This window comes from Gymnogyps californianus, chromosome 15 (assembly GCF_018139145.2).
Source record: "Gymnogyps californianus isolate 813 chromosome 15, ASM1813914v2, whole genome shotgun sequence".
Classification (NCBI taxonomy): domain Eukaryota; kingdom Metazoa; phylum Chordata; class Aves; order Accipitriformes; family Cathartidae; genus Gymnogyps; species Gymnogyps californianus.
In genome coordinates this window covers 3,122,777-3,361,197 of record NC_059485.1, presented here as the reverse complement: position 1 = coordinate 3,361,197, position 238,421 = coordinate 3,122,777, and the positions used below count along the sequence as shown (strand labels likewise).

At 52.9% G+C, this 238,421-nt stretch overlaps 15 protein-coding genes across 26 annotated transcripts in view; 9 read left to right on the top strand and 6 right to left on the bottom strand.

The window, feature by feature from the left end:
- The window catches only part of MYO15A (myosin XVA), a 14,898-nt gene extending 11,948 nt beyond the window's left edge, over positions 1 to 2,950 (top strand). Inside the window, 8 exon segments of the mRNA XM_050906173.1 lie at positions 339 to 416; positions 650 to 746; positions 832 to 992; positions 1,094 to 1,227; positions 1,324 to 1,457; positions 2,131 to 2,264; positions 2,612 to 2,752; positions 2,849 to 2,950. Coding sequence (XP_050762130.1) covers positions 339 to 416; positions 650 to 746; positions 832 to 992; positions 1,094 to 1,227; positions 1,324 to 1,457; positions 2,131 to 2,264; positions 2,612 to 2,752; positions 2,849 to 2,950 — 981 coding nt within the window.
- A 1,407-nt stretch (positions 2,951 to 4,357) lies between these two features.
- Positions 4,358 to 22,860, top strand: ALKBH5 (alkB homolog 5, RNA demethylase). The gene is made up of 4 exons (XM_050905916.1): positions 4,358 to 5,154; positions 11,764 to 11,844; positions 16,207 to 16,362; positions 18,084 to 22,860. Exons 1-4 carry the CDS (start codon positions 4,427 to 4,429, stop codon positions 18,265 to 18,267), a joined length of 1,149 nt encoding a protein of 382 aa, XP_050761873.1. The 5' UTR covers positions 4,358 to 4,426; the 3' UTR covers positions 18,268 to 22,860.
- A 1,521-nt stretch (positions 22,861 to 24,381) lies between these two features.
- LLGL1 (LLGL scribble cell polarity complex component 1) lies at positions 24,382 to 36,899 on the top strand. Its single transcript, XM_050905914.1, has 23 exons — positions 24,382 to 24,565; positions 27,446 to 27,543; positions 29,815 to 29,896; positions 29,975 to 30,090; positions 30,528 to 30,686; positions 30,769 to 30,931; positions 31,026 to 31,161; positions 31,260 to 31,314; positions 31,475 to 31,604; positions 31,699 to 31,941; positions 32,073 to 32,140; positions 32,505 to 32,658; positions 33,069 to 33,173; positions 33,392 to 33,684; positions 33,779 to 33,932; positions 34,017 to 34,164; positions 34,259 to 34,542; positions 34,834 to 35,098; positions 35,210 to 35,325; positions 35,433 to 35,526; positions 35,639 to 35,762; positions 35,874 to 35,953; positions 36,206 to 36,899. The coding sequence occupies exons 1-22, from the start codon at positions 24,485 to 24,487 to the stop codon at positions 35,950 to 35,952; spliced, it is 3,147 nt and encodes a 1,048-aa protein (XP_050761871.1). The 5' UTR covers positions 24,382 to 24,484; the 3' UTR covers position 35,953; positions 36,206 to 36,899.
- Positions 36,900 to 37,574: 675 nt separating this feature from the next.
- On the bottom strand, positions 37,575 to 48,047 carry FLII (FLII actin remodeling protein). The gene is given in 31 exon segments (XM_050905837.1): positions 37,575 to 38,211; positions 38,389 to 38,454; positions 38,560 to 38,665; positions 38,939 to 39,045; positions 39,150 to 39,278; positions 39,368 to 39,428; positions 39,545 to 39,699; positions 39,877 to 40,102; positions 40,218 to 40,357; positions 40,459 to 40,647; positions 40,798 to 40,989; positions 41,208 to 41,312; positions 41,397 to 41,568; positions 41,636 to 41,719; positions 41,967 to 42,041; positions 42,121 to 42,203; positions 42,276 to 42,455; positions 42,538 to 42,750; positions 42,867 to 43,000; positions 43,144 to 43,272; positions 43,275 to 43,290; positions 43,593 to 43,677; positions 43,816 to 43,973; positions 44,060 to 44,235; positions 44,334 to 44,437; positions 44,543 to 44,704; positions 44,847 to 44,932; positions 45,431 to 45,511; positions 45,685 to 45,756; positions 46,938 to 47,048; positions 47,985 to 48,047. Coding segments are annotated over 31 exon segments (3,795 nt in total). The 3' UTR covers positions 37,575 to 38,076.
- A 745-nt stretch (positions 48,048 to 48,792) lies between these two features.
- MIEF2 (mitochondrial elongation factor 2) lies at positions 48,793 to 52,994 on the top strand. Its single transcript, XM_050905969.1, is given in 4 exon segments — positions 48,793 to 48,939; positions 49,464 to 49,490; positions 49,492 to 49,642; positions 50,492 to 52,994. Coding segments are annotated over 4 exon segments (1,380 nt in total). The 3' UTR covers positions 51,547 to 52,994.
- Positions 52,995 to 54,208: 1,214 nt separating this feature from the next.
- Positions 54,209 to 65,404, bottom strand: TOP3A (DNA topoisomerase III alpha). Of its 2 annotated transcripts, none has more exons than XM_050906291.1 (19): positions 65,195 to 65,404; positions 63,960 to 64,019; positions 63,464 to 63,537; positions 62,756 to 62,831; positions 62,107 to 62,215; positions 61,665 to 61,808; positions 60,944 to 61,114; positions 60,616 to 60,716; positions 60,405 to 60,479; positions 60,208 to 60,290; positions 59,881 to 60,088; positions 59,523 to 59,708; positions 58,955 to 59,084; positions 58,434 to 58,547; positions 58,188 to 58,353; positions 57,610 to 57,753; positions 57,197 to 57,319; positions 56,141 to 56,908; positions 54,209 to 55,091 (listed from the first exon to the last, which is right to left on the bottom strand). In XM_050906291.1, exons 1-19 carry the CDS (start codon positions 65,378 to 65,380, stop codon positions 54,950 to 54,952), a joined length of 3,060 nt encoding a protein of 1,019 aa, XP_050762248.1. In that variant the 5' UTR covers positions 65,381 to 65,404; the 3' UTR covers positions 54,209 to 54,949. The 2 variants fall into 2 exon arrangements, with proteins under 2 accessions (XP_050762248.1, XP_050762247.1); XM_050906290.1 differs by having other exon boundaries at positions 54,209 to 55,128; positions 56,178 to 56,908.
- Positions 65,405 to 66,430: 1,026 nt separating this feature from the next.
- On the top strand, positions 66,431 to 72,650 carry SMCR8 (SMCR8-C9orf72 complex subunit). The gene is made up of 2 exons (XM_050906347.1): positions 66,431 to 68,784; positions 71,036 to 72,650. The coding sequence occupies exons 1-2, from the start codon at positions 66,431 to 66,433 to the stop codon at positions 71,487 to 71,489; spliced, it is 2,808 nt and encodes a 935-aa protein (XP_050762304.1). The 3' UTR covers positions 71,490 to 72,650.
- A 3,355-nt stretch (positions 72,651 to 76,005) lies between these two features.
- SHMT1 (serine hydroxymethyltransferase 1) lies at positions 76,006 to 82,812 on the bottom strand. Its single transcript, XM_050906353.1, has 12 exons — positions 82,795 to 82,812; positions 81,147 to 81,271; positions 80,440 to 80,585; positions 80,001 to 80,116; positions 79,751 to 79,911; positions 79,516 to 79,597; positions 79,059 to 79,271; positions 78,666 to 78,782; positions 78,179 to 78,301; positions 77,784 to 77,900; positions 77,489 to 77,599; positions 76,006 to 76,980 (listed from the first exon to the last, which is right to left on the bottom strand). The coding sequence occupies exons 2-12, from the start codon at positions 81,246 to 81,248 to the stop codon at positions 76,811 to 76,813; spliced, it is 1,458 nt and encodes a 485-aa protein (XP_050762310.1). The 5' UTR covers positions 81,249 to 81,271; positions 82,795 to 82,812; the 3' UTR covers positions 76,006 to 76,810.
- A 1,665-nt stretch (positions 82,813 to 84,477) lies between these two features.
- On the top strand, positions 84,478 to 85,592 carry LOC127022674 (chemerin-like receptor 1). Its single transcript, XM_050906366.1, has one exon. The coding sequence runs from the start codon at positions 84,490 to 84,492 to the stop codon at positions 85,573 to 85,575; it is 1,086 nt and encodes a 361-aa protein (XP_050762323.1). The 5' UTR covers positions 84,478 to 84,489; the 3' UTR covers positions 85,576 to 85,592.
- Positions 85,593 to 94,553: 8,961 nt separating this feature from the next.
- On the top strand, positions 94,554 to 110,340 carry PRPSAP2 (phosphoribosyl pyrophosphate synthetase associated protein 2). The gene is given in 14 exon segments (XM_050906358.1): positions 94,554 to 94,612; positions 97,077 to 97,196; positions 97,808 to 97,958; positions 99,143 to 99,195; positions 99,320 to 99,386; positions 100,399 to 100,571; positions 101,511 to 101,626; positions 105,181 to 105,236; positions 107,637 to 107,785; positions 108,549 to 108,572; positions 108,575 to 108,618; positions 109,338 to 109,390; positions 109,392 to 109,482; positions 110,006 to 110,340. Coding segments are annotated over 12 exon segments (1,104 nt in total). The 5' UTR covers positions 94,554 to 94,612; positions 97,077 to 97,196; positions 97,808 to 97,839; the 3' UTR covers positions 110,165 to 110,340.
- A 3,796-nt stretch (positions 110,341 to 114,136) lies between these two features.
- On the top strand, positions 114,137 to 154,739 carry SLC5A10 (solute carrier family 5 member 10). Of its 4 annotated transcripts, XM_050906354.1 has the most exons (16): positions 114,137 to 114,166; positions 115,045 to 115,149; positions 115,785 to 115,844; positions 116,043 to 116,147; positions 122,460 to 122,565; positions 124,214 to 124,294; positions 128,001 to 128,206; positions 130,573 to 130,708; positions 130,944 to 130,959; positions 137,045 to 137,076; positions 150,280 to 150,387; positions 150,782 to 150,932; positions 153,276 to 153,444; positions 153,909 to 154,124; positions 154,305 to 154,394; positions 154,656 to 154,739. In XM_050906354.1, exons 1-16 carry the CDS (start codon positions 114,152 to 114,154, stop codon positions 154,737 to 154,739), a joined length of 1,680 nt encoding a protein of 559 aa, XP_050762311.1. In that variant the 5' UTR covers positions 114,137 to 114,151. The 4 variants fall into 4 exon arrangements, with proteins under 4 accessions (XP_050762311.1, XP_050762312.1, XP_050762314.1 ...); XM_050906355.1 differs by lacking the exons at positions 130,944 to 130,959; positions 137,045 to 137,076; XM_050906357.1 differs by lacking the exons at positions 124,214 to 124,294; positions 130,944 to 130,959; positions 137,045 to 137,076.
- FAM83G (family with sequence similarity 83 member G) lies at positions 128,311 to 145,769 on the bottom strand. The gene is made up of 5 exons (XM_050906348.1): positions 145,275 to 145,769; positions 138,347 to 138,514; positions 134,695 to 134,819; positions 132,432 to 133,875; positions 128,311 to 128,730 (listed from the first exon to the last, which is right to left on the bottom strand). The coding sequence occupies exons 1-5, from the start codon at positions 145,767 to 145,769 to the stop codon at positions 128,311 to 128,313; spliced, it is 2,652 nt and encodes an 883-aa protein (XP_050762305.1).
- Positions 154,740 to 155,580: 841 nt separating the features above from the next.
- On the bottom strand, positions 155,581 to 161,500 carry GRAP (GRB2 related adaptor protein). Of its 6 annotated transcripts, none has more exons than XM_050906362.1 (6): positions 161,423 to 161,500; positions 160,105 to 160,202; positions 158,705 to 158,827; positions 157,149 to 157,322; positions 156,557 to 156,559; positions 155,581 to 155,758 (listed from the first exon to the last, which is right to left on the bottom strand). In XM_050906362.1, exons 1-6 carry the CDS (start codon positions 161,498 to 161,500, stop codon positions 155,581 to 155,583), a joined length of 654 nt encoding a protein of 217 aa, XP_050762319.1. The 6 variants fall into 6 exon arrangements, with proteins under 6 accessions (XP_050762319.1, XP_050762321.1, XP_050762317.1 ...); XM_050906364.1 differs by lacking the exon at positions 156,557 to 156,559 and adding an exon at positions 156,329 to 156,330 and having other exon boundaries at positions 157,154 to 157,322; XM_050906360.1 differs by lacking the exon at positions 156,557 to 156,559 and having other exon boundaries at positions 157,110 to 157,322.
- Positions 161,501 to 178,580: 17,080 nt separating this feature from the next.
- On the top strand, positions 178,581 to 223,247 carry EPN2 (epsin 2). 3 transcript variants are annotated; one of them, XM_050906350.1, is made up of 9 exons: positions 178,581 to 178,637; positions 200,298 to 201,071; positions 211,166 to 211,278; positions 212,791 to 212,883; positions 213,151 to 213,307; positions 216,461 to 216,634; positions 218,252 to 218,344; positions 219,282 to 219,497; positions 221,111 to 223,247. In XM_050906350.1, the coding sequence occupies exons 2-9, from the start codon at positions 200,477 to 200,479 to the stop codon at positions 221,446 to 221,448; spliced, it is 1,779 nt and encodes a 592-aa protein (XP_050762307.1). In that variant the 5' UTR covers positions 178,581 to 178,637; positions 200,298 to 200,476; the 3' UTR covers positions 221,449 to 223,247. The 3 variants fall into 3 exon arrangements, with proteins under 3 accessions (XP_050762307.1, XP_050762309.1, XP_050762308.1); XM_050906352.1 differs by lacking the exon at positions 212,791 to 212,883; XM_050906351.1 differs by lacking the exon at positions 218,252 to 218,344.
- A 10,241-nt stretch (positions 223,248 to 233,488) lies between these two features.
- On the bottom strand, positions 233,489 to 237,472 carry B9D1 (B9 domain containing 1). Its single transcript, XM_050906172.1, has 9 exons — positions 237,440 to 237,472; positions 237,229 to 237,321; positions 237,117 to 237,197; positions 236,746 to 236,814; positions 236,522 to 236,633; positions 236,356 to 236,452; positions 235,828 to 235,890; positions 234,528 to 234,595; positions 233,489 to 234,338 (listed from the first exon to the last, which is right to left on the bottom strand). The coding sequence occupies exons 1-9, from the start codon at positions 237,470 to 237,472 to the stop codon at positions 234,193 to 234,195; spliced, it is 762 nt and encodes a 253-aa protein (XP_050762129.1). The 3' UTR covers positions 233,489 to 234,192.
- Between the last annotated feature and the right edge of the window lie 949 nt (positions 237,473 to 238,421).

The following is a 238,421-nucleotide window of genomic DNA, read 5'->3' as shown; positions in this document are numbered from 1 at the left end:
TTTCCGGATCCCCTCATGGGCTCGGGATGCCCCCCGGACACTGCCCTGGAGCTGAGCTGATGGCCCCTTGCTGGTGCGAGGAGCACGGTCCTTTTTGGGGTCTGCTCTCCAGGGGCACCGCTTTGGGGGTACCCTGAGCTTTCAGGGGTCTCCAGTGGGGACGCAGCTCTGTGCACGTGGGGCGGGGGGGCATGATGGCTCACCCTGGCAGGACGGGCAAGATACAGGATGATCCCCATGGGATGGTCCCCATGGGTTAGCTTAGGGGATTCGGGGTGTCCTTTGGGGTCTTGCTGTGAAAAGGGCCCCCTGCACCCCAACGTGTCCTCCCCATGCAGGCCGGACGCAGCGCCAAGCGCCAGCTCTTCCTCCTGCCCGGCGGCATCGAGAGGCACCTCAAGATCAAGACGTGCTCGGTGAGGGAGCAAGAGGCTTGGTGCACCCCGGGCTCGCGGTGACCCCCGGTTGTGGGCACCCTGAAGGTGCAGATGTCCCTGGCTGTCCCTGAGCTGGGGGACTTTGTTCTCTGGGAAAGGGAGATCCCTTCCCTGGGAGCCGCATGGGATGAGCCCCAATGCAGGACCCATTGGCGGCCCCGAGCGCGGCAGGGGGATGTGGCAGCGTCCCAGCCGCCTGTCCCCGTGCCCAGGTGGCTCTGGACGTGATCGAGGAGCTGTGCTGCGAGATGGGGCTGCAGCACCCAGAGGCTTTTGATGAGTACATCCTCTTCGTGGTGACCGACAGAGGTGAGGGGCTGGCGGGGATGGGACGGCCATGCCGCCAGTGGGTGCCGTGCATGGTGGCCGCGCTCAGGCTCCCGGGGCGGCACAGGGCAGAGCGTGCGGCCACTGACCCGCCGGGAGTACGTCCTGGACGTGGCCACCGAGACGGAGCACCGGGACGCCAGCTACACCTTCTGGTGCCGCCGCGTGGTCTGGAGCCAGCCCCTCAAATTTGACAACGAGCTCTACGTCACCGTCCACTACAACCAGGTCGGGCCACCGCGCCAGACTCCCCCAGGACCAACTCCCTGTCCCCCCCTCCCGGAGCGTGCCCCATCCCCAAGCCGTGTCCCTGCGCTCTGTCCCCCCAGGTTCTCCCCGACTACCTCAAGGGGCTGTTCACCGTCCTGCCGCCCGCGAGGCCGGGAGAGCAGCACTTCCCGCACGTGGCCAAGCTGGCCGCCCTCCAGCACCGAGCCAAGGACCGCCACCACCTCCCCACCGCGTACGGCCGGGAGCGGGGGGAACCGGTTGGGGACACGTTCCCACGGGGTGCGGGACCCGCTGGCCAGCACTGGTGCTGACCTCTGGCTCCCCGCAGGCGGGAGGTGCAGGACTACGTCCCCCCGCAGCTCTTCCGCCTGCTGAAGGCCCAATCCTGGCTCCACATGGTGACCCAGCACATGCAGCAAGCCCAGGCGCTCAGCGCCCACCAGGCCAGGGCACAGTTCCTGGGTGAGCAGGCACAGGACGGGGATGGGGAGGTGATGTTAACAGGGAGGTGATGCTGCCGGGGACGCAACGCTAACGAGGACACAATGCTAATGAGGATGCAATGGCGCTGGAGATGCAACGCTGCTGGGGATGCAAGGCTGATTGTGTCCTCCTAATGAGGATGCGATGCTGCTGGGGATGTGGTGCTGCTGGGGATGCGATGCTGCTGGGGATGCGATGCTGCTGGGGATGCGATGCTAACGAAGATGAGATGCTGCCTGGGATGTGATACTGCTGGGTGGCTCCTCCGTGGGGAGTCTGGGACAGGCAGACCTTGGCCCTGCGTGGAGCCTCGGGCAGCGGGATGCTGCGCATGGAGGGCAGGACCGCAGGGGCGGGGCAGGGCGGGGCAGGGCGGGGCAGGGCAGGGCAGGCTGCACTGCTCCCAGGCCCCACGCTCGGCCACCCACTTTCCCAGCAGGCTGCAATGGGGCCCCTTGGCTCCTCCTGGGTCCAATCCTGTTCCTGGTCCAGAGCCTGTAAGCGGCACAAGGCTCTGGGAACCGACCCAGCTCCTGCCAGGCATGGCGCTGACTGGGACCCTCGGCAGAGCCCCTGTGGGTGGGAGCCACCCCGGAGCCCGGGCAGGAGGGGGTTGCAGCGGGCGCTGAGACCCCCGTCCTCCGCCCCGCAGGGCTGCTGAGCGCCTACCCCATGTTTGGCTCGTCCTTCTTCTACATCCAGAGCTGCAGCAACAACGCCATCGTCTCGCCCTGCATCCTGGCCGTCAACCAGAACGGCCTCAACTTCCTCAGCAAGGAGACCCACGTAGGTGGGGGGCTCTGCGGGGGGCACGGGGTCCCATGGGCACCACTCAGCTGGGGGACCCCATGCTCCTGCGCCTCCCCCCCCCCAGCTCCTGCTGCAGGGACAGAGCCAGGCAGCACCGTGAGATGTGACAGCAGGAGGGGGGTGACGTCCCTCTCCGAAGCGGGCAGGGTCCCCGGGTTTGGCCCAAGCAGGCCAGGTCTGCCTGCCCGTACCCACCCTGTGCACGGGGAGGGGGCTGCATCGCTGGCACCCTCCATCCTGCCCCCATCCGCACCCGCTCCGGTCCTCGGTCCCCTTGGTGGGGTCCCCGGGGCACGTGGGCCACCCCCCCTGTCTCCCCGCAGGAGCCCGTCGCCAAGTTCTCCTTGAAGGAGATCCAGTCGACGCGGACGCAGCGGCCGACGGCCGGATCCAGTTATCCCTACGTGGAGATCACGCTGGGAGATCTCCTGGCCCAGGGCATCACCCAGCTGCAGCTGGAGCAGGTGGGGGGCACTCGGGGAGGGGGGGGGGGGGTCCGGGCCTTGCTGGGGGTTCCCGCGGCGGTGACACGGCCACCCACGGCACGTCCCCCTCGGCAGGGCCTGGAGCTGTGCCGCGTGGTGGCCGCGCACATGGAGAGGCTGCTGGGTGCCCGGGAGAAGAGGCTGACGCTGCCGCCCAGCGAGATCACCCTGCTCTGAGCCCGCTGCGGACCCCCGCCACCCCCACCGGGAGGGGGGACAGAGGACGACATATCAATCCCGGGGCATCCCGGGCCTGGCCGGTGGCTGCCATCCCCCCCCGTCCCCTCCGTGCTGCTCGCACCCCGCTGTTGCTCCCGGGGTTTTATACACGCCCAACGAGCCCGGCCCGACTCGGCGTCGATGGTTTTGTGCTGCGCTTGCTGCTGCTGCGGGGGGGTGTGGTGTTGCTGCCCCCCGTGCCTCAGTTTCCCCCATCCCCGTGCCTCGGTTTCCCCCTGTCCCCATGCATCAGCTTCCCCTGACCCCCTCTGCCTCGGTTTCCCCGTGTCCCCGTCTCCCCGCCGGTAGCCCGGGGGGGGGGGATGCCCGCTGCCGGTGTGCGGGAGCCTCCGCCGGGAGAGCGGCGCCCCCGGGTGACCCCCGGCCGGCTGTCCCGCTCCCCCCGCCCGCTAGGGGCGGTCGCGCCCCGCCGCCGCGCGCCCGCAGGCACTTGGGCGGCCACCCCAACCCCTCGCCCCTTCCCCCTCCCACCCGCCGCCGCGCCCGCGAGGCCCCCGTGCCGCCCGCCAGCCGCCCCAATCAGCCGCCGGCTCGGGCGCTCGCGCCCGCCCCCCGGCCAATCAGCGCCGAGCCGGGAGGCGGGGCGGGGCGTCGCGGCGTTGCCGGTACCCGTTACGGCGCGAGGCGAAGGCGGAGGTGGCGGCGGCGGCCGGGCGGGGCGGGGCCGCCGCGTCGCCGTACGTGTGTGCGAGGGGCGGGACCGGGGGGGGGGCGGTGGCGGCGGGGCGCGTGCGCGGCGGGGCGGGGCGGGCGCGGTGGGCGGCCCCGCGGCGATCCGGGATGTCGGGCTGGCTCCTGGTGACGTAGCGCGCCGCTCGCGCCGCGGGAAGGGCCGCGCGAGACCCCCGGCCGCCGCCGCCGCCCCCCCGGCCAGGCCCGGCCCGGCCTCCCCCTCCGCGTCCCCCCCCCCCTTCTCCCCCCCCCCCCCGCCATGGGCAGCGCCGCGGCGGCGGGAGCGGGCAGGGCGCCGAGCCGCGCCGGGGCCGCCGCTGGGCATGTGCCAGGCCCGGCCGCCGCGTGAGCGCCGCCGCCGGCACCGGCAGCATTGTCCGCGCCCGCCCCGGGCGAAGCCGTGAGTGTGGTGTCCGCCGGGCCGCCCCCTTCCCCCGGGAGGGGCGTCGCGGCGGGAGGGGGGGGGGGGGGGGCGGGAACCGTGCTTGCCCGCCGGGAGGGGGGTCCCATCTCCCCGGGCGGGGGTTGGGGGGGGGGAGCGGGGGGGCAAACCGGGCTCCCGCGGGCACGGCCCGGCCGGTGGCGGTGCCGGGGTGGGGGGTCCCGTCCTCACCTCCCCGTTCCTCCGGGGCTCTTCCAGCAGGGCGGCGGGTGCCATGAATAGCAGCTGCGCGTCCCCCGCCGCCGCCCGCCGCCGCCTGCAGCGCCGGGATCGATAGAGGCGGGGGCTGCGGACGCACTATGGCCGGCAGCGGCTACACGGACCTGCGGGAGAAGCTCAAGTCCATGATGCCCTACCGGGACGGCCACAAAGGCGGCGGCGGTGGTGGCGGCAGCCTCCCGCGGGAGCCCCCCGAACCCCCCTACGATCGCAAGCGCCGGCACCAGGAGGACTCCGGTTCCGAGCCCAGCGACTACGAGGAGCAGAAGGAGGAGGAAGAAGCTCGGAAAGTCAAAAGCGGCATCCGCCAGCTTCGCCTCTTCAGCGCCGAGGAGTGCGCCAAGATCGAAGCTCGGATCGAGGACGTGGTGTCCCGGGCGGAGAAGGGGCTCTACAAGGAGCACACGGTGGATCGGGCGCCGCTGCGGAACAAGTATTTTTTCGGGGAGGGCTATACCTACGGGTCTCAGCTGCAGAGACGAGGCCCCGGCCAGGAGCGCCTGTACCCACGGGGAGAGGTGGACGCCATCCCCGAGTGGGTGCACGACTTGGTGATCAGGAAGCTGGTGGAGCACCGGGTGATTCCCGAGGGCTTTGTGAACAGTGCCGTCATCAACGACTACCAGCCGGGGGGCTGCATTGTCTCCCACGTGGACCCCATCCATATCTTTGAGAGGCCCATCGTCTCCGTCTCCTTCTTCAGCGACTCGGCGCTCTGCTTCGGGTGTAAATTCCAGTTCAAACCCATCAGGGTCTCGGAGCCCGTTCTCTTCCTGCCTGTGAAGAGAGGAAGCGTCACGGTGCTCAGGTAAATCGCCCGCATTGCCGAGGCCTCCGCTAACGTGCCGAGGCTCGGTTGTGTAACGTTAATCACGAGGCACGCGGATGCACACCCCGACGGCGGCTGGGGCTTGATCTCGCTCGCCTGCAGGCGTGCAGGGTCTCGCTGTGGCGGAAGGGGTGAAGGAAGGATCTGGGGGGGGTCCTGCCACCGTGGTGGATGGGGATTTGGGTGGGTGATTGATTTTGGGGGGGGGGGGTGCTGTCTCTGCAGGGCTCGAGGCGAGTCCTGGCGGGAGCGCGGCCACTTGCGGAGCCGAGCTTTGCCGTAGTTCCCGTAAACGGTTAAAATAACACATCAAGACACAAAATGGATCCTCTGCCCAAGAGCGGTCAGAGCAGAGCAGCTGGTTGGGACAGGGCTCCTGGGTCTATTCTTAGCTCAGCCGGTGCCTTCCTGACCTGACCTTAAGCGTGGAGAGGAGGTGTGAATGGCCTCGTCTTCCCAGTCTGTACACTGGGAATGCTAAACCCTCCCCTACCCGACGCCGATGGGGAGACCGGAGTGCAGAGCCCCGTGGGACCGTCACTTGGAAGTGTGGCGGGTCACAGGCACAAGAAGGGACATCACGCGCGTTCTTGCAAGGGGGGGAAGAGCTGTGGAGGTGAAATGACCTGCCCAAGGTCACGCAGCCGGTCAGTAGTAAAGCTGGGATTGGCACTGGGAAATGCCTGCTTCCTAATCCCCGCTGCCTCCCGGTACGCGCTGGGTGGGCAGCGCAGGCAGGTGAGGGGACAGGCAGGGTGCACGGAGGCTGGTGCATAGGGACCCGCCGGCATCCACATCTCGGGGAGGGCGGCTCGAAGCCCAGCACCGGGGCTGCCTGACGCGGTGAGCACCGGTCCCTCGTGTCCCTAAAGGTCAGAGTGCTCTCTGCCAGGAGCAGGGATCGCCCGGACTCTGCCAGCAGCGCTCTGAGCTACCAACTGTATCCTCATTTGGGGTTTTATTTTTTTGGACTGGTGAAGGTCCAGGCTGGTTTTCAGGGCTCCTAGGCCGTAACACAATCCCCTGCTTTGGCTTGTAAAGTGATCGCCGCAGGGTTCGGAAAGGAATTTTGCCCCCCCCCATACACATAGCCTCGCACCGTTGACTAGTGCATCAATAATAAATGCTGAGATCTCGCGTAGCTTTTATCTCGGAAAAGCTGCACAAACGTTAACTAATCCTCACCGTACCCCTGGCGTTAGGTAACTTCTGTGGATTAGCGAGGGATGAGGGAGGCTGCGGAGGGAAGCAGGAACGGCACTGAGGACATTTTCTTGGTCTCTGGTGGATTGGCTGCGGCAGGGAGGGTGCAGGGGGGAGCAGAGGTCAGGGTGATTTTGTGAAATGAGACCCGGGGGGGACCCGTCCTGCCGCCTGTCCTTTTACCGCAGAGCAAGCTCTGTCCCCAGGGATGGAGACTGCCGGGTGTGAGGCAGCCGCTCCGCTTCCTGACTCCTCTTAGACACCAGGAGGGAAACTTTCTACCCTAATTTTCCTGCTGGTGATGTGAACCCCTGTGCTGCCTTTCCCCAGCGAGCCTAGAGTAAATAATTGTCCTTCCTTTCACAGCCAGAGGCCTTTTTTTTTTTTTTTTTTTTTTTTTTTTTTTAAGGACAGTGAGAGTTTTTTCTTGCTTTAGAAGCATGCTGGCAGAGCCATGAATGCAGGGTCACTGTGAAGTCTTGTAGTCAAAGCCACTAGGAAAACTCTCGTGGCCTTGCGTCTGAAGGAGGATCAGGACTTTGCAGTGGAGGATGCGGGGAGGAGGGAGAGGTGCTTTTCTCTGCTCCAGGACCAGAGAATGATGTTCTCTTGTCCCAGACCCTCGCTCTTCCCCCAAAACTGCTGGGAAGAGGAAGCTGGCTTAGGGCTTCCGGAATTGGAGCAGGCTGTCTCCCAGGCCTGTGCGTTTGGGTTGGTGGCCAGCGTCGCCTGGGTGCCGTAATCAGTTTATTAATGTGGCTGAAGCAATCAAAGATACAGATCAAACGAAGGTATCTTTTAACTCTGACTAGAAGGGTTGGTTTCTGACTGACCCACCGCTGCCGTTAGATGTTCTACTTTCCAGCAAATAATAGACTTTAAAAAAAGGGGGATTATTTCAATTTCGGTACAGCAGTTAACAGATACTTAGCACTCACTTAAGAGAGATTCTGCCAAAGTGATTGTTCTGTGATGATATGATCCTGGCTGGATGCAAGTTCCTCGACTCCGGCAGATCTCCTTGTCTCTGCTCTAACCCCAACAATTTGGGAGGAGCGGGGAGAGGTGCAGGCTGTCGGTAGGCTCTCAGGGGTGTATCTCTGAAATCCAGCCCTTGGTCATGTTTAAGTCAACTCCCCAAACTTGGCTTTTTCTCCTCTCAGTAAACAGTTGCTGAAGGCAGTTGCCCTGGAGATAGGGAAACGGCGCAGATAGAAATGGCATGCTTGTAATGTCTGTGATTCAAATATTGCTGGGTCAGTGGCTGCTGCTGGCATGCCGCCTTTCTGGGGAAGTCAGGGTAGCCGCATGCGTGTGGTTACCGCGTGGAAATCGTGAGGATCTAAAGAAAGCTGTTGGATCTCTCTCTTTGCCCCCACGTGGTTCTCAGGCTCTCCCCAGGTCACGCTTCTCCTGTTCCTGCTCTCAGCAGCCTATTCCAAATTGTCCTCCCGATTTTGTAGCCACCGGCAGGGAGTTTGCAGAGGGACTTTCCCCATATCCCTCCCTTGACTTTATTTGCCTACTGTGAAGCAGGCGGTGGTGTTTGCAAACACCAAACCTGCCTCAAACTTGCTGGAAAGTATTCAGACCTCAAAGGACAGGTTAGCGTTTAAAAGGTGGAACGGGGATTCTCCTGGCTGGGCTGTGCACCTCTGCCAGCAGGACAAAGGCTAAGCCACCCCGCGACCCGCTGACGAGCCCTTTGCTCTTCCAGCGAGGTACTTTTTCCTCTCCTTTCGCATCTGCGGTGAAGATTTGCCCTTGTAGGTTTTGACATCTAGAAGAAGGCCTCCTCCAGTCCCCTCTTCTCCCGCAGCCCCAGGAAGCGGGTGCTCCTGCAGGTTTGTCCTGCTGCCAGCCAGGCCAAGAGAAAGCGGCAGCAGCGCCTTGGTCTGTGCTGCTCTTCTTGGGCGGTCGGAGTTAAGTTGGATGTCAGTCCTGTTGGGTGCTGCTGACTGGACTGTGTTTGTGGGGTTTTTTTTTTTTTTTTAGCAATAATTTGATAAGCATCAGTCAATAGAAGCAGTGGGGAGGAGATGGGGGAATTTGCCCATTCATCTGGGGAACGCGTGCTTTGACAAATGCTTAGGCTGGGAAAAAAAGAGAGGGAGCTGGGGGACGTGCAGAGCCAGCTGGGGCGGGTGGTTCCAGCCAGACCCCTGCACCGCACCGTGCCCCGCGGCCACTGTCGTAGGTAGCAAATCTCGGCACCAAGCCAGCTTTTGTTTAACTGACGGGCGTTGCATCTCAGCACTGTGGTTGGAAGTAGTGCAGGTGCATTTAGCCAAAGGAACAAATGACCAAAGGTAGTATTTCCCAAGTTCTGAGAGCTTGTATGCCATATGGGCTTCCCTTCTGCAGCTGGTGAGTGCTCCAGGTCGTCTCCCCGCTGTTTGTAATAGCAGTGGAAACGTCGTGATGTTTGTCTCTCCTGTTGTCTCGAGGCACCCCTGATGGTAGCATAATCGGAGCTGGTTGGAGTCTCTGGAGGACGAACCTGCTTTCTTCCCAGCTGGAGGAATCTCTCCGTAACTGCCTGGATTAGATGCTTTTCCAGAAAAGTCTGATCCCTCAGAGCAGGCCGTTGGTGCAGAGGAAGTTCTGCGTGTGCCAGTGGTGATGAGGCAAATAGATTTGTTCTAGCTCTGCTTGAACTGGTCGGTGTCACATTCGTGGTTTGTGGCAGCAGCTTTCCTGAACCACAAGTAAAGCCTCGAGCTGCTCAAACCCTGCCATGGGCTGGTGTGTGAGGTCCCTCTGCCTCTGAGCTGGCCTGGCTGTCGTCAACCCCTAGAAATATTTCTCGTTAGAGACTCTGCAGAACTCCAGGGCCTCCTTTCTGGTGATGTTTGTACAAAAAAATCTGCTTTCGTCTCCATGTGAATCAGTTATGTTGTGGCTCGGCAGCGGCTCTTCTGGACTGAAAAAGAGACTCGGGGAGGAGTTGGGGGTGTAAGATCTGACAGGTTAGTTAGGACTTGGGGTGTTAGTTGGGGGAGCGTGTGGGTAGCATCTGCACCTCCCTGTGTTCTTCTGGAAAATGCTTTAGGCTGGAGACATCATGCTCGGGTGTTCTCATGGGCAGCAATTTAGGGTTTTCCTTACCAAGTTATCTCTTACCTCGTGCTTTGGGTTTGTTCTCTGGGCAAGAAGTCTCTGGGTAGCCCCTCAATATCATTACGGGTGTTTTGTTCCAGTGTCTGCCCCTTCACCCATCATCAGGATGCAGCCAGGCTGGGCAGAGGGTGAGAAGTTCATGCTGGCACGAAGCAGAACAAGTGTGACACAATCAAATAATCTTTTTCTTCCATTTCTCTGCCTGGTGCCTGTGCAAACCCCTTTGCTGGAGGGCCATGCAGAGAGACGCCATCACTACATCTGATATGGTGCAAGCCGAGTTTTCCCCACACCAGCATGGCACTGGGGCAGACTGGTGGGTCCCTGTTAGGGCCTCAGACTGGAGTACTGGGGCTGTTGCTTTGGTGCTGCCCACGTGCATCTGGGACCACGAGCTCTGCCTGGCACCACGCTGAAAGTGAGCTGGAAAGCGGGTTCCTGCCTGGGGAGTGAGAACGAGTGGTCAGGCTGACCATCTCATGATGGAGAGCGCGGGCCTGGAAGCAGACCTTTTCCTGATGTTCAGGGTGTCGCTGAGGATGTGCTGAGTTGAATGTTAACATGGGTGATATTAATGAATGCGCTGGAGCTTGATGCAGAGATTCTTGGAACATAACAGAGCATCATTATAAGCCCCTTCGCATAACACTGTCTTGTTCTGCAATGCCCTGGAGGACAGGGGGGATGGACATCAACCCTCGTTTTAACTGGTCAGGTTTTACACTCTTAACTCTCTTCTCAAAGCCGTAAATCCATCTTTGAGAGGTGTGCGTTTCTTGGTGAGTGGGTGGGTTATCTAACCAGATAAAGGAAACCCGCTCCTGTCCCCAGAGAAGACCTGCGTGTGCATGATCTGTTCTCTGCTCTGAGCGTCCTGAATAACCTGCAAGCTGATGACCCAGGCCCTGCTCCTGGCTGGCTCGCTGACAGCCGGCATGGCAGCAGCTTCACGGTACAGCCTCATGGGGAGAGTGGGCTCGATGATTTCTGCTTCAGATTAAACTAGCGTAGCGGTGTGCTAGCTTTGTGTGGCTTGAGCAGCCTTTGCCCAAGTCCCTTCAAAGGTCTTCCTGTCCTTGCCGGCAGTTTCAGGAGGCTCTGAAGGTGTTTACCTTCTCTTTTCCCTGTATTGAACTCTAGAAGGCTCTTTTGTGAACAGACACTCTCTGAACAGCAGGTAGAGGGCAGGCCCGCCTCTCGGACCTGCTCGTTAGCACCCATGCGAGTGTCGAGATGTTCTCCTGGCAGGGTGGTTTGTGTGTCCGAGCAGGTCTGATGGCCGCTCTCCGCAGACCCGCTGCGATCTCACGTGCTGTGCTGGACCCCGGGAGTTGTGCTGGGCAACAGAAGCAGCCACAAGAAAAATGCTCCTGTGTGTTGTGGGTAGCTGGGGCCCTCGTTGGTCATGGCTTTCCTCCTCCCTGCTAGAAACGTGGAGTAGGTGAAGTCCTCTCTTACAGCGAAACACTCTCCTGCCGAGAACGGGTACTGTGCGGCCATGTAGCTCCTTGAGCCTGGTGTAATTTTCCTCGGCCCAGGTCTTGCCTTGTTGTGAGCCCTGTGGAAGGGAGGCTTTAGGAATGCAGCTTGGTTTGCAGCTCTGAATTTGAAGGTTACCCCATGTGCGTTGTGTTGGGGTTGGGCTGTGCTGGGGGGTGACGTTTGTACCGTGGCTGAGGATGTGCCATGGGGAGGGTGAGGGTGCCGAGATGGCAGCGTCTGTGCCCAGGTGAGGGGGGTGAGACACTTGACTCTTACCACCGCTGCATCCCCTCCTCAGCTAATGAATCTTCTCATCGACTCTGGTACACATACGTGTCTGGGTATGCTGCGCATCTCAGCCATGAGAGATGTTTTTTTTCCTGGGGACATGTGTCAGAAGATGCTTTGGAGCAATGTGCTGATTTTTTTCCCCCTGTTGCTCTCTAATTTCTTGATAAATGAATTGGCTGAATTTACATTCCATAAACACATTTTCTACATGTCTTATTTCACAATGTTGTGGCAGGTGGCAGTTTGCTCTGGTGAATGCTAAAAAATTGAGTCAAAAAAAAAAAAAACCAAAACCCTGACTGTCCTCATTCTTTCCTGAAGTTTCTTCCTTCCTGTAAGTCTAGCTCCCATGTGCCTGGGAATGGTGTTTGGAGGAGGAATTCCTGGTGGAAGTTAGGAAATGACTGGCCAAACTGAGTTGTTGAGGCTGGCAACCACTTTCTGCTTCTGCCTGTCATCTTTCTCACAGTGGCTTTTTGTTTTTGTTGTCAGTGGGTATGCAGCCGATGAAATTACACACTGTATTCGACCACAGGACATCAAGGAGAGAAGAGCTGTCATCATCCTTCGAAAGTAAGTGTTGAAGTCCTCCGGACAGTAAGATAAACTCAGATGTGGTGTTGTGATGTTTCCTAAGGTGCTTTTAAAGAAACACTTTAAAACTGCCTTGCTTGTTAATTTACTGGCTTGATCTTACACCTTGATTAGATGTCACTCTGATGCTCACTTGTGTCTTGCCGTACCCATCACTTAGCCAATGGAAGTAGATGGAACTTGTTACTGCAGAGTTAGTCACTTCTTGGCTCAGTGCAGCAGTTCTTCATTGTAATGTCTGGGTTTGCAAGCCCTGTTCATGTCCAGACACCTGGCTTTCATCGGCTGCCTAACTCCAAACAGCTAGGATTTCCAACTCTCTTGTTTTGGGCTGTGTATTCAGGTGTCTGATCATATGATACCCACATGCGTGAGTTACCTGGATGGTCCTTTGAAGCTGATGCTTATGATGAAGACTCTCTTATAAAGCAGATAAAGTTTTCTTGGTAGCATGGCTTTCATTTCCTGGGGAGGGAGAGGAAGACGCTGGCTTCGAAGGGAAACGGATGCAGTGAATTTAGTGATCACTTTACAGAGCTTGTCCTTCGAGCCGGTGTTGGGAAGCCAAGCTCTGTAAGCTGTTTTAGAAGCACGCTTCCTGTTTTAGAAGATACGCTGTCTTGATGGCATTTCATCGACCAGTGCTTGTTCCTAAAGGTCTTAAGAAAATGGAGAAAAATTAAACCAACCCCACCCCAAACTCCCTCAGTATAACCTTTTTTTGTGCCCAGAAATGTCCTCTCTCTAGTAGCTCCTTCTACTAGGAGACCAAAAAATGTGACTGCCACACGTTGACCCGTGTTGATTGTGCCTTAGAAGATGTTAGCAGTAATTCCGCTGTCAAGAAATCTTTTTGCAAGTGAAAACGCACGACTTGAGTCCTGTAAACCGGCCAAAAGCGTGGGCATTGGTGGCAAGGCTGCAGTTGTGGCCCAGGCTGGCATAAGGCTAGCAGGCAAGCGGTCTAGATTCAGACTTGCTGAGCTTTCGGACCGTTCAGTTGGTTTCAAAACAAGTCTGGCAACGTTGTGAAGATACGGCACAAAGCCAGTGGAGTGGAGTTGGACATCTGGTTAGAGACACCCATGAAATGAAGGCAGGTAAAACAGCAGCCCTGAGGCGTTAGCCAGGCAAAATCAGCACAGAGCCAGGGAGGCGGGATGAGATGTGGCAGATGATAGAGTGGGATGAAACACAGATTAGAACCAAACCACCCAATAGCTGGTTATTGCCACGTGAGGTTTAAGGCGAGAGGGTTGTGATACGAACTAAAAGGCTGTTATGTTCACATTGTTGGTTACTGCAGCCAACGAAAAGCAGTGTGAGTGCTGACGAGCACCAGCGGAAGGCATCTCCAAATCCTGTAGCTGCTTTAGTTGGGCTTTGGGATAGAGAAGCTGCCTGTCCTAGGCTGTGGAGCAGTTCCCTAGAACAGACAGACTCCGCTAAATAAGCTAAAGCTGCCCAAACTGGTGCAGATATCCAAAATGCTTGTTTAAACTGGCTCTACCTCTTGCTTTCGCCAGCCTCTGTAAGCTAAGGGTGTTGAGTTATTTCAGTCTAGCCTGACTGTCCTCAGAGTGCCGCTGGGCAAGCACCTAGCTGGCTGAGACGTACCCGGCTGACCTGGAGCATCACTGCTGAGCGGACAAGGCCCGTTAGCTCCTCGCAGAGCTGTATTGGGTATGTTTGCTTAGCTGTCCTTCTGTAGCAGTGTGTCCTTCTGTCTTCCCCTGATTTTATGGGCCTGATTTGCTTAGCGTTAGAGCAGAAGTGTCTCTGCCCAGTCATACACAGACAGCAATGGGCTGACTTGACTGGCAGGCTGAATGAAACCACAACAGGATTTTTCCTCTTGCGCAAAGTGGAAACCCCCTGGTAATTATTTTTGTGTAATCTCCATAGAGCTTAGCAGCCCTGGTGAATACATGGCAATTGCCCGTTTGCCAAAGGGTGCACTCTGCTGCCAAATAGAGCTTATTAATTGCTGTTTATCCCTTGTGACGGCGGCCGTCTCCTCGCCGAGTCCCGTGTGCATGCATGCATGCACAGCAGAGTTGCGGTGACCTTTGTCTGCGCTCGTGTCCCCGCGGCATGTATTGCTGCAGCGAATGCCATTCCCTGGTCCCAGATCATGCGACTCTGTGCAGTCTGAAATAGCGTGTTATGCAACCAGGAAAACAGCTACTTCCGCTGGTAGCCTGCTAGCACGAGAGGCTAGGGAGCAGCCAGCAGCCTCGTAAAACTCCTCTTCCTCATCTTCGTGGTAAGGATCAGCCCTGAGCTTTCCAGCGGGATCAGGTCAGTTCGGTTGTAGAGCGGCATAAACTTGGCTGCAGCTTGGAGCTGAGATATTCGGCTCTGAATAAGCTGCCAGAACCTGCTGGGCCCCAGACGTTTGGGTCTGGATCTGCTCTTGCCTCTACTCCGAGCGTGTCGTTCTAGAGACGGTTTTTGCTGGCAGCGGCAGGAGAGCAAAGCTGCGCGAGCTGGAGAAGTGGCTGGGTTTTGCAGGATGCTTGAGAACGGCGTGGTTACCAAGTAGGTCATAAACACTTCGGTGCTGTAGTGTGATGATATTTACAGTGTTTCCTGCGTATCGGAGTGCAGGACTGTGGGGAGCCAGCAAGGTTTGCAAGTGCTTTGAGCAAGAGGCTGGAGGGGAGGAACGATGCTCTCAATTTCATGAGATGCTGAAAGAGGTAGGGGATAGAAATGAGACCTATTGAAGTAGGTCTTGAAAGTCATTTTAGAGGGCTTATGCTGCCATTTGTAAGCGGTTACATTGGGGAGTTACTCTGTTCAGCTTGAGCTTTGATAGGTAATTTGCTCTCCATTTTAGTATAGCCTCTCCTCGTACCTGCTCCTGCAGCTCGTACTTGCTCCTGCAGCTCATACCTGCATTGCTCTGTGGACAGAGAGAGCGTGGCTGGTGTTCCCTTGCCCTTGCAGTATATTTGGTGGTTTGTTTGTTTTAATTGCAGGCCTGTAGTTGCTGTTGTATTTGAGAGGTATTTAAACCACCTAACTTGTCCAGGGCAGGATCTGCAATGCCTTTGGTGTTCAAGCTGGACTGAGTCCAGTCCTGGAGCTGAGAACAGCTCAGGACGACGGCGTTGCGGACTAGCTGCCTGCGGAAGCGTTCCTTGTTTCTGGCATGCTGGGCAGACTTGAGCTGCCATGCCCAGCTTCGCGTGTGCCAGCCTGGCATTGCCCTGGTTAACTGAAGAGGCTCTCCCCGATGGCGGAGAGGAAGCTTGGCAACTGGCTGTGCTTCCTAACAGGAGTTTAGGTTGGGATTCTCCTGTGGAAACCTCCCTCAGGAGCTGAAGTTCAGCACTAGAGAGCACGTAGTGATTTTCCCCTTTCTTTCACCCAGACCCCTTCCGTATTCACCCCTAATCCCAAGGAGGGAGGCAGCCTGCAGCAACAATATCAGAGTGCCTTTCCTTCTGGAAAGCGGCTTGGATCCTCCTGAAATTGGCAGCTCTGGAGCACCGGCACCAGCTTTTAGTGTGTTTTGCCCATTCTTAGGCTTCAGTCTGAGGTTTGAAATAGACTTTAGCAGAGCTTGTAAGTTGAGACTGGTAACTGTGCTGTGCTTGGAGATGGTGATAGCGCCGTGATAAGGTGCTGCGCCATCGAGTTTTCATTCCTGCTGCTCAGCCTGCTGCCTCCCTCCACGTGTGCGTGGCTACAGTTGTGCCTGGGCCAGTGACAGTTCTGCTCTGAGATGAGCTGTGCTTGCTCTCCGGTGTAGCTTGAGCGTGTGCTGCGCTGCTGGAAGGGATGTGGTGCAGCTTCTGTTTGCTAAACCTTCTCCTGACTCGTACTTCAACTCTTTAAACCTCTTAGTCAAGCTGAGAAATGCCTGACCCCATGAGATCTCTAGGCAGTAGGGAGTTTCCAGATAGAAGCAGTTATTACTGTTATAGGTGATGATGAATTTTGCAGGGCATCTCCCACGTGGCTTAACTGGAGCTGCGAGTTACTGACGAGTCACTGTGATTTCATAGGATTTCACAGGTGCTCCGACGCCTCTACTGTGTATCCCATAACTGGGATTGCAGTGAGCCCAGCACCATTTGCATTCACCTCATGCCTACGTGTGTCCCTAAGCCTTCCTCTAACCAAGGCAGCAAAGGTTAAAGCTGAAGCTGCAAGTACCAGAAAGCTGCAGCTCATTCTGCTGTTGAGCGTAATAGTCCTGACCCTCTTCCTGAGCTGCGTGGCTGGGATTGAGGGTTCTGCTTCGGCACATCTAGGACAGACGTCTGGTGCAGCACGCTAGCGGTTCTGTAGAAACACCTTGCAAATTCTCTTCTCTTTAAATATTTGCAGAACAAGAATAGATGCACCTCGATTGGAAACAAAATCCCTGAGTAGCTCTGTGTTGCCACCAGGTTATAACTCTGACCGTCTATCGGGAAGCAACCGGGACCAGATCCTGAAACCAAAGCGGTCCCATCGCAAAGCAGATCCTGATGCTGCTCACAGGTAGGATGATCTCTCCTAAGAGCAATGTTTTGGATGGTATCTCTAGGTCAGTGCGTGTCTGAGGTTCCTGGCCTCTGACAAGAGAGGCTGCACAGCACACTTAAAAACATCCTAGTTTGCACCTCCCAGGTGCTTTCTGTGGTGTACAGATCTGTTTTATCAGAATGAGGTTCTTTATACGTTCCTCCTAGGCTTGCGGACGCTAAGCTCTGGCTGTAAGCAGCTTACATTGTTTATCCTGTGAGTGGCATAATGAAGAAGCAATAGATGTGGCTGGCTTTTGATAACGCAGTCATTCAGAACAACAGTTTCCCTGCAGCTAATTATTTTTACCTCTATTGCCAAGCAACCTGTGCAGCTGCGTTAAACTATATTATGAAAGCAGTCTTGGGAGAGAACGTGAGGTTTTGCTATCTGGGAAAGGTGAAGGCCTTCTTGGGAAGCTTCTCAGACCTGTTTTGGTTCCAGAGCTGCATGTGTATATTTTTGTGCGTGTAACCAGATTGTGTGAATGTGTAAGCCTGACCTTCAGGGGAGCTCCTTGCTGAGGTTTCAGACAGCTTGAGCTCTGCAGCAAGGCTTCCCTTAAACGCCACCTTGCTCCGTGTGAGCGTACTGATAGCCGTGAGTGATAGCCAGTCTGCCGGCTGTCATGCAATATTTCTGGTATTCTCCAATTCCAAAGCTTCCCGAGGATCGAGATGGCATTCTCTGCACATCACGTAAAAACCAAAAGTTGGCTTGGTCCCGGGGCTTGGCTGCTGTGCGGTCCCAGCCCGTGTTTCAACCTGTCCTGGAGGGAGGAGGGTGGGGATGGCTTGCTTAGGAGCGGTGTTCATTCACCTGGACTCAGACTGGCTGGGAAGATAGCTCAGGGAGAGAAGCTAGCCTGCAAATTAAGACTTACCTCTGAGCACGCAGTGGGCCACTGTATGATTAGAGAAGCGATCGTGCAGGACAAATTTGCAGATCTGAGAGAGCTGGTTTTTAGCCTGATGTGACCTTATCGGATGGGGGGGCTTGCATAGGCTCCTGCAGCAGATGGGTATGAAAAACATGTTTTTCTCTTCCTTTGGCCTCAAAGACTCCAGTATAACGTAGGTAAATAGCATGGATATCAGGTAGTAGTGCCTCTTGAGGTACTTGGCAGTTGCCATGTAGGATAAATAAGTGCTCTGTGCAGCCCACCAGCCCAGTCCTACTATGAAGTGATCGCAGGCGAGAGCAGAGGCAGCTTTGCAGAAATAACGATTGCACTGTGCTAATGCTTGAGAGAACTAGTGAGAGGACAAAGGAGTGCGGAGCTGTGGTTTAGTCCTGCGCCACAAACACCCAAGCAGCTTAAAAAGGAGCTCAGCTCTGTGCTGTGAGTTCTGCTGTAGGAGAGACAGACCCATCTGCCCAAGGGATGTTTCTTGGGGCCGCAAGTTGCACTTAAAAAGAGGCGACTGGGCTGTTGGAAGTGTTTGTGGTGGAGGTAAAGACCAAAACTTGCCCTGGGAAGGGGAAGCACCATCGAAAGCAAAGTTCTCAGCCTCCTCATGGGAGGTGCAACTTGGTGATCTGTTCCTGCTCTGCTGAGTGCCCAGTACAGGGAAAGCAATGTGGAAACAGTCAGTCATATCGCTCAAAGTATGCAAAACTGCAGATAGTGTCCGTGCAAGGAATGCCTAAATCCTGTTGTGGATGCGCTCTCACTCCCTCTTTCTCTCTCTCCATAGGCCACGGATTCTCGAAATGGATAAAGAGGAAAACAGGCGCTCAGTCCTCTTACCAAAACATAGGAGACGGAGCAACTTCAGCTCCGAGAACTATTGGCGAAGGTCTTACGAGTACACGGAGGACTGTGACGAGGAAGAGGAGGACGGCAGCCCAGCCAGGAAAGTTAAAATGAGGCGACACTGAGGATTGCACTTTCCAGGCTCGTGGAGCTGATGAGATTGGCCTCCAGTCTGTGAAAACTTTCTCCTCCCTCTGGCTATCTTCCATCTAGCTTCAGTTTTGGTTTTTCCTTTCAAGCTGAAGAGTAAACAGGAAGGATCTAGCAATTTTTTTTTTTTTTATGAATGGAGGAATGCTGAGACATACGTAAGGATGGAACATGTCCAGTGCACATGGTGTCCTGAGTCATGGGTCAAACAGGCATCTCTCCCTTAGGAAGCAGATAAAGTTATGCCAGGCTGTCTGTTGGGATTTCTTTTGAAAACACCAAAAAGTTTAACTGTTTCATTGCGCAAGATTCAAGAATTGTATTTCTGTTTTTTTGCTTTAACTTTCTTCCTTTCCAAATGTTCTAAATATGATGTTTGACCCCAGGAGCTGAAACTCTCTGCGGTGGCCTCGTATTCCTTGCTTCACCAAAGGGCTCCTTGGTCTGCTCTTACCTAGTTGTTGTTGGGTTTGTTTTAAGGGTGCCCTGCAGTAACTGGAAGTTTGAAGCTTTGCAGACCCCTCTTACTGCGATTGATTTCAAAGGGTTTAGGACGTTTTTGTTGCACTTTAGTACCAGTTTTAAATGCCGTAGGTTTCATTTCCAGTCCCTTTTCCCAAGCCGGCGTGGGCTCGCAGCCTTGTGTCCCTGCGCTGCCCTCTCCGAGAAGAATGTACTTGAGCTCTGGTTTCTCAGTGCTGGTCTGACCAGGGGTATATTTTGGTTGAGGAGGAAGGAAATGTGGCTGGCTTCACTGGGGCTGGCCCAGCATTGACCCGAGGTCTGTATTGGAGCCCCGGGGCTGCTGAGTGAGGGATTGCATTGAGTGCATGCTGCTTCCCAGAGCTGGAGATAGCAAAGAGGAGTAGGAGAGATGCTGTGCTTGTGAGGACGCTTGCCTTGGGACCCCCTGAGAAGACCTGTTCTCCACTGCCTGGGGGACTGGCTTTTGGCCCCCTGCCTCTTTTGAGTGGAGAGAGTTGAGACAGCGCAGCATCCCGGCACAGCATCCCATCCCGAGGGACTGGCTGCGCTCTGTCAGAGCAGGAACAGGCGCTGCCACGGCCTCGGGGGAGCTGGGCAGCTCGGCTGTGGTCTGTCCCCTCCGAGGCTGGCTCTGGGAGCGAGGACGCTGCAAGGGTCTAGTTTGGCCCCAGTTCAGTGCTGCAGCAGTTGCCCGCCTCCTCCTGGCTTATTCCTGTCTGTATTCCTGGGGTAGGGAGTTTTCTGGTTGCTACGGAAAACACCGAGAAGAATCGGGCATTCAGCCCCGCGGAGTTAGCGTTAGAAAGTCTGCCACCTTCCTCCTCTTCTCCCACTCGGTTTGCGTTAGCCCAGACCAAAGCCTCGGTGTTTTCAAAGTTTGGGGCCCAACACCATATTTAGAACCGTACTTTTAAGAAACTTCCTCCAGTTGATTCTTTGAACCCAAGTGTTGGCAGTTGTAAGGAGTAGTCTTATTTTTAAATTTTTACTGCTTTGCCCTCCCTCAAATTGTAGTTTTTCTTAGTGTCGTGTCCCCCACACACTTCATGGTCTGCACGCTTGGCAATAAAAAGATGTAATATATTTTGAAACCCGTTTGCTGCTGTCTTGAGGGGCTCCCAGTCAAAAACAAAAAAACCAACAAAAACCAACAACCAAAACCCAGGCGTTGTTCCCCGGAGCGCCGTTCCTTGGCAATCGAGCACGTTTGCTGACATCTGGGTCTCGGTGTCCTTCTCCTTCCCCGCTGACTTCTGCAGCTCCTGCCACGCGCCCGTTGTTGGGGTTACTGCTCGGCTGGATCTAGCGGTCACATTAGTGCAAAGGAAATTACCATCACCTTCAGCACCGCTGATCTGTGAGTGTCTCATAGGTGAAGGTCCTCACTGCCTGTCTCTGATTCTCTTTATCTGATTGCTTTCCTGGTGAGAGCCCCCGTCGGCTCGGTGCGGAGGTACGGGCACAGCCTCGTGGCCAGCCATCAAAAGAACCTGTCTTGTCTGCCCGGAGATCGAAAGTTCATGCTTCTGCTGCTTCTGAAACCTTTAAAAAGCCATTTTCAGACCACGCTTAGCATTTGAAGCGGTGTTCCTCACCCTCCCAGCTTTCTGCAGAGAATCCGGGCTAGCTCTTGGCTACAAACCCCCTGTTTTGGAAAGCTTGGCATTCCCCTGATAGCAAAACCGCATGCAGGGAGCGGTGATCCCTTCTCCTCCTTATGGCTGGTACAAACGTCTCCGGCGAGCTCGAGACCTGCTAGCAGGATGCCTAGCAATGGCTGTTTCTAAGTGTCTTTTTGGATTCCTCCTGGATGCGCCGTGTGCCCTCCTTGGTGTCAGGCTCTGCTGCGGATGCTGCTGACGGTGGCAGTGGTTGCTGCCAGAGGTCTCGGCTCTGCGCACCCTGCTCTCCCCCTCTCCCTGCCACCAGCTCCTACCTCTGCAACATGGATACTGTACTCTGGTGTCTCAACTCAAAATGAAGCTGGAGGCAACTTACCTTTCCAGGGCCGCTTCCCAGAGCAGGGCTCCTGTGGGACAAGGTGTTGGCTCTATCTCTGCTGAAGGCTGAACAAGGCATCCTGAGGTCTTACCTCTAGCCCGGTACCAACCATCGCCTCATCCCGGTCCTTGTACAGTCTGTACGTGCGCAGGTATCCTTCCTCTCCTGGTTTGTTTTGGTATTGCCGCATGCTGTGGTCGGGAGCTCTCCCCTCCTTCCTTCCCCCCCTGCCCCACATCTGTGCGGTGGGTCTGAGCTGGCAGCGGTGGCTGGAGGGACAGGAGGAGCTCCTCGCTGGAGCTGCTCTCCAGCCACCGTCTGTTCTTGTGTGCACTTGGTTTTCAACCTGACTGGTTGGGGCTTGACACCTTGGAGAGAGAAAGAGAGTGGGATGCGACCAATCTGACCCGTAGCATCTCTTGGGTGAGGAGTCCCCAGCGTGTAGGCAGGCCATCTTCCCCACTTGTACAGACATTTTCTATACACACGGATGTATATGTGTAGATAACATGGTTTTTTAACTCTTTTGCACTGAACAACATCGGAGTGAAACCTTGATTCGAAACCAGAAGACACATTTTTCACGTGGATCCAGATGTCTAGATCCCTTACTGTAACCTGTCTGGTAAAACTGTGGCTCAAAAATACTGGTGATGCCCGTACCTGTTCTGTCGCCGGCTGTGTCGGGCTGCTTGCAGGCTTCAGGTCAGGCTGGTGGCATGGGTCTGGTGCAGAGGATGGAGGGTGGTGAGCTCCAATTCGGAGGCAAAACTTCTCCCCATCCGCTCCGTGGGATGGGCTCATGCACAGGCCTGACCCCGTCGGCTTTGTCGTGTCTGTCTGGTCCGGTTGTGTGGTCCGACCTCCTCTCCATCCACCCACAGCGTGTCGTTCGTGTAACCTGCTCAGCCCGAAACTGGGAATAAAACTATGTCCAATGTGACGATCCCATGCACCCAGACCCACAGCCCAGACCATGAGACCTGTCTTTCCTAAGGAAGGGGGAGCAAGGTGGGGTTCATTCCTGCTTCGGTGGGGTTCGTCCCTGCTTTTCTGCAAAGACCAGGAGGAATTGGGGTTTGTTACTGTTACCCGTATCTCGAGAAGACTCGGTGATTGAACTAAAGCTCTTGCATCAGTCGCGTGGGCTCGATATGTCCGTAGGAAGAGAAGGAAAGGCTGTTTGCCAGCGGTAAGAGGTGAGCTGGCCTAGGGAGGGGCTGTCGGTCTGCCGGCAGGTCCCTGCCCGGCTGGGCTTGCAGCAGGGGAGCCCAGGTTGCCACATCTGGCTCCACACCTGCTGAACTCTCATCCAGCTGTTAATCAGGCGAGAGCTGCCCGGGAGCTGCGATCCCAATACCAGGCTTGGCTCATCCCGGGGGTCGCTGGGGCGCGGGGCTGCCATTCCGCTCTCCGGGGTCAGCCGGCACCGGCACGAGCCGACTTCTGCCGGGGTGAGAGCTCGGGCCCTTGGCTTTCGGTGCTGTTAGTACCTAGCGCTCGCTGCTATGAGGTCCGAGCCCCATGGGTCGAAACGGCTGCCATGCTTTGAGGAGGGCTCGGGGGGGGCCGGGGTCTGGACCCCCGCCAGCGGCAAATAGTCTTTTATCTGCCAAAAGCGTTCCCTTTCCCGGTCGGGAGGAGAAATGTTTGGCCGAGAAGCGTGTCTCTGCTCCTTCCCGCGCCCCTGCCCACACTTACAAGTTCTGGCTGACTTTAATTTTCTTTTTTAAAGATTCTAATTTTTTTTTTTTGTTACGAATAAAAATAAAAAAAAAAATAAAAAAGAAAGTGGCAATATTTTTTTCCGTAAGCTTTTCCTAGGAAAAAGCGTGGTTTGTAACAAAGTTGTACAGTTCTGAAGTTTGAGATACAAGAAGTACTGTGTGAAACGCTGTAAATGGGGCAGAGATTATTTTATGTACAGTCTGATGCGGGGGGAATCTTTTAATTCTGGTTGATTCTTAGGAAGAATTTGGTTCTTCACTGTCAGGGTTTGGAATTTCACGGTTTCATTATTATTATTTTTTTTTTTTCTTGTATAGATTGCTGCATTAATTGAATAAAAGCAGAAAGCATCACTCTGCCTGCCTCTGTGGTGGTGCCGGCGGCTGGGATGTGTGCCTCGCTTCCCCGCCAGCAGAAACGAGGTTGCGGGGAGCGGGGAACCGCTTCTAAATAAAGGGAGTCTCCGGCTCCCCGGGGACGGGGCGGCCAAACGCAGCGTCTGTCCCTCCTGCGCTGCCCTAGAAAGCGGGGACAGGGCTCACTGCCCTCCTCCTCCTCCTCCCGCTCTCCCTCCCCGTGGGTTGGGGAGCAAATGTGGATGCTGTGCCCCTGCAGCTCCCACCCGCCCCACTGCCCAGGCTTGCCGCAGCTGGTACCGGGTCCCCAAATGGCCTCAGCACCCTGGGGGGGGGGGGGGGGGCTGCACCCTGTGCTTCGGCCTCGCATGGAGCCCCTCGCCCTCCCTGCCCTGTGCCTTCCTCCTGCAAGAGGGAGATGGCGGTGGATGGGTGTGCAGTGCCAGAGAGGGGATGGCATAGCTGGGTGGGGTCTGCTGGCCTTGCATGGTGGCCTTCCTCTTCCTCTTTCTCCTCCTCAGCAGCGATGAGCTGCTGCCCGATCTGGTGATGTCCTCTCCCACCGCCCGCCCTCGAGCCCTGGGCTTGCACATGGGGTCGGAGCCCTTCCTTCCATCCACCTGTCCATCTGAGAGCCCATCGCTGGGGCATCAGGGTGATGGCCACCGCTCACCCCCGGGGTGTTTTCCACCCCGAAGGCTGCGTCACCGCACAATGTGGCATCTCCCCGGGGCTGGGCTTAGTCAGCAGGGAGGGGAAGCCCTGCCCTGCCTGGGGTGACTCACCCCAAACTCGGGTGCAGGGCAGGGTGACACCCCAACACCCCCCCTTCACCCTCGGCTGATGCCGTGGGGAAGCGGGGACACGACTATGCCCGGCGCCATGGTGGGAACAATCGGTTGCCAGCCGGGGACAGGGCCCGAATACTAATGGCGGGAGCCGGCAGGGCGCTGAGCACGGCCCCGCTCGGCGCAGCCGCGCCGAGCGGGGCCGTGCTCAGCGCCCTGCCGCCACAGGGCCTAGAAGCCAGGGTGCCGCCATGTCGTTGAGGCACCCCATAGCTGTGGGGCCCATGGGCCAGGATGAGGCCCCCTGAATGCAGGACACCCCATGGTTGGGTAGGAGGGGGGGCCCTGTGACGAGGATGAGCGGCCTGGGGGTGCCCTCGCTGTCCTTCCCCCCCCACCACCACCCCGGAGAGAAAAAAGAAAGAAAAAGGTAAAAAAGAATATAAATAAATAAAGCGCCCACAGAACTGAGGAACTACAAGTCCCGTCGCCCCCCGCGGCCGCGCATGCGCAGCGTGGGTGGGAGGGGCTGCGCCGCGCCGTGCGAGCGATCGCGCGGTGATTGGCGGTGAGGGCTGTCCGTCAGGGCCGTGCTCCGCCCCGCCGCGGCGGTGCCTGCCCGGGCTCGGCGCGCGGCGCTCGGTGCTCGGCGCGCGCACCGGGACCCGTACCGGGACCGGGACCCGCACCGGGACCCGACACCGGCACCGTCCCCCGCCGGGACCGGCACCACCCGCCCCGGGAGCGGCACCGGGACCGTCCGCCCCGGTACCGGCCCCGGGATCGCCGCCCCCGCCCGCCCCGCCCGGTACCGCGCCGCCACCGGCCCCACCATGATGAAGTTTCGGTTCCGGCGGCAGGGTGCCGACCCGCACCGCGACCGCCTCCGGCACGACCTCTTCGCCTTCAGCAAGGTGCGTCCGGGGCGGGAGGCGCGGCGGCGGACCCCGGGGGGTGGGGACCACCGGGAGCCACCGGGGGTGTCGGGCAGGGCCCCGGGAGCGGGGTGCGGGTAGCCCCCCGGTGGCGCAGGCTCCGGCACACCCTGGGCGGGATGCCGCCCCCCGGGAGGGGAGCAGCGCAAGGGGTGCCGCCCCCTCGGGGACCGGGGTGCACGCCCGGGGGGTAGGGGGGGGCGGCCGCGGTGGGGACCCACGCACCGGGACCCTACTGCTCCCTAGGGAGCAGGTCTGGGGCCAGAGAGGGGGCACCCCCGGGGGGGCAGGACCCCCGGGTGCGGGAGACCCCCGGGTGCAGGCTGTGGGGGCACCCCGGGGTGGATGCACCCCCCGGGCGTGGGTACTGGGACCCCCAGGTGCAGGATGCGCCCCGGGGGGGCAGGCTGGGGGGCTGCCCTCCTCCCCTGGGGTGCAGCAGACACCCCTGCCTCAGGGTGCACCCCCTCCCGCACCCGGGGGGCACCTTGGGGCAGGATGCGACCCCCTCACCGGCACGACATCCCCCTTCCCCAGCCCCACCGGGGCGGGGGCTCCCCCGAGCGCCCCGGTTCCCGCGCTGCCCCTGCCCCGTGGCTTCCCCCAGGCCTTGCTTGCTGGCAACGGTGTTTTGGGGTGCCCCGTGGCCCCCTGCCCTGTCCGGCCCCGGAGCATCCCTGGCTGCGACCCCCATGTCCCATGGGGAGGCTCAGCCCCTCACCCCAACCCCCCCTGGGCTGGGATATGGGGGGGCTGGACCCCCTATGTCAGCAGGAAGGGCTGTGGTGATGACCCCTGGGGGCTTGGGGTCCCCTTGCACCCCAAAGATGTGTCTCTGTGGGCCCGGCGGCATCGGAGACCCAGAGCTTGGGCCCCCCCCCCGGCCGGCACCAGGGAGGTTTCCCGCTCGGCCCCCCCACACGGGGTGGGGAGCCCCCCGGGCTTGTCAAACGACCGGGGAGGGACCCTGCGAGCCCTTGGGTGCCGAACCCTTCCCTCGGCGCATTGGCAGGATGGGCTGTGCCGGTGGGTGCTCGCCTGGGGCTCGGTGCGCCCCATCCCGGGAGCCCCGTGGTGTTGGGACCATCTTCCTGCCCTGGCCCCGGGGTGCAGGAGAACACCGGCAGCGGCCCCTGGCTGAGCCCAGACCGTGTCTGCCTGTCCATCCATCCTTCGGCAGCATCCTGGCACTGGCGTCGGGTGCTTGCCCAAACTTACGGTGGGGACTCTGGTGTGCACCGGAGGGACCCTGGATCGCCCCACAGAGGGGCCGGGCTGGGAGGTGTTGGGGTGTGCTGGGGGGGGGGGTGTCAGAGCCAGCACCCACCCCAGCACAGCCCTGTCCCCCCAGACTCACCGCTGTGGATGAGGGGCTGGCCGGGGCGTGAGGCTCAGCCCAGCTGGAGCCCCCCAGTTTTGGGGAGGATGGTCCCACGGCCGGATCCTACCTGAGCAGGCACCCTGGGGGGTCTGCACCCGGCGGGGTGTCCCGGGGGGGGCTGGGGAGCAGTCCCGCTCCGGCCGGCCCGGCGCTGAGACCGCTGGCTGCCCACCTGCCTCCCATTAACGGTTGTTTTTCCTCCCGAGCTCCAGATCTGCCTGGGATTTGCTGTAATTTGGCCGGGAGCGCGCCTTGGCCGGGCCGGCACAGCCTGCCGGATGCGGCCTCGCTGCCGGGTGGGAGGAAAGGCTGCGTGTGGGGGGCTGCCAGCCAGGTCCCCCCTCCGGGGGGCTGGGGGAGCTGGGAGGGTGCTTTTGGGGGAGCGCTGAGGGGTCTTTGCCGGCATCGTCGTATTGGTCCCCCGCCTAAAACATCACCAGGGCGTCCCCGCGCTGCTGCCGTCCCGGCTCCTGCCGCCATCCTCCAGTGTAGTGTGCATCCCCGGAGGGATTCGGGGTGAACCCTGCGTGGGGCTGCCACAGGGACCAGGACCCACAAGCATCCACTAACTCGCCCCCCACCAGGTCTGGGACCCCCCTGGATGGGCTGGGGACATCGGCACGCTCCTGAAGGTGGCCCTTTGGAGGGGAGCGGGAGCCAGGGGGTGACGGTGGCTGCGCCGGCGGGTGTGAAAAGCCACCCTGCTGCGCCTCTCGGCCGCCCCAGACAAAGGGAGCAGGTCAGGATCCGGCCAGTCTGGCTCCGGCGGCCTCCGTATCGTCTGATCACGCTGTCGCTGCTCAGCCGAGCTGCCCCCGGGGCCGCTCCCCCCGAGAGCCCTGTGGTCCCCTTTGCCGCGGGCCGGGGCGGTGGGTGTCCCCCGCGTCCCCCCGCTGCCAGGCGGGCAGCCCCTCCCCAGCCGGCGAGCCCAGGCACGCCATCGCCGGCCGGGACTTCCTTGGGAAGGTGCCCGCGGGCGGCACATGGCTCCGGCAGGGGACGTCCCTGGCGCTGGCGGGTCCCGCTCGCCTGGTTCTGCCACCCGGCACCGCGGGGACGTCGTGATGGGGGTCCCAGCTGCCTGTGGGGGTGAGCTGGACCCCGCTCACCCCTCCTGGGGCATCCGCACCTCGGGCAGGGGGTTTAGAGTCGGGGGTCCCTTCCCCAAAGTGCCGGTGGGTGGTGGGGCGCCTTGTGCGAGCTCAGATCTACCCTGGCCTTTGGTGTGGCTGTTGGGTTTGGTCTGTTTTGGGGTGTCAGGTGGAAATTGGGTGAGGAGTGATGTCCCCCCTCCCCAAGGACCACCTTGGTGGCAGTGGGGGACAAGGCAGCATCCTCACGGTCCTCCATCATAGGGGTGAAGCTCAGGCTGGTGCGGGATCGGAGTCGTGGGGGCGAGAGGGGGCTGTGGGGGGTTTGGGAGGGGTCGGGGGTGTGTGTGGGGGGTCCCGGCTCTGACCTGCCTGTCCCCACGGCAGACGGTGGAGCACGGCTTCCCCAGCCAGCCCAGCGCCCTGGCCTACGACCCTGCCCTGCGCGTGATGGCCATCGGCACCAAGGCGGGAGCTGTGAAGCTGTATCCTTTTCCCCCCCCGAGGGCAGGAGGTAAGGACCCCCCCCACCACATGCCCCCCCCCCCGCCCCCCGGCTGCCCCCATCCCAGGGGATGCCATGAGACGTGGCCATGCCGTTGCTGGCCCATCCGGCAGCGCCCCGTCCCCCCGCTCTGCCGGCGTCTGTCCGTCTGTCCCTCCGTCCAGCTGGGCTGCAGCTGGGGAGGGAGTGACCGGAGGAAACCCCCGCCTTGCCCGAAACGCCGGGGGAGCAAAGGGGCTCGGCCATCCCGGGTGGCATCCCAGGCGGAGGGTGCTTCCCGGTGTCACCCCCTCTTATCCCAGGGGGCTTCTGTCCATCCTGGCCTCATCCGTGCAGCCTTCGGAGTTGTGGGGGGGGCAGCGGGGCCTCCGGCCAGCCCGGCGCCAGGGTGGGGGGGGCTGTGGTGGGCGCTGAGCCCGGTCCTGGGTGGGTGGGGGGGGGGGGGCCAGGGGTGGGGGGGGTTGGGTGGGAAGGACACGACGACGCGGGGGCCCGGCCGGGCTTTGTTGCCGGCGGCGTGCAGGGAGACTTCAGAGGGCTGCTGGCGGGCGGCCAGGGCTGGATGCGGCCCGCGCTCGGGGGGCCCCGCACCGCAGGAATGCGGGGTGGGCGTGCGGGGAGGGGGGGGGGGGGGGCGTGGGGGCGGCTGCGCCCGGGTCGGGATGAGGAGGGGGGCCCACCGTGCTCCCCCTCCCCCAGGCCGGTGGCTCGCTGCCTCCCGAGCACAAAGATGGCGTGTTTTTTTGTTGGTTTTTTTTTTTTTTTTTTTTTTTCCCTGCCGGGGCTGCCTCGGTGCCAGCCCGACCGCGACGTCGCCGGCCGCTCCGCTCGGCCGCCTCACCACGGGGCGCTGGCTCCAGCCACCCCCGCGTGAAACCCCATCCCGAGGGGCCACAGAGCCGCCGTTGCGGGGGGCTGCGGTGCTCTGCGCATCCTCTGCGAGGATGTTTTTGGGGTGGTACCCGGCTCGGGGCTGGCAGTGGGGCGGCACGGTCCTGCCCACGGCATTGCAGCCGGCGCCCGCCTGGCCCCACTCTGGCTGCCACCGAGAAGATGCTTCTGGAGGTTCATGGTGCCGGGAAAGCTGGGGCCGGGTGAGGCAGCAGCCGGAGCTGGCCTGACTGGCACTACTGGTTAGTGGGGGCACCCATGGGTGCTCCCCGGCTGGGCTGGGTGGATCCAGCTGCAGACAGCCCGGCATCGAGGGGCTGCCACTGCCCAGGGGATCTCCTGGGGCAGTTGGGGGACCCTGGACTTGGACCCCCATTGCGGTGAGCCGGTGCCATCAGTGTTCCCTGGCCACTTGCCCCGAGGGCTTGCCTGCCTTTTGGCCTGTGGCACCATTTTGGGTGGGAAAAGACCCCAAGATGAGTGAGGATGGGTGGCATCCCCCATCCCCGTAGCACCCAGAGCCCCCTGCGTGCTCACCCTGCTCCCCCTCGCACGCCCTGTTGTCTGGCCTCCCCAAAGCCTCGGCAGCTCTGTCCTGGCTCTGTCGGCTCGGCTGTGCCCGGCGCTGCCAGACAGCTCCTGCCTGTCAGTCCAGGCAGAGCCGCTGGGCTGGTTCCCTGCACCGAGAGCACCGGAGGGGTGGCCGGGGGCGAGGACCACAGGGGCTGGCTGGCAGAAACCCCTGGCACATGGCGTGCCGAGATGTAGCTGTGCAATACACCGGTGACACCGGGCTGGGGGAAGCAGCTCGCTGGGTCCGGGGATGTCGGGGAGGCGGCAGGTCGGGGTGTGCTGTACGGTGCTGGAGCTGCCGTGCGGGTCCTGCCCTGGTTCCTGCTGAGCGGCATTGCCGGCGGAGGAACTGGGACCAGTCGGGTGAGTGAGGCTGTGCCGGCGCATGCCGAACCCCACCCTGCTGCCGGTGCGTGCCGGCCTGGCCGGGGCTGCCGGCGCCTCTGCACGGCCATGGCCCCGCGGCTGAGGAAGAAGGGGGTGGCAGAGGGCAGGAGCCAGCCTGGCCCTTGCACACCCACCCTGGCCACGTGTCGGCCGCATCCTGACCCGAGGCATCCCGCTTGGAGGTGCTTGGTGGATCCAAGCCAGGGACGGTGGTACGGAGGCTGGCTCCGGCATGGGGTGCTGCCAGGGATGCTCTGCCCTGGCTTTCCCTAGGGGGCACGGGGCTAAACTGGTGCCTGCTGGCAGAACTGTGACCTGGGGGTGGAATTTGGGAGGGTCTGGGGGTTTGCCAGGGGTGGGGGGGCTCTACCCTCGTTGTTTCTTTGACGGCCCCCCCCAGATACGGCGCACCGGGTGTGGAGCTGACGGGCTTGCACAAAGAGACAGCCACCGTCACCCAGCTGCACTTCCTCCCTGGCCAGGTAGGTGGGTGTCCCCGGGGGGGCCTGGTGGCAGTCTCCCGGCCCCCCACCCACCCCACTGTCATCCCCCACCCCCAGGGCTTGCTCCTCTCCTTGCTGGACGACAACACGCTGCACCTCTGGGAGATCTGCCAGAAGGAGGGCTGCTCCCACCTGGAAGAGACCCGCAGCTTCGGCCTCCCGGGACGCCCAGGGTCCGACAGCGCTAAGTACTTGCCTGGGGGGGGGTTCCCAGCCACCCCCCCCCTGCCACGGGGCTGCGGCCGGGAGCGATACCGCTGACCGGCTGGGAACAACGCGTGGGAGCAGCCATCCCCACTCGGGGCGGGATGGCAGCCAAGGTCCCCTCGGTGGCGGTGGTTTCCCCGCCGGGATGCTCCTCCGATCCCAGCTGGGATGCTGCGGCGGGGAGGGGGGGGAAACGCAGCCCTGGGCTTTTTATAGGTGCTGGCAGGGCCCGGGGGTGATTAGTGGCTCTAATTGCTGTTAGCGCTGAGGCTGTCCCTGTCCCCGTCCTCCTGGGCCAACGGGGATGGGGATGCAGTGTCGGGGCAGGGGAGGTTTGGGGGTCTCTCTGCCGCTCCCCCACACCCAGCACGGGGCTGACGCAGCCCCCCGCTCCCCCTTCCAGCTGCTCCCCCGGCATCACGCGGGTGACGGTGGTCCTGCCGACGTCCGCCTGCACGGTGGCCTGCCTGGGCACCGAGGGCGGCGCGGTGTACTTCCTCGCCCTGCCCGCCCTGGCGCTGCTGGAGGACAAAACCCTCTTCCCGGATGAGATCCTGCAGAGGTGAGCCCTGCAGGCCCTGTGCCCCCTCCCCACCACCCCCAGTCCCCCCCCGAACCCCCTGTGTGTGTCCCCCCCCATGCAGCGTCCCCGATGACTACCGCTGCGGGAAGGCACTGGGGCCGGTGGAGTCCATCCAGGAGCACCCGCGTGACAGCAGCCGGCTCCTCATCGGGTACAGCCGGGGGCTGGTGGTCCTCTGGGAACAGACCACACGCACCGTCCAGCACCTCTTCTTGGGGAACCAGGTACTGGGGCTGGCGGGGGGCTGGCGGGGCCGTGGCCTCGTGTGTGTGTCCCCCCCCCATCCCGGGTGTCAAGCCCACCCGTGTGCCCCTGCAGCAGCTGGAGAGCCTGGCCTGGGAGCAGAGCGGGAAGAGCATCGTCAGCTCCCACAGCGACGGTGGGTACATGGTGTGGGCGGTGAGCGGTGCCGGCCAGAGGACCCAGCAGCCCGTCATGTCCACCATCCCCTACGGTATGGTATGGGGAGGGGGGGGGTGTCACAGGGTTGGGGGCTGATCGCCCCATCCCGGTGCTGGTGCTGCAACCGCAGGGTTGATATTTTCATTTCAGGTCCGTTCCCTTGCAAAGCCATCAGCAAAATTCTCTGGCGGACCTGCGAGTCAGGGTACGTCCCCATGGCATGGGGGGGGGGCTGCTCCGGCGTGCACCCCCCCAGCAGCCAGGCTGGGCTGGTGATGGACACGGGGGGGGGGGGGGCACCGAGGCTGTGGGGAAGATGCTCTGTGGGGTCCGGGCTCTGATGGAGGCTGCTTCATCCCACCCAGGAATCCCTTCATCATCTTCAGCGGGGGGATGCCGCGGGCCAGTTACGGTGACCGGCACTGTGTCAGCGTGCTGCAGGGCCAGACCCTGGCCACGCTTGACTTCACCTCCCGCGTCATCGACTTCTTCACCGTGCAGAACGCCGAGGCGGCTGAGGGAGGTACGTCCCACCGGGGTGGCCCCAGGCAGCCGGTGGCGGCGGGGAGGCGGGGGGGGTCTCTGCTAGCAGCAGCTATCTCCCCCCTCCCCAGGCTTTGAGAACCCCCGTGCCCTCGTGGTGCTGGTGGAGGAAGAGCTGGTGGCCATCGACCTCCAGACGCCGGGCTGGCCCACCATCCCTGCCCCGTACCTGGCGCCGCTCCACTCCTCCGCCATCACCTGCTCTTGCCACGTCTCCAACGTGCCCCTCAAGCTCTGGGAGAGGATCATCAGCGCCGGCGAGCAGCAGAGCCCCCGGCTCTCCTCCGCGGTGAGTGATGGTGATGATGGGGTGGGGGGTCCCCAAGCCCCCCAGGACGGGCTGGCAGAGGGGTGACGCTTGCTCCCGCTCCCTATGGGTGGGCTCCCTTCCTCCCTCCATCTCTCCCTCCCTCCCTGCAGGCTTGGCCCATCGATGGGGGAAAGAACCTGGCCCAGGAGCCCACGCAGAGGGGGCTTCTCCTCACCGGGTGAGTGGTCTGGTAGCGGGGACGGGGTCCTGGGAAACCCAAAACGTGCCGAGACACGTGCACGTGGGTGCGCACACCCACCCACCCCCACCGCCCCCTCCAGCCCCTTCTTGCGGTGGGGGAGCGGGATGGGGTGGTGGTGGGGGTCCAGCCACTCTTGTTGGGTGGGCTGCGCCCCTCTTGTTCAGCTTGTTGGCTGGGCAGGAGTGTGTCACCCGCTGTGTTGTCCCTGCCTTGTCCCCCCCTTGTCCCCCTGCTTCTGGCACAGTGGCTGCCAGCACACAGGCGGCTCTTGTTAGCCGGGCAGATGTCAGGGCCCCACGCTAACAGGGCCTCCCCGTCCCGTCCCCGTCCCCCGCCCCAGGCATGAGGACGGCACGGTGAGGTTCTGGGACGCCTCGGGGGTCTCCCTGAAGCCCCTCTACAAGCTGGGCACCGCCAGCATCTTCCAGACAGACTGCGAGCACAACGACAGCCTCAACCAAGCGGGTGAGGAGGAGTGGCCGCCTTTCCGCAAGGTGAGGTCCCCAGGGTGGGGGGGACACTGCTGCGGACCCCAGCACCCCCCCTGCCTCCACCGGCATCGGGAAGGAGGGAGGGGCGGGGGGCAGGCACGGAGGATGCACCCGCCGGAGCCGTCCCGGCTGCACCCCGGGGACGTGTCCCCCGGCTCAGGGCACAGCTGCCGTGTGACGCCCCATGGGGACACAAGGGACGCTTGTTCCGCGTGCCCCGTCTTGCGGGTCTACCCCAGCGCTGGGGGGGAGAGCCAGGGGACGCGTGGGGACAGACCTTTCTCGGGTGTGATGCCCAGAGTGGCCCGTGCGCCGCAGCCGGTACCTGCCAGCTGGTGGGGGGACGTGGGGGTGCGCCGGGGGGCTCCCCCACAGCTGTATGAAGGCACCCGGCCCCCCCCTCCCTCCCGCAGGTGGGCTGCTTTGATCCCTACAGCGACGACCCGCGCCTGGGCGTGCAGAAGATCGCTCTCTGCAAGTACACGGCCAAGATGGTGGTGGCCGGCACGGCGGGGCAGGTAGGGCGATGGGGGGCAGAGTGGGGGCTGCCAGGCACCTCTCGGCTCCCCCCTTGGGGAGCCACGGCACGGGGGGGGGGGCTACAGACCCTACAGACCTCCATGCCTGTCTGTGAAGGGCTCCTACCCATGGGGTTTAGCCCCCAGCTTGCAGCAGGGTGGCTGTCCTGGGCTGAGGCTGGCACATGTCCCCCACCGTCCGTGCTTGTCCCCTGCAGGTGCTGGTGATGGAGCTGAGCGACGAGAAGTCGGAGCACGCGGTCAGCGTGGCCACAGTGGACCTGCTGCAGGACCGCGAGGGCTTCACCTGGAAGGGCCACGACCGGCTGGCCCCCAGGAACGGGCCCCTGCCCTTCGCCCCCGGCTTCCAGCCCACCGTGCTGGTGCAGTGCGTACCCCCCGCCGCCGTCACTGCCGTCACCCTCCACTCCGAGTGGAACCTCGTGGCCTTCGGCACCAGCCACGGCTTCGGACTCTTTGACTATTACCGGCGCAACCCCGTGCTGGCCAGGTATGGCGGGGGCGGGGGGGGATCTTGGTGCCGGGGACCCTCCCGGAGCGACGTGGCGGGGGGTCTGGGCGTTGAACGGCATCGATGCCTGCAGGTGTACGCTGCACCCCAACGACTCGCTGGCCATGGAGGGGCCCCTGTCCCGCGTGAAGTCCCTCAAGAAGTCCCTGCGGCAGTCCTTCCGCCGCATCCGCAAGAGCCGGGTGTCGGGCAAGAAGAGGCTCAACGCCAGCAGCCCTTCTAGCAAGGTGGGCAGGGAGCGGGGCTGCCACGGCTGCTCCTCGTCCCCACCGGGCAGGGACTGATCCCCGTGTCCCCGTCCCAAGGTGCAGGAGGCAAACGCGCAGCTGGCCGAGCAGGCGGGACCCCCCGAGGTGGAGATGACGCCCGTGCAGCGGCGGATCGAGCCTCGCTCGGCTGACGACTCGCTCTCGGGGGTGGTGCGGTGCCTCTACTTCGCCGACACCTTCCTCCGAGACGGTGAGACCCTTCTCCCCAGGAAAAGCCCCCGAGCTGGGTCTGACTGGTGCCACGCTGTGGGGAGGGGGCTCTGACGCTGCTCCCATCCCCGCAGCCGCCCACCACGGCCCCACGATGTGGGCAGGGACCAACTCTGGCTCGGTGTTCGCCTACGCCCTGGAGGTGCCGTCGCAGGAGAAGTTTTCGGAGCGGGCGGTGGAGGCGGTGCTGGGGAAGGAGATCCAGCTGATGCACCGGGCGCCGGTGGTGGCCATCGCAGTGCTGGACGGGCGAGGGAACCCCCTTCCCGAGCCCTACGAGGTCTCACGGGACCTGGCCAAGGCCCCCGACATGCAGGGCAGTCACTCCATGCTCATCTCCTCCGAGGAGCAGTTCAAGGTGAGTGTGGGCTCGGTGTCCCGCTGCAGTGGGGATGGGACCCACCACCCACAACATGTCCCGTGTCTTCTCTGGGTGTCCCCATCACCCTGGGCGCAGGGACTGGGGCTGGAGGTGACCGGCCAGGTCCTGGGGGACTCCTGTGCCTGTCCCCGGGGTGGTGGCTCCGAGGGGAAGGTGCTGCCCTTTGCCAAGGGTTTCCATGGTGGGAGGCTGCTTGGGTGCCCCCCGAAACCCCGCAGGTTCCTGTTTCCCCCCCGGCACCTGGCTCCTCTCGTGTCCCCCCCCCAGGTCTTCACGCTGCCCAAAGTGAGTGCCAAGACCAAGTTCAAGCTGACGGCGCACGAGGGCTGCCGGGTGCGGAAGGTGGCCCTGGTGAGCCTGGCCAGCGCCGGCTCTGAGGAGCGGCTGGAGAACTGCCTGGCCTGTCTCACCAACCTGGGTGACATCCACATCTTCACCGTGCCCGGCCTGCGGCCCCAGGTCCACTACGGCTGCATCCGTAAGGAGGACATCAGCGGCATCGCCTCCTGCGTCTTCACCAAGCATGGCCAGGGTGAGGGCACCAGACCTGGGCTGGGGGTGATGTCCCTTGTAGATGGGACATCGTCTCTGGCTGCAGCCCCGCGGGGGGTCCCTGAGGCTCTCTGCTGTTCCCTTCCTCTAGGTTTCTACCTAATTTCGCCGTCCGAGTTCGAGCGCTTCTCGCTGAGCTGCCAGGAACGTGACGGAGCCGCTGTGCCGGCTGGAGGTCACCCGGCTCCAGGACACCTCCTGCCTCAGGTGGGACGTGCCCTGGGGGGCACGGGGGCTTTGCTATGGCAGCACCCCTGTACACCCACCCCGTGGCACCGGCTCCGGCAGTAACTTCTCCCTGTGTTTCCTTCCAGCAACAGCTCGACGGCGACGCCGAAGCTGCCACAGGCGAACGGCACCCACGTCCGTGCAGCCCCGAGGGCCGACGCTCCCCCACCGACAGCGACCGTGAGTGATCACCCTGTCCCCGCCATGTGCACCGCATCCCCATGGGCCCTGCTCCGGGGCCGGCCCCGTGTCGTGGTTACCCCCCAGCCCTCCCGTCCCTGTGGCTCCCCAGGGTCCCCCGAGGAGCACCCGGCTGCCTTCTCGCCTGGCCCCATCGACTCCCCCAACAGCAGCATGGAGAACCCGCTGGATACCACCGGGGACATCACCGTGGAGGAAGTGAAGGATTTCCTGGCGTGAGTGGCGGTGGGGGGGGGGAATGGTGTAACCAGTGCCCACAGTCGCTGCCACCAGTGCTGAGGGGCGCGGTGGTGCCTCTGGCTGCCTCTCACCCTGCTCTGCCCCAGGTCCTCGGAAGAAGCGGAGAGGAACCTGAGGAACGCCAGCGAGGACGAGGCCCGGCCCGCGGGGATCCTCATCAAGTGAGGTACGTGAGGGGCCGGTGGTCCCCAGGGTGGGTACGGGGGGGGTGGGTGGCCCCGTGCTGCGGTGGGGATGTCGCTCCGGCTGCAAACCCTGGGGTGCCGTGGGGTTTGGAGCTGGGACCCCAATGCAGTGCCCCGGCATCCCATCCATCACGGGGAGGATGGGGCTATGGTCCCTGGGGCTTGTAGAGGAGGGAGGGGGGCAGCTGGGCCCCCCCCCCAGGTCCCCTTCTCAGTGGCTGCGTCGCCCACAGGCATCGCCGGCCTCCCCGGCCCATCTCAGTGCTCGGATTCCCGGGACGCGCGACTCGACTGGACCCCCCCGTGCCCCCTCCCCGCATAACGTAGACTGCCTCTTCTCTAACATCTGCGCTGGTCGCCGGCGCACCCCGGCTCCGGCACGCTTCCCTCCGCGCCTCCCTGCCCGGCCGCTGGCCCCGGCCCCCCTCCCTGCCGGCCCCGAGCCCGGGGGCCGTGGTGCACAAACTCTTCCCGGGGAAGATAATTTTCTTTTTTATACACGGTCGAGTGTCACTGTCCCCTGCTCCAGAGCCCCCTTCCCGGGGGATGCTGCTGCTTCCCCGACTCCACGGGGAGGGCTGGGGTTCGTGGATCCCCCTCATTCCCCCGGTTTTGGTCCGTTGGGGAGGTGGGGGGCCGGGAGCCCCTGGGCACGGCCCCCCCGTACCCTGGTCTCTGTTTACATGCCCGGCTCCCTGCAGTTTACAGCCCTGTCCCCTGCCTGCCGGGAGGCTCCGGCTGCCGCACAGGGACTGTCCCTTTCCCGGGGGAGCTCAGCGTGGACCCCCCTGGCTCCCAGGTGGGCACCGGAGGGCTTGAGCGGCATGGCGGGGGGGGGTCACAGGTGGCCTTTTTCTCTTAGTGGCTTCTCCAAGGGCTATTCTCCAGGTTGGGCTCCGTGCCTGCTGCTCTTTTCTGACACTAATTCCTGCCACGGGTGGGTTTGGGATGGGATCACGCTGCGGGGGGGACACCGGCTCCTGGCCCTGGTCTGTGCTGGTGCTGGAGGCGGCGGGGGAGGGGGGCAGATGGGGCATAGGGCTGCCCCACACCGGGGGTCTCACTGTGCCAAATCCCCTCCCTGGGCTCCCCAGCGCGGCCTCATCCTCACAGGGGGCTGCAGTGACGCCAGCTCTGTCCCCTGGCCCATGGTGGCTGTCCCTATGTGGCTCCGGGGCTCAGCCTGGCTCCTGCCCCTCTCCTTTTGGGGATCCCGGACCATTTTGGACCCCCCCGGGCTCTCTTGCGGTACGTGTGTGGCTGGGGGCGGGGGGGGGCCGGGCAAGGCAGCGCTGCCCTGGGCTCTGTCGCTGCCTGCCGAGGCCGGGGCTGTAGTGTCCCTGGTAGAAACCCCCCCCCACACCTCATCCTTTTTTTTTTTTTTTGGTAAGATGAATTTAGCATTGTTTAGTTATTAAAAATACTGGTTTTTAATATTGAAAATAAAGCATTTAATATCAACTGCCCAGGCTGTAGGTGTTCGGGGAGCCTTGGCGGTGGGCTTGGAGCTGGGTGGGTGCCGGGGCCCCCCAAGTTGCAGAGGGGTAGGAGTGGGGGGGGGGAACGGACCCTGCTTGGGCGCAGTCAGAGCCTGACACGGCCTCGGGGTGAGAAGTGCAGCCTTTATTGATATGACACCGATGGGCTGGCCCCCGCCGGGGGTTCATCCCCCCACGCCAGGGGTTCATCCCCCCCCCCAGGACAGGGGGGCTGGCTGTAAGGCCCAGGGCTGAGAACCCCTCGCTCCCCCTCCCCAGTGCTCTTTAGCAAAGCATCCTCCCACCCAAACTGGGAAACCCTCCTATCTCCCAGTTGCAGGGGAAGCTCAGCACTGGTTTGGGGCAGCAGCATCCCCAAAAGCAGGGGGTAACGGGCCCACGCTGCCCCATATACCCCCCAGGAAGGGAAGGGGCTGAGCTGGGCCCCACGCTGGGAGAAAGGGGGACAGAGGGTCAGCCCCAGTGCTCCCCGCTGGCCCCAGCTCGGGGGGAAGTGGCTCCAAGTCGAGCTTGGCTGGGAGCAGGCGTGTGTGGCAGCGCAGGGTGCCGGGGGGGTCCGGCCATGCCATAGAGGCCATGGCTGGAGCGCTGGGTGCCCCCGGCCCTTAGGCGGGCGGCTTGCGGAAGACGCTCCAGGCATGGAAGCAGCGGGTGAAGGGCCAGGGCTCGTTGCCTTTCCGCACCAGCCGGAGCTTGCGAGGACGCGTAGGGTCCTTGGAGCGCATGTGCTGGATGTAGACCTGGGGTAGAGCACAGCCGTGGGGGTCCCCAGCCCTCGCCCACCTCCGGGGCTGGCCTTTCCCAGCCCGGGAGCTGCTGAGAGCTCTGCACCACCGTGCACAGGGCAGGATCAGGGCCCCAAGGGGGAGATGAAGCCTGAATCTTCACCCCAGCAGCAAGGAGGAGGGAGGCCTTACCTGGCATGCCTTGAGGCTCAGCTTGATCTCCACCTGGCTGGTCTGGGTGCCCACCCACATGTAGACCTGCGGGAAGGACGTGCAGCCGGGCTCAGCCGATGGAGCCAGTGGCAGATCGGGCCCCTGCCGCGCTGACACAGGACATGGGACAGCCTCACAGCCCTGGCTCACCTCCCGCCCGTTGTCCAGCAACATGATGTCGTCGTCAGCCAGGTCGTCCTGGCAGAAATCGGAGCACTTCTCTGACACGGAGAAATAACCCTTCTCGTTGGAGCACCTGCGGGGAGAGCCGGAAGGGGACTGCATCAAAGACCTGAGTTTGTTAGGACTCAGCTTGTGCAGAAGGAGGGATGTGATGGAGCAGCTGTTTCAGCCGGTTGATGCCCAGGGATGGACAGAGTTGGGAGAGGAGCTTTGCCTGTCACGGGGAGCCGTGCCCTGGCTAGCTTGGGAGGACTGAGCCCCTGGCGAAGGCCAGCATGGCCCAGGGTGCTGCGGGAGGAAGAGGACCAGCACAGACTGGAGCAGCCCCTCCTGGGCCAGGACCCACCTGAAGAGCCGGGAGTGCTTCATATAGTCGGCATCTTCATCGTAGGGCTTCTGGCTCCCGATGCCCACCCAGAAGAAGTTTTCGGGCTCCTCTCCCTCGTTGATCACCTGCGAGGACAGAGACAGGGCTGAGCGTGGCCGTCCCCTAGCCTGGCGGTCACTGCCACCCAGGTAAGCTGGCGCCGAGCCCCGCTGTCCTCCCACCCGCTTACCTGCTTGCTGTAGGAGTCGTCAAACATGTGGTTCATGATGTCCTCAGCCAGCTTGGCCTCGTCGGGGTCGGCTGCCCGGCCCACCCAGGTGTAGACGATGCCCTGGTTATCCGTGCTCTCAAAGGGCACCTGGGGGAGCGCAGAGAGTCAGGGCTGCCCAAGCGGGGAGGAGGGCAAGTGGCCGAGCATCTCCGAGGATGCTCAGCCACGCGCAGTACCTTGAGGATGAAGCAGAACTCTGAGTTGAGCAGACCAGCATCTGTGTTGATCTGGATGCACCTAGAAAAGAAGCCCATGAGGCACAGTCAGCAAGAGATGAGGCAGTTGTACCTACTGGCACGTACCCCGCACCCATGGGTGCTGCCTGCCCCGGAGCAGCCCCCAGGAAGGCTGACCTGGTGCAGAGGGCCCCGCCGTTGGTGCGGATGTGGTAGAGGCTGGGCTGGGGCGGGCTGGCCCTGTCCTTCCGCTTGCCCCGGTGGATGACAAACCTCCTCTTGAAGTGCGAGAGGAACTTGGGGTTCTCCTGCTGCTGGGTCATGCGCACCACCTGGCCAGGGGTGGGTGTCAGCAGGGCCATGGGGACCCCCCACAAACACAACCCCAAACCCCAGCTGCACCCCCCTGCCAGCCCCCATCTCTGCTGCTATCCCCTGCCCTGAGCCTGAGGGCAGAGAGGAGATGGGGGACCCCTGTGTCACCCCCCAGGAGCGTGCAGCGAGGTCACCTCCAGCTTGCCGGGGAAGAGACTCTCGAACTTCTTCTGGAGGCTGAAGGTGAAGGTGAGCCAGCCCATGTTGGAGGCCTCCCGGCCCTGCCAGAAGTAGACGATGCACTGGAAGTCTTCCTCGGGCTGCTTCTCCTCCTCCTCTTCCTCACCCTCCTCCTCCCCTTTGCCTTCACCCTTCTTCTTCTTCTCCTCCTCCTCCTCATACTCCACTGGCACCCAGTACCTGAGGGCAGGAACAGGGGGGGATGTGAGGGATGGGGCAGGTTGGGGGTCTGGGCAAGGAAGATGGGGGGATGAGGGGTCCAGCAGCCCCGGAGAGGGGACAAGCCGGGTCTCACCTGCAGAGGAAGACGTAGCAGTCATGGGTGTGGAAGTGGCCGAACTCCTCCTCAGGCAGGCGAGCGAATTTCTTGCCCTCCAGCACGAAGCCCTCCATGCCATCCAGGTCCTCGTTCCACTCCTCCATCAGCTGCTCCGCCTGTGGCCCCACATGCTCTGTCAGCCAGCAGCCACCCAGCCCCTCCGTCAGCACCCGGCCCAACGCCACGGGGGGACGCACGGGACAGTCCCCAGCCCTACCTCGCTCAGGGGCATGGGGGGCTGGCGGGGCAGGAAAAGCGCCGTGAGGTCGGCCTTCATCTGGTCCTTCTTCTCGGCATCCTTGCGGACCTTGCCGGCGAGGCCGCCCTCCTGCAGCACCGTCTCGGCGTTGCGGGTGTAATCCACGCGCAGGACGTCATCCCAGTTCTTGAACTTGGACTTGAACACCTAAATCGGGGAGCAGGTAATGCACCCCAGGCTGCAGCACCCTCCCTGGCACCCAGCATCCCACCCCGAGGGGGTCTGTGCCCCCGTCTCCCTCCCCGGTACTGCTGCCCAGGGGTCCGTGCCCGTTCGTAGGCACGTGGGCCGCCCTACCTGGCACTCGGTGCCCTCCAGGTTCCTGCTGACCATGGCGTGCTTAGGCCGGTGCAGCATGCCGCACAGCTCCTGGCTCAGCTTCAGCGCCGCTGCCCGCACCAGCCGCGGCGACTTCCTCCCGATCCAGATGAAGACGTCGGACCAGCAGTCCAGGATGTACACGCTCTTGGTGTCCAGCAGGCTCTGCAGCTGAGGGTACCGCAAGGAAAAGGGGGGTCAGGCACCCGTGGGCTTTCCTGGCTGGAAAACGCCCTGCCTGCTCCCAAAAGCCAGCCGGGAAGAGCAGAGCATCCCCCACCCGGGCCCTGCTGGCTGAACCTGCCTCTCCCAGGGCACAGCTGGAGGCAGAGGGGGCACGAAACCAGTCTCACTGGTCAGACTGGGAGAACCTCCCCGCCCCATCCTACCAGGCGCATCTCCGGCATCAGATCAGCCTTCAGCCTCTTCTTGTGCTCCACTGAGAGCTTGTAGTTGATCTGGGGCAGCTCCAGGTAGCCCAGGCCCAGGCCGACCTGCGGAGGGGACGGGGACACGGGTGAGGGGGGGGTTGCAGGGCCCCGGCAGTGCCGACGGCTCCATGGATGGTGGCTCCTCACCTTGTACAACTTGGGCTTGTGGGGCTGGAAGTCATCGGGGACGCAGGGCCGGATCTCCTCGGGCTGCCCCCCAAGCACCTCCCAGAAGTCGGGGGTCTCCTGGCCCTGGGTGAGCAGCGTGATCTCCGCCTTGCCCTTCCGCTCGTTCTTGTTGATCTTCTCGGCGAAGAGCCTGCGGCGGGAGCGCGTGAGATGGCGGGTGGGTTCCCTGCACCCCCAGCCCCCCCGACCAGCCCTACCTGGCCTTGGTGGTGCTGCTCAGCGTGGCCTGGCTCCCGCGCCACACGAAGAGGTTAAGGCCATGGTCCAGGAGGAAGACGAACCTGGTGAGAGGACAGTCAGGAGAGAGTGGACGCACCGAGCGTCCTCCCCACCCCGGGGGTCCTTGCAGAGCAGGGCACCGCAGCTGCTGGGGCTGCCAAGCGGGGTTTGGACCCCCATCCTTATAGAAAGGTGCTGGCACTGCCGATTTTCACCCCAGAGCTGCAGCTACGATGTCTTGGGTGGACCCTGCCAGCACCCTGTCCCTCCGCAGAGACCCTGTGTGCCCTGGCCGCTCCCCCTGCTCACCGGGGGTCCAGCGATGTCCCTTTCAGTGCCACCGGCTCCAGCTTGACGTTCTTCTTCCCATAGACGCGGTACAGCCTGGGGGAGAGACAGCCACGGTGGGACGTGGGGCACCGCCTGCCCCACGCATCCCCCCAGCCCCTGGCCCCAGCGGTACCTGGTGACGTATTGCGTGTCCTCGACGGTGAAGAAGCCGCTGGCCGTGCCACCCTCGATGTAGGAGATGTCGTTGTCGAAGACCTGGAGGCAGGGAGGGGGTGAGGGTGGGAGAGGCAGGGCTGGGGACTGTGGGGGGCCGGGGGTTGGCCTCACCTGGAGGAACTCATCGCTCTCGTCCCCCATCTCCTCCCGAATGCTGCGGCACTCAGCCCCCAGGTAGTTGCGGAGGTTGACGGCGTGGATGGCGGAGCAGGCCTTCTTGTCCAGCGTGGCCTCCTGCCCGATCCAGTAGTAGATCTCCCAGTTGAGGGAACCGTTCTCATCCAGGAATGTCTAGGGAGGGATGGGGTGTGAGATAGGATGGCCGTGGCCCCGGGCTGGGGACATGGGGGAACCCTCGGTCCTCCCCGGGTACCTTGAGCACGATGTAGCAGTCGGCTTCGTAGAACTTGCCGTGGAAAGCCTCGTCCACCAGCGTGGGCACGAAGTTCTCGATCTGCCAGACGCAGAGGCCGGGCAGCTGCCCCACATCCTCGCTGAAGAACTCCGAGTAGTCCAGCTGCGGCTTCTCCAGGCCCTGGTCCCAGCGGCGCGTCTTCAGGTCCGGTGCCTTCGCCTCCCCACTCTCCTGCGGGGACGGGGACAGCTCACGAAACTGGGGGCAGCCGGATCCCTGCCAGCACCCAGGGTGGGCCAGGGGCACCGTGGTGCCCCTCAGGGTCCCTCTCCCATCCCAGACCCTACCTCTATCTTCTTGTTCTTCTCCTGGGCCACATCCGACATCCCCTTCAGCACCTGCTTGGCCTGGTCGTCCTGGGCAGAGTCCTTGCGCCGCCGGAGCCGCATCTTGCGGGCCAGCGGGTCCTTGGTGCCGCTCCCTGGGGACATGGGGACAGGGTGAGAGGCAGCCAGGACACCCATGCCTTGCGTGGGGCACGCCATGGGGCACGTCTCGTTTCCCAGCCTCTCTCAGGGTGCTGCCCGAGGCAGGGGCTGTCCCCCCATGTCCCTGCACGCTTACCTGCCGTGGCGGCCGCGACGGTGGCCGGGGAGGCTCCGGCCAGGCGGAGCTGGTTCTGCAGGGAGAAGTCGATGTTGTACCACTCCGATGTCCGATCCACCGGCTTCGGGGGCATCACCAGGTTGGGTTCTCGCGCACGTCCAGGATCTGCCGAGGAGGGGACGGGAGACCTCACTGCTCTGAAGCACGCGCTCATGGGGACACTGAGGATGTGGGGTGGGATGGGAGACCTCCGGAGCACCCTGGGCTTTGGTGAGGTGAGGGAGATGTGGAGGGAGCCCCGAATCCAACCACCTGCCTGGGCTGAACCATGTGCCAGACTGCATGTGTTGGCCCCAAGACCCCCTGTCCTCACCTCACCTCATCCCACCCTACAGCCCTGGGATCCCAGGGACGCAGTGGGGCTGTGGTGGACCCAGCCCAAGGTGGAGGGGGTGTTGGGCTCTCACCTCCACGTCCGTCAGGAAGTGGATGGCCTCTGGCAGCGTCACCAGGCGGTTCTTGTTCAGCACCAGCTTCCTCAGCTTGGAGCACCTGTGGGACATGGAGACGCTGGTGAAGGGCCAGGCCAGGGGCATGTCCTTCAAGGACACTCAGAGACCCCGTATCACCGCACAGCCTCCGTGTCCTCTCTTGGGGACAGAGCAGATCCGGCTGGGGGCTGTCCCCTACCTGCAGAGGCTCTCAGGGATGAGCTCCAGGTTGTTGTTGGCCGCCATGAACTCCTCGAGGTTGGCGAGCTTGCCGATGCCCGAGGGGATCCCATCAAAGTCGAGCTTGTTGGAGTTCAGGTACATCTTCTTCAGCTTGGTCAGCTTGCAGATGGCCGACTGGGGAAGGAGGAGATGGTGGGGTGAGGGAGAACCCAGCAGCATGGAAGCAAGGGCAGGGATGCCACGTACGGGCAGGGACGTACGGGCAAGGAGGTGAGCTGGTTGCGGGACAGGTTGAGGGTCTCCAGCTGGGTCCACTGGTCGATGCAGAGCGAGAGCTCCGTGATCTGGTTGCTGCTGAGGTTGAGGCGCCGCAGGCTACCCAGGGTGTAGAGGCACTCGGGGACGCGGCTGAGGTCGTTGCAGGACAGGTCGACGTCTGGGGGAAGACAACGGGGTAGAGGCCACCAGCCAGACCCACGCCAGGGCTGAGAGAGACCCCGGAGGGCCCCGTGGGGCTGGGCACCCCGGCCCTACCTGCCAGGTTCACCAGGCCCTCGAGGCTGGTGGGCAGATTGCTTTGCGTGCGCTGCGTGTTCCTGAGGTGGAGGGTCTGCAGGGCCGTCATCGCCGGGAGCTGCCTGCGGACCACGGAGAACCACGGGGCAGAGACGGCGTCAGGGCTGGAGCAGGCACCCAGCCCAGCCCCGGCATCGTGGGATCCAGCCTGGAAAATGGGGCCTTACCGGAGCTGCGCGTGCAGGAGGGGGTTGTTGTTGAGGATGAGAGTCTGGAGGTGGACCAGGCGTCTCATCTGCGGCGGGAGGCTCTCCAGCTTGTTGTTGCTCAGGTCGAGGTAGAGCAGGTCCGTCAGGTTGATGAAGAGCTGGTTGGGAATGGTCTCGATGCTGCGGGGATAGGGGATCTTCAGGGCTGCCTGGGACCTGCACCAGCCCTTGGTCTCCCTCGAAGAGGGGCAGAGAGTGAAGGGGGGTGACGGATGGAGGTGGCCATGGCTAGAGGGAGATGGCTGCCCTGGCCTGGACCCACCTGTTGTGGCCGAGGTTGAGGACCAGCATGTTCTTGGCGTTCTCCAGTTCCCGGGGACACTCCGTGAGCTGGTTGTAGCTCAGGTCCTGGGGCGAACGGGAGAGCAAAGCAGGCATCACCCTCTGCCCCGCATCCAGCAACCACCACCCAAACCTGAGGACCGAGGAGCACCTTTGGGGCACGGCCTGCCTACAGCCACACCGGGCTTGCCCTGTGGATCGGTGCCCAGCAGCAGGAGCTGGATGAGCACGCGGGGAGCCCAGCCGCAGCATCAGCCTTTAAAGGAGGCATTGCCACAGGGTTATCCTGCCCGCAGCCGGCTTCCCTGGCGCTCAGACACGGGGTCAGAAGGACTGTCACTGAAAGGGCACGGGAGTTCTTGTTGTAGGGAAGCTAGTTATGGCCCGGGCACCTGGAATTCTAAGGGAGCTGGGCAGCGCTGATTTACTCCCTGCACCTTTCCCCCAGATGCTCCTCAGCCCCAACCATGCTCCCCAAGGAACACGAGGGGCCACCGAAGTGCAGGAACGGGACCCAGGAGTCTGAGCTGGCTCTCGCATTAGCCGAGGAGACTCTGCACCTACCAGCACCGAGAGGTCATCCAGCTGGAAGATATCATCGGGGACTCCCGAATTCTTCAGGCTGTTTGCACGAGCCACGATCGCCTTGAAAGGGGAGAGAGAGGCACGACTGCAGCCGCCCGCCGGTTCTACGCCTGCTGAGCCCCCCCGGGGTGGCCAGGGACGATCCTTGTGTGCCCCCAGAGCCAGGGGCTGGCTGAGAGGTGCCTGGGGACACTAGCCCTGATGCTGGTGGGCTGCATGAGGGGGACACTTACCCGGAGGCAGGGCAGGCCGGAGAGCTCGCCGTGGAGCGTGGTGAGGCTGTTGTGACTCACGGAGAGGTGTTCCTGCGGGGAAGCCCCAGACAAACCCCAGTGAGCAGAGAGGAGCCGGGGCTGCGTGGGGCAGTGGTCGGGCCCCTGCACTGATGTGGGGGGTCCTTAATCCCAGGAGAGTCGGGGCTTGCAGAGGCATGGGGTAAGCTCAGTCCTGACCCACAGAAGGCTGCTGGGACGCTCCCAGTCTCAAACTGGTTGGTTGGCCCCAGCGTGCCCACGCTGCCTCTGTACCCCTCATTCCTTGGGGCAGACCTGGCTGAGACACCCCAGCCCTGCTGCAGGGTTTGGGGTGCTCTGGGCTGCTACTGAGCTGGCTTGCGGCAGTCTCGTACAGTCCCCGAGCAAACAGACCCCAAGTCCTTGGAAACCCTTCTCACTGGGTGATCTGGGAACAGGCAGACATGTGGGGACCGGCAAGGTTGCAGAAGGGCCCAAGGGAAATTTTGGTTTCCTCTGGGCATCACCAGCCCAGCTGTTACCTGCTCAGGAAAATGAGGAATCGGCAGACTGCGGGTGAGCTGCCAGGTTTTAAGTCTAGCCGCGGCCCCCGAGCGTCTGGCAGGACGGTGGGAGCGCAGCTCCGAGCAGCACGGAGGGCTTCCCCCCTTGCTGTGCCCGAGCAGGGCGCACCCGGCACGGTGACGAGGACTTTTGGCAGCGTTTAAAGCGTTGTGTTTAGCTGGCACTGATTTAGCGATGTCCGTAACGTTGCTGCAGGACACCGCCAAAGCAAAGTTTAGCCACGGACTCCACCAAGGGCCTGGTCGTGCACAAAACTCGAGCCGCCCAAAAAACAAAGCCAGGCAGCTGCCAGCTAGTGCTTTTTATATCTTTTAGCAAAGGAGAAGGAAAAAAAAGCCCTAAAACCTTAATCCACCCCATACTAAACCTTCACCCTTCCCTTCTATTAAAGGGTAGAGGATCTAAGCATGGGTTTTAGTCTGGTTTTCTAGGAAAACAAGGTGAAACCGAGTACAAGTCTGTCTCAACCCCACTCCTAACAGCCCCTGCATCCAATTTCAACCACATGTCGTAGCTCAGCCCTATTATTAGACACCAGAGCATCCGCCGATGCCATGACGCTGCATGGCTCACCAGGCTCTCGGCACCACCGCGTAGGGCCCCGTCTGACCCCGCAGCCCCAGTGGGAGCTGTTGAGCCCCATCCCCTGCCCGAAACGGGCCGCTCACCAGCTTCTGGAGGGCGGCGAGCTCCTCGGGCAGGTAGCAGAGCCCCGTGCGGTTCAGCTTCAGCCAGCGCAGGCTGGTCATCGCCTTCACGTGCTCCGGGAAGTAGCCGCCCTGCGAGGAAGAGGAGGAGGAGGGTGAGAAAACCACCTGCCCTAGGGGGTGAGGATCTGGGGACCTCAGGCTGACCAGCCCTGTGAGGTCAGGGGGAGGCCTGGGATCGCTCAGTCCTACAGGACTGGGAGCTGGGGGGGACGGAATCACCCAGTCCTATGGGATTGGGAGCTGGGGACTCAGGCTGCCAGCCCTGGAGGTGGGGGGGCCTGGGATCGCTCAGTCCTACGGACTGGGAGCTGGGGGGACGGATCACCCAGTCCTACGGGATTGGGAGCTGGGGGGGCCGGGATCGCCCAGTCCTGCGGGATTGGGAGCTGGGGGGGCCGGGATCGCCCAGTCCTACGGGATTGGGAGCTGGGGGGCCGGGATCGCCCAGTCCTAGGGATGGGAGCTGGGGGGCCGGGATCGCCCAGTCCTAGGGATGGGAGCTGGGGGGCCGGGATCGCCCAGTCCTATGGGATGGGAGCTGGGGGGGCCGGGATCGCCCAGTCCTATGGGATTGGGAGTCAGGGGGCCAGGATCGCCAGTCCTATGGGACTGAGAGCTGGGGGACTGGGATCGCCCAGTTTTATGGGATTAGGCCCTGGGGAGCCACCATCACCTGGCTCTCTGGGGCCCCATGAGCTGGGGGGGGGGGGGGGGGCGGAGGTTGCCCAGCTGTAGAGGCTGGGGGGTCAGGGATCGCCAGGCCCTATAGTGCCTATGGGGCCAGGGCTGCCCCTGGACGAGCACCCCCAGTCTGGGGCCAGGAACAGGACCGGGGAGGGGGGGGCGACATCACCCAGTGCATGTCGAACTGAGCCTCCGGGGCCAGGCCGGGCCTGACAGAGCCCTGCGGCGTCCGGGCCCGGGCTCTCCCGGCGCTCGGGGCCTGAGGCCGGGCTGTCCTGTCCTGTCCTCCCTCAGTGCCCGCCGTTCCCCCCCCCCCCGCACCTTGAAGTCGTTGCCGCTGAGGTCGACGCCGCGGACGAAGGGCAGGACCCCGGTGGCCGCCATGGCGGGCGCTGGCGGAGGAAGGGCGGAGGGACCCGGCAGCCGCCCGGTCCCGCCCTGCCCGGCCCCGCCCTCTTCACCGCCCGGCCCCGCCCCGGCGGTGACGCTCCGCAGCGGGAGGGCGGAGCCGGGTTCTGCTTCCGAGCGCGGGTGGGCGGTGCCGCGCCGCGCCGCGCCCCTATTGGCTGGAGCCGCGCCGGGGGCTGCGGGCGCGGCGGCACGCGCGGGCCGCCGGCAGCGCGCGGGCAGCGGGGGTGAGTGCGGGCAGCGGGGGCGAGTGCGGGCAGCGGGGCGGCGGGCTCGGGTGGCTCCGTTCCGCTCCGTTCCTGCCCTTGAGCGGGTCGGGGCTCGGAGGGTGCACCGGGCGATGCCCGTGGCCCGGCCGCCTACCCCTCGGCAACGCGGGGCGGGGGGGGGGCGGTCTCCGTCCCGGTCCCGCCCGGCGGCACGGGCCGCGGTACCGTCCCCCTCCCGGCGCCGCCGGTTCCCCCCGAGGCGGTTGCGCCAGGGCCGGGCGAGGAGCAGGTGACCCTTCTCCGGGGTGACCCTTGCTCTTTCGCCGCACCTAGGCGTCCCGGCAGCGGCGGGAGCCTTTGCCCCGGGGGTGGAGGTGAGCGGCGGGGTGGGCGCCGCAGACATCCCCGTTCCCCAAAAACTCCCACCCTGCGGGCTCTGCGTCCCCCGGGGGAGGCAGGTCCCCCGTCCCGGGTGACACCCCACTGTTCCTCTCCCCCTCCGCAGGGCGACCATGGCCGAGTTCACGCGCCAGCGGGGCAAGCGGCAGGAGGACGGCGGGCTGGGCAGCGTCCTCGACCTGCTGTTGGCCAACGCCAGGCTGGTGCTGGGCGTCAGCGGCGCGGCCGTGCTCGCCATCGCCACGCTGGCCGTCAAGCGGGTAAGGCTGGCGCGGCCGCCGTCGGGGCTCGGAGGACGGGAGCAGACGGCCATCCCGTGGAGGAGAGCCGCTTGGCTCCCCGGCCGCGGCGGGGGAAGATGTGCCGCAAACCGTCGCTGGCCGCCGCGGAGCTGGTCCCTCGAGTCTGGCAGAAATGCCGCCGGTGTCGGCTGGCAGCGCCGTGGGCACGGAGCTGCCTGCTCCCATGCTGCGGGGCACGCGCAGCCTCGTACCCCGTTTGCCCGGAACAGCACACGTTAACAATACAGTATCCCATCCAGAAAGGCACCTTGGGCTTAATTCACATTTGGATGCCTGTTTTCCACTTAAAATCTGCAGGAAGAAAATGTGCACCTTTGTGGCTCCCTAAACCGTATATTTTTGCTATAGTGGAAGCCCTGCATGGGGCTGTGTCTCCCCGTGCGTCTACCAGAGGGGCTGTTGTCCCCCTTAGTTCAGGGTGTGACGTTGGGGAAACGGTACAAAGATAATAACTTGTCCGCGTGCGTTTTTCTTCCCTCCAGCTGATAGACCGAGCCACCAGCCCTCGCTGACGAAGGCGATCCCAAAGCTGAGCAGAAAACCCTGGAGGAGAGCTGGCAGGACTTGGCCTTGATCAAGGCAACACCAAAACCCCCTGCGAAGCAGAGGAGGGAAGACCTCAGCGAGCCTCTGCTCTCTCCGGCTCGGCCGCCGGCACCAGGTGAGGCTCACGGTGTGTATGCCGGCTCCCGCCGCAGTCGGGAAGATCACCTTGATGTGCTCCGGGCCATCCGTGCCGCTGCTCCCCACGGTCTGGGAGCTCTGCGTTATTTTTAGCTCAGTTACCGGAAAGCTGACCCGATTGAGCCTGCCCTCCTGGGAGGCTCCCAAGCCGCGGCCCTTTTTTAGGCAATGCCTGCGGTAACGGCACCTCCGATAACGTCCTGGGCGTCTCGGCCGCCGCGGCATGGTGGATGCTGTCGGGGCTTTGTTTCCTCTGGAGCGGTGTCTGCTGTGCTCGTTTTCTGGGTCAGCTCTGCCTAGAGGAAGGTGCGCTCGGGAGCTGCCGCAGACAAAGGCTGCCTTGTCCGGCTGCCTACAAAGACGGTGTTTTTCCAAGTGGGAAAGCAGCCCAGCTCGGTGCAGGGCAGGTCCTGAGATACCAGACCCGGAGCAGGATCGTTTGCAGGACTTGAGCGATCAGGCAGGCATCGGGGCAGGCTGGATCTGCCCGAGCGGTCTCAGTGGGGCCGAGACTTGTAGGGACCCTGGGAGGGAGTCCCTTGCCTGGCTGCTGCTGCTGCTTAGCCTGGTTTACCCACCTCTAGCTGGGGGGATGAGGTTTTGACGTTAGTTTGGGCTCTGCCTTGGCTGAGAAGTGCTGTGAACATCAGAGGACTCAGCGGTGGCCCTCTTGGCATGGTCAGCCTCGCATCCGGAGAGGTGGGCCGAGAGCTGGGCCCCCAGCTCGCGCCTCCCCCTCAGCTGCAGCAGGAGAAGCTGCAGGTTGCAGACGCTCTGCTCAGAGCTGTGACTTCTCCCTTCCCTCTGCCCCATCCTCTTCTCACAGAGCCCAGGGTCTGCTCTCCCCCTCCGGAGGCTCCTCGGGTTGAATCCAGCCCTCCGCGCTGCCTCACGCTGCAGGAGAAGCTCCTCTCGCACTACAGCAGCCGGCTGGCCGTGCCCGAGGCGCAAGCGTCTCTCGCCCCGCAGCTGGCCAGGAGCATCTGCGCCCAACTGCAGAACTTCCTGCGGATCAAGTGCCCGGAGCTGCCCTTCGGCAGCCTCTTCCTCAGCAGTCCCCTGCTCGATGGCCTCGAGGCTCTGGCAGCCGACCACCTCCACCTCATGCTGCCGGTGGTCCTCGACACCGCGCTGTGGAGCCTCATCCCGGGAGAGGACACCGTGGCGAGGAACCCCCAATACTGGATGATCAAGAGGACTGATCTGGAGTATTTCCCTCGCGGGCGCAGCCCCTGGGACAGGTTCATCGTGGGCCGGTACCTCTCCTCCAACGCGCTCAATGAGACCCTCCACAAGATGCTGGTGGCCTCCATCAACTGGCCTGCCATAGGCAGCCTGCTGGGGAGCGTCATCCACCCGGTTGTGGCTTCCCAGGAGCTGAAGCTGGAAGTCAAACACGATCAGGTCGAGCTGAGCATCGCCCTCTTCCCGGTGGTGGAAATGGAGGACAAGGTTCTTCTGGCTGCTCCTCCTGAAGGACCGGTGGAAAATCTCTGGCTTGAGAGCTTTTACAGGGCAGAGGTCTCGAAGGTGAAGGAGCTGGATGCCGGTGACTCCGGGGCTCGGCAGCAATGCCTCCGCATCCTGAACGGCGTCTGCAAGAGCCATCCTGCCCTGCACAAACTGAGCGGCAGCCCCTTGACCCACGTCGTCCTTCACCTCAGTGCCACCAGTTCGGACTGGGCAGAAGAAAGCCTTGCTGACAGGTTCCAGCAGGTGCTTGAGGAGCTGGTAGGCTACCTGGAGAAAGGGGTTCTGCCTTCTTATTTCAACCACAAAATCAACCTCTTCTGCGAGCTGTTGGAAGAGGAAATCGATGAGATGGGCTTCATGCTCTACAGGGCCATATCTGAGCCGGAGCTCCTGCTGAAGGAGAAATGACCGGTGCGTTGGGAGCTCCCGAACGTAGGGTGTTCCTCGCCTGTCTGCTGCTCCCCGCTGTGAGGGTTGCGATGCTTCTAGTTGACTAGTCAGTAAGAGGCAAAGTTCTTGCACTTTATGAGAAAAAAATATTTCCTGTCTGAATAAAACGTGCCTGAGCAGAGGTGGGTGTTGGCGTAAGGAGCCTTTGGCTGGGAGGCTCTGCCAAACCCAAGGCGAGTGCAGCCTACACCTTGAGTACCTACAGGTGAGTCCTGTCCGCTGGGCGTTGGGAGCCGACGTGAAGCATGTCTGGTCTCTGGTTCCCAGTGTCCTCTGCTTGTGCCAGCCTGCTGTCACAGCTGTCAGGCTCCCCTCGTGCTCCGAGACCAGCTAGAGCTGGAGGGGAGCAGTTCCTTGCTGCTGCTGTGTCCTGCAGACCCCACAGGTGCAGTGTCCTGGGTGCTGGGTGGGTCCTTTCACCAGCACCCAACTTGGTCTTACTGTGCCATGCCCTCAAGCTAGCTCTTGGGACAGGGTGGGAGCCTCATCCGTCTGTAGGATATTGCCAAACTGAAATAAGGCCCCAGTGATGACCTGGGTGGTTGTCCGGGCACTTGGAGGTTACAGCCATAGCAAATGGGGGCTGCGGGTTTATTCTTTGGAAACCCTTTCAGCTGCCAGAAGGAGCGAGCTCAGCCCTACCTCTTCATTCTGCCAGTATCGGCTCTGCCCCGAGGGACGGGCGTGCTTCCAGCACCGGTGCTGGGGCTTCGTGGCCCTTGTCCCACAGCGGTGTTTTGCTGGAAGATGTCCCGAAAAAGGAAGCGGCAGGAAGAGAGCTGCTGACTCCCGGGAGGCTCCTGGTATCGGTCCCTTGGTGGAGGCTGCGGCAGGGCTGTACACCCCTGCCTCGGCGGGTGGGTTGCTGCCAGCGTTCGTCTGCGGGTACTCGCTGCTCTGCAACGAACCACGGCATCCCCTTCCAGTCTGTCCAGTGACCCTTTCACACGGGTGTTGCTGCTGTCTTGAGGTCCTGTTCCCCTGGAGCCCCATGGTATGGGGCAGGAAAGGGGGACAGGAATGATGCTCTGAGCAGAGCGCTTGCAAGAACTGAAGTGGTTTATGCTTTTTATTAAGAAGGTATGTTTTGTTTGGGTGTTTTGTTTTGTTTTTTTTCCTTTGAGTGGCTGCTAGTAGGCTTTGATTCTGGCTGTAGTCCCAGGGCAAAGGAATATATTCTATTTAATGGGAAGAGCTGGTTTTGCACACTGGTGGAGATGGAGAAATCCTGTGGACTTCAATGTGAGCAGCTGTTGTGGTTTAGTTTTCTTTACAGCTATCATCTTGTTTAAGAGAGGGGAAAAAAAAAAAAATCTGTGCTTTTCCTCCCAGTCTGAAGATTACTTACTTTGTTCCTCCAAACCACTTCCCAGGTGTTAGCAAAGAGAATAAACCTTCCCTGTGTATACTGGTTCTCTCGTGTCAGCTCCATTTTGTCTCCTTTCCCGTGATAAGGGCTGAAGCGATCCTCCAGCTGCGGTGGCATGCCCGAGAACCAGCCAGCGCTGCCCAGGGCATCCCCCGCTGTGCGGAGAGCTTGGTGGTGGTCAGATTCCATCCTGCAAGGCCTTTCTCCTCCTCTTCCAAACTCCTACACCTGCAGAGTGCCTGGCTGCAGTACGTGAGCCGTCCGGACACTGAGCTTGTACCATTTACCCAGCGGCTCTGAACTGCTCAGCTGCCTGAACACTGACCGGGAAAGCTGGTAACGGCTGATGCCATCAGCAACGCTTAACCTGCTGCCTGCGTGCTACACAAATGCTTTCCGCTGCTGTTGCCATTCAGAGGCTGCTGCCCGGGCTTCTGCCGTGCTTTTGCCAGCTCAGTGATTGCATTACAAAGCCTCGTAATCCTGTTATTTTAGCTGGCAGGTCTGTATTTTTAGGCCACAGCTGTTAATCGTGGGAGTGGGGGGTACAGGGAAATGCAACCCGAGTTCTCCTGACCTTCCCCCATAGATTTAGGCCTAATGGCGATGGACTGCTGCAGAGTTAAAGGCTCTCTTCTCTCTCGTGCAGACCTTAAAGCGAACCCGTGCTGCTGTGGTCTCCTCTGCTTCGAGCTACCCTCTATAGAAAGCGCTTCAGCCTCCTGCCCACCCTGCTTGCTGCATGTCACTTCAGTACTGACCCCGGGGAACTGCTCTGCGTCGGGAAGGAGCAGGGTGCTGAGCAGCGTCGGGGGCCCTGGGGAAAAACTGAATGCTGTCCTCTGGCGGAAAAGGACACGGGAATCTCGTGGATCTACTTTCTTTGATGTACGGAGGAAGCCCCAACAGAGAGGGAGGAGGTAGCCTGGCTTCCCAGGGAGTTCGGTCTAAACTAAGTGCAGGAAAACAGACCCTGCCTTCAGTTCAGCAACGCTACAGCAGATGCAGCTGGTGAGATAAAACCACTTTCCCTACCCCTCTGCAGCTCACTTCCAAATAACTGCGGGGAGTTTCTGCCAAGAAAGCTTCTGTATTGTTCCGACGAGTGAGTGGAAAGAGCAAGATTTGGGTAGATACTTCTACAGTAGCTTAACTATTTTAAGTAGGAAGAAATAATAAGGCAGAGTTAAGACGCTGCTGTATCAAATTTGAAAATTAAATAATCTTTTAATAAGAAACTTATTAGTTTGACAAAAATACCTTCCATTAGCTAGCAGCATCACAGAGGCATGTCTCAAGGTTTGAGGAAGAACTCTGGTTCAAATTCAGGAACTGTCTAAAATGAAGGCTTTTCCTGAGCGCTGCAGCTGAGCTTCCCTTTCAGGGCAAGCGCCAGATCCAGCTTCTCTGCACCCAGCCCTCCCTCACCGGCAGGGACAACCAAGGTAAGGGGTGCGGCGCTGTGACACAAAAAGAAAGGGGAATGTTGCTCAGGTAACATCAACTTAGAAGGGAACTTAAAATAAAATTCCACACTGTGGAAAGCCAGGGACTGAGAAGAGCTAAGCAGCCCTGGTGTCTGTCCCGGTGGCTACGATCCAGCTCTTCCTCGTGTAGAAAGGCTGCGCACAACCACCGCCATGGCGGGAGGTGCAGGTGGACTAGATCCAGGGCTGTTTTCTCTGCAGATTCAATTTCCAAATGCTTCCTTGAAATGGTTAGACTATCCCAATCTGCTCAGCAGAAGAGCAGCTGAAAACAAAGGCTGACGCCAGTAGTGGAGCCACCTTTCAAAGCCGGTTGAACCCTTGCTGCCCGGGCACGTAAATGCATGCGTGAGGATGGTGTCCTGTGGCAGGAGCAGCCTGCAACCAGCCCTTCCAGAAAGCACTCAGACTTATTTCTAGACTCCAGTTCCTTTCAGCAGTAGTTGCTCCTGTAGCAGCTCGCAACCTTGGACCTTTCAGGCTCTCAAGAGACGTCCATCCAGGCTCAGTTGTTTTGAGGGCAGGTTTTCCTAGTGTGGCCAGGCTGGTGGCAAATGCTACAGGTCCGTGGTTTCTTGGCAGCAGCTTCTGAGGAGAGACTGCTTGGTCTCTTGGCTTTACTTCCCAACCCTCTTGAGTAGTCACTGCTGCCAAAGTGGTTCAAAGAGACATCTCCAGAAGGCCCTAGAGAGAAACAACTTGCATCTAAGTACCGTTGAAAATATAAGTAGGTGAGAAACAGAAGATAAGTTCAAAAGGACAGATCAAGGATTTCACTATCGAGCCACTCAGATTATTCCTGAAACTACACTTGCTTCAGATTTGTCTAAACAGTTAAATGTTACCCATTTGTCTTGCAGCATTAGAGAAATGTGGGAACAGAACAGGGGAAACTGATCTGCCTGTTTGCGTGCTCTGGTCTACAGCTGCAGCAGAAACAACAAAACATGCCAGAGGAAAACTTGGGTTTTAAGTAGTTTTGAAAACTTGATTCTACCCTTTTAGGCCCAAATGTCTGAGGAGGAGGTGGTCAGTGTTGAAGATCTCTCTCAGACCACATCTCCACCTCTGTACTTTGCTTACTGTCCCTTTGTGTCAGTGCTCTTTCTATTTTGTGACTATTTTTTTTACGAGTGCTTGTTTTCAGCGCCTTTCCACAGCAGCCACACTCAGTTTCTCAGCTCTGATCAATGCTTCAGAAAGACTTGGTCTCTCCCTGCATTCCTAAACTAGGGCAGAGGGAGTAGCGCGGTTTCCCTGGCATGACAGAATGGGGTTTAAGATCTCCAAAAGTGGTGCCACTGCTTCAGCTCTGTACCAGGTCGGTAACAGCTCTCACAAAGCTGAGCACCATAATTTGGGAGGACAAATTCCCAAACAGACTGTAGGAAAGAGTGCTGGACTTTATCCAACGAGTCACGGACAGACAGATGCTCAAGCTTACTGCACATAGAAGCAAAGCATCCTGCTGGGAGCTCAGCAGATGCGTGCTATGAGGACGTATCCTGCTAGCACTTGGAAAGGTAAGCCGGACTCAGTTGTTACAAGCAACATTTGAAGTGCTATAATGCTGCTGACAGATGTTCTAAAGAGAAACCTGAAGTCTGTTAAATGTATGAGTTGCTACAAGAGCTGTCATGCTGTGGTAGCATTACGCATGTGTGAGAAGCGTGTTCAGTTTAGCTTCAAGAACAGCCTCCAACCCTTGCGTCTCACACCAAGCCCAGCCTTACCTGGTGCCACGTTTTCATCTGCCCACTGGAAGAAGCCACACTGCTGCTCTCGGGGTTTAGGGCAGGTGTGGAACTGCCGCCCTTTGTTGGGCCCGTCCTTTTGGACGGTGCGCGTGACGGCTGGCTGGTCGCACTTGCAGACTGTGCCGCCTCCTGAATCGGAGCTGTTGCTTCCAAAGAGGTCTGGGCCTCTCCCTCCTCCTGGGCGCTGAAATCCCGCCGGGCCCCTTCCTGCAAAGGGCTGGGGTAGCGCAGAGCCCCGCAGAGCCGCGTTGCTTCTGTCCTCTGCCTGCTGATCGGCCCAGAGAAAAAAGTTGCAGGTACTGGCGCTGCATTTGTAAAACTGCCTGCCTTGATTGGGCCCTTCTTTGCGCACGGTTAACAGCAGGGCTTCGTTCCCGCAGTTGCAGACCACCGCGTTGTTCCCGTCGTCTCGAGCAGCTGAAGGAGCAGGCCTGGGTGTTCTCGTTGAGCTCAAGGAGAGTAAATGTCCTGGTGCCAGGTTTGTGGTCCCCCTCACGTGCCTGTTTTCACCACTAGCTCTGTTAAAGGAGTTGTTGACCTGCAAATGATTAGCTTGCTGGCTAGCTGACGATGCGGGTTGGGACGACCTGTGTAAATACTTCAGGTCCAAGAGTTCTTTCAGCATGTCATCACAGCCGCCAATGCAACCAACAAACTCCAGGGGCACCACGGGTGGAACGCTGCCTCTCTTGAATTTAAACTTCAGTCTAAAAGGAAAGGAAGAATGGAAGTCTCCCAGTTCATATAACTCCTCATCAACAGACCTCGATTTGGACTTGATTTTTTTATTTCTTTTTTAAATTCTGCTATGCTTACACCAGCTTCCCCAACCCCTCTTCTTTCTATCCCCAAGCCGTGAGAGTGCTGCTCCAGCTTTCCAAGACTGGAACGGAAAATGGTTGCCCAGCCTAGCCCACGGAAGTCTCTGGCCCTGATGGCTAACACGTAATGGCTGAGGGGCTGCGTTTCCCCAGTGGATAACTGGTATGACCTACCTGTGAACTGGATGTGGTTTACACACAGCACAGATGCTCTCGTCCCTGGCCACATCCAGCACAAAATCAGGAAACCAGACTGCAGTTTTACAAGCTGGATAGCCCGTGCAGCTGAGATAGAACCTGCCATGGGACAAAGGCACCAGATGAGGAAGAGGCAAAGTCAAGACAGTCAGCGATCTGTTCTCCCGTCTTCTCAGCCATCAGAAATTGTCAAAACAACAATTTTTAAGGGCAAATACGTACTTGAGAGAGAGGTTCAGCTAAGTCCACGCAGCTTACGTAGCTGGTGGAGTTAGCTAGCTGCAGCCCAGGTTTTCATGCTTGCTGCAGAGGGGAGGGAAACGAACAATGCCTAGAAAAACACAAACCAACACAGAAGGCTACTTTCTACAACAGGGAAGATCACCAACCCGCCATTCTTCTTGGTCTTCAGGACCATGTCATTGTTGCACTGTGGACACTTCCGAACAGAAACGGGCATTGCTGGGTAGACCTCCTCTTGCTCTGCAATTTCTGTGGCTTCTCCAAAATACTGAGCCAGGGCCTGGTCCAACCTATAAAGAAATAAGCAGAGCATCCTGTGCGTCTCCTCTGCAAAGAGCAATCGGGCACTGCAGTGAATTAGCGCCTGCTGCCCTCCGCAAAGCCCCTCTGAGCTTCTCCACAGGTACGTTGATTCAGCACCATGCCTCTGGAACAGGCTAGGCATGGGTACAACATGAAAGAGGTCAGTGCACGTTGCCGTCTCCTTCAGCCAGCTCTGAATTTAATCTTAAGGGTTTAAACCAAGATGAGCAGTTAGTTGGCACTAACTCATGACAGCGTGCCAGGCTGCGAGTCATCTCTTCCCATGCAAATGCCTACACGCACTGGGCAGAGCTCCAGGGAAGCAGTGTGACAGGATCCCACTCCAGGCTGAGCCCCAGAGGAGAAGCCAGCACCTCCCAGAACAGCAAAGCACACAGAAGAGGGCAAAGACAGGACTCACTTGTTAGCTCTGGCCACAGCTTCGATGAAGACTTGCTTGTACTTTTGGACCTGCTGCTGCAACACTGCAGATTTGTCTTTCTTGCCCTCACAGATCAGTTTCAGATCAGCCTCCAGCTCAGCTCGAAGGTCAGGCTTGGACATCTCATAGCCCATGGAATCATAGCCTGAGGAACATACGGCACGATAAGCGAAAGGAAGGAGCAAGTAAGGAACCTGCCATCTTCCTAACGGGCACTGCCCTTACCTTCAACCAGCCCCATGCCCAAGTGGCCTGGGAGGAACCGCTGATCCGCTGTAAGGCCCACGTACATCCGCGTCTTAATCGTCTCAATGTGCTCGGCGTGAGTGGCGTCAGTCCCTGAAAACAGACAGGTTGTTAGTCGAATTGGGTGCCAAGAAGTGATTTCCCTGTGCTTAGTGCAGGCTGCTAAAGGGACAAGGAGACAACTTATGGTCAGGAGCAGCGCTGCCCTCGTGTCCCGCTGGCACTGAGGCCAACAAGGTGCTGGCAGGCACACCCTGGACCCTAAATTGCACATCTCCCTAGGTACTGGAGGCACTCTGCAGACTCTTCAGGATCTTTGGACTTTGCCTGCAGGTCTCTACTATCCCTTCGTTCTGTACATTTAAGCAAGTTCTTATCTGAAGTAACATTTAGAGAATTGCCTACTCTGAGGGTGGGACAGAACTGGTGTTAGAGAAGTTGAGAAGAAGCTTGTGAACAAAGCTCTCCCAAAAGCGAAAGGCCACGCTGCCAATACTGACCAATGCCATGTTTCTCCATGAGAGCAATGAGATCCGCTTCTGTGAGGAGCAATGGAGGGCTGGTTTCCCCATCCACCATCTCCACTGTAGTGGGCTGAAAGCGAGACCCTTTCTGATACAGTGGGATAACCTGAAGGGAAGGAGAATCTCTTTGAAACTGCCTTCTGGTCCATTCACTGAAGACAAAATGTCACACTAACAGCAGGCCAGTGCAGTAATAGAGCAGCACCCTGTTCTGGAGGAGATCCAGCCTCAGGGTCCTCAGGATTAGCCAGTAACGAGCTGCCAGAGAGAGCACCGAACAGCAATTGCAGCTCCTCTTGGTGAGTAAAGTCAACCCCGCGGCCCTGTATGGTCTCTGCTGTGGTGTCAGAAGGGGAAGAATCTATCCAAAGCTGGCACAATAAAGCTGCACAGGTTTTCAGCAGAGATGGCTCCGAGTGAAACAGCCAGTGGGCCAGAAATTGCCAAAGGACGTTCTGTAGAGGGGTCTGAAGTTGGCAGTGAAGTGCCATTTTAAACTCCAGGTATTTTAGCCTCTCCCATCTACGTTACTCAAGGGTATTACCTTATCACTCCACTTCTCATAAGGATAGACTTCCAGATAATTTCGGGCCAGGATCATTAGTCCTTGAGCAATGAATCGCTCATTAGCAATGTCAATCTCCACAATTGTTTCCTGTCCCTTGGCATCTTGAGAGCAGCAAGCCAAAAAATGACGCACGATGAATTCATATAGTCTCTGCTCGTTGCCCTAATATCAAACAGAAAAAGAGGGTCAGTGTCCTCCTGTGTTACTGAGATGTCAAGAAATACCAGTGAGATCTCAGGTGAGAATACTGTGCTAATGACCATATTATTAAGACTTCTATCTATATTTATCAAGCAATACCAGCCATCCGGTTATCTGCCTTTGTTAAACTCACCTGCAGGTTAGCAGCGTATTTTGTGGGGTGAATGGGAGGGTGAGCCTGATCTGATTTGGTTCCACTCCGAGGGGTTGGCCCACCCTGATCCAAAATCCTCTGTGCAAATGCTCCCCAGTTTGGGTCCTGTGTTTGCTGTTGTACTAAGGCAGAGAGGTTCAGCTCCTTGGGGAAAATGTTGGTCTCAGTTCGGGGGTAGCTAATGAACCTTAAGAAGAAAGACAGAAGAGCATTTTAAGAGGTGCTCCAAGATGCTTCCCGTTTTGGACTAAAGGCCATTTACTTTTGAAAGAATTAAGTTTACCAAGCCAAGTCTTGCTTTCTTACCCTTGAGTATAGAGTTTTTCTGCTATTCTCATGGTTTCCTTTGCGTTTATTTTCAGTTTGCGGGAAGCCAGCTTCTCAAGTTCCTGCGTTGGGAGGAGCCAGGAAAAAAAAAAGTATTTGTGCATAATTGAGTGGTGAGTAAAATATCTGTTCAAAGCTTCTTTCAGATAAGTCCTTTCAGCATAGTTCAGACGTACCACAGTGTCCAGGGGCAGGGGCCTCCATTTGCTCTTTGGCTTGCTCACCACCTCAACAACAGTTGCCACAGGATCCTAAACACAGAGTAAGCAAAACGCAAAATCTCCTTTCAGAGTTTACACAAACTGTTCTTTAAATGTCTTGAGCGAGATGGATGCAGGAAATGTTTGGCTGATACTGGATTATACAACTATTTACAAGCTTTCCTACCTCCATACACATGTGGTAAAGGACCAGGCATGCTGTGTGATTAAAGAGCCGGTTCCTCTTCCAGTTGAAGACCACACTGCCGTCTTCATGATCATGTGTCACTGTGTTGAACAACAGATCTGAGTGATATAGTAGTAATACAACGGAAATACAGCACAGGCAGTGGGGCCACACTATTGGGAAACCTTTCAGTTCTGCTTAGTGGTCATGGCAAAGGAAGAGGAAAGCCCCTCTGCAGCGCTGTTTGTTTGTTGCCCTGATGTTTTTCCTTTCTATACACGTCAAGCCCTTTAAGATGGAGCCCAGGACTCGCTTTCCCCAAGCATACCTTTTATTTTATAGAAGGCTTCAGGAACAAAGGCCTGGATGGCTTTAAAGCGTTCAACTACAAACCCCAGCGTTGGGAACTGGCAGCTACCATAGCTGATTAGCTGATCTGCTAAAATATCAGGGAAGATCTTCCGGAGCCTCAGTGTCTGGAATCTGGTGAAGGCAGCACCTGAGAAAACAAAATGGACACCAGAACTGAGTAATACAACAGTGGAGGAGAATCACAACACTTCAGAAGGTCCTTTTTAATACTCTAATTGAGTATTAATTTCACTCTAATTTTAATACTCAAAGTTGCAGAAGTCTGTCAGTGCTGCGTGAGCGATAAACCTAACATTCCTAAGACCATGTTTCCAGTAAAACATGAGATGTGCTTTAGTTGTATCTGATCTAAAAGTCAGATTCATGACACTATAGAGGGCATCTCTGTCTTGTGTTGGCGATAGAGCAACAGATGATTTCTAAACACCCCTTGCTGGGCTTTAACAATGTGCATTCAATGTGGTTAGACGAGAAGGGAGGAAGAGCCTGATGGATGGCTATCTTGTTTGTTCAGCAGGCTAAGGGAGTTCAAGTATTTACAGACAATAAGCTATACACCGATAACAAAGCCGTCCCCTGCCTACTTACCACACTCTTGCTCACTCCCCTTTAGTAGAGGTGTAGGCAGCAGCTCAGGCCCGGCAGCCTGCTCTCATCTCCAGCGCGCGTTTACATACCTATCCTGAGGTCCAGCTCCTGCCTGACATCAACGGCATCACTCGTTTTTCGATCCGGTTGGGTGAGGTTCTCGCAAGCTGTTCTGACAGCATGAAGCGTAATCTCTGAAAAACGGGCTCGGAAAACCTGGAGGTTTGGCTTTACTGTCAGACAGGAAAAAAAAAAGAAATCAAAGAGCGACTCAAATACCAATGGAAAGGAGCAACTAATGAACAGCTATCTTCCGAAGAGTACGCTGTCAACCTATTCTACAGCTTTCCAATAGCTGAATATATTTCTGATCTATCAGAGCCACATATTTATCAGAACTACAGTCAACGTATTTAACCTGGACACAGTAAGATTGAGAACATGCCTCTGGTACGAGATCTCTGAGCAGCGATACCTGTTAAATCAGCACTTTAATGGAACTCAGATCGATGCAGAAGATGCTCTACGCACCAGCTTTGCAAACGTGAATTATCTCAAAGCCAATGTTCTCTCCTTCTCGATCGCAGTCAGTCCAGATCACCAGAGCTTGGCACTGCTGGACTTCTCGTTCGAGGGTTCTCTGAGATGAGAAAACAATGCGGAGTGAGACATACCAGGCCACTTGCTTTGTCATTTAATTTTAGAATGACTCACTAACTGAACATGAAATGCAACGTGTATCCATAGAGATAGATTGTTGCAATAACATTTTGTAATTGTGTCTCTCATGAGATTAGGCAGCTTTCAAAAGAATTGAGTCATTTATTTACATCTAACTCTGTTAAAAAGCATGCCTTGGATCAGATTGTACCACAGTCTGTTTTCTGAAAATGTCATTTTTTGTAAAATTGAGACGCAGTTACCAATTCCACCTTGTTGGAAAAAACATTTCTACTTTTAGCAAAATAGTTGTTCCTTTACTGCACTAATTGTACACGAGCAGGAGACTTTCAATGTCACAAATGAACAGCATATATAGTCCTAGGAAATGCAGGAGGAATTTGCGAAACTCTAGAACTTAGACGTTAAGGACAACGGTACAATCCTCCTGTCTGAGACAATATTTGTAGAACTAACCTCTGAACTCAGAGTTTCAGGGAAACTCTTAAAAACAACGTACCTTGATATCCACATAATTTTCAGGGCAATATTTCTCGATTTCAGCATCAAAAAGAGCTAGAGGGTTGCAGCTATGCCTGGTAAACAGAGGATAAACAGTGTGCGTAACAAACTAAAACATACGTTGTGAGACGCTAACTGGTGCTGTCTTGTGAGGAAGTGCTGCTCAAGTACTGAAATTAATAATATATTTTGTTATGGGCCTCATCTTAGACAACTCAGAGTTCACATGAAGTGCTGAGTTACGCTTAAAAGCAATAGAACCAAAAAGCAACCAGAGAAAACAGCAAATCTGGAAGGCAGCCCTAAAGAAGCAACTTCTCTTATTTCAAGCACAGGGAACAAAGGGGAAGGAAGCTAGAGAAAGCGCCTCACTTCCCAGGACAACAACTAGCTGAACAAAGAACACAAAAATATCAATCAAGCTTTGGAATCAGTTTAATTCCTTGGGTCTGCCTTAATGTATTTTAACCAGTTTTATGACTTTGGGGTCTTTTAGCGCCCTGAAGACAGTAATTTGAAACAATATTTTTGCTACTCTATGTAAAATTTGGTACTCGTGGCCCTGCTCTGCGCGGTTCCTTGAAGCACCCGGTGTCAGAGTCCCTCCCTGCTCCCTGGTCTTCGAACTCGCAGTGCCCTGCTCAGCTCAGGGTTGAAAGCAGAAGACGACAGCCCCGCTTCCTGCGAGGGGGTACTACGTACTAACCATTTGCGAAACGGCAGCTTAAAATCATGAGCCAGTAAGTGTCCCGACACGGATGTCATCACCATAGTAACGTTCTGCAAGAGACAGAGCAAGGTAATTAGCGCCCATCGTTTGCCAAAAACTACCCACAGCCCTAAGATCTTCATGCAGTTCTCAACTTACATAACCAGTGACACCTCCCTCCTGCTAATATATCATAACAAGCTCTTCTCTCCACTGACAGCTAAATCTATGGCCTTATCCTCAATTTTTGTAGGAAGCTCCTAATTCTAAATAGCAATGTATTTTTGACTGATACAAAACCAGAAAGTTGAAAGACTTAAAGCAACAAAACAGGTCAGTGGTTGAGCCAAGAAAAGAACATCTGACTTTTCCTCATCTTTGGACAAAACATCCCCGTTACTGGATATACGTTTCGTAACTTCTGACAAATAGCTTTTAATAATTAGTATTTTGCACCTCTGTAATCTAGCAGTAGAATGAAAGAAAACTCTACCTGGCCAAACATCTGGTAGTCGTATTCGTAGATCTTGTTGAACTTGGAAAACCCTTCTCGCTAGAAGGAAAAGGGAAGTTGCTGAGTTTCTGGCTTCTAACAGAAACCAAACGCGTTCCACCTCGCTTTACACACGCTGTTATGGCAGAGCACAGAGAAGCACGGGGCAAGTGAAAACCAGGTACTGCAGCTAATGGAAATTGCAGCAGGGTGAATGGAAATTGCCTGAATCGTTTATGGAGACGCTGAAATGGTGCTTTCCAACATAAGAGTATTTTAAACCAGGCCTGAAGGGGATGCCAGGGTTATCTCCCCATGGATAGTGAGAGCAGTGAAGAACAGATTTGTTTAATGGGGCTGGCCAGTTATATTCCTGGCAACAACTGTCCTGCTCCAAACGACAATTAGTGTGCCAGCTCCGGGTCCCCAAGACTACCTTCCACCTAACTGAGACTCGTGGAAGTTTCTAGATTGGGTATTTGCTGCTTTTTTCTACAGAAGCAGGATGATATCTTCCTTGATTGGGACTGTCAGCGCTCAGGTTCTCAGTAACACCTTTCATTCAAATATAATTCTGGTCTAGAAGCACCTTCCAGTTCCTTAGCTTGGAAATACCAAGTAGTTACGCAAACCGTTAAAGGTCACAAAACAAAGCAGCAGAGAGGAGAGATCTTTGAACTCCTCCAAGCCACAGACCATCTTTGCTTTATTATGTGAACTTCAGCAAACCCCTGACACTTGCTGACGCTGCAGAAGTGGTGCTTTTTGACTGGGAAATACAGGCCAACAGGTGGTTTCAGTTCCTGAAGCCTTTTGCATACGCTGCAAAGCTAGGAACGATGCAGGGAGCCCTCACTGCAGAGCTCAGTGCCCAGAGAAGGCAGTCCGGGCAGAGGGAGCGCAGCTGGGGAGCTAAATTCCAACAGGACTTAAGTCACAAGGAAAAGGGGTCCAAGACACCCAAATACATTTGGGCAAGTGGTGTTTGTCCACAAAAGGAAGCTGTCCTTGCACCCTTGCGCGGTCAGAAGTGGCCAGGGACAAAAACAGTGCAAGATGTGAACGGCCCGTGCCAAGCTCTGCCGAGCGTGCTGGGGCTACCACGCAAGACACAGACTACACCCAAGACGAGGGCTGTGCCGCACGGCGGCCCTGATGAGCTGACCCTCTCCAGCCAGCTCAGCCAGACCTGTACGTGTATCAGGAAGCGGTAAGGAGCCGCGGTGTATTCCTACCCGTCGCATTCTGCTGTTGGAGAGCAGATCTGCAATCCCTCGGGCAGCATCGTTCTTCTCAGCCACGCACAGGACCTTCCGGATCCTCTGCAATGCCGTATCCTCCGCAGCCCGGGAGAAGAGACGCCAGGGCTGCGGCAGCATCCTGACCCCGCAGCTGGCAAACTGCCTCGCTCCGAAGTTCATTACAAGAGACGGCGACGGCTCCCACGGAGCCAAGGCATGCTGCTGTGTCCTTGCCCTGGGGCCGGATCCTGCCGAGGATGGAGAGCGATCGCTGGACGTCCCCCGCACAGCCCGAGTCAGCCTTTAACCGGCGGCACCGGGAGGGCCCAGGGCATCCTCTGCCCGAGTGCCTCGGCGCCATTGGCGGCGCAGCCGCCCTCAGAGCTGTCACGGAGCATGGAGAAGGCTTCTCCCCCCCCCCCGCCAGAAACAGCTACCCGGCGGGGCCCGCCCGGCCCCCTCTGCCCTGCCAAGGCCTCCCCTCAGGCCGGGGCTGGCCCCCGCCCACCGCAGCCGGGGCAGAGCAGGCCCCCCCCCCGACCCCGGCCGGGCTCTCCCTCACCCGGGGCAGCCCCCTCCCCTCCCCGACCCCCCGGTTTCCCCCCGGCCGGGCTCTCCTCACCCCACCGCCTTCGCTCCCGCGCTCGCTCTGTCGTAAAGAGCAGTGGGACGCGGCGCGCTTTCCCCTCACCGTTGCGTCCTGCCGTAAAGCGCCACCGTGGCGGGAGAGAACTACAGCTCCCAAGATGCCCCGCGGCGGCCCTCAGTCGTTTTCCCCCGCCGTCTCGCCTCGGTTTGCTATTGCCTCCGGCGGTCGGGTCCGTCCCGGGTTAAGTAACGCCAAGGGACGGCGACGGTTTAAAAAAAAAAAACCAAAAAAAAGACAACAACCGTAAAGCGCGAGGGAGGGGGGCGGTGGCGGCTTCGCTTCCGGGTGGCGGGGTGAGAGGTCGCGGCGTCATGTGACCCCAAGATGGCTGCGGGGCTGCGGCGTCCGTGAGGGGAGCGGCGGCTGAGCGGGGCCCGGTGAGGCAGCGGGGCCGGCGGCTCCCGGTCATGGCGGAGGCGTGAGGCAGCGGCGGTGGGAGAAGGGTCTGCGGCGGGGGCCCGGCTGCGGGCGGGCCGGGGCCGGGGCCGGGGCTGCGGCGGGGGCCTCCCGCAGGGCCCGGCGGTGGCGGGGGGGACCGGAGGGGCCTCGCTGCTCCATGTCGGTCCCCTGCTGCGGGAAATATGATCAGCGCCCCTGACGTGGTGGCCTTCACCAGAGAGGAGGAGCTGGAGGATGAGCTGTGCAGCGAGCCGCCCCTGCCCGAGGAGTACTCGGTGCCGCTCTTCCCCTTCGCCAGCCACGGCGCCAACCCCTGGGCCAAGGTCGCCAGCTCCAAGTTCACCCGGGACTTCATCCTCATCTCCGAGTTCTCGGAGCAAGTGGGGCCCCAGCCCCTCCTGACCATCCCTGATGACACCAAAGTGTCGGGCACTTTCGATCTCAATTATTTTTCCCTTCGGATCATGTCTGTGGATTACCAAGCTTCCTTCGTGGGGCACCCTCCCGGCTCTGCCTACCCGAAGCTGAACTTCGTGGAGGATTCCAAAGTGGTGCTGGGGGACTCGAAGGAAGGGGCCTTCGCGTACGTGCACCACTTGACTCTGTACGACCTCGAAGCCAGGGGTTTCGTGAGGCCCTTCTGCATGGCCTATATTTCTGCTGACGAGCACAAAATCATGCAGCAGTTTCAGGAACTCTCCGCGGAGTTCTCCAAAGCCTCCGAATGCTTAAAGACAGGAAACAGGAAAGCTTTTGCTAACGAACTGGAAAAGAAACTGAAGGATCTCGACTACACCAGGACTGTACTGCACAACGAAACCGAGATACAGAAGAAAGCCAACGACAAAGGGTATTACACAACGCAAGCCATCGAGAAGGCCAACGAGCTGGCCAGCGTGGAAAAGTCTATCATCGAGCACCAAGATCTGCTGAAACAAATCAGGTCGTATCCCTACAGGAAGCTGAAGGAGTCCGACTTCCACCCCTACGAGCCGGAGTGTGCGCTGGATCAGGCCAACGCGGGCTGCGATCAGGACCTGACTACCTCCGACCTTGCTGAGCCTGGCGAAACACACCTTTATGCCCACGTGCCGTCCTATACCCCCAAGCTTATCAAAGCGAAGTCTGCCAAATGCTTTGACAAGAAGCTGAAGACGCTGGAGGAACTCTGCGATATTTATTTTTTCACCCAAACCCTTGACCAGTTGCATCAGATCGAGAGGACTTTCAGAGGTGACGTCTGCTACCTCCTGACAGACCAGATCAGCAGGGCACTCTTAAAGCAACAAAGCGTAACTAACTTTCTCTTCGAGGATGTATCTTTTCTGGATGAAAAACCACCTGAAAAACAGCACAGAGGCTGCCAGGGGCTCGGTGAAGATGCTGTCGATAGAAAGTGTTTGGAAGAGTCCCCCGCTCCTAAAGTGGTCATCAGCCTGGGATCCTACAAGTCCAGCGTGGAGTGCGTGCCCATCAAGATGGAGCGGGAAATCGAGGACTCCCAAGAACCCAAAATGACGGAGTCCATCACGTTCGAACACCAGGAGAACCTGGACTATCTCGATGCAGATATTAAAGGCAGCATCAGTAGCGGTGAGAGCATCGAGGTTCTTGGAACGGAGAAGTCTGCATCTGGCTTGACAAAATCGGAGAGCCAGGCCAGCCTACCCGTCAGCCCCAGTCCCCAGGTGGGCAGGAGCAAGGTGGGCAGCCGGCGCACCGTCAGCGAGGACAGCATCGAGGTTCTCAGCACGTGTCCCTCCGAGTCGCTCATCCCAGAAGATTTCAAAGCGAGCTACCCAAGTGCCATTAACGAGGAACCTTACGCGGATGATGAAGAGGGAGGCCTTCGTTTCACCCCCAAACTAAACCCGGACAACGCCGACGAGCAGGAGGAAGTTTCAAAACAGGAAAACTTGGTGCAGGTTGACTCTGCCTGTTGTATTGGGAAGGAGAGTCCCAACTTCCTCGAGCCTCTGCCTGACCTGGGACAGAAGCCCTGTGACGAGGACGGGGTGGTCAGGATCCCCCCGCAGCCGTACCGGCAGGCCGAGCAGGGGCTGCGCGGGAGCTTCGGGAGCTTCCCCTCTCACGACGGCATCTCGGGGGGGCTCCTTCCCTACGAGCTTGACTCGCGCTACCTGACGGGCGGCAGGGAGGTCAGTAAGAGCAGCCTGGATGAGTGCTCGGACTCCACGAGCTATATCAGCAGCGCCGCCTCCACGTGCTCCGACAGGACCCCTTCTCCTGCTCACCCCGCCTGCCAGGCGAGCGAAAGGCACAAAAAAAAGGCTGGCCAGAACGCGCTGCGGTTCATCAGGCAGTACCCCTTCGCTCACCCCGCCATCTACTCCCTGCTCAGCGGGAGGACCCTGATCGTGCTGGGGGAAGAGGAAGCGATAGTCAAGAAGCTCGTGACGGCGCTCTCCATCTTCGTGCCGAACTGCGGCGTTTACGCCAAGCCCGTGAAGCACTGGGTCACTTCCCCTCTGCACGTTGTGGATTTCCAGAAGTGGAAGCTGATCGGACTGCAGAGGTAAATTGAGGGTCAGTCTGCTTTATCGGTGTTGAGGTATACGATAAAAACTTCTCCTGAGAATTTCAGAAGGGAATGGGTGCGCAGGGGAGGTCTCTGTCTGATTCCTTACGCAGCTGCCATGAATTTCTGCTTATGGGATGTATTTGTGGAAGGGGGGTAGATTTGTCTGTCTCTTTATATCCAGCCTCACTTGAGAGTTAATATTTAAAACATCTGCTAGGCGCTTTCTGCCTGGCTCGTACGAATTATTTGGCCAGGAGGTTTCCCTCTGGTTTAGGTCTTCGCCTGGCAAAGCATGAAACAAAGACACGAGTCCCGCTGGTTTCCTGGTTGGTCTGATAACAGAGCGCTCCTGGAGTCCCTTGTGTGCTCTGCTTTCCCCCGTCTCCTGCCAAAACTCTTCTGACGTTTCTAGCTAGAATTTTGTTTTTGAAATGGATGCTGTGATATGGGGAGGGTTTTTCCTTGTGGACCCCAATGAAGAGATGATGCGTTGTCGATGAGATCGGTAGGTCAGGAATTGGAGTGCCAGCACCTTGGGCTGTGTTGGCGAGGGCATGCCGGATGGGTGTTGTGGGGAAGGGCGGAGGCGCGGAGCTGCTGGGCTCTCTTTGAGGGGATGCAGATGGACAGAGGCTTATTTATAACAAGCCTTAGTGCAGGAAAAAAGGTCTGCGGAGCTCAGCGGGCTGCGGTGTTGGAATTGCAGTTCAGATGCAAAGGAAACTTCTGCTCAGGGTGAGGACCATCGCGAAAGCGAGCACCCCTTCCCCAACCCCCAGTCCTGAAATGTGGCTTCATAGTTTATATTCCCAAACAGCAATTGCTCAGCTCTCAAGATTTCGGCCCTGCCTTTGTCACTGTTATGAAAAGGATTTTCTTTGTGTGTTACCAGGATGTGTTCTGGCGCTTCGGGTGCGGGTATGACAGGGAATGGCCGTTGCTGTCACCAACGTGGAAAACACGAGTCAGAGTGGCAGCCCATTGCTCAGAGCTGGGCTGGAACAGCTCCTGAAAGAGTGTTTCTGAGCAGCATGAAAATCAAAATACAGAAATCTGCTTTCTGGGCTGCTGAGTATTGCATCGCTGGGAGTTGTGGATGATGAAATTATCCTAAGCTGTGAGTTTACCCTCATTTCTGTGCTCGTGAGGCAGGATGACAGCTCTGCCAACAGCTGCTCCCAAACTTCTCTGTCTGTCGGTGAGGTTTTTAAAAGCCCCGAGCGTTTACTTGTTGCTCAATGTTTGTGGTTGGATGCAATTTTTATAAACAAAAGTAATTTTTTTTTTTTTTTTTTTTTTTGAGAACTGCTTGTAACATGTGTCAGTCATTTAAACTCTCCTCTGTGGAATGTTAAGTAAGTGTTGAGTTGAACGTGGGTGCTTTCAGCAAGCCTTGCGTACGAGGGCTTTGGGAAGGCACTTAGAGGTTAAATTAATTATTCTGGTAAGGGCGCTGGGTCTCCTGAGGCCAGACGCTGCCTGGGCACAGGGGCAGCCCTTACCCCAGCAGTTGGGGCTCCTGGTTTGAGGCTGGGAGCTGTATCTCAACCGAGCGACTTTAACCACACAAAGTTGAGGAGCAGAAGGTAGGGCTTGCGTAGGCTTGTAATTTGCATTTCAATAACATTAATTTAGGCTTGTTGGATAATTGTATGTTGTGAAGGTGCTGTGGGTTTGCACCTGAGTGAAAAATGCCCAGGCTCAGCCAGGGAATATTCGGGTTTAAGGATGGTTCCCTTTTTAAAGGAAGGGCAGAAGGTTTCACTCCACTCAGGGCTTCGACCACCTCAGAGCAGCTCCCTCCCAAAATAGCTGTATGGGGGGGGAAAGTGGAGCTCTTGGCAAGGGGGGGGGTCTGGTTTGGGTTTCTGGGTCCTTGTTGTCACATCCAGAAGCTACCAGCTGCTGCAGGATTTGCTTCTAGTTCAACAGAGATGTCCTATCGCTCCCTCTGTGTGTCGCCGAGGGAGGAAGCTGCCCCGAAGCGCGGTGGTTTGTGAAGTAGCGCACACACGGTGCAGATCAGTGCACGTGGGGATCCAGGGGATCGAGGTTTCTTTGGGATCTGGCAGGCTGGAGAGACTATTTGGCCATTCTCTTCCGTGCTAGGCTTTATTTGCCCTCAGAAGCTCTCGCACCAGCTCACGAGCTAGAGGGAAAGTACGTGCGATACACAGGCACGGACACAGTCTGCTGCTTAGCTGTCTGGTCCCCTCCAGCGTGACCTCTCTCCTTGCTGTTTCAGGATGGTGTCGCCGGCCGGGGTGAACGTGCTGCACGCCCTGAGCCGATACAGCCGGTACGTCAGCATTCTGGATGCCGACAGTAAGACTCTCCGCTGCCCGCTTTACAAAGGCACCTTGGTGTCCCGGCTGGCAGACCACCGCACGCAGATCAAACGAGGAAGCACCTACTATATGCACGTCCAAAGTATTCTCACCCAGCTGTGTTCAAAAGCCTTCCTCTTCACCTTCTGCCATCATTTGCACCTTCCCATCAGTGAAAGGGAACCGGAGGAATCCGTTGTGAATCGCAGGATGAACTTTCTGAAGCTTCAACTGGGCCTTGCCAATGAAGATATCAAAATCGTACAGTATTTAGCTGAGCTGCTGAAGCTGCAGTACATTCAGGAACCCGGCCAGGGGGTGAACCCTCTGCTCAGATTTGACTATGTTCCCAGCTTTTTGTACAAAATCTAGCCTTGCGCGGGCTGTCTGCCTGCATACTCGGTCTGACAAAGCTCATCCGTGCTTGACATTGACGCTGTCTGCAGTAGCTCTCATACGTCGGGGAAGGGTGAAGAAGCCGATGCGTTTGCAAGCGTCTCTGCTCCACAGAAATCAGTGTCTGAGGGACCGGATTTCTGCGTGGTTCCCTGTAGCCAAGAATGTAGATGTTCCATCGCATAAACCACCGGGCACTCTGGTTTTAAATGTTAGAAGGGGCACTATTAACTTTTAAAGCGTATCATGGCAGCATCCCAGGGGCATTATGGCGTGAAGAGAGAGGTGGGCTGTCTTGGGGATCAATACTTACTAGTGTACAGCCCCCGAAATAACGCAGTGCTCCGCACGCTTCTGCCGGAGCCCTGAACGCTGTTGGTCCCTTCCGTGGAGCCGGGGCGGAGACCAGAGGGGAGATGTAAAGGCCACGTGAAGTTTTTTAATCCACTAGTGTCTCACGTGAGTGTAGCTCGGAAGCTCCCTGGCCGGGTGGCAGCTTGCAGTTACCCGTCTGTGCGCAGCGGTAGCGGATGGTGTGTCCCTTCCTGCGTTTTTCTGAATTTCCTGGCGCTTCCCAGGACAGGTTGTCCCTGGGCGGGTGGGAGCGCAGTGGAGACACACGCGCTTCTCTCCAGAAAGCGTTTGCCAGTTTCTCTCGGCTCTGTTAAAATCTGGGACGTGGAAGGATTCCTTAACGCCGGCGAGCGCCGAGGTGCCCGCTGCTGTGAATGTAGAGCACTGTGCCTTGTTAATTTGTCACGTCCTATTTGCTGGGCGACCTCCGAGAAGGATGGGAGGGAGACCGGGAATCCTCAAAGCATGTGAGGTCGAGGGTGGCCTTTTAAGGAGAGAGGGGAACCGAAGAGTGGGGGAGCCCTCATTTTTAGGTGCTTTTTGCGATGAGGAAACGAACAGTGCAATTCAGCTGAAGCTACGCCGTGAGACAGCAGGCTGTTAGAGCAGGCTGCCTGGCTGATGAGATCCTAGTGCTCAGGAGAGATCGGGGATGAATGTACTGGATTCCATGTTGTATCCATAATAGTTTTTTTTTGTTGTTTTGTGTTTTGTTTTTTCTTTTTTTTCTGTCGGGGAGTTGACTTTTGTGCTTTGCGGTAAAGCAGGGTCGGCATCGCTGCATGCTGCTTCTGGCCGAGCCTTTGTCGTGCCTCGACTACCTCTCCCGGGGCGCTCCTGGGTAGCTCTGGACGGGGCAGAACTGCCGCTCGCTGAGCCTGGATGCTGAGGACTTTCCTTTCAAAGCTTCTACGCCGCTGCCTGTGCCATAAAGGTTGTGCCACCGGCATGGTGACGCTCCCAGATTGTTCCTATCAGTGCCGAAAGCTTTGTGCCCAGGCACGGCGCTTCCCTCTGGAGTCTCGTAGGAGATGCTGCTCCTTGGCCACCGGTCCCGGGCTGCGGTCTGCTCTGCCCGGTGCTGTGTGGCGGTAGCAGCCCCCGTGGTACTTTGAAGCAAGAAAAGCGTTGCTAGGAAAGATATCCTTGGTTTTTATTTCTTTTTAGCAATCTTCTGATTATGGGGTGAGAACAGCTGAGATCATACAAGATGAGCTGATGCGTTGTTTGCTTTGGGTTTTTTTAAAACCTCTGTTTATTGTGATGATGTGAGGCAGTGCTGGAGATGAATGTGATGTTCCTTCCGTGCCCCGGGGAAGTTTCTGTGTAGGAACTGGGGTTCGTCAGCGTGGCTTAGACCCCACCGAAACTCGCTGTGAGAACCGCGCTGCTCCAAAACCTCCGAAGGCAAGGAGGCTCCTTGGGGAGGCTGTCGTCTGGCACCAGCATCTGCGTTTCAGTGCCGCTGCCGCCTCTTTCTCTCCCCTGGAAAGGGCTCTCTGGGGTAGCGCGGGAGGTGTGAACCAACAGGGCAGAAAGGCTATTTTAAATGTTAGTGTTGTTTCTGGTGGTTTACAGTGAGGCCAGCTCAGCCGGGCAAGTGGAGCTCGCGGTACTCTCCAGAGGGATTTCCAAGGTCAGGGATTGCTTCTGATGGTGTTTTTAGGTCGCGGTTGGGAAGCAGCGTGGCGTCGCCTTCGCTGAAGATGAGCGGCGTGCCTGTGCGCGGGGCTGCACGCCTTTAAAGCATGTTTAAAGGCCTTTTCCTTTCCTAACTGTACCCTCCTGTCGCATGTGAACTGGGTCTGCTGGTGAAAGACTTCTGCGTCCATCAAAAACGCCTGCTTTCTGAAGTGACGTGAGGTGTCCCCTTGTCGATTCGTGTGCACCACGCTAAAGCTGAGGCGAGATTCCCCGGGGGAAGAGGCTTCTCAGTAAATGAGTAATGCAGGTGACGCCGGGCAGACGAAAGCTCCCCGGGCAGACGAAAGCTCCCCGCGTCCTGCCTGACCCGCAGCTCTGGAGAGGTGCTCAGCACGGGAGCTTGTTTCCTGCTGGAAAACGACCTGAGGCTATTTGGGTTTGAGGAGAGAGGGACGAGCTTTTTTTTCCTGCTGACTCACTCATGTCTTCCTCCAGGCTGGCAGCGCGGAATGGGATCGATGATTAGCGTTGGCTGATCTCTTAGTCACAGTGGTCTCGACCTGCGGTGTTCAGCTGCACTCATAAATTGATAAATAACTCACTTCTCCTTGCTCCCTCTATCAAACCTGTAGTATCTGATATTCAAGGCTGTGTTGAGCAATACTTGCACTACCACCTGTGTGACCTGCTTCGCCTCTCCGCCACAAAAGCAGCTCTGATTTGGGAGGATGCCCCGGGGGCTTTGCTGGGACGTCGCCCGTTTCAAAACGGGAGCTCTGCGCTGTCTGCAACTCGGCTCTTAAGCAGGAGCTGTGGGGAAACACGCCTTGGCGTGCTTGTTCTCCTAAAGCTGGCTCACGGCAGGGTAACCTCGGAGCTCGGACTCCGGGAAAGGGGGAATTACATCGGGCTGTGGTGCCTCGGTGCAGCCGGAGCCCAGCCTGCCCTCGCTGCTTGTGGCACCCGTAACGGCAGCAGAAATCGGGGGGAGTCTGAGCGCAGCTGGTGGTTTGGGAGCTGAATTCCTCTTTGCTCGGTCATTTCTCTGTCTGACCTTCTGCTCCTGTACAGTAAAGATCCCTGTATCGGCACTTTAAGACTTTTTCCTCATCTTCACTGTGTTACCTCACTTTTTCCGATATTAGCAGACTTAAAACGAGTTACGATCTTCGCGCTAACAGCTCCCGCAACGAATCTTGGCATGTGTGTTCGTCGGCTTGCACCGCACCGCCCGAGCGCCGCGCGCTGCCGTCCGGCCACCCTTCCGCCACGAGCAGGGCAGGTTCCTCGCAGCCGCGGTGCAATACTCACTCACCGGCCCTCCCGCACCGATCCTCCGGCCGCCAGAGCCAGCGGTGCTGTGCACGGCCGTCTCCTGCTTCCGTGAGTGCTGCCAGCATGCCCCCGCCTCCCGCACGGCCGGCTCTGGCCCCCTCCTCTCTCTGCTGGCTGTCAGGGAGAGGAGGCTTTAAGCCTGACCGAGAATTCATCAGAGCAAAAGTCTCCCCTGGCCGTCTGCTGCCTGGCCGGGGAGGGCAGGGCTCCCTTTTCTTACTCCTCCGCTTTCCTGCCTTGGGAGACTGCGACTGCCAGCTCCTGCTCTACTCTACGCTAGCCCGCCGCTTTCAGATCCCACGCCGAGGAGGGTCAGCCATAGGAGTAGGCGATATTAACCCTACACAGGTTTCAGTTCTCAGAGAATAGTGCTCGGATTTACTTTCATCCAGTAGCAATCACTTCTACGCGGCTCCAAAGCTGCCTTGCCTTGACTAGGGAAGTACTGCCTATACTCTAGCAATATTCACCATTTTGTAAGGGGTGGGAGATGCGCTTGAGGGGTGAGAGCTGACGGCTCCATGCCCTCAGGCAAGTTCTTTTGGTTTTCATTGAGCGTGGGGGGCCCTGAGCCCCCCCGGGGTTGGTGGTGGGTGACAGCCCACGCTGCGGATTCAGCGTCTCGGAGCGAGCTGGGCAGGACCCGGGGCTCGTAGCAGCCCTTTGAAAAGGCTCCTGGTTAAGAAGGTGCGATGGGAAATTTCAGCGAGCTGCCCAGGCTGAAGGAGAGCGCCTGCTCCGCACGGTGCCCCAGTAGCACAATGTCAGAGCAACAGACTGTACCCCGATATCGAAGGGGTCACAAACCCACCGCACGCTGGTCCCCGACATGCGTTTTAACTGGAAGGCAGAAACACAGGGTACCCGGTCCCGCCGGCCGCCTCGCTGCCGGCATGGGGATGGGGCTGGGCTAAGAGCTGCCTCTGAGGGCTGCCAGGAGGCTGTGATGAATTCTCATCTTATTTTTAAAGCACTGTATCCTATTACTGCATGTTGAGTTACGCGTGTGTGCCTGTGCGTGCCGAATGCTTGCGTCGGTAGTTAGAGCGAGTGTGACCGGGAGAAATCCACGAAGCATGTCTTAGTGTCGTGCTGTAAGTGTTACTGCACAAGAGTTTAACAGATGTTAACACCAAATGACTAGTCTGAGAAATGTACTTTTAAAAAAAAAAAAAGTTATTTATTTGGGTTCAGATATTTTTGAAATACAAAAGAAAAAAAAAATTGGTTGTATTTTTTAAAGCTTATAATTCTTGTCATACATTGTGGTTAAATTCTTAATTTTACCGTGCTTATTAAAAAATGGTTCTACCTAAGCTGTGTGCTCAGAGGTCTGAGAAAATACCGGAGACGCTGGCTAGGACGGGACGGTGATCCCGGGAGGGCTCTTAGGGACAAGGCTTGGCCTTGTCGAAGCCTGCGGAGGCTGGAAGGCACGCAAGGCGAGCGGGCTTCTGCACACGAAGGGGAATCCTCGAGGCTGAAACCAGGGAGGCTTTTAGCCGCTGCGAAGTCTCTTGTGCAGCTGAGCACAGCGTGCCTGGCCGCGGCGGGGGGGGTGGCAAACCCCCACGTCCCTCCCGATGCTGCGGGCAGCGGTGTCGGGGTGAATGCGGGCAGGCCTGCCTAAACCTCGTCTGCTGCTCCCACAGCCAGCGAGAGCTGGATCGAACCTGGCGGTGAGGCTGAGGGTTACCTGGTGCTCGGTCCCGATTGTAACATTGAGCGGTGAAAGGGCTGGTTTCCCCACGGTGGGGACTGTGCTTGGGGGGGGTCCTGTACCCCAAACGGGAGGGGAGAGGTGAGTAAGAGCCGAACGAGGAGCTGTTGCCGCACCGCAGCCAGTGCCAGCAGGGAGGTGCTGGGAGAAGGCACTGGGGAGTTGGTCTCGGGCTGGGGGTGCGAGCGTGCCGCGATCCCGGGTACTTCCGTGGCTCCGGGAGCGGGCATGGGTGCCTCTCCCCTTACAGGACAGGCAGCCCCGGGAGCGGGAAGGTCGCTGCGAAGGCCTCCACCTCTTCCTTCAGTGCCTTCAGCTCCCCCCGGTATTTCTCCTCCTCCAGTTTCTCCTTGAATTCCTTCAGCGTGGCCTTGGGGCTCATGTCCTTCTGCACGCGCAGCGTCAGCTCGATCCCTGCCAGGATGGGAGACGCGTCGGTCAGCCCTTGCCGCTGCAACACCTCTGCCTGCGCCCGCAGCGGGCAGCCGCCGCATCCCACAGCTCTCCCAGCTCTGCCGCAGGGAGCCGGCGAGGCCGGGCCGTGGGCTTAGCCCCGCACCACCCCACAGCAGCGCTGGGGCTGCTCCCCGAGACGTGGGAGGGTAGGAGCAGGGCTGCGAGGGACTTGCTGCTCCGGGAAACCAGTGTGGGACCCCTGAGGACAACTGGAACCAGACTGGGAAAGGTACAGTTTTAATCCAGGCTTTCAGCCCGCTGCCTGCGCAGTGGGGAGGGTTTGGCTGATCCCAGCTGTGGCCAGATGTCCTCTCCCACATCCAGATGTGCAGGTGGGACAGTTACTCCTCACTTGCGTGTGTGCTCCCTCGCCCAGCTTGTGCCTCCTCGCCCGGAGGAGCTGCCCTGGCCCCGGGGCTGCTGCTGGAGCTGAGACTTGGCCCCCCACGCACTCTCCCGGCCTCACCTCTGTGGATGTACCGAGCCACCATGCGGAAGTCATCCTGCCGGAAGCCGCGGGAAGTGAGAGCCGGAGTCCCGAACCGCAGGCCGCTGGGACGCAGGGCGCTGACGTCACCTGCACCAGAACAAGTCACGCGTGACCAAACCAGGTACCAAAACTGCCGTGCATGGCAACTCGGCGTGGTTCCCAGTGCGCGGGGTGGATCAGGAGCCGGGAGCCCTGCAGGAAGCTCTGCACAGGCCACGGGAGATCCCCGGCACGCGGGGCAAGATGCGGCAGAGCCCGTGGGATCCCTCACCGGGGCACGTGTTCTTGTTGCAGGCGATGGAGCAGATCTCCAGCACCCGCTCGGCCCGGCCGCCATCCGTGCCTCTGCTGCGCAGGTCCAGGAGAATCAAGTGGTTGTCGGAGCCCCCTGCAAAGAGAAGGGTTTGGTGGGGCACGCGGGATGGGGGTAAACGCTGCTCCCACATGAAACTTCAGCGAAAAAGGCTTGGGATTACACCCGGGCCCGCCCCTGGTTTTGGGGGCAGAAGGGGGGCTGCTTCAAAATAATTTTGGGGATGCCCTGAGGAATTGCGACGGCCGAGCCCTGCCCGTTGCTTCCAGGAGTGTGCCGCCCTCGTGGCCTGGCTCGGACTCCGGGCCACGCACAGGGGTCAGCCCCGTCCCACAGCCAAGAGCTGTCCTCACCCGTGACGATGTCGTAGCCCAGCTCCATCAGCGCCGCCGAGAGCGCCTTGCAGTTCGCGACCACCTGCTGCTGATAGCCGTGGAACTCGGGCGTCATGGCCTGCCGCAGCGCCACGGCGATCCCTGGGGAGAAAGGCAGACCAGGGTGAGTTTTTGGGGGGCTCTCACTGGGAGAGCTGGCAGGGACGTGCGGCACCACCAGCAGAAGCCATCCTGGAAGCTGAGCAAACTGATGGACAGTCCCTTCCCCTAACCAGACTGGCGGCGGCGCCATGAGCCAAAAGGCAGGATGGGAAAAGCCTGGTTGCTCCTCGGGCAGTGCTGCACGAAGCCGGCTGCTCCTTGCCGCAGTACCTCCAGGCTGTGAGCCCCTCGGGGCAGCTGGAGCCCCCTGCGCTGCTGCTGGGGGTCAGAGCCCAGCCAGGACATCTTTGCCGGCTCCCTTTGCCATCCTGGAGCTGGTGGTCAGCCCAGCACAGATGCGTACCTGCAATGGCGTGGTTGTGTGGGCCTCCCTGCAGCCCGGGGAAGACCGCCTGGTTGATGAGGCTCTCCAGGTTGTAGAGCGTTTCCTTGCCCGTCTTGGGGTCCACGCTGCGGGTGCCTGCGGGAGGGGAGGGCAGGGTTGCTCACGAGGCAGCTCAGCCTCCCTTCTCCCACGAGCTGCTTTCACCCCCTGGCTTCCCAGAGCAGGGATGGTGGTTGTTCCACTTCAAATCTGGGCCACGGGTGGCCCTGGGAAGCTCCCCAGATGATCCCAGGAGGTCCCGGACCTTCCTGCCCTCCCTCCTTCCCAGCTAGAGCAGGAAGGAGCTTTAACTTGCAGCCCCCGCAGCCTTGGGGGGAGCGTTTCTCCCAGCTCCCCGGCCGGGTCAGGCACCTTTGCGGTAGAAGATCATGCCAGCCCTGCAGCCCCGCAAGGTCTTGTGGGTGGTGGTGGAGACGACGTCGCAGTGGTCGAAGGGGGAGGGCACCACGCCGGCAGCCACCAGCCCACTGATGTGGGCCATGTCGGCCATGAGATAGGCACCGTTGGCGTCGGCGATCTTCCGCATGCGGGCATAGTCCAGGTTGCGCGAGTAGCAGCTGACACCTGCAGGGAGATGGCACGTGGAGGGGACAGGAGCAGATGCGTGAGGACCTTGAGACAGACCCAGGTCCAGCCCTACGATGGGGACAGCACACAAGCTCCTGCCAGTGTGGATGTGTTTGAGGTCTCCTCCTGGCACTGCAGCATCTGTGGGTGCCCGCGGGCTTACCAGGGTGCTACTGGCTTCAGGGAGCCACCTCCACCCAGGATGTGTCACCAGGGAGGTCGGTAAGGGTTTGATCCTTACCTGCTATGATCAGCTTGGGGTGGAAGAGGCGGGCGTTCTCCTCCAGCCGGTCGTAGTCGATGTAACCGGTCTTGGGGTTGACCTGGGAGAGGAAGAGGAGGGTTCAGCCACCTTGGTATGGGTGAAGATCAGCTGCAGTGTCATCCCCCAGGAGGGGGTGCTGGGAGCCTGACGCCGGGAGCACTAACACTTATGATGACCACATCCTGGCTCCGGCTGGAGCAGCTCTGCTTACCTTGTAGGGCATGGACTCGAAGAAGACAGAGGTGGCAGAGATCTTCTTCTTGTCCGTCATGAACCCGTGGGTGAGGTGGCCCCCGTCGGGCAGGTCCAGCCCCATGATCCTGCCGTGGGGCTCCACCAGGGCCGTGTACACCGCAAAGTTTGCGGGTGACCCTGCAGCGAGAGCACACCGGGCCGGTTATGGGTGCGGGGATGCGCGGAGGCCAGTGCAGCCGGCCTGGCTCTCCTGAGCACCCCGTTACCTGAGTAGGGCTGGACGTTGACACCCCACTTCTGGGGGTCGAGCCGGTACGCCTGCAGGGCTCGCTTCTGGCACAGCCTTTCCAGCTCGTCTACGAACTCCGTCCCGCCGTAGTACCTGCCGGTAAAGGATGGGGCAGGGCTTAAAAACCAAACTCATTACTCAGAACGGTCCCTGTGACCAAGCTGGGGAGAAACCGGGGTGATGCCGCGTTTGTGGCAGCCACCGGGACAGCAGCTGCAGCAGATGTGACCCTGCTGAGATTGTCCCATGCATGGCCAAGGACAGAAGCCGAGAAGGTCGGATCCTGCCCCGGAGGAGCTTGGCTGCCAGTGCAAGGACATCGCCTCCTTCCCAGAGGTGAGGTCCGGCAGCGTGGGTGGCTCCTCTCCCTCCCTGCGAGGGTTTGGGTTGGGTGGGACTCAGCCCCAGCCCTGTACCTCTGTCCTGGGTAACCCTCGGAGTATTTGTTGTTCATGCAGGATCCCAGGGCCTCCAGGACCGCTCGGCTCGCAAAGTTCTCCGATGCGATTAGCTCCAGCCCCAGCCTTTGCCGCTGCTTCTCCTTCTTGATGATGCTGTGCACCTTTGGGAGGGGAGAGAAACAGCTTCACCCGTGCCGGCTCTGCAGGGAGACGTGGATGCTCTGTGGTAGGGGATGCACCCTCGGAGGGGACAGGGCGATGGAGAGGGGCCTGGAAAGGTGCTGGAGAAGGGAGACGAGATCCCTTCTTGGTACAGCTGATCCCAAACAGTTCATATGTCCGGGCACAGGCCACGTTTTGGGTTTCTACCTGCCAGGAAGCTGCCAGATAATTCAGCTGTCATTTGGGCTAGAGAGTCAAGGGCAACTGCCACGTGGCCTGGTGGGCCAGTTGCTCTGGTGTGGACGTTAGAGCTTCAAGCAGAGGGGTATGAGCAATAGATGCAAAGTTATGACTGTGTTATCTGCAGATGGTTGGAGGATGCCCTCCCTCCACCTCTCGCTGCAGGCAGAGGGGACACGGAGGATGGATGGGTCCCACCAGCTCAGCCTTGGACCATTTCCCTGCCACATCCCTGGCTCGAGGAGGTCAGAATCCCCACGGCTGTCCGGGGGGGGATGAACGAAGCGGCTGCTGGGTAGGGGCCAGGACGGGGCTCTCACCTCCGGGTCGTCGCTGTCGAGCGGCGCCATTACCATCCTGTTATGGGAGGCCCAGAGCTCCGCGCTGGGGAGGCCCCTGTCACCCTGCGTTGAGTTTGCCATCCTCCTGCTGGGTCCAAGGTCACCTGCCAGTGGAGAGGGGAGTTTGCGGGACTGCAGCGGGGCTGGGTGCCTCTGCACTGCGTCCCTGCGTGCTGCCTGCTCCCATCCCGCATCTTCCCCGGAAACACAGAGGGACGAGCCATGGGCTGGGGCCCATTGGGCGAGGAAAACGCAGACAACTGTCAGGCTTCCCCCGCTGATTTAAGACCAGTTCGTTAATTATAGTGCTTTGATATTTTCTGATAGTCTCCCATCACCGCCCCGCCTGGGCTCCCCCCGCCCAGCTCTGCAGCGCCTGGCCAGACACTTGGGGACATGGTGAACCTGCCCGCAGACCAAACTGTATCAGCAACACGAGCAATGCCTTTCCCTCTCACTCCTGTATATCCGTGAGTCTTAGGGCTTCTCGGAAATGCTAGCAAATGCCCTCATGGACACAAGGGTATCTTATTAAAACTGCTGTTTAATTTCAAGGGCAGTGAAGTGCTCATACCCACAGACCTCAATTTTAATGTGCGTTGCATTCCCCAGCACGCTTAAACCTCTCGGCTGCTTTCCCTTGTGCATAGCTGTGAGGGCAAAGCCCCAGTGAGTCGGAGTCCTGCCCCAAACCCTGACTGAAGCAAGCACGGCTTGTGGAGCTGGGCCCTAAGAGGCAGCAGCTCTGCCTCAGCTTGACTCCACAGCACGTGTGATGCCCAGGCCTGGCAGCAGCCCTTCGGCCCGTCGGTGCGACCGTTGCTAGCATTATAATGCAGAGCACAAGCTCCCGGGCAGGAGTGACAGCCCAGCTTCTGCCTTGGCTGAAAACAATGCATCTTTTTACCCATTAACCCTGCAAGGCCAGCAAAGGGCCGTGAGCAGGTTATTAAGCAATCGCACTTAGTTTGCTTGTGCCAAGCTGCTGAAGTCCGTTCAGCATGGGCCTGCTGCACTGCCCTCCCTGGGCAGGGATGCTCGGCCACCCTCCTGCCCAAGCCCGGGGCCTTGCTGGCAGGGAGGGAATCCCTGTCAGAAAACCAGGATTGGGATAGGGAAATGGCTGCAAGGGAAAGGGCAGGGTGCAGTGCTCTGGCTTTGAGCAGGACGGCTGGGTCCAGCATGTCCCCCCAGCGCATGTCGCAGCAGTACTCGCACCCAGCGCTTTCACAGATCTGCAGAAGGCTCATGGGGGACAGAGCTCCCCCTTCCCCAGCCAGGATGAGACCCCCATTTCCACCTTCATGGTGGGACACTAGTCTGGCCCTGGCAGTTCACCTGCTGCAGGGGCAAACCCCAGCATGAGACCCCCATTTCCACCTTCATGGTGGGACACCAGTCAGGCCCTGGCAGTTCACCTGCTGCAGGGGCGAACCCCAGCCCTGAGGCTCCATCCCCACCTGGCTCTCTGCACCTCCCGTATCCCGGCTCCATCACCTCCCACATTCCTGAGGGGCTCCCGCTGATGCGCTCCCCCTGCCCTGACACCGGTGGTGGGGAACTGAGCTGCCTGCCCGGCTCTCACCCCGCAGCGGTGTGCCAGGCCCCGGCCCCGCACGGCCCCTACCCGCTCGCAGCTCCGCACCAAAGCCCGATCCCGCTCCGCCACCGCGCGGGAGCCCGCGCGCCTAGCATAGACGGCTCAGAAACGCCCCTCCGCGCCTCGGCCAATCAGCTCCTCGCTCCGCCCCGCTAGGCCGGCGGCGGGGAACACGCCCCGGAAGCATCCGGGCCAATCAGCGCCGCGCTTTTCCCCCTCCCCGCATCCTATTGGCCCACGTCGAGGCGGAGCTGGCGGCGCTGGTAGCACGTGGCGGTGGGGGCGCGGGTGACCTTGGCCGGGGCGGGTGGCGGGCGGGGGCTCCGCTGCCGTCACCCCTCTGCCGTCACCCCTCCTCTGCCGTCACCCCTCTGCCGTCACCCCTCCTCTGCTGTCACCCCGCTGCCGTCACCCCGCAGCTCCGGCCCTGCCTGCCGTGTTCCCCGGGGGGGCCTTTCCCCCAGCCCTGGGGTGTTCCCAGCACCCCGCGATCCAGGGGTGCCTCTCGCCTCCCCCATGGGCCCGAGGACGGGAGCCCCCCCCTGCCCCGCCACTCTGCACCGGGCAGGGAGTGCTTCCAGCCACCCCTAGGACCCCCCGCCCCGGCCGGGCTGCTAGCCAAAGCCACGTCTCGAGGCGAGCAGGCGTGCCAGGCCGTGGCACGGGTTGGCAGCACCGTCACGATGCCGCTGCCGTGGGGAGCAGAGCCTGCCCCGTCCCGTGTGTGTGTGTGTGTCCCCTCCCCACGGCAGGGCAGCCCCGGCACCCGGCGGGGTGTGCGGGTGCTCGGGAGGAAGGACGCTGCCGCGGGGGCATGAGTGGTGCAGGCAGGAAAGGGGCCGCGTTCTCCTTGCGCTTCGCATCCGAGTTAGCGGATGGGCTTGGCCAACCGGCCCGAGGGAGCCTGCGACCGCCGGGGCTTCAGGGGTTAAATCGGCACACCACAAATTGAGGAACAAGCTCAGGGAATAAGCGATCCTACTAAATTCCTCGTGATCCCAAGCCACGGGAAAACGGGACGAGGCAGCGTGAGTCACTCCGGAGAGGAGCAGCGTCTCGAAGGGGAGTCAGCCAGGAGGCGAAACCAAGCCGCTGCGGGCAGAGCGGCGAAGGAGCGCGGCGCCGCGGTGAGTCCTGCCGGGACCTGGCGAGGTGGGGTGCTGGGGCGAGCAGGAAAGGGGGCAAGGAGAACCGTGGGCTCGCCGGGAGGGTGGTTTGTGGGTAAAGGGCTGACGGTCACACCTGAAAACACCTCGGGTACCGTTCTGCCTCCTGGAACGCACCTCCCTGGAAGGTACTTGTTGAAGGAACAGTCTTTTAACTTAATCTTTATCAGTCTAGATGTTTTTTGCTATCTTAATTTGTCATCGGTCATCCGAAGAGGACTCGTCACAGCTGAGGGATTTGGGTTTCCGTGGTTCTGCTGCTGGCCCATGTCGGATTGCTGTTGTAGGCCGTTTACGGAGGCGTTGTTCTGACAGCGCCGACACCAACAGCAAAACCTGGGTCGCTTTCTGTGGTCGCGGTGGTTTCTGTGACGTGCAGGTGCAGATGCTATAGAGAAGGACTTTATGTTAATTATATATTAAGTTATATAATCTGGCTTTGCACATACATTCTGTGTACAGTTGCTAGCCAAGATTTTCACCTCCCCTGAGCCGTAGGAGCTGCAGATAATAGCGGTGTGTGCTGTTATGATTTCAGGACTCCGGCTTGCTGGTGATGGAGATTGTCTCTTCTTCCCCTTCACCCTTCCCTGCCAGTTCCCCCACCGTGCAGTCGGAGAACGCCACTGCCCATGACTACTACTCCGGCCTCCAGAAGAGCATGCACGTCCTCTCCATGGTGGTGTACAGCATTGCCTGTTTGCTGGGGGTGACAGGGAACGGCCTCGTCATCTGGATTGCAGGCTTCAAGATGAAGAAGACGGTGAACTCCATCTGGTTCCTCAACCTGGCCATTGCTGACTTCATCTTCACCTTTTTCCTGCCCCTCAGCATCGCCTACACCGCCCTGGGCTTCCACTGGCCGTTTGGGAAGCTCCTGTGCAAGCTGAACAGCACCATCGCGTTCCTCAACATGTTCGCCAGCGTCTTCCTCCTGACGGTCATCAGCATGGACCGCTGCGTTTCTGTGGCCTTTCCCGTCTGGTCTCACAACCGCAGGAGTCCGGAGCTGGCGGCCAGGATCGCACTGGGGACGTGGGTCCTGGCTCTCCTCCTCAGCTCCCCGTACCTCGTCTTTCGGGACACTGTGGTCAGTTCCAGGAACATCACCAGCTGCTATAATAATTTCGCGCTGTCCGATGACTACACGTCCGAGGCAACGCGGAGGCTGTGGAGGATGCGGCATAAAGCGATGATCGTAACACGATTCTTATGCGGGTTCCTCATCCCTTTCACGGTGATTCTCATCTGCTACAGCATCGTTGCTGTCAAGCTGAAAAGAAGGCAGTTAGCCAACTCTGCGAAGCCATACAGAATTATCATCGCTGTCACAGTCTCGTTTTTCCTCTGTTATTTCCCCTATCACGTCTTCTCCTTGCTGGAAATATCCAAAAACTCTTCCAGCCATGAGATGAAAATGGCCCTTTACATAGGGATCCCCTTGGTTTCCAGCCTTGCTTTCTTCAACAGCTGCATCAACCCCATCCTGTACGTATTTGTGGGGCCGGATTTCAAGGAGAAGTTTCGCCAGTCCATCCTGTCGACCTTCGAAGGGGCCTTCAGCGAGGAGTCGGTCCTGGGCAGCCTGACCAGCAGGCGAAAGTCCAGGTCTGCTTTGGAAGCGGAGGTCCCGAGGCTCTGAGCGGGCGCTGGTGTGGAGGGGGCAGTTCTTTTCTCTGCAATTTCCCTTCATTTCAGAGCTATAGTCGCAGAACTGGGGGCTGCAGGGGGCTGTGCATGCTAACGAAGCGTGATTTGACATGTTGGAGGTATCTCAAACCTGCTATGACTTAATATACTATGGAAATTAAACAACCATCTGGAGCTGCAGCAGGGTGGGAAAGTCAAAGTACATTTTGTCCTTGTGCCACTTCCTCGGCTGCCTTGTTTCCCCGTACCTTTTCCATCCCCTGTGGTCCATCATACCTGGCAAAATGTCTCCCTGACTGGCCGTGCCGAGAGGGCAACCACAGCCTGGGTGGTGGCTGCCAGTCACCAGACTTGGCTGCCTCAGCGCTGCTGATCTGTTACAGCTTCCAGTTTTTAACAGGGGACGCTTTATAAAATTCGCCGGGTTTGTGACTCCGCTGGCAGAGCTCCCTTTACTTTCCTCTCCTCCTGGGGCTCCCAAGGAAGGAGCTCTCAGATGCTCTCCACGCTGCCACCCAGCCCACGGTCACCTTGTACGTGCCCGGCGAAGGCATTTGGGGACAAATCCTGTTTGCATCTCCGTTGGGTTCATCTGCCTGCAGTGCGTTTGCATGTGGCGAGCCGAGGGGAGATTTTCTTCCCTGCCCTTACCAGGCTTTCCTGGCAGCTCATCTCTGCTGGGGTTCCACCAGGGGGCAAAATCGGGTGCAGCGGCACTGGCAGAGTACGGCTGTGGCAGTGGTGTACGGCTGTGCCGGAGGTGTATGGCTGCGCTGGAGGTGTATGGCTGCACCGGCATTTCGGCTGTCCAGAGGAGAAAAGGAGGGAAGGGAGAGCTATTCCAGAAGTCCCTTGTAATTAAATCAGTAAAGAAAATACAAAGATCCTTTCCCATGTATCATTGCAGCCTGACGCATGGGCTGCTAAAGCTTAAGGAGAAAATAATTTAAAAAAAGCAGCTTGAACGTGCAGTGGGATCCATCCAGAGGCACTCTTGCACATGCATCTTGTAAAGAAATAGGGTTAAATGAAATGGCCATATGTATTTTTGTAGGGTCTAGAATACCTAATAAGACACTCATCTTTTCTCTCCCCAGATGTGTGGCAGGACAAATTATTGGTTGTGCTCCAGTTACTCAGGTTTGATGCACAGCATAACTATTTCTGAGCAATGCTTGTCTGTGTGTGTGTGTTTGACATGTTTCTGGCCCTTAAATAGCGGAGATCTGACATTTTGTACTGTTGGCGAATGAATATTAAACCCCATTAAACTCACGTAAAACATTCCCAGCCTGTTGTGTTGCCTGTGTGATAAAATGCTTGTTGATCCAACCTGACCGAGCATGCTCATCTTCGGTAACAGAACAACTAGATAAAAGATTAAATACTCAGAATTTGGAAACAAACCACTGGCATTAGCAGCAACTCTCACAACTGAAGTAGTCAGGAGTCGACCTGGGTGTGAGGACTTGCCCGGGGCACTCTGTGGATATGATTGCCAGCCCGCAGTTCTGGCTTATCGTTGGGTCTCAGACCTTTTGGTACATTTGAAAACCAGCGGTTCAGAGAAGAAAGAAGAGCAAGTGTGGCTGAGCTGGGTTTGGTCAAGTTTCACATTTGCAAACCGCTCAGGATGAAGATGGTGGGGCTTTTCTTCCTAGGCTTGATCAGCCTCTAAACTGCTTTAATTTTCATAGTAGAAAATCTTGGTCACGTAAAAGGGAACAGCAGCGTTGAGGTGCTGTCATTCCCAGCCCATCCTAGGCAGCTGAACGAGCAGGTGACCGGATCACCCCTCCCTCTCCTGGCCTGCCCAATCTGCTACCAAAATGGTAGCCCAAGCTACCATTTGTCCCGTTCATCCCGCCAGAAACCTGCCTTGGAGCCTCACTGCTCCGACGGCTGGGAAATCTCTGACTCCCAGCCTGAACGTACGAATTTACACGTACTCACTATTCCGTGTGGATGACATTCCCGAGTAAGAGCTGTCACTTGAACATGTTAGGGATTAATTATGGGTCTGCTGGGCCATGCAATATTAAATGAAGGTCGTGATCCTACAGGCATGCGTGTACGTAACCTTAAATTCATGCATAAACCTGCTGAGAACAGCGAATGTAACAAGACCATCCATATGTCAAGCATGAGTGAAGAGAGAGATTTACCCTTTGCCACAAATTGCTGCTTGTCATCCAGATAAAACTGCAATGTTTGCTATGCAGCATGCAACTCCGGGACTATTTACTTGCTCCTGGCGGTAAACTACAGCATTGATTGCAGTGTCAAGGTTGTGCAGACCAGCGTTTGCTCTTTCTGGTTTTCCTTATCTGTTTGCAGAGCCCACGTAATTCCTTGTGACAAGAGTCTCTGAGAGTGTTGGACCAAAGCCTCGGACTCCTGTCGTGCCTCTCTCCTCACTCCGGCACCCTTGAAGGTCAGGACTTGAAGTATTGACCTGGTTTGTGGTAGGAAAGAAAGCAATTTTCTGGGTCATTTGGACATCCAAGGTGGGTACAGGGTTCCCATGGGACGACATGATTTAAATGAAGCAGAGTGTCTGGGTGATCTAAGGAATTACCGCAGGAACACCGGCAGGTAACTAACCTACAGAGCACCATCTTCTCCCTGGCATCCCAGCCAAGCCCAGCATGCCTTCCGCGCAGCAGCTCTGTTTCATCGGCTAACCCCACCCGACTCCAGACCTGGGACCAAGCTGCTCTCTCTCTCTCGCTCGCTATATCCCTCCCAGAAGTTACCTCCACTCTAAGCGGCACATTATTACGCCTAAGCAAAATAGCGTGTCTTTACAAAGCCGAACGTCTCCCTGCATGATGGGGAAGGGACTGAGAAAGCTTTCAGCCAGCCATTCGTGAGAACACTTGCCAAAATACTGTTGGGAGAAAAAAGGGGGAAGCGAATGTTTTATCGATGGTAACGGCCATTGCTGTGTTACAGGATGCGCCTGAGATAGAGATGGGTCTGTCATCCCGGGTCTGATCCCTCGCCTTTGTGCAATGAGAAACCGTGCTGACATCAATATGGTGTCAGGCTGCCAAGGGACTGGTTCCAAGATAAATCTCCCATTGTATCGAGTTCCCTCATGTTCAGACTATCTCATTATCACAGTGATAATTGTGATAGTCCCTCATTCCTAACTGGAAGGCAGGCTGTTCATTCTCTCTGATACTTGTGTTTGTCATGTGCTTATCTAGAAAAGCTTGAATGAAAAAAAAAAGGGGGGGGGGGGAATTTTTTTCCAAAGGTATGCAAACAATCCAAAGAGGTTGAACGACTCTTTTGGCAGCTGTGCCCCGCTCTGACGCAGCTTTGCTCTCAAGGCTCTTTCAGATGCGATCGGATGGGTGGAACAGCCTGAACCCCCCCAGTATTTGCAGTCATTGAGAAAGGCGCTGAACCCGCTGCCCCGCTGGCGTGAGGCCCTCATTGGCCCCGCGGAGGGGCCGATCCGGCAGCCCCGCTCCTACAAACAGCGGGCTGGGGCAGGCAGAGCCATTGGGGCGTGCGGGGTTCAGGCTGTGCAGGGGAAAGCCTTAGCTGAGAGAATAAGCAAGTTTCGGTAGAGCGTTTGGTACGAATTAGCAGACCAGGGTGAGCAGTCTGATGAGGTCGTTAATACTTTGGTGTTGGGCAAGGTAAATACGGAATCACCAAAACATCTTGGTGAAGAGCTCAGAAAGACTTGGCAGGTGATTTTTGGCTAGAGGTTTTGTCGCAGGCTCTGCCTTCTGAGTGCAGAAACTGCGCTGGCCGGAGCTGCGGTCCAGAGCTGCCCTCCAAGGAAGGTAGCAAGGGACGGTGATACTTCACTAGCCGGTGTAGATGGGAAGAATTACATCATGGGGCCAGTTCGGGTGAGGGATGGCAGACTTCTGTATGCTGAAAAGAGAATTGGCAGAATCCAATTACAGCCTGGTTGTGTCCTGTCCTGATTCAATCACAGGCCTAAGTGGCACTGGATCAGCGTTACAGTTTTGGTCAGACCAGGGTCTAGCAGGATGGTAAGATGTTCTTGTATCTTTAGTGCAAGAGAAAATAACTGGTGTTTGAATCATGCTGAGGGACAACCATGGTGTAACTGGGTCTTGTGACACAGCTGCTTCTGTAATGAAGACAGGATCTTAGATGAGGATGAAGAATCCTTAGATGAAGAATCTCAAGGAGTTAAAGCCTGGGGTGAACTGTGAGGACAGTAGGTCCTCGACAGCCGTGGATTATTGCTATGCCCGGCAGTTCTACACTGGTTTAGCAAGCATGTAAGTGAGGGATCTCAGCAAGAGCTGTCGCTGCCTTGCTTTGGAGGAGAGAGTAGTGCAGGTGACTCTGGAGCTGGGAGAAGCTGCAGAGATATCAGGGAGGAAACAAGCCAAGGAGGACGTGGCAAGCGGTAGCTCAAGAGGAGAAGGTATTTCCTCCTTGGGACCTGGATGAGAGCATGGAAATAGAAACTGGGCTCAGAATAGTTAAGAGGAAAGAGGGAGGAAGGAGTGGGAACCAAGACAGCCTTGAAAGTACCAGCAGTATGATGGTGGGTGCAAATGAATGGGAGGGAGACTGCAGCAGGTGAGGATGTTCTCATTAAGGAGAACTTAATGAAACAATAAAAGCCTCTGTGAAACCTAGCAGTCCCCATGCCTTTCCTCTGGTGAAACTTTCCTGGTGAGTAAAATTTTTAAGTGTCCCACTCTTGAGCTTGGGGAATGGACTTGTTAGATAAGGTCAAGCAAAAGACACCGCACAGAGGTCTGACAGCAGGACCCCTTCCAGAGCTTGCCGAAATCAAGCAGGAAACAATATGGCAAGCTAGAGGACCGGTACTGGTAAAAAGCTTCTCTGTGAAGGAGAGATATTGGTAATAGTGTTAGTAAGTGGTGCAGGCCAAGCCTTACCCAGGTCTCCTCAGCCTTTCTTGGTGTAGCAGCTGGGTGAGGGGCCCACCCAACACAGGAGTTAACCTGCTACTGCTGCTCCAGGGTCGGTCCTGATCGGCACCAAACCGGGAAGGGAACAGGGTGCTCTTTGCTGGTTGCACTTTGCTCCTTCCCTGCACCTCTCCCAGCTTCTGCTTAGCTCTACCGGGCAGGGTTGGTACCAAATCTTTCTTTACACCCCCCCAGTCTATCTCTGTGCAGCTGTGCATGCAAAGCACAGGATCTTTTCTCCTGTCCTGAATTCCGCTTTAATTTGCAGGCTTGCTCTACAGTGACCAGTGACTAAGTCAAGCCCTTCCTGTATGTTCACTCAATGCCTGTACAGGGCATGATGCACGTGCACTCTCTGTTTGTAGAGGAGCTGTAGCTTAGTGCAGTAAATGGCAAGTCATGCTAGGACCCAGTAGGTAGGGCAGAGAGGAACAGGGCACTAACTGTGTAGCTGTTCAAATTCCCTAAAGTGACATGACTGCACTGTCCAGTTCAACCGCTTCTGTCTGAAGGCGAATTGAAGGGCAAACCACATCTGTGAACAGAAGGTGCTGGATGTTAACTGGATGCTACGCAGACTTTGCAGGACAGAACGGCACACAGACACAGCAAAGCAAAGAGAATCCGCGAACAAAGCAAAAGGCGCTACTGCCGGTTCTTGTTTCAGGGCAGTGTTTGTTCAAACCCTTGCCCTCTCATCCAGCTTGAGACGTTTGTCTGTGCAGTGACCTGTGAAACGCTGGGTATTCCAACAAGCCTCCCGTCTCTTTGTTTGAAGGCTGGCTGGAGATAACCCCGTGCCCGTGCTGAAGCTGAGGCAGCAGATCTGTTAGTCATTGCAGACTGACCCAGAACTGAGAGCGCAGTTAGAAACAGGAAAGCAGACTGAACTTGGTGAGTCTTTCAAAGCTTCATGACTCGTGAGGAACAGGACAGTAACAGAATGAGTCAGTGCCTGTTTCCTGCAGACGGCCAAGCCATGGCCAGGCAGTAATATTTGATAAAACAATAAGAGAGTGCTATCTACTTACACAGCCCTTCACATAGATAAGATGTGTTCTCTGCTCCAGGGCCTTTTTTAAGGCACTTTGGTTCCCAGATGTGGGGAATGCTATTTTCCAGATCACTCCCAAGAAATTATAAAATTACTCCTCCCTCCCTTGATTCAGAAATACATTTATAGCCACTTTGAGTTCTGCCTCCCTAGCTGGGTAATATCCAAGCCAGCATCTTCTGGAAATCAGACACAGCCTCTCCGAAGGCAGGGGAGGAGGGAGGCGGTGGCCTTGAGGCTGTGCTCAGTGTGGAGGTGCCTGTGTGCTGCAGAGCCTCTCAGCAGGCTCAGAGGGGCCGCGTAGGGTAGAGGATGCTTTCGGGATGCCTCACAGGACCAACCGTTGGGAGAGACCAAACCTATTCACAGGACTCCGTTAGGATCAAATCAAAACGTTTCTTTGGTGTACCACATCTGATAATTCTCGCTGTCAGGTGGTTTGGTAGGTGAGTTTTAACATCTACCTTTTTAAAAAAAAAACATCCCAAAACAAAAAAAGCCCACCTGGCTGAGCAATGATGGATGGAGCTCAGGAGACTGGATGACAGTAGCATTTGTCTTCTCTCAGGTGATGGATGCAGGCTGTCGTCCAGCCAAGCACTGGATGAGCAGCGCCCTTCGCCTTGGCTGGACTAGGTGTGTGGGGGTTTTTTGCACATCTCTGCTTGCCAGAGTTGTATCTGGATTAAGAACAACAAATCTCTGTGAGCCAGTGTATTCACACCCAGCAAATTTTCAGAATTCCTTAGATGACTGCTAATTGAATCATTGTAAGTGAAATAAAATCCGGGTGCTCATCTTGGAGCAACTATTTGTTAAACTCCTAGCATTTGGAGAGCATATTGTAAAATTTACAAATCCCTCTCCCTTGGGAGCTGAGATTTAAATTCACATTCCTCTGACCAGGAAAACAGAGGCGGGAAAGAAATTGATTTGCTCTAAGAAAACAAAGGCAGTGGCCTTATAAAATGGATCAGAAGACAGAATCTTTTAGTTCCTGGTCCTATAGTTTGCTTAAGCAATGTCAGGAATTTGGGGCAGCACAAATCAAAGAGTCAGCAAATTCTGGGTGCCCTAGGGCATTGAAAAATGCTTCTGGGGAAGGCTGCTAATTGCATTATGGGTCAGTGCTTCACCATGTGTTGTTTCTGGCTGTTCTGCCTTAAACTGCTCTGCCATACCAGCCTGGAGTGAAATCCTGTGATGAAGACTGATGCTAAGAGAAATCTCTGCTGCTCGGTGAAGAGGCTAACAAAAAGCTCAAAACCCCTTTCCCCTTTGTCCTAAAAGCCCCAAAACAACAACAAAAAAGAACCTACTAGGGTCAATGACCCTGAATCAACTGTGGAAGCACTAGCCTGTAAGCAGAAAAATACAGACTCAGAACAGTGGGGGTGGCGAGGCATTAGGAGAGGTCTATTCTCTTACACTTAAGTGTAATTCAGAAGAGACTCTAGGAAAGGCAGAGGATCATTGCTGCATCTCTGTGAGGGTACCAAGAGGCCTATGGCCTCTCTGCTCACATATTTCAAACAGATGTCTTTGCTTTGTGTGAGCGCTGCAAGTGGAGTGCTCTACATCTGGCAGCTGCTCAGCAGCTCCAGGTTAAATTGTTCTCTTTCCCCAGCTCCGAGTCTGTTGAAAAAGCAAAAAAGGAGACAATTGAAGTCTTGGAATGCATGAAACAATAAGCAAATGTTGTGAAATACGTGGAAACACTGGCCTGTGAATATTTAAAATGGAAAATGCAGCTCGTAATGGCAGAAACTGCAGTTTCAAAATATGAATCTAAATGTTGTCCTTTTGCAGGCACGTTTGGTGAGCAGTCCTGGCAGCTGTGGCTTTTCTTCCTCTTTCACAGCAAGACCATCACAGACACAAGTATCTGCTGGGGTGCTCAAGGCCTTGCTCCAATGCACCCTGCAGTCCAGGAATAATTAAGTTTAATTGCTTTTTGTGAGAAAAGCTGCAGCAGAAAGTACCTGATTTGTACCTTTATGCTAAATGCTAAAATTTTGATCCACAAAATGCTGTTCATCTTGGGCATACTGAAAAGCTTAATATAAAACAGCTTCTAGCTACCCAGTTAGTGGGAAAACTTGGTGCTTGTTTTTTTATTTGGGAGGGGGGGCGCTGGCAAGAGCTTTAACCTCCTATGTCTGTGCAGGATGAGTGTAACTTCGTCAAAGCGGTGAAGGGACACAACTTTTGTCATGAGTGCTGTCCTGTGATAAAGCTGGGCTTTTAAGCAAGGGTGACTAAAATCAGCGTCTTGCTGCTGATGTCAAATGCATCTTCATCCAGTTTAACCTGTGTATGTTGTAAGGAGGGCCCTGATAGGGGACTCTGGACAAATCGGGTATGCTCTAGACAGTATAAGGGAACTGAGAGACCTCTGATTGTTTCTTTTCTTAATTTACTTTCCAGAAAAGCTTCCTTCTCTACAAACACTGCTGGGTCCGATGGCAAAAGCCAGCCGGTACCCTGGTGCCCGGCGGGGATGGCGAGGACCCACATCTGTGCTGGTGGTGCCCAGAGCAGCATGGCGGTCGGCCATCCCTCTGACAGGGATGCAGGTGTGGGAGCTCCGAAACCTGGCACCTTGCGGACATCTGCTGGTTTATGCCGTACGGACTTTGCATGGGAGCTCTAACAACCCTGGTGGGGGACGTTACCCACCCATCGTGCTCTTTCTTTTTTTTGGGGGGGAAGCTAAAATCTGCCGTTGGTACTGGGGTTCTCCCCCCCCCCCCCAGCATCGCGGGGGCGAGCGGGGAAGATGGCGCCGGCAGCGGCTCCCCTCAGCCGCGCCGCGAGGCCGTGGCGGGAAGGGGGGGGGGGTTGGGGGTTGGGGGGGAAGGCGTCGCCTCGCGCCCGCCCCTCGCGCGCCCTCCTTCCCTCCCTCCTCCCTCGCGCGGCGCCGCCATCTTGCAAGCGGACAACCGGAGGGGCTGAGCTCCGCCGCTGCCTCTGCCTCTCCCCCTCCCCTCCGGCCGGGCTGCCTTCTCCCGGGGCCGGGGGGCCGGAGCCGGCAGGTAAGGCCTTCAGAAAGGGGCACGCCCGCCCGCTCAGCCCACTTCAGCCGGCTGTGTGAGGGCAGGACATCCCCCTTCCCCGCGCTCTCTCCCCTTCCCCACACAGGGTTCCGCCGTCTGAGGAATGGGCTTGGTCGCCCTCCCCTCAGGGCCCCTGTGGGAGGGGGGCCCTCTCCTGGGCGGCCCCTTTCTTGGGGCTCCTCGCCGTCCGCCAGCCCTACAGGTGAAGGGGAGCGGCGTGCTCGCTCCCACGCTGGGGGCTGCGGCGTGGCCAGGCCTCTCCCCTGGGAGGAGGGAAGGGATCCTCAGGTACACTGGGGTGCCTGGGCGGGCTTCCCCTCCCAGGGCATGTCTAACCCACCCGGAGCAGCTGAAGGACTTGTAGGGAGGTGTGGGGTGGAAGGGTTGACCCTCTGCCGTTTAGCCCAGGGGGATAGGTTAGTGTGGAGCGCCCTTCTGGGCTGGGGAAATTCCCCGTGGGGAGATGGGTGAGAGGGTTCAGTTTCCTTCCAGCCCGTGGGGATCAATTCTTTAGTACCATGGTTATCCCATACAGTTATTCCTGCCTCTGTTGCTTTCTGTGTGGACATGCTCAGTTCATGGAGGTGTAAAGCCAGTGGGAGTAGGGCGTCATGTGTGCCCAGTCCAGTGATTGTTGTGTTCATCATGATGTGTCTGTGTAATTGTGTGCAGCCCAAAAGAAAGGGTAGGAGTTTGTGGGCTGCAGCCTGCTCTGGTGCATATATTCTCCCAAATCTGATGCAGGCTTGGAAGATTTGTCCACCTCAAGCCAGAGGGTTATGGTCCCATGTACCCTTATGGAGTCATGTCTTTACACATCTAATAAAGTTTTGTGAGCTTGCTGTCATCCCAACACCTGTTCCCAGGTTGATACATCAATATTACTCTACAAATGCAACTTCCTTTCCCCCCCACCCCCCCCCACCCTGACACACTCTGTAGCCTGCGTGTTGCTGCTGAAGTACATCAGCAAGAAAGTCCTCGACCTATGGTTATGTGAAGAGCTGTGTTCAGTGTTGCTTGTGAATATGCCAGTATCTTATTGTGGTGCAAAATGCACCCTGAACAATCATCAGGAACCGACAACTCTTGTCTTTCAGCAGATCTCTTAACTCTCCTCATTTCCCTAATCCATGGAGCAAAGAAGGTAACACAATTGGAAAAAACTGTCTTCAAAACACCATGTGAATATTTTTAGTAACATTGGAAGTTGTGTCTGCGTTGTTCCCATCTAATCACACAAGCAGCATGCTTTCAGGTGGTGGTCTGAAAACTAAAAGCATTTCTAGTACATGCTCACTTTGTTGGATTTAAGATGTATCTTTAACACGGTTATGAATATTTGACAGATGATGGCCATTAGTTAACAGCTGGGAGTTAGAGAGAGTAAGTGTGCAGCAGAACAAAGGAAGAAATACTAGCTAAGAAATAGGTTTTTAATTCTCCTTAAATTGTTGGGTACTAAGTTTGGGAGGGGTATAGGGATATAGTTGAGCTTTAGACTGGATGTCTGTAACCATACTGCCTTCTAGGATTATTTTTTTTTATCTTCTTGTCTGAAAGCAAAGGCTGAAAGGGGTAGGGTCTTGCTTTGGTGGTGTAGGGGGGCACACCAGGTTCTAGTAGAGTCAAAACATCTAGGTGTTCAAATTCTGTTGCTGAAATTGTTGCTATTTGTGCTCTCTTTCAGCACAGTTTGGAAGTTTTGATGACAGGCAGGTTTTCATTCACAGCAATAGAGCATCGCACAGATGCTTCATGAAGAGATTTGTTGTTAGGAAGTTCCTGACTTGACTTTGGCTCTTCAGGTACAGTTTCTGTGACAAGGTCAAACTGGGCAAGAGTATGTCTAGTTGCAAAGGTGGGCCGAATGAGTTTCTTTATAGAGCTAGCCAGCTGTTCGTGTAAGTATGAAAAATGTTGGTTTTCTTTTAGATGCTGTTTTGGAGTACTTAATAGTTGATAGACCATCATTTTTTTGGAACAGATTACGTGCGACTTTTAGATAATTATGTTTCTCAGCAGGGTGATGTTTGCCAGGAAAGAAGTTATTTATCCTAACTTCTGTTTACTTTGTTTTGAATTACGCCACTCGTATTTGATATTTTCAGTCCCATGCATAATGCTGAAATGGATGATGAAGGATTGGATTATTTATACAGCAGAAGTGAAACACAGTAGCCTGGGACTTTTTGAGTTGAATGCTACTTCGGTCTATCAGTGGCTGCTGGTCAATGTGATTTTTTTTTTTTTTTTCTTTCTTTTATTTGAACAAAATGTTATAGTGGAAGAATTCATGAAAATGTGATGTTACAAAGAAGAATAAAAAGTGTCAAGATGGAATCCCATCAAATCTGTGGCAGGATTAGTGGTGTGTGCTTTTACTTGGGGAAAAAAAAAATTGTGTAGATTTCCTGTTGATATTTTTCTCCTGTTTTCACAGGAGAAATATTAGTATCAAAGAATGACAACAACTGCTTCACCAAGTGGATGTATTGTGCAAGAGGTCATTATTTACAGCTACCAGCTTTATTGAACTCTTCCTTACATTTCATCCTTATTTGTAAGTTTATAATTTATTGCAAAGTGATGGAAAGATACACAACTATGGAAGTAGACTCTTCTAGCCAATATAGCAGAGCCAGGACCCCAGAGCTCTGTTTAGCTCAGTTCTACCTCTGACTGGCTTTGTGATCTTGAAAAAGTCAATAACTGTTGCTCAGTTCTGGAAAATGAACTGGACAAGCTGACGGAAAAGAGAATCTGTGTTACTAGATGGTAGCCTGAGGAAAACATTTAAAAAAAATAAAAAAACCTAAGAAGAAACCTGTTGAAGTTAGGAGGTTGTCTAGGGGGATCTTTGGAGACCTCCAGGGAAGCATTCTGCTGGAGGGTGTGTAAAGCCTGGGGGCAGGAGAAGGAAGGCGAGGCAGGCTGAAGTCCCCTTTGTGCCATCTCGTTAGGTATGCTGAGATAGGTCAGTAAACAGTATGGCTTGTGGGTCACAACGTTCTGTAAGGATATATTCGTGGTACTATTAAAGTGGTGATAACAGATACTAAGGATGCTGGAAAATACAGGCTTATGGGAAACTCTTCACTTGGTAAACAGAGAAAATTTGTTTCTTTTTTGTGTTTAATGTTGTGGCTTTAACAGACCTTTGATCTCTTGCAGTCTTTTAGAAGTGGAAAAACAACTTAGGTTTGATGTTTTGTGTGCCATCAACTGAAATTGGGGCCATCATGAATATAACCAAGGGTGGACTGGTGCTGTTTTCAGCTAATTCCAATTCGTCATGCATGGAACTGTCGAAGAGGATTGCCGAGTAAGTAAAATCTCCTGCAGGGCAGCTCAGGATCTTGGTGTTGTTATCATGGGACTTATTTTACTAAAGACTGATTTCTCTGTTTAAGGGAAGCTACATGGGAAAACTGCTGCTGTTTGCAAGAACATCTAGTGTACTGTATTGCACAGTGTATTTCAACAGATCAATAACAAAGAAAGTAACTTGTGGTTAAATTGTCCAGTGGCAGGTTGTGATTAGCTGCCGTATGTTATAGAGAACATGTGTGAAAATTAGTTTGGATAGTGTTAAATAATCATGGCAGAATTTTTTATCATTTTCTTATTCTCCTTGTAGCGAGTTTTCTTGGACGGCAAAGCTGCATCCGTCCTGCTCACTGTATATTTTAGATGGAAACATTTGTTTAGCTTTAAATACATGAATAGCTTCAGCAGAACTTTTATGACTTAAGTAAATTTGTGCCATGCTACTATAACGATATTAGGATGCGTAACATTACCAGGAGTATTGCACATGATGGTTTTTTTCCTGAGGCTTATCTACCCAAAGTTAGGTATCGATAGGAGGAGAAAGGAGAGTGCAAAGGAACTCAAGTTACCCATGGCAAGGACTTGGGCATAAGTGCGTAGCATACTCGGTTGTCTCCTTTTTTTAGTGGTGGGTGTCTGTGCTAATACTGAAGTGGAATAAATGTAGCAGACATTAGTCTGATGTTATTCATCGAATAGAGCTCGCTAGTATTTCCTGTTCACTCTACATTGACATTTTTTCTATAGAGAAGAATGATTTTAGAGTGGTCTTTTAAGCATTGTCCATGTGTATGTTGCCATGTGTATATACATATATATGGCAACATACATAGAATGTATATAGAAATACATATTAAAAATTAAAAGTTGTTACATGATTTAGTAATCAAGCATTTTTTTTTTCCTGCTGCTTGTTCTTCTGAGCTTGACTTCAAAATGAGTTTAGCTTAGCCTGCAGTGCAGCTTCTGGAAATTGTAGATGCTTTGTTAAGAGATTTCCACTATAATTACTGGTATTATGGGTTGGGATTTTCTTTTCTTGGTTTGGGATTGTCTTTTCTTGGTTTTCTCCTGTGAAATATAGCCCTTTCAGTAACAGTTGCATTGTATGGGCTTTGCACTTGTTTTGCCCTTCATTTTCCCATATTGACTTCTACTTTTTTTCTGCTCCTGCAGGCGCTTAGGAGTTGAGATGGGGAAGGTTCAGGTTTATCAAGAGCCAAACAGAGGTGAGCATTTAATTGCCAAAACTGGAAACTTAACCTAACTATGATGTGCATATATTGGCTACCCTTTTCTTAGACTCTGTTGAGTTTTGCTATTGCAAATATTACATATTTCTCTTCTTGGCAGAAACAAGAGTGCAGATTCAGGAGTCTGTGAGAGGAAAGGATGTATTTATCATCCAAACAGTTTCAAAGTGAGTAACTGTTTAAAGACACTGTGCTAGCATTTTGAGGTGGACTGTCCATAGCGATGCTTCTGTTTTAATTTTTCTTCGCATTTTATGTATATGATACAGTATAATCAGCTTAGATTAACTAGATAGAGGCTTCTCTGTGGTTTTTTGGGGGGGGGTTTTGTTTTTTAAATGTGCACAAAGAAGACTTCCGTATAAGCTAACCTCTGTTATTTTCATTTTCAGTGAATATGTCAATGAAAATTTCCCCTGGGTCTCTGCATTCTTTCGCTAAGTGCATTCTTTTACTTATGTCATTCTCTTTAAATTCTTCCATTTTCAGCTACCCTGTCTCCAGCACCGTTACAAAGTTCTAAATGTAGGAGGAGCATTTCCTAGGCAGTGTGTCCCATGATTCAGAAAACAACAATTTTTTTTTTTGATGTGAAAAGAACTTTACAAATGCTAAGACTTTTTTTTTTTTTAAATGGCAACAGAAAGAGTAGGTCTCTTAGTTGGTGATCAGTTCTCATCTAAAAAGATACCCTCTCAATCTTTTCATTTACCATCAGTAGGTGGTAATTATTAAATATTTAGCCTGCTGTTGGCTTGAACAATAGAGGAATATGTTGTAAAGTCTGAAACTTAAAAAAAAAAAAAAGTTTATCTGTATCGAACAATATATATATTTTGGTTTGTGCACAATAAAGAGATGCTGGAGATGAATTATGGACTACTTTGTTACAGCAACATGCTGTATTACTAAAAGCCTGAAAATGGTACCACAAAAACTGCTGAATTGCCCAAAATAGCCAAGTGAAAAAAATAATGAAGTGTAATTCTAGTGAAGAATTAAACTGCTGGGTCCAGGGCACTTGCTGTCCTGAGGTGCACGGCTGGATTCTTAGTGAAGATTGCTTAGTCACCGTACTTTCTGCTTCCCTGGAGTGAAATCCCTGGAGTGGTTATAAATATTGTGTTGAATACAGGATTTTTATGCTCGAGATACAGAACTAGATGCTTCTCGTTCCAGGGATGTGAATACTACGATCATGGAACTCCTGATCATGGTGTACGCTTGTAAAACCTCCTGTGCCAAAAGCATTATTGGAGTGATTCCTTACTTCCCATACAGCAAACAGTGCAAGATGAGGAAAAGGGGCTCCATTGTCTCTAAATTACTGGCTTCAATGATGTGCAAAGCTGGTAAGAATGCAGGTTGTATGAAATAATCAGGGCAATGGGGGCTCCTGCTGTCAGCTTTCAGGTTGAGAGAGGTCTGTGCACAAATTGGGACTCTGTTTAAAAATAACTGCCAACTTTTTCATAAATTTAAAACCCACATAGAAAGGAGAATGTAGTTAGAAATGTTTCCAAATGATGAGTTCATAAAAAACCCAAGCTTGTAACAGCCATTTTACATTGTGTCCTACTGAGCTGGCAAAATGAGTCTGCTGGACTCTGCTGCTTTGGGTCATGGTGTCTCTCTCTCATAATACTGTTCTTTGCCTTTCTAACACTCTCCAAGAGCTGTACTTTGTAGTTTCTAGCCTGTTTTTTACCTATTGGATGAATGTGCTTTGTATCTGTCCTTTACATTTGAGATGATGTGGGAGAATGAGATTATTCCTTTTCACAGCCTTCAACATATTTTCTGCTCCTTTCTGGGCTGTTACAATGAACACAGTGTGATCTGGTTTCTTATTTTGAGGGAACTGTTTCGATGATTAGAATTTGGGCCCATTTTTCAGGAGTTCAGGACTCTAATGTTAGCTGTGCCGGGGTCTTGCTATGTGGCACAGGACAATTTATCTTATTAGTGCTTCCATTTTGTCACGTGTCAAATGGAGAAAGATCTTACCTGCCTCAGTGTGGCACTACTGAGTCAATTATGTAGAGTATTCCGAGATTCTTTTTAAAAGGACACTGTAGAAATCTCAGAACGTGATAATGCCGGTGTACTTAAAGAGGGACATAGTTAATATGCTGTGTAGTTTCACCAAGTATAGTATTCTTGTTCTAATGCAGCTTAGAGATTTTGTTCTGGACAGACTTCAGTGAAACTTACTAGAGAAATAAAGAGTGTGTCTGTTGTTCTTGATGTGCTTCTCTGTATGTCTTTTTATTTTTTTTTTTTTTTAAAAGGACTAACTCATCTTATTACCATGGATTTACATCAGAAGGAAATACAGGGCTTCTTCAATATTCCAGTTGATAACTTGAGAGCATCTCCATTTTTACTACAGTACATCCAAGAAGAGGTGAGGAACGCCTGCTATTACAGTTGCTTTTTTGAATTATTTTTTGTCATGTCTCAAGGCTTCTGAAACAAATTCTTCTGAAAAGACTAACTCTTCAAACAGAATTTTAAAGGGGGAAAGGTCGTGTTGGGGCAGGGAGTGGTGTTGGGGCAGTTGGTTCTTTCCTTCCCCACAGGCTTAAGTTTTGCTTTCATGAAGAGCTGGCGTTTTCTTATCCATGCAGCGATGCTGTTCTGTCGTCTTAGATATATTCCCCTAACTAGTATTAAAAAAGAATGAAGATTTTCTTGCTTTTGATATCCTCTTCCTTTCCTATTTCCAGTTTCCTTGACATATGTAGGATGGACTGCTTGTGTAGGTGTAATTTATATTGCATTATGAAAACACTTCGAAAGTTAAGATGTAAACTATGAGAGAGCCTATTGATCATACTCTGAAAGTAAGAACAGATGACTTCTTGTGTGGAAATCTTTGCCTGCTGTTTGTTCAGCATGTCTTGACTTGAGGAGCTTAACTTCTGATGTTCTGTGCGTCCATTTCTCCATCTTATTTTTATAAGTGCTTTGAGAAGTGCTACGGGTAGATTCATATATACAAATTGTGCAAATGATAATTGTAGGTATAAGATGCATATTATGCCTCTGACTAATGATAATTTGGAATAAAGCAAATGCTTTCTTCCTGGTGAGAGAAAAGGTTTAGCTCACTCTTACTTTTGAATCCAAGCTGTTTCTTTTTATAGAGAGATGAATGCTTCAATTTAAAAAAAAAAAACAAAAACAAAAAACCTCAGAACAAACTAACGTGATTTTGTTATGACAGTGTTAAAATCTGTTTGGGGAATCAGTTACCATTTGATCATATTGTGATCATTTCATTTGGTACTAGAGTCAAAGAGGATGATAGAACAAAACTCCAGGCTGTGGCTTTGCCACAGTCATTCATCTTGTATACCAGGAGAGAAGTATTGCACTTGTAAGCACTTCATAAGTTAAAAAAGGAGAAAAAGTGGAAAACCAAACATGCAGACACAAGACAAGTTGTGTCTTTATATGTTGCTTGAACGTATGGATTATGGTTGATAACAAGATCATGTTCCTGGTTTAGTCTGAAGCACGTTTTGATAAATGAGCTCTTAATGGTTTACAAAGAACTGTTGCAGCTTTGTCTGGCACTGCTGTGCAGTCTAACAAATGAAGATTTGTAGAGATCTGCTGAAGTATGTGTAGGGAGGTCTTAAAAGATACTTTCAGTTTTTCATTTCTTCATTCCTCTGCTTGTCCATGAGATGACTTGCTAAAACTAAAGTTGACTGAATGTATCTGATCACCTGGGATCTATGTTGGCAGGTACCTTCACCAGCCAGGTCATATATAGTATACTTTCTTAAAAGTTTCATCCAGTGCTGCTCAGGAGGAATTTAGTATTCATCTCAAGTTCACGGTGGCAGCAGCTTGCTGCATATCCTGCATTGTGAATGCCAAAGCATGAAAAATGTTTCAAATGGGAGTTGTGATGGGATATATTGAATAGCATGAAACAGAGTCCAGCTTGATAAGAATGGAGGTCACTTAAAAAGCATTTAACGGAAAGTTAAGAGGATGAGGGCTTGTAGTTGTTCCCTGTTGGGAATTTATGCATAGGTGTGAAGAGAATTACTTGGTGTTCTGGGATGAAGACAGTCCAATCAGTGAAATCAATGTTGTATAAAAATAATTTGGTGATTTTCCTTTGTATGCTTAGCAAATGTTCAATACTTAGTGTCTTCTCTCTTTCCTATGCGTACATGTTAATCTTAGAGTGACGTAGCTCTTTGTTACAAGGAGTTGTTAATGTCTTACTATCTTTTGGATGACATTTCTGGCTTTCTGACTTCATTTTTAAAGAGCTGAGAACAAATTTGATAATTTGGCAGGGGAAAAATGAGGCAATGATGTCTGAACAAGATCAAAGCCTTTATTATGTCAAGTGACAGGCCCTGCCTTGTCCATACCTTCCATCATGTTAATCTTTGTAGCCTGTTGTATAACTAAGTATTTGTAAAGGACAGAACATGCTGAATTCCCAGTATTATAGGTGGAGTTAGTAGCATTGCGGATTATTAATGTTGCCTCACAACGTCCTCAGAAAAGCTCTTGTTTTCAGTTGGTTAGGCCCATGCCCAAATTCAGAACTTAATTTTTTCTTTCCCATGCCTATTTCAGGTAGAGTGCCAGTGTGGTTTGTATGTTTGAGGATAAGATTGTGGAAGAACTTACCTTGCTTGTATTTGGAAAAAACCCAAGTATTTCTATGCTCTGGAACTGGTATTTGACATCTGACAGTAAGGCGATGAACTGCATGTCAGGGTATCATCCCCCCAAATTTGTGAAATTACAACTGTAACAGATCAATTTGCAGGTATTTAGTAAAGAGTCTTCCGTCCCTTAACACGGGGATTCTGAGGACTGGATCTGCTCTGCAGGACTTTGCTATTGCAGCTGAGAGTGGCTGTGGACTATTGTTGTGGCAATTGATAGAAGGACAGACAGGTTCTCTGTATGGTGCTCTCCGTGGCAGACAGATTGTCCCAGGGCAGCACGGTGAAGGAAAATGCTGAGTTTGCAAGGAAGGGGGTAAGATGAGATATTAGAGGGAGCATAGATTGCTGTTGGAAAGGAGGACTGGAAGTGCGAATGGTGGAATGCTCGAGAAGTTATGGACAAGGAAAGACGAGTCTGATGTGGAGTAGCTGTTTGCAGGGAAAATGGAGACTAGGATAAGAAGCTTTTGAGAGATGGGGACTAAAATGCTGGCTAAATGGAGAGGAGGAGTCTGGAGTGAAAAGCCAGTATGAGAATGGGGCAGGGCAGGGGCAGCAAACTTTGGAGTAGATTGTGCTTGTGAAGACTGACTGAAGTACCCATCAGACTTTGAAATGAAACCCAGACTCCTTGGCCTTACCACTTTGCTGCTGTCGCCATTTGCAGCAGCATCCTCTAGTGCTGATCTGCGTAGATGACGGTTTGCAGCCATGTTAGACTGTGACTCCAGGATCAGTGCGGTGAATGTGGAATTTTTATCCCTTTTGACGGTCCATGTAAAGAGTCAGTATGATGTGATGGAGAGGTGTTACTTTTTTTGGTGTACTCTGAAAAACAATAGGAAATAGATGAAATGCTATGTTTTCAATTGATTAAAGACTGCCATGTGCATGCACAAGACAATTTAAGTTGAACAGGAAACTTTAATTTTGATGGTTTCCTGTTTCTTTCAACACTTGTCTGTGTAGCCCTGATGTTCTTCTAAAGCAGCTGCTTTTGTGTAATCTGTAATATAACATGGTGTTTATGAAAGGTACAGTTTTAAGTTAATATCTGAATTTTCTAAATACCTGTTTTTACTGAGCTGTGAACTCTGATCATGTACCATGGATTCTTGAGGTTGCTTTCTTATGTTAGGTAAAATGTTCGATGCTTAAAATTCTTCTGGCACAATAAAGTTCTCTGATTCTTACTGAGTTTAAATTTGTCTAAAGATATGAAGTAGACATTGCTATCTGTTATTTACTACAGATACCAGACTACAGGAATGCTGTAATTGTGGCCAAATCACCTGCGTCTGCAAAGAGGTGGGTAAGATCTGCTCTCTTGTGTTAGAGCAGGAAATCTCTATCGTGATTTTGTTCTTAGGATCAAGTGAAGGACAGATACTCAATGATTAGAAGATGCAGCCTTCAAATCCCTCCCAGTCCTACTTTGTCAGATGTGTAGTTTTTACATCATCGCTATAATCATAATAAATATAAGGAGAGTAAAAAACAAACAAACAAAAGGATGAGGTAAATCAATACAGTGCTTAGGATAAAGAAGATATTTAATCATATTATATTTGTGTGCATCTACATTATAAATTTCCTGCTGTAAATGAAGAAAAATGGCTGGAAGTGTAACGCCATTAATCCAAAGTAATTGCTTAACGTGGTCATAACTTAGAACATGGTTGATCAGATCCTAAATACAGACAGCTTACCATCTAGCATAGTGAAACAGGATTTGATGTTTGAGATGATTTTGATTGTGAAGTCCTTGTTGGCTGAACGACTGTTCTTAATCCATGAGGATTTTTGGTTGACTATTCCTAAACTCTTTGGAATTACACTGCTCTCAGCAGGTGGTGTAAGAGTTGGACGATGGTTTAAGAGATACCGTATTTGCTGTGGTGACAAACCAATAGTTTGTTGAAAAGTTTTCTAGACTTTCACGCCAAGGAATCATGATACTCTTTGTAAGAAAGGTTTTTGTTATTTTATATAGCAAATCAGAGATACTTTAATTTGTAGAAGTATAGTGAGGGGAACAACTTTTGTCATCTTTGTTTTCCAGCAGTACTTTTCGTGTGATTTCTTTTGTTTTGGCCAGTTATTTTACATTTGCTTGTCTTTGACTGTTTCTTTTACTTGGTGTCAGTATTGCCTCTTGGGTGTAGGCAGGCATTTGTTGAAGCATTTTCATGCTCGTCAAGTACTTGTGCATGCCAGCAAATAGTCTACACATAGCTTTAACTGATCAGACAGATAAGTTGCACATGTAACCGATTTGTGTAGGAGAGGATCCCAGAGCTGTATTGTTTAGCTTCTTCACGTGTACATGTGAGCATTTAAGAGCAGTATTTGAGGAGGTACATTGTATTTGGAAAAGGGTGATTGAATGTTTCAGCCTAATCAAGGAAAACACTTTTCAGATGAATGCCTACTTGTGAAAGAGAACCTTTCCTTGATGACGTTCAGAATGTTTCTGTGGTTTCTGAGCTCACTGGAAAATGAATAACTCATTTTGCTGTTACTTTGAACTTTATTCCGTTTAATATTGCATTTGAAAGTAATTATTATGATTTTGTTGATAGGATTATGCCTTCTAAGTCATAACTCTTAAGATAAATATGTTTGGAATCATAATTTATCTGTAGTTAACCACTTGAAAGAATATCCTCATTGTATGATAACCACAGGGCAGAAGATTCTTCATTTTTAATTAACTGAGCATCACGATGGGCAAATTATTCTCTGGACTTTGAGTTGTTTGGATAGTGAAACAAGGCTTAAGCATAAAGGAGGTGATTCAGGCCACGGGTCTTAGATGCTAATGTTAGAACAAAGTGACTCACTCTGGACGTGCCAGGCTCACTTTGACCAGAAGGAGACTAGGTCACTGGTGTAGGCTAGATATCGAACTCTTGGATGTGCAAGGTAAGGTAGGATGAATCTGCTAATTTTTACTCGCTGCTTCCAGCATCTGGGATACAAGCACAGTCTGTGAAATTCCTATTTACCTGACACTCTGCTTTCCCCACTCCCCCAGCTAACCTTACATTTCTTTACATAAATTTCTGATTTTAGTCAAAGAAGTACTGCATGGTGAAGGGACTTTCTGTAAGCTTGTAAAAATCCAGGCTGTTTAACTTTGAAGTGTGGTTTGTCAGGCAAAAGTGATCGTCTGGATTCTCTTTTCTGTAGGATATCTAAGGTTATGTGTCAGAAGGACAGGGATGTTGTCTTTATTTAGTGCACATCTTGCTAAAAATAAATAGGTGAACACTTGTTTTCTGTTTTCATGTGAATATTTTTTTTCCTATTAAATGTAGACAATCCAGACATCTAGGCTATTCTTGGTTACCGTTAGATGAGACCTGCTAAAGCACGGGATCTCAAGAATGCTGAAGGCTAGGAAATGTTTTTTTGACTGTTGGGCAAAACAGAAGGGACTAATCAGAATTATGTGACTTGCAGCATTTCTCCTGTTGCTTCCAGGCCAGTATGGGTACTTTCAAGGTTACTCTGACTCTCACAAGCCTGGTGAAAACAAGATACTAAGGGGCAAGTGGTTTCTTTTATGTGTTTTCCTAAAATTTTAGGATCATTTCATTTTTCCTCTGAAACGTTAGAAATAAAATGGAAATAGATTAGGATTGTATGTATGTGAATTATTTTAAATTAAATTTATTTCTCTTTTTTTTAACCCTTTCCCTACAGGGCACAGTCATTTGCTGAGCGCTTACGGTTGGGAATTGCTGTGATTCATGGGGAAGCTCAAGATGCTGAGTCTGACATGGTGGATGGTCGACACTCGCCACCTACAGCCAAAAATGTAGCTGCTATTCATCCCAGTTTGGAGATACCCAGTAAGTAAGTTTGTGTGTGAAAATGTTCACATATCGTTTTTTATGGTTTTGGGAGATGGGGCTGGCAGTGAAGGACCATCAAAAAGGAGTGGTTCTTTAGGGGGAAAGAAAATTACTTTTTTCTTAGTAGGGGGAAAAAGGATTCCTTTTTGATGCTCTTTGTCTGTGGTTTTAGTGCTAGGCTGTACGTGAGGTCTGTGCCCTGCGTGGGAGGGGCTGTGTCATTGCAGGTAGTCAGAAGAGCCCCTGGCAGAGAGGCCCCACTTTTTTGCCATTTACTTTTCCTGTTGGAATTTTTCTGGGACACAGAGCTAACAAGCTGAGCTGGCACTGGTTTGGTGTGCAGCTGTATAATGTCGTGGGCCTTGACAGAGTAACCTTGCTGAACGTGGATGTGATTTATAGCTGTGCGAGCAAAGCTTCATTGCATAAGCCTAGCTTGGATCTCAGTAGGGTGATTGAACTGGTTGTGTCTGCAAGCCACTCTGTTCTCTGTACTAAAATAAGAATTAATTGAATTGTTAAGAATTTGGGTGTAAATGAATGTAGTTAATACTTTGGCTAAGCTTAAAAAAAATCATTTATGTGTTAAAATCGGGCTGTTTTTTCCCAGTAATGCTGTGATGGTTGAAATAGTTGTTGCTTCACTTCTCTCTGTAACAGTGGTGACCCATGCAAAGCAGACATTTCCAGACTTGAAGTAAATTGTATAAACTTTCTCTTTCTTCTTTCTACCCCTCTAAAAAAATTTGCCATTAATCAGTGCTGATTCCCAAGGAAAAACCACCATCACAGTTGTTGGAGATGTAGGAGGAAGAATAGCTATCATTGTGGTAAGTAAGACGCCATCACTTCTGATAAATCATATTAAACATGTTAAAGTTGCAGAGATCAAGTAGATAGTCTGCTGTATCAGTAACTCAACTTTGGTTGATGGTGGGCTTTCGATACTGCACTATTTATACCATGAGGCAGTATTCTGCAGGCTTACTGAAGCTGACCATGTGAACTATGAAGTGATCCATGCTGAAAAGCAGCATTTGGACCTTGTTTCTGTGAATAGGCCAGATAAATTTCTGTTCAAGTGCTTGCCTGAAGGTGAGGAGTTTCAGGTGGTGCTTATACATCAGATTAGGGGAAAATCACCATGTTTCTATTCTGTGAGTTTAGAAATGCCAGTGAAGTAGAGATGATGCAGTCTTATGGTTTCTCTAAAGCAGAGTGTAATCTCTGGGCTTGTCATGGAAAAGGGCAATTTTCTGTTAGTTTGGTTTTTGAAGGAATGTCAGTTGTCTTGGCTTTTCCCTCTTCCCCTCATGGAGCCATCCCTCTGCCCCTTGATGTTGCAGTACTTCTGGACACTCTGATTTTCTGCTCTTTTGCACTTACCATCTAGCTCAGGTGTCTGATGAACAGCATCGATAAAAATGTCCATTTTGCATTGGCTGTAAACTGTTATACTTGAAAAAAGATGTAACGTCAATCTGGGTGTGCTGTGTTGATCTGTCTGAGGACAGGGTGAATCTCCACTGACTCGATCTTATTTTGACAGGATGACATTATAGATGACGTTGACAGCTTTCTTGCTGCGGCCGAGACCCTCAAGAAAGGGGGCTTACAAGATCTTTGTAATGGCCACACATGGCCTGTTATCTTCAGATGCTCCCAGGCTGATAGAGGAATCTGCAATCGATGAAGTAAGCGGGGATTCCGAATTTCTGATCAAATGATTTTGGGTTTTTTAAGCAAGCAATTTTCTCCTGACTTGATTATTAAAATATACTGGCATTAAGAATTTAGCTGGGAGGTTCCTGGGTTCAGGCTTTCTTACCATGGAATTGTATGCTAGAATATTAGCATCTACGCGTCCTTAAACTAGAGCAACGGGGAACTAGGAAGTAGTGAGATGACGGACTGCCACTATTAGCAGACTTTTCCCTTCAGTGTGGGGGATATTTTCGTACCTTTCTTTGGACCTGTGTGGCAGAATGAAAGGAAGGAAGGACAGTGCCATTAGTATCCATGGATACGTGCAATCCTTTAGCAATGCATGGCTCTTCCTAAGATTTTGACCCTGACAGTAATGTGAAATCTCGTTCTTTCATCAGCAAGGGTGGCTTCATAGGATCTGGTGGGCGGACATTCCCTTTCGCAGTTCTGATATGGGAGGTGGAACACGTAACGGAGCTACGGCTTTCTGATCGTTTTTTCTTTCTGTAGGTGGTTGTTACAAACACAATTCCACATGAAATACAAAAACTCCAGTGCCCTAAAATCAAGACTGTGGATATCAGCATGATCCTCTCAGAAGCCATTCGCAGGATCCATAACGGGGAGTCCATGTCGTACCTTTTCAGAAATATAGGACTGGATGATTAATGCTTCTTATTCTAAAGAAACACCCCGGGCCAAACTGGAAGCGAACAGATAATGAGCTGTGAAGCATCATGCTTACCTTAATATTTCTATTGAGCCACTTTTTGTTTTCTCTTGGTTTAAGTATCAAGGTAGAACAGTTTTTAAGAGCTTTTTTTTTCCTTTGCAGGGTTTTTTTTGGGGAGGGTGGGTGGGGAATAAACATTTTACAAAAAACTGTTCTAGTTGCTTTTAGGTTAGTTGCACTATATACATGGTGGAAAAAAACCCACAAAACACTTGAGGCAAGAATTTGGCTTCTGAACTAAGCATTCCTTTTCCAAAGCTGCTTGCTACAAGTGCTTTAAAAGATAATAAAATGAAGTGACTGTATAATATTTGCATTTTAAAAGCCAAAAAGGTTGTACTGTTGTATGCAGTTAAGTGATTTTGTAGGAGTGCTTTTATAGAAAAGCATATGAAATATGCACCTGTATTTATTTTCTGCGACAAAGAATAAAGACTTGTTTTGTGTGAGCTTTCTAAAAATGTTTATGTACCAGTCACTTGTCTTCTCAAGTGTGTCCCCTTAAAAATGATTTGCAGGTATTGCGTTACCGAAAAAATCAAGAGGTGAATTGATTCTTTTGTGCTAGTGTGTTACTTTGGAATATGAACAGGATTCAGGCTTCTTGGCAGTAAGGAGAGTAACGTGTTTTGCTTCTTGTTGTAGTGAAGCACCTGCGGACGAGGAGGAGAGGCCGCTTTTCCCTAACACTGGTACTCACTGGCGTTTTTCAGCCTGGCTTCTGCCGAGCAGTCTTGCCAAACGCAGAATGCAACCTTTCACCATCCGGTTGCAGGTGCTATCAAAGGATTTTAGATTAGTTGTAATTTGGCAGTTACGGCACACTTCTTGCAGTGTGCTGCTTTGCTTCAGGGAATGTGGGAGGGAGCTAAATCTGTGGCTGGATGTCAAGGAACAACAGGGACTTGGGAATATTGTGGGGGGTGGAGGTTCAGCTGCTAAAATCCGAATCAGCTCATCACAGGTAAACTGTTTTTTCAGAGGTTTCTAGCCTGGCCTGAATGCACGGATGTGCTAAAAAAATACGGCCATAGTGCAGAGCTTAACTTGTTCAGGTTTGTTTTCCCAACCATCCTTACGTATGCGTGGGGGGAATGGCCGGCTAGCTGCCAAGGCTAGCTGCCACGCTGAGCTTCCAGTCTCAGAGACTTGAAGTTCCTGATCTGTTGCGGAGAAAATGGTGGTGGAATTAATGAGCTTTTAGGGGTTGTTTGGTCTAATCTCTCTCCATCAGAATGTCCTACAAATGAGTATAAAACTTCTGGCACGTTCAAAACCAGAAGTGAAAATTAACCTTTGTTGACGCCATTTCTCTCTGCTTGAGACAAACTTCCAAGGGCTTTGGAAAGTTCATTTGCTTTTAAGGATAAAACCAGTTTTTTTCCCTTCCCTTGTCTGTCTTGGTACAGCACTGGGCACAATGGAGGCCTGCAACTAGAAGACCCAGATATTGCTGAAAGGTCTGCAGTACTTGGTCTTGTTGGTACATTCAGCGAGTGAGATGGTGGTTTTACTTAAGCAACTGCGCATTTCTGTTCAGATAATGCTGTTCTTCATTCTGTGAGCTTATTTTTCGTAAGATTATTCTGTTTGATTTTTGCAGTCCTGTCCGGAGAGGTACGTTCTGTCTCTATGAAATGACCAAACGGCTGTACCCGGTTGTACTTTAATGACAGTCAGTTATTAAAACACTTCAGCGATGTTAATAGATACACCAAGCTGACGTATTAACACTTACACGTACTTTGAATGTGTTAGTGCAGGTTAAATTCCAGCTGAGCGGTGAGGGAGAACTTCACATCCTCTCACGAGTGTGCAGACCTGCTCCTGGGTGCGTCGGCGGCTATTTCAAAGAGAGGAGAAATACACTGACCTGTCTCGGTGATGGGTGTATTAGTTGCAGCGTATTTATTTTATTAGTGAGACCTTGTGATACATGGTTGGAAAGTGTGCTGCCACTTGAAAATGAGCCAGCCAAGCATCCAGTGCAGCAAACAGTATGAGTACTAAATACCCAAACCATTAAATTCAAAGGTGGTTTCCTGCTGCTTGTGTCGTGTTGGCCTTTGGAGCTTCATCTCTTCTGTGAGCGTTTCTGCTGGTCAGCCCTCGCTGGCGTGCTGAGGCTCCGCCTCGGACGGTCACCTAACTCCCGTGTTCCATCATTGCTTTAGCGTGTAGAAAACCCCCAACTTCGCCTAGTTCCGTGCAGTGCAATTATTGTATTGATTAGGACTCAAGAATTTGGGAACAAGTTGTGGTCGTAAGACTGATTGCTGGTCCTTTGGCTTCTCGTAGCAGTGGAGTGGTTGAAAGGGAGCAAAGCACGCGCGACTTCACTCAGACGTTTTTCGTACCTCTTTCGTTACGGCATATAACTGCAGAGCTACCGAATCTCTACCTGCTTTTCCCAGAAGCCAAAATATCAGATCACCAGAAATGCCAGCTATTCTTAGAGGTATTTCTTTGGGATCCTTCAAATGTAAAGAACACTTTAAAAACCTTGCTTTATTCGGCAATTTCTACAGTAATTAACTAGTAATCACACAAGTTCTTTCCAGACTTAGCATCTGCAAGAAAAATATTGGGGTTTGGTTTACAGTTCATAGAAGACGAAAGCCTTGGCAGTTTCTTGCCTTAGATTTAAGGCACCTCTGCAAGAGGCTGCTGGGAGCCCGTGTCCTGAGAGTCCGCCCCGCAGTAAACGCATTGATTGCAGGGGCAGCTCAGACTGGAGCCTGCAGCTTCTGCAAGATCAACCCAGCAGCAGCAAAAAAACCCCAAAGAAATGAGGATGAAGTAGCTGCTCGTTTGTGAGACACCGAAATCGAGAGGTGCCCGCCTGCAGCGTGCGTCCCTCGGGCGCCAGCAGGAAGGGCGGTGGGGAAACTGAGAGGGGAGGGAGGCAGCGGGCAGCCGGGCTGCCCACCCAAGCGCCTTTGGAAGGGAAGCTCCTGCTGCCGGCTTGTTTAATGATCGATGCCCTCAAGCTGCTAACGAGTTACTGATTCAGCGACTGTGTGCCTGAGGATGAAGAAGGCGGCAGAGGAATGACGGAGAGCAATTCCACTGCTGGATCCTTTACCTTACCCTCGCAGCAGTTCAGCGTTGCTGACCTTGTTGTCGTAGTGGTTTATTTTTCCTTAAACGTTGCGGTGGGGATATGGGTAAGAGTATTTTCTCTTGTTCCCTTGCTTTCTTTTTTGAGTAGTTTGGTTTTTTCAGGGCTGCCTTTTCTGCGCGGGATATTTTGAAAGCCTCTATTATTTTCTTGTTGTAGTTTGCACTTGTTATGTATTTTGTGTGTTGCGCTGCATTTCCTCTGTTCTGTTGTACAAACCCTCCGCCCTTTTCACCCCCTATAGAAAGACTCCTATAGCCTGAAAACGAGGTGGAATTAACCACGGCACAAACCTCTCCCTTGGCCTCCGGTCTGCTGGGCGTAAGCAGATCTGCCGCTTGTCTATTAAAGGGTGTTGAGACAAATGCCGTGCTTGACAGAAAAAGCCCTCGGCTACCCACAGTTTCAGACAAAGGCTCTCCAAAGCCATTTATTCTGCCTTGCAGAAAAATGGTAGCCAAAGCTGGGCCCTATTAGCCAACCCGTCTGCTCAGGATGGCGGTAGGATGGGCGCATCCTCCGTGCTTCCCTCTCTCGGGGTGCCTCCTTTGCTATTCATGGCTCCAGGTACTTGGGGTGCAGCCACCGTTTCGTGTAATTAAGCTCAAGTTGCAGAGCTCCCATTAATTATCCAGAGTCTCCTGTCTCTTGGCTTCGTGTCTGGGAGACTTGGTTCTTGGTTTCTTGGTGTCTTGTCTGGGTTTGTAGGGAAAGATTGCTCTGCGCTGATCTTTTCTCCTCCCAGTCTTCATGCAGGGTGAACAGGAACACCGTCAGTGGCTATTTCCTTGCTGGCAGAGACATGGCATGGTGGCCAGTAAGTAGAGACCTCCGTCCCTCCTGTGACACCCTGGGCAGCAGGGACATCCACCACCACTGTCCCTCCCACCGAATTCCCTCTTCTGCGCCCCTGCTTTCTCCACCGCCTTGCCCACGCTTTCTCCCACCCTGTACGCCTCCTTCGGCCAGAATTTGTGTCCCTTGGAGCTGCGTTTCCCTTCTCGTTGCATGAAGGATGCTGGAGCCCACCCGGCTTGTTGGGTCTCCTCGGAGGCTGCTCTGAACTTGGGGAGGGGTTGTTGGAGTCAAACATCTACCTCCACCGGCCCCGTGTGCTCCTGGCAGCTCCAACAAGACATGGGTGTCCCAAGTTTCTTTTATCCCCTCCTCTTATTTCGGTATCATCTTGACAAAGTGGTTGTAGGTCCTTCCCGTGTCTGGCAACTGGCTGCTTGCACAAGGCCACCTCCGGGCAGGGTACGTGGCCACCGTGGCAAATGCAGCAACGTGTGGCTCCTCCTCATCCTCCTAAAGATGAGAAAGTCCATCCAAAACCCACCGGGGATGCCCGGATGAGCTGAATACACGGGAGCGCTGGTTGCTGGGGCTCACGCCTGCCTGGATTGGAACCTGTTAAGGGTTTTTCTTACAAAATACCTACACGTCCCTCATCACACGTGGTGTATCTTTGGCCGCGCTTTGCTTTTAGAAGTGGCGGGGAGGTCTGCGCTCTGCTGCTCCCGGTCAGACGTTATTTTTACCGCCTCCTCTTACTGAGTTATCCCCCCGGGGCTGTGCTGCTGGGGAAACACCAAAGCTGGTCCAGCTGGCGTGACTGCCGTGCCAAGCCGCGGGAGCCGGTGGCCGGGCACCCCGCCTGCGAGCACCCGCAGCACCTCCTCTGCTCCTCCGCAGATCGGCGCCTCTCTCTTCGCCAGCAGCGAAGGCTCGGGGCTCTTCATCGGGCTGGCCGGGACTGGTGCTGCCGGGGGAATCGCTGTCACCGGCTTCGAGTGGAACGTAAGAAACGTGTCGTGTTATTAAGAAAATGAGTTTCGCGAGCCGCGTCGCAGCAGATGGCCCGTTTCACGGCAGCTTCACGCAACGTCTCGAAAGGCTTGGGAGGAGTCGTGCAGGGGGTAATTAACGCAGCCCTGCTAACTCAGCTTCTCCAGCTCACGTCTAGTGCACGTACAGTGAGTTTGGAGTCAACTCAGGTCCACATGCTCAGGGAAAAGGACATTTCAGAGCAGAACTTCCTAGTCCAGCCCCTCCATGACCCTGACAGGGAGATGGCTGAATAGGTCACCCATTCCCTGCTTCCCCGCGCATCGTATCCAAAGTCCTTGGGTTCTGCAGCAAAAATATGGCATTTGGCTTGCTTGGTGCTCAAGGAGTCAGTGGGAAACGTCTGCTCAGGAGCTGAAGGGCTGAGGGGAGCGGGCTCCTGCTGGCGGGGGTGCCGGGGGGATCTCCACCACGACCTTGTGCACCCATTCCTGCTGTCTGAAGCCATTTGGGGATGTGAATGTGCACTTGAGGGTGAGCCAGGGCCGGGTCAGGAGGGGCGGACAGGGTCTAGCACTGCAGTCAATGTCGAGTTGCAGCAGGATCAGTGTTTTTTCTGGCTGTGCCGTGTTCCTCCTTCCCAACAGGCGACTTACGCTCTTCTGGCGCTAGCCTGGGTATTCGTGCCGGTCTACGTCTCATCTGGGGTACGTACAGCTGCCCTGAGCCTGCTGCGGGGAGCGTGGCCCCAGCCAGGTCCCCTGCTCCCCGAGGGCTGTCACCACTGTCCTTTGAGACTCCTAAGCCCTGCTCTGGGAATACAGCCGTCCCCTTGCCTTCCCTGGGACCATCCCTGGAGGAAGGGGCCTGGACAGGGCAGCGATCGCTCTCTTTCCCCCTGGCAGATTGTCACGATGCCCGAGTATCTCCAGCGAAGGTTTGGAGGCGAGAGGATCCGAATGTACCTCTCCGGCCTGTCGCTCCTGCTCTCCATCTTCACCAAAATCTCTGTGAGTAGCTCCCGCTCAACTCTGTGACAAATCCACGACTGATTTCCAACAAGCGCAAGGTTATTTTTGGGCTCAAACCTCGTGTCGCCAAGTCGGGGGAGAGCAGCTGCTGCAGGATGCTCCAGGAGAGAGCAGGACAAGAGGTGGGAATTCGTGGGCAGATGCTGTCTGCAGCACCCCGTGCGTTCGTAGGTAGATCCAGCAGCGATGCTCATGGCCGGGTGGCCCCAATGGATGTGTGGCTGTGTGTCAGGATTCCCAAACTCACGATGTGCTCGCCTTGTAGCACAGGTCGTGGATGGAACATGCTCGGAGGCTGGGTTGCATCGTCTGGGTTTTTCTCCATGCTCTGGCAGCGATGCTTTCTGGCATCCCCGAGGGACTCGGCAGAGCTGGGGACCGAATTGGGAATGCATTCGTTGCTTTAGGGCACACAGGTTTTCTGAGGAAAGGAAGCCTTGCTGCAGCTATAAGATGCTGAAGCCTGTACAGAAAGTGCCTGATTTTCAGGGACTTTTCCACAGGGATGTTTTCCCCCCATTTTCGCCTCATTCACAGTTCCCTGTGTGCAGCCTCTGCTCCTGCTGCCTGCTTGGAATCCGTGGGAAGAGTTTATCTGAGGTAAAACAGCTAAAGAGCCTGTAACACCAGACCTAGGGCAAGCAGGAGAGAGCAGGGCACAGACAGCCCTGGGGGGCTGGAGAGAGCGAGACAGAGATCAAGAGCAAACAGCTCAGCAACCATCTGGAGGAGAAAACCTGCCGGAGGGAGCAATCCCGCGCCACTGCCTCTGATGGAGCAGGCGGATCTGACCTGGGGTCTGCCGAGGCTTCTGCATTTCGCCGGCTAAAAGAAATGTGCTTTTGCAGGTGGCTGGCTGCAAGAAATGTGCTTTTGCAGGTGGCTGGCTGCAAGAAATGTGCTTTTGCAGGTGGCTGGCTGCAAGAAGTGGCTGTCTGCAGGGCAGGAGGGCCGGTGCCGGGGTGTGTTTCCCCACGGCGAGGCGCTCAGCGCCCGCCTCTGCGCTCAGCCAGCTCCATGCTTCGCAAACACCAGCTTGGCTGGATGCAGCCATCGCTCCCTGCTTGGCTGGATGCAGCCATCGCTCCCTGCGCGGCGTTTCTGCCTCCTCCCTGGCGGCTTCGCAGCCCCAGGCCCTGGGCTGAGCTGGGGGGGGATCCTCTGGGTCTCCCTGCGAGGGATGCGGAGGACAGAGCAGCCTGCAAACACCGCTCGCTGTGCACGTCCGTCAGCGCTTAATGCAAAGGGAGAGGCTGCGTCCGCCTCGGACGGACCCCAGCGCTGCGTGATGTGATGTCCCCGGCTCCAGGAGACCCCCATCTCCTTCCTGTGAGCTGCTCTTTGACCTTGGGCAAGGCACTATGCTTTGGGTGTAAAAGGCAGGTTGCAGGGGAGATGGCAGCCCTTCCCGTGATCCTGCTGACGCAGGGCTTTCAGCGTGGCAGAAGTGATGCTGGTGACTCCGTCGGTGCAGCTGCCACCTGTATTTGCCCCCACAAAACCATGTCCTGTCGTGCTGGAGGGCATTCTTCCCATAAAACTGATATTCTTTATACCCTTATCATTTATGGCGTTGAAAATCCTATGGCATTTCTCCTGAAATCAGCCTGGTGGCTCCTGGAGCGCCAGTTCAGTTTGCAAGTTTGGGCAGTGACGCTTCGATTATTCCTCGATTGTCCTAATGTCCAGTAAACTGTTGTCACTTACTCCCCTCCTGTGTGCTGCTCGGGAGACATCTCTCCCCTGCTCCTGACGAAGACCCAGGAGGGGCTCGAGAGAGATGCTGGAGCATCTGTGTCTGTGGTGTTGGTGCCTGGGATCTGTGTGAATCCCTGCTGGCGTTTAAAAGGAAAGGTTGGAAGTTGGGATAGGATTTCTGGTGGGGTAGTTTGTTCTTGCTGGTCTGAATTTGAAGAAAGAAATTACCGGTAGTTTGAGGGCTGGTTGTCTTTGAGTCTCTTTCCAGACTATCACAGCCATCCCCTCTTCTCTTACAAAATGGTGCCCTACCATGGCATGGGGATGTGCTTGGTCCCTTTGGCTTCCAGTCTCTCCATGGCTTTGCCCAGAAGGGATGGATGTCCTACAAGTTCATTCTTAGCTTGGAAGACCGTTCTGGTGTCACCCCTTGCCTAACACCAGATGAACCTGTACGTGACCTCTGCGCAGCGCCTGCACCGATGGGAACCTCTGGAGTTCTCCTGGCCCATCTTGGCACAACCTTGTGTTTGGAGCCTGGTGGACACTCCCAAATGCCTCTTCCTGTGCCTTTGCTCAACCAGTGCTATAGTTTCTTTGGTCTGCTGAGTTTTCCCTGATCTCTGAGTCACTCAGGATGCAACAGAAGAGGAATCAGCCTAAGAAGGGGATTATCTTGGCATCTGGCTCCATTCATGGTAAATCTCACAAACAATGGTTGTTTCCAGCAGTGGGTTGGGATGAATGGATGAATGTCCGTGGACACGCAGAGCGTTGCCAACTGGCCCAACGACCCGTCTCTGGTGGTGACCGCAGCGGGGAGCGTAGGAGGAGAGTGCGAAACTCGGAGCAATTAGGCAGTGCTGTCTCCCGGCGGGGGTTTCCTTTGGTCCTCAGTGAGGGCTGCCTCAAAGCCCGGGACTAGCTGGGCTTTTCCTGCCTCCTCTCCCTGCAGGCATTGTGTTTATGGATGGATCTCCGCTCCACCTTCTCCTGAGCTGAGACACGGCATCAGTGCTGCTCCCTTGGCTCTTCTTTTGGGGCAGGGAGGATGACAGTCCCTCTTCTCCTGGAATTTACTCTTTGGTGGACCCCAGCCTTCCACATTTCATGGCAGGGTGCAGCAGGGCAGCCCAAAGTCCTGCTGAGAGATGGCATCCCCCCTGGCTAGGAACACGTGAGGGGTTGCACAGGCTTCCTAGCCTTGGTGAAGAGCACCTGGAGACTCCTCTGTACCCTGGGTAACTTGTTCTACTGAGGCTTTGGCTTCATCAATCGTTAAATCCAAGCTGTCTCTAAAGCCAGCTTTCATTGGGAAGGCATTAACGATGTTGGGTAAGAATGAGTTTCCAAGTGAGGTCACCGGTGGAGGCAGGGAACTCACTGGATTATGAGGCCTGACTTCAAAGGTTTCTCCTCTCCTTTTACAGTTGAAAGGACTTATTTTATGAATAGGTCATGCCTGGTTTTAATTAGCTTGTTTTTGTATTTGGGATGTCTTATTAACGACTCAGTCACATGCGCTTTTATTTTTTCCCACCCTAGCAGAATTAGCAGGAAGGGAGGTGGAGATACCTCTGCTTCCTCATAGCAAAGGCTTAGACTCATTTGCAGACGACTGCAAAAATGATTAAGCATTGAGAAAGCCAGGAGAAGCAGTTATGAAATATCTTGTCCAGGGCTGAGTCTTCGCAGCTGGGCTCTGGGGAAGGGTTGCTGGAGAAGCAGGCAGTCACGGCGGGGCATGACTTTCTGGCTGGTGCCGAGATGACAAGTGATGGATCCCTCCAAGGGACACTAGGAGCTCCAGAAGGCACCAAGGATGCTTGGCTGACACGGTGCTAGGGAGGCTCAAAATATTTTGGGCTCCCACTTCATGTTGCGTTGGGAGGAGATGGCTGAGGGCCCTTGGTTGGGGCTTTTCTGCCTTGTAGCTGAAGCTTACACTGCGTGAATGGCTTAGTTGTCCTCTTGTAGGGCTGCTTCGTGGTCTCGCTGGTATCAAGCTGTGGTTGGATTGCATTTGTGGTGGAAAGGCATCAAAGGAGCCACTGGTAGAGGTCTTGGCATGGTCGTCCATGAGTTGGTTCCTCTTCAGCAGGACATTCCAGGGCTGAATTGCCTCTCGGTGCTGCCAAGGGCTCTCCCAGAGACATGGCCAAGCCCAAGTGCAGCTGAGGACATGTAGTACCTCCCTTGGGAATGCCAGGCATGACTGTGGTGTAAAGCCTGGTCCAGATGTCGTGGAACAGTCCCTGAATTAGGATCCTCAAGATCATGGTGTAAGCGCTCTTCTGGTCGGTTTGATTTGTGATTTAATCAATGTTATGCCTAACGGTGTGGGCTCATCTGCTAGGGAACGGCCTTTCATGTTGTGCTGAAGCTGGGTGTGTGCTCACCTACCGGGTTTCGTGGCTGATCGAGCCCTGCTAGATGGCACACACCTTGGTTCTCCCATTGTGTGATCCTACGTGGCCCCTCTCCATCACCTGGTGATGGTCCTCAGCTCCTGCGCGGCGAGCTTGCTGGAGCAGCGCTGGGAGGAGGAAGGGCAGAGTTGGGAGAAGGAGGGGTGATATGGGAAATAGCACCAGTCCTCCACGTTACTAATCCCAAGCGACTGCTCCCGCATGACCGGGCAAGAAAGCCCTGCTGTTTGGGGGATGGTTTCTGGGAGGTGTGTGAAGAAAGATGTCAAATCAGAGCTGACGTCTTGACTGTGGGAAGCCGTCACAGCTCTGGGTGAGGGCGTGGAGTCGACTCGTCTTGCCTCTTCCTGCCCCTTCTGGCCTCGTTTCCTTCTCCAAACAAGGTTTTTGTGAAGATATCCCAGCCGAGCGCTGGGGATGGCTGCATCTCAGCTGCGGGTGGAGACATGGTGGTGGCATGGGCGCTGCCTGCTGCGCCTGGTCCTTTCCTCCTGCGGCATCGCTGCTTTTGTTGGAGGAGGTGCCCCACTCCCTCTGAGTCTCTGCTTTCCGTCTCATTCCCACGAGACCGTGACCAGACCTCCCTGTGTGGGTCCAGCTCTCCCACGAGTGGGAAACGGTGGTCACTTTTGGGGCGTCAATCTTCTTGAGGGAGTTTGGCAGCCGAGTGAGCTGCAAGCCTGCGCACGCTCCTCCGGGCAGAGGCACGCTCCCGGCGTCCCTGTGGGACGTGATGCAGGCACAGGAGACGCTGGGGCTGGTGGAGGCAGCATGTTGGATGTGGAGTTGGTCTGTCCTTCTGTGGCCAAGCAGAAACCCCAAGCCTCTTCCAGGGGCTTTGCAAGGGGGGCTGCAAAGGTCAGAGGGTGTGTTGGAGGATGCATTTCTGCTGGTCCATGCTGGGGTGCAGGACCCCAGGCTGCTGCTTCTCCCTCAGGGCCAAAAGCAACTTCTGCCACTTGCCCATGCCTCGGTTTCCCCATCTGTGCCAAACCAGGAGGAGGTATTTTCCCAGAGATGCTCAGCAAAGAGGTGGCTTGTTGTTGGGGCGAGGCTCAGGAATGGCAGTCCTGGGGGTCTTGCGCTCCACGCTGGGGCTGCCCACGTGTGCTCCTCACCGTGGAGTGGCTGCAGAGGTCGAAACGCTGCTGCAGCCCCCAGGGAGCAGGGCAGCACCTTGCTTTGCCCCACTAGCACCCACCTGAGCACCGCTAAATGGCTCGAGCGACGTTGCGCAGAGCTGCCCCATCCATCACTAAAGGCATTGCAGGTACCAGCAAGCACCTTGAAAAGTCCCTGCGCCTGGGAGAAGATCCCCTCCTGCCCCCAGCAGCATTTTTAGGCTCGCTGCTGCCCTCCTGACCGGTCTGATGGCCAGACCGTTGAGCTGCAGCTGAGGAGGGGGGAGCTGGTCCTTGGCAACCTCCTTGCCAGCAGCCTGGGTGCCAGGAGGGTGAATCCTGCCAAGCAGAACGTGAAATACCAGCTACAGCCGCCCCCGTGCATTGGCCCCGCGGGGGCTGTTGGGGTGCAGAAACAGCATGGGTGTTCTGGGTTGGGGGGGGTGGCTTGGGCTGCCTCCGGGAGCACCCAAGGGTGCTGGTGTTCCGGGGGAGCACAGCCCCTCGGTTGGTACCGGGTGCCCCATCTCCAGGGCTCTGCAGAAAGCATGGTGAGATGCCACCTGGAGAGCAGGGCACTGCCATCGGTGGAGGGAACTGGAGGTACTTGGGGCAGCAAGGAGGTAGCTCGGGTCAGGGTCTGATCCGGTAAAGGGCTGAGTATCTCTAGCTCCCTGCTTTGCTCTCAAAGGCTGTGGCAGCACTGATGCCCCGAGGCATCCCATTTCTGACCCTTACATCCCACTGCCTGCATCCGACTGAGCCCTGTCGCAAATGACTGCTGGAGCTGCTTGCTCCGCTCTTTGGGGGTTGAGGGAAGGTGGCCCGTGACACCCATCTGCAGCGGTGACACGGCCACCCACGTGGGACCCCGGGCTTCAGCGCTGGCTTCGGGAGGTGTCCTCCTGGCACGCCAATGTCCTCGCTGTACCCACAGTGTTGGCTGTTTCCCTGCCGTGCCACTCTTGCAACAGCCCTTGGGTGCTGCCTAGCCAAGTGGATGTCACCTGTCCCAGCCCCTGTGTTTCTTCTTCCACGCGCAGACGGACCTGTACTCGGGGGCTCTCTTCGTGCAAGTTTGCCTGGGCTGGGACCTTTACCTCTCCACCGTCCTGATGCTGGTGGTCACAGGGCTCTACACCATTGCAGGTAGGTTGCTCAGCGTCTGCTGGCCTCAATCTTTCTTCTTTGGTTGAACCACACCACTTACACTCCTGCTTTTATTTTATTTTATTTTATTTTTTTCCTCCTGGAAAGTCTTTGGGGATTTATACTAACGGGGTTCATATTCCCTGCCCTATCCAGCCAGTATCTGGGCATCCTCCTTGAGCGTCAGCTCAGGCAATGACTCAATGCATGACCTCTCCTTTGTCATTATGGCTTCTCATTTGTAATAACTCTTCCTCAATCATGTAGTTAAATGCTTTCCTGTGTGTGTACTTATTTGTAACAGCAATAATCAGGGCTTCTCCTATTACAGGGCTATTACTATGGAATCTACAATGAGAGCCCTTTACCCAACTCATTTCCCTCCCACTCGCCCTGCCTGCAGTGCAACTTGCTGCCTTCCCTCTACAAAGCTTTTGGGAATATTTCTTGCCCATGCTTCCCCATCGTGGGACCAGCTATTTTTGTGCAGGGTCAGTCCGTACGGTTCTTTTGTGATCCGGAGGTGATAAGGGTTTGGAGCTGGAGTTGGAAATTGTGGGTTCCTGACTTGCACTCCCACTCTCGGACTGTGGGATCATGTATCCCTGCCAGCCCTTTCGGTTATTATTTTGGCTGGGATGTTCCCTCCCCTGGTAGTGCCAGTGGAGACACCCAGCAGGAAATTCTCCCTCGCTATTTCATCCCAGCCATCAAAACGGGAAACAGTTTAAGTATATCCAAAACATGGTGGATTTTGCAAGACTTTGGTTTTAAGCAAATCCCATCTCTGTTTTTTTCCTGCCCACAAGGCTTGTCGTGAAGTAAGGCATTTCGGCGTGAGCTCAGGCAGAGGGTGTGATCGTTGCGTCACCCTGATCCTGAGAACATCACTCCAAATCCCAGGCATGGCTGGGGAGGGTGCAGCCCTGAATTCCCAGGATGTGAGTCAGTGACTGGGGTTGAAACTGGTTCAACTTTTGATCCATTTTCTCTAGCTCCGCTACTTTATAATGCTTTTGTTCGTGTGCTGAGTAATTGCTTTCTGGCTAGGTAAGCAGGTCCTGGGTTTGCAACAGATCTGGAGGGAGAGCTTGGGATGGAAAGGGAGAAATGCTGCTGGCTGGATGGCCAAGGGGGACCCCACTAAGCATCAGGTGCTGGAAAAATAAAACTGTAGGGCTGGGAGGAGAGCTGAGGGGTGTACGAAGGGGAGACATGGTATGGTGTTAGGGAGAGGTGGGACGAATGATGAGATCAACGTCCTGAATGTGGTCTGCTTGCTGGAGCATCCAAAGAGCTGGGGCTGGCCGGCGTCCTCCCGACTGCGTGGGGACGTGGGGCTGCATCCCTCCCCTCCTGCCATCCCTCGGCTCCCCTTCCCTGCCCTGGGTGAGACCGCAGCCCCCGCGGCTATTGGCTGCTCCCCCCACCCCATCTGCGGGGGTGCTGTCGCCCCTCGACGCCAGACCCACCGAGGAGCTGCTCCCCCTTCAAGCTCCCGCTGCAGCCCCCCATCACTGCGGTGTCGGCAGGACGAGGCCGGTGACAGGCACGTCCCCGCGAGCGCGGGCAGCTTTATTGGGACTTCACAACCGAGCCGAGCCCGAAGCCGGCGGCGCTCCCGACGCTGTGCCTTGCTCTCGTGCAGGGGGGCTGGCGGCCGTCATCTACACCGACGCGCTGCAGACGCTCATCATGGTCCTCGGAGCCATTGTGCTGGCGGTGAAAGGTAAGAGCTGGGACAGCACAGAACGTCCTTCCAGGGGAACCTTCTCTCCCCAGTCGGGCGGTCTCAGAAATAAATAGAAAGACTCAGTCTGAGCAATTTGGTGGCCAAGATGCCCAGCAGGACTCTGGCCCATAGTAATCGCCTAAAGAAAGTCCGTGGTCCCCCTGTGTCCCCTCTGCCACTGTGCTTTCCCTACGTGCCATTTCTCTGGGTGAAGATGCCAGGAAGCATCCCCCTGGTCCTCCATGCGGGGCTGTCCCCAGCACTGGTGACCTTCCCGTGGTCATCGCTGCTCCGCATGTTTGCCTCTAGTCCATGCACTCCGAGAGACTGATCAAGTGTTTGACAGCGAAGCAGCATTCCCAGTTTTGCTCTGGGAAACTTGCAGCGGTGTTGCGGTGGGGTCTGCAGACAGGATCCCACCGCACGAGGACGTGCTTGGCAGAAGGTGGTACTGGTACGAGGCACCGCTGCAGGGGATTGCCTGGGGATGCAGAGCATGGTGCCGTGCCTTCATCCTGGTTGGAGTGAGCATGGTTCATCACCAGCCCTTTCTGAACACTCAGCACTGTTGTGTCTCCGTACATTTAGCCGCAGAGCACCCTTGCGAGGCGGGAGCTTTCATCAGCCTTGTTCTGCCATCGGGGCTCTTGGCCCCGAGGAGTAGGAGGCAAAAAGCCAGGTCCCAGCTTCAAAGGCAGGCATTTAACTACAGAGGACGATTTCCAGAGGCACTCCTGAGATGATTTCCACCATCTCCTGGAGAAGTCTGCTTAGGGCGGGCAGGTAGGAAAGGCTTTGACCCAATGTCACACAGGAGCTCTGCTGTGGAGGTGGGAGCAGCTCCAGACCTGCAGCCAGCCCGGTCCCGCAGCTGCTCCCCTGTGCAAAAGCAGAGCTTGCTCCTGGGCGAGCCTTGTACGCAGCAAGATATATTTACAAAAACCAAATGAAAGGACAGATAATTCCCGGAGAAGTGACAATAATACTAACTACCCCAGCAGAAGCAAGGAGCTGCGCTGGGCAGGGGAGCACGTTGCCTGTCCAAGCAGATCTGAGCAGTGGCCGCAGCCTTTGCGTTAGACGAGGTGCTTGGACGTTGCTGATCGTTGTCTGAAGCTGTCGTTGGCCGTGGGGCTCTCTGAGGCTTGTGTCTGGTAAGCTTGGCTGGGTGCAGCAACACAGAGCCAGAGTAGGAGGGCAGGTAGGCAAGGCCTGGAAAATCCCCTCCGGTGACTGCAGAGCCCAGCTTTTTTTTGGCTTTGCCAACTTGCAAGCGTGGCATGGTGTGTGCAGGGAGATGAGGGTGCTCGGGAGAGGGACTGATCCAGGGGAGACAAAAGACAAGCTGCTGGTCACACAGTTTTTTTTCCTCCGGTCTCGGGAGACCTCAGGACCTGGAGGCTGGTATGCCTCAAGGGTGCTCAGTTTTCTCCAGCTCTTGTCAAGCTCATCTAATAAAGGATACTCTAAATGTTTTACCTTGTTCGTATCTTCAGACCACGACAGCTGCAGCAGTGATGCTAACGCTCGTCTGCTAAGCTGCGACCGCTCTGGGTCCACTCTGCCCGGACCGTTGCCTCCCTTGCTGCTGCTGAAGGGATGAAAAAACCATATTGCTTGGCTCCGAGGTTGCATCTCCCGAGGGAGAGCAGGAGGGTTGTGCAAATCCTCTGAGGTGCGATGCTGAGCAGAGCAGTCTCGAGTTGGACAACAAACGGGTGCAGGCCGAGGGGTTGTAGACAAATCACTTTGCTTAACGGAGAGCTCGGTGGCTGTTTCAGTGGGTGGCGGTGCCGGCGCTGGCTCTGCTCGGCTCCAGCATCACAGATAAGAGAGACGGTGGCATCCTGCGCCCCACTTCGCATTCACCGCAGGGATGTTAATCCTGGCGGAGCCCGTGGGCTGCAGCCCGGCATCTGAAGGCTGAGCTCCCGCTGCCCTGGGGTTTTTGCCCCGCTCTTCTGTCTCAGCAGGCGTAGATGTCGTGACTTGCCGGCGAACACCTTTGGGAAGGGAGCAGGCCCGCACCCCCGGGTGCGAATCTCTGCTTTCAGCGCTCGCCCTCTGCCTCTGGAGAGCCTTTGTTGGTGCCCAACGCCCATGCAAAGCTTGGGAGTAGCCGGTGCCTGGATAAACCAAGCGCTGGAGGGGGGCCAGGGCTGCTTGCACAAGAGCAGGAGGAGTTCACAAATGCTGACTCCCCGTGAAATACGGGGGGCCAGTTTGCAAAGGGGAAGGGGGGCACGGTGGATGATGCCCCCTTTGCAAACTCCCCAAAAGCTTCAGGTCAGGGGGATGCCCTGGGATGGGGACGGGGCTGCAGGTCGGTAATGGAAATGGCAGGGCTGCAGGGAGAGGGCTGTCCTCGGGCAGGAGGGGACAACAGAGCAGGATGGGTGTCTTGGAAATTGGGATTTGCTCAAGGTGGCACTTGCTGGTGATCCCAGTGTCCAGCACCCGATGCCTGAAGGATTTGCTCTCAGTCCAAAGGCAGCAGCGCTCATGGGCACGGTCCTGCCGGAGGATGACTTCTCAGGAGCACGTTCCCACGCCGAGCTGCCGCGTTGGAGGGGGCCAAGCTGAGGGTCCGGAGCACAGCCCACGAGTGGGGGCAGAAGGGATGCAGGATGTGACAGCTGGACCAGACGGGGGGAAAACCACCGAGGGATGCTCGTGGGTCTTGCTCTGAGTCTCCCCTCCGTGAGACCCAGGGAGGCCCCGGAGCCTCCTCTCTTCTCCCAAGCATCAGCAGCTGCCGTGGGTATGGGGATGCCAACGCACCTCCCTGCTTATCTCCTCCATGGCTGCTGCATGGGTGGCCGCGGCATGCGGGGGGAACGGGGCGGGTGCCTCCCATCCCTCCCTCCCCCGAAAAGCAATGCCTCTGGCTCCAAAATTCCTCTGCTGGAGGTACCGGGGAGCTGCAAGGAGCGTTCAGCCCGTGCCCCCCCAGGAGTGGGGAGGTGGTGGGGGGCCAGGGCAGAGCGCAGGGCTGGTTGGCAGCTGCTGCCGGGGGCTGGCGGCTGTGGTGCAGGCAGGAGGAGCATCAAGGCAGCTGCCAAGGGCTCGGAGGCTCGCTTGCTAGGGCTTGTTCATGGCACGTACTCCTCAGCGGGGCTCAGGCTAAGATCCAGACCTTGTATCCCGTTTCCTAGGAAAACTGCAGGGAAGAGGATCTTTTTTCCTTTTTTTTTTTTTTTTTTTTTTTTTTTTTTTGCACTGGTTGCTGGAGGTTTGGGGATGGAGCCGCGGGGGGGTGCTGGGGAAACGCTCAGAGGGGTAGAAAACGTTTGGCCGGACGCTTGTGCCGAGGCACCTTGAGCTGTAGTATATCAAGTCAAAGGCTACCTAATCGTGCATTTTAATAGTCCTAGGCAAGTTTCCCCTGCTCTGGGACCGGGGAGCTTTAATAAACAGGTTGCTTTTACAGTACAAGTTCAAAAGAGGTGGGTCCCTTGAGGAGCCTTTGTCCCAGGAAACGGGTCACCCTCCGAAGGGAGGGTGGACTGTAATGGGACCTGCTGTGCAAAATGATAATAGAAGAGTCTCTTAAATAACTAGAAGAAAACACAATCACGAACGAGCCCTCCCTCTCTGGGCAGCACTTCTGAGTTAACGAGTTGGCGAGTGTTTTGCCAGCTGATCTCACAGGCCACTGGGTTTTGCTCGACTCTAACCAGCCTCCCCCAATGATGCTTTCCAGCTTTTAATGAGATCGGAGGTTACTCCAACCTGGAAGAGGCCTATTTAAAAGCCGTGCCATCCAAGATTGTTCCCAACACTACCTGCCACCTGCCCAGAGCCGATGCAATGCACCTCTTCCGAGACCCGGTCTCTGGAGATCTGCCCTGGACCGGGATGACTTTCGGGCTGTCTATCATGGCCACGTGGTACTGGTGCACCGACCAGGTAAATGTAAACAAGATTCCCCTGCCCCATGTAACACGGCGTCGCCTGGGGTCCAGGCACGCTCTACTACCGCTCTCGCCCTGGAAGTCCACCTTCATCAGCACCTAGTGGTCCTTCTGGCCGGTGGTCTCAGGGGGCTTCTTTTTGGAGTCAATAGAAGCACCTGGGGCTCCTGCAGCCCTGTTCTTGAGGTGCTTGGACTGGGACAGTTTGGAGAGCGGGATGCCGAGGGGTGTCCTCATCTCCTCAGTTGTCTTCTGGCTTTCCGGCAGGGAGGTTAAGCGTTTGCTTGATGCTCTGGGGTTGCTTGGTGAGAGGCGGCCGGGCTGCGTGGGCTTGCTGGGGCTGAAGGCTTTGCTCTGCCAGTAAGGCTGGCTGCCTGCAATGGTCTTTTTGGGTTCGGCTCCATCCCCTCTGTATTTGGTGGCCCCGGGGGGTTTCTCGTGCGTCGGGGAGCAGGAGACCTCCTTGCCTTGTTCTCTGCCTGCGGGGTTCCTGGGTCGGTAGTGGTAGATGTGCGTCCCCTGTTTGTTAAAGAGCAGAGAAAGAGATGAGCTACTGCTGCTGTAAGGATGCTGGTCCCCTGCAAGGACACCCCTTCACATGTCCGTGCTGCGGACTTGGTCCTCATGGACAAATCCCTCTGCTACTTGGTGTATTCCCTTGCCCAAATTATTCTGACACTGGTGGCAGCTCAAAACTGCCTCAAGTCTTAACCATTGCTGCTTCTCTGATTTCTTGTTCTGGCAATGCACTGTCCTGCACATCACAGCATATCAGCAGCCACTTCCCGAGCAGCCCTGGCAGCCTGGAGGCTGTCCCGAGCCAAGTCACTGCTGCCTGGAGATCCAGGACCAAGGATGCCAGCGGCATCTCAACGCCTTCTCTCCAGCAGCAGCCTGAACACCCGTCTTAATCATCTAAGCGCTCATTTTAGGCCCAAAGAGCATTCAGTCATCCAGACCCAAACTGTGGGATTAGGTGGCTACCAAGATTAGATGAAAGGATGGAGGGTTGGGAGAGGAGGTGGGATCAGGAGACAACAGGGAGCTGCAACACCACTGCGGGGGAGGCTCTGATCAGCTGGGTTGAGAGACATGTTTGGATTGGGTCTGAGCCCCATTAATCTTAATGCTGGACTGGGTAAGGCCTTAACGCACGGCTGTGGTCACCAGATATTTATCTTCCTCTTTGGGTGTGTCTGCGCCGCAATCCGGAGGTGTGATTGCACCCTGCGCAGACGTACCCGGGCGAGATTGGATCTAGCGAGCGCAGGTGCTGACGGCAGGACGAGCTGGGGCTGGGAGGCTGCAGAGCCGGCTGCACTGACCTGCCCTGCCTCTGCCGCGACCCCCGCCGTGCCGCCAGCACCCCATCTCCACCGTGCTGTTGGCATTGTCTCGGTGTTCGGTCATTTAGTCCCAATATCCCAACGGCCTCTCTGGTCCTCGAGCAGACATCTCCTGCTTTGACCAGGAGGGCTGCGTTAAAGCAGCTTAGCTTAGGTAATGCTAGATCGATTTAACTAGATTGCTTAAAATCAGTGCTAAGGCCTGAGATGTCTTCAGGTGGGAAGGACTAAGGGTGATTTAGCTCCTCTCCCTTCGAGGTCATCATGTGCCTGATGTGGTGGTGCACATGGTGCCTGAGCTGGGTGGTGGGGCCGGTGGCTCCTGACATGCTCTGGCTCTCGGGCAGAAGTTAAACTACGGCTTCCCTGAGCATCCCACCCCAGGATCCAGCACCCCGTCCCTCCTGCCCAGCAGTGGCATGAGCCAGTGTTCGCTCAGGAGTGGCTGAATCCTGCTGGGTGCTGAGCACTTCTCTGTAAACCTTTGGGGAGAGTCTGAGCTCTTTTAAAGTCAGCATTTCCTACTGATGTTGCCTATTTAAGAGAGATTGCCTCAAAGCCCAAGGGCTGGCTGTATGGTGGATGGACGTGGCTTGGCCAGAGCTTTGAGGTGTGATGGTTTGAGCAGTGTGGGTGGTGGACGTGTGGTAGGAGGAGGCTGGCCTCAGTGTCCGTTTCATTGTGGGCACTCTTTGGGGAGAAGAATGAATAGAAGGGGCAGGAGGGGAGAGGATGGTGGTGGGGAATGGTTGATACTGGCCGCAGGACGGGCTGCTGTGGTTGCACTGGGCTTTTGTGGTGCTACGGCATAACACCAACCCGTTGCTGGTCTGGAGGGAAACCCAGCCCGTGGGTTGGGTACACATCTAGGCTGCGTTTGGGAGCTGCGTTTGGGCCCGATGCCCAGTGGCTCCAGTGTTTGGAGATGCTTGGGATGCAGTTTGGCCAGGAGGAGGCTGATGTGGAATAGGAGGTGTTGGTGGATGCTCAGCCATCCTCTCCGGCTCTCCCACAGGTCATCGTCCAGCGGTCGCTCTCTGCTAAGAGCCTGAGTCACGCCAAGGCCGGCTCCATCTTGGCCAGCTACCTGAAGATGCTGCCCTTGTTCGTTATCATCATGCCGGGGATGATCAGCAGGGTCCTGTACCCAGGTAAGGGCCCCCGCCATGCGGATGCGGAGCTGGCAGAGGGGGGTATTTTGCCTGTCACTAAGCGATGAATGGGAGGGGGGCTTGTCTGGAAACCTCTGCTCTGCACAGACTTGGGGGCTCTGCAGGAGGGAGAGGGACAGGAGAGGACCTGAGTGTCCCCAGCGCTCTCCTTGTGCCGGCCGTGCATCAGTCAACGCTACTGTACTCTATTAACCGGGCAGCTGGGTGTGAACAGGATTGCATGTATTTAGGCAAGGCAATGCTCCAGGGACAACTTGGGTGCTGTGTTCTCAATGTGATGGAAAACATGATATTCTCCCTGAGTGAGCCTCCGCCTGTGTTTTGGGCTACACTGGGCTACATAAGAAACGTGGACCCAGAATAAAAATGTTTGGTGGGGGTTGATGGTGATTCCTGTCAGATTCGAGGTTTCTGCAGAGTTAATCAAGGATTGCTTTGGTTTATTATTTTTACACACGAGAGAAACTATTCTCTGCACACTTCTACCAGCTGAGCGCTGGCTTTCCTAACCCTGATGGTGTGTTAATTATCTACCTTTCATCAAAGGGCCAGAACAAGTTATTGCAGGAACACTAACGTACCTGGCCACTCTGAGCAAGGTGGCACCCGGGACTTGGGTCACAGAGCATCAAAGGGCTCGGTGCTCCTTGCCCTGCATGGCTTTGCAGAGCGCGAGGGGATATTTGATGTGCAAGGATTAAAACCCTGCTCTGAGCTCTGTGTCGCTGGCTGGGAAGGGAGAAGCAAGTGGACTCTGGGCTAGTAAATTTAATTTCCTGTAAATACGGATTAGATGCTCAGTTGGGGTAACCTCAGGTGGCTTCAGGGATTTCAGCTGCTGATTTAGCCCTGGGGGTTTGAACGCCCTGAAAACAGCAGATGGGGAGCCTTGAGAAACCAAAATGCTTGGTAGTGGCCCAAGAGGCTGCAGCGCTTGGGTGGAAATAGGGGATTGACCCTGCGATCCCCCTGCCTGGATGGGGTGATGCTCCCGCCGTGGCGGGGATGCTGGGGTGCACCCCGTGCTCCAGCAGCGGGGATGCTGACGTGCACCCCGTGGTCTTGCAGCGGGGTGCTGGCATGCACCCGGTGGGGTGACAAGGTCTGGCGTCACTCATGGATCAGCCACGAAGCTGCTGACTGCAACGCACGCCCACAGAGGTTGCTGTCCCTGTTTCTCTGCTGTCTTGCTCTGCCTAATTATGTGTCCGAGTGCTTTTACTTTGATGCTAATCACCTTTGCAAGGAGCTAGAAAACAAGCCGGAGAAGGACACGCCTGCACGCACAGTCTGTCCCTGGCTGGGCATGATGCCACTGCTGATGGGCTGCGGGATGGAGCCCAGCGGCTCCAGGCACAGCCATACGGAGCCATGTGGGCTCCATCCCACAGCCCGATGCCACGGGATAATCTTTAATTCCCGTAAACCTCCCCTTTACCAGCTGTTCCCATTGCACTCCCAGACACCAAGAGCTGTGGCATGGCCACCACCTTCCCGACCAAGAGCACCTCTTGGGTGACTCCTACCATCGCCGCGTGTAGGGCGTTATTCTTCCGTATAGGAAGTCTGATCTCGGCATCTAGGACGCGACACCAAAGCTAGGGATGACACCACGCCTTGGCTGAGCTGGCTGTGTCACCTCCAGGTTTGCAGCCTTTGTAGGGTGGAGAAACATAAGGAAGGTCATAGCAAAAAGTCCTACCTGTGTGGCACTGCTGGGGTAGGAGCTGTTGCCATCCAGGATGGTGCGGGGCAGCACACACCTAATCTCCACGGCGTTGCTCCTCCTCTTCATCATGTCCTCCACACGGACATGCTTCAGGGATGGAAGGCTCCCCAGGGGGCTGAGGAAGGTGCCCCGGCTGACGTGAGGGTCACTGAGCTTCCTCTGCATGGGAAGGATCTCCCCATTGTGGGTGACGTCCGAGTTGGTTCGCCGGAGTGGCCCATAGCGATCCCTCACCTCATAGTACTCATCTGAGATGGAGGAGGCATTGGAGCGGCGGTAGCTGTGGTCAGCAGAGCTGCTGGAGTAGCTCTCCTGGTCACTGAGAGTGATGTACTCTTCCTCCTCCTCCTCCTCTTCTCCCAGCCCATTGTGGGCGCAGGGAGGTCCTTTGTCCTCCTGTGGCCCTGCCACTGGCCGGTCTGGCTGGAGATGGCAGGTCTCCATTGAAACTCCGTTGGGGTTCTCCTCTGGTTCCTGCTTCACACCCACGTGGTCGGCCAGCGGTGGTTGTGTGTCACCCTCTGGTGCAGTGCCGCTGTCACAGGGCATAATGACTTTGGTCATGAGGACGCCAATGGGGATGGTCCTTGGCTTTGGAACCGGGGGCTTGATGTCCTCCAGTGTCTCCTCCGGTGGCTTCAAGCGGTGGCCCAACGGTGAAGTGGCAAACGTTCCTGCTTGCTTCATTGTCCAGCTAGCACCTTCGATGGGGCTGGTAGCGGGGGCTGCATGAGGTTCCATGGGGGTCTGCGGGGTCTGTCTTTGGCAGGGGGACACCAGAGGTGGCTCTTGGTCTGAGTTTTTCTTGATCTCCATCTCCCTGTTCTTCAGCATCTGCCGGTGCTGGGCACTGGCCTGGGAGACGTCGCAGACTTTGATGCGGTTCATCTGCGAGAGCTTCACATTCTTTATCTTGGGGTCAATAATGTTGATGTAGCCCAAGACTTCGCTCCCGGGCTCGGGGTCAGGCTCAACCCAGGTGGGCAGATAGTCAAACATGTTGGCTTTCTCCAGATTCAGGAGGCCGGGGTGGATGAGCAGGGAGAGGTCTGCCACGTCGCCGTGCCTGTCGCCCACCTGGCCCTCGGGCAGGGCTTTGCCTTTGTGGTCTGTCTTCTGGTTTTTGTCCTGGTTCTCGGATGAAGTCTTGCTGATCTGGTCGGCGCTCTTGGCCTTCACCAGGGCATATTTAGGGTTTATCAGCTTCTTCACCACGGCGTTGGCGGGGGTCACCGGCACGACGGAGGGCAGCGTTACGGGCTCGGGTTCAGGCTCTTCAGCCATGGAGATGGACTTGAGGCTCACCCCCTTGGACATGAGGTAGAGCTCCTGGAACTGCTTGTCGAACGCCTCCACCACTTGGCCCGAGAGGACCGTGATGACGTTTCTATCCGTCCTCGCCGCAGACCAAGTGAAGCTGGAACAGAAACACATTGGAAACTCTCTGAGCGCTCGCTGGTAAATAACACGCCTCTCCCCAACCCTGGCTTTCCCCGGGGGATTGATGGTGCTAGCAGGGACATGATCTTACTGTAAACATTAATAATCATGAGATCGAAGAAATAGCTCTCATCCCAAATTAGAATGAAGGGTTGAAGTCTTGAGCACACTGGAACTTGAAGTAAAAATAAAAGGTATTTGCTGTGGGCCGGTTAGTTTTTCGCTTTAGTGTTGGCTGCTTTTCCTTTCTCAGTTTGGGTTAGTTAAGAAAAGCGACTCATAAATGGATGTGTTTTTTGTTGTGGCCAGAAAGTAGGAAATGTTTCAGTTCCATGTTTACGAAACTTGTCTTTTAGAGCTGAAAAGCTTACTGAGACTGATCTATTTCTACCAAAGGAAGTTTTCATTTAGACAAATGGGAAAATACTTTGGGTAGGAAACGTTTAACTGGAAAAGCTGAGGTTAACGTCAGAGCTAGGACTGGCTGCGGTTTGGTGCTTTTGTCCTTCCTTGTGCTCATCACATCCATTGGCAGAAGCACTTGTTGTGTCCCACCACCTCCGAGAAGGAGGGGTGTCCTAGACCTGGCTGTGGGGTGGTGGGGAACCCTTGGGTCCCAGTCCAAATCTCAGGCTGGCCTTGCAAAATCATCTCCCAGTTTAGGAGAAGGGGAGCAAGTCTGGGACAGGGTCCTGGGGCCATGCTGGGCAGGACCAGGACTTGGACTACGTGGGTCCGCATCGGTCCTTTGACCAACACCTCCATGGGGTGGGCAAGAGGAGACACCGCTGATTACCTGTAGGATCCACACATGGCCCGGTCCCCGTCCACAAACATGAACTTCTGGGCCAAAGCCCCTTTGAACTTGGTGGCCGAGCGCGTGAAAAACTCTGTCCCCCCCGTGCTCCGGACTCGCAGGTTCTGCAAAGCAAAGGCAGAGGCGTGAGCGGGAGCAGGAGCAAAGGGCTGGTCTTCAGAGCATCGTTGACCCCTCCATCGATGCCCCCGTGGATGCTCCACAGCCCCTCCGAGGAGTGGAAAACACTCTTCATGGCCAGCCCAGAGGAGACCACAGCGATGAGAAGATAAAATAACTTGCCCAAGGCCATGCAGCAAACAATGGTGATTCTTCACCTCCTCCCCAGCGGGAGATGTACAAGGGGTTTTAGGGGGAGGTGGTGACCCCAGGACAGTGCACGTGGACCTGATGGCAGTGGGCTTGTCCTCCACCAGGCTCCCCCCTCGCCGTGCTCCTAAATCTGAGCGTCTAGCCCTGTTTTTAGGGGTGGGTGGGGAAAAAAAAAGACAGTGGGGCAACATCTTTTCACCCCTGGGAAACGAAACCCAGGGATGTGGGCCAAAAGGGCACGTCCCACAGCAAGTCCCCGCGGAGGTGGCCGGGGTGTCCTCCCCGCAGCGAGCCCGGGCATGGAGGGGCAGCCCTGGCTCTGAGAAAATGGTTTTTATCTTCAGTCTGGCTCATGCCTCTGTGCGTCTCAGCGGAGGGCACCAGCACATTTTTGCTGCTGAGCAGATAGCATCTTTCACTGCAAATGGTCTCCCTTGGGTGGGGAGAAAATATTTTCTTACGAAAGCACCTGCATTCCTCCTGTTCCTGCTGGGATGTTGGTAATGCCATTGCTAAAGGCACCATGTCGTCACCAGGTCATGCCCTCCATGGTTGGGGTTTTTTTGTGTGTGTGTTTTTTTGGTTTTGTTTTTGTTTTTTTTTTTTAAAAAAAAGCACCAAAAGTATTTGTCTTCCCCACCTCTAGCCTTCCTCATCTGCTTCCCTGGGGTCTCCTCTCTCCCTGTAGACCATGACCTGGCACAGCCCTAAGCCCGGGTGCGAGCTGACCTCAGGCACCCCTGGTCCCCGCTCCCGCGTGCCTGGCAGGAGGGATGGTGATTCAACGCTGGTTTTAGCACGATGCAAAAGCAAAGGCTTTCCTGACTGAGTTTCCAGGGAAGTTTTACACACTGAGTGGAGAAGTTTCGGGGGTTTTTTTGGTGCATTTCATTTTTTTTTCTAGCGTTCACCTTTTTGCCTGGTGTGGCTGGGGGGAAACCGGTGCTGAGCACCCCGGTGTCTGGCAGCGGGCAGCACTGGGGATGCTGGGAGCTTGCTGGCAAGCAGGTTGGGGTGGCAATTCCCATCCCTGTCCCGTGTTGTCCCTACACGTGGGGCTGCCGAGAGAGCGATAGTGCCCGGGGTGCGCACCGACCGGCTGCTGGGTAATGCTTGCACCCAAGGCTGAGCCCTCTTGCCCATCGCCTGCCTGGGCGTCCCCAGCTCGCCGCTCTCCCAGGGCGTCGATCTCTCCCGCTCGGAGCCGAACCTTTGCACAAAGGCACAAAGCAGCCGTGGGTTTTTCTCAGGTAACACCCAGGGGAACAAAGCTCCGCAGAAGCAAGGTGCCGGTTACCTTTCCCTTCCTCCTCGCTCCCGGCGTATCGCTGCTGTTAAGTAAGATCTGTTTATTTAATCTCTCCCAAGACGAGCGTGCAGCAAGCGAGCGCCTGGTGCGATGGCTGGCTGCCGAGCCCGGGACGGGGTGAATCACTCCCCAAGCACTCGCCATTGCTCAACGAAGCGACCGCCTTGCCCAAGCTGGCTTGCTAATTGCGAAGCGCGGAAGGCACCTAGATAACGACGTACGTTTCGTTAGCATCTCCTGGCTTACGAAGCAGCTCCCAGACACTGCCCTAGTTTCCTCACGGCCTCCTGCCCTGCTGCATCCCATGCCAGCAAATTGGCTGCAATATGTGGCAAATCCCAACTTCTAGACATTTGCCGAGCTCTGCAGATGTTCTCCTGCTTTTCCAGTCCTGCCACCGGGCTGCTAATGCATTAAAACACCGGCGTGCGTCAGCTCTGGCTTTTCTGGTCTCGGAGCCGCAGCAGTCTGCAGGATACCAGACTCTCCGGGGAGTTTGGACGCGGGTAAAAGCTCAGCTGAGTCTGCTGTAATTGTTGTGAGCAGCAATTAAGCAGGGCCGGCGGGCTCGGCGGCTGGGGAAGGCGTGAGGCTCAGCCGGCTGGTGCTTTCGGCTCTCTGGGGTGGGGGTCCCTGAGCCCCTCCTGTGCCCCGGCCCCGCTCCAGCCCGGCGTGAGGGTGTCGTGGCTCCTACGTGTTCTTGCTCAGCCGGAGGTTCGCCCTCACCGTAAGCAAATTTGGTGAGCTTGCCCGGGCATGGGCCTCCCCGCCAGCCATTTGGCAGCCAGCGCACACGGCCGGCTGACGTCAGGCGCAGAAAACATCGCTTTTCTGCCAAGCAACAGGCGAGGCCGAGCAACTCACAGCCGGGAGGAGGGTGTCTGCAAGCCCCGAAGTGAAGCTGCTGGGCTGCTCTGGTGTGTTTGCATCCGATGCCAGCGATGGGAGCGTTGTGCCCAGCGGAGAGCCCGGGACTCTGTCCTGCGGCTGGAGCGAGGGTCCCCGCTCCCGCTGCTGCTCCTGAGGCTGATGTAACCCCCCGCCCTCTCCTCTGCCCCTTCGTCTTCCTCTGCCTTTGCACAAGCACCGTGCCAGGTGATTTTCTCTGCACGCACAGGGACGTGTAAGGGGTTTGGGGCACTTTGGGCTGCGGACCGAGCCCCCGCGCTGCCAGGCATCCCCTGTGCTGCTTTATCTTCCCTCGTTTCAAACAGGATTCGTGCACAGGAGCGATGTCATGTGCAGCTGCCAGCACCTCCAGGGCCGGGTGAACGTGGCATGTGCGGGCAGATCGGTCCCACCGGTGTGCTGCCTGGTGCGGGCGAGCGCGGTGAGGGCATCCTTGGCAGCTGCCGGGGCTGCGGGCAGTGTGGGTGCCTCCCTGCTCTGCTCCAGGCCCCGTGCTGGGGCGGAGGCTCCAGAAAAGGGGAAAATCAAGTTTTTTAATTCCAGCCTCTGACTTGAGGGAAAGCCTGAAAGCGAGAGAACCGGCCGGCAGTTGCTCCTGCCGATCCTGCCCCTGGGGCAGGAGCAGGTATGAGGCTGGTGACAGCGCAGATCCGGCCCTGGCAGAGCATCTGCCTCGCGTGCCTTTCCTCTTGCCAGCTTGTTCACCAGGAGGAGCTGAGCACGTAGGTTTGCCCTGGGCTTTGCTGTGCCCTGCTTAAGTCGTGCCCAGCCTTGTGGGGCCGCAGCTCCCTGAACACCCCTCTGCCCCAAAGCCAGCTCTGGCTGGGTACCAGCAGCCCCCCGGGCTTTCTGCATCCAGCTTTGCTGGGTGGAAATCCATGTCCCCACCTCTCATCCGTTGCCCCTCCATCCTGCTGCTCCTGGATTTGGGCATCACCTTCAGCTTTGGCTACAGGAAAAATGGGCAAAACTCATCTAGCACTGCCCAAAGTTTGGGGGTTGTGATCCCCCCAAGACGAGAGGGAGTGGGGCTGATAGCTCTGATTATCTCCCTGCGTTGGAGGAGGTTACCCGGCCCTGGACCCTTGGGGCCATCCTTACCTTCAAGTGTCCGGTGTGCATCTGGGCTCGCTCGCACATCTGAAGGAAGTGTTTCACGTTGGTCTCATCCAAAATGATGTAGACTCCCACTTTCCTCTTGAAGCCCGCATCCAGGAGGTCCTTGAAGATGTCTACATCGGTGAACATGTCCATGACCACTGCGATGACCTGGAGAGGGGAGAAGAGAGATGAGTCTGGGTAGCATGGCTGGGTGACAACCCCAAGATATAGCCGGCCCTTGTTTTGTGAGAGCTGAAGCAATGTGCTCTCTCTCTCGGAGGTCGGGATTGAGTCGGGGGGAGCCCAGGCTCCCGCTCCGGCCAGCCTGAGGGTGGAAAGCAGGAGCCCCCAGTCCCATTCCTCTGCTGTCACTATGGGAGGTTTGATCTCCGGTGGTGGCCCATAACATAATATACTTGTGAAAAAATGATTTCTGAGGGTGAATCTAACTTTCTTGCCTTTAACAAGCTCCAGAGTCCAGTGTCTGGCTGAGAAGTTTGGTGTCCCTTTGCTATCGGCACTGCCCGCGGCCCCATCGCGGGGAGCACCAGAAAGGGAAACCTGCGATGCAGCGATGTGTCTGTCTGTCTGAGGGCATGTCGCATGGGGTAGCTGCTGTCTCTGGGGTTACCATGCATGCTTGTGTTGAAAGAAACAGTATAAAAAATAGCTAAAAGTGATTCTAAGCTTGGTAGAAAGTATCCGGATACCCCTGAGACGCATTCAGGAGCCGAAATGACTTTTAATACCTTTTAAAAAACAGGCCTGGGTGCGAGCTGATGAGGTTGCTTAAAAGCAGCCAGGAGTTTGCAGCTCCCAGCACCTGCAACTGGCCGCTGTTCCAAGTCCAGGCTGCTGCTAGCAGCGACGTGGTTGGCTTCAAGGTCAGCTCTCCACTGTGAGGCCAAAGCAGAGCACCGGAGGCAGGCAGCGTTTCTGTCACTGGGGCTGCTGGTGTCTCTCTTGGTCTCGCTGCCCAGCCCTTGCGTGGCCGGGAGCCTGCCGGGTGCTCAGGGTGCTGCTCCTGCTGCGCAGCATCCCTCCTTCCTCCCAGGCTGTATGAAAGCGGAGCAGAGCCGGGACAACGGTGCCAGCGCCCTGTGCGGTGACAGTAGGGTTTGGCACATGGCAGCGTCACCGTTCTTTGCAAGCCGGAGCTGCCTTTATACCCAGGGCGTTTGCTGCCGTGGCGGGGCCAGGGCGAGTCCTGCATATGATAGGAAGATGCATCTGTGCCGTGTCCAGCCACACCGGGATTTTGCTGGGATGGCTGCCTAAGCACCAAAGTTCACTCCACGCCCATGGGTTTTGCATTCCTGGAGATGGCATCGCCCACGACACAACGGTGAGCAGCAGCAGCGCAGCACGAGATGTGTGCAGGCAAAGGGGCTGGAGGCAGCTGCCTGCAGCCCAGCTGAGCATCTCGGTGCAATTCCCAGGGTAGCAAAAGGGCAGCGCAGCCCAGCAGCCGTGTCTGCCTCCCCTCATCCCACACGGGGTGGCAACAGCCACGCAGGAAAGCGGCTTGTCATCGGGGCACTGGCATGTCATAATCCCATGCTTGGAAACCCGTCGGTGTCCCCCACCTCTGTGGCTGTTCCTGGAAGATGCCCTGGGTCAGGGGGACATGGATGCTCTCGGCCTTTCGCCCTTCCAGGAGGGCTCTGCTGGCCGCGGCATCTGGCTGAGCCAGGGAGTACACCAGCATGGGAGCGTGCACGCCATGGGGTGACACAGGGAGACCCTGGGATGCTCCTCCCTCAGGAGAGAAGGAAACGGGACGGGGACGGGCGCTTGCACACTCAGGCACGTCCAGTCCAAGGCTCTCAAAGCATGAAGCTGCCTTTTAATTAGTTCTGTGCCACAGGAGGCGGAGAGCTCTAATTAAGAAGAGGATCGTGCATTGTGACACTGCCGGCTCTTCCCTTCCTTTTCTGCAGGCAATGGGGTGAGGAGTGAGGCTGCATGGGGAGCCCCAGCCCACGCCATCTCCGATGCTGCCCCGACCTCCCCGACCTCGGCCACACACGAGCATTTCGGGAGGTGCCAGCGAGCCGAGCGAGAGGGGACTTTACGGCTCTGCCACTTGATTTTAACTGAATTCCCATTTATTCTCATCCGAGAGCCTCTCAACAGGCTTTGCCATGAAAGGATAAATCCTCACTCCCTTGTGCATCTGCTCGTGTGTTTTGCACGTCCTCGTTGTCCTGGTGGGGAAACTGAGGCAGAAAACTGGGTGCCCGCTTTGCATGGGCTGCCCAGCGAGGGCTGCGCTTGTCTCGCCAATGATGTAAAGTGGGACAGGTTCAAAGCTACTCTTAAAGCTCAGGGCTTGGCTTTTCCATTTACAGCAAGTAATTGGGGAGGAGCTGTGCTGTCTGCTGCGAGTCCCGGGTGAGGGGCACCTGAGCCAGGATGGCGTCTTCCCGGTTTGAGGAGGTGGGTTTGGTGGCAGATGCTTTGCTCCCGTCTCTGACACCGATGCTGCGTCCATGGTCATGTCACTTTGCCTGTGCACCGCGTTTTCTCCAGGGGAAGTTGCGACTTTATAAAATGAGGATGAGAATAGTACTGGCCTTCATTTTGGGAGGAAAAGGGCATTTTTCTACTGCAGTCCCAGCATTCTCAAGGCCGTGGCTTGCTGCTATGGCTCTGAAGACAGGAAGGTGCTTTGCAGGGACCCAGGCAGGGCACGGTGACGTCCCCCATCCCAAGCACCGCTCACGCGGGGATGGCAAGCAGGCAGCGCACTGCAGGCAGTCGCCCAGGGCGGCTGGCTCGGGCAGCGAGGAGGCAGCCTGGCTCTCGCCCGCTTGCCCACATTTTCAACCCGATTCCTCCCGCTCGGCTGGTGCATCCTGTCGCTGCTCAGCGCTTCTGCTTCCCTCCCCGCTGCGTCTTGCCTGCAGGCCAGGCTTGGCCTCGGTTTGTCACCAGGATCTCACGCCAGCGTGCCAACGTGCTGCCCTGGCACGAAATGGGCTGGGAGAGCGAGGACGGCGCTGGCAGCGCTCCCAATGCGGTGACTGTCCAGGGACCGCGCAGGCAAAATCTGCTGCTGGGCTTGCCCGCGCTTGAACCTCAACTGGGACCGGTTGGGTCTATGCCAAACCCAGGTACAGGGGTTTAATCTGCAAAGAATGGAAGCCTGTCTGCTCCGGAGAAGTGAAATCCGGTGTGCTATTTGCTTCCCAGCCTGGGGAATGGGAGTGCCTGGAGCAAACCGTGCCGTCCTATTGTGGGGAGCGAGCTCGGTACCCTTGTCCCTGTCACCTCTACCAGGGCAGTGCTCAGTGCCCTGCATGCTCGGTGCCGGAGAGGTCCCCAGCATCAGGAGAGCCGCAACTCTTCCCAAAGCCCCTTTGCCACTGCGTCATCCCAGGAAGCTTTGCCATCCCTCTGCCATTCATCTGGAGGGTGCGGAGAAGAGCAGCCCCAAACCTACAGCCAGATGCTCCCAGCACCCAGGCGGGTGATGCTTTTCTTCCCAGGGTCCCAGGAGCTGCCAAGATCCATTGGATGCAGCAGACGTGTAGGTGCTGGGTCCCAACACCCCAAGGAGTGGCGAGCATCGCATCCGCTCGGACACTGGGCAAATGACGTTGAGATCCTTCTGAACGGCTTTGATGAGCACGTAAACTGCAGGATCATGTTTTATAGAGGAAATTACAGCTCTTCATTAGCTCACTCTGAATCATCAGATAATGACTTCTGGGGCACACCACGTGGGCATTTAATAAATTAGGGAGGCACCAAGGCACAATTAGAGGAAGCGTGTTGGGATGAGGGAGACGTGGGACAAGTAACATTAATAATTGCTCTCCCCTGTCGACCCTTTCATCCAGGAATGGCAGAAGGTTTTGTAAACAGTAATTAATAGGGCCTCCCAACCTTTGCTGGAAGTTGCTCAGGGTAATTATATCACCACAATCCCAACCTGGAACCTCAAGTGCAGAGAGGTCAGACTTACTGCTGTCTCCGGTGGCTTTTGGCCAAGGTCAGTGTTTTCAGCCTGCTCTGGTTTCTGGTCAGATAGAGCCAAAATCTAGAGAAGAGGAGAGGAGGGAAATCTTCCTCCCTACCCATCCTGTCAGCCTTGCAGCCCGAGGGCATCCGCATCGAGGGAGAGACGGCTGTGCCACGGCTAGACCTGGTGAAGGTCTCCAGGGTGAAGCCCAGTGGTGTACTATGTCCCTGATCACCTCTGTTCGTTGGCCACAAAGATGGGGATTTGCTGGGAGAGCAGGGACGTGGCCATGGGATCCTGCCTCTCTTCTCTCCCATTTATTCCCAGAAAGAGGAGGGGATCATTTGCATCCCCTGCTCCAGCTCGCCTGGGTTTGCCTCTCTCCAGAGCAAAGCAGAGCCTCTGAACTCAGCAACATTTGGCCTTGTTCCTGCAAGCAAGTAGGTTCATCTGCAGCATCAAAGGGGCCTCACATCTCAGCTCTTGGCTTCCTCGCCCCAGCTCTGAGCTGCCGTGAGCCTACCCAGCGTCAGCAGCGCTCACGTGGGCTCTGAACTTTCCTCGGCCGGGCTGTCTGTCAGGTGAACTTTGCTCTTCTGGCCATGAGACAGCAACCTGCGTGGCGGTGTGTGGTGTTTGGCATCTGAGAGCATTTCGGATCAAGCGCCTTTGACAGCGGCTGGAGCAAGGGTCATCCTCTGGGATGCAATACTGAAGCTCTCCCAAGCCTGTGCTCCTTTGCAGGCGGATGAAGAGCACTGCCGTTGCCCGGTGGGATGGGACAATTCGGCAGGGATCTCCGCAGGGTGGCCCAAGGGACACTGCAGGAAGGACAGGGCATGTGGCCAGCCTACATGACACCTGATGGGGTGGCAGCCGGACCATCCCTCTGTCCACTCTCGGCTTCCTCAGCCAAACCCTTTCACCTCTGAGCTGCCTTGAGGACCTTAAGCCTCAGCTGAAATCTCTGGGTGCAGAGGAGGGTGGTCTAGCCCAGTGTCCCCACACTTAGGAGCACCCACACCAGCGGTCGCCTGGGCTCAGCTGCGTGATAGCAGGTTCAGCTGCCGTAACTGCGGTCCTCGTATACAGGGTGGGAGACCTCTGGAAGGACCCTACTTGTCAGACCCCATAACTCCTGCCATCCCCAGACCCTGCAGACTGCAGGTTTGAAGCATGCACCCATCTCTACGTTTCCTGGGGTGCCATAAGCTCCAAGCAGGCTCCTGCATGTCACCAGTGGTGTCACCACATCTCATCCCACCAGCAAGGACCCCCTGGACCATGAGGCAGAGCCCAGCCCTGCTCATGGGGCATCAAGGTACCGGTGACAAGCATGGCAGCATCAACCACAGCCATGTCCCTGCGGCTTGGAGAGGCTCCAAGGAGGTGGGGATGGTGCAGGCAGCAGGGCCCGGCAGCTGCCTGACTCAACTGCCTGGCTCTGCTGAGCCGGAGGAGGGTGGTAGGATGACTCAGGAGATGCCGTTTGCGTGGGGGCAGGCGGGAAGCGGTGAGTAGGCAAAGCCAGGCAGGAGCTGCAAGCCCGGGTCAGAGGCAGCTGGAAAGACCCGAAGATGAGACATTATTTGTAGTGAGGGAGTTCTCCCATCCTCCATCCCATGGGACTTCAGCCCTCCCTTCCCTTTGCCCTCACTGCAAAGCCCTTCAGCGGGGAAAGCGTCGCAGGTAAGGACAGGTCACCTTGACTTTTGCAAGGTGACAGCGGCCAGAGACGGCTCCCGTCCGCAGCGGGGCAGCCCCGATCCCCTGCATCAGCCGTCCCCGTGAACCGACTGCCTCGGACACCTTGGAAGATCAGTTTTCCTGCCTGAGCCGTGGCTCTTTGTGCTCAGACCCCTCTGGCCCTCTGGTCCTGGAGAGGCTCTGACGGCTGCGTGCTACCAGGCTTCCCTCTCTCCTGCCAGGATTTGTGAACCCCAGCACCGTCCCTGGCCCCGGCATGGGGGTCTCTGGAGGTGGACCCGACGCATCCTAGCCTATCTCCCTCGGCTCCATAGCCACCCTGGCAGGGTCTCCACATTTTCCTGCTGGAGCATCCCCGGGGTGGGGATGCTCCTCCCTCAGAGCTGGATTTCTCAAGGGAGTGGACACACAGAGCTCAAAGGGCTTCAAAGCACTGCGAAACTAGCAGGTACCGACCCCTCCTGTGCTTCCCAACTGGGACTGGGTCACTGGGAAATACCAGCAACCTCTGCCCACCACCGCTGGCCTTCAACGCATGCCGTCATCTCCCTCCTTCCCTGGTCCTCCTGCCCATAACACCAGCCTGACCCCATCGCTCATGCATCCCAACTCCCTGCTCCTTGGTTTGATGCCACAGGGAGGACAAGTCTCAACCTAAATCCCCTTGGCATCTCCCCAGCCTTGTCCTGCACATCAGCTCATCGTTCTCCTCTCAAAGCCAGGATGAGGCCAGCTTGGAGCACCGCAGCAATCTCAGACCAAACTCGACCCTCGTATACGTCAGCGCCAGACCAGCGGCTTTGGCTGCTTTGCCGCAGGGCTGAGTTTGGCTCCTCCGGTTCCTGCGTGTTGCCACATGCAGTCACACAGGGCTCTGGGAATAACGATCGCGGGGTGCCTGGGACCGTGGGCTCGCAGCTGGGAAGCAGCTCAACCCATTTTTCTCCCCTGGGGTTTTCCCCACATCCCTGTAGGGACCCTGGGATTAACGATGTTGCCGTACGGATCATGAGAAGGGTCGCATTGCTCCCAGGGAGTGTTGGACCAGGCTAACAGCATCTTCAGCAAAATCTGATCCCTGAATATTGATTACACTGAATGAACATGGAAAAACCCCAACGCTTGACCCCGATGCCTTTGCTTGGGCAGAGCTCCCCGCAGGACGGGGATTGCCTGGCTGAGCAGGACTTTAGGATCTGTCCTCGGCAGGACAGCCGGGGGCAAATCGTGCCCCATCCCCGCGGCGCACCTCACCTTCTGAGCCTGGCAGATCATCTTCCGCACCACCTCCTTGATGTGCGCTTGCCCCTCGATGGGCGGCTGCATGTAGACGGTGGCACGGGTGACCCCGCGGTAGGCGATGGTCTCGGGCCAGCCGAGGTCCAGCTGGGGGATGGAGCGGTCGGACCTCTGGGGCCAGTACTCCAGGGAGGGGGCCACGTCCTGCTCGTCCCCTTGGCTGTTGCGATCGCCTTCGCTCTCCCCCACGCTGCTGCCGTGGCGCGGGATGTACTCGGAGCCGGGGTCGTACGTCTCCAGCGTGTCCAGGATCTTCTTTAGCTCCAGCTCGGAGAGGAAGTCCCTGATGTTCTCCTTCTTCAGGACCTCATAGAAGGCGTCAGGGCCACGGGAGGCCAGTGCCTCCAGGGCCAGGCGTTGCTCCTCGCTGTAGAAGAACTCGGGCTTGGACTCGCTGGACCTCCAGTTAACGTGGCTGTCGTCCAGGCACTGCACCTGGGAGAAAGCCATGGTGACTGCGTGCGCCGGTACCCTCTCCGAAAGGAGCTCTGTACCCCCAGCAAGCGCCGGATGGCAACAATAAATAAGGAATTAATTATTCCCCAGTCTTTAAATACACGATTTGCTTTGCTTTGCCCTCCCTGGCTCAATGCGCAGCTGGGGAAGCGCGCCGCTCCTTTCTCCTCCGGCTCCTGCCACGCTGGAGCTCTTCTCTGCCGGGGAGGAGGATTGGGTTTCTTGCTTGCTCCCGGCTCTGCGCGGCAAGAGGGCTCCAGGCAAGGAAAACCTGGAGCTTCCCACGGCCGGGGCTGTGTGACGGGGCAGAGACGGCCCCGGGTGTACGTGCACTGCCGGGAAGGTCCTCTACCTCCGGGTCCACGCTGTTCTCATCCTCCGCTTTTTCAAGACAACGATAATACTGGATAAAATAAAAAGTAGAAAACAAACGAACAAAAAACCGGCTTAATAAAGGGCAGAGAAAAGCAGGATTTCTCGGCCCAAATGCTGTCCGTGATTATCGCTCCTGGAGAACTGGGTCAGCCGGTGGGTTTCGCAGCAGCGAACGTCTCCGTCAGCCTCTTGTGCATTGCCCTGGCTGGCAGGTCGATTATTTCGGGCTCCTGCCAGCGCGCAGTGCCGGGGCCGGACAGGTAACAGCAAGAAGTGAAAAGAGGAAAAGCAAAAGAGTGATTCATCACTCCGCCCTGCCCCACCTGCAGTCACATGCTGCCTTCACACATTCCCAGCCCTGCCCGCACATTAACTCTTTCGGCTGATGCCGTCCTCACACCTCTGTCCCGGCCGGAGAGTCGCCCGGGACCGTGCGGGTGTGGGAGGTCGGTGGGCGGCTGGGGAGGGGTTTGGGTGTTTGTCTTAAAAAAAAAAAGCTGCTCTCCCCTTAAATCTCCCCCTCTCCTGCTGTGGCAGCTGGTAAGTCAATATTTTCCAGGAAAGCAGCTCTGCCTCGTGGTTAATCCCTCCTGTGCCGAGCGCAAGGACCCCGTGCTAGTGCGGGAGCTCGGAGCCCAGGTGGGTCCTGGGGGGCAGCACCCAGTCGGAGCTGCCATAATGGTTCAAAGCTGCGCCAGAGAGGGTTTAGACTGGACATTAGGAAGCATTTCTTTACCGAGAGGGTGGTCAAACACTGGAACAGGCTTCCTAGAGAGGTGGCTGATGCCCCAAGCCTGTCAGTGTTTAAGAGGCATTTGGACAATGCCCTTAATAACATGCTTTAACTTTTGGTCAGCCCTGAAGTGGTCAGGCAGTTGGACTAGATGATCGTTGTAGGGCCCTTCCAACTGAAATATTCTAGTCTTTCTATTCTTTTCTATTCTATTCTACTCTATTCTCTTCTAAACCCTCCTCTGCTTTGGCATGAGGTTTGCAGCACGGACATGGTCACGTCACTAGACCTCGCTATGGCAGATTGCATTAATAACCAGGAGATGGACAAAAAAACCCACCCTGCATTCATCAGTTGGTGCTCACAAGCCAGAAACGTGGAGCTTTTTGCTTGGAAACTCAGATAAAGATGAATTACAAGAATCGGGGTCAGATTCTTGCACCGATGCAAAAAAGGAAAGTGCCAGGGGCTGCGTCTCACTCCCTCGCGTTGGTGCAGCTCATCTGGATTCGCAGCCGTGTAAATGAGAGCCCCGCTTGAGTCAGGCTCCCGAGGCAAAGCCACCCGTCTGCCCAGGTGCTCGGCCATCAAAGTGCTCCTCTCTGCAGACACGGTGGCCACGCAGCGTCCCGGCTGCCCTGTCCCCGGCTGGGGCTCACGGCGTGGCGAAGCACCGAGCCCAGGGAGGATTTGGAAGGAAAGACGAGTCAGAAATGTGCAGAAAGGGGAGAAACTCCAGCGGGGCTTTCTCAAAGCTGGGCTGTGGCAGGCTGAGCTGACTCCCACTCAACTTTAACTTACAGTAATGGGCTGCTGAGGGGAACCGGTGGCTTTTCTCCCCTTGAGTTGGAGTAAAAGGGTTTATGCGAATGCACAGTAAAGGCTGGCAAAGTCAACCCCCCTGCCCGTCCCCTGGTGTGAAATCGTGTGCCGGGTTGTGCCCAGCCCTGGTCTGTCGTGTGCAGGAGGTGGCAACGGGGCCGGGGGACACAGGGATGCGGGGATGCGACGGCCGTGTGTTGGGATCAGAACATGGGGAGGAACAAAGCATTCGGCTCCCACCGAATATCGGCTCAGGAGGTGTTTCAGATGGAGCTGATGACTTTATGGAAAGGCTGTGCTGACCCCGCGGGGATTTCCCAGTGGTGGGACGTCACCTCCGCGCTGTGGCCTGGGCAGCAAAGGGTGCAGTGGAGACCGAGGGTGCTGGAGGCAAAACTGGGTATTTTAGGTGAAATCCCAGCCCTGCTGAGCAAGCGGTGGTGGCCCCTTCGCTGATGGAGTTGCACCTGGGATGGCAAATGTGACAGAGCCGAGCACCCAGCCAGCACCCACGGGGGAGCTCCGGGACCTCATCCCCAGTTGTTGTCCCCCCTTGGGTGGCCCAACCTTGGTACGTTGGGAGATGCCCCGGATAGGGGCCGGTGCATCGAGCGTGGGTGTGCATGGCGTGGCTGGAGCGTGCTGCGGTTGTACCCACCTCAGCCGCCGCCAGCTGCCCCGGCTCTGTTTTTATTGTGCAAAGAGATTTACGGTCTCTTTAGCGGGGTGTGTGCGCTTATGATTTATTACGCAGCGGCATAAACGCGGCATCCCATCCGTCGTGCCATGAGCTGGCTCCTACAGCCGCGCTGGCGGCGGGAGGATTGGGACCGCAGAGCCCCACGCCTGGAGCATCGCCTGACCCCCGCGTGGGGCGAAGACGCCTGGGTCCCCCATCCCCAGGTAACTGGGGATGGGGGACCCAGGCGTCTTCGCCCCACGCGGCAAATTCAGCACCCAAATTGCGTGCAACCCCTGGCACAGGGCAAGAGCTGGCAGCAACTTTGTAATCCCCTGCCTGTTTGCAGGGACAGGTCGCCGTGACCGAGGAGGTCGGTCCCTGCTGTCGCAGGTGTCCCCTGCTTTGCCACCCCGGGGCTGACCCAGCCGGACAGGCAGCACCCGGCGCAGACATGGCTCTGCTCCCGCAGCCAGTACCAGGGCCGGCTCCTCCCGGCTGCAGATGGAAGCATTAATTACAAGGTCCTAATTAATTTCCCATCTCTAGCAGAGGGCCTAATGACAAAGCGAGGCGGCGGGGTACGACGCTGGGCTCTGCTCCCAGCTTGGGGGCTCCAGCTCTCCCGCCGGGCTTGGCTCCTGCTTCCTGCATGCTCCCGGGTCCCACCGAGGGGTTCGGTGGCAAGGCTGAGCCCTGGGGCGGGCGTTTTGGCTAGGCTATAACACCCAGACGCTGCTTTGCCCTCTGGAGCATCTTCCACCCACCAGCTGTCAGCCATTTGCATGGAGCCGCGCACAACGTGGTGTTTTAGAGAGGGGGAAACTGAGGCACAGAGCAGTGATGGCAGCTTTACTCACAGCTGCTGGAGGACAGAGTCACTGGAGCCCCGGCGCTGACTCTAACCCCGGGGAAAGGCGGCCCAGGCTGGGCTTTTTTAGCGTCCTTGGGATGTGCTGAGCATTGCCTGTGGTTTGCTGCCTGCACCCTCTTTTGCACTCCCATTGCATCGCCATTGCAGCCCACGGTCCTCTACTGAAAGCCCCGAGGTGTTACCGGCTGGTGTTTGCCTTCCCCAGCCGCTGCTACTGGGGGTCCGAGGGCTGTACCCCTCTTCGGCGGGCGTCACCACGCAGGAGGACCGGGCTGATGCTCCCAGTCACGTGCGAGGATCACCCGTGCTACTCCCCACGCTCCTCGGTGGGAGGATGCAGACCGGAGAGCCAGGCAGCCCATCCATTTTTATGCCTGGCATTAATTTCCATCCATTTCAATATTTTACGAGCGTAACAATAAAAAAAAAAAAAAAAGGGTTCAGCGCTCGTTGAGACATAGAAGTAATTGGGCGTTGACGGTCCTGGCGAGCTGCCACGCGCGTCCCAGGGAGCTGCTGGGTGCTGCCCATGCGGAGGTAATTGCCGCAACGGTGCATGAACCCGCCTGGCCCCGTGCATGGGGACGGGCAGCGGCTGCCCGTGGGGCTCTGCCGCCCCGGCCGTAGCTCCGGGTCCCGGCAGAGCCCATCCCGGCTCTGGAGGTCCCCTTGGGGCGGCTGTCGCTGGCTTTAATGTGGGGAGGGCTCGGTGGGGGTAGATCCGACCAGAGCTGGGCTAGGTGCAAGGCAGCGGGAGATGAGGGTGATGTTGCTGGGCCGGATCCTGCCTGTTTTGAGGCTGATGGGGGGGACCGAGGCTGGGGGGAGGCAGAGGTGGATCTCCATGCGGGATGTGCTCCCTGCTTCTCCCCCTGGTCCCCTGCCAAGGTCTGGGCATCGTGGCCATAGCGAAGGGTCAATATCTGCCCCAGTGGAAGGGGGTGCCAGGGGAAGGAGGGGATGCTGGGCTGGCCCCCACCCCGTGAGGGGTACCTGCATGTCACCTGCCTCTGTCCCCCAGACACCGTGGCCTGCGTGGACCCCGAGGAGTGTGCCCGTGTGTGCGGGGCTGCCGTGGGCTGCTCCAACATCGCCTACCCCAAGCTGGTGGTCGAGCTGATGCCCAGCGGTAGGTGGGTGGGAGGGGGTGCCTCTGTCTCCACCGGGCTTTGCTGCACCCTGGGGCTGCCCATGCAGCCCGTCGCGGCTCGGATGTCGGTGGGGACCCCGTGGACGGGCTGGGTGGGTTCATGCGTGGGATGGCCCGTGCAGCCCCTCCAAGGGTGACTCTGGAAGCGAAGTCAGGGGATGTGGGTGACCCCAGGGCAGTGCAGGGTCCCAGCATCCTGGGGTGCAGCTGGGTGTCCCCAAACCCCGTCCTTGCCCCAGGGGAGATCCCAGCGTGTGCCTGCGGAGGGGGAGGCATTACCCCTAGGGGAAGTATTGGGGCTGTCCCATCCCATCCCATCCCATTCCCATCGCCCCCAGTTTGGCCACTCCCTGACGGTCCTTCTCTTCCCCAGGGCTGCGGGGTCTGATGATTGCGGTGATGATGGCCGCGCTCATGTCATCCCTGACCTCCATATTCAACAGCAGCAGCACCCTCTTCACCATGGACATCTGGAGGAAGTTGAGGCCAGGGGCTGGCGAGCGAGAGCTGCTCTTGGTGGGCAGGTAGGGACTGGGGGTTTTGAGGAGACCGTGGGTTTTGGGGAGACTGGCGGGGCCGGTCTGGCCCTCTGTGATCTGCCTTTGGTGCCTGGGAGCCTGCAAAGTGCCTGCGCTCAGCCTGGCTTATGAAAGGAAAACAAGCCCTTGGATTATTTTATGTATGAAAGTGCTGGAAAGGCAGACGGGGCGTTCGGGGTGTTTGGAGGAGCAGGGCTCTGCCCTCGCCACCTCCAACCCGTTCTCCCGGGGGAGCCAGCGGCTGCTCCCCACCGAGGTCACAAGCAAAATGCACGGGGGACCTTCGCCGGGCGGCAAAGGCCAGCGCTGCCCACACATGCCCCGGCGGCTCCCGGGGGATGAGCAGGTGCCGGCAGAGAGCCCGGGAACCCGCCCGTGGTGCCGCGCTTGGGGCGGCAGAGTCAGCGCTGGGGAATGCTCCGGCGTGGTGCCGGGGTGCCGGGGTGCATGGGGAGTGTCCTCGGCGCGGGGCAGACAATAACAAGGAGGGAATCTGGGTCAGGGCTTTGGCTGGGCTGCGCAGGGGCTGCGGGGAGGGTTGGCTGGTCTGGCAGCTCCAGGAGCAGCCATTTCTTGGCATCCTCCGTCTCCCGAGGGTTGGAAGGGAATGGGCAGCGATCCCGGGGAACCGCGGTCCCGCATGGCTCCCCTGGGGGAACCGGGGTGCTTGTCTCGGGGCCTGCCTCGCCCCTCCCTGACACTGGCTTCGGTGCTGGTGACAAGGGGTGTAATAACACCGGAGAGCTTTCCTGAGGACGCTTAATGAGTGTTTGCGAAGGGCTTTGCCCGCCCGGGGCGGGAGTCATTGCTGCAGTCGATCCCAGGCGATTCGTTAGCGCATCGGGCGATTTGTTGCAAGCAGGGCGCTGCAAATCGCTGCCGCCATATGGCCCCACGGCGATATAGCAAATGATAAACGTTTTGGAGAGGGGAAAAAAAAAGCTGTTTAAGTTGCAGGTTTGAGGTTTTCCTACCTGCCAGCATGGGGACAGGCGGCTTGGGGTTATTTCTGAGTAGCTGGCTGGGGTGTCCCAACCCCCCCCCCCCACCCCCCCCCGGACCTGCGAGGATGGGGATGCCCTGTCCGGCTCAGCACGGGAAAGCAAAGGATTTGCTCATGGGACTGGAGAGAGCTCCTGGTTCCTGAACCTGGGCGTTTGAGCTCCTGCCACGGCTGTGCCGCCTGCCTGGAAATCCCCGCTGGTGTTTGATGCATGCTCTGTGCCGAAGCGATGGCACGGTGGCGAGAACACCCCATCCTTCCTGAATCCCCCCCGGACCCCCGCGGCAAGCTGTGCCAGGCTCTGCCCTCCATCCCTGCCCAGATCCCCACCTCGGGCTGCATGCGGGGGCGGGGGGCACGGACACCCGGCACCCCCAGCTCGCTGCCATGCTCAGACACTCCGGCATTTTTCCCATGACCTTTTAGCATCCTCTGTGGCTTAAAGACGTACCGAACCCAGGGTTTTTCTCCTACCCCTTGGGTCAGGGCGTGCATTTCATGCTCAGGCTGCTTCCTCTTTCCAAAGCACCAGGCAGGCAGCGGGGGCTCGGTCTAGAGATGCTTTCATTGCTTTTTTTTTCTCTTTTATTTTTTCCTACTTCTGCTTTTTGAGATGAGCAGATGGAGATGTAGGTAATTCTGCGAAGCTGTCAACAAGCTGCCCTGAGCTGTAAATAAGGCGGCTTTCGAGATGTGTCCTGCCCAGCCTGCCTGCTCAGATTGGGCCCAAAAAGCTGGGGTCTGGTGAACGCCTCTTGCTTCGGAGGAGGGTGATGCCGCAGGGTGCGGCTGGGCTTTGGGCGAGGATGGGGACGGGGTGGTGCTGGGGGACAAACGCACCCCTCCGTCACAGCCTGGCTAGGGGGGAGCTGAGCACGGGGCAGCTCAGCCCACGTCCCCGGCTCTCAGCTGGGTGCTTTGGCCGGATGCGGGGGTGCTGAGAGCATCACCCAAATCTGGCCAGAGCACCCAGCCTCCGCGGCTGGGGGCTTTTCATAGCAGAAGTACCCATTGCCTGGCGTTTCCCCATGGGGAGGTCCAACTTAGCAGCCCCTGGGGCTGGGCAGGGGCCTGGGGAGTGCTCGCCTGCCCAGGATGGAGCCGGCACTGCCATAATTAGCATCGTCTGCGGCCCTGGGGATGTCACCCGGCGGCGAGCATCCTCCTGCTGACCCACCTGCATCCCCTGGCCAGCTCTTCTGCGTCGGTGCTGGGACACAACCCCTGACCCTGGGGACGCCCCGCCGCCACGGTGATGCTATGGGTGCAAGGAGGTGTGGGTGGGACAGGAACATCACCCTGCACTGCATCGCTGCCGCTCGCAGGGTGGTCACGGTGGTGCTGGTGGCCCTCAGCGTGGTCTGGATCCCCATCCTGCAGAGCTCCAGTGGCGGCCAGCTCTACGTCTACATCCAGGCTGTCACCAGCTACCTGGCTCCTCCTGTCACTGCCGTCTTCGTCCTGGCCGTCTTCTGGCCCCGAGCTAACGAGCAGGTACACGCTCGGGGTGGCCCTGAGGGGACACGGGGTGGTGCCAACACCTCCTTGCCTGTCCTGCTCCCAGGGACCCAGCGGGGCTCGGGGGGCTTGAGGGGAGGAAGGGGGTATGTGATGCTGGAGGGGCTCGGGAGAGGAACCAAGCCTGGCTGGTGTTTCCCCAGGGAGCTGGTGGGTGGCTGGTGCGAAGAAGAGGAGGAGGAGGAGGCAGGTGCCACCATGCATGGCTACCAAGTGTGGCACAGCCAATGGGGCTGGCAGGGGACATCCCCTGTGGAGGGGGCGCAGGTTTGGGCCAGGGCTCGGCCAGCCGGAATGCGGGGTGCTGGCCCAACATGCATGGGCTGCTCGACCCTCTCCCAGGGCTGGCTGGAGGGAGCAGCTCCCCAGGGGGTTTGTCCCTGCCGTGGGGTGACTGTCCCCCCTCCGGCCACCCCCCCCCGTGGATCTTTGTTTTGCAGGGAGCTTTCTGGGGCCTGATGGTGGGGCTGGCGCTGGGACTGGCCAGGATGGGGCTGGAGCTGGTGCACCCTGCGCCCCGCTGCGGGGTCCCCGACCGGCGGCCCTGGCTGCTCGCTGACATCCACTACCTGCACTTCGCCGTGCTGCTGTGTGCTGCCACGGGCACCGTCGTGGTGGGGGGCAGCCTGCTGACCCCCCCGCCACCTCCGGTCCGGGTGAGCAGGGCACCCGGGACCCCTCACCCTGGCCCCCACAGCTGCGCCCACCCACCCGACCTCCTTGGCCGGAGATGTCGGTGTCACCCGGGTGCACCCTGAGCTCGGCGTGGGTTGGGGGGCCCTTGGGGGGGTCTGGCCTGGGGGTGTTTTCTCACCAAATCTCGCCCCGGTTTCTAGCTAAAGGATCTCACCTGGTGGACCCTCTCACGGGAGCCCCCCCAGCGCTCCGTGGACGGCACATCCCAGGGACTCCCCGACGGTGAGTGTGTCCTCGGGGGTGTCTGGCAGGGGAGGCATCTTCAGTGCCCCCCGCTCCCCGCCTGTAACGGGCAGCAGGACGGCATGGATGCCCCGTGCCTCAGTTTCCCAGGGCCGTGCCACCCACCGGGAGGTGGCTGGTCCCCAGGGCCCTCTGTCCCCCACACTCACTGTCTTTCTGTGCCAGGTTCCTGCTCAGCTGCCCCGGGCAGCCAGCAGCCATCAAAGGCTGAAGGACCCCCAGCCGCAGCCCTCAAGAATGCCACGGAGCCCCCCTTCTGGGCCCGTGTCTGTGGCATCAATGCCGTTGTCCTGATGTGCATCAATATTTTCTGCTATGCCTATTTTGCCTAGCAGCCTGCCAGCCCCCGGGGGGGCGGGGAAAGGTGCTGGGAAGGGGACTGGGGAGAGGTACTGGGGTGGGCAAATGGGGGCTGCAGGGGAAGCAAAACCACAGCGAAGCAGCAGGCGCACAAACGTGGCCACGGGACCACCATGGCGGTGGTGGAAAAGGAGCGGCCACACTCGAGGGTGTCACCCAAACACATTTTACTAGCTCTAAATAAAAAATAATATAAAAAAAAAAAGCCACAATTTGCAGCTATGAACAGCACCCGCAGGACTGAATCCCCCCAGACCAGCCTTTCCCGGTGCCCTGAGCCCCAGCACCCCTCTGTGGAATTACCGAGCCCGGCCGCATCCTGGCTGCCTGCAGCCCTCCTTGGAGCCAGGGCTTCGCTTACAGGGTCTGGAGAGGAGCGAAGGTTTGGGGCACACGTGCTCTTCTCCTCCTTTGCTGCCACCCTGCCGAGCTGTGGCTCTGGAAAAGTTTTTATGGCCCTGGTTCAATGCTCTGTGCTCCCTCCCCGGGGAGCAGCCCGCAGCGAGAGGCGATGCCTGGGCTGGGGGTGGTGGAGGTCTCCTGGGTTGGGAGAGCAGGGAGAGCCGTGGCTGATGTTTCAGGGTGCCGGAGCCGGGCAGTCCCTGGATGGGGATCACCGCCAGCCTGGCCTCTACCTCCAGCACAGCCCACGCAGCACCGGGATCTCGTGCGTCGGCAGCCCGGTGCGGGGACGGACACCGTCCGTGGGGACAAAGGGACGTGCAGTCTGCGTGCAGGCACAAAGCAGCTCCGGTGAGTGGGGGGCAGCGGGGGCTGCGGTCCTCCCCGCTCACCCGCAGCGCCGGCGGCAGCTCACTTGCGGATGGGGTGGACGTAGTTGCGGGGGAAGAGGCCGACGCGCCCGTAGATCTTCCCTTGCCACCAGTTAGGGTCGGGGCAGTCCAGGACCTCGATGATGTCCCCGCGGAGGAAAGGCAGCTGGGAGCCATCATGGGCCGAGAAGTCGAACTGGGCTTGCACGAATTTGGGTCTCCGCACCTGGAGGAAAGTCGAGGGCAGGGGTTGGCGGGGGGAGAGGTGCCCCCGTCCGCCAGCCCCTCTGCACCGGGCTGCACTGCCTGAGTCCCCAGTGTGATGTGGATGCTGTGCCACTGCGTGGTGAGGACCAACCCGGGGGGGGCCAGAGCATAGAGGGTATGGGGGGTACCTGGGGTGCCCGCTTCGAGGATGAGAGACGGGAGCTAGGGAAATCTTGCTATGGGAAGAGCCGGAGTGCTGGGGACAGCCCCGAGTGCAGGGCAGAGCCTGGGGAGCAGGGGAGAGCCTGAGGTGCAGGGGAGCACCCTGGGGTGCAGCCAGAACCTGAGGTGCAGGGGAGCACCCTGGGGAGCAGGGGAGAGCCTGGGGTGCAGGGGAGCACCCCAGGGCACAGGGCTCCCTGTTCCTGCTGCCTGGGAGAACTGAGATGGGTGCTCAGGGGAGCCTTATCCCTCAGAGGCAGCTGGCACCCCTCTCCTTCCCAGGTCCTTCCTGGGTCCCTCTGGGTGCCAGAGCCGTCCCCAGCCCAGTTCCCAGGGCCCAGTTTCGCCGCCTCCAAAACTGCTGCCCCAGGGCTCGGCTTTGCTGGAGCTTGCCTGGAGCTGGCTGTGCCCCATCTCCAGCTGGTCAGGCTCTGCCACCCGCCCCGCATGTCACCCCTGGCCCAAGGGACGGTGGTGTGGGCCCGGATCGAGCTGCCGTGCCCTGCTCTGCCCTGCCGAGCTGTGCCCGTGGCTTTTCTCCACCCTGCCAGCTTCCCCGCAGCGCTGCCTGTCTCGGGCTGTTGCACCCTCTCCTGCTCGACACCGCCTTGAGCCGAGCCTGAGCGCAGGGCCAAGTGCCAGCCGGGCACCCAGGATGTCCCTGTCCCTCTCTGCGGGGACGCTGCTGAGCCTCGAGGGGGCTCACGCAGGGGTTTGGGACTGGATCCCCAGGATGCTTCGCCTGAGGGCGGTGGGGGAGCCTGCGCCCAGGGGGGTCTGGGACTGGTCTCTACTCAGAGCTGGGCCATTTGCTTTCCTCTGTTTTGTCCCTCTCTGCTGTTCCTTAGCCATCGCCAGCGTCCGGTGGCTGGCAAGGAGGAGCAGGAAAAGTTCAAGCAGGAGGAAATCCTCATCCCCCGGGAACTGCAGCCCCGTGACACCTCCCTGCGAGCACAGTCCGGGGCAAAGTGAGACCCTGGCAGTGCTGCTGACCCATGGGCCCATCCCATGCCTCAGTTTCCCCACGGACCGTAGCAGGGTGGTGGCAGCCCTGGTACCAAGGGAGCGATGGGGGATCCCAAAGGGAATCAGACATGGGCTCCCAGCCCAGCCCCGCTGCCTGCCATGCCATCACCCCACGCCCCAGCTCCGCGTGTCCCCATGGCCCCATCCCCTGACGGTACCTCCTGGGTCTGGTCCTCGTCCCGGAGGAAGATCTGCTGCTTTTTGGCAATGGTGGTCGTCCTGTAGAAATCCACCAGCTCGTTGAGAGAGTTGAACTTTTCCTCCCAGAGGAAATATTTGCCGTTCCTCTCCCTGAGCACCTTGAAGTGCTGGACGTGCTGCCCGTAGCTGCGGAAGGAGGACGGACGTTACCCTGGCCTCGGGGTGCTGGTAGCACCCAGACCCCCTTCCGGCATCGCAGGCAAAGCCCAGGGGCTGCCGGCTAGGCTGGTCAGGCTGTGCGGGGTGCAGCTACGCCCATGGGTCCCACTACACCCATCCTGCCACTGCTGAGGGTGATGGTGGCACTGGGGTCACTCCTGGCCCTGCTGGTGAGGCAGCAGGAGAGGGTCTCCAGCATGCTAGCAACACGGACCCACAGCTGAGACCTGCCACAGCTCATCCCACGCGCAGGTGAAGCTTTGTGCCCGGCCCCGGCGCAGCGGGATGCCTGTGGGCTCGGGGTTGGCAGCGTGCTGGCCACGTGTAGGACAGGTGGCTTTGTCCCGGGAGCAAACAGGGGCCACATCTGAGGAAAGTGTGGTGAGAGCTGCAGGTCTCAGCTCAGCACATACTGGGAGGAGACTGCAAAGGCTGGGCTCGGGCTCCCAAATCCCCTGCGCCCCTGGGGACCCCCAAGCCGCAGGAGGACGGGGCAGGCTGGGATTTCCCTCGCCAGCCCCGCATGCTGGCACCCCCTCGGTGTGTACCTGGGGGTGGCAGGTTGGGGTGCCCACTCTGCAGGGCTGGCGTGGGGCCGCTGCAGGGACCCGCCGCTGCCAGGCCCCCGGGCAGAGGCAGGGACCCGGCCACGCTGGTGACGCACGGCAGAACACGTCTCCCTTTCATTATGGGCAAGAACCTCCTTAAATGCTTAATTAGAGATTAGCAGCGTGAGAAAGTGCCTGGCTGGCCTGGGGCTGGCTCCTGCTACCCTGGCCCCGGGCAGGGAAGGGGCAACGATGGGGTGAGAGGCCCGCGGGCAGGCTCTGCCCGTTGGCACGCTGCCTTCATACAGCCCTGGCTGCCGACGCTGAAATCATCGGCCCGGCGGCATTGGGATGCTGTGTCCCTTTGTCCCTGGGGATGCTTTGGGCAATTTGTTCCTCCAGGCTGCTGTGCTTGCAGCCCTGTCGTTACCCATATGGCTGTATTTAGGGGCACCCCAGCGAGGGACCCCGGGTGAGGCAGCGATGCAGCCTGGCGGTACAGGCAGGGTGCAGGCAGGGAGCAGGAAGCGGTGGGGACGGAGGCGGAGCGCAAGGCTGCAGAGGGGAGGAAGGAGAGGAAGGCCCTGTGCGAGGCTGCGCCTGGATGCAGCGGGGCTACAGCTCCGCAGCCCCCGGCCCCTTCGAGGCACCCTGGGCAGGGCAGGGTGCTCGCCCCTTCCCCAGCACCGTGGCGGGGAGCACGCACGAGGGTGGCCTGATGCTCTTGGTCCCCAAAGCGGGGGCCGCGGTGGACCCCTGCCCACCCTGCCACATGTCTGTCCACGTCCCATGTCCACTTACTTGACAGAGATGGAGAACTCCCCCGGGGCACTCTCGCTGTCTCGGATCAGGAAGGCTCCCAGGTGCTTGCGCTTGAGAAGCCGCTCCTCTGCCAGGTGCCGGGAGATCCTGCCCGCGTACCACCTACAAGGGGCACCGGGCTCAGCCGCGCGGGCACCCCTCAACACCCAGGGACACCCCAGTGCCACATCCCCACCCTGCAGGATGGAGGCACCGAGAGCCCTGGTGCTGGTGGGAGTGGGGTCCCTGTTGGGCTCCCCACAGGGCTGGGACACCCCCGCAGCAGTTTCTCCCTTCACTTCCCCCCTCACCCCCCTATTTATCACAGCGCTTTTGTGGGGGCGGAACCGCGGGGTGCTGCGGGTGCAGACGTGTCCCCACGCGCTGCCTCGTCCATGCAGGGTTAGCGCAGCATCGCCGACAGCCGTGACTGCATCCTGTCACCCGGCTCCCCACATCACTTGCCTCGTCCCCCACTTTGTTGCCTGTCCCCCTGCTCCCCCCTGTGTCCCATGGCCCCCCGTGGGAAACAGCCCTGCCAGATGCTACGGGGGGGGGGGGCGTTGCAGAGCAGAAAACCCTCTGTGCCAGGATGAAACCCTTCCTGCCTGCATTGCCGGCAGCTGCCAAAACGAGGTGGAGGAGCAGAGTCCCCATCTCCCATCCCTGCCAAGGCTGCATCCGCGTATTTGGGAGCCCCAGGCCACGGAGACCCTCTGCTACCTGTTAAAACTGCTCCGTGAATACTCAGCCATGGACTTTAGAACAGAGCATCTCTCAGTGCCAGCCCTCCAGGTGCTGCATGGAAGAGGCTGCTTCTCGCCCGTCCCGGCTTGTTAACCAAAGCCGGAGAGGCAATGGGATCTGCCGCGGGCTGCCCTGAGCCCACGCGTTCCTGCTCCCCAGCCGCAGCCCCGAGCAGGTTTTGCTATGGCATTTAAATGTGATTTACCAGGGGATAATGATACATAAAACACAGGTTAAAACGGGGATGGATTACGCTGGGCTTTAATAACACAGTAATAGGATTGTGTCTAATGCAGTCGTAATCCCATAACGCTTTGTTGTTCCCCAATTATCATTTATTTAGCGGGCAGCCCGGTGCGAGGGTTGAATTTCTGTGTGTCGGGGGTACGTGGGCATGCTGCTGCCTCCCGTCCCCTCTGGCTGTGGTGGCAATTGCAGACTGACCCAGCAGGCAGACCCCATTGCTGCCCCATCGCTCTGTGACTCAGTTTCCCCATGTGTGGGACTACCCTGGCTCGTGGCAGACCTTTGGGCATCGGGATGCACCGTTGGGATTGCTGCCTGGGTGGTGGGAGAGGATGTCTTGGCACTGGTGGGTGCTACCAGAGCAGGGCTTTGAGCCTCCCATCCCCACACGGTGGGATGGTACTTACGGGTGCGGCTTGACCTTGATGTAGTTTTTGGGGACGAAGCCCTCGGAGCCATACAGCTCAGCCTTGTACCAGTTCTGGTCATCTTCCATGTTGAGGATCTAAGGTGGGAGAGGAGCAGGGAGGTATCAGCCCATCTGTCGTCTCCCTGGGAGAGGGGCTGAGTGGGACCCCCACCGCTGCCCCAAACCTCACGTCCCCCACCAAAACCTGGGGAAAGGGGGGCTCTGGCAAAGGTGACATGGTTCGGGGGTGTTTGGGGGTACCTGTACAGAGCTGGCAGCTCCCCCCAGCCCTCCTTGCCTCACGGTCAGTCTGGCTCACCACGGGTGCCGGCAGCTGGGGGGATGCCCGGTGTTGCCCCAAACCCCCGGCCAGGGAAGAGGGTAAAATCTGTCCCTGGAGGAGCTGGGGTGGCAGCCAGGCCCCCGCATCCCCCCAGGGCGGTGGCAGCTGGGTGCTCCGTGGGAGGAAGCGCCCCGGTGCGAGCAGGGGTGCTGACACCCGCTTCCGCGCGACACCATTTTCCAGCCTCCCACGCAGGGGCCCGGGGGCCGGCACAGCTGTGCAAACAGGATCCGAAACCCTGGGGCACGGCGCTGGGGCCGTGGGGAAAACACGCTGGGGAGGCAGGGACGGGTACGGCAGGTTCGGGGCCCTGGGTTACAGCCGGGCCATGCCCTCGCCCTCCTGGGGCTGGCTGCACCCGTGGGGGGCTGCTGGGTGTCGGGGATCCGGGAGGAGCTGCTGGCATCTCAGCATCAGCCCCGCAGAGAAGGGCGAGCGGCCAGGCAGTGTGGCAGGGTGTGGATGCCCTTGTCCCCATTGCAGGGCCGCAGTCCCCTGGGGATGTTTTGAGCCCCCCCTGAAGCTTTTTGGGATTCCCAGGTGGCATCCGAGAGCCCGTCCTGATGCCAACGTCTGGATGGGTGTTTGGGCACATGCTCCCTGCTGCCGGGTCCCTGCAGCCCCCAATGCCTCCGTGGGGCAGGGAAAACGTGTTCCAGCCCCGGGGGGGGCTGTCGCAGAGCACAGCTGGTGGCACCGATGGCCAGGGAGGCCGTGTGCCTCATCCCAGCTGGGACCTCTGGAGATGTAGCTGGTGGCACAGACAAGCGGTACCCACCGCTGCTGGGGATGCTGCTCCGCACCCCCAAAACCTCAAGCATGGCTCCTTGTACTCCACAGAACGCCCTAAAGAGGCAACAAAGCCAGCTGCAATGAAAGCGCTGGTGTTGCCCAATGCTGTGAGCCCGCTCTGTCCCCCAAAGCAGCAGCAGTCAACCCCCCCATGGCTGGTGACCCCCCCTGCTCCCCATACCTTCAGGGTGTCCCCTTTCTGAAAGGGCAGCTCGTCCTTCTCCGTCGCCTGGAAGCTGTACAGAGCCACTGACTCCATGGCGCTGGCTGTCACCGGATGACGGCGAGGGGTCCCGGGGGCTCGCCGTGCCTGGGGCGCAGGGCTGCCTGGGGCTCACCGCCCCACGGCGTGGGGCTGTGGGTGTACAGGGTGAGCGTGCGGCACGGCGGTGCTGGCAGGCAGGAAGCCGCGCTGATGTCAGCGCGCTGCCGGGGCGAAACGGTGAGCATCACGCGGGACGCTGCCGGCAGGCATGGCTCCCCAGATGTGCTGGGAGGGGAGGGGAGCTGTGCCGGCCCGCCTGGATGCCACGGACCCCATCGGCAAAAGGACCCGGGCACATCGGCTGCCGGCACGATTCAGCATCACCTCTGCGGTGGGCCATGGGCAGCGGCGTCAGGCGGCCGCGCGGTTTTGGAAGGAAACAGGAGGGCGATGGGCCTGACAGACACGTTGAGGATGTGGGCGAAGCGTGCTTGGAGAGCACGGCTAGCAGGCTGGTAGTGCTGATGGGGGAGTCTCTGATGTCTTGTAAGGGCTGAGCTGCCAGCACAGCCTTTGAAAGGTGGCTTGGTGGGAATGGTTGTTTCGGGGAAAAAAAATCACGGAGGGTGGGATGGGCAGAGGTGCAGGGAGGATGGGTGGAAGCACACACCTGGTTTCTTTGGAAATTGGACCGAAAACCATGTGCCAGCTCTGAACAGCGAGGTTTCAGCACGGTTGTTATTGGCTTTCTGCATTTTGGCCCTTTGGGGGTTGATTTTTTCCAGCTTGCTTTTGCAGGGCTAGGGAAAAAAAATCCCTTTTAGACTAAAAAACTTCCTGTGACTCTCGTGGGCGTCAGGCACTGAGTCTGCAGGGCTCACACGCAGGGCATCATTCCTAACGGGAAGGTCCCCGATGCCGTGCAGCCTTCCTGTCGTGTGCGTGGGCCGGGGCATGAAGCGCACAGAAAATCCACCGGACGCTGGTTTTGCTTTGCTGCGAGGAATTAAACCAGGGACAGCTGTGGCTCAATCCCTGCCCATGGACTTGGGCATTTTCCAAGGAGGAGCAGGACGCCTCTGCCATCTGCCCGGGGAGGGATGAGCCACGGTGCTTGCAGGGCCTCTGCAGGGACACCAGCTCGGCGATTCGCCTCCTCCAAACCTTAACCCCGCTTCCCAAGTGCATCTGAAAAGCAAACGCCATGTAACACCCCACCGAGGACATTTTCAGGGTCTTGGTGCCCATGGGAAGCGGAGAGGGATGTGCAGGGTGGCCCTGGGTGTCCCCGCACCCGGCGAGGCCCCGGTCCCCAATGGTTATCCCCAGCACAGCCCTGGGACCTGCTGGTCCCAGGGGAAGCGGAGATGCTGGGAAGGCCAGGGAGGGCAGGGGGGGGGCGTGGGAAGAGGCTTGGTATGTGCATGCCTGTCACAAGGAGAACACGACTCAGCGAATCTCCGCAGCCTGGCGAGACCCAGGGGACGGCACTGCAGCGGGAAGACGGCTATCTCAGGGTGAGCTTCCTCTGCCGCTCGGTAGCTCTGGAGAGAAGCGGAGCTGGACGCTCCCTGGAGAAACCAGCCCCAGCAAAGCCACTGCTCTAACCCCGCTGCCGGCCAAGGGCCTGATCCTGTCCCTGCGTCCACCAGCACAAATCGGATGATGCTAAGCCCACGTGCAGGGGGCCTGCTTGCAAAGGGCATACAATAAGGCAGTGGTGGGGGGTGAGCCGGGCGCGGAGGTGTCTGAGCACTGGGAGGGGGTCGGCGTGGGAGAAATCTGCAGCCCAGGGAGCAGGTTAGCGCAGGGTGATGACCTGCCGTGCCTCGGATGGATACCGTGAACAGTTTTGGGGCCTGGCTTCCTTGGGCTCGCAGCAGGGAGGCTTGGGGGGCACCTTGGGGTGTCCAGCCTGGAGCCATGCATGGTGCCATGCTGCCCTGTGAACCCGGGAGCAGGGCACAGGACAGTGGGATCACAGAGGGGTCCCCAGGCCTTAGTGCAACAGCCAGACTCAGGACCGGAGCAGGATTGGGTCCTGCCAGCAGATGGCAGCAGTATCCAGGGGGACACTGGGGACACTGGGGACAGTGCCATATGCTCCTCCACTCATGCTCTAATGAAGCTGGCAGCCCCTTTGGCATCCCTGTCCGGCCACCTCCCACACCACATCCCACTCTTCATCCCCCCTTCCCTTGCCTGGCTCCTTTCTGCTGCCCTGGCCGCAGTCCCTGCCCAGGGACCGGGTCCCTTCTGCTTGCTTGTGGCTCGCTCATGGCCCACTCGTGGCTCGCTATCCCTGGCTGCGTGCACGTGGTCACTGCGGGGGTGACAGCAGCACCCACACCCGAGCAACGAGCTGGGATGGATGCCGGAGCATTCTGCAGCCCCATTTCTGAACTGGGAGCCAAACGCTCCTGCGTTCAGCCCGTTTCTGGTTGCCCCATCCTGACTCACTGCCATGGATCGGGATGGGGTGCCCCGATCCCAGGAGGGGAGCAGAGCCCAGCGTGGTGGTTGGTGCCCGAGCAGCATTGTGCTGCCTCCAGGGAACCCCTCAAAAGAGCCACAATCATCCCAGTACTGCAAAACTGGAGATGCCTGTCATCTCCTGGCCTCCAGCTGTTTCATTCCCTGGCAAAACCCTTCTGCCTGCTCATGAGCAGCCCCAAATCTGCCTCATCCCACACTCACCAGAGCCCCCAGAAGGAGCCAGGGACCCCCGTGGTGCCCGGCTGCCAGCCATGAGGCTGTGCTGCAGAGCCCTGCAAGGCTCAGTCTGGGAGCCAATGGCTGACTAACCACGGGCCTGAGACATCCAAGAAACATCAAAACAAGTTAGTTTTTTTCCTCAGTCTTCCCTCTTGTGCCTTGTTACATATTTTGTACAGCACACACTGTACCGGAGCAGGGAAGAGCCTGTCCCGGCAGTGCCAGCCGTGAGCGGTGGGTGCTGAGCCCATGCCTGGCAGGGTGGGATCCTGGGGGGTCTGTAGCCCCATCCCTGTGCCCTGCGTGTCCCCAGCGTTCAGAGGGACCCAGGAGGTGCCACATGGTTGCCGTCGGTTGGGTGTCAAAGCCTGCAGCCTGGAGCAAGGTGCTCGGTGCTGCACGCTGTGAGCATCAGCCCGGCTTGCAAGGAGATCCCAAGGGCCGAGGAGATGCAGCGGCTCACCCGAGGGTGTACAGCAGCGGGTGGGAGGGAGCCCACCCAGGAAGCCCACCCTGCCCCGGATTTGACCACCAGCCCACGCTGCCTCTCCCTCCACACAGGGGAGTTTCGTGACCCTGGGGGCAGGCAGAGGAGATGCGGCCGGCTCTGGCATCACCCTTCCCCTCCGCACGGCCGCCCCTGGGCTGCGTGTCGGATGCTGGGAGCTGCCTGGAGCTCCTGCTGCCTCCCGGGTTGCCCAATCTGCCGAGCCCGTTTCATCAACATCCTGTGTTTACCTGGCTGCAAAATCCCCACGCAGGAGGGAGGAAGAGGAGGGAGGGGAGCCTCTTCCCCTTCCGCTGCGGGCCCGGGGAGCTTTGTTAAGGAAGCAATCCCGGGCTCCCCGGCTCCTCTCTGGCCAGTGCCCTCTGCGGCTCCTTGCTGTGCCATGGCCTACAGTGCTGTTTGGGGAGGACAGGAGAGGAGAGGGTGTCTCAAGCCTGGCTTTGCCTCCCATGGTGTGGCTGTAAACTGGGCCTGGATGGCGGCAAGGCTGGACTATGTCAGCTAGCTCACGCTGCAGACCCCAGTGTGTACAGGGGCTTGGCTGCTGGCAGTGCGTGGGCAGAGGGACGGCTCCTGCCCCTTCACACAACGCTGCGCCCAGAGGTCGGCAATGCAGCACAGCCCAACACACACCGTGCTTCCCTTTGCACTGCTGCAAAAGGAAACCCACGGCACGACACCGCCCCGAGCGAGCCGCAGAGAAAGGGGGCTGATGTGACACTACGGGCAGTTTTCCTGAGAAGAAACCCCGCGGCTCGTTCGCCTCCGGCTCTGCCTTTGCTGTCCCCGGCAGCAAAGAGCTGCCCGCCGAGCTGAGCGGCTGTGCAAAGTGTACCGCAGGCTGGCCACGGTGACCGCCGTGCTCTCCTCACACCCACGCACACAGCCTGTGCACCAGGTGTGGGGCAACTCCTCTTGCCTCATCGGGAAGGCAGCCACGGTGCTGCCGACTCAGCGCTGCCGGATCTGTGTTTGGCTGGGGATGGAGCTGGAAAGATGAGGTGATGGGGAGGAAGAGGGAGGGAAGATCAGGTGAAGAAGGGAGGAGAACGGGTGATCCATCACATTGGCCACCAGCTGCCCCCCAGCAAGCCCCTGGAGACCAGAAGAAATGCCCTGCACTGGCACAGCGAGTGGGGCCAGAGTGGGAATGCTGGTCCTGGGCTGCTCATTGGGAACCGGCTACGCCTCCGGCATGCCAGCAGCGCTGGGGCACGCAGAGCGAGGTGATGGGGCAGTGCACCCTGGCAGCGGGGCTGGCCTGGGGGTGGCTGCGGGGATTCAGCCTGGCTTTAAGCTCATGCCTGGGATGCTGCATGTGGATAAAGCCAGGCACACGGGTCAGCAGCCAGCACCGCTGATGCATGCAACGTGCAGACGTGTCATGTCACCCATAGCTGCCTGTGTGCCTGGGGACCGGTATCGACCCATGCCTGGGGCATGGGATGCGATGGGGATCCTCCGTGTCTCGAGGAAGTGGGTGCCTCGCTGAGGCCCCACACGGAGAGGAAGCAACATCCTGGGCTAGAAAATGCCACGTCAGTGCCCGTAAACAGGATTTCAGAGTCAGCACTTTCCCCCTGGAGCAGAGGCCACGTCAGTAACTCCTGAGCATCAGACTTGTCCTTGTGCGTAACCCTACTTCTCTACAAAGCCCAGCCCACACCGAGGAGCTTGTGTCACCATTTACACCCTGGTGGGACTGAGTACAGAGCATGGCTGGCACTGGGAGGATCAGACCCCTCTGAACCTCTCATCGTCCTGCAGGACCCGTAGGAAAACATTTACAAGAGGGGCAGCCAGCAGACCCAGAGCCAGTTGGCCATGCTTGGTCCAACACGGCCGTGAGAGGCCCCTTGAGGCACCAGTGGCCTCCAGCCATGGAGCCACATCTCCTTGGGGTCAACATGGGTGGTTGGAGCTGGTATTAGGGTTTCTGGGCTAGTAAATCAGAGCAGGTCCCGCTTGCCCGTGGTGTAGGTGGGATGGGAAGTGGGACTGTTCTCCCCAGCTCCCGTGGGGGAAGCCTGAGGGCAGGAGGCTGGTGGTGGGACCTCACTTCCAGCACTTGGGCCTGATGATGGATCTGGAAAAGGATGGGAAATCTTGAAGTCTCACTTGTGGAATTCAACCCCAAACCTGCAGGAAAGGGTCACTGAGGAGACAGGTCATCCCAAACAGCCTCCTCAAGGGGTGTGCAGCCTTGGATGGCGGCTGGGACCAGCCTCCTGGGAAAGGACCAAACACCATTTTGGTGAGGAAGGAGAGCCCAGACACAACGAGCAGCAGCCTTAGGGGCACCGACACGGAGCGCTTCCCGCGAGGCTTCCAGGACTCAGTTCTGGGCTGACGGATGCGAGCAGTGCCGGTGGCTGGCTCTGGGGACAGGTGCTGCCTCTGTTTTGGTTCAGGGACATGGCTGCGATGGAGACTCAGGTGAGGATCATCTACAGAGATGTTAACTGTTACTGAGTTAATCATCAGGGCCAGCAACAGCTGAAGGCTATTCGTCTCCCTGGGCCCTATAAAAGAAAATGGAGGCCACTAGCTGGGTCTTGGGCTGATGAGGAGGGGGTGTTCTTGGAGATGCTCATGAGAACCTGCTGTTCTCTGGGATGGTTCCCCTTGGCAGCCTGGGACACCCCAAGAGCAGGAGGTGGACTGTCCCTCCAGCTGGCTGTGGCTTCCCTGTGTGTGACCTGGAGAGGACTGAGCCATGCAGCTCTACCTGGATCATGCACTCAGTGCCTGGCTGGAAGCAGATCTTGTTGTGTGCTCCATGCCTGTGGTATGCTGGTCCTTGGGCTCTGCCCTGGGACCTCACTATGGTGACTCACATATCTTGGGGTAACTCTGAGACCTGCTGGGTGCTCTCAACCAAGTCAACCCAGGCTCTCCTTTAAGCTGTGTGAGCAATGTTTTCTGCTGAACCTGCTGAGTGCTGCTCTGGAAGTGTCTGATGGAGGCTTCTGGGGTGAGAAACTGCTGTGGCATTTGGCCTCCAATCTTCCTCCTTGGTGCTGGGCTGCCTGTGTGGGTTATGGAGAAGGCGAGGTCCCCATACCAATGTTATCTGGGTAGACTGGTGCTGCAGCATGTATGGGAGTGGGGATTTCTCTGCCATCTCTTGTTGGTCCTCAGGAGCCATCCCCAGACAGTCGAGGCTGGAAACCCACCATGCTGCATGCTGTGAGCACAGCACGGAGGTGGATGGGGTCACATCACTGCTTTGATTTGCATGGGAGAGAAATCAGAAGGGTCCCTTTAACTGGAAGCTCCAAAGAAATCGGGCGGGGGGCATGGGGTTTGGGTGGGGAGGCTATTTGCCATCAGTGCTTGCCATGGAGGAAGGCTCCTTGCCCTGAGCAGGCAGCATGGGGTGGCAGGAGTAACCACCCATGGGCAGGGGAGCTCTGCGGCTCCCAAAGGGCTTGTTTTATGGGAATCGTGAGTTTGGTCATATCCAGACACAGCCTGGTGCTTGAACAGATTCTGAGAAGCTCTGCTTCATCAACAGCATCTGCTATTTTTCTAGGATTTAAAAAGAAAAAACCAACCAAGAAGCCTTGCAACGTGTGCGTAGGTGAGAGGACCATGCTGTCACCGCCGTGACTCACTGGGGAGGCCTGTGATTTCTGAGAAGAAAAATGAAGTAGGGAGAAATTGTGAATGATCGCTCGTGGAGGGGTGGCTGAGCTCTCCACCAGAGAAGTAGTCGAATTTCGGTTCCTCCTTAGGGCTGGCTTGTTAACAAAGAAGTTATTAATAACCAATTAAGCCAGAGCTCACGTCATGCCTTCCTCTGGAATTGTGGCAAGAGCGTCCGCAGTTCCTCCTTCGGTACCATACCCACCCTGCTCGTTTGGCCAGCTCAGCCCCATTGTAGCTGGATGGAGGAGTGCGGGGGGCTCGTTTGGGCAGGTGCTTTGTCACTGCCGGGCTGCTCTGGGGGGGGACATGCCCTGGGGACACTTCCCAGGCAGGGACGTGAGGGACCACCGGTGCAGACGTGACTTGGGACTTGGTCATGGTGCGTTTGGCTCCCTTTGGCTGAGCTCATGGCGCCGAGGGGAGCGGGTGTGCAGAAGAGGAGCCCTGTGCGGCAGGTTTTTGGTCAGTGCCAGGGCAGATGGTGTGAGTGAGCCGTGGGGACAGCCCGGGGCAGAGGGCCAGCGGCCGGAGGGAGGAGGCTCGCTCGCCTGCCGCTTCCTCGGGCTGAGGATGTGTGTGTTGCCGCATCCCTGGCCGGGCTGGCGATGCGCCGGGCAGCGGGGAGGAGGCAGGCAGGCTGCTGGAGCGGGGCCCGCCGGGATAATTCACGGAGCGCCGGATACACTGTAAAACCTGAGAGAATCTGGGCACTGTCCTCCTCCTGAAACCGCCTATTCAGGGGAGAGATGGGGAAGACAAGAGGGAGGAAGCGGAGGGAAGATGGAGCACTGAAGCCCTCTGTGTCTGGCCGGTGACGGATGCAGGTGCAGCTGCGGATTCCCCGGATGCTCTGGCTGCTCCGCACCGCCCTTTCCTGCAGGGAAGGAGGAGATGCACTCAGGAGTCCCCCTGGGCTCCCAGAGCCCCCGGCTCTGCTTTCACTCTGATTTATTCCTGCTGCCACAGCGTCCGTCCGGTGCAGCCTTTTTTTCCTATAGAGCTGGGCCTTGAGGTGGCAGGTCTGTGTGGATTCTCTGAAGTCTGATATAGGGTTGAGCTGTTCCTCATTAGTATAACCTCTCTCCCCTCCCCAGCTGCTCATCTTCAGGAAATGTTTAGAAATGAAGTAGCTGTGAAAACTCTGTCCAGCCCGTCATCAGCTTGGTCTGAAATGAGCAAACAGCCTCAAAGGTTACGAGGGGGAATCCACATGCGTGGCCTTGCCCATCCCTGCCCACACAGTGCTACGGCATCTGCTTCCCTTCTTTAGAAGACCGAGCTAAATAAAGCTGCTGCCGTTGCTTTGGTGGCACAGCACTGTCTCATGCCATTTTCCTGAGTGGTGCTTTTGCGTGTGCGAGGCAAGAGGAAAGAGTGAGCAAAGATTTTTGAGAGGCCACAATAAAACTGATGGATTCCTCCCCGGGGCTGTGTTGGATTGTGATTTCTGACACATCAGCTGTGGAAATCCAGGGTAATTTCACTAGAAGCCTCTCCAGCTATCTGCCTGTCCTCTCAGGCTGAAAGAGGAACTGGGTTTGGGTTTTGCTGGCTTTTGGTGTTTGCTGGGGAGCTGTGGCTGGCTGACAATCCTGGTCACTACAGGCTTTGCATGTCTGAGCACCTCGCCAGCTTGTGGAACTAACGATTAGGTGGCAGCAGGATATAACAGTGTGTTATGTCCATTTGTTGTCTTGTCATATTAATGTTACATGACGATGTCCTGCTGCGCTGGAGAAGCGTTTGGGAGGGGGCTCCTGAGTGCATCATGCTGAATGGCCATGTTGGTTCTCCTTGCTGCAGACTCTGGGATTTCAGCCTCCTGGACTTGCCCAGGAGCAGGGGGCTGGAGGCACCACGGGGCACCCGATTCTTTGCAAGGGCTCAGATGAGCAATTAGGGCAAGAGTTTGATCTTTGGCAAGCTCCAGCTCCAAGCGGATCTGGCAGAGCGGAGGGCAGCGTGCAGGAGAGCAGGGCTGGCTGCTGTCCTTAGCTGGCAGTGATGTGGAGGAAGAGGAGGCACCATGAGGTGGCTGGAGAAGCTTGGGGAACCTGTGGAACAGCAGGAACAGCCAGGACTGAATGCACTGGGCTCAAAGAACTGGAGTCACTTCTGGGAGACCCTGAAAAACAGCTCGGGAAAGGGCTACAGCCCCTCTGCAGCCTGGGCATCTGTGTTTTCTCCCTCTGGAGACCAGGAGATTAACTCAAGGTCTGCAGCCCAAGCTGGTATCTGCTTCCTGCTTCCTCAGCTGGGATCAGCAATGCAGCCTCCAGTGGTTTGCAACTGTTCCTGGCTCCCCAGGGCAGAGACTTTTACTGGTTCAGTAAATCATTTAGGCATATGTTTAAATCTACCTGCATACGACAGGCTCTGAGCACCCCTGGGTGCTGAAGGCTTGAAAAGCATGCCACCTGCCTACAAGGCTTAGTAGAGGCTTTAGCCTCAAGGGTGTAAAACATGCCAGTTAATGGAGAGTCTAGGGAAAGGCAGACAGGGATGGAGCTTTTGGGAGAAACGCATGACAGCCCATTCAGGAGAGCTGAGAAACAGCGTGTGAGTGCTGCACGTGGCCTCTTGCTCTCAAAGCTGATACACACATGCAGGTTTGAAGTGCAGAGCTGGGAGCCAGCGTCTGGGAAGATAAGAGCATCCATCCTGCTTAAAACCAAAGGCATCCAGTCCAGAATCCCAACACCAGTAGTGGTCGGTAGTGAATGCTGGAGGACAAGTATTGGAAGTGGGTGAGCAGACAGATTTCCTTGTTATGATCTCCTAGGACCCAGCAGCGTAGGGCTTGGACACCTCCTGAACCAGAGCTATGTCTGCAAGATGCATCTTGAAAGAGGTGCCCATGAATGACAGCATCTCCAGTTTCCTGACTTCCCCCCGGCTCTGATCTTGGAGAAAAACAGGAGGTCTTGCCCTGCCCAGGGGGCAAACACTGAAGTCTCACGTTTCTTGTGATAACCAAGTGCAAGCTGGAAAAGCTGATGCAGACCCACTCCTCGCAACATGCCTGTAACGAAGGATTGCAAGCAGAATAATAGAAAGCAAGACACACAGGGTGTTTGTGTGGAAGCATCCGTCAATTTTCTTTTGAGGGTCAGCTTGGTGGCTTCAGTGGAGGAAATCATCTGCGCAGCACAGCCCTTCCTTTCCAAGTGGTTAAGATCCTGCTGAGTGTAAAGCACTTTTAAGCCTAGCCGTGCAGGTGTCATGAACTGTTCTTCCGGCCCACTGGTGACAGATGTGGGGTTTTCAATACCTCAGGCAGTTTAGGCTTATTTGGCTTTCACCCTCGCTGATTGGGTTATTCAGTTTATGCATCTCACCGAAGGCCACTTTCAGTATTGCGGAAATGTATTGTGGCAGCACCGTGGTTTGCACCCCCCTGTCCCCCCCAACGTGCTCTGAGTGACATGCAAGCATAAAAAGAGGCTTCTTGAGGGACAGAGGAAATCTACGGTCTGTAGCAACTTGCTTTGCAGTTATTTTTGATTGAGGTTGAGGCCGTTGTGATTTGTGCCCCAGAAGAAACGGGCTGTGCACAGCCAGTTCCCAGCAGTGCTGATGTTTGCCTTTTACCTTCTCTGATCACAGAGATGTTTGATTTCTAAAGATCAGAAGGGAACGGGTTCCTTTGACTTCTTCTAATGTTCGCAAGGTCAGGGAGCAATCTTGTATTTCTCCATCTCATTCAGTCCATAAGAATGTGGAAGCTCGTAGGAGTATTAATTATGACCAATTATAACCTGCTTGACTAGCCATGATACTCAAATGGCTACTGAAACCTGCTGTTGTGAAGATAGACATTTTTCTTCATCCAAGGAAGCCTTCTGGTTTTGAGGAGCTTGCAGAGCAGTTGTCCAGCAGGACCGATCTGTGGAGCAGCTTGGTTGGATAGTGTTAGAACTGAACATGTTCCTGAGAAATTCTTGCCTGCTGTGCTGTTTGTTTGCTTTGTGGAGTCCTGATAGCTTGTCATGAACCTCTTCCAGCCTAGCTGGTGAATTTTTTTAATCTGCTTGTTGATTACACAGGGACGATGTATTTACAGCCCTGCACTCTTTAGTTTTTTTGTGTTACGAAAACACCTGGGAAGCCCTGTTGAGGATGAGATGCTTTTTGTGACGGGACAGCAGCGACAAGCTTGGAGTCATGACCGTGAATGCAGATATGAAAGTTGCAACTAGATTTGTGAGCCTGGGAATGGAGGAAGTCACTTGCAGAAGTGGGAATCAGAAACCTAGAAATTGGGCCAAGTAATTAAGCGACTGGCTGGATGCTGTGCAAACACAAACCAAAGAGACAGCCCTCAGTTTTCATCTGTCAAGGGGAAAAACTACCAGCTTTTCAGCTGTGATAATCAGTGATGGGCATCCAGCTGTAATCCAGGGACATGGCAGCACTGTGTTACCAATGCCTTACTTTAAAAGAGACAGAGCTCAAAATGCCTGCAGCTTCCAGTTCTTGGTCTGCTTCAGGGGTCCTGTCTTTGCTACTGTGACTGAGAGCAACACTATGAAATTTGAGCTAAATGGCTGTAGCCATACAGCTTAGTTCCCAGGGTTATGAGCTGATGTGGCTTTCCAGCCAGCCTGTGCTGCCAGGCATAGCTTACCGTCGGGTGCTCTGGGAGCAGAGCACCCATGAAGGAAGCTCCCGTTGAGCAGGCGATGCCCCAGGTCTCTGTGTGTGAGCCCCACAGTGCGTGGTGTGATAACGCTGATTTCGGTCTTGGTACCCCTTCACCCATCACAGTAGATGAATCACTGCACCCACCTCCTGTGGGCAAGGTGGTGCTTTTCTCAGGGGCCCTGGATTTCTGTGCTTAAATGTGAAACTCTTTGTACTTGAGTGTACCATGCCCTCTGACAGTAGTGACCACTGGTTGGCTGCTTGGTCGTAGCTACACTTCACTCTCCCCCCATCCCTCCCCATTTCTATTAGTGTACAAAGTCTTTTGCCTCCCTCTCCAGCCAGATCGGGCCAGCCTAACTCACTGTCCCAGCCTACCAGGAGGAGAGGAGACGAGACCCAATTTCCAGATGATGCTACAGAGCCAGGAGCACAGCTCCTCTTGCTCTCCTGATACCTTCCTCATTGTGAGCCCCACAGGGTGGTTTCCCTCAAGGTGAGAAACAGTCGGGAGGAGTCAGGATAATCCCTGGCCACGTGAGATCCTTGTGCAACAACACAAGTCATCCTGCAGTTTGGCTGTTATTACACAGCCTCGATCGGTCTGAGGATGGGCCCAGGGCGAAAGGGAGGGCCTGACTCTTTGGGTGACATTCTTTGGGTGGCTGCGGGAATGATGAAGAGGAACTCTGATGGGTGATGTCGTCTATCAGCTCCTTCCTGGCAGGAAGTCCTCTCGTCATGGCAAGGAGGAAGTCAAGAGGGATAGTACAAACTGTACCAACTGCAAGGAAATCCTTGTCCTCCAGCATGGGCTTACAGGCTCTGACTTGGTGACTTGCTTTGGGGAACTAGATGGCAACACTAAATGAGCCCATCTTCACTACAAATACCCTGGGCCCAAGTCTGCCACTCAAAACTATGCAGACGGTCCCAATGGGCAAGTGTTCCCAGCCTGGGAACAAGCAGCGAATCCAGGCTTTTTAGGTCAAATGTCCTGATTGTATCTTATTAAACAAGAAAAATACCTCCTCACCAGTCAGTGGGGCCTTGCAGTGGTCCTGTCCCCTCCTTTCTGCTGATGTGGGTGCTCATCTGACCTTCTGGTGAGCTGGTTCAGGGAGCTAAACTGGCTGAGAAGTGACCCTCCCCCCCCAAAAAAAAGTGATTAGTCTTCACTGCAGATGGTATAAACTGGTGTTGGTGGTAGGGAGGGTAATGGGAATGGGTGGTGGAGGAAGGGCAGGAACCACAACACCCTGACTTAGGTCAATTAAAACTGTTGTGGAATTTCACCCTGAGGCTTTAGTGGGATTTAATGTAAGCAATGCAGTAGCCTTGGCTTCTCGATGTGGCATGGGGAGAAACTGCACCTACAGAGCAGTAAGGAGAAAGGAATGAGGGAAGGTGCCCACAGATGAGAATGGCTCTAACTTCTAAAGAAACACAACACTTGGTAATTACTAGAACTAAGCACATTTCAAACGTCACTGCCTCTTGCGCTGTCAGTGCATATTCATTTCGAGAAAACCAGAATGTGCTGGGGTTGCATTCTCTCTCCTCTTTTCATGAATCTGCTAACGTGTTCAGAAAAGGTCTGTTTTGAAAGCCCATATTAGAGGTGTATTAATTTTGAACTTGTCAAAATGAACATTTGCATTAGAAACAGTTCTACAAGTTTGTCTGTGTCACAAATGAAACTAAAACCCTCACGCTGGCTGTAAGCATGCTCTATTCTGATTAAACTTGGGTTGATTCCAGCTGAACTCAGGCACAGGCTTACTGGGCTGTACTCTCCTCCGTTCACCATCTTTCTGATTTTGTTCCTTGTAACTACACTTTTATTTAAAGGTGTTGGAAGAAACCAGACTAAATATGATAGGAACTAAACTTTTATTTTGGTTCTCCTTGGCTTGTAGACAAATCCTATATGTGTAGTAGGGCTGCAGACCCTGTGCATCCATGTGTCTAATCAAAGCAGACATGAGTGTAACTCAGACTTTGCGTATTTCAATGAAATAGCCATGAATCCAGGAGGGAATAACCTGGGGTGAATATCACTTTGTATGAATCTGAATATAGTCTGTATCGCTGTCAGCAATGTGCAGGCGGCTCAGAAAATTCAGAAGAGGGCCTGTGCTTGTTGAGAAATGTCTCACTGCTTTGGCTCTAAGGACAATAATGATTGCATTTGCCCAGATTCTCATTTAATTAGCAGATTTCCAAAATTGGGCACTTAAGGACTTGAGTCCCTGTTTACCCCATGTGGAAGCATGTGGCTTCCCAGGGAGGCTGAGAAACATTAGCTCCCACTGCAATCGATGCGAGTGGAGGGTGCCCAATCTCCTGAGACGCGAGGCAGGTTCTTTCTTGGCTACTTAATACAGACTTAAGTGCTGAACCTTCATTAGATGATGCTAGTCTCTATTTTTGAACTGATTCCTTTGAAGACCTATAGGTTAGGAGCGGGAAAGAAAATCGGTAATGGAGCAAAAATGACGGTGATTTAGAGATCGGATTGCGTACAGCCAGAGCCATGCATCAGGATAACGAGATTCAGTCTTGTTTGGTTACAAGCACTGGAGACAGAAGCAGAAAATGTGATCCACCAAGCCAGCTCTCAGGAAATGAGGAACAATAGAGTGAGGAAATCAAATTTCAAACTGCAGGGATATATTTATCAAGTTTTCCTTAGAATTTTTGCAGAGATTTTTGGCATTCTCTGTGCAGTTTTTTTTCTGTATTTTTTCGGTCAGCCGACATATGGCTGGAGGATTAGATCACTGTAAAGCACCGTTGTTTGTGACCTATTTGTTAATGCGGGGCTGGGGTCGGCGAGAAGGGACGAATGTACTTGTCATTGTTCAGTGCTTTTCAAGTCCTGTTCCTGTTGTCGCTCACACCGTGGCCAGACATTTGGAAAAAACTCATTAGCTAATTAGCGGTGTGCTCAGCCCCACGTGGCAGTAGTCGCTGTGTGGGCGATATTCACGTTACGGCTGTGGAACAGGCCCTCCCGTGGCTTCCTGGCAGCCGCTCTTCGCTAGGTTTAGCTGGGAGGGCAGCCGTGGCCAGGCTGAGCCCGGGGAGGCTGCGCCTGCCTTGTCTTTGCTGGGAGAGTCTCTTGCATGCCAGGCATCGCGCTGCAGCACCGCTCGTTATCCTCCTGCTCCTTGCCATGCGACAGCCCCTCTACTCCCACTTGCTGGATTCGCTGCCGCCATCTGCTTTCTCCGCACGGACTGCTCTGCTGCCGGTGCAGCTACCGGGGAGGTGCCACGGCTATCGGCTTCTGATGCCGAACTCATATTGCAAATAATGGCCTTGAACTCTGGCTCTGCCAACGCAGCTGAAGCGTTGTGGGCTGGGAACGATTTGATAGAGCGGCTCGGGTCAACATCCAAGGCGTGGTACAGCCTGCTCGGAAGAGGGATGGGGCAGCGCTGGGATGGAAAGTTTTCTACACTAGGTCCTGGGTTTAAAATCACAGGACAAAGAGCAGTGACGTCCTGTTGCTAATACGAAACAAGGGCCATAGATCCACTGCCACGAGTCCCCTCTCACTGTGGATGTCCTCAGGGGACCACCAGAAGGGATGGTCCCTTTGCAGCCTGGGCAAATCTCTGCTGGGGCAGCTGTATCAATCGGGTATCTGACCAGTGTAAGCAGGAACACTGCGATTTAAGGCATTAACACGGGTGTAATAAAAAAAGCGTAATTTTACTTGGCCGGCTTGCTTTTCTTGCACTAAGCGGCTTGATCTGGTTGACAGAAAATAGAGTTCTGTTAATACAGGCGTGCCAGCTGTAGGAGCTCTTTGCTGGGTTCGTTGTACACTTACGCTGTAGACAGAGACACCTGGGATGGAGCTGGGAACGGAGAGGAAGCCGCCTCCTGCTTCGGAGAGTTGTCTGCCCAGACCTGGAAGGAAGGCAGGCAGGAGAGAAGGCAGCAGGAACAATCTTGTTCTTCCCATTTTATTTTAACCAAGAGATTTCTTCTTGTTCTTTAGAGCTGTCAGCACCTAATCATTAGGATTAATGAACGCGCACAGAAACATTAGGTTTCCATCATTGCCGTTTTCTTCTAACGAAGAAAAGAGGGAAGTATTCTTTCAGCTCCTGCTGATAGCGTCAGATGCGTGCTAATCCTTTATTTTTTTCACCAAGAATTTAATTCTGCCTAGCTCTCCTAGCTCAAGGTTAACAGCTAAGCCAGCATCGCAGCTAGCTGCAGAAGACTTGGCTTCCCAGCTACCAGATGGTATTCAAAGCATTTGAACTTGCAGCATTTCTAAACAAGTTGCTTTTAACGCAGCTTACTTGGTGTTTCACTGCAGTCCCTGTTCTTCCGTATTTAAACCTCGATCCGTCTCCTATTGAGGTCAGCGGGAATTTTGCTACTGACTCCCCGGGAGCAAGGGCTGGGCAGTGCTTTAGTGCTTTTTCAAGTGAAAGGAAGGTCAGGCCGAACACTGCACTTGAAAAGCACTACTGGATTTTGCTCCGAGTTTCCTTTGTTATGCTTTAGTAAGGCAAGATTCCTCGGGAATTTGGGTTTTAAATGACCAGTAGCACTACCCGGAGCCAGCCATAACACGAGCAGAGTCCTGCGAGCCAGCTTCTCGCCTGACCCGCACCAACCCCGACCGTCTCCCCAACAGCCACGTCCCGTTTCCTTCAATTGTCTCATGGTTTTACGATGGGAACAAATATATTCAGGGAGAACTACAATGAGACCACTAACCTCCTCCAACCTGCGATCCCGGACACGGGTTTAGTCATTATCCCCAGAGGGGAAGGACGTGTGCTCCAACCCACTCCGACTGCCCGGCTCCTCCTGCCGAGTTCACGCCTGTGTGTCCCCGCCAAGTGTGGTGACCACAACGCTCCCTCCTGCCAACCCAGTGTCCCCCCCTCCATCCATAAACGCTGTTATTTTGTATTGGCGTCTTCGGCAGGAGGGGGAAAGGTGCGGTAATCGCATCGCATGAAGCGATGGGAGCCGCTTCGGGGCCTGGCAACCCACCCGGGGCCCTGTTTTTTGGGGGGGATCCCCTCTCCCGCCTGCAGAACAGGGCTTCCCCGCCCTGAAATCGGTTTCCCCTTGGAGATGTGAGCGAGGAGGGGGCTCCCTTCGGCTTCCCAAGCGTTTTCCTTCCATCACAGGCGGGCAATGGGCCCGAGCAGGAGCCGGGCCCTCTCCTGGGACCCTGCCCGGCGGCTGATCCTGCCTTATTCCTTACTGGCGCCTGCACCCCAACCCTCCTCGGCCGGGAGGGCCGAGCGGGCGGCGGCCCTGGCTGTGAGGAGACCCGGCCACGGCCCGCCATGGCGGCGGCGGGCGAGGAGGGAGGGGACGGCGCGCTGCCCCCTCGGCGGGCAGCGGCGGCGGGGACGGGCGGCGCTGCCCGGGCGGAGGCGGTAGGCCGCCGTTCTCCCCTCCGCCCTTCGCCTCGCCGCGCCCGGGCCGGGGACGCGCCTCGGGGACGCGCGCAGCCGCCGGGTCCGCCTCCTCCGCCGCCTCCCCCCCGGCCGCCGCCATGTTGGATGGTGCGTGTGGGTGTCAAACCCAGCCAGAGGCGGCGGCGGCGGCCGGGCACCGGGACACCCCCCTCCGCGCCTCCCGCGGCCCCTTCCCCGCTCCTCCCGCACCCTCCGCACGCAGCGCCAGGTCAGTCCGGGAGCCGCGGGGTGCTTGGGTGCGGGAGGGGCGACGGACGGACGGACGGCGGCGGCGGAAGAGCCTCCCCCCGCCTTTCCCCTCAGCAGCGGGGTGCGGGGTGGGCGCGGGAAGGGCCCCCCGGGGGTCCGGGCCTCCCCGTGGGGAGGGAGCGGGCCCGCCGGCCGGCTGCGGGGCGGGGGCGGCTGATGGGCCACGGGGCCGGGGCAGGCGGGGCGGGGGGCGCCGACGGGAGCGGGGGGCCGGACGGCGGGGCAGCCCCGGCGGGGGGCCGGGGTGGCCTTTGTTGTCTCCGTTGGGTGGGCAGCAACAGTTACTGCCCATCATGGCAGCCCGGCGGCGGGGCCGCGAGAGCAGGGAGCGCGCCTCCGGGACCCGCCGGGTCGGTGCTGCCGGGGCGGCGGCGGAGGGCGGGGGGGAACGATCGCCCCCGGCCCTTCGCCCCTCGGGGTGCGGGCTCCGTCCCGCTCAGGGCCGGCAGCCGCCGGAAGGGTTTTCGCCGCCGGCTGAAAGTTCGGGCCTGGCTTCCCGTGCCGGCCGATGGGGCCGACCGCGTCCCTGGAAGCCGCCACCTGGGCTGGGGCTGCGGGGGATGGCGGCGGCCTGCCCCGGCGGGGGGGGGGGGGGGGCTGCTCCCCGGCGGCGGGCCGTGGCGAGGGCGTTTGGTTCGCGGTGTCCGTCACCTCGCCTCTGCGTTATTCACCTTAACTGGGGTGGTGTGGGATTTATTTTATTTTTTTCCCAGTGATCTAGTCGGTTTGGAAGATGTGTAGCGGTGCTTTTAATTATTTTTCGTAAGGGTTTATTTTCTATATATATTTTTTTTTTCAATCTTTACCTGTAGTGTCTTTGATGCTATAGATTGGTCTTGGGTAGTCAGTGTGCTGCATTATATTAAGCATTATTGTTGTTGTGAAGTATATTGAAACAACAATTATCACAGGCTACCCACAATGGAAGTTTCCTATTTTAAAGCCATAAGGGGTATTGATAATATTTGGTCTCAGTTTTATTTGGCTAAGGGGTGTGTAATGCTTCCCTCCTCCCCCTTCTTAAGTATGGTATCATCACTAATCTGAAAAGCTAAGTTATATTTAAAATTTACACGGAATTGGACGTATTTCTTAATCTACTAAGAAAATGTCCTGAATTATATACATACATTTTCAACAGGAGGCCTAAAATACTTGTTCAGGTTGTTAAGGTGTGTTGCAGATGTTACGGAATGTAGAGGCTGACTTTAGGAGTTCAAAATGCAAATCAGGCCACAAGATTAAATTTTATTATTCTCTCCACTGAAATACATGTTTTATGGTAATATGGAACTCTTGCATAATTCCAATGTGTTGCTGTGTTTTGTGTGAGACAAGGTCATAGAAAATTGGATTGTTAGGATGTAAAGTAAGGGATGTTAGAATGATTTTTGATTAAAAATATAAATATATTGTAATGATATCTTTAGCAAAATAGTCTATTTAGGAAGTACTTTTGAATATGTCTGTCTTGGCTGATTCTTGGATATGTTATTTTTAAACAAACTCATATATAGTGTTTTATTGTGAAGAATCAGAACTTTTGATAAATTTTCTTTTATGAACTCGAAGTAATGGTAAACTAGCTAGATAGAATTCCAGAGATAATCTTCCACATATTAAATATTTAACTATGTTATCAAAAATTATCAAGTACAAGTTAACCATGAGTATGCATTCCTGAAGACTAATTCTGATAAGGCCGAATTGACTGCAATTTATATGTCAGGAAGTTTGACTTAGGGGTGCTGATTGTAACTTCCTTGATGCCATAAAGTAACTATGCGACATCATCCCGGTCTGACGACAGTTCTCCTACATGGTAGCTTGACTTTTACATGTACTGACAAATGAAAATTAATGTCTGCCTTTAAGAAATGAAATACAATGAGATACTAACAGGATGGACCTCTCTTTTTAGAAAAAATAATTGATCTGTTCCCTAGGTAGGAGCTAAGTAGTGTTGGATAATATTTGGGCGATTGAGAGATAATATCTCTCTCTAATAGGAGAAGAGATATCTGAGACCTGGATGTTAATGTTTGTGTTGTTTCTCGCGTCCATTATTCCTACAGTCATTTTTAATGAATAGTTGACAAACATCTGATGTCCAGTGCAAGCAGTGCTGTATAATGCAATGAGCATAAATGAATACAGCTTGTACTGACCACATCATTATTTACATAACTGGTTAATCATGCTAATTTTGTTCCAGCTGTCAGCCATTTGATTGCTTTAAAACTTGGAGCTTTTAAGAAGCCACAAATCTTGGATCGCTGCTGTGAAATGCCAAAGGCCTAATTTGTTACTTCATAAAAATGCTGATAGTCTTTCTTGATACAGAAATTGGTGTTTTGTTTTTGTGGGGTTGGTTTTTTTTTTTGAGAGAGAAATCATTAAATGATAATCTGTTTTAGGAGAAATACATTACAGAGTAGTTATGGTATTCACGATCTTGCTTTTCTTAGCCATTTCCCCATCCTACATACGAGACCTATCTGTTTTGCCTGGTCTAGAAGAATATGAGTTACTCTAAAATCTTTATTTAATGACTGGTACTCAGGAAGCAACTTTCCAGTCTTCCAGTGCCATATTTGCAGAGCGCTAAATTGTCTCTTGGGATCTTGCTAATAGAAAATGAAAGGTGCCTGGTTTGTATGAATGTCTGTAATGTTCTTTTTCCACTTTGCCTTGCTCTGATCTGTGCAGGGAAAGTATCGAAACGTACTAGTATCCTGCTGTCTTAAGTGCTTCAAAGAACAGCAGGGTTTTTTGTGTATTTCAGTAGCCTGGCCGCTCATTAAGAAGGCACGAGATGCTGTGGAGGAGAACAACATGTATGCTGTCCTCTAGAATAAAACTTGCTAGGTGTAATTGTAGGTCTGCTAGCATTGGTATACTTCAGTTTGGTTACATACTGGTATGTGCTGAATAGTAGACCATAAAAAGTCCCAGTATTAATCAGTTTGTGTGGCTTTTACAGGATTGCTTTCCTGTTCTGTGGGGGGGGGGAAATTTTAGAATGTTTGTATGTCAGAATAAGTGAATTCAGAGACCGTAAGCCTCAGGATGAATCTAGAACTAGGTGGTTGTCACAGCTGAGCCTCTCGGTGAGCGGTGCAGGAGGTAGAAAGCTACAGAAAAGCTGGTATTGCTTATTTATCATTTTGCAAATAACAGTTTTGTCTTTGGTTTTCAAATTTGGGATTTGGTTGATTTTATGACAATGCTCCAAACTATTGATAAAAGGCAAAATAGTTGGATCAAACAGTTCTAAGGTGTGTTTTGTAGGTAACTAGGGGTTGTAGGCGGTTTTTAAGGAGAGAGTAGCTTAAATGACTGAGATTCAGTTCCTTCAAACTGTAGTATATACGTTCAGAGTTACCACAAGAAGTTAAATGTGTGTAAATATCTAATAGTGGAGTTGTATGAATGATGATACTAATCAGAAAATTAGTATAAAAGTATTTTGTGTTTTCTACTTGCAATGTCACTGGCAACTGGAGACGTTTACCAGCATTTGGTTTGTAATTCACTATTGTGCATTTTTATATGGAAATACTACTTTGAATCACTATGCTTAGTGAAGTGCTTTTCTTCTGTGTAGATAATTTTTAGCTCAATTTTTTTGGTATTGTTACAAAAATTGAACTTAAAAATTGATCTCGGAACCAATGCCCTGTACTGCGTTAATTGTTAATAGTGTGTATATCTGTTTTCATGTCACCCAGGGCTGTTAACATAAACGCCTCTAACTAGTGCCTTGAGCTTGCGTTCAAGGTCAGACTTGGTCTGTTCACACTGCCTATGCCTTGGCTTGCACGCCGACTTGAAAAAGCCGGCTCTTTCCAGGTGGGGAAACATGAGTACGGAGCAGAGGAGAGCTCAGGCACGAACTGGTCCCCACTGGCAGCGTGAGTGCAGCTGGCTCTAGCAGTATGACTGGGTAAAACCAGTCCCAGCCCAGAACTGGATACATCTCCACCTTGGAGGCTCCCCTTATCTAAGTTTTAAGGTGGAGGTGGCTGGGTAAAGTTTTGAAGAATCTCAAACGCAGTATGTTCCGTTGTCCTGATGCATACAATTTATTTTCAAGTAATAATTCTCTGTCCACGGTTAGGAGTAGAGCTCCCTGAGCTGCCTAAAATAATTAGTTGAAGTTTTTGCGTGAGACCTCTGCAGTTTTCTTCCACATTGTTGACTACTCCCGTCTTTCCTCCAAGTGCTGTTTTATTAGTGTTGTCTACGGTTTCTGAGTCTTCTGTCATGTCATTGTATAATAAATACTAAATGTACAAGGCATGAGAAGTAGAATAGTTTTGGAGGATGACCCGGGCAGGAGAACGCTTGCATGCAATCTGCTTCTGTACCTGTCTTTTGTCTTTTAGACTTCTATCTCCTCCTACTTTCTTGTCCTCATAATTACCTTGTACTTTGCACATGTATACATCTGTTTTAGTGCTTATTTGAATAGCAGTCCTGGTTCCTCTCTCCGGTCGGGTCATATACGTGTTTCCTATGGCACAGATTTGATCACCTTTAGACCCACTGTTTTGGTGGATGTTCTTTTTCAATGGAAATTTCTGTTCTTATCCCTTACAGTAAAATACTACTCTGTGAATCGTTTGCTCTTTTATGCTTATAGTGCAGCACTCAATGAACAATACTTTTACAAATTAAGTAAACATTTTTTTTTGAACGTTCAAAGCTGCTTATTAGTTTAAAAACATGCCAGACGCCTTACCTAGAGGTGTTTTATGTCCATCCTTCAAGATAGAAATTGGAAGACTCGCTTGCCTTGTTTGTTTTTCAGTGTAGCAGTAGTTATACTCATGGCCAACTTTTGGGCCTGTCATTCTAGAAGTGACTACTTAAAGATAGACGGTGGAGTCTGGGAGTCATGGCTAAAATGCCACATCTGTTTCTCTAGAGAAATTCAACAGCCAGACATTGATTTAATCTCCCTGCAGTATAACCTTATAGAGGCTTCCCTGCAGTTCTGAAGATATCACTTACATAATGTACTGTCTTCTAAAATAAAACTGGTAGTTTTCATTATTTAAAAGCAGAAACCCAAGCAGAGCGAGCTCTGTACTTCTGTTTGTTGGGTCTGTTCTCTTTGGTTGAGTTTTGCCACCGAGAAACGCTGCAATATACGTTGTACTCATGCTAGTTAAAAATGTCAGCATGGGCGACAAAGGTGCTAATGATGTCAGGGATGTTCTTTTACTTTTTTTTCTTTACTTACTTTGAAATCATATTAATTTCTAGACTTAACATCAATTTAGTAGTTTCTGAACCTTTACAAGGGCAGTGGTCTTTTCATAGCTTTGCTAGAACAAAGACATTTTAAGAGTCTTAATAGAGAATCGTATAATCTTATTACAACCGCTCCTGACTGTTTAAATCACTTCCTTGTACTTAAAGAACAATCTGTCACCAGCTATTTCTTGATTGTAGTTTTTGTCAGATGCAATTTATCCCCCTCTGTGTTTTTGGGGTTTTTTTTGGTTTTTTTTTTTTTCCTGATTGTGCAACCCTTAGGTTGGCAAGCAATTTCTTTCTCAAACAGTTCTTCTGACTTCATTGGGACTAATCGCATGAGTAATTGCTCGCTGGTGTAAGGGTTGTACACTTCACAAATAAGACCTTTGTAGGACTTCATGGACAAAAAACACTAAAATAACTGATACATACAGTTCTAATATTCCTTAGGGAAAGGCAGAACAAAGTATTTTTAAAGGTAACTTCCTCCTCTGAGATGCAGGCATGAAGGATTCCCTCAAACGTGTTTCCTTGCAGGTAGGAAATCTGTTCTCAGGTGGCTAGTTCTGTGTTGCTAACTGGGTGAACAGGCCCCAAGTAGCATTTTCGTTTTGTCATTCTCCTGGTTTTTATTTTATTTTTTTTTTCTTTTAGTAGTGAGAATTTCTTCAGCCAAATCTGTTGACCCAGTTGCTGCTGCAGCTGCCTTTCTACTAACTTTCAGCTCTGTTTGGACAGGGATGAGGCTTGTGACAACAGCAGTAAGGCATAGACGTTTGTTCTAACCCTATGAAATCAGCCAAAATTTAAGATCGTTACTTAATCCTTATCCTTCAGTTCTAAATAGAACTATTTTAACACGCCTGCCTGTTCTCTGATGGATGGTCAAGCAGAATGTACGCTGTCATGTGGTACATGTAAAGGAAAGCACTTCAATTATTATTTGAAAAACAGAACTTTCATGGTTTTAATTATTCAGTTAGCTAATTAATCAGTGAAACACCCTACCATTTTGTGACATTGCTGGAATGTGACTAGTAATGTCTGTTTAGAGAGAAATTTGATCGTGCATTACCAGCAGTATTCAGATCTAGGGAAGATCTGGTGAATCTTTAAAATGCCCCTGCCCAGGTATTTCATCATTTAATAAAACCCTCTCTCTATAATGACTATGTGAAAGCATAAGACTCGCATCTGTTCTGTTATCTGATGAAATATTTGCCTTCTGAGCCCACACTGGCTTTTTGCATGGTTTTATGATTGCTTCTTGTAATACTATGCTTCTTGCAATGATTTTTTTTTTTTTAAGGGCTTGGAATGCTTGTTACTGGTGAGAAGTGTTACTATTTTTTTGCTGCTGTTGTTGAGCAGAGTTCGTTAAGTTAAACTTTGTCTACCAATTTAGGAGAGTGTTTCTCAGAAAGTAAAGATAATGCCTCTGTTGGAATGTTTTTAGATAAATAGCATACGTGACACCAAGTACTTTTCTTAGAAGTATGCAAATGCAGATCAGAAATCAATATTTAATATTGTAATTGTAGTTTTTGAGAATCTCTACAACTTATGTGTATGTTTAAAGCAGAAATTTCTACATCCTACTCGGAAGAACAGGAAGACTGTCATTGCACCAGCCTATAATTATGCAGCCCATGTTTTTTATACTTTTTCAGCAAAGCAGCTGCTTTGTAAAGATTTTAAAAGATTGGTACCTGGGTGACTCCTCTGAAAGACATTTGTGTTTATATGTTTACTGGTTCTCTTGGGAAGATTTAATAAGGAAGTAAAATACAGGGATGTTTATAATTGGTTTTACTTGTCTTTCAGAACTCTGAAATTTTGGAGAAGCTGAAGTGTAAAAGCTTGTGTGACAGCAAAATCACTTTTAAACTGGTTTATTGCAGAGAAGCACTAAGGTATATCATGAAAAGATGAGAGGGTTTTTTTTAGTCTGCAAAACTGCTTAAGTGTTGCTTTTCAAATTTACAAATCGCTGACCCCTTTGTGAAACACTGAGACAGGCTGAAATGTCTGGCTCTTTTACGTTTGACTACCTAGTGAATAATCTCCTTTTGCCTAGCCTGCTGGTTTAAGCACACTGAATAGTATAATTGACATTTTGGTGTCTATCTGCCAACCAATAGTGTCTGCATATATTTAATTTCACAATAATATGAACATACGATGCCTCCAAGAGAGTATCTACATCGGCTTTAAAAGACAGAACACGTTATAAAGCTGAAGGTGTGTAACAACTGGGGAGTGCTCTGCATGGTGGGAACTCTGCTTACATTGCAGGCTGCTGAAACGTTGAAGAGGTGAAGAACAGCAGGATAGTTTTGTAGGTTGTCTTCGTTATACTGTTTTTAATACACTTTGAGGGCTTTTCTGTTCTGCAGTTTATGGTCTAGATCAAGCAAAGTATGTAAGCATGTACTTCACTTTGAACGTGTGAGGGATCTGTTGATCTGGGACTGGTCGTTGACTTACGGTCGATGCCGAACATGGCATGTTGTTTTTTAGTACTGTTAGCTTTCCAGGTGTAAATGCAAGAAACATGCTTGAACATCCTGAATGCAGAAATATTTTTGTTATGTACGTGCCGGCGCAGAATTGTGTCTGGATGCCTTGGGATGGAGCCAGATTTTTAATTTTTTTTTTTTTTTTTTTTTTTGGGGGGTCAGCTTGGATAGTATATGTAATACCATAGTGCCTTTTGCTGTCCCTGGAAATGCTGATTTTTAGTTTGATCTTAAGAAGGGATTTCTTTTTCTTATTCATAAGAAAAATAAACTTTAAAGGAGGAGGGAAGTCTGTGCTTTTTTTTCTTTTTCTAGTTTATGCTTTATAGAAAGGCCTGAAATATGCCATCAGAACTTACTTTATCTCTTTTGTGTCACAAATTCAAAGTTTAGAAATTGAGCAGTGGAAGGTGGGTAGGGGTCTTGAGGTAGTAAGAGAAGAGGAGAAACGTGCTGGTGTGAGTTGCCTTGGTATTTGCACAATGTGTTCACAGTGGAACTTTTAGCAGGTATCAGAACTGGTAAATTACATGTGTGTATGTCTGTGTACATGCATGTACATATAAACTGGAGCTTTAGCTGATCAAATCTATAATGGTAATGCTATTAGTACAGGCAAAGCTTTACAATTAAAAACACTGAGTGCCTATCAAATGTGTGAAACGGATGTGTCTTTAAATGCCACGAGGCTTGTGCTTCCATCAAGCTCGACTAGTCTTTTGTCAAAACTCCTATTTTAACTATTTTAATAAAATATGGCAACTTCGGCGTTTTCTCCTTTCATGGGAAACCAGAGTAAAAGAGAATTAAGCCTCGCCTGCTGCTTACATGCTAAACAGATGCAAATAAGAGCCCCCTCCCTCCCGGTTGCATCCTCTCTCCTCATGGGTTTCTACATTGTTTTGATTAAAGCGGTTCTATTGCCAACTCCCAGCCCAGAGGGCAGGTGAGAGGAAAAAAATCCCTGATTACAGCTCAGTGATTAACATATCTTTTTGAGTTTGTAATGTCATCATTTCACAGAAAACAAAGTTCCAGGAGCTTCACAGAGTATAGGGTTGTCAGAAAGGCAAACATCAAAGTGGAAAGAAAAGAGGACTTTATTTAAAATATAGTAGAAAGGCTTAAAACATTCATGCTAACCTATGAGAGCTATTAAAAATTAAAAAAAGCCTTTGAAGCTAAGCATTAAAGATTTAATAGTATTAATTGAATTAAGCTGTGGGAGTTAAGGATATGTAGACACATGTGTAAGTGTATGTATTCTAAGACATTATCTATATTAAGGAAGCTAAGGTATTGAGAGTTGAATTAATTGTACTCGGTTTATAAAGGCTACCTTAAGAAAAACCTTTTTATTCTTGGACTTAATTACAGTAGAATACATTATAACTGAAAGTGTAAACAAAAGTGCAATGTTTTTAAAACTGCAGTGAAGCAGAGAAGACCAGACTTGGCATACCCGAACAAGGCAAAACAAGCAAAGTAGTTTCTAATCTACAATTTAAGGATAATTTTGTTTCTTTATATTATTAAGTCTGATTTTTATTTTTTTTAAAAAGAAGAAATACCTTTCCCTTTCACTGTTATGAGAACAATAACTTAATACCATTGTACTCCATAATATGGTTTCTTCCCTCCCCTTTTACCCCATGATACTCTGCCTGTAGTCCCAGCCACAGGTGTGGGCTTTTTTTGGTAGCTACACTTTCATGTTAGTTCATAATGTATTTTCTCTTAAGGCTGACTGATTTTGGTAGCTTTTAGCTTTTCTTATGTTTAGAACTTATCACTGTTAGGAAAACTTCTTGCTGGAGGAAGAAGGTGGTCCCTCTATAGCTTTGTAAATAGATGACAAAGAAAAATCAGAGTCAAGTCTGTGGCAGTGTAACAATTGCAGTAGCCTGGTGTTGAGGGAACAATGTGTGTGTGTGTGTTTGGTTTGTTTTGGTTTTCTTTTCTTTGCAAATTGAAAACTCAATTTAAGACTTAACGTATTTGATGTGGACGTTAACAAGCAGGGAAAAGCCAGGTCCTTATGTTGTTTGCAGAAAAATGAGCAATGAAAGCTTCTTGCAAGTGTGCAGGTGGCTTGGCAAAGGAAGCTGATGTCCAGAGGGGAGCAACATCAGACAGGATTTGATTGGCATGGAAATACTGTTGTGTAGAGACACTACCAACCTCGTCAAGAGGGATAACAAAATTGGGGGTGATCTTAATACATTCATTTTTCCTCCTTCAGGAAGATGGTTGCTGGCAGTGTAAGGCGGGTTGTTTGAGCTCTTCTTGCTGCAAATGTAGTTACTGAATGATTCAGCATGATACTCTACCCACGCATTTTAGCAATATTGATGAATTCATTACCCTTCTGTTAGCTGATGGACATTAATGGGCTAGAATTTCTTCTGTGCATTTGGACTAGATGGAATGCTCTTGAAAAAAGATTAGAAAATGGAGTGGGTGAGTTTTTAAGTCACTTTCTTGTTCTGTTTATAAATCTAAAGAGAGGATGTTTTTAGTGACTGGCATTAAAACAATGGTTAAAAGAATAATCAACAGTGCAGGGATACCAGGCAGCTATGGGAGGTACAGATAGTAGTAGTACTACTACACAGGGGATTTACTTGCATTTTTTTTTTTTTTTTAACATGTCCCAAGCTATAATCAGCTGCTTCAGAAATACCAGAGGCTTGAGTTTTGGATTACATGTGGTAGGTATTGTCTTCTGCATGTGGACTCCTTACAGGGTATGTGGAGTCCCGGGGACGTGTACAGAGTTGCTGGTTGCGGAGTATCAAAGCTAAGAGGGTATAACATGTTCTCTGCAAGAGCCGACTGGAAGAAAATGACCTTTAATAATGGAACAGGCACAGATGCTTTTTAGTAACAAGTCTTTGTCATCCTCTTTGAGAAGAGCAAGCTAACTCCCACTCAAATAATTTTCCGTCTAAATATCCAGAATAGATAAGAGAGTAGGTAGAATATTACTCCTGAAGGATAGATTCCGAAAACTTGAGGAATTGTTACGATGACAGCTGAAAATTTCTGTATATCTGCACGGGAGAATGTGGGATTCACTGGCATCTTCAGGCCAGATTTTTTTTCCTAATTCCACAAAAATCAACAAAATAATAATAAAGCAAAATAATAGGGATGGTTCTGATTAGTGCCTGAATGAAGGAATTGGAAAGCTTTAAGTAGCATAATGAGGAAAAATCCTTATATCAAATGTGCTGGGTTTTTTTTTGTTTTTTTTTTTTTTTTTTTTGTTTCGGTTTTTTTTTGTTTGGTCTTTTAGTGGCTCACTTCCGTCAAAGGTGGGCTTGAGAATATAGCTCAAAATCAGGAACTGGGGCAGCACAGAAGCAGACTAGCAGTATTTTTGAGTGCTGTTTCATGGTAAGCATAACCCAGTCTAAATCCAGGCTGCTGATGGCAGGGTTGCTGTGCCCTCTCCTCTGGCTGCACATACTTTCTGCCCGGCAGAGCTCCTTTGGGTGGAATTGCTTTTCCTGCCGAGGTGCTGATGCTAGGTACGTTAGACACCTCTGTTAGGAAGAGAGAAAAGAGGTAGGGTTGTTTGGGAAAGATTTTGGAAACTGTGTGGTGTGTACAGTATGAAAAGATAAAGATATGGAGGAATAAGAAGGAAAGCTGAACAGCAAGTGTTGCAGGACAGATAGCTAAAATCAGTGTGTAAAAAGGGCGGGGCCAAGATTTTAAGATGTTAGCCAATTTTGAAAGAGTAGAGGACCAAATTTCCTTCTTTTCTGTGGCTGTCTTCAACATGAAACAAAATGAATGTGTTACTGTTACTAGCAGCTAGATGGTAAAAGGCGATTTCCCAGAAAGCCCACTGTTTGCAGTTCTTGCACTGTTACCTGCTGAAAGCAAGGCCCAAATCTAAAGCATCATCTTAACTTTACCACCGATTTGAGCTTTCAAAGTCCAGCTTTACATTTTGCCTTGTGAAATGTAACTGTAGATTGCTGTTGAAATGAATGTTACTTCCCTTATTTGTGGTGTACTTTAAAGTAATTAGAGTGACCTTGGGATTAATTGGTTTGGTGATCTGATCTGTCAGAAACCCCAGCTATCCATCTCCCACCCTCCTCCCCCAGTTTGTCAGATCAGCTCACTGAACCGATTCTATCTCGAGATCCGGCATGTGATGGCAGGGCAGGTAGGAGCAGGAGCAGGACGCTGCCTTCAGTAGCAGCCCTCAGCCAGCTGAGAATAAAGTGTAACGTGAAGCCACATCCTCAGTTCCTCTCTGAGCCTGACTGCTGAACAGCAAAGCCTAGTGTAAAACCCTGGATTTTGGCCAAAACGTTCCTCCAGCGGGGTGCATAGAGGATTTTAGGATATATGTTTCCTGCTTTACAATTTTATAGCAACTTAATTAGTCGTGAGCATACAACTGCATGTAGCTTAATTTCTGAGGGTTAAAGTAACCTTATGTTAATTGTTACCAGTTATGATAGTTGAATTAAGACCATGTGTTGACTTTTCAAGATGAGTGTGCAAGTATGGTGGCTGTGAAGGATGGCACTTGAAGTTTTATGCTGTGAATGGGCATTGATGAATGTAGGTAGGATATTAAATCAATCTCCATTTTCTTTACAGGCTTGTGGTTTGTGCTAGCAGCCAGTACACTTAACAATTTAAGCTGAAGAAAATAGTAGTGTTTTGGATGTATGGACAGATACGGCTTTGCAGATCTTGCACTGTTCCTTGAACAATCCTTTTCATTAGAAATTCGTGTCATAAAGTAGAAGTATTAATTAGTCTCTCAGCTTCTACCAGTAGTAACATGGAGAGTTAAACTGTTTTTTTTTTTTCCCCCTAATCTTTGTCATGAAGAGCATTTGCCTTTGGCCTACTGAATTTATTAATGTGGTTTCATGTCTGTGGTGTGTAGGTGGATAGGAGAAACTTCACGTGGTGATGTCTGCTTCATAATAATAAAGTGCAAACTGAATTTAGTTAATGAAATCATTGGGTAATTGTAAGTAGCAGGTACCTTCCCAAAATATCAAGTCTGGATACATGAGCACAGATATATATGAATATAGTAGTTCTTGTCAGCTTTGAATTTTAAAAATTGCAATTGTATAAGAAAACACTGTGGCTTAAAGAATGTAGCTAACATTTTGTGGTCTTGCAAGCTTTTAGGTTGTATTATTTGCAGCTCCTCCTGCGTTCAAGCTGATCTATCAGGGCCCTGAGCTGTTGGGAGAGAAAATATAATGGCTTCCCTTTGGCAGGTGCCTGTCACCCAGTAAGCAGCCTAAGTGACACGGCTGGACTTTTCTAATTAGTAATAGATTCTAAGACACATTCTCTGGCAAGAATATCAGATATCTTCCTCCCTTCCAAAATGAAAATATGGAAGGAGAGAAATGTCTCCTACTGTCTTTAATTCAGTTGAAAATGCTACTCAAATATACCTGGTAAACTGAATTCATTTCAGATTGTTACCTTTTTGTTAAGGCACACATTAGGTGATTTTTTTTTTTTCCTACTCTATTTGAGAGTATAAAAGGCAAAGTGCTTTCATTCAAGTAGGTAATCCCCAGAGAACAAATTCCTTTTGAGAGTTTGGGTAGGTATTTTCACTGCCATGTTGGATTAATTTGCATTTAGAATTTCTGGTTCAGTGCGTAATGGCTTGACCTTATGCTGTTTTGTAATTCTGCGATATTCTGTTATTCATTACACACCCGGTACTTGCTGTATTACCAGTGAAAAATAAACTGAGATCTGCTGCGTAAAATACAGGTAGTACTGTCGATGACACTTGACCCAGCCATAGAAGGAGGAATGTGTTATTTTTAAAAGAGATGTTGTCAAAGCTTGTAATCCTAAAATTAGATCTCCAGTGTAGGTTGGATTTGGATCGTTTGTGGTGATCTGCATGGCTCTTACAGAGGCTGTCCCCTTTCGCAGCACTTCAGAACATATTTGCAGCTGCTTCCCGCACTGTCAATAATTCCAGCTGCGTTACGGGCTGCAAAGTCAAATGTAACTGCAAATGTCAAAGCACCAGCAACTCTGGCTTGGCGGGTCCCGAAGTAAACTGGCCGGGTAGTGCTGCCGTGTTCTCGGCTGTGAGATGAAAGTTAGATTTCTGCTCCTTGCCCCCGCTTTCTGTAGACTCTGAGAGTAATGAGATAAGCTCTCCATTGAGCTCAAATACTGCGCTGGTAATTTAAGTAGACACGTGGTAAGAAAAGGTGTTATAGAGAAAACTTAAGCAAATTTCTTTCTGTAAATCTGTTTTACGGCTAAGTGGCCATACAAGCTGGAGTTAGTTTTTCTCTGTGAGTCTGAGGCATGACTGTAAAATCAGTGTAGAATCTAACCTTGGGATTCATGAATATGTATAAATTTGAAGGAGAATTATCTTTCAGCATTAACTCTTTAAATAAAGAAATAATTTGGCCACCTGCTGTCTGTGAAAGCTGACCTTGTTCTCTCATTTGTAAAAGGGAGTGGAAAGCTTCCAAAACTTTTAATTTTGAACCATTTCCTCTTCTCAGAAATTACACTGAAGAAGACAAGCATTTAAGCTGTGAAAAATGGAAATTAAACCTTTCTTCTGGAGTTAACCCTGTTCTTCAAACCATTTGCCAATCTGTATTTGTAACTCATTTCCTAAATAATTTTGAAGGTTGAGGAAGGGCATTGATGGTAATTTCAGTGTCTTCATTTTACTGTTTTATTCACATGAATTGCTGTTTTCTCTGCTGTACAATAGCAAGAGAGAGCTAATAAGTGTGCTACTTGTTGGCTTTCATGTATAGTGCCAAGCTTCTTCGCTTCTCTTAGTACCCTTCTCCAAGTGACCACAATGTACAGTTGCCCCTCTTCCTGTTTGGTTTTGGGAACAATGTTTGTATTGCAGTAGGATATTATGCCACAGGCAGTATAATGATACCCTCTGGTCATCCAGTTGTTCTGTAAGGATTATTTATGAATAGGGGAAAAAAATGTGAAAGAGAATTAACTAAGTTTGAAAATTTCCCTAGCAGTGTGGGATCCAGTATAAGAAAAATGTCTTTGCTATCATTTTTTCTGGATTATTATATTCCTGAATTTTAAATAAAGGCTTGTGCTCAGTTTTGTTGTCAAAGATTTCTGGTTCCTGTTTGTGGAAAATGAGACTTTCTAAAAGCACAGTGGGTTTGGATTTGTACAGATAAGGACCTATCACAGGAAAACTAGGATGTGAATTTACAGTGTCAGGCAATGGGAATCCTTTTTCTTTGCCATAAATAGAAGCTGACTTATTGTTATGATTGGGGTTGTGTTTGAGTGTGTGCTTTTTGCTCTGTGCAGGTGTGGTGTCAGTATCTGTCTGTCTGGGGGAACTTGTTCCTTAGTCAGCATCTGGCAACGCTTTCCTCTTAGCCTGATTCTTTGCAGACTGGCAAGAAGCGCTCTCTAGGCCCTGGGTTCTTTGATTTATCCTGGAATACAGGTCCCCGAGGATTGCCTGCCTCTATCATTCCACCCTGATAGCAAGGAGAGCAGATCTCTAGCTGTTTGTGTGTATTCACACCTTAAAGGTAAGGCACATGCGTTGGCTTTATAACGTGTTGGTACTTCTCATAGCAGCTGCTTCAGCACGTCTTGGGTAGCAGAGGCTCTTGGTGGCTCTTTGAGGCTTTGTATTTCACTTACGTTCCTTTGAAATTATAGTGGGGTGCAGATATCCCGGATGGTACTGTTCGGATCTCTTGATACTGAGGATGTGCTTTCATAATACAAAGCTGTTCAGTAGCTTGGCTGGCCTGAGATAGCCTGCCTGTGCCCCCAGTATTGCAGAGTTTTGGTGTCTCAGTTGCCAGCATAGCTGTTGAGGACTGTCCTGCGAACTGAATAAGGGAACCTGCTTGAGCTCTTTGAGTGTATTTTCTAGTGATGACCAGGAAAATCTCTTTGTGTAATTGCAGTATGAATCTTTGGATGAAAACTTGTAGTTATCTTTCCATGTATTTTGTGAAAGGGGGGATATTTTTATGTAGATTAAGATGTCTGTAGAGCCTGCCTCGAAACCACAGAATGACTGAATTAATAAGTGTTTTCAAAAATCCACTTTTTATGCATGTTACTTACAGTAAATGTCTAATCTAACTTATATATATTGTCTATAATACTGTTAATTAAAATTCTATGCAAATTTCTGGTGAACTTATGTTTAATGTTAATTTTCACACTTTTTATTGCCCACTTGATATGAAAGGCTTTTCATATATTTGCTGTCCATACTTAGCTGGACTATGTATATATTTACCCTCAGGCTTGATATGAGGGGCATTTTATCAGCGCAGACAAACCCTGGTTGGAGTTTTGCGTTCCAGAGATCTGAATGGATTCAGCTGAAAGCCTGTATATAGGTGGATTTGTATGGCTGTTTCTTTGAACTAAGTTTATTAAGGACTTTGTGGCTTGGCCTCATTTCTGTGTTAGTCTTAGCAAATTAAAGATGGTTTCCTCATGTAGATTTCATTTACTGAATTTAATCTCTTGTGAGAGAGAGCTGTTGAGAAGTTCAGCCAAGAATTCCTTCTGTCTGCACATTGTATCTAGAAAAGCACCATGAGAATTCATGGGGGTTATTTGTGTAATAAAATTGTTGGAATAGGAAAAAGGAAATGAGGCATTCCTCTCCAGGTTACCCTTGATAGCACAGGTAAACTTCACCTTCATGTCTACAGAATTGTATGTTTCCTTTTCTATCTATTTAAAGATGACAAGCTACTTATAAAACAGAGAAAGTGGCTTGTAGGGACCAAGGAGGAGAAAATGAGGAAGGCTCACCTAGACTGAACAAGACTAACAACTCCCTCTTCCCCTCTCTGCTTAACCTTTTAAAGAAATCTGTTCAAGCTGATAGCCTTTTTCCTGTTGTTAGCAAGGAATAGGAGCTTTAATCAACTAGTCTTACTTTCTGCTTTCTTTGCAACTGTACTGTTAAAAATGCAAACTCAGATTTTTGCTGAAGTTGCAAGTGCATTGTACTTCCTTGTGGTTTGTTGTGAGAAGTTAATTCACTGAGGTCTCTAGAAAAAAAATCTAAACTTTCTATGTAAGTATTTGATCATGCATTAGAAACGGTTTCTCACTTTTATGCACTAGGGATGTTTAGCTTTTTGATCTCTTTAATTGTAAGATAGGCTGTTACGGTGCTCCAAGACTTGTAATAATCAAGTAAAATGCTTCCTTTGTGTGGTGTAGAAGCAGAGAGTTTGTAAAGCAGATACTGGAAGGCATACAGAGTTCTCAGTGAGGGTTACTGCTACTGGTACAATAGTTATCTCAAATGTTGGTACAACTAGATTGGGAGGGGGAATAAAAAAATCCATCATCTTTCCACGCCAGTCATCCTTTGTGTTTTTAATAGAGTAAAATGAAGTTTAGAGTAAATTGTCTTTAGTGGGTTAAAAGTAGAATAGGATTAGAAACCATGTCGTTCCATCAAGAAAAGGAAAAAACAGACATTAATGTGATTCTCATTAAATGCATTTGTTTTCATGATTCAAAGATATGAAGGTAAAGAATCATGCCAGCGAAATCTTTAATTTTCTGGAAGAGTGAAAAATGTTCATTTCACTTAATCCAGTGTGTTCTCTTCTTGAAATGTTTGCTCTACATTTATTTTTCCAAAGCACTACTCCACACTTGCTCTCTGCTAGTAGCCTTCTTCAGAAGCTTCATGCTAGCAAAGCTTCCAGTTTGTGGAATGGGGCTGCCATAAATTGGGCCTCCTGCACACCGACGTACTCCAAGCTCACTTGCTTTTGGGGTGTAGCTTTGGTAATTCAACTACTAAATCCCAAACGTAAACCTAAGCATTTCCCAAATACAGAGTTCTCTCCAAACGATTTCTGCACTCAGTGAGGCTATAATTTTTATTCTGCTTCTTGCCCATGCTTTACAGCAAAACTACGAATATTTCTCCTTCGTTTACCTACAGCCTGTATGGAGAGCACAGCAGGGCCTTGGGTCCTGCCTTTGTTCATTTGGTTTCTTTTCTGAAACCAGGTGCACAGGTTCCTAGCGTGTGTGGTGTAGTTGGGCAGTAACGAAGGCTCTTCACTTTCTGGTGCTGTTTTTTTGGAGCTTGACAGCTTTATGTTATGTTTAATGAGCTCCTTTAAAAGTGAGGCCAGGGTTAGATCATCTTTACTCTTTTCACGGTCTGCCTTGCAGCAAAGCTTGTGACCGTGTCGCTGTGCAGCCTGGTCACCTCACTGATTCGACAGAAAACAAACCAGTGCTAAAAACCCTAATTTTCTGCGAGACTTTAAGTTGATTACTTTTACTGTGCTGTTGTGTAATTGCTGGATTTGATGCAAGAGAGAGAAAGGGGAAGTGGCTAGAGGGTTGGGAGGCCACTGGGTTTGGTGCTGGCTTACAGTTAGCTTGGGATGGCATGCGAAATTGCACCCTGATTGTCCATGTGCCTGCTTATGTTGTGATTACGATTAATTCTTCAGGTATTTATTTCACTGGCCAAAGTTGGTGTCGTTTAGGAGTAGTAGGTGTTCCCATGTACTGTAAAATTTACCTTTCCAAATATCATGTGTGGTATTAAAATGATTTTTTCAAAAGCTTGTGAGGTTGTAACAAGTAATAAAACAAACTTCTCTTTTTTTTCTTTGGTTGAGGAGGTACACATAGGTGAGGCATTTGCTTGTATAGTATACTTGACTTTTAAAAATATTTTGGTAAGGCCTCTCATCCCTGGCCTTCAAAGAAACAAAACTCTCATAAGACAAGAATGTTTTTCATTGATTTACAGTGGGTTAAGACAGGAAACGGGGTTAGGAGTAAATGGTTGGTTCTCACAGTGAAGGGTTATTCCCAGTGAAGTGTCCTGCCAAGGATCAGTGCTCTTGCAAATACTCCCTTTTCCAGATCGTTTCTAAATAGTAAGGTGGCCAGATTGAGCCAAATTAGTCAAATTTGAAACGAATCTTGAGTTGAAAGGAAGGACAAAAGATTGAGACCTGCTGAGTGATAAAATGGCAGATGAAATAGCCTCAATGCACTTGCATAGGGAGAAGAAATGACCCTGGTTTCATGTGCACAAGTAGAGGCACAACTACCAAAAGGCAAGTAGACTTTTAGAAAGTATTTGATAAAGAACAGGAAATCCTAAGTGGTAAATGAGTATGTTGTGATATAAACTTTTGTTATCGTCAAATCTGAAATGTAGAGTGCTTGGAACTGCGTATATGTCGAGAAATGGAAGTGTAATACATGCATGGAAAGACATCGGGGATGATTGGAGATGGAGCAGCTTCTAAATAGAGGGACTGAATTTCAGGAGATCTTCAGTTCAGAAGGAGATGGCCAATTTCTATAAAATCATGAGTGACATAAAGAAGCCGAAGGTGACTTGTTCTTTCTTGAAAAGCATGCCCCCTGTCTACAGCTTGGGGAATAAATGTCCAAGTTTAAAATAAGCTGAAGTACTTGTTTGTGCAGCGTGGTCACTGCACCGCTGTTGCGTACTTGCTGAGGGTGAAATGGGAAATAAGTGGCTTCAAAAAAGGGGTTGGTAGAGACGCAGTGTGCCTGTTGCTGGCTGTAGAGGCTCCACCACAGGTTGCATCTGAGGTGCCTAAGCTGCTGATAATATAAGGCAAGGGAATATTTATGTTCTTTTCTCATACTCTTTACATGAGGATTTGTGTCTGAGGATGTTGGGCTTGGTGGGCTTTTTGTCTAACTGGTTTAGGAGGTTTTGTAGTTCTCATGTTTTTGATTTTTCATGTTATTTACTGCTTTCTGGTTGGGTGACAAGCTCAGTCCTTACGGGGGGTTTGCATTCTTCTGATCTGGGATCTGTATCATCAGTATAGTTGTGTTGATGATTAGGCTGGCACTTGTATCCTCTGCTGGCTCCAGTTTTACCAGCTAAAGAAGTTACTGCCTGCAGCCTGCTCTTAGTTCTTTGTGACCATCTTTCTACCAGATGGTGCCACCTCTTTGGATAACTTGTTTCAGCTTTGTCTGTGAACTTGCCTTAATCCATTATTGACAAAAAGAACTGGTTTAGGTTCAACAAGGTGTGTGTGTGTGTGTTGGGGGGTGTGTATGTAATTTTTTTTTTTTTACTGTTGCCTCAGCGTTTGAGAGTAATGCCTCGGCTTTAGAGAGCGACCACAAGGGCAGGTGAGCCAGCAGATTTGGACAATGTTAACTTTTGGAGTGAAGCAGCAGTCATGAGCACCTGGGAATGTTTATATATCCTTTTCAAATTCCGAGTTTATAATGCACAAACCTGTAAGTGCCCCAGGAGAGGATGCCCCTTTTTATTTCTGTTGCTACTAGCCATCTGACAATAGATCAACATTCTTCTACAGCTGGTTTTAAATATTGGGGAAAACACCAGGATGATGCAGTTTACCTAAAGTTTAGTGTCGATCTCATTTAAAGTTAATTTTCCATGATGCCATAATAGTTTTTTATTCTGCCAAAAATTAACTTCAGTGGAACAAAATAAAATATAGTAACTCATTGGACCTGTTCTGTGGTAGTTTAACTTGTCCAGAATGGTTTTCTAGGAAGGGTATATGCCTTTATGCTGAGAAAGTCGTTATAGAGTTGCATGTTGTCCAAGTTGACACTTAATTCTGCTTTCATTCTAAACGGCACCACAGTAATTTGAAGAATGATAACAGTGTTAGGCTTGAAATCTGTGCTTTACTTCTCTCCCCTGTCTTTTGTAAGTGATACTGTTGCTTCTTTGGAGTGTTTGGAGAAACATTATTAGAGGACATATTGAATGTGCAAGCGCTATTAATGTGGCAAGTTCTGTTACAGAATCAGTGCTTAGTAGTCATGCAACTAGTGAATATCAAAGACTATGGTAACTGTGTTAATGTAATAGCAAAATCTGCCAGTTTACTGATGTATTCTAAAGCTTAATAGGCCTCTGTTTACTTGAAACAGTGACCTTAAATAAATAACTGAAACAGCTTTCCAGCTCTAGAGCTTGTCTTTGGGTTTTCTTGCCAGTCATTTTGGTTTTACAATTCCATTTTCATGTAATTAAAAATTCTTCTGTGCTGTGTGAAAGACACATGAAACAGAAACTGTAGATCTGATGTGTGTTGTCAAATGTACAAAGTAAATGCTTTTGGAAAAAAAAATTCCCCTCTAATCTGCTTAGCGTTAAAGGTCCCCTGGAGTTGCAGTGTGTCGTTCTGGTGCTCATTTCTCTTCCCTAGGCCTCAACTGAATGCAGAGCACTGTTCAAGATCTCTGCCCTGAAATTGAGTGGGCTTTAAACTTACCTGAGGTTTCAGAAATAGCTTGGTTAATTTTTGGGAAGCTTGCTTATTCTCTCAGTATGCAGATTCCTACAGCAATGATAGCAGACTGCAGTTGTCAACTGTTAGAGGGAAGCTAATGGATGCTAAGCATGGAATTTCTCATGTAGTTTCATCTCAGCTCTGCAAGCTAGCATTGTAATTTCTGTAATTTAAAATATTAGGTAGGTTTTACCTTGTTGGAAGCTAAATCCAGAAGTTGTTTCTTGGACTTTGTTTCTGTTTTGCTTTTAAAATTTTGCATTTGCATCAGCGTGGACACCTTCTTGCTTTTGTCTTGTTCAGCAGTTCAGGTTTTTAATCTTCAGTGTTTAATATTACTTGTGAGAAGGGCAAGTTGTTTTCAAAATCAGATGTCCTGAAGAAATTCAGGGAGAAAATTCATCAGTTACCTCTAGCACAATGTCTCAAAAGTGTATGTAGATTGCTTTCCATGTAGGAATAGTTAGACACAACTAACGTGCTTTGTTTTCTTTCCTTACTCAGGTCATGATTTTCATTTTCTCGTGTCATTCTCTTGAAGAGAGGAAATGATTGTAGTGGAACGTGTTACAAATAAGCCACTGATACGGAGCCTTCGCAGTTCAGAAACGTTTATAGAAGAGCAAATATAGCCCTTTTTTGTTTGTGTTCTGGAATCTGTCTTGTCAAAAAGGGAAATAAAAATGACGACTTCGTCTATTAGACGGCAGATGAAGAACATTGTGAACAATTACTCAGAGGCCGAAATAAAAGTTCGGGAAGCGACCTCTAATGACCCCTGGGGTCCTTCCAGTTCATTAATGACTGAAATAGCAGATCTGACTTACAATGTTGTGGCCTTTTCTGAAATTATGAGCATGATCTGGAAACGACTGAATGACCATGGCAAGAACTGGCGACACGTGTACAAGGCCCTTACTCTGTTAGATTACCTGATTAAAACTGGCTCTGAGAGAGTGGCACAGCAGTGTAAAGAGAATATTTTTGCTATCCAGACATTGAAAGATTTTCAGTATATTGATCGAGACGGTAAAGACCAGGGCATCAATGTGAGAGAGAAATCTAAGCAGCTGGTGTCTCTTCTGAAGGATGACGAGCGACTCAAGACAGAGAGGGCCCAAGCCCTGAAGACCAAAGAACGCATGGCTCAGGTGGCCACTGGAGTGGGTAGCAATCAGATCACCTTCGGCCGAGGCTCCAGTCAGCCAAACCTATCCACCAGCTACTCGGAGCAAGAATATGGAAAGTCTGGAGGATCCCCAGCATCTTACCATGGCTGTAAGTACAAGCAAACACACATAAAAGAAGTTTCTCTTCCTTTTTCTTTTGAGAGATTTTGTATTCTGATTTGCTGTTTGACTTGAGAGTAAATGGTGCCTGCTAAGAGGATTAATATGCTGACTGCAAGGGGCTTTTTGCAATGGCTGAGTCTTTGTAGGTCTGCTCTGTGGCACTAATGTCTCTTCAAATGACTGGTTAAATGTTTGTTTTGGAGAGGATGTGTGTATTGACATAAATCAATTTAAAAAGCAGTTGTTTACTGTCAGTTCCAAAAGGTGGCTTGGTCAAGCTGCTTTTGTGAACATGTTCCAGTGTTTGACGTGATAGGCCCCCAGTCTCGGTAGGGAGATTGTGAATGGATTTTTTTGTTTGTTTCTAGTTTTAAAAGGAGTGCTTGAAAATTAGTTGTATTGAGTTCTTTTTGTTCAGTATAATTCAAGAAAAAATTAGAAATACAGAGTATTTCCTGGATCATTTTGCTACGTTCTTTATGTTGCTGCTATTTTACTTTGGGAAGGGTATTGGTATTTAATTTCCTTTATTGCTTGCTCAGCAGTTCTTAGAGTAGTAATGCTTTGAATATATCTACGTTTAAATATTTATACTATCAGCATTTGGTATGCAAGTATCCGTACTAAATACCATATTTCATTCTTAAAAAAATAATACAATGATGTGGGAAGAATGGATTCTTTATACCACTGCTTGGGGGAGCTCGCTGTCATGTTAGGAAGAGGCCTGATTTGGCACTAAATCCTTCTTAATATAAGTAATGATCTGATGAAAGCTGCTTTGGCTGGAATGTCAGTGGTTGTGGTCTAATTCTGAAGGAAAATCTTTTCTTTAAATGAATGCTTATAGTATGTGGAGGACTGTAACTGAGCCAGTGTGGTGAATCGATTGAGCACCAGTTTTAAGAATCTTAAGTTTGTCATGTCCTGTGTCGCAAAGCGCTTCTTAAATTATAAATAAGTGAATGGTGTCAGAACCCCTGACATGCACAGACATTTTCTGTGGAAGGCAGTAGGAGGTAGCAGGACAAATCAAGCTAGGATGAAGAAAATCTCTGTCCATTTAAAGCTATGGAGAAGAGAAGGAAAAATGATTTTTTTCAAAAGGAAATATTTTTAGGATGCAGGGTTCAAAAAAGTGCATGAAGGTTTCCAGGTATGAGAATTCTTATCTTGTCTCTTAATTAGCAGTGGAATAACAAACATCTTAGTTTTTCTGTAATAACCATACTTGAGCATTAATTCAGTGTGAATTTTTAAAGAACAACATGTATATTGTTGTCAAACAGTAACATTTTTTTCTTTTGAGGTCTGTAGATCTCTGTTGACTACAACAAAAATTCTTAATTTAGGAGATAGCTTGAAATATTGTTGTTTTTAACTTATGCTGATGGACTGAAATAATAGTCATTAAGGTATGCTGAGCACACCTTTTGGTTTGTTCCACAGGGCTATTTCTTCACCAGCTCTTAACTTTAATTAGTACATGTAACTATTGTTTGTCATGTTAAATGCTACCAGAGGCTTTAAACTATTCCTCACAGCAAGGATTGAGCAATGCTGGGTGTGTTTTTTGAATTGTTGTTCCTTGGACACTTTAAGAATTTTGATGGGGAGCTAGATGTCAAGAAGCAAGTTTGGTTATTCTTTCAGTACAAAGTGTTGATTTACTGGATACTCTCATTTGCCTGCGTATGACTTGGCTGTATATCTCTATTTGCAGGATTGCTTTTGAGGTAATGATTTCTTAATCTTTTTTTCCCCTCCCGCATAAGCATGTACCTAAGAAGCTTTAGAAATCTCTGTTTGTTCTGTTTTGTTTTTTTTTTTCTTTAGGTTCTTCCCCTGTTGTAGACTCTCCTGGACTTAATTAGCTATCAGCAAAAATACACATGGTTGTTAGTTTTTATGGTCTGTATCTTTTGAAGTTTTAATCTGTTTCTTGTATGGTGTAATTGAGTATAGCAAAGCAGACCAGCACCTTACAAAACAGCTGTGCTAAGTGCTTCCGATAATGGAAAACTTTGTGTAGACCTTTGTCCTTTATCCTAGGAAACGACGAAGGAGTTTCATCAAAATCCAGACATTTAATCTGTTATATAAATGTAGGGTTATTCTTGTGCCTTCTAAATTTAATGGAAAAGATGCTTTTCATTATTTAAAGTGAAAGAGATTGTATCCATCATGTTTTCTTTTATTCTATAACGATACTCTTCTTTTGTTCTGAAAATATGGATTCGCTAAAATATGTAAAAGGAATTAAGTTATGCTTAGCTCCTGGGAAATACTCTCCTTATAACAGTTTTAAGATGCGGTTGCTGTTGTGTATATTGTGGTAGAATTGTCTTTCATTCCTCTGAGCCTTTGAAGAGGAGATCAGAGGCATTTAGATTTGCAATCTATAGCGTGAGATTTGCCTATTAAAAATGTACATCCACCCTCTTTGCTAAATATTTAGCATGTCTTATTAACATTCAAATATAAATAAAGTTTGGGAGAGTGTAACAGCCTTTTTACCAACATAGCTAAATGAAATGTTTCATCTCTCAGTGTTTTGGTATTAGTGCATTTTACTTTTGTTCCTTGCTAGAGGCAGCGGGTGAGGATTGCAGATTTTGAGAATGCATTCCCCTTGCTTGCAAAGATTGTGTTTGGCTATAAAATCTCCTCATTTTTGATACTTTCTTGCAGAAGAAAAGAAGCCTGAGCTTGGCTGAAAGAGCTTAATAGTTTCTCCAGGACAGATCACTAGGGGAACAAGTAACTTGCAGTGGATGAAGTGTCTGGATTGTGTGTGAGGGATCTCTTCCCCCTTCTGTCAGTTACTGAAAGTGCAATATTGGATAAGTCAGTGGACCCTTTTTTTGTTCAGTTTCTTCAGAATGTTGAATTAGCTGCACTGTACAGCATTGACTGTAAACACTGCAATGCTCAAACTACTGCTCTTCTCTAGCTTCTTAAGCATGTGTGTAGGCTTGTATCTGACAGTGCATGTAAGAATTGGTTTTTGTATTTGATGTTGAGCCAGAAAGGTTTTTCTTATAAAGTTGCTGGTCTTTGTGTCTCAAATTTATCCTTTATGAAAAAATAAAAACTGTACTGATAGCCTGTATAGTGTGAGAGAATTCGAGATGGAAAAGGATCTCTTGACTGGTGTACCATCGTCCCTCACTGCTGTAGGCAAGACACACTGGCAAATAAGGACATTTTCCCCATTTCCTTGCAGATATTTTCATCTCATCTCTAACAATCCTTTAGAAACTGTGGAAAGTGAAATGGTGAAGCATGATAATTTTTAATAAAATCCTTTCCCCCAGAGCTTTGCCTTAATGACTTCGTTGGCTCTGAAGATCTCTGTGCTGTAAAGCTTCTATATTTCTAGGGAGTACATTGTGGCATGTGAATATTACTGACTATTGATGCAAACATTTGTAAAAGCATTAGTATGTTTTTGCTATCTAGTCTCGTAATCTGTAAATGGAAGCCAAGAGAGATACTGTAAAGCTAAAAGCAAAAATAAAGCTCCTCCCTCCCAACCTCCATCTTGTCAACAATTTCTGACATACTGGGGACAATTGGCTATCTTCCAGCTTTAAGCCGGGGCGATTAATGTTCAGATTAGGAGCTATTAAATATTCCATGACAAAATGCATAAAAGTTTTTACTTTGGGAAATGTGTAAATTGTATGGAGTTGCATGAAATCTGATATCAGGTTTTATTTCACGTTAAGGGAATGTTCTTGTGTGGTGCTGAAACTAAACCTACTGGGGAGAGGAAGGAATAGAAGGTCAATATTTGCGATCTTTTGGAGCAATAGTTCCCCACCCCTAATCTGGCTTTGTGTCTAAATATTGTCTTTATGCTAGATGTTAGTCACCCCGTTTTGAAAACTTCAGCCTCTTGTTCCTAGCCTTGTTTCATCTACAGATGCCAATGACCACTTAAATAGGATTCTGGATTTATGGCTGCGTGGGGAAAAGTAGGGTGTTCTTAATATAGACTTCTTAAGTCTGAACTGTGATGTTGTTTCAAGCCTGGGAGTGCATTTGTTAGAGTTTACTGGTCTTGATAAAGTCCTTCATCTAGTAACTATCTTTTTAAAGTATTCTTTCAGCAGAGGCTTACACAGGAATATTACTCTGTTGCTACACTGGAATCGTCAGCATGGCAGAAGCGTAACCCACAGTCACTGCTGTGTGGCAGACAGTTTAGAGTACCTGCAAAACGCTGTGCTCGAGCACCTCGGGCCTGCAGAAGCTCTTAGGAGATGGGGCAGGAGTGTAGGGACTCTGATTACCTTGTTCTTTCTCAACCGTCTTGGGAGCAGGTTAGTTGTGTTGTCTTTAGCAGACCTATCCGGATTGTCACAGTTGAGCTGTGGCTGCTCAGGAAGCAAGCAGTGTAGTCTGCTGCAGTTTCTTGTGCCTGGGGTGGTTACGGGAGTCAGAAAAATGAGGGAAGAATGCTCTGCCTGGAGGGAGGTGACTGATAAGGCCAATTCTTTGGCACCCCTGCCCCCAGAAGATAGTGTGTTTGAATTAGTTTCAGCTTCGAAGGATCCCTGGGAAATGCTGGTCCTCTCCCTGTACTGCCTTCATGTTTTAAAACCAAGTTTACTGAAGCCCTGCTTCTTAAAGAGGTCCAATACTATTATGCCTAAGCCCGGACCTACCTGTGTTATTTTGGGTTGTACACATGTCCTTTCCTTTGGCCATCTGCTGCCTTGGGTTTGGGTTGCACTTGGAAATGTTGGCAGAGCAAGACTGGTGTGTGTTTTAATGTCCTGATTTCATTTACACAAATGCGGCAGAGCAGGGAACAACGCAACGTGCACAGTGTGACCTGATTTTAGAGGAGCACTTTGCCCAGAGGTAGGCTGCTTGGCTGAGAAATCAGATTCATTATACATGCAGCCTATTTGGTAAAAGATAGGTGAAAGATGGACTGAAAAGGGCTTTTATGGATCTTGTGAAATGCCAAGTCTGTTAACCTTACCTGTAAAGATTTTGGGTGCAATTTTCTTTAGCTGAAATAATGAGTTTTAATATTTCCAGTGATTATTCACATAAAGTTGACTCATTATTTAAAAACAATTTTGTGAAGCATTAGCAAGTTTGTGTTCACTCATCTGTTTCAGCTTTGTCTCCCCTTTTGCTTGGAGTAGAAAGTAATTCAGAGGAATTACTAATTTGGGTTTGACATTATACGAAATTCAGAATGCTCCTGTTTTTAAAGTGTGGTTTTTTTTTTTTTTTTTTTATAATCTGTTCTGCATCTTTGCAGGTTGGAATAAATCTCTGGCCTTCCATCTTAGTCAGGGAATATATGGCATATCATCCAGCAATGAACCTGGATGAGCTGCATGGATAATTTCTGTAGTTTGAGGTGTTGAAGGAATTTGGTAGACTCCTGTGTTATCTGTCAGATGTCACTTGACAACTTGATTTAATCCTCTTAAAATACTTCTATTTTTCTGGTGCTCAAAGTAAAGGTGGGAGATGCCATTGGTGTAATCAGGCTTCTGTAGTTGCAATAAATTATCTAACTATGTCTATTAAGATGAGCGTAGGGATCACCTGAGAGAAAAAATGCTCTTTAACCAAAACAAGCCGTAATGATTTGTTCAGTATTAAATGAATTTCAAAAGTGCTCTGTCTGCTTCAGTGCAATTAGAAATCATGCTCCACTGTGTCGCATTAGTAGGTGCTATTAATTATCTTCTTGTATTTGAAAGATCTCTTTTAATTCCCAATGGAAAGGTGGAGTACACAGTCCCTTCTAGATTAAGCAGTTTGCACATGCCCTTTCATAATTTGAGAGGTTAGATTGGCTTTTTGAAAGTGTCCCATCTTTATTTGAATAGTCTTTCATTTGAAGACTAACAAATGGGATCTCTGCTTGGTTCCCAAGTGAATTGCTATCGGTTTCTAAGTTCTTACCTTGATATTATTCTAATTTTTCAAGTCAGCCTTGGTTTTGTCTGCCTTTGTAGGCGTACCAATTGAGTGAGGAAGCAGCTTTTCTTTCTGAACAAATGTGGCTAAGAAATGAATTCTGTTCTTAAGAATGCCACCTGCAAATTATAAAGCTGAGGCTTATTTTCCATGGCACTCTGTGCCATCACTTGGTCTAGAGTGACATTAAAAAAAAAAAACAACAAAAAAACCAAACCAAAAAACCAAGCACATGCTTCTGAATGAAAATGCCCAGTCTGATTTTTATGCTGGGACTGATTTTTATCATTAATGTAGGGAATGACTCTGCTTTCTAGCTGTGTACTGTATATACACTTTAACTCACTAACTTAACCAAACCTGTAGACATCTACAGAGGGCTTTTAATATAGCCAAAATATAGTAAATTACCAATAGGTATGTATGAAAGACATCATAGCCTGTACTAGAGACAGATGGTGGAGCAGGATCCTGCTTTAGTGGTTAACTGAGGTTGGAAATTATTTCCTTGCACTGCAGCTAGAGTCTTGTTGAGAAGACAGCCCGGTGGCATGTCTCCCTGCAGAAGCAGAGACCCATGCAGTTGCTTCTGGGCGGCCTAGGGGCGCCGGGATCTCCAAATTCTCAAAGCAGCAACAAAGCAGGGCTTAGCAGGTCAGAATTGATCTATTGAGTCCCATCTTACATAAACATCTGAGTTAACTGTCATGTGCTGTGGGATAAGAGATTCTTTGTGTGGCAGCAATACTGTTACTAAGGCAATAACCTTTATGCTAGATCCTTGCAACTAAAATGTTAATGCAGGATGAGGCCAATATAGAAGGGCAGTTATAATACTGCGGGAATTTAGGAGTGAAGTTGCTGGATAAAACATGTCAGATTACTACCAAGAACAGTGTTTTGAATTTCCCTTAATCCTTTTTCAAAAAATATGCTGGCAGCTGTTTAATGTAGATGATTTTATAACCACTGCAGAAGTTTAAATGTAAAATTGCAACTTTTTTATCAATGTTTTTTAATGTGAGGCCCAAGGAAGAATTTCAGATTGACGATTTTTTTCCTTTTTTGGTAAAAGGAGTTCTAAAGTGCCTTTTAGAGTTAATAAAACCAAGTAGAATGAATTGCTGAAAAGCCTGAAAGTGAAAAGAAATAAGCTATATCTGTGAGACCCCTCATTATCTGTGTTCAGATCCTGGAGCCGCTCAATGCTGGTCTCTGTTGGGAGCTGTGAGGTCATGTAGCTTTCTGCCAAAGCAAGCCTGCCGTTCCCGTGCGCGGCTGGGAGGCGAGGACCCACCATGGGAGGGCGAGTGAGATGCTTGGAGTAGGATGCGATCCCTGCTTCTTGCAGCTTTTTAGTGCAAAAATGCTGTGTGCTGTTAAAAGCTGAAACTGGTGAGCACTTTCAGTAAGTAGTCCTTCATGTGGAAATGGAAGGAAAATCAACGGAGTTAACCCATTCCAGAACTAACAGCTTCTTAGTTGTTACGGAATGTAGTTATGTCAACAGAGATGGAAAAACTCGTATGCAAAAAGTGCAGGAAATCACATTCTTCCCCACAATTGCAGTTAAAGAAACAGAAGACCAGAAGGTGCCTGCCTGATCATAGTCCAGTTGCCGTCTGTTCTCAGGTGACTATGTGGGTGTCCCATTTGTGTGCTTATCCAGCTCTGTTTTTAAACCGGTTATGACTCTTTCCTGCTATAATTCCTGCTGGAAGCTGCTTCTTTCTGTTTGTGTCTCAAATTTATTCATGGTCAATTTATACCATTAGTTCTTGCCCCTTTATCTTAAATAGCTTTTTTCACTCCATAGTATTTGCCTGATGTATTTAGCAACCATAAACTGCTCAATCTTCTTTTTGCAAAGATAAGCACATAAAATATTCTCTATGCTCAGAAGGGAAGCGTTTCCACATCCATTCTGTTTTGAAATCATCTGTCTTGGATGTGAATGAGTAGAATTGCGTCTGGTATGTTAGATGAATTCTGACTAATGCTTTGATGCAGTAGTGCTAATGTTATAATAATAGCTGTATTAGGTTAGTGCCTGGGAGTTGTCATGTGTTTTAGTACTAAAGAAAGTTCTTTACATCTCTGTCGCTTGCAGCTGATGCCCCCGATTAGCAGAAGGTGGTCATCAAAGAAATGATTTTTCTTTCTCTGTATCATCCCATTTCCCTTCTCAGTCATCTGGTTTTTTTAATATTCCTGTTTCTCCCTCTAGTTTGACAATTTTTCTTAGCATTATCTTTGCATTTTCCCATAACCTCCTGCGTTTGTTTATTATGTAATTTTTCTTAAGATCGGTCTTAAAGCCAGTTCTTGAGAAACTCTTAGTAAACTTCCTTGGTGGTAGGCAGTATGAAGTAATCTCTTCTTCAACTGGTTCTTTACCTATTTCAGTTCTTACGCTACCCTCTGTTTAACAGTAACATCCTATTTAGCATCATAAACTGCTTTGCTGAGTCCACATAGATTAACTTTACTGCTTTTCCTTTTGACTGACAAATCAAAGGATCTCAGTTTTTCTGTCATGGGCTACCTTTTGGTAACCTTGTGTCGAGTTTTATCCTGTTTTCTTTTTAATTCTCTTTATTTTCATCTTTAAGAATATTCAAACTTTACAAACATTTTAAGGTTATATTTTCCATGCTGTCAGACATCCTGTTATCTGATGCCCTGTTTATTCCTACTTTAAGTCTGTAATAGTCCATATAATATATTGGAGAGCCTGTCTGTGACTGTTGGAGCAAAAAGTACTTGTGAGGCAGGCTGAATTTAGATACTTTATATGAGAAAGTTTGAAAAAGTAATAGAATTGAGGTATGAGTAACATCTTTATGTGAAGTAAGGAGCTTGTCTGGTTGGCTTGAAAGCTTCAGGATCAGCACAACGTGGAAGAATCGTTCTGGGTGATAAATTAATTTGTCCCTTTACAAACAGCGTGGGATGGGATGGCGCACTGGGTGTGTGGTGGAAAGGAAAGGTCATTCCTCATTTGCGGAGAGTAACCTTCCTTCTGGCGTGCTGCATGAGAGAGAAGGTTGCACTTTTTATTTTGTAGTGTCATTTTGGCCTAAACCTTAGGGGGGAGACAAGACTGGGAAATATTTGGAGGATTAAAGTAGTGACTGAAAAAGCGTGACAAAATTTCGGTATAAATGATTTGGATGCTAGAGAATTACCTGAGAGAGAGAGCACAAAAATTGTTTAATTACTGTATAGTGATGAACCTACTAGAGTTGTCCCATTGAGGTGGGAATTTCTGCATGCTACTGTAGTGAAAATATCAGTAAAAGAAGATCTGTGTGTTGAGAAATTGTGTATTTTAGCTGTCAAGCTTGACTGTTACTCGAGGAGGGAGTGGGGGAGATTACCAGCTAGTTCTTAGCTGATAGAGGTCTTTATCCAAAGAAAGACCACCCAACAACAAAAATCACCCCCCCCCCAACCTATATACCAAACTTCTTTTTTAACAGAGAGTGATACAGTAGTTTTGTAAATTTTGAGTATGAATAGCTGGCTTGTTTGTCTCTGAGCCTGCTTAGCAGTTAAGAATAGTTCTTTATCTGTCCCATTAAGACTATTATTTTACAGAAAAGTGGGTGGTATCCAGTTTTACCCTGATACTGGCTAACTCCCAGCAAATCCTTACTGACCTTGGAAGATGTAAGAAATATCAACAAATATTTTCTTGAACGATTAAGTCTATAGTTTTTTAAGTCAGTGTCCTGCCCCCTGAAGCTCTGATATGCTGAGACAGGGTATCCAGCATTCATTGGTGATACTTCTTGGTATTACAACCCCACTAACACAAAAAGCCTTTGTTTTCCAGGAGCGTTTTTCCTTTAAAGCGATTGGACTGTCTTGCAAAGTTCTCCCTGCTTAATTGTTTTGGCTTGTTAACCTCAGCCTTGGTACAAGCTTTATCTCTGACAATTGAGGGAGCTGCTGGTGGTTGGCGAGTCGGTGGCCCCTGGCACCCAGAGGGCCTGTTGCTGTGCTGGGGACCTTTGAGAATGGCAGTGTGAAAGTGGAGCTGTCTGAACAGAGAAATAGTCAAACCTGTTACGTCTTTTTGTTGTTTGGTCTGTTAAATTTGCTGTTTTTCGTCTCCGACAGCTACGTCCCCTCGAGTTTCCTCGGAGCTCGAGCAGGCCCGGCCTCAGACAAGTGGAGAAGAGGAGCTCCAACTGCAGCTCGCGCTGGCAATGAGCCGGGAAGTGGCGGAGCAGGTCAGTTCCCGTGTAGGTTTTCCAAAGTGTCCATGCTTTGATAGTTGAGAATACAATCCTGTTTTTTTCAATGGCAGCTTGGCTTTGCTCCAGGTGGAATAGGGGGAGAGAAAGGCCATTTTGGAAGATGTTGCTTTTTTATTTTTAAATCTCTTTTTAAAGTAACTTCAGCCTCCGAGCTGTTGAGACTAGTGGAAGATGACAGTCACTTTGCAAGAAGACTTTGTGTGGGAGGATGTTAATCATCACATTACCGAAGACGTTTTCAGTTAGGAAGAACTGAAAACATGACTAGTCCTGAAAACCTTAATTAATGGGGCCAGCATAAGAAATGTCAGTGAATTCTAATTACAATGAAATTTTGAATGATCTGTTCATTCGGTAAGATTGTCTGGAACGGAAGGGTGACCTAACACAAAGTACTAGAATATATAAAGAACCTGGTTTAAAATAACTTGGCTCCTAATTATCACATGCGTTATGTTACTGTGTTAATTCTTAGGAGATTCATTCTGAATTTGGAGTAAATGCTGTAATTGTGGATAAAGTTTACTGCATGTTAATATATAATGAAGTTGTTGAATCTCAGCTATGAGTGAAAATTCAAGTCAGCCGTGCTGCGTGTCTGTAATATTTTAGAGGCTTCCTGTGACAACTTGAGCTTGCTGCTGTATGTTAATATTAGTATCTCTGTGCTTGGAAAGGGCAACTATCACCCAGTAAACTTTGTCATTATGGGACAATAAAGTTAAAAGAAAATAAACATCAGAATCTATCAGTTGAAACAGCTTAAAAAATCACAAGGGAAATACCAACTGGGGAATTAGTCAACTTGTGAAAGATGTGATGCAAGCAAAGATATTTAAAGTAGTTGAATGTACCACAAACAGGGTAGTTTACAGATGTAAAAAACCTACAAAATATGCATGGAGTTGGCTAGATTGATTCACTTAGTGTTCTTTATAACAGTTGCATCAGGTGTGGAGGGAAGGTGACAAAAGCTAGGAAAATTAAAAGTTTAAATCATTACGTCCTTCAGTGGTGATTTGAATGCTCAAAAACATTACAATAATTTAGAGATGGGATATTTACTTTGTCTTTAAGTTCTGTGGTGTTTCTAGCACTGTAACTGAATTTTGGAAAGAACATTTCATTTATAGCTTTGCCATTAGGAATAAAACAACACGAGGGTAAATTTCAGTCAACAAAACGGACGTTGTTAAGATCACACTGTTACGCTGGTGGTACAGGGTCAGGGTGCTCCTGACCTCTGTTTGAGGCAAGAATCACAAGAACATTTTTTTTCCCCGCTTGTGTTATGTACAAGTTACAGCAAATAATCCTGGCAATCCCACTGCGCGTGCCTGTGGTGCGCATCACTCCTAGGGTGGCAGGGAGTACTGCCCAGGCCTTCCCTGGCAGTGTCCTGCCAAGGGGGCTAGACACCTGGAGGGAGCAAGCAGCACAGTCTAGGCTAATGGTCTATATCAACAGTGTTGATTTCCTTTGCAGGAGGAGCGCCTCAGACGCGGAGATGATCTGAGATTACAGATGGCTCTGGAGGAGAGTCGCAGAGACACAATTAAAATTCCCAAAAAGAAGGAGGTAGTGCCTTCGACTAAGAAATTCCCGGTTATGCTGCCAAAAGCTGAAATACAGTAACACAAAATAGCTTAATACTGAGCTCTTTTATGCTTTTGGGATTGCTTTGTTGTATAGCTTAAAGCTTCTTCCATGTGGGTTAAATTTCAAACTACTAGTCAATGCAGGTGTGTAAAAGGAAAAAAAAAAAAATTGCTTCTTCACTCTCATGGGTTTGTACTTCAGATTGGTAATGCTCTTGATTAAAGCTCAGATTATTCCTGCCCTCAGCATACCACTTTGTTGGACCTAATGGATGCCCTGCCCTCGTCGGCACCAGCCCCACAGAAAACAGAGCCTTGGGGACCTCCTGCTGTTGCAAACCAAACTGATCCCTGGGGAGGATCCACAGTTGCAGCTACTGCCTCTGACCCATGGCAATCATTTGGTAAGAATAAACTGCCAGAAGGAATGCTTATTTAAAAGTTTTTGCTTTTTAATGTTGAGCTTTTCAAAGTTTCTCAATGTACAATGTCATGCTTGAAAATGACAGTATATTAGTCCATTTTGATTGTTTCCTGTACTCTAGAACTAACGTTCCCCTAACTCATTTCCAAGCAGAAACAAATGGAAGTTGCACTCTGTTCCTGCTTTTTAAGCAGCTGGGTTTTTGTTTGCGCATTTTGAATCTTAAGAAAGAGGAGAAGAGTGAAGCTTCTGTTGTCTTTGTACAGCAAAAACAACTTGTCTCGGACTGGGGGGATGCTCATGCTTTGACTGCTAGTTGTGTCCAGTGTCATGGGTTTAGACTCTTGCCAGTATTTAATATAGTACTTAGGCAGGGTGCTATGGTTAGGAAGGCCATAGATCTGAATTACCATGTCTTTAATTGCTCCTCGTGAAATGTGATGTGTATACCGTCAGAACCAAATGGATTGAATTGTTTAAATGAAGATTTTTATACTAAACAAAAAAATTGAGGTTACCATTTTAAATATTCACTGTGTTTCATAAGCTTTTGATGCTAAATTTGTGGAATCTGTTTCTGAAGTGAAAGATCCAGTGTTTCACATCTTAAAGAGCAATTAAGCCCGCTTTTTTGTGTGTTTGCTTGTGTGTGTGTGTGTGTTGCTGCCTGTGTAGTGTGCTGTTTTCTAGGTTAGCCAAAGTCTGTCCAAAGAGTTACTCCTTTGCATAAGAAAGTTGATGGTTCCTCACAGTACGTGTTAAACTTGCTATGTCTATGGAATTGGAGCTGGATCTACTTTTTGTTGGCTTTGGATTTTGTTCTTTTTTGAGGGGCAGGGGGTTTCTGTGCAAATGGAAGCTTGTTCATGAAGACTAACAGCTTAGTTCTGTCAGTTTTGCTTCAGGCTGGTGATTCTACGACCTCTGCTATAAAATGCTTCAAAGTCATTTGCATTAGCATTCAGCACACCACCATCCAGATTCCTGATGAAATTTTGAAGTTTAATAATGAAATGGTTTTTGTTTTGTTTTGTGGTTTGGTTTTTTTTTCTTTCCTCCTCATGGTGGCATTAAAGGCACCTACATAGCTGCTGGGCCACTGAACACAGTTCATTGTTCTAAGTGTAATCTGTTTCTTTCTTGGTGATAAACTGCAAGCATGAAATCAGAAGAAGTCCAAGTGTTGGACCGTTAGGCTGTTCAGTGTATTTTTCCTTGGTTAAAAAACAAACAAAATCAACCTTCTTCAAATCTCATGCTCGATATCTCGTCCTGTGACAAGATTTTCCTTGCATCAGTTGCAGCTGTAGCATTTCCTCTCAGTGGCTCCCAACTCTATTAACACCATAGAACAACCCCTGGTTCCAGCTTGCTGGTTACTTGGCTCCCAAGGATAGTCTTGAAGATGTAAGATTTATGAATTTGACTGCTAATAAGAGTGACTCATTAAACTGTATTTCTCAAATCCTGCATGTGCTTTGGCATTTCAGGAGAGAGATAATGGAAGCTACGGGAAGGTATCTTCCCAAGTGCTCTAATTTTGTGCGCTCTCTTTATGAAAGAAAAGACATTTTTGAAAGCTTCCGTTTATGGGAAGTGCTGTCATTAGCATTTCTTGTGTGGCATTGCTCGTAACTCAGCACTAAGGGTAGATAAAGGAAATGTAAGTACCGGTGTGGGAATAGTTGGACTGACTTGGAGAATTTTAGCATTTCCTGGTCTGAAGCTGTAGCAAGACATGCTGCCTGTTGATGAAACAAAGACGAACATTGCAAATTGGAATTTGTGCCACTGTGTGTAGCACTGAATTGGTTTTCAAGAATATTGTGATGCCAAGGGGGGTTGTATGTAGTTTTAAAAAATAAAACAGTATTCAGCTGTAACCTGAAACCCACATGGTGGTTAAAGATAATAGACGTGTACCGCATGGGTAATTCTGTCCTACTCTTGGATTATACAGTTGTTCTCATCTAGTAATTAAACCATGACTGGTTGAGAAGTGTCATTGGGAAGAGGAAATGTGTTTGCGTGTACTATCTGACTTGAAGGTAATTGATCACTGTAGAGTTGTACAGGATGTGCATTTAAAGTCCTAGGTTCCCATTCCTGCACTCTGATGGCCGGGGAGGGGCAGCGGGGATGGACGACATAGGAACCAAGCAAGAGTGAAACCTTCCAACACAGACCTGGCCTGCTGCAAATCTGAAATGTGATTTGCTTCAGTCGTCCTTGATAAGCCAAAATAGTTTCATTTAATGGTAGAAGGAAGAAGAGGTCACCTAAGCTGAAAAGCAATAGATTAGTAGGTTGGGGAGGAAGAAGAAAAAACTCGCAGGAAATTGTATATAGTGAGACAAGTTTCTCTTTCCTTCTCCCTTTACTGCCTTAATTTGTCGCTTTACGCTAGGAAGCTCTAACCTTGTGCACAACCTGAAGCAGTTTGGTAACCTGAATTTGTAGGAATGAAGAGCTGTCAGCATCTTCCAATAAAAATGGGAATCCTGAACATATAGGCGTTGGGTTTAAAAAAAAAAAAATAGGAAGGGGTATCAGTGGACAGCTTAGATCTGTGTCAGGAGGAGTGCTTACAAATGGGAATTAAAAAAGCACAACTAGCTCAGGGAAACTGATTATATTTTTATAAAATAAGAGTATGGTTAAAAGAGTTTGAAAACTATTCCCTTTGGATCTTACAGATTTCTTTCCTTTGTCCAAGTTTTAATTTGTATATTTCATACCTTTTACATAGAGGCTTTTTAGAAACCTTCTTTCCCATGAGTTCATAAATATACCCTGTGATTTAGGTCATCTTCAGTCAGATATTGTCTGTTGTGGTGGCAATGTCTGTAACAAAAGCAAGTTTATTTTCTTGTTGGAACTGCAGATTTTTTTTATTCAGTGTCAAATGGGAGATGTGTTTTATTCATCTGTCTTGCACAGAATTTACTTGTGCTTGTTGTTCCGTATGTATGACAGATGCTGAGACTTATCAGTATTCCTGATGTTGAACTACTTCACCTATTTATGTTTAGTATTAATTGGCAGTAATGGCTCATAAGAGAGATTAATCTCCAAGGAAAGCTTTCCAAAGTGAAACGGTACTGACTTGTGTTTCTGCTGGCTCTTTTTGCAGGTGCCAAACCAGCTGCTTCCGTTGACCCTTGGGCAGCACCAGCAGGATCCACAGCTCAGTCTCTGTCCAAAAATGTTGACCCTTGGGCTCCTGCTCAGCCATCTTCTACCGCAGCAAAATCTTCTGTGGATCCTTGGGGACCAGCACCTGCAAACAAACCTCTCTCTACTTCTGGTGAGAAACGGTCTCATCCCATATCCATATTATTTGAGTAATGAAGGTGAAATCCAAATTATTTTCTTGCATTGTTTGGTTAAAAGAAGCTATGTGCTTAACAATTTGCAGAACTGGTCTGTAAAATAAATGGGAGTTGTAATAGCTAGCAGTAAAAAGAACTTCAAATGTAATTATTCTGACTTAGAGCTCTGAATTTGTGTTGCTTCTTCGTGCCCTGTCCCTTCTACATTCTTTCATTGGTATGTGTGGGTGCATGCTGAGCACTTACGACTGCTGCTGCTGTTGGGTTTTTAAATGGGTTTTATCTTTAATTAGACAAGGACTTACTTTCTGGAAATGAATGATACTATAATTTTACCTTTCGTCATGATAAATAGCTATGCAGATGGATGTCTCTGCAGCCATAGATTGACAGGTTGAGCAGCTCCACACTCTGAGGAGACTTTTAGAGGTGCAAATGAAGGTTTGTTACTTCAGACTGAGGGTGTGAAAGCTATCCCTAAGCCCTTGTGTAGCAAGATGCAGAAGGTGCTGATGTAATTGTCTATTCATGCTCTGTAACTAATGCAACCTTGATGAATCTTAATACCTGGTATTTTCTTGTTGGCACCGTGGCTAAATGCATCCTAAATGCATTTTCTGCTAGTCATTCATCTCGCTACATAATAAACAAAGGAATCTCAAGAGTACTGCAAAAAGTTGTCTAATCAGCTTTTCACTGGGCAAAGGGCAATAACTGGATCATTATGAGAATGATTCTTTGACTATGGTGGGTCTTTGTTCTTGATAAGAAGTATTGTTATACACAATCTTCACTCATTCTGTTGGGTTTTTGTCTTTTTGCACTCTTTATGGAGCTAAGTCTGTACCTTCATTTGCTTGAAATTTGTTGAAGGTTAAAACTAAAAAACATTCCAACTAATTAAAAAAAGCAAACTTGAAAGCTTTTCAGGAATGTGATTGCTGTTCATTTAGGTGTGGTTTTTCTTCCTCCATTTTCAGGTAAGGGTGTGTCCACATTTTGAAAATGTTATGTTTTCATTGGTTGCAAACTATGGGCAAGTTCTGGTGCTTTAGCTAACAGGGCCTTATCTCTACATGGCATAGATAACCTTTTCTAATGCATTCCTCTCCTTTTAACTTCGGAAGCGTAAGTCAAATCGTCACTTAAGTTGTAGCAATGCTACATTTGTCTTTGGAACTGTATTCAGAAGTGTGTTTTACTTGAGGGCTGATTAACACACTTTATAGTTTAGGCTGTAAATTCGTTGCTGTTTTCTTCTGCAGCAATATATGCCGGCCTATACGTGTCTCTAGTGCAGCCACTCAATAAAACCCCAGCATGCTAAGGTGCGCCTTACATTGTGATTTAAAAGCACATTGCTCTGCATTAGTTGGCTAATACTCTAAGAAAGGACAGTTCTCTGACGTTATGCTTCTCCCTGGTCCTGGGTAAGAGTAGGAGCACTCAAGCTGATCTGAACTGCTGCCCTGGAACCTGACAGAGTGGCTTCTTGGTAATGTGAATGGGTTAGAAATTGCCTTCAGTAGGACCAGGTGTGTGACACAACTGAAGATCCGGTAATGACAGGGCTGTCTTGTTGTTTTGAACAGGAAGTACATCTTTTGACCTCTTCAGTAATTTGAATGGTACAGTTAAAGATGATTTTTCTGAATTTGACACACTTCGAACTTCCAAAAAGCCAGGTATGAATCAAATTCTTAGCACGTGGACAGTTTGGGTGATAGTCTCAGCAGCAAATGGCTCTATTCTTAAATTGTATTTAAAAAAAAAAATAAAATTGACTTTCACAAAGGAAAAGATTAAAGCTGGTGATAATGCAGCAGTAAAAGCTTGTTGTTAACATTTTGGCCTGTGCATGAACTTCTGGGGAATGGGCCTTTTGCACTGTAAGTCATAGACTTTCACGCTGTAACCTTTTGCTGCATTGACCCAGAAATTTGTTTGACTTCTAAATTTACAGTACCCAACGCGTTTGGAGTATGGCTCATGCTCAGAGAGTCAAACAGAACAATGTTGACTGAATTTCTCAAATGTGTAAATTCTAGTGTGTAACAATAGTAGGAAAATGAGAAAATACACTTCTATGAATGCTTTAATTTTTTTTTATTTGGTCATTAGTCACTAAAATAAAAACTGCCAGACCTTAACATGTAAGTGCTTTGATACTATGTACTTTCAGGATGGTTCTGCCTGAAAGAATGGTGACTAATTCAAAGTTGAGCTAGGCTTGTTAAACACAAAAGAGAAAACCTGGGTGGAATCTAGCTAGGAAGGGTGTAGCAGTGGTGCAGTGCAAGGACAGAAGCCAAGGCTGCTGAATATCTTTTCCTTGGAGACTCTTAGTCCCATCTGTTGCAGCATAGCTGTGAGACTATTCATCAGGGCAAATCAGGTAGCGCCTTCAGTAGAGCACTGCAACTCTAACTGTAGCTTCTTCATGCTCTTCTAAAGAACATTTATCTGCTTGCATGCCATAAGGGTGTAACACGTACTGAAACATTTAAATCTGACTAATACAAACATTAGATTTTAAAACATTTCTGCTGTCAGAGACTTCAGGGTTTTCTTTGCTTGAGTATGTAGATTAATGAGAAGTTTTGTTTTTCTCTTGTGTTTCAGCTGAATCAGGTTCCACTTTGCCATCTCAGCATAGCGGTACCACAAGTCCTGATCTCTTTGATTCCCAGCACTCAAGCGTGACATCAGGCAAACAAAGTGCAGCTCGGAAAACCCCCGAGTCTTTTTTGGGCCCCAATGCTGCTTTGGTGAACCTGGATTCGCTGGTGTCTAAGCCGCCGCAACCTGTTACTTCACTGAATCCATTCTTGGCACCAGGTCTGTTTCTGCACGTTCCTTCAGTTTTCTATTTTAGCTTTCCCTTCCTATGGGGAAAACTCTGCATAACTCAGTCCTAGTTGATTTAACGTGAGCTGGTTTGGGCTTGTTTTTCTTGATTACTTCAGCCAATGGATCATGACTGAGAGCAGGAGGGTGAGGCATCATGATTTCAAGGCATACTGCCGGACCCTGAAAGCGCAGAGTTTCTACTCTTGCGTCTGCAGCTGATCTGCTGGCTGAGCTTTGTTCAAGCAGTTTCTCTTCCACTTTTGCCCTTGCTCTCTCAAAATGATCTGTGTTAGAAGAAGGCTTTGAGTTATTAAAAAAGGGCTGAACTAAAGCTGATTGATTGTCAGAACAGGTAAGATGTGAACATGTGCCACCGGAGAATCCCTTGGGAAGGTAATAGGTAGTAGGTTCTTCTTGAAGCAGGTAGGAGTTGCCCTTTTGCTTGTGCTGCAGCAGGCACAGTAGCATCTCTAACTGCAACCTGAGGCTCCAGGAGATCGCAAACTCTGCAGTATAATTTAGTGGGTTGCTGGTTAGGCTGTCTTTAGGCTAGCATGATAAACCAGTTTTGATCAAAACACACTTTCAGTGTATTTGGAAAAAAATAGGCTGTTGCAGTTCTCCTGTAAATTGGCCGCTGTTAGAAGTGAGCCTTTACTTAAAGCAGCCTTAGATGGTGACACTAAACACATGGAAGGTGTATGTATTTTTTAAAAGCCATTCATATGCACTGAAATTTCTGTGTGACGCTAGTATGGTGAAATACTTTAAAATGCTATTTCAGTATTTATTTTGTTCACTCTTCCAATGGAAAAAAATGACAGTTTATTAAACTGCTTGGGTAGGAAAAAACCAGTAATTCTGAACAGCCTTGGCAGTGTTTAGCAAGAGGAAGTCTGTGTATCTGCCATTACCGGTTACTACAAAAAGTTTGTAAGGGGTCACTGGGCCATCCAAATAACGCTATACATATACGGTAAAAGGAATTTGTAGTGTTGGCAGTAGTCCAAAGAACCTCAAACACTGGGAAAGTTATTCTCTGCTTTTTCTAGCACCACTGTAATTCGGAAACAACTTGTTTACTCTATGAATTCTTGTCAAAACTCAGTGCCAGAAACATGTACAGCTTCTAAATGGAGTTGACTGGATGAGATCTTGAAGCAAATGCACAAATCTGCAGTAGCCAGACTGCAGTAAAGAGTACAGAGAGCCTGCAGGTCTCTTCCGTAATGCAAATTTTGAGTAGCATTTAAAAAAAAAAAAAATATTAGTGATCTGGATGTCATGGTTAGTCATGTTCCAGGTAACCAAATTTAGAACCTGTCTCTCCAGTGACTACTATCAGAAGTGGAAACTGTTGGTCAGCAAAGGGATGTTTTGTGGCATTGATAGGTTCAAGGAAACGGACTATACTTGTGCACCAGTGCAGCCCCAGTTTGCTGAATGGCATCCACGCAGGTTTCTCCGCAGGGTGTTTTGGGGTTGGGAGCATGTGGGGATGTGCAGAAGGTGCGTTCTTTGCCAGAAGAGACGACCTCCAAAACCTCGTGTTTATGGAGGTGCGAGCTCTTTCCCTCTTCCCCCTTCTCTCTCAAAACTAGGCGCTGCTACAGCACCAACTCCAATCAACCCCTTCCAAGTGAATCAGCCTCAGCCACTCACTCTAAATCAGATGAGAGCGAGTCCTGTGATGGGAACCAGCCCTTCTTTCAGTGCTGTGCCACCGATCAGCATGGAGCCAATACCTCTGTCTTCCATGGCCCCAGTGCCTGTGGGAATGGCACCGATACCAGCTATGGGCACTGTGGCATCTATAACGAGGATGGGCCAGGGGCTGAACGTGAGCATTGCAGGATCAATGACCCAACCTCTTCACAGTACAGGAATGCCGCCGTCAGCATCCCAGTCTACAAATACAACTAACCCTTTTCTCCTATAAAGACCCAATTAAAAGAACTTTCTTTTCATAGTGTTTCCAGGCTGAAGTCTTTACAGCAAAATGAACGTGGCCTGTGTGGACTGAACGGTGTGTAAGAGACTTGGAAGTAGATTTGCAGTTTACAGTTATGATCTTTGAAGAGTTGTCTCTACTTACCAGTTAATCTAAATCTAGTCTTTGCTACAGATGGTACCTTACTTTGGCTTGTTGAGCATTATGTGAAATGTTCAGACTTTTCACCAAAGTTAGATTCTGCCCATTTTGTTACTTTGTTAATCATTTCAATACACTTTCTAGGGAGAACCTACCATTTTAAACTCCGTTGGCTATTTTGTAGATGTCAGATGATGTGCTGGATCCTGAAATTACTATTTACCTGCATCTGTCACTTCCTATGCCCATACGATAGACCTGAGATTCAGAGTGCTAGTGAATGTTTTGCACATAACTATACACAGTTCTAGACTGTTGGTTCACCCATAGTCCTTACTCTTAGAGGAGAACGATTTGGAGGGCCCAGGTGGCTGGTTTTTATGCATTAAACATTGCAACGCAAAATCGCACTGCTTTCGTATCAGAGGTTTGACCGAGAAAGCAAGCTTGTCTCAAAAGGAAAAAAAAAAAACAAAACACACAGACAAAAAACCCAAGAACATTCTCAAGTTGTCAAGTATAACGTGTGCTGTTGTATGCAGTGTTGAATTTGTACACTACTCTCTAAGGACTCCTGAGGAACTCTCTGTGAGTGGCATGCTGCACTCGTGCTGAGTGAGTGTCCTGCTCTGTGCTTGTCCAGTACCAGCTTCGTTTGGAAGTTATCGTATGTATTTTGGTTTTATTTGACTTACAATGTGAGTTGAAAGAAAAAAGAAATACAGTGGGACAACTTTGAATTCAGTTTCACCGGGGCAAGCTTTAAAACTAATTCAGGCTTAACCTTGCTATATGCAGTTACTCTTGTATACTTTTGCACATATTTTGTTTAGTACAGTTTCATATTTGAGTTTGCAGAGTTACCTAATAGTCCTTTTTTTGCTAATTTTTATAATGTGGTTCTTATTTAACTGTCTGGTTTTGATAGATTTATCAAGTCTGGCTGAAAAATTAAGATATTGGCAAATGTCATTTTTATGGTTTTAATGCCCTCTTATTTATGGTTTTAGCTCTTTGTTTCTGTAAAGAGAGTTTAAAAGGGAAGATTAACACTAAAATATTTACTTTTAAATGAAGTATTCATAATGCAAATCAAAACAAATTCTCGTGACTAATTATTTTTAGATTAGTTGAAATTGAGCATAACATGATTTAAGACTACATTAAAAAGAAAAAACACTAAAGTCGCCTTTCCCTTGATTTGTTCCCGTTTTCCGATTACCAGAATGGACAGACGTTTAGCCTTTATGAAGATCGGAAGAGAGGCTGGTTTTTTTTCTTGTAATACTTCTTGAGATGTTAAAAATTCTAATGTACAAACACGACTCATTAATTTTATTGACTAATTTTTCTTAATGAAAGGTGCACTCCATATTAAAAACCGGTTCCATTTACAACTATTAATTGTAAGCTGAACTATACATTTTTAACTTGCATGTCTGGACTCATCGGCACTAAACCGCGCTCAGGTTTCAGCCAGTGTTTCTGGTGGAAACCTGGCCTTCTCAAAGATGGCAAACGTTTCTGAGCTCTGCTTTCACAAACAACTGCAAACCTCCGCAGAGCATGTGGAAAGGGATGTCCCAGTGCTTGCTACCGCCTTGAGGGCGTCTCTGTGAATGAACTGATGCATCTTGGTGGCCTTTCCCTAATTAGAAGGAGGGGGGGGGGAACAAAACAAAACAAAGAAGCTGAAAGAAATTGCCAGAGTTGTGTGTTCTGGTGTAATGATGCTGTGTGGGACTGTGCCAGTCCCGGGTCGTGTGCCGCAGGAAAGAGGGGCTGGCTAATGTGGAAGAGACTGGGTTATATCTTTTGGTGGGTAGGGGAGGCTGAAAGACTATCAAATCTAGGGTACAATCACAGATTTTAGCTGTGTAGGTCAGTGTAGCTCTATTAGTATATGGAATGCTAAATGTGTGGATGTTTCTATGCAGATTGTTCTATCCTCTTGAATACTATTGGATTTGCAAGTAGGATTCAGAATATTCATCTGCTCTTGTTTTTATATAGGAGGAAAGAGAATTACTGTCCACACCCAGTATGTCTTTAAAAAAAACAAAACAACCATTCATGTTGCCTTTCAGAATAAGGAAAAATACTCTTTTGTTGTTGTTGAAGTTATTGAAAAGTGTAGACCAGGAAGGGTGTGCTTCTTGCAGATGGGGGGGAAAAGTGCTTTCCAGTTGATCTGTGGCAAGATTTATCTGTCATTATTTTTCCAATTTAATTTTATCAACAGTGGAATTGAGGTCACTTGATGTTTTTCCCTTAGTCTGTCACCTGAATAATGCATTTGCAACAGTTAGATGGGGCATTGTCTATTCAGCCAAAAAGTTCTAACCGCATCCTCTCGTTAAACACTAGGTAACTGTTTTTGGAGGCAAGATGGGGTTGACAGTGAGTATTTAAAACGATGAAGTCATCTACAGCTCAGAGTCACGATCTGTCACCATGAATTGATAAAAATGTGCTGTTGGTCTGGTAGGGAGCCCTAGCTTAATGAAACTGCTGAATGGCAAATTGTTGCTTTTACCAAGCCACTTCTGTAAGAGCTGTATTACTTTTACATTTTATACATATATATATATAGACATATATCGCACAATAAACCAGGACAAGGCACTCTGAAGAGCGGTCAGCCCAGACTGTGGTGCTGTAAAGCATTAGGCTAAGGACTAACCGTGCCGAGAGCCCCAGCCTGACATGGGGGTTGCGGCAGGAGCCGAGTTCAAGAGGATAAGCAGCTGGTTTGGTAAACCTGCTTGGTTCCTGGGCTGGAGACGTGCCCGTGGCTCGAGGGTCACGCAGGCGTGGGGGGCTGTAGCAGTGACGCTGAACGGTGGTTGCTGTCCTAGCCAGGTGAAGCTTCAGTTGTGTCCGGAATGGCAAATCTCTTTTCGCGATAATTTAACTGCTCTCCAGAATAATTCTTCCCCCCTCCTCGCCCTCCCGCTTCTTTTTGCATGGAGGACGTGCGCGTATCCGATCGCGTCTGCTCTGGCGTATTTCTCCAAATCCATTTCCCTCTTCCGCTTCTTTTCTCACTTGCAAATATTAAAAGTGCTTTTGATTTTTAAAATGTTAGTATCCCAAAATAGCCTTACTGGTCAAATTGACCAAAGATAAAGTGTTAAATATTTTGTAAAAAAAAAAATAAAAAAAAAATCTTGGCATAATTTTAAACCCAAAATAAGCTCAGTTATTTATTCAGTTTTATACTATATAGAAACTAAACTACATTGAGGGGACAGGGAAGGAAAACCATGGTGGGTTGTGGTGTTTACAGTCTTTTTGAAGTCCCGTAGCTAAGACAACTATTGTTATCCATCTTCCCTTTTGCTGTTACAGTTTCTAATGTGTACTGTATGTATTAATATTGCACAAATTGTGGAGAAATATATGGTTTATTTTTCACAGCAGAATCTCACAAGACTTGCTTCCTTTACAAGTGTTACAATTTAAATATTTACCAAACTGTTTTCATAATACTGGGAGCCGGCTGCTTTTTATGAATTTGTGCTGACTATTGACATTATTTACTGTATAAATAATTTATCATTTGTACTATTGTATCATAATGTCTGTATCTTTGTGTCATTTTTCCCAAGCGATGTCACAACTGTGATATTTAATAATGCCATCAGAACAGTGGAAAGACAAGGGGTTTGTAGGTGACTGGTCAGAATTAAAATTGTATTGCTTATATTCCAGCCGTGTTGCTTTTTCAAGACTCTGCTTAGTGTTTATAATCCCATTCAAAAAACTGTTGCTGCCACGCTTGATTTAGTTGTCAAGGAAGTTGATGGATTGGTTGAGATGATTTAAGGTTTGTGCTAAAGGTCCTAGGTGCTAGGAGAAATCTAACCGCTATTGAGAGTAATGCTTCTTGTACATTGTCAATGTGACTTCTTCGATGCATTCATCACTTTCCTGGGGCAGGCCTGCTCTTACTATGAGAAAGGAGGGTTTCTCATAGATCACTTAAATCGGAATCAGTTGAGACCTTACTAATTCAATAAAAATGAAGACTTGTTGTGTTGCAGGTGACTGAATTGCTTCTTTAAACCGCATTACCCTTTAAACGGCGCTTTTGGAGGGACGATCAGGTACTGTCTCGGTGGAGGCTTCTGTGTGGATGTCAAGACAGAGGTCTGGGGAAGGCGTGACTTCGGAAGCCATCGCTCATGGAATAAGGGTTGGGGAACTGTGACAAAACTGACTGTGGCAGTCCGCGCTTCCCATTTTCGCCGTAGTTCGGTCTTGCCCTTCCCGCAGCCTTGGCTCTGTCCCATCGATCAAGTGGCCTCGCCGACGGGGTCGCAGCGAGCCTGCCTCCAGCTGGGAAGTGATTTCAGCTTCTAATTCTGGATGGTTTAAATTGAAGGGTACTTCATTAGCAGGCTATTTCAAGAGCTACCTCTCCAGAGCCCATCCAGGTTTCCTGTCGTTATGGTTTGCTGCCAATCAGACTGATCACTAATCAAATACTTAATTTCTTAATGCTGAAGCTGCAGCGGTGCTAGAGACCTGACTATCGGAAAGGCAGCCGCGGGGAAAAAAAGCTGCTGTTTTGGTTTCAGATCTGTGGTACAGAGCTGGCTTGGGGGTGTTGTGCAAACCCACTGCCCCGGTAACACTCCGGTTTCCCTGCAGAGTGAGGCCAGCTCTGGTCAGGTCTTTGATTCATTTTACTTCTGTGTTTGGGCCGGTAAGGAAAAGAGAAAAACCTCCTTTGCCAAGGGTGGCAGCCCAGATACCTGGTGCTTTTTGTACCTCTCATTTTTACAGAAGGATGCTTTCTGCTCCTGTGCAGGAGGGCTCTCCCGTGCATGTGTGCTTCTTGCTCCTCTGGCCGGTCTCTCTGTGGGATCAGTACTTCTTCACTGTTTTACTCTGGCCGCTTGAAATTGCACATTTTAAAATAAAGCTGCTCGCTACAGGAAAGATTTAGGAAGGGCTCAGAGTGGAAACTTTGGTGATGACTGTAATACTCTTAAAAAGGAGCTGAATACTGCAGGCTTCTGCAAGCCGAGGGGGTGCTGGAGGGAGCCCGAGCTGATAAAGCCTGTTGTGAGAGATCTGGCTGCAGCTGAGCCTTCCTCTGACCTTGGGCAAGCTGCTCTCCCCCGTCCCAGGTTTCCTCTTCCTTTTCTGTGAAGTGAGGTGGTATTTGCCTGCTTTTGCGGAGGAAGAAGGCTATCTGGATAAAGTATTATCTAGAGGCTTGCCCTCATCCGCACCGGTGTTGCCAAAGTATTTTTGCTGAATACGTACATTGCGGTTACTTCTTGTTTGGGCTGGGCCGAGTGGTGCAACTCTGCCTTTCCGCTCGTTTTCATCGAACTGTGAGAAAATGGTTTGCTATGGCTTTGGCAAGACTTCTGCAGCTGCCTGCAATTTACATTTTGGAGAACCAACATGATTTATACAGCCCCTCACATTAAAAACTTCCGTCTTTTTAAAGTTAGCTGTCATCCGCCTTCCAGGTAATCCCCTCCCTGTATTGTGAGTCGGGACACAAGTGAACATTGATTTTGTAAAGACAGAAGTTTGTTTGGGAGCTCAGGGTTATAAATAGCAAAGAGCTAGCATTGTACACGGCGGTAGCAGTCCTGTCTCTTCGTGTTTTGCTGTCAATGGATTGTACCCTGTAATTGTTGAAGACTTGGGGTTTCAGTGAGTGGAAGTTCCTTTTGGTGCTTCAGACATCCCTGCCGATTACCCCTTAGGGCGGTTAATTGGCAGCAGTCTGGGGATCAATAGGGGATTGGCATCCTACCAGTGTAACACAACCCAGTGGTTTGCAGAGGTTGGAACAGTAAATTACGAACGGGGGAGCAGGGAGATACCTTGGGGGGAGATAGCGCATCCTCCGGCTTCGCTGGGGGGAGCGCGGAGCTGTACCAAGCCTGGATTGAGTAGTGGGACCCTCGGGTATTTGGTGAATACCTCTTTGAAGAGATGAGGGGAAGATCTGTCCTTTCCCCAGCGGCTGTATAACGTGGGCTGGGGCAGGGAGGTGGTGCAAACTTTATTCCTAAGTGAACTGGTGACCAGCAGAATTGTTAGCTGCGATGTGCGTTGAAACTCTGGTTGAAAATGCTGTTGAAGTGCAGAAGATTTTTAAAGCGCCTGAACATCTTCATGGCCACCAGACAGCTGCTGTGTGCAGAGCAGAGGTACTCGTAACACATCCATGAGCAGAGGGACGAAGGCAGCGTGTGCTGCTGGACGCAGATGAAATGCAGGGGGTGGAGGGAGCAAGGTATTCGACAGTCATCTGTGGCTGTTCAGCACACACTTATAAAAGCAGCCTGGGCGTGCTACCTGATCTGTTCTCAATACTTCTTGAGCAAATGTGTTCCCATTCCTAGGTGAAGGAAAATCAATGACATTTCAAATAGCCAGAATAAAGCTGTAGTAAAGGTGGAGTTTGCCTTCTCAGCTCCCTGCCTGCTGCTGCCTGACGTGAAATCTCACCGGGTCATCAGTGCTGCCAGCTTTGCAGTTTGATTGCTTAAATATGCTCTGGGACATCCTCACAGGCAGGTACGGCGTTGTGGTTTTAAGCTCTGTTTAAACACTGCACGCTGGAGCTGCTGTAGATCAGATCAGAGCTCGATCCAGCCCAAGGGTCCTGTTGCTGGCAGCGGAGACCTTCCTGGAGCAAAGGCACTGCGGTTAGTCTTCACCGATACAGCCTGCCTAGTAACTCCTCTGTGAAACCACTTACTCTCCCGGCCTCCGTGGCGGTCTGCGGGAGCACGCTGCACGGCTGAGTTAGGCAGGGGCTGGAGGAGAACTGCGTGCCCGGCTGCGGGAGCGGATGGAGGCGAGGGCTGAGCAGCCTCCACGGGCTGCTGGCTCAGCGTGGACTTGTCCCACCAGCCGTGCTGTCACTAACCCGCGTGGGATTCCCCATAGCGCTGTGGCTGAACCACCTCTAGTAATTTCTAAGACAGAAAATCATTAGACACCTTCCTTGTGCCCCACTGGGGTGGGAACATGGAACCGGTGAAAACCAGGCAGTGGGGTCCGTGTTCTTCTTGAAGGGCTTTTTGGCCGGGGAATGAAATTCAGTGGTTTAACCAAGCTGAAGGGAGCCAGTTCTGCCTTGGTGTAACAGCACATATGGCCGAGGAGACCGTGGGCCGGCTGGGGATGTGTTGGATGACGGCAGTGGGTGTGGTTTGGTGTTTTGTTTTTTTTTTTTTTTTCTTTTTTAATGTCTTCATTAGCAAGTCTGGCACTAAATGTAGTGATAGTCTCTGAGGTGAATTTGGGTACTTAAATACCTTGGCCTGAATAGAGGCATAAAAATAGAAACCTACAGCAGTTAGGTGCTTCCGCTGATCTTCCCTCTGAAGGACGAGAGACTGAATCACTTGCACCCCGCTGTGAAAGCGGGTTGTGTTGCACCCTCGCTTCTCTGCAGCCTCCCTCCTGGGGGCTCAGGCCTGGTTTCGGTGGCCAAAGGATGGTTTCTAACAGGATTTGTGCCCTGACGATGGCCACGCACTGGAAATTTGTTGTCTCAAGCCTAGCCCTCCTAACCCGCTGTCCTTGCGCTCCGCAGCCTCTGTTACGCTGCGGTGGAGGGTGCTGGGTGCTCTCTGCAGGCTGGCAGGAGCTGCGGTTTTGTGGTTTGGTTTTTTTTTTTTTTTCCTTCCTGTGCTCCAAACGTGGAGGTTGTTTCTGGGTTTGCAAACACCCATGAGTGCCTCAGCTCTTGGGGTTTGAGCTCACCCACGTGTACCTCCCAGAGGACTCCCCAGCTGATGGGGAAAAAAAAACCTCGGGGATCCCCTCTGCAGTGCACACCCCGTGGATGAATGGCGAGAGGAGGAAAGGGGCTGAACATCCCTTGCGGGGATGCGGGCCGGGCGGCCTTTGCTCAGCTCTTTGCTGTGTTCCTGCTTCAAAATTGCTGTTGGTGGCTGCTGCAGACGTGCTGCTGGCCCAGGCTTGTGTGCCTGGACCTCGGGTCTCCGGCTGGGCTGGGTGGTGGGTGCAGGAGGTGGGTGCTGGTGGGGCCTGATGTCCCCCCGACGCTGGGGAGCTGGCGGTGCCTGGCTGGTCGCAGATACAGGCTCCACAGTGCAGCTGTGGGTGCAAGCCCGGCTCTGTCACTGCTGATGCTGTTCCTTCTGTGTAACCCCCATCTCCCACCCCCGCTGTCCTGTCCTCCTGTTACCCCACGGACCCATATCCGGGGCTGCGGATCCAGGGCGTTTAGCCCCCCTGTATCTCCAGGCAGCAGGTCCTGGCGTGATGCTCTGGTGACCTTGGCACAAACCGGTCGTCCTGGGCCTGGTTTGCGATGGGCTGAAACGCTGCCGGCGATGAGCTCAGGTAGAGTTGGAGCTGAAGCTCCAATTTTCTTCAAATCTGGCTGTTCTGTGCTTCTGTGGTTTTGTGTTTTATTTTCCCTTCTTCCCCCCCCCCCCCCCTTTGGAGTATTTCACAGGAGGCTCCTGCTCCTAAACCGACACTGCTGCTGGGGAGCGGATGCTGTCAGCTTTAATCCATCTGCAAGACTCTCATTTTCAGACGGAGATAACTTCTAGCTGCTGCAATACTGCTGTTGTAAAATAGCCTTGCTAGCCTCTGGACAAAGACGGTTTCTTGAGTGCTTGCTGATGCACAGATTTCTGGCTCGGTCCCGCTCCCTGCGAGGCAGCTCGGGTGGCTCGTGGCGCTGGGAGGTGTTTGCCCCGTGCCCTCAGGGCAAGGGGCAGTGGCAGGGCAGCTGGCACCGTTGCACTGAGCTATTTCCATGTAGGAACAGGAAAAACTTGTGTGTCCTTCATGCAATCTTGTTAGCCAATTGTTATTAGCAACCTCCAACATCTTCCTAAGGGTTAAAAACTGCCACGAGAGGGCAGGAGCTGATGCTGCTATTTCTAGTTTTGGTAGGTAGGGCTGCAAATACCAGTTCCTAAAGACTATCCAAATGATTTTCCTTTTTTTTCTGGAGGCTTCGATTCCCAAGCTGCTCTTCAGTCCATATCCTTGGTTGTCTCCCTCCCAGGGCGGCTTCCATGATGATGGCAGGAACACTCTCCCCTGAAGCGGGCACGGTCCCGCTGGGCAGCTCTCTCCGAAGCTCCTCCAGAGCGGGAGAGCGGAGGAGGGCTTCTGCAAAGTCCTCAGCTATCTCACAGCCTTCATTCGCCTCTAGCGGGTCTCACTCTATTTTGATGGCCTTGAAGCCTCATCCTGTGTCAGGACACATGTTCTGAATAAAGATTTTAATTTTTTTTTCCTTTAAATTTTTTTTCCCCTGCCCATCTTGAATTAGGAGGTTAATGGCCAATTTCACTGTCTGGGAGAGACTTCGGCATAACAAAACAGGAGCTGCAGCGCCAGCTGACAGCCTCGCGCTGCCATCTGTGCTGCAAGGGGTCGGGAACTTCAGTCCAGTTTTGAATAAAAGGGAGAATGATTAACTGGTAAACGAGCAGGGTGGTTACCGCTGCCTGGCGAGTGGGCGAAAGGAAATGACTTTGAGCTTCCACTGTAGCAAGGCTGGGTTTTGCTGGGTTTTGGCTGTTCTTAAAGCATGGGTTCTTTTAACCTTTAACACTAACTGCAAGGAACACTTACGGGTGATAAATCCCTTCCTTGTTAATGTTACCCGCTCTCGCAGCACAGCGTCGTGTCTGTCTTTACTCCTCTGTCACGAGAGCGGAGATTCTCTCCAGGGTGAAACAGCTGCAAACGCTCTGCCACGCCTGAGTACCAAAGACTTAGACCAGAGACAGTTTTCCAGAAAATCATAAAGGCAGCAGCAAGCCCGTCTCTGGGAGAAGAGCGTGTTTATGAGAGATATCAACAGTTGCCTCTCGGAACAAAGGAACGGCATTGAACTCGGGGAAACGCTTACTGAAAACATCACCCACACACGTGGCCTTGTATAGGGAGCAAACTGTGTCAGACCAAAAAGCTCTCGCAGTGAAGCACTCACAAGCTAAATACCTTCTTCAAGGCCTTAAAAATGTATGTGAGGTTCTTAACAAACATGCTCGAGACACTGAGGAGCCAAAAAACCCCTCCCAAAACCCAGCCAAACCCAGAGACGATAGGCAAAAAGCCCTAATAATGCAGGCAGCGGTGTGGGATCTGCTTACAGAGACGCATATCTTAAATACCGCTTTATGGAGTTGGGGATTTTTTTTTTTTTAATTTATTTTTTTAAACCTTTGCTTTTCACTGGTTTCTTTTAACCTTTCTTCTGAGGGGCCCTGCAGCTGGGCTGTGAACGGCGAAGCCGCGCGAACGCACGCGTCGGTTTTGATCGGTCTCAGCGTGGTAAGCATCCAACTACTCGTTTGAAACGGGAGCAATTCAGGAGATGGGTCGTAGTACCGCACTGCAAAGCTGTGCGTGAATAAATTCACTGCGCCCCTGCGGGCACGAAGTTTGGGCTTTATCTGGGTTTAACAGGTTTCTCATGACTAGAAACTCTGTTGTGCAGTTTTGCTCTAATTGGAATGGGGGCGGGTAACTGTGCTCAAGGGAAAAAAGATATTTAAACGGTAGTAGGTTTAATGTTTGCCTTTCAAGTATTTCAAACACAGATATTTATCCTGCTACTGTAGCTAACTGCTTCCCAAATGCTTTTGAAAAGGAAACAAAATTCCTTGCGTCTCCTCTGAGCCAACAGGAAATACTTACTAATTTGGATTCCAACATGACTTGGTTCAGAGAGTACAAGTTGCCAAAACAACTGGCGGGGGAGCTTACTGGAAGTGCAAAATCAACAAAAACAAGATAGGAAAAAAAGTAAGAGATGAAAAATCATCTCTAACCATGTTTGGAAAAGTATTTATAAGTAGTATAAAAGATGCTAATGCTCACAGCAAAACTACAGTGATCGCGTTACCTTTTCAGAAATTATATTTATTCAATCACGCTGCTCAGCATGAAATAACAACTATCTCTGACTGGGTGCTCTATTGGATACGTGTCCTGGAGGCTCTGCAGCTCAGCACTGAGCGTTCTTACTTGTATTTCTATGGTTTCAAGGTCTTGGTAGTTCGCTTCTAGGGTGGTATCATGTTAAGTCATTCTCACAGTCACCTCTTGGTATTTGCAGTCAAACACAAGAGATTACATGCCCAAATTTAAATATGAAAATGACTGAGCAATTAGTCATTTGATTGTAGCATACACTTCTTTCTCTTTTGTACCTGTAAGAATAGCAATCTTGGATGATTTAGGACTTGGAAACACCCATTCTGGCACAAACAAATAAAAACCCTAGCAGTAGCAAGACAAACAAATATATTTCGACCACTGGGTTTATTCAGCCTAAAAGAAGAGCACTAACATTAGCTTAGAGGGGGATTCACCGAAAGGCCGCGGTAAGACAGCAGAGGAGCAGCTCCTCGGACACTGTGCCCTCGCGCTGCAGGCGTCTGAGAGCAGCACGGCAGCTTTGGCGCTCCTGTCGCGCGCTAATAACAGCCAGCGCCGTTCCAGTCCTTCTCGGAGGTTATGCAATGGGAAAGAAAACCTGAGTACATCACTACGTTGCTTTTTTACTGCCTTTCTTTTGATGAGAAAACCAGCTAAGAAAAGCCACGGCACATTATCGGTGTGACGTGCTGAAGGGAGGAGAAGGTCCCCGCTGTCCTGCGCAGCACAGCGCCTCGGGTACCTGACACGATATGGAGCTAAACGCCGCTTACAACTGCACACACACAGCTGGCTTACTGAGACTCTACTTTCTTTGCAGAGCCTTCTCTAAAGTTTATTTTTGAGTCAATATCTGCACTTAAAATGCAATTTGTTCTACCAGAAGTTAAAACTGTGCAGCAAGGATATGTTTAACACCATGGTCTCTCTAACTCCTCTAAAATAAACTGCTGTCCTTTTTTTTTTTTTTCTCTTCCTGAAGCTTGATGCAGAAATAAAATCTGGAAATGGAAGAGTCATCATCTTGTTCTAAATGCAAAAGCCCAGGTTGCTTCACGGAAAAAATGTGGAAGGGTCTGTTTCTACAGTGCACGAGCTGTTCTAATTAGTTGCACAAACTCTAAAGGACTACGTGGGATTATAAAGAAAACTGCTGTTGCTTTTGCAGAGGGAAGCGCACGGCGCAGAGAAGTGCACGTGCATTTCACTGGAACGTTTCCATATTCCCTCCTTTTTGTAAGGTGCAATAATTTCAATTTCCCATTTCTACCACAAAAGACATTAGTAAAAAGAACTGGGTTTGCAATGATGTTTTAAACACAGGAAAACTGCTCCAACTATAAACTTTCCTATTCTTTAAGTATATAAAGAGTGTACAAAAGGCTGTTATAAAAAATATTTTGTTACGGGTCTTATTTTGAGATAGTCTGATATTACTCATTAAAATACTAAATATTATCTGATGACATTAATTTACATAATACTTCAACCTGTACGCTTACTGAAAGGATTATACTTAGGTAATTATTCCAAAGCCTTGTGTTTCTTTTGGAACAACTGTCTCAAGTGACATTTTCTCAGTTTAGTCAGATACTCATTTCCTTTCGCCACAAAAAGCCCCAAAGTGCTTAACGTCTCTGTGAGCCTTTGAACGCCTCACGCCCGAGTTCAATACTTATGAATCCCTTCCGTAACAGGCACCAGGGAAGGGTTCTGCATGTCACTCGGCCTCACGTCATAGCCCAACTTCTTCATATCTTTGGTCACTATGTTGAAGGAAATGGTCACAAAGCCTTGAGATCGCACCCTCGTTACTAGAAGAAAGAAGACATGAATGAAACTGATTAAGAGAGGGTTTTGAATAGTTGTTGAACTCCTCACATATCCAAGTAGGACTGTTCTCAGCAGGAACAACTGGTCTTTTTTTATCAACAGAAGATGGATGGCCAAGCTGTGGCCTGCTGTTGGGCAAGGGTTGCAGTCAGGAGCTCCCAGGGACTTACCTTCTCTTCCTTCTCCCTGTGCTACCACTTTGGGGTCAGTAAATTCCGGACGTCTCCCTGTGAACCAACTTGGAGAAGAAAACAGAAAATAATTAATCAGATACATTCACTAGTGTTTAGATTTGATACAGTTCATTATATGCATGTTAAAAAAACAAAGGGGGGGTTTAATGAGATTCCCAGCTTTTTTTTTCTGGAGTAGAGAGTTTTGAAGACTGATTCACTTTATTGCTGATCTGCTTTGATCAAAGATAAGTTTTGTCTCTCTAAGGAAAAAAATGAAACCGATTTCATACACATTATGTTAAATCCAAGTTATTTCTGGGCTAGACAGAATCTTTCTATGGCAAAGATGTTTTTGAAACTGATTCAACTCTTGATTACCCAGAGTAACAGAGAGGCTTGGATACTTTGAATACATCAGAGGTGCACATTATACAAAAGTACACAAATTAGAGTGTAGATTCTACAAAAAGGGTATCGTAAAGAGAAGAAGAGTAAATCAGTTGAATCCTGGCTGTCGGGCACAGAGGTTCCCGCGCTGACTCTGACCCACAGCACTCAAGTACCACAAGGCTGGCTCTGCGCAAGGGTAGGCTCCACCGAACAATCAGCTCACGGATCATTCAGACTGTACTTAAACAATACAATGGAAGGAAAAAAACCTTAATACCCTCAGTTGCTGTGTACAGACTGCTACTTCAGAAGGGATGTGTGCGTGTAAACAAGACAAAGGTTACAGCAAATGCATTCCAGATGGAAGAAAAGGTAGCACTGGCAACTGTTTTTCCATGTTCTGCCTGTGGTTTCCAGGTTGCTCTTAATGTGTGTATCCTTCAGAAAAGCCCCTAGCTACAGTAAGATTTAGGGATGGACTGCAGCACACCTCCTTAGAGTCCAGTGACAACTAAAATGCTCAGTAAAATTAGTCCAAGTAGCGGCTCTGCAAGTCACATCACTGACGTGAACCAACCTGCGGAACGTGGAGCTGCCGCTCAGTACAAGAAGTCGTGTATCAGTCTGCTCTGCTGAAATTAGTTCTTTTTCAAACCAGCAGTATTCAAATGTGAGGATGAAAAAAGACAAGTTAGCATTACTGCATGCAGGTAGTTAACATGTTTTAAGAAAGCTCTTCCAAAGACCTAGACACCTAAAAACATGATTTTGCCTACAAAACTCAAAACTGTCTGGTTATGATACAAAGTATTCACACATATGCACCAGTGAGTAGCTGGATATACCTTTGTGACTCAGAGCAAGAAGGACTTCTAAAAAAAAAAAAGAAGTCTTTAATTATTACCTTGTAAACTTCTGCAGCCTAGATGTCGACTCTGGAACAAACATAGCGATGGTTCTTGTATGCCTAAAACAAACATGAGGTGCACAGAACTTAAGAAATGAACCAAACAGCACTGGCAAGACTTCTTATATTTATAAAGGCACCAGAATTTCAGACACATCAGACCACTGAACATCTCAAATACTTTCCCTTCCACAAAGAAAGGGTTTGTCTGCATAGGAAGAGCGTATCTTCCTCCGTTTCCAGTGGTGGGAATGAAAGCTTAGCATGTGCTGAGAGTGATGGGGGAGAGGCAACGTACTGCGCTTCACACTTGGGCTTTCTACATGCCAGTTTTGACTTTACAGTTGTTTACAGGATTACCAAAAATTATTTGCTAACCAGGGGCTGCTGCTAGAAAATCCACGCTCTTTGTACCAAATGGACAAGACATGATAAGGAGATACGGGAACATTTTTGTTTCTGAAACAACATAATAACTGGGAAAAAATCTCCCTTTCAGTCCTGAAAGACAGGTTGTCACCTCACCTTCCGGGTGTGAAGGGGACATGAACGGCTCCATAACCTCTGACCACATCGTTTCCAAAAAAGTCAGGTCCGTAGACGCTCACTACAATCTGCGGCCCTGCAAATGAAGCGTGTGTGAGAGGGGGGCCTGGTCTGCGAGCTGGATCCCACCACCCCCAGCACTCACAGCCGGATGGATTGGTGCTCTTGAAGGTAATGTCGATGGGGAAGTTCCAGACAAGCGTGGTGGGTGCGACGTCGCTCTTGGAGGTGATCTGGGAGATGCCCTCCTCCAGGCCCTGTGGGGAGAACGTGGCATGAGCCAGGGGCCTGCACTAAGCCCGTTACACACGTGCTGCCGGCGGGCCTGGCAGGCAGGCTGGGTTTCAGGGGAGCACAATGGGGCCTTACCGCTGTGGGAACCCAGTCTTGGCCGTAGACGAAGCAGAACTTGCAGTAGAGGTCGTCAAATCCGGGGAACTGTGGGGGAGAGAGGGGCTGTGTTGTGGGGAATTACCGGGACTGAGCGCCAGCCCAAGTCACCGGGCTCAGGGCAGCCTGCACCACCATGGCTAAGAGCCAGCCCGCGTTGCTTGGGTCGGGGCTGAGGCCCAGCCCGCCCTACGGGCATCCGGGCGGAGACAGGGCTGCGTTATGAGACGGAGGAGCGAAGCAAGGCCCCGTTACCGGGGCCGCGCTTGCTGAGGCCCAGGCCGGGCTGAGTCGCGGGGGACCGGGCTCCCTGCCCCTCTGGGGGCCGCCGGGCCACCCCCCCTGCTTACCTGCCCGCTCTCGATCTGCCCGTTGACCGCCAGCAGGAAAACGCTGGGGCTGCCGGCGGCCGCCATGGCGCCGGGCGCGGCCTGCCCCGTTGCTAGGGGGCCGCGCTCCGGCCGTTGCCATGGATACGGACGGCGCGGCGGCAGGGACACACTTCCTCGGCGGACGGCGCTTCGCGGAGCTCCCGCTCTGAGGCGGCTTCCCCGCCTTCCAAACGCGGGCGGATCGCCCCAAAACGCGGGCAGCAGCCCCCCCCCGCCCCGGGGACCAGCCGTATCCTCCCCCCCGGTGCGGGCCGTGCCACCAGCAGCGCTGCTGCCCTCACCACGGCCTGGGCCAGCATCCCTCTCAACCCCATGGCCGCCCCACCAGGCTTGAGGGGCCGGGGCTGAGGCCTGCTGGCTGCTCTGCCTGTTTATTCTTCATGCCACCTCATATTTTGAACTTTCTGGATTTCTTCTATTTTTTTTTTTTTTTATATTAGCCTATCTCAACCCCAGTAAGCTCTTTTTAAAGCGCAGCCAGGGGACTGGGGCCTCCTCCTAGTAGCAGGCGCCGAGGACATGGCCACTAGATGTTGCTGCCGGCTGGGCCGAAGCGGCTCCGTCCGCTCCCGGGCGAGGGCCAGGGCCACGAGGTGGTTTTCCAGAGAGGAAAGGCATTTGGGATCGGTGGGAAATGGTGCGTTTTGTGATCTCCGGGGGGTCGCCCTCACGAGCCATGCTGATGTGAGGAGAGGGAGAGGCCGGCGGGCTCGTTCGTGTCCCGCAGCAAGGTGATTATTGCCCCGGCCTTACGGGAGCAAGCCGTGCCTCGATAACGCCGTCGTCTGGATGTGGCTACACGTACTGTGGGAAGGGGAGGAAATGGGATTGTGCTGGTTTAATTAGCCTCTAATTAAAAGGAGGGGGTGAATTTGGTGCGTAAACGAGGCAGACGAAATGTGCTGAGGCTCTGCAGAGCTGAAACTGCTGAAATCTGCTGACCAGGTCTTAACTGTTTCCCCGCAGAGGCCGCGACGTGACGGTGCTGGCCTGGCTGGGCCGCGGTCGTGCCGCCGCTCATGCCAGGAAGCTTCGCCGCCCACGCACACGTCTGCGCCGCGGAGGCTCGGCGGCTCGGCCACCATCTGCTGCGGTTCATCCCTTCGCCTCCTTTCTGCGTCCTAGACGATGCTCCCCTCGTTGAGAGCGATCCAGGGGGCATTTGATTGCCGCCAGACCCTCTGGGGAAGGATGGGAGGACTGAAGGAAACCCTGGCTCGGCGCCTGTTTAGGTTTCCTGTGCTGCGGTTGCAACGAGTCGGA

Bases quoted from the DNA above. Each gene is read 5' to 3' on its own strand.
- ALKBH5 (XM_050905916.1), top strand. From the start codon at position 4,427: ATGGCCGGCAGCGGCTACACGGACCTGCGGGAGAAGCTCAAGTCCATG. The intron at 5,155-11,763 runs GTAAATCGCCCG...TTTTGTTGTCAG, and splicing joins GGAAGCGTCACGGTGCTCAG to TGGGTATGCAGCCGATGAAA. The intron at 11,845-16,206 runs GTAAGTGTTGAA...AAATATTTGCAG, and splicing joins GCTGTCATCATCCTTCGAAA to AACAAGAATAGATGCACCTC.
- LLGL1 (XM_050905914.1), top strand. From the start codon at position 24,485: ATGATGAAGTTTCGGTTCCGGCGGCAGGGTGCCGACCCGCACCGCGAC. The intron at 30,932-31,025 runs GTACTGGGGCTG...GTGCCCCTGCAG, and splicing joins ACCTCTTCTTGGGGAACCAG to CAGCTGGAGAGCCTGGCCTG. The intron at 35,099-35,209 runs GTGAGGGCACCA...CCCTTCCTCTAG, and splicing joins CTTCACCAAGCATGGCCAGG to GTTTCTACCTAATTTCGCCG.
- TOP3A (XM_050906291.1), bottom strand. From the start codon at position 65,380: ATGAACTTCGGAGCGAGGCAGTTTGCCAGCTGCGGGGTCAGGATGCTG. The intron at 62,832-63,463 runs GTTAGTACGTAG...TCTGTTTACCAG, and splicing joins AAGCTGCCGTTTCGCAAATG to GCATAGCTGCAACCCTCTAG. The intron at 60,717-60,943 runs GTATGCTTGGGG...TGTTCAACACAG, and splicing joins AGCCTTCTATAAAATAAAAG to TGACACATGATCATGAAGAC.
- SMCR8 (XM_050906347.1), top strand. From the start codon at position 66,431: ATGATCAGCGCCCCTGACGTGGTGGCCTTCACCAGAGAGGAGGAGCTG. The intron at 68,785-71,035 runs GTAAATTGAGGG...TTGCTGTTTCAG, and splicing joins AAGCTGATCGGACTGCAGAG to GATGGTGTCGCCGGCCGGGG.
- SHMT1 (XM_050906353.1), bottom strand. From the start codon at position 81,248: ATGGCAAACTCAACGCAGGGTGACAGGGGCCTCCCCAGCGCGGAGCTC. The intron at 80,117-80,439 runs GTACAGGGCTGG...CTTTACCGGCAG, and splicing joins GAGGGTTACCCAGGACAGAG to GTACTACGGCGGGACGGAGT. The intron at 79,912-80,000 runs GTAACGGGGTGC...CTCTCGCTGCAG, and splicing joins CAACGTCCAGCCCTACTCAG to GGTCACCCGCAAACTTTGCG.
- LOC127022674 (XM_050906366.1), top strand. From the start codon at position 84,490: ATGGAGATTGTCTCTTCTTCCCCTTCACCCTTCCCTGCCAGTTCCCCC.
- SLC5A10 (XM_050906354.1), top strand. The intron at 115,150-115,784 runs GTAAGAAACGTG...CCTTCCCAACAG, and splicing joins TCACCGGCTTCGAGTGGAAC to GCGACTTACGCTCTTCTGGC. The intron at 137,077-150,279 runs GTGAGCTTGCCC...TCTGTCCCCCAG, and splicing joins CCTCACCGTAAGCAAATTTG to ACACCGTGGCCTGCGTGGAC.
- FAM83G (XM_050906348.1), bottom strand. From the start codon at position 145,769: ATGGCTTTCTCCCAGGTGCAGTGCCTGGACGACAGCCACGTTAACTGG. The intron at 138,515-145,274 runs GTGAGGTGCGCC...TCCCCTCTCCAG, and splicing joins TGATCTGCCAGGCTCAGAAG to GTCATCGCAGTGGTCATGGA. The intron at 128,731-132,431 runs GTAGGACTTTTT...TTTAACAAACAG, and splicing joins ACCCCAGCAGTGCCACACAG to GGGACGCACATCTACCACTA.
- GRAP (XM_050906360.1), bottom strand. From the start codon at position 161,500: ATGGAGTCAGTGGCTCTGTACAGCTTCCAGGCGACGGAGAAGGACGAG. The intron at 160,203-161,422 runs GTATGGGGAGCA...CTCCCACCTTAG, and splicing joins AGAAAGGGGACACCCTGAAG to ATCCTCAACATGGAAGATGA. The intron at 155,759-157,109 runs GTGGGGTGATGG...CCAGGTGCGGAG, and splicing joins GGGACACGCGGAGCTGGGGC to ACCCAAATTCGTGCAAGCCC.
- EPN2 (XM_050906350.1), top strand. From the start codon at position 200,477: ATGACGACTTCGTCTATTAGACGGCAGATGAAGAACATTGTGAACAAT. The intron at 211,279-212,790 runs GTCAGTTCCCGT...TTTCCTTTGCAG, and splicing joins GCCGGGAAGTGGCGGAGCAG to GAGGAGCGCCTCAGACGCGG. The intron at 218,345-219,281 runs GTATGAATCAAA...CTTGTGTTTCAG, and splicing joins TCGAACTTCCAAAAAGCCAG to CTGAATCAGGTTCCACTTTG.
- B9D1 (XM_050906172.1), bottom strand. From the start codon at position 237,472: ATGGGGTTGAGAGGGATGCTGGCCCAGGCCGTG. The intron at 236,815-237,116 runs GTAAGCAGGGGG...TCTCCCCCACAG, and splicing joins GGCAGATCGAGAGCGGGCAG to TTCCCCGGATTTGACGACCT. The intron at 234,596-235,827 runs GTAATAATTAAA...TTCTTCTCCAAG, and splicing joins AGGCTGCAGAAGTTTACAAG to TTGGTTCACAGGGAGACGTC.